This window comes from Pteropus medius, unplaced genomic scaffold (assembly GCF_902729225.1).
Source record: "Pteropus medius unplaced genomic scaffold, Ma_sr-lr_union100, whole genome shotgun sequence".
NCBI classification, from domain to species: Eukaryota; Metazoa; Chordata; class Mammalia; order Chiroptera; family Pteropodidae; genus Pteropus; species Pteropus medius.
In genome coordinates this window covers 34,199,129-34,487,486 of record NW_024354875.1, presented here as the reverse complement: position 1 = coordinate 34,487,486, position 288,358 = coordinate 34,199,129, and the positions used below count along the sequence as shown (strand labels likewise).

The 288,358-nt window shown below is 37.3% G+C and overlaps 4 protein-coding genes, 1 long non-coding RNA gene and 4 pseudogenes across 7 annotated transcripts in view; 6 read left to right on the top strand and 3 right to left on the bottom strand.

The window, feature by feature from the left end:
- Window positions 1-12,773, top strand: part of ATF2 (activating transcription factor 2) — a 71,315-nt gene extending 58,542 nt beyond the window's left edge. For both annotated transcript variants that reach the window (XM_039855885.1, XM_039855884.1), the window contains 2 exons: window positions 5,658-5,763; window positions 10,237-12,773. In XM_039855885.1, the coding sequence (XP_039711819.1) occupies window positions 5,658-5,763; window positions 10,237-10,463 (333 nt within the window). In that variant the 3' untranslated portion in view covers window positions 10,464-12,773. The remainder of the gene's footprint in view (window positions 1-5,657; window positions 5,764-10,236) is intronic.
- A 40,568-nt stretch (window positions 12,774-53,341) lies between these two features.
- CHN1 (chimerin 1) lies at window positions 53,342-200,159 on the top strand. Of its 2 annotated transcripts, XM_039855245.1 has the most exons (13): window positions 53,342-53,522; window positions 85,149-85,187; window positions 90,625-90,680; window positions 100,529-100,560; window positions 102,979-103,092; window positions 129,898-130,186; window positions 157,772-157,849; window positions 178,698-178,782; window positions 188,335-188,508; window positions 189,242-189,319; window positions 191,497-191,634; window positions 197,891-197,996; window positions 199,375-200,159. In XM_039855245.1, the coding sequence occupies exons 1-13, from the start codon at window positions 53,504-53,506 to the stop codon at window positions 199,544-199,546; spliced, it is 1,380 nt and encodes a 459-aa protein (XP_039711179.1). In that variant the 5' UTR covers window positions 53,342-53,503; the 3' UTR covers window positions 199,547-200,159. The 2 variants fall into 2 exon arrangements, with proteins under 2 accessions (XP_039711179.1, XP_039711180.1); XM_039855246.1 differs by lacking the exons at window positions 53,342-53,522; window positions 85,149-85,187; window positions 90,625-90,680; ... (1 more) ...; window positions 102,979-103,092; window positions 129,898-130,186 and adding an exon at window positions 132,156-132,233.
- LOC120597265 (uncharacterized) lies at window positions 90,988-91,107 on the top strand (annotated as a pseudogene).
- LOC120597404 (uncharacterized) lies at window positions 106,741-106,859 on the bottom strand (annotated as a pseudogene).
- LOC120597268 (uncharacterized) lies at window positions 137,277-137,395 on the bottom strand (annotated as a pseudogene).
- Window positions 200,160-228,665: 28,506 nt separating the features above from the next.
- CHRNA1 (cholinergic receptor nicotinic alpha 1 subunit) lies at window positions 228,666-243,509 on the top strand. Its single transcript, XM_039855257.1, has 9 exons — window positions 228,666-228,778; window positions 234,130-234,275; window positions 234,388-234,432; window positions 235,415-235,524; window positions 237,476-237,671; window positions 238,153-238,390; window positions 240,929-241,152; window positions 242,570-242,809; window positions 243,134-243,509. The coding sequence occupies exons 1-9, from the start codon at window positions 228,736-228,738 to the stop codon at window positions 243,263-243,265; spliced, it is 1,374 nt and encodes a 457-aa protein (XP_039711191.1). The 5' UTR covers window positions 228,666-228,735; the 3' UTR covers window positions 243,266-243,509.
- Window positions 243,510-247,657: 4,148 nt separating this feature from the next.
- Window positions 247,658-247,776, top strand: LOC120597321 (uncharacterized; annotated as a pseudogene).
- A 21,784-nt stretch (window positions 247,777-269,560) lies between these two features.
- WIPF1 (WAS/WASL interacting protein family member 1) overlaps window positions 269,561-288,358 on the top strand; it is a 108,277-nt gene continuing 89,479 nt past the window's right edge. Inside the window, 1 exon segment of the mRNA XM_039855827.1 lies at window positions 269,561-269,751. The gene's annotated coding sequence lies outside the window, so the exon portion shown is untranslated.
- On the bottom strand, window positions 270,224-270,807 carry LOC120597136 (uncharacterized). Its single transcript, XR_005651341.1, has 2 exons — window positions 270,600-270,807; window positions 270,224-270,408 (listed from the first exon to the last, which is right to left on the bottom strand). It is a non-coding gene; the product is annotated as an uncharacterized LOC120597136 (long non-coding RNA).

Here is a 288,358-nt window from a genome sequence, read left to right as displayed (position 1 = left end):
TATAATTTCAGCATATTCCCTTTGTGAACAAAAGTCAGTCTTTTCTTTACGAACTTCTCTTTACTAACTTCTCTTTACTAACTCCTTAACAATTACTCTGTGTATAAAACTTGGGGATTTTGTTGTAGATTTTGCTTTTAACACTTAGGTATTGCAAAGTGTATGTGGGGTAGATTTTGCTTTTAACACTTAGGTATTGCAAAGTGTATGTTGGGGATTATGTTGTAGATTTTGCTTTTAACACTTAGGTATTGCAAAGTGTATGTGGGGTAGAAGCGTTCTTTGATAGCTGGATATGTTTGGAGCGTTCACTTATCAATTAATGATATGGAAAAGGTTTTATTTGTTGGTTCATTGACTTAAAGGGAATAGAATCAAATCTTTAGCATGTATCTTGAAATAAAAAGGAATAACAACAGTTTAAGATGCTGTACAGTGCCTGTTGTAACCCATTTCCCCTTTGCCCTGTCAGCACTCACCGATGGTGCGATGGCGCTTGCAGCATCAACATTTACCCAGAGATAAATTGTGGATTACAGTCCTAACCTTACTCCCAAAATTTCCCACGAAATATCTTGCATCACTCCAGTATATGAGTAGTCCTTGGAAACAAATGAAATCATTCTATTTATAGCATTATGTTTTTAGTAGTGATATTTCCATTTACAAAATATAGTTATTCTCAATCGCCAAAAATGTCAAATCCTAGAAAAGGTGGCATTCCTACACATGATGTTAACATTGTTCTAGAACAGTTAGCCAAAGATTCATTTGATGAATCCGATTTCTGTTACAGTAGGATTAGATATAAGTTCTGTTCAGAAATAACTCCAAGAACAGTTTTTATATTTACATTGAAAACCAGTCAGATTTGCTTCAGCCTCAAAGAGCATGTTTTTGTAAAATTAAATTAATTCTGAGAGCGAGCTTGCACTTTTTTTTTCCTAAACAGTAAACGAGTTAATTCCTCGAAAAAAAAATTATCCTGTGATATAACTGTCTTTCTTTTTTTCTCCCTGAGTTTTTAGCTTTGTTGTTGAGGGGGCAAAAGAGTAATAGTGATGAAACCTCAATCTCTTGCATTTTATTAAGAGTTTGAGACCTAGCACTCCTTTTTACTAGCCTTTACTAAAAATCTTTCTGAGGCTTTAATTTCCTACCTGTCAAAGTCATAGAATACTATTATGAAGATCAAATATAGAAAAGTGTATTTTAACTATACTACGCAAATACCATTTTATTTATTATTCTGTCGTTAAGTATCTGTTGTGTGCAGAGCATTTTATTAGACACAGGGGATATAATAGTGAAAAAGACATTGTCCTTGCACTTACAGAATTTGTGGCCTAGCAGAGGAGACAGACATGAAAGAAGTAAAGTATGAGAAAAGGAGAAGAGTCATTACCATTCATAAATTTATGGCCAGATATCAATGAAAAGTTTTGATTGATTAATCAGTTGGCTACCTTGTCATGATTTTATCAGTCTGATCTGCTACAGGTAAACTGTAAAAATATTATTTGTTCATTAGTATATAATTAATTTTTGAGTAGCTACAAATACAGTGGAGCAATAGTAAAACAATGCCAAGATAATTTACATTTTATTTTAGGCCGGAATATTTTTTCAGCATCTGCTTTATCTTACCAAATATATTTTACTTTGATTTTTAAAAATAATTGCTTGTATTTGAATGGGACTTTGATGTTTTCAAAATGTTTTCATGTCCCTTATTTCACTTCGTCTTCAAAATGATCCAGAGTATACTTAACATATTCTGTAAATATACTAACAAATAGTATAGAATACTACAAAATGGGCTCTGCAGGCTGAATCCAATTAAAACTCAGTCTAAAATAATCCACAGAGTAGTTAGTATAAGTGTAAATATTCCTTATATTCATTTAATATCAAAGTCTCTTTATGGCTTAATCTTTATCCCCTTAAGAGTCCTTTGGCTTAGGCAAACTGGTTTTATATATTTATATAAATACAAATAAGTACAAATTTATCCGTCACTGCTTTCAGATAAGGTCTCTGTAGAATCTTCAATTTTCTCATTATGTGTATGTAGGCTTTTCTCTGATTCTGCCTGTTTTCTGATTTTTCTTCATAGAAAAATTATAGAATTAAAGTCATGATTAATACACCCATTTTATCTAAATGTTGTTAATATTGCCGTGCTTTCCTTTATACTTATGGATGTGAGACTACAATTCATGAATGTTTGGATTAATTTGTCAAATTTTACTACATTTGTCATATATGACTTAAAAACTTCTGGGTTTAAGCCTCTTCTGCATAATTCAGTTATATGACCTTTACCTGGATAATCCTCCTGTTTTCAGCCTCTGCTCAAACTTGATCTTGACCACTAGCATATGTTGACACTTAGGGCTTTGTAGCTCAACTAAATCTACTTCCTTCAAAAATTAGCCCACTCTTATTCCTAGTCAGCACTCCAACTTTGAGTATTTCTCTCAGTCCCAATACCTTGCTAATAACTATGTTCCATTTGCTGCTTTCAGTCTAGGGTTGATACCAGCTTTTAAAGGTATCAGATATTAGGATACAATAATAATATAGACTGTTAATTTAACCTTTCAATCAAAAGTCACTTGAGATTCAAGATCATTAGGAAAACCTTTTATCATTGTAAAACATTTTAGATCAGGATGTTGTAAAAGATTGGATGGAATTTGTATTGAGCATACCTTGAATTTGTTTTTTTCTTACCAATTCTGTAACTTAAAAGGTACAGAGGAAAAATTCAATTATTTGAATTTTGGGTAAAGATCAGCAGCATAGTTGTGTATTGCAGGGGTCCCCAACCTCCCCACCCTCATGGCTGCACAGCAGGAGATGAGCTCAGGCAAGTAGCAAAGCTTCATCTGTATTTGCAGCCACTCCCCATTGTTAGCATCACAGCCTCAGATCCACCTCAGATCATCAGGCATTAGATTCTCGTAGGAGCACCAGTCCCTGGTGCCAAAAAGGTTGGGGACCGCTGGTATGTTGTATCTTTTAGGTAGATGTAAATTATAGTAAAATGTTCAAAAATTTTTATTTTTAGTTTCTTCCTTTTTTACCTGGTCTTTTCAATTGTTTGCTCCAGTTAAAATTCACTTAGGATAAATATAAGTTCTTGTAACATGATCATGTACCTTAATCTCTTCAGTCCTTATGTTCATAACCTATTGTTAGCTAGTGACTTCGTCACATTTATTCGTTTGTTAATGGACCAGGTAGTAGTCTAATTAGATGTACAGCCATAATACCACCAACTGTTAAGTTTGAAATATAGAACTTGATGGTCCATTTATCAGTTTCAAACCTGCCTATTTACAGAGAGATTTTTAATCTATATTATCAACTCTTGTGTATCAATTTAATCAATTCATGACTGCTCTCTGAAATTTTATCTAATATAGCATTTTGTTTCATAATATGGTTTATTATGAATGTCTATATAGAGTATTTAGGAGAAAAGACATTTTTGATTTTTAAGATTCTGTAATTGAGTTGGTGCTGTAAAATATGCCGATTTTCATTTCATGACTGAGAAAATTAAGAGTATAGATGTGTTGGTGAGGTTATTGGCATAAATAATGAAATTAGGACCTCTGGATGTTTTTACATTAAGCTATTTCACTTCACTGTCTTTGATATTTTTAGCCCCTGGACATAGAATTACCATGGTCCTCTCTAAATATAACTATGTGCTCAGTCTATGCCAGGCTGTGTGCTATATAAGCTCTGGGGATACTAAGAGCAAGATAATCCCTGCCCTTGAGACAATCCTAGTCTAGCAGAGGTGGCAAACAAGTAAACCTTCAAATTGCAATCCATTGTGCTAAGTACTAGGTAAATACACACATGGATGTGAATAAATGACTGTGGGAGGACGGAAATTAGATGCCTAACTTCTTTTCCTATGCAAGTTTTACTGTGCTGAGTTGATCCTTAAGTATGAGTGAAATAATTAGCAAGGCAAAAAAAAGATTTTCTAGGTAGAGATAACTGTACATATTTAGCCATATGAAATTTCTGTTTTTATAGGTAAAAATGATTAAGTATTATTTCATAGGTTCAAACTAATGTGAAGGGTGGTCACAGGTACCAGATTATAAAAGAATATATACACTCGACTACTATAAGTACATATCCAGGCCTAATTTTATATTATGGAAATTGAGAGAAACTTACAGATGTGAGCCTCAAAGTCAAGCACATGCAGCAGACATCCTTTTGGATGTTATATATTGGATTATTCTTAACATGGTTTCTCATCAGGACTGCTGTTAATAAAGAACTGTAATTGATAGTATTGACACTAATCACTACAATATTTCATAGAGATGAGTTTTCTAAATAAGTTTATTTTTAAAGCAAAACTTTAAAATATTTCCTTTTGTACTTTGATCACTATAAAACCATTGTCTCAAATACAATATTCTAAACATAATTTAACCTTTCTATTAATGGTTCAGAGTTATTATGAGCATCAATTTTTGTTCTGTGCTTTAATACAGTGTTGCAGTTCATTATTATTGGGGTGTAAGGAACTATTTGACCCAACAGACTTGCCTTGAGATTGCTTTACTTTTATTCTTTTGATTTTTACGTTTATCATTAATCATGTCAGGAGACCTAATGAGTCTAATCTGCTAAATTATTTTACATTCAGCTTTCTGGTTAAGAGAATAGGGGTGGAAAATGAAGTTCCTGAGCTTTTACTACACCCATTTGCTATATTTCTTCATTTATAGATCACATCTGAATAGTTAAAATTTAATGTAAGTCCAAATAAGTGGGGTTTGTAAATTAAGATTTTTTTGTTACCAATTAATTAAATTTATATTTCTAACTCTTGAGTACTGGTAATTATCACGAATTTGTGTTTTTAATATTTGGGTGTGACCCAAAGAAATTACCTAGACTCTCTTCATTTGAAATTTTTACATATATTCTTCCAGGTTAATGCATGCAAAACACAATCTAAAGTGCTCTTTCTGTAATAAGGAATAGGACAAATCACCATTGATTTATCATTTAGATGTGTACAAACTGCCTACGTCAAAGACAACGAAGTCATTTACACATTACATCTACTGAATTGATTCCATGTCCAACACAGTGCCTTAAAAGCATTTTAGGTATCCATGATTCTTTGGTTATTTTTGTTTCCCATATGGAGCTTTTCCTAATTTCTAGAAAACTAGAAACTTGCTTAATTGAGTTTTCAGGATAAATTTTTCATTTTCAAGTGAATAGAGTGAGCGAAAATTTATTCTAACTCCCTTGATGTTTCTAATTGTTCACATAATCAAAAGAGCATATAATGTATACAAAATAAAAATACCTTGAACAGGTAACCTGTAGTATGTAAGCAGTCACAAGGCAGATGGAAATGTAAAAGCTTTGAAATATGCTATCTGGTCATGGTATTATCCTCTGTAAATTTTTATAAAAGTTGCATTTTTGTACAAATGCTAAAATATAAAAATTGATATGTACTGATGAAAAATATTTAAGCAGTTATTCCTTGATATTCTGTTAAAGATGTCCTGTTTTCATATCTTGATCTTCACTCGTTTTAAGCAGTAAGAAATGTTTAATCTGATGCTGGTAAGGTACATAAGTTGTTTCTTCTCCAGAGTGAAGTCACCCTGCTGAGAAATGAAGTGGCACAGCTGAAACAGCTTCTTCTGGCTCATAAAGATTGCCCTGTAACCGCCATGCAGAAGAAATCTGGCTATCACAGTGAGTAATGTTCCATTACCTCTAGCCTTAGGCTACATCAGTGAAATACTGTCAGAGTGAATCAAGCTACCATTAAAAAAATGGAGACTGCAGTGCTAATATTTAATATTAATTATCAGAACTTCTGCAAGGTTATTATGAAATTGGGTATACCTCTTAGAATCTAGAGTTTTTGAATTTTCCTATTTCTAGCTTTTTTCTAGGGATTGCTATAGATCAAAATGAATTAGTTAATAATTTAAAATATACTGTATTGCTGATTATTTTGATTATCTTCCCAGTGTAACACTTAGATTGACAGACTGAAACACTACTTTTACAGCCTCTATTCAGTTAATGATGTATATTTTTAAATCAACTCTCTTCACTTAATAATATATGTTTATAGTATCAGACCCTATCATTCTTTCTTAGTTATCAGCATTGTGCAGTTTTTTTGTTAGGAACCTTTATATTGAGTCTTCTAGTTAGTCAGAAAAAGGCTAAAAGAGAACACTATTTAATTTATCTGCTTGTAAGTTTCCTCTGAAATGTTTTTCCCAAAAACAAGAGTCTTCTGTTTTCAGCATTTTAAAGGTTAATTGTGCTTTTTCCTTCTTGTAATGTCCTTCTTTTTGATAAGATGCACAACGTTGGAACCAGCTGTTACTCTTGAATAAATGGCCAATTTTGTCCATTGTACACAAATTTGTAACAAATAACAGAGCTGGGAATGCATTAAGCAACATTCATAATATATAACCCATAGCTTTCATTTTTATGATTTAGTGGTATTTCAGGATATTTGTAAATGTGAAGATTGTTTCAACCATATGTATCCACTTCATTTTAATTTGCCAGTGTCAGTAATTCAAAAGAAAGAAACATTTTGTATTGGATGCAAACAGTTCCTCAGGTGCTCACGATAAAACTTAATGGCCACCATCTTTACTTGTAGTCATTGTAAGCAGTTTCATCAGAATGGGCAATATTTTTTAATTTAAAAGATTCAGTAAATTTAGCAGCTCTCTATTGCCATATATATTTAGAACATTGATTTTTGTCAGTTTCGAGCAAATAAATCTCAGTCCTTTGATATCTAGTCATTCCGACAGGATGGTGAAACACATTGTGGAGTAAATTGGAACCATATAGAAATATGTTTGGGGTTTGTATTAACAATGATTGCTGCAGGGATGAGGCCATTATGGCTCCCATCTGACTTAACAACATAATTTCCTATAGAAGCTACTGAGTTTAGCATTATGCATACATGATTTCAACAAGAGAGCTGTCTTGAATTTAGATAGCTCAAAAGAAAATATACAAATGATTCTATAACATTAGAAAATTAACTCTTAAATTGCATTCAATTCAAAATTATCTGCAATTTTTAAATCTTAAATAATTTATTGTATAATCCTAAAAGTTTTATCTCTTATTATTTATTATCCAGGCAGTATATGTTCAGCCAATGCAGGCTAATTTTTAATTTTAAGCATGATTTATAAAGGTATTTTTAAGTATATAGATATATGGGTTTATGTATTATACTCTAAAATAAACTGACTGAAAATCTCAATAAGTTTTTAGTGAACATATATTACACTTGGTTGTGAGAATGCAAGACATTTTGAATAAGACATTTTCGGTATTCAGAATTACTCTTACCTTTGTTCCTGTCTAGTCATCTAGATAATCAAATTAACCGAAGTATAGTTCTAGCCTAAAATTCTCTTCAACTCTTGGGAGATAATTGGATTTTGTAGAAATTTTAAAGTAATTTCTATCTTCAAATTTGAAGTCTTTGGAAAAAACTCTGAGTTCTGTTGTTTAATAGTCAAGGTAAATATAGAAATTGACTAAGGGAATATTTAAATCTTATAGAAAATAAGGGGAAATCACAAATACCTAACACTTTTCATCATGTTGCATACAACAATTGCCAGTGGTAGTGAGCTGTAGTACTAGTTAACTCTGTCAAAACATTTGTGAAAGAAAACTAAGGTTTAGTAGAAATTAAGGACTATTACAAAGTCTTACAGATAAAAGTGACAGTATAAAATCACACTGTGTCATAGGGTCTCAGTTTTAACATTGAAAGTCCTGCATCCTAGGAAACCCCTTCGTCATGGGAAGACCATGACCATTGGCAATTTAACAGTCAGATATTGTAAAACGTGAATGAAAATATGAATACATTCTAAATATTTGGGTTCCATGAAGAATAAAGCACGAGTGATCTTATGCCATTAATTCACCTTCTGTAGATCTCTGGGCATAATTAAAATTGTGTTGTAGTTATTTAGTTTCTATAATCATAAATGAGAAGGAAAGCTTCTTGGGTCCTAAATGTAGTTGAGAGCTTATATTTTCAGTACTGAACATATTCACAGAGAGTGCATTGTCACACAGCTGGTTTCTGTTCATTTACGTAGGGCCGAAAATGGACCTAGGAGTGCCCTAAGGTCTCTTGTATTTTTCTAGTGCTTGTGATTATGCTAGTAATCTTAATCACCTCACCCTCTAGAAGTGGACATAGGTGCAGACATCTCATTATAAAGGTATTTTATATATAAAATTTGTATTTATAGAATTTATAAGTGAGTACTTGATTCTTTGTACAGCCTAAAGATTCACTTTACCTAATTTTGAAAGACGAGATAATCACTTGTCCCTTAGAATTTACTGTTTAATTTTGAGTCATTGCCTCCACTACGTATTTACATTTCCTTATTCCACTCATCACAGATCAGCCTCTTTATTTTTGAAAGCTGGTGTATTCATAGAACTTAACATTGAGAGAAAGGTCAGCTTGTGTTCCCCTTAAGAATAGTGGTAAAGTAAACAGAGAAGGCTTTTTAGTATTCTCTTCAGTTCAACTGTCATTGCTAGTGTTTTCTTGGAACATGTAACTATGGTGTTGTCTATTTAACTGAATTTAAATATTTATAACACTGCTTTATGTAATTTTAGAAGGATTACTGATTATGTTTTTTTTCATATCCGGAGGTCAAAATTTTATCCAGGAGTGTGGTTTTGCATTCATAGCAGATTATAGAGAAGATGGGATTCTGTCTCACTTACTATTTTAAAACCTTTTCAAAAATGATTGAATTTGGGGCAACTGTGTCAAAATTCTATAAGAATGACTGTATTTCAGAAAACCCTCAAAATAAGGAATTTTATTTGAATAAAAGTTGTGCTTGCTAGGTTCCTCCTCCTCCATCTTCTACATTATAAATCATGAGATGAGTCCTGCTTCATAGGGTCCATGGTCTTTTAACAATTGTCTTTCAAAATGGGGACTTGGCTATTGGTAAGCAGGCTAGCATGCATTCTCAGATTTGATAGAAAGCTTGCTTCTCGTCACTTCTAAACACTAAATAAAAATTATTTTAATGCCAAGTGAAAAACAAAGTGCAAAAGAATGTATCCAGTATGATACTGTTTTCAGAATCTTCAGTAATAAAACTAAACAGTATTGTTTAGAGATACATACCTATTTGGCAAAACGTCAAAGAAAAACCAAGGGAGGGGTTAACAAAATATCATAATGGCGATTACTTTTGGTAAGGAGACAAGCTTCCAGGAAGCATCAGGGTTATTGGCAGTGTTCTCCTTCTTAAGTTGGGAGTTGGGTTCACAGGTGTTCATGTTATTACGTCTCATAACTTACATGCACTGTAATTGTGTGTACGTGCTGTGCATATCAAATTTTTCACTAAATGAAATTATTGGATTTTATTCCATTAAAATGAGAAAGATATAGGAGATTCATTCAAGTCTAAAAATTGGTAGATTTATTTCCATAAATATTTAGAATGCCCTTTTCTAAATATCTTTTCAATTGCAGTATGTAGAGTTTTATGTAGATTTTTATTTGAATCTCAGTTCATGCAACGATAACAGCTAGTGTTGCTTATTCTCATGCGTATGCATCATTACAGTCAGGTTTTGTAATCATCCATTGCTGCAATAAATGGAAAGTCAGCCAGAATAAATACAGTTTTGGAGAATGTAGAAGGAATAATTTAAAGGTATAATTTGTATGTAAGAATTCATTTTGCTTATGCATGTGGTTATACATTTTTTCATCTTTTAATAAGAATGGGATGTTAGGCAAACAGACTGGATTTGTTAAATGTATTGTTTGATAAGTGTTTGATTATAGCTATAGGAGGCTGTCTCCCAAATTCATATCCTGTTTTTTTTTTCTTAATGCTATTTAGCAAATACTTCTTTAGCTCTATTCTCTGAGGCGCTGCGCACCCAGATGTTTCCATGTGCATGGTTGTGCCTTTGACCTATTTCAAATAAAATTGCCTACTTCATGACTTATAGCCACCTTTCAATTATTCAGTGCCCCTCACACCAATGTATCTAAATAACTGATTTTGTAAAATACTTTCTTTTCATTCTGTATATTGACTCAACCTATTGAAACGTTCTTACAGAAATTTTAAGAAACTAATTTTTCTTTTTTCCACTCAGCTGCTGATAAAGATGATAGTTCAGAAGATCTGTCAGTGCCGAGTAGTCCACATACTGAAGCTATACAGCATAGTTCTGTCAGCACATCCAATGGAGTCAGTTCAACCTCCAAGGCAGAAGCTGTAGCCACTTCAGTCCTCACCCAGATGGCAGACCAGAGTACAGAGCCTGCACTTTCACAGATTGTTATGGCTCCTTCCTCGCAATCACAGCCCTCAGGAAGTTGATTAGAAACCTGCAGTGCAGCTGTTTTAGATACTCATTAGTGACTTCAAAGGGAAATCAAGGAAAGACCAGTTTTCATTTATGCGAAATCTGTGGTTGTACATTTTTTTTTTTACTTGAAATTAAATTTGGCTCTAAAGTTGGTGTAGCACCAGTTGATGATCAGACTGAACAACAGTTTTTAGTCTCTGGAAAAGGACATTTTGCTTTTTTATAAATATTAGATTTATTAATTTTTCTGTGCTCAATGTGTAAATTGTATTATAATTCATCATGGTTTATTTCACCTTTAATTTGGTGGTGTTTTAATAAATGGGGGTGTTACTGAACCTCTCTCCCCACTTCCATTTCTTTTGACCACCTCTTAACCCTCAACTGTGATGGTAATATTGTTAATATCATTTATACCAAAGTTCGGCTTAAGTCCCTATTGACTTTGTAATGTTAAAGTCATAAAGCACTAGCAAGAGAAAGATAGAAATTTGCTTTTACTCTTTTTGCCTTTTATTTTGCACATTACACAAAAGGAAGAACATTAGAGAATACTGTTTAAGTGAGTGAAAACATGGTAAAAGACATACAGTGCTTTTATGCACACTCTTAATCTGAACCTAAATCAAGATCGTTAATAGTGCATTTTCCTTTTTAAAGATTTTAAGTAAACATGAATTTTGGAATCCTTTTTTTCAAAAATGACTATTTTTCAAGTCTTAAATTCAGTATTTTAAACCTTATGTTTTGAGGCTAATATGAAATTATGTATAATACAGGGTTATCAGGTATCCAATAATTTTTTGAAATTAAGTTTTTTTTTATTTTTGCAGATTTCAGGTTATAAACTGAGAAGTTTATGCATAATCAAGTATGGTATGGTTGCCAGAAAAGCCTAAAAATTACTACTTAGAAAATTTAAGACTGTCTACCCCCATTGTCTTGTACTTGCAAGCTAACTTGTACTTATTCTTGTGAAAGCACTGTCATCTTTTAGTAGCAAATTTTGATAACGTTTCTCGTGGGAAAAAAATCAGTATCTATCTTTAGAACAATGTAATTATAATGTGAGAAGCAAGAGTGAGTGTGTGTTTGTGTGTGTGTGTGTGTATGTGTGTGTTTCTTTCAATAGTTTATGCCAGCAATCTTTGCTTGAATGTTTAACGATGCCTTTCAGTGTGATGCTGGCCAATAGATGATTGCAATTTAAAACGTCATTACTGTGCAGGCTTGGATAACTAACATTCCATGATGTAGTTTGTTTCTGATGAGATGATTGTAGGTACACTTTTCTCATTATCCAGTCATCTGTGGGATACTGAGTTTTCTAATGTGCCATTATCTATTTTTATTCTGCAGTTATGTTCAAAATACAGTACACTATTTTAAAATAGACTAAATTGTTAAAAATTAAAAAGTAGTAGATGTGTGTAAGAAAACTTTGTAAAATAGTTATGAGTCCTACCCAGTAGCAACTTCTGGCATTCAAGCAGGATTCCATTATGTAAATATCTGCAATGCATTTATAATAAATTGTGTAGTTTGTTCTGCATCCATACTACACTATTTGCTAAAGTCTCAGTGCCATCTTCTAATGAGACTGACATTTAAAAACCTGTATGGAATATCCTTAATAATTCAAGGAAATATCCCACCTGCCTAAGTTCCAAACTGGGAAACATTCAAATTATACAAATGACATTTCAGGACTTAAGTTATGAAGATAATAGGAATTTTATTGTTTGGCTTATTAAAAATGAGAGCATTTTTAGTTGGTAATTCTACTTCTGAAAAATTTTTTAACTGATTTTATAATCTTAAAGTAATCAATGTCTAATCATGATTTTCTCATAATTATGTTAAGGAGTTGATCTCAAAGGCACAAAATATAAATTCTGCAAGAAAGCTATTTTTTATTGTAGTTTGAATGGGCCAGGAAAAGCCTCAATTTTTCTCTTAAGTCCTTCAGTGCATTTTCCTTTCATTTTATTATTTATGCAAGTTAAAGTTCTTTGATAACAGGAATTCTTGCAACTGTAAAATAAAAATACATAGATGTAAGAAGTCATGTAAACGGTTAATCAGCTTACCAACGTTAGCAAAACTTTCATTGTAAATCAGTCTGTACTCGGCAAATAAAAATCATTATTAGTTGTATAAACACAAATTTCATTTTAACTTTCAAGATGTCACACTACTTCTGTACCTAGCATTTTGAGTCCTTATATTTGCAATGTTACACAAACTGTACTATTTTCTTTTATGTGCAGTTTGCATGAGTAAACCATCAGAGAATAAATTCTATCTTTAAATTATGTTCATAATTTGCTTATTCTTACCTGTCATCACCCGATAATGATATTTTTTTTTTCCTTCAGGGCACTTATTACCTGAGAAGAACCTGATACTCTTTCTATTTCTGTGATAAAATTTATTCCTTCTCGAAGACTTTTTAACTCCAGGTGGTTCAGGCCTTATTCCTTTTCTCTGCATTCACTTTAAGCCCCATTTATGTACAGTGAATCTTTAATTTATGTCCCTAGTCTGACACATTCCTTCAGCTTCAGCCACACACAGATCCACTAGCCTTTGGTGTCCCTTGGTACCCGCCTAACAAAACATCTTAAACGTAACATGTCCAACGCTGAACTCTTAATCTTCCTCTGCCACCTTACCCTCAAAGGTAACTCCTCCCACAATCGTTCATGAGTCAACTGATGACAACTTCATTCTTCCAGTTGTTTAAGCCAGAACAACCTTATTGTCATTGTTGATTTCCTCTCTTTTTCTCACAGCCCACATCCAACCCATCAGGAAATGTCCTTTGTTTTACTTTCAAAATAAACCAGACTTCACCATATTTCAGCATTTACACTGCTATCACCCTGATCTTTGCCCGCATCATTTCTCACCCAGATTACTGTGCCTCATAACTGTCTCCTGGCTTCCACCCCATTTACTATAGCCATCCTTAATACAGCAGATAGAGTAATGTTTTTTAAACATAAGTCAGGTTCAGCCTTCCTCTGCTCCAAATCCTGGAGTGGCTCCCCATTACAGTCAGAGCTGGAGTCCTTATAATGGCCTACAAGGCCTAGATGATCAGTTCCCCCACCTCTATCCCCTTAACACCTCTGACCTCATCTCCTACCATGATTTTATTCAGTGAATGTCTTGAGTGCTAGTAGGTGTCCGTCACTGCTCTCGGCACTTGGAATATACCACTTACCAGAACATAAAAATTCCTGCCTTTGTGGAGCTTACATTCTACAGAGCAGGGGATGGGGTGTGTGTTGGGAAACACAGTTAACAATAAAGTACATTGTGCATTATGTTAGAAGTGGTTAAGCGCTAAGTGAAGAAAAAGACAGCAGTTATGCTGGAGAGCATGTAGAGCGACGTTTCAATCTTATCTCAGGATGAATCAATCTGAAGAGATGCAAAGAAACACGTGGCTGTCTTTTAAGGTACACATTCTAACAAAATGTGCTTAACCTAGATTATGTGATATTAGATAAAAGATTTCATGAAGACAAGCTGATGTATTTCTGTAACAGAGTTTGACAACTGATGTATTAAAAGATCAAACACATGTTTCCTTTGATTTATTTGAGAGGACAGGGAAGATAATCTCTTGTCTCTGGTGTGTACTTACTGTTTTATGCAGTTTTGCTAATTCCGCATCTCTGCGACTATAGAGTTTGATGCTTGACACTAAGAATTTATTGGTGAGAATGTAATTATTCAAGAAACCTATCTACTCCTAGGCCTTCATCTGATATAAATATACAGACACACACAAACACCTAGAGAGTACTGTTATCAAAGCAATTAGTTCTAAAAGAAATTCAGAAGATTTTTAATAACATTTCATTATTATCTTGACCACAGGATAATAGTTATTTTTGAAGCAATCTAAGTTACAACATTTTATTTGGTCTGAAGTAATTGTGAAAAATCATTTCTTTAAACTTTTAATAAATACAAATAATTTTTTTCTATAATTCTCCCACATGGTTAAAAAATACAGGTCTTTCCAGACTATAACTATAGATTGAGACTTGGGTGTTCCAGAGGCAAATATAAAGATCCTATAGTGCTAACATCCAATGTGAAAAAAAAACCCTCAAATATGTAGAATAAAGACTTTTTTGAATAAATTGCCTTACCATTTGAATAAATGGTAAGTTGCCAGTTATTATATTTCCATAGAAAATGTGATCAGTGAAAATTTCCAAAATTAAAGGATTTATTCTAAAATAAAAGCCATATGACATTGGAACTTAAAAAAGGAAATATATATAATTGTATTCTATTACAGCAGTCCAAAGCGCCAAATCAAATATTAATTGTAAAATTATCAAATATGTCACAACACTCAAACTAGAAGGGTTCTATTATTATTCACTAATGGGCCAATGAGTTGCATCTTTTTTCCTCAAATGTATATGCAGATTTTTCCAATGGCTTTCCAAGAAGAGGATGTACACCCTCATCATGGTCACAATGCCTTCCTTCCCCTGCCTCTTTATTTTGCATGAGATTTTTATATTTAAAGCCTCATTCTTTGAGCTAGAATTTTTTTAACATAACAGTTGCCATGGTTTTATTATGCAGTACTTCAATTATTTGAGAAAGTATTTCTGATTCAGAATCTTATTTTTAACTCAGTTATGTCAAATAAGGGTTCTGAATCAGAAATACTATAAATAAAAATCATGAATTTTCAGATTCAAGAAACAGTTTACATGAAACTAAGTCTCTACCTAGATACATCATGTTAATGCTTTTAGAACACCAAATACAAAGAAAGAATGTTAAGAGCAGAGAAAAGATACTGTCCCACAAAGAAATGACAAAAAAATGACAACTGACTTTTAACCATCTCCAAAGTGCTGAGGAAATGTATTGTCGATAATTGTTAATGCTGGATTCTTTTCCCGGTGTTTTTGAAAATTTCCATAATAAAAAAGTTTTACTAAAAAATTTTAAACTCAGAGAAAAATGATAGTCAACCCAGAATGCTATTTAAGAGTGATAAGAGTGAGGACGAACACAAGAGACAGAAAAACTGACATGTCAAAATGTGTGGGTTGCTGCTAAATCAGTACATAGGTTTTCATAAATAGGAAAAGGTAGAAAATGAGCTAACCATATAATTCAAGAAGTAATGAAAACAGTAATCAAGAAAATGGAACAATAAATAGGACAAAGGGTAAAATAAAGGAAAATAAAAGTGGAAATTAATATTTTTGAAAAACAATTAACATCCGAAGGTGGTTTTGAGGAAGAGAGAATGGATAGAGGTACATGAAAGAGGGAGGGAGGGACTTGGAAAAAAAAAAAAAAAAGGGAGAAATTATTTAAAGATTAAAAGGAAAGTATACAGTTAGCGTGCTTTTCTATGCATAATGTTATTCTTCAATAAAGTTAAAATTATAACAAGCACAAATAAACCATGCTAGGAAAAGGATTAAATTCAGAGCCATAAAACAGAATAACAATAGCAATAACTTCAGAACTTTATAAAGAATTCTTTAAGATGGTAACATCTAATATTCACAAATATGTAGAGGTTAACATGCTACTGAACAACCAATGGCTCAAAGAAATCAAAAGAAAAATCAAAAACTACTTTGAGACACTTGAAAATTGAAATAAATACAACATACCAAAACTTCTGGCTGCAGCAAAAGCAGTTCTAAGAGGAAGTTTATAGTGATGTCTACATCAAGAATGAAGAAAATTTTCAAATAAACAACCTGGCTTTATATCTCAGGGAACTAGAAAAAGAACAAATGAAGCCCAAAGTTAGTAGAAGGTGGAAATAAAGATCAGAGTGTAGGTAAAAGAAATAGAGACTAAAAAGACAATAGAAAAGATCAGTGAAACTCATAGCTGATTCTTTGAAAACATAAAATTGACAAAATTTTGTCTAGACTCACCAAGAAAAAAGGACTCAAAACCAGGAATGAAAGAGGAGACATTACCACAGAAATACAAAGAGTTATAGAGGCTGCTATGAACAATTGCACACCAACAAATTTGATAACCTAGAAGGAATTGATAAGTGCCAAGAATATACAACTTGCTAAGACCGAATCATGAAGAAATAAAAAATGTGAACAGACCAATTACTAGTAAGGAGGTTGAACCAGTAATCAAAACAATCGCAACGAACAAAAATGCAAGACCAGGCGCTTCACTAGTGAATTCTACCAAATATTTAGAATACCAATCCTTCTTAAACTTTTTTAAAAAATAGAGGAGGATGGAATATTTTCAAACTAATTTTATGAGGATAGCATTTCTCTGATTCCAAAACAAGACAAGGACAGTACTGGAAAAGATTACAGTCCAGTATTCCTGATGAACACAGATGCATACATCTTCTAATTAACATACCAAATTCAACAATACATTAAAAGAATCAAATCACAATTAAGTGGAATTTATTCCAAGGATGCAAGGATCATTCAACATCTACACATCAATGTGATACCCCACATTAACAAAATGAAGGATAAAAGTCATATGATCATCTCAGTAGATAGAGAAAAAGCATTTAACAAAATTCAACATCCACTTATGATAAAATCTCTCAACAAAGAGTATAGAGGGAACATACCTCAACATAATAAGGGCCATAGCTAACATCTGGAACAAGACAAGGATACCCACTTTTGCCACTGTTATTAAACATAATATTGGAAGTCCTAGCCAGGAATATTAGACAAGAAAAAGAAAAATTCATCCAAATCAGAAAGGAAGAAATAAAACTGTCACTATTTGAAGATGACATGGTACTATATATAGAAAACCCTCAAGGTTCCACCCCTCCAAAAAAAAAAAAAAAAAAACTTAGAGCTAATAAATAAATTCAGTGAAGTTGCAGGACACAAAATCAGTATACAGTTATCCCTTAATATCTGTACGGGATTGGTTCCAGGATTCCCCACAGATAACAAAATTCACTTATGCTGAAGTCACTTACATAACATGGTGTAGAGCAATACATGCAGTCAGCCCTCTGCACCTGTGGATTCCCAACAAAAGATCAAAAATACTGTCTTTAATCTACGTTTGGTTGCATCTGCAGGTGCTTAACCTGCAGATATGGAGGGCCAACTATATTGAAAAAAATTCACTTATAAGTGAAACTATGCAGTTCAAACTTGTGTTGTTCAAGGGACAACTGTACAAAAATTTGTTGCATTTCTATATGATAATAGCAAATTACCAGGAAAAAAATAAGAAAATCTCATTTACAGTTGCATCAAAAAAAATAAAATACCTAGGGATAAATTTAACCAAGGAGATGAAAGACCTATACTATGAAAACTATAAGATATTGAAGAAAGAAATCAAAGAAGACAAAAATAAGTGGAAAAATATTTTGTGCTCATGGATTGGAAGAATATTGTTAAAATATCCATATGACCCAAAGCAATCTACAGATTCAACACAATCCCTATCAAAACTTTAATGGCATTTTTCATAGTATAGAACAATCTTAAAATTTGTATGGAACCACGAAAGACCTCAAATAACAAAAGCAATTTTTGAAAGAGAGCAAAGCTGGAGACATGCTCCTTGATTTCAAACTACATTACAAAGGTAGAATGATCAAAACACTATGGTACTGGCATAAAAATAGATACATAGATCATGAACAGAATCGAGAGCCCGGAAATAAGCCCACACATACATGGTCAATTAATTTACAACAAAAGTGCCAAGAATATACAATGGGAAAGGACAGTCTTTTCAATAAATGGTGTCGGGAAAACTACAGCCACATGCAAAAGAATGAAACTGGACCACTGTTTTACACCATACACAAAAATATTGTTTAGCTATAAAAAAAGGAAAGAAATTTTGCTATATGCAACAACATGGATGGACCTTGAGGGCAGTAATCTAAGTGAAATAAGAGGAAGATGAATACCATATGATCTCACTTATACGTGAAATCTTAAAAGAGCAAAGAAGTTAAAAACAAAAACACCTGAGCTCATAGAGAACAAATTGGTGGTTACTGGAGGCGGTAGTGGTGGGGGAGGGGGGTGAGCAAAATGAGTGAAGGGGGTTAAAACAAGTCATGGGGATATAATGTACAGCATTGTAACTATACTCAGTAATGTATTGCATATTTGAAAGTTGCTAAGAATAAGTCAAGAGTTCACATCACAAAAAAAAATTTGTATAACTATATGTTAACTAGACTTATGGTCATTAGAAACATATCTAATTGTTTTACATATGAAACTAATGTTATATGTCAATTATATCTTAATTTTAAAAATCACTGGATAAAAGACATAGTTTTCTATTTGTATAGCAAGTTACCACAAACATTGGCTTATAACAATTACCTGTTTATTATCTCACAGTTTCTTTAGAACAGAAGTCTGGGCATAGCATAGCTGGCGTCTCTGCTTAGAGTCTGGCAAGGCTGAAATCTCATCTGAGGCTCCAGATCCTGTTCAAAGCTCACTGCTTGTTGACAGAATTCAGTCTCTTACTGTTGTAGCACTAGTGACACTGCTTATTTGCTGGTGATCAGCTCCTAGAGGCCACCCACCATTCCCTGCTACATGAGCCCCTCCATAATATGGCAGTTTGCTCCTGCGAGGCCAGTATGAGATCTCACTTACTTTGAATCTGATTTAAGGGCTCATCTGATTGGACCAGGCTTCCTGAAAATGACTCAAAATTGAGATGATTCAGAGTCAACTGAGTAGGGGCCGTAATTACATATGCAAAATCTCTTCTGCCAGATAGGCAAGATAACCTCGAGAATGATATCCCGTCCTATTCACAGGCCCCACAGGCACTCAAAGGGGAGGGCATTGTACAGGATGTGGACACAAAGTGAAAAAAGAGTGAGAGAAAAGAATAGGACAGAGCATCCAAGAGCTGTGGGGACAATAACATGTTGAGAACTTGACAGGGGTATTATTCGAAGAGGTATATTTTCCACAATTAATGAACAATACCAAGCTATATGCCCAAGAAGTTTAGAAAAACCTAAGCAGATAAACACACACACACCTGGATACATCTACATACTTGAAAATATAAATCTTAAGGCAACAAGAAAAAATGATATATGGAGGAAAATGATGAGAATTACAGCAAATTTCTTGTCCAAAATTAAGCAAGCCTCCTTAATGACTCCTTTAAAGTATTGGGTGAAAATGATGAACCCAAATTTCTATAGCCAGTGAAAATATCTTTCAAAGCCGAAGGGAAAATAATGAATTTATTACAAGCCGAGTTGCACTGCAAGAAATGTCAAAGTAAGTCCTTCAATAAGAAGAAATATAACGGAAACTTGGAGTGACAAAAAGAAGCAAAAATTTCCAGAAATGGTTAAAATAAAGTTAAATATAAGACATTTTTTCCTTTTGTCTAATCACTCTAAGTGATCGCTGACTGTCTAAAGCAGAAGTAATAGCAATGTATGATAGGTTTATAGCGTATGCAAAAATAATACATGTGAAAACCACAAAAAACATGGAAGGAGAAATTGAGATAGTACCGTTGTGAGGCTCTTATACTATATGTAAAATAATATGATATTTAAAGACATTGTAATTAGGTAAAGATGAATATTGTAAATGCTAGGGCAACCACTAAAAGGAGGTAAAAATAATGTTTCTTTAAAGAACTACTATAAACTAATATGAAAAGACAAATATTACATTAAAAAATAGACAAAGACAAAAAAAAGGAAACCCAAACAACCAACAAATACAATATGTTTAAAAACAACCCCAGTAATAACCAGAATAATGTAAATAATAACAATATGAGATAGAAAATTTCTCAACTTGGAAAAATAAATCAGATGTGACCAAGTATTGGGAGAGGATGTGAGGAAATCAGATCTCCCATACGTTGCTGGTAAGTTGGTGCAATGATTTTGAAGAGCAGCTTTGCAGTACTTTATGAAGCTGAAGACATATGCATCTTATCACTCATCAGTTTTACTTCTTATGTCTAATTTTTCTCCATATATAATTGTTTCATAATTTAAAGTAAAATTTAAAAATGAAAATATTCAACAATGCTAGATAGAAAATAAATTTACTAAAATTATACTGATTTTTTTTGAGTAGCTCATTGCCAGATTTTCTCATAACAACCTGCTTTTTAAAACACCATGCCCAAATCCCAGCCCCTGTACATCCTTAACATATATTAGAACAAATATCTTAGGACATATATCCTCCTAAATGAAAAACCTATTAGAAAAATTAGATTTAGAAGGAAAACCACAGTCAAAAATTTTTTTAAAAATTAAGATCTTCAGATCTAGCTGTAAATGAGTAGATCATATATATGTTCTACTTGATAAATAATAAGCAAAAGCCAGTAAGAAATCCACTACAAAGATATTGCATGAGAACCCAATGAATATTATGCAAGCATTAAAATCATGACTTGTGTTCTAGTTACGACTGTGTTAAAAACATGCATAGGATAAGATGTGATAAGTATATTTTTAAAAGAAAAATGAAACTAATGCTTCTGTTTTCCCAATGATTTAATTCAACTTTTTTTTTTTCTTTTGAATTTTGGGATTTTCTTTGAAAGTTTGCTGTTGTTTGGGAGAACTTTAGAATGATGTATAGAGCTAATGTAGAATGCAACCCTACCTCCTCCAAATAAATAAAAATGCTACATGTAGTATTTGAGGTAGTTTAATACATTGCTGAGCTATAAAGCAGGAAGAGTGCCATAAATATAAAGGAAGCCCAAAGCAGAAATTTAAAGTTAGATGTCCTGTGTAGTTCACCTGACCTTATAGAGCAGACTTTTATTATACCTTATAGTCAGAAGGGGAGAGGAATCAAGGCTGCAAGTGAGAGGCTGCTGCTGGGCTTCCATTATGAACCCAGAGCCAGTAAACGCCACTTACTGCCAGCATAACTATGCATCTTCACAGCAATATCTCTACACTATGGAAATGGAGCACAATTTTATGGAAGGTGATCATCTCTGCAACAGTTCACCCTTTGGCCACTAAATCTTTTTTTTAATTGAATTTATTTATTTATTTTTTTATGGTGACATTGTGAACGAAATCCAATAAGTTTCAGCTGTACATTTTAACTGTAAGGCATATATATATATTTACACCGTGTTCACCTCCCATAGTTAGATTTCTGTCACCGCATATTTTACCCCATCTACCTCCCCGCTTCCCCACTCTCTACCCTCTGGTAACCACTAGTCTATAGTCCATGTCCATGAGTCTGTTTGTTTGTGCTGTTCACTTGTTGCTTTTAGGTTTATATCCTACATAAAAGTGATATCATGTGATTTTCAACTTTTTCTGTCTTGGCCACCAACTCTTGAGTTTGCTCTTCTTTCACAGTGAACATACTCTCACCATCCAAACAAAGAGAAACCAGAGTCCCACCGAGTTATTGCATCCAGTTCACAGTCCAAGGTCGATGGGGGAGATTGAAGCACAGACCTCTCTCTTTCGGACCTGGATGTGTCTCTGTGTGACCTAACAATACATGAACTAATGGACATGTTATCTCTCTTGGACCCCCAGTGCTCTCAAAATAGCATTGCAAGCCAAGGACAACAATAGAACCCTCCAGAAAAAGGACTGGTAGAGGTGTACCACAATCATGAAATCTGATGGCACAGACATTGCAAGAGCCCTCTTCTGGCAGTTTGGGGATTTTCCTTGATTGGACCCAATTCTGCTTGTTGGTGGAGTTCCTCTATTCTTTGTGGCCCTTGGATTGCCTTTTTGAAGGTTCTTCTGTGTCCATTACACTCCTTGGGCACAACTCTGGTGGGTGTTGGAGATTATGCGCTCCTTGGGAGCCTCAAGATTTCACAGCCCACTTTTGCCTATGCAAGTTTGGAGCCAGGGATTGTTCCAATCTGCTGAAGGCTTTTTAGCCTAGGCTTATGGATTCTTCTGCAATATAACTTCCTCAGAATCTCAGTTGGCTTATGATCTATTTGCTTCATGTCAGTTTCATGAGCCAATAGGCACATCCAACATTCGTTCCTAGACATATCTTTCCAAACATATCAAGTCTGGTTTATTACATTAAAGTCTCACTCTCAGAGTTCTTTTTCTCTCTAATCAATAGCAGCTTGAAGCCATCAGACCTAAGCGGGAAGACTCAGTTCTTCGCTGCTGGGTTCAGTATTGATTGGCCTTTGACAGTCAACCTTTTTCTTAAGGTTTCTTATTCTTTAGAGCATAGGAGCAAATAGCTTCTCTAACTCTGCCATTCTAGTCCCCTCTCACCTGGACAAGAAGGACTGCTTCCCTGAGCCCCATACTTTAGAGAGTCCCTCTATCACTCAAGATCTAATGCTCAGCCCTGGCAGAGCACAACTCCTAACCTTAAACGGCTGTTCTCATAACTTATACCATTCAGGCCCCAGAAAAACACTTCTCTACATCTCTGTCACATGTCATCAAAACAAAAGGAATGACATCAAATTGTCATGAAGTTTTGGTGGCTATTTAACTCTGATGTCAGATTAACACTAGTTTGTAGTGGAGTGAAGATGCAAATCGTGGAAATAGTTAGGTAAGAAATAAGACTAACTTGTCAAAATTTTTCTCTCAAAATAAATACCATACATTCTTTTTTTTTCTTTTTTTTTTTATTAAGTTTATTGGGGTAACATTGGTTAATACAATTATATAATTTTCAGGTGTACATTATAGTTTGACATCTATATATTCTATTGTATGATTACCACCCGAAGTCCAATTTCCTTCAGCTACCATATATTTGATCCCCTTTACCCACTTCACCCTCCCCCAACTCCCCTACCCTACATTTGACCCTTTTTATCCCATCTACCTCCCCCCTCCTCTCCTACCGCACTAGTAACCACTACTCTATAGTCCTCTGGTAACCACTAGTCTATAGTCCATGTCCACGAGTCTCTGTTTGTCCTGTTCTTTTGTTGCTTTTAGGTTTATATCCCACATATAAGTGATATCATATGATCTTCAACTTTTTCTGTCTGACTTATTTCGCTGAGCATGATTATCTCGAGGTCCATCCATGTTGTCGCAAATGGCAGTATTTCATCTCTACTTATGGCTGAGTAATATTCCATGGTATATATGTGCCACAGCTTCTTTAGCCAGTCATCTATCATAGGACATTTGGGTTGCTTCCATGTCCTGCCACTGTGAATAATGCTGCTATGAACATCAATGTGCAAATATCTTTTTGGATATGGGTTTTCAAGTCAGACTTTGGGGTAAATATCCAGCAGTGGAATAAATGCAATACATTCTTGCACAACACAGTATTATTTGCCAGTAATGTCAAACACCCATCTTCTTTTCTCATTCCAATTTGTAGTATTGTCAAAAAGTGCACATAGTATCTGAGAAATATTTGGCAATATTATTAATTTTTATCTTAAATTTGTAAATATCAGATCTAGATGCATGCATGAAGTGATACCAATTCCCTTTATATTGACAACTAGGTGGACATTGAATTAAAATTGCAATAAAATTTGCAATAAGTTTGATATTCATTAATTGAAATTTTTCCACAGATAATTCTATTATTATGAGAGAAAATAATGTTTTTGAGAACAAAATTACTTTATGATTTTTACATTTATGTAGTTTTCCATTTAGATGAAATTATAATTTTGTAGAGTTTGAATCATTTACTTTGCTTTTTACTATTGATACCACTACTGTCAAGAGAATAGAAATTATGTAAATATATTATTCTATCAACATAATTAGTGATTTTATTGAAATGAAGGCAAGAATAAATATATCAGCTGTCATAGGTTTTGTCTTAATTTTCTTACTCATGTAAATATTGTTGACCATCAAAGAACACCCAGAATATGTGCAATAATTATTGAATTCAGTCATATTTCTTATTTTGCTGACTCTTGATCATAAAAAAATAATTACATGATTTTTTAATTTTTTTATTATGGAAATAGCATTTGTCAAGGCAGGAGGGTAGAACATGTTTGATTTAATAGTTTGTTATCTTAGTTTATAAGTCAAATATCTAGACAACTGGTATACAGAGCTGCTTTTGTGCTCTGTTCCAGACTTCAGAAATGTAAGGGGCAGGCCTATTTAGAGGGCCTTAATTTAAAGATGCTCTTTATTCCCATTTATTTTTGTGCACAAAATGTTGCTTGTCAGAGTACCAAAATGGGAGGAAAAGGAGAGAACTCTTGGGGACCTCAAACCAGCAATTCCAGAGACCACAAATGTCATTTCTATTCACAACCAGGAATTAGTCACATAGCTTGACCCAGGCACAAGGAGACCAAAAGTGAAGAACTGGAAAGATTAGGTCAGCACAGTTGGTGTATTATCTTCCTATTTTATAGCTGAGACAATGAAAATTTAAGTAACAAAGGTCACAGTTACTCAAGCAACAGAGTCAGAATTTGAACAAAGGCCTGTGTTCTAAACCTTTCCACCACAAATCCTCGAGGAATTTGAAGAAATCTTGGGGAGTGCTTGGACATGTGCAAGATGTGAAATCAGGGTTCGAGTCGATCTCATCTAGTTCTCAAGGACACAAGAAACCCCAGCTAATATCTAAGAGTAATTTTTAGTGTTCTGACCCTAGAACTCCATTCCCAGCCAAATTATCTCTTTTTGTGTTAGTGCAAACAGTACTGAGGAGACAAACACCCAAACGGCTCTGGAGGTTCATTTTCTCACTTCTTTCAGCAGCTTCCTAAGAAGCCTGTTCAGCAGGTCTGAGTTAACTCAGCAGAAAATCAGAAGCTACGCTCCATCTCTTTATCAGGAAATCCCACTGTTATATCCACTAAGTGTTCTTCATTCTCTTCCATCCTCCCCGTAAATAGATAAAGTTCTTTAGGGTCTCCCCTCCTGGAAACCGGTCCATGTGTATGCAGTCCAGCTATGCCACCCCGAGATCGCCCTGCTGTGGGATAATGAAAGCTCAGGGCACTGGTGCCCTGTAGTACATCTCTGTAAGTTTTTCTTAATTGAATCGTTTTATTTCGTATCACACCAACATGTGTACCCATGGGCGACTTGTGTACCCATTCACTATAGAGCACATTTTTGAATACCCGGGAACCCAGAATGTATGCCCTCCACCACCACATATACAAACATCCTTTCTTTAAAACAGTATCCAGGGAAGGAAAAAGAATCAGAATAAAGGAACTTATAAAACTGGAAGATCTGATATACCAGAAAGAGTTGTGAAAAACAAAACCAGTAAAATATATAGTTAAGTCCAAATAATTACTGATACTATATTTGTGAGTTTGAGTAGAACTGTTTAAGGAAGACTTAAAATGCTGTGATCATAAAGTATAAAAAATAATGAACTGGACCAAAACTCAAGATGATTTCAACAAATCCTGAAAGGTATGGTAGAGTATAAGTGAAGAATAAAATTATAGTTGTCTTCAATTTCCATTCTCCCCTTCTTAAACAGCAGTAGAATTTTTAGTGGCACTTGGTTATCCAGCTACAGACTAATAATATATCAGGCAGGGTCCATTCAGGAAAACCAAAACTATACTTGGCATTTAAACAGAGTCTTTAATATAGGGAATGAGTTTAATAGATGTCGAAAGACTAAAAAGTCAAAGTAGGAACATTGAGGTAAAGCAGAGGTAATACCTTCAGGAAGCAGCGATAACTCCTAGAGTCGTGGGAACTAAGAGAAGAGAAAGAAGTTATAGAACCTATAGACTCAGATGCCTCGGACCTCTGGGGAGAGGGTGATGTATTGGTTTTGGAAGAACCAAAAAAAGCTAGGCGGGGACCAACTGGTGCCGCTGGGCTGCAGGATCAGTCTTGGGGCGACATGAAAGGTACAACCAGCAAATAAGGAAGAAGCAATTCCCTTCTCCTCCCTTCCAATGTGTCCCTCCACTGCCTCTTCTTGATGGAACTTTTCGCGAAGTCAGCTGACCAAGGAGAAATGTGGGTTGCAGAGTCACAATCCGCGCATCGAAAAGCAGAGTTTAGAAGAGTGGAAGTACATCTGAGAGACAATAGCTCAGCGGCCGCAGGACTGCTTTCACATGTCCCTTAGCTCTGGGGTGGGCAGGTGATGAAGGCCGGGCTCTCGGAATGAATGGGAATCATTCATTCAGTTGCTGGGTCACCCCTCCCCTCTTCCCTCTCTTTGGGCTGCAATGTCCACGTGGAGGTGAGCCACAGCGGCCACGCTGACGAGGCTAACACCTAACACATGGTGGAGTGATATGATCAAATCGGCCCAGGTCCCTGAAATCACAGAGTCACCAGACACTGATAAAGAAATGTAGACTTAAATAGACTTGTTGAATTTAAGGAAATTCAGGGAGGAGGAAAAAAGAGGGGAAAAAAACAGTACAGTGGAATTGAAGGAAACAATAGAACATAAACAGATCATTGGGTAAAAAAACAATCAGCCTTGAACTATATTCTCTGTACAAGAGATACATATCAAACAAAAAGACAGAAAGGCTGAAAATAAAAAGATGAAAAAAGATATGCTGAGAAATGCAAACTAATAAAATTAGAAGTCAGGTAATGTTAATATCGGGCAAACTAGCATTCAAAGTCTACAGTATTAAATGAGATGAAAATATTTGTATTAAAATGGTAAAAATCTATCAGAAATATAAATAAATCATTTCATTCTGAACAACACATTACCAAAATATGTTGGAACAAAGCAAAGCTTACATAAGTTATGTCACAAGAATTTTTAATTCTTAAAGAGAAATTGAACTTAGCTTGTTATACAACCCAATTTCATTTCAATTCAATATTCCAAACTACTCTTATATTAGAATAGCCCAGAATTTGAGAAATGTATTCATAATCATTGAGTCATTATCCATTGAGACTATGATGCCTTTGTGAGAAGAATGGGTTTTCCTATGAAGGGATAAAAATTCCCACCGTCATTTATTCAGCTCAGCCTGCAGAGACAAGTTTTGGGCTGGAGGGAGAAGTGTCCCAGGACTCTGCAGAGACAAGTTTTGGGCTGGAGGGAGAAGTGTCCCAGGAAATGGGAGACTAGGATCCTGGGCATGGAGATGCCTAGGATGAGCTACTCTTAGCTTGGGTGGGCTGTGAGGAGGGGGCCCCAGGTTAGGGGCCCATGGGAGGTCTGGGCTTGTGTAGAAGTAAGGGTGATGTTGACATTGTATCGCTTTGTGCTTTTTTTCCTTCCTGTATGGTACTTTTTCCACAATCCCTGGACCATCAGAAAAGTCTAAGTCTATTTCAATGTTCCCGCCTGGTCTCAGCTTTCCCTGTGGGTGACTGGGGCAAAGCTGGTGCAGGGACAATGCAGCAGCATAGCACAGTCCAGCCCCGGAAAGGCTGAGGAGACCAGTGCCCATCAGCAAGTCACTGTGGCCTCTTAGCTGCCATACCTCCTTAGTGCTCTTTGGACTCCTTAACCAGATGCGGTTGCCATTGGCCATTGGCTGGGCCTGCATGCTCTGGGTCTGTAGTCACCGATGGTCACCATGACCTCACCACCAGCCTCCAAGAGGAAAGGACCCAGGCAAAGTGGCCACCACCCCTAGGCAGCGGCTCATATTTTGAACAAAAATTTTGTTCTTTGCTCATCTGGGAAGAGGGAGGGTATTTAATTACCAATTTAGATGAGCTCTTTAAACTGTGTGAAAGTGGCTGTTGGGTACACAGAAGGGAAAGCCCCAAGTCCCCCAAGCATGTAGACTCATTAAGTAGAGTCCTGGGGTACATGCTTGGTTCCCAAAGTTTAGTTCGTTTCTTGCCAACTGCTCTCAAACTGTGCACTCTCCAGCGTCTGCTGTGGGATCTTAGGGGTATAATTGTCAGTGAGGTTAGGAAAGGAGTTAGCACAAATGTACAGTGCATTGGGTGATTTCAAGACTTTACTGAGCCTGTTTGTTTTCTCCAAGGGTAACAAGAGGAGATGATTTTGTTCTATGGCATTCAGAAGAAGGGACCGGAGAAAGCAGACTGAGCTGTCATGGGTTCTCCAATCAGAAATAGTGGGAGTGAGGGAGTTGGATGACATGAGATGACAGATAATGGGGGCTCATTTGGGAGGGAAACAGGTTTGGGGAGGCAGTAAAGATGGCCGAAGTCTGGGTGGAATGCTATCAGGTGCCTGCCGTGTCACCCCTACTCTTCATCAAAGTCACGGATCATCACAAATTTGTGACTGTGCTCAGAGGTCTTAGGACAGTGGAGAGGGGATGGAGCTTCATGTCTGAGTTTGGTCCTCGGCTCAGCCAAGAGGAACACCTAGACACAGGAGCACAGAAAGCTGCAGAACAGAGTGAGTGGGAGTGGTGGGGAGGCTTTAAAATTCATATAGACCCTTGAATTTGGGTTCAGATCAAGTATCATCAAGATTTCTGGAGAATACAGAGGCCCCAGGTAATGAATAGTCTAAGGATATTTCTTGTGGTGGCCCCCACATTAGCTTAACTCCTGGATCGAAGGTATCCAGCAGAAAATTGATGGTGCACTTAAATTATGAGAATTTAATAGAGGGACTATAATGAAAGGGTGAGCAGAGCATAAGCATTCCACGAGTTCAGTAACTGGGGCCAGTTCTAGTGGGGTAGGGGAGTGAGCAGTTACTGAAACCCAGAGGGAGAGAGAGCTGTGTAGAGAGTCTGCCCTGCAGATCCTGCAATATCCGGTTGAGAGCCGCAGCCAGCCCACAAGGAACCCACAGGAAGGGACCTGGACGAACCATTTCCAACCTCTTTCCCCACCCTCCCTCCAATCTCCTGTCCACTGGCCAAACTCAACCAGAAGCCAGAGGACAAAGGAACCTGTTCAAGCACTCTATCCAAGTCAACCCCATCCAGGGCAGGAAATAAGATGGAAATGGGTGGATATTCAACCTGGAGATGAGGAAAGAAAGCAGAGGGAAGATATCCTGCACAACTCCTGTATGTTACTTAGTTTTTTAGCAGAAATGTCAATGAATCTGGAAAAAAAAGAATGCCCTTGTACTTCATAGCTGCAACTTTTCAAACATTCTGTACCAAAAATTTGACATTAAAAAAATATCTGTTCATAATGCTGAGAAGCACATGTTGGTATTACAGGTGAGGAAGCCTCGGTTTAGAGAAGTAAAGGGGCTTTGCCCAAGGTCGGAGATCCGGGAAGCACAATTAGGGTGCAAGCCTAGGTTGAATGTAGAGAGAATGAGAAGCTTTGGGTTGATACGTAAAAGCCTATTTTACCATTTCTAATGTGAGAAAAAATGTATTTATTTTACTTAAATAGTTCTAGCTGGGAGTACTTTCATAAGTGATTCATAATTTCATTTTTTAACAAAATGTTTTTTGTAATGAATTTGCAGAAGACCTAGTATGTCTAGGATAGGAGCGGTATGCACTATTAAATAAGAAAGTTAAAAAGTCTATCTTCAGTTTACAAAAAATTGATTTTTTAATATGAAATTTTTATTTTAAAAGAAAGTTACAAGAATTATAAATGCAAAGTGATTTCTCAATCAGGCAAACATTAGGGCTCACCTCCTGCACCATTCTGTTCTCTAAGTCCTTTTAAGGGGAGAAAAAGAAAGACCTACCCATTATAATTTTATTTTAGACAAATAGAACACTTGAGGAAAGCAAAGTCTTCGTTTTTAGCATTGCTGATTTAGAAAATTGCAATTGGTCGGAAAGTAAATATTAAGACTGAAATGCAGCTGGTAACATGTCTTCTTTTCAGTCTATTTCCTTCTGAAATAGGAGTCAAAAAGAAAATTTTACTTTTGAATTAATTGGACAAAACACCACCTAGTGGTAGGTGAAAATATTTTTAAAGTGAAGGGAAAAGTTTCTTGTAGAAAATTTGAAATTGATTCACAATCAGTTTATTTTACCAGGTCACTTTAGTTTAACATTAAAATATTCAAGGGCTTACATAGTTGGAGGTTTTTTCTTTTCTCTTGTTTTGTTGGCTATAACTGTAAAAAGCTGGGCAGATAAAATGCTATTGCACCAAATATCCATGAATAATCCTTTTTTAATGGCGTATCGGGATATAACGGTGTGTCTACAAAAGCAAGAACTCTGTGCTACATATTACACTGAAGACTTTAAATAAATTATCTCATTTAATCTTTGCAACAAACTCATGAATCAGGTTCTATTTATTTCTTGTTTGTAAGTTAAAACACTGAGGCACTGAGCAGATAATTTCCCAACAGCACACAGTTAGGAAGTGATAGAGCTAGGATTCTGTAATGGGGTAATGTTTTAATATTAAATTATACAACTTTTATTTCTTTGCCCTATCCTCTTACCCTAACCATCAAGTAACAAGAGTTTCTTAGGCATATGACCTACAGGGGAACAATGGAGACGGTCTAGAACAAAGGAGTTACAGCTCAACGCTGGCTTTCAAGACACATTTTAAACCCTGTGGTAAAAAAATAAACAAATAGTAACGAGAAGCTGGGCTTCCTACTGTAAGAACTTGTTTCTTGAATGAGACAAGGCATTCTTGCTATGCCTCCTAAGAATTAAGCTTGGAAAACTAATCACAAAGTGTACCAAGAACCATGGAGAAGAGAAATTGCAGAATGTGACATACAGGTCATGCTTCCTGGGCTGGGGAGGAGCTTGGAGAGATTTGAGGGGATAGAGATATTACATATTACACTGAACACTTTTCAGATTTGAAGGCCTATTCCTTGACCCCCACTTTAGGGTGAAAATTTTGATGTAAGGGAGTGATGATGACCAGCAGATGGGTTCGGAGACAGTCAAGGCAAAGGGGCTTGTTTCCTGCTTTCCAGTACATGGCAAAGAAAGTAGCAAGCTACAGAGATGCCCTGTGTTTGGAATGGTGCCAAGACAACATGTCCCCAGGAGGTGGATTAGCAGTGGACAAGAGCGCTCCACTGGATGGATGTGTCCCAGGGCAGCTTCACAGAGGCCCAGACCCTCCAGAATGGGAGAAGAAGTGCAGCTAAAAGGTCCTGGACCCCAAAGGAGGGGCGCCGAAGTGCTGGGAGACTTGGGAGCCTGGAAGAGCTGTAGGGTCAGGACAGTGGGGTCAGAGGACCTGAGGTAAGACTCACCAACATCAGTTGCAGAAGCCCATGTACGGTAACCGAAGGACAGGTCGAGAGAGACAAGACCTCAGGGGACACCAGTAAAGACAGGATAACAGCTTGGGGACTGGGCCATTCTTCCTCATTGCTATTATGTACTTTGAGGTTTCCTCTGAGGCAAATGTCACTTGGGAAGAAGAGAATAGAGGTGGGGAAATCTCCTAAAAGATGGAAAAGATGCCCAAAACACCTTGTAAACAGCAGAAGCTGGTGCTTAGGAGAGAGAAAATTGAGGAGGGAGAGAGACAAGAGTCTAGGCATGGAACTGTCAGGCCAGAGAAAAGTCCCTCATGTCCCACGGCCTCTGGAGCTGTCTTTGTTTTTCCTGCATTGTTCCTTGGTATGACCAGTCACATCAAGTTGCTAAACTTTATTTTTTTTTTAGTTTGTAACCAAGAAATCAGATAGCTAACAAAAAATAAACTGAATGCTGGCTCTCGGCAGACAAGCAGAAGGTGTGCAGGAATCACCAGGAAAGCCAGTTCCTGCACAACCTGGACCAGCAACCCACACAGGGTCGCAGTGATGATTGGTGTCCCTGGGATCTGGGGAAAGGAACTCAAGTCTCTCAGAAGGGGAGAGCAAACTGGCAAGCACTAAAGCGGTCAGAGGAAACCAAGAACAGAAACTGGCCTTGGGCAGTTAGCCGACAAGGTCACACTTTAGGACAATGGGAAGCCGCCATTAGTTCTGCTACCCTGGAACACTAACTCAGACTGCACTGTTGTCCCAGTGAATGATTTCTCAATGGTCTTTTCATCTTTGCATTATTACTCAAGAGTTAAAGTTGCAGTTGGCCGCATCTGATGGTCTGGGCTCAGGTCCCCAGCTGCCCAGACTAACTCCCAGGAGACAGAGAAAGGGGTTACCTGTCTGATTCAGGTTCTGTAGTGGGAGGCCTTTCTCCATCAAGACTTATGCAATGGAAAACCCATCCAACGTGGAAATAATGTATGGATGCTGGATAGCCAAAGGATGTAAGAAGCATCCACCATAGTGAGACCTGTGCAATCAAAACCTCAGAAGCAAAACTGGGTAGGAGGTGGAACCCAAATGCTGAGGCCTGCTCCCCAACCTGAAATGGTCTGGGAAATGAAGGGAAAATTCATTGATTTAGATAAGAATGATTTTAAATTTGCTTCCATTTAGACTGGGCAAGGGTAGTCTGAAAAATAACTTGTAGAGAGGACAGGTATTTCCTGTTTTTTGAAAGTTTGCATTACCTCATTTTGCTTTTAGGAAAAACCTGCATTAGTACCTGTTTTCACTAATGGAGAGGATTTTCACTTTGATGAAAGAGGCCAAAGGCAAAAACAGCATTCAGCTTAGCGTTTGTTTTTCAGCGAGCCCTGATATAGGCAGCGTGTACCCCAAGCAGCAAGAGTGGCGTTGTTCTGTTTTTACTATATGTTAGTGTTATTTTAGGTTTTGTGTGTTATTTGGTATGATTTGGTAGGTTATTTTAGGGGTCTGGGAACCCTCGAAATTTTTAAATGTAAATTAATGGTAATTGCTTCTTCATTTTTCATCGTTTTGCCTTACGGAAGGTTTCATAGGAATGTTCTACTTTTGGATAGCAGGGAAAACCTGTACTTGAAGGAGAAAAAAAGTCACCTTTGACACAACAAGGAGCCCAGAGATGCATAAGCAGCACAGGGGATTTAGGGGTGGCTGGGAGCACAGCAGGCCCTGGACCCACCAGCTTGGCAGAGTGTGGACTCTGGGTCCACCTGCTGGTGCAGATTTTCTTCTACCTCTCCCTCCCTGAGCCTTCTCTGTGCAAGGCTCACATTTCCCAGCAGTGTGGGGATTAGCAAAAGTGGGCCCAGGTGCAAAGTCTAGCGTGGGTTCTCTAAATAAGAGTGAAGAAGGTGTGGCTAATTAAGAAGGCAGTTCTTGGTGTGTCGGGATGGGAAACTGGAAGCTGGGTGAGTGTGTTTTCATTTCAATACATATGGGATACCTTGGGGCTGAGGCAGAGGAATTCTGTGGTTCTGAGACTGGGTGCAGAGTTGACACCGTGGATCTCGGGTCTGCACCTCACCCTGATGGCCAGGCCGGAGGACAGACGTCACTCTAGGCCGTGGGCCCACAGGGTCCTCGGTGGTCCCTACATCCTTCCTACCCTCTCATACTCCTGTCAGCAGAAGGGAGGTCAGCTCAGCAGGTCTGTGCTCGTCGCTTGTGTGACTTGCGGCTTTTTGGCCACGACTCCTGTCTTGCACAAGACTTGTATGTACAGCCCAGATCGGCTGAGTTTGATCACTGTTTCCTAGATTTCTGCTGCTTCCTTCTTCCAATTTGAAGGACCAGTACTTCCTCCCATCTGCTGTCAGGTGTCTCAGAGGCTCACTGTGCCTTCATGTCTTGGAGACATGCCCAGGATGACATCGAACAAGTTGAGGTTGTTGCTTGGGGTCTAAGTCACTGCTAAATGACGTCCATGAGTCCCTTTGCGGTTGCTGCAGACGAGCCTCCCTGTCTATTGTTACTGTGCGATGGCCCAGGGCCCATCAGGTCAAGTTAGAGATCACTGGTTAGCGAACACTGTTACTGAGGCCAAGTTCCCTGGCTCTGACCACCATAGAGGTGAGCCCAGCCCCAACCACTTTTCTTAGAAATATAATCTAGCTGTAATTTTTTTAAAATCTAAGTTTAATTAAATTTAGTAAAACACACAAATCTTAAGTGTAGAACTTGGAGAGATTTTATAAATGTCTGCATCCATGTAAATGCCACCTAGATCCAGATATACATGTGATTGGAGTTGAGAGTGTGTGTCAATTACATCCAATTCCCCACGATGAGGGCGGTGGGGCGGGCATCCAAGGCAGTGATTCTCCAACCGTATTGAGCATCAGAACCACCTGGAGGGCTTGTTAAAACACAGGTTGCTGAGCCCCGCCCCAGAGTTTCTGACTCAGTAGTTCTCAGGTGGGCTGAGGATGTACATTTCTATCAGGTTCCCAGGTGATGGTTATGCTGCTCTTCAGGGCCACACGTAGAGAACCCCCAGACTCGGGGATTGTCAGTGTTAGTTAAGCTGCCTGGTATTTATAACCATACAAAGAATGCAAACCCAATAGCAGAAAAATTTTAATTACTATGAAATAGTCAGCTATTTGATTGACGGTCTTTAAATTCTGGTCTTCTATTGTCTGACTCAGAACCCTTTGATTAGTCTCTGTTTCCATCGAAGAGTCAACAAAGTTAAAGCATAAATTGAATCAGTATATTGCCTCTTTGAGACTACTTTCGAGTGAATTAATCAGTGCTGACTACCCAAAGAACTGGAAAGAATCAGTGTGCTTTTAAAGACTATTTGATACTCAGAGAAGGGGTATTGGTAAATTGCTTTGAGATCCTCAAAAGGAGATTAACTAGTGTTGAAAAAAATCAACTAAGTAAATTTAAAGATCAATTTGGCTTTATTCAATGATTCATAAATTGAGCAGCATCTCATCTAGCAAATAGAAATGAGTTTTCAGGAGCTACAGAAAAGGGAAGGTTTTTAAAGGCAGAGAGGGGGTGGGAAAAGGAAGTTTCTTAGCAAAGAGTGGGTTTCAGGCTTAGGTAAGCTACCTATGGGGGACAGGAGGGGTCTTGTTGGGGATTACCTCACCAGTGCTGACCAGGTAATTTTAGCTTGGCTGGTTATGGGTTACATTCCTGGGAGAGGATGAAACTGTAATTAGGTTACGTATTAGGTCTTGGTTTACTGACATAGTACTTAGCACAAGTGACTCCATTTTGGATCTGTTGATTCTTTTTAACACCAGTTAGCACCTACTGTTAAGGCATTTTAAACACTCTTTAAAGGAGCATTGTGGCATAATTAGAAATATATATTTGGTCTTTGTCTCCAGTTTCTGACACACAGCTCTTAAGACTCTTGGAATCTCTGGAGAGTGACGGTGTCTTTTGTATGCTCGGGAGATGACTAGTACCTGGGGGCCCCTAGATTGGGCCTTTCGAGCAAAAGGCAGCCAACATGTGCAGCTGCTTATACTTACCAAAAGTTGCAATTCATTGGTCTAGTGTTTGGTTAACCCTCTTTAAATCTAAAAAACAAAATCTTCAAAAAATACACATGTATTTTTAGAATGTAATATGAAACAGAGTAGTCATGTATGTATGATCCATCCCTCTCACATTTAGCATTCTTTGTTAATGTGTCCTTAAAACTCACTTGTTTCTCTAGGGATCAGGGGCTTGCAGCTGTGCAAGGCAGCCTTCTCCATCACCAGACAGCTCTCATGGGTAAAGAGCAAGTCCTTACACTGAGCCCCCAAAACGCAGTCTAATCTTTGAATGTTTTATGATAGCCTTGCCATTTTACTAGCTCAAAAGAAACTCATGGTCAGCTTCTGTTAAACCATCTTATGTTCAATTATTTGAGCCAGAGCATGGAACTTTATATATGCCTGATTAAATAGTAAAAAACTGATAATCAGGGAGGGTACACATTTCATCTAAGATCCTACAACTAGTACTCGAAGCTTTAGCATATCATTTCTTGATAGCACATCAAAGTCTGTTTCAATCTTAACTCTAGCATCCAAAAACTTGTCAGCATCAAAACGAAACAAAACTAAAAAAATACTTCCATGTATCAGGCATTAAATGCTATTTATAAACTAATTAGTCCTCATTACAACTTTATGAGATAGGTCCTATTATCATCCACATTTTAGGATTGAAGAAGCTGAGAGATAGAGAAATTAATAACTTCCTAAAGTCACAGACTCGATAAATGACAGACCTAGGATTCATACCCAGATAGTCCGGCTTCAGAAGAGGTGTGCTTAACCGCTGTGCCTCTGAAAGCAATTTTTCCAGTTTTCTGTCATTTACAGATTTATAAAAATGTCTTTGATTTTAAGAGTGTAGCGGTTTGTTTATTTACTCAGCACTCCTGATTCCCAGGCCTTACACTTGGCACTGGGTACGTGCACATAGAACCGACAAGGGAAAGGTCGGGTACAGGGCAACTTCAGTCATAAGTTACAAAAACCTGGCTCAAACTAGATTAAGTAAAAAGGGGGTCTTTATTGGCTTGAATATCCAAAGTATAAGTGGACTAGATCTTGGTTTAGAAGCAATAGACTCTAGAGGAAAAGATTCTGTGGTTAGGAGATGGGTGGGATTTGTTACCAGCAGATGAGGGAAAGCCTGCCAGGCAGAGGTAAACAAGAGCCACCTACAGTGGATGGAGGTCTTTGGTTACAAGCAACAGAGCTTATTCTGGCTACCTCATAGATAAAGGAAATGTACTAGAAGGCATAGGGTGGCTTGTAGAATCATAAAATCAGCTCCAGAACCAAGCTCACCAGTTTGAGGGATCCAAGGAGCATGAGATTAACTAGCAGGCATCTTCCCTAGAATGGATCAGCACCAACCTTTTTTCCTCATAATGTCTCTTTACTTGAAATTTTGAAATACCTCCATACTCCTATTAGAATGGCTAAAATTAAAAAGACTGCCCATACCAAGTGCTAATGAGCATGTGAAGGAATAGTTCTCCCACACTGTTGGTGGAAATGTAAAATTGTACAACAACTTTGCAAAAGTTTGGCTATTTCTTAAAAAGTTAAAAATGCATTTATCATCTGACCCCACCATTCTACTCCTAAATATTTACTCAAGAGAAATTAAAGCACATGTGTATATTAAGTCTTATACACAAATGTTTCGTAGTACTTTGTAAGTAATAGCCAAAACTCGGAAACAACCTAAATGTCCATCAAAAGGTAAATGAAGAAACAAATTGGAGGATCCATGTAATGAAATAAAAAGCAATAAAAAGGAGTGAACTACTGATGCACACAATGACATAGATGAATCTAAAATAATTATGTTAAATAATCTAAAAATAAAGAAGCTAGTTAAAAAAGGTTATACCTTATATGATTCAATTTATATAAAATTCTTTAAAATGCCAACTAATCTACAGTGGCAGAAAAGAAGTTGGTGGTTTTCCGGGGGATCAGCTAGAAGTAATTACAAAGAACGAGAAAACCTATTGGGGTGATGGATATGTTTATTATCCTGAATGTAGTGATAGTTTCACGGGTGTATACATATGTCTAATTGTATCAAAGTGTACATTTTAAATATTACAGTGTGTCATATGTCAATTTTACTTCGAAAAAGCTGTTTAAAGTGTTCTCTACAAAGTCTATGAAGATTTGGAAAAGGGATGATAATCTTCCTCCACAATCACCCCTATTGGAGAAATTATTAAATATGCACTAATGTCTTGATGTGTTTTGGTAAGTTAGTCTTTGGGGCTGTTGGCCGTAGTGGATGTGAAATGCCTTGGGGGAAATGCAGCATTTAGTTAATGGTTTCGTGTAGCCCAATACATTTCTAAACAGGAAACTAGTAAATCAGTATGTCAGAATTTTTGTTTATAAGAACAGTAGAAATCCTTTAGTTCAACAATGACATTTAGCAAGTGAAAAAATTGAGAATCAAAGAAATAATGTGCCTACATTTAATTTGCTGGTTTTAAAAAAAAATCATGATACAATTAATTATCTTGTGGGGCAAATGATAAACCCCCTAAAAATAAATACTAACATCAAACTTGCCAGATTTTGTATTTGTTTGGCTAATTTTTGCTTCTTCAGTAATCTCTGTGATTTATTCCATTTGGAGACACTACTTTCCCACAGGAAAAAGGTTTGGGAAAGATGTGGCTGTCATTTGACTGATAATGCCTTTCTGAGTTCAGCTGTTTCTCCACCAAAGGTCTGGACAAGGATTCCTTGAACATGGTGGCCTGGTGGCTTCCATTCTCCTCATGTCAGGGAACCACTAGGCAGAATGATTATGTTTGTCTGATTCTAGCCTTGTCCTGTTTTTTTGTTTGTTTGTTTTTTTAATTAGTAAGGAACAACAATAACAATGAAACATGTAACCAAGAGGTTATATGTTCCAACAATCAGATAAACATTATTTAAATAGCAATAGTCATCAAAGTACTTTAAGCAATCGAAGATAGAAGACATGTGGCTCATTTCAATAACAATTTTGGTACAAGTTCGACTTTTTTTTTCTTTCAAATTTGGAGACAATTTTTACAATAAAATAAAGTGATAGTTCTATAGCATACTTACCCCCAAATTAATTTCAGGTGTATGGGAAATTTTAAACCATAAAAGTACTTAAATAAAAATAGATAAATGTGGATTACACTTCTTTTATGGTATATGCTCAATACATGTTCCCTATTCCCTTTGAGAACTGCTCTTTCTTCACATGCCCCCTCAAGATGAGCCCCTCATGGCTTGCGACTCCAACACTCTTGGACACAGTTTATTTGTTATGGGGGGAAGTGTGGGTGGGATGGGTGGGAATAGGCCAATCTACTAGATGGACTGTGTGCATTAGTTTCTCTTTCCCATGAGTCGAAATTGGGGCACAGAGATTCCAGTCCCTTGTCAGTGGTGCTAGAACTGGGGTGACCACAGTATGGATAAACAGTTTATCAGAGAAGAGAGCAGAATGAAGCAGATGCTCAGGGAGAAGCAGAACGGAGAGAGCAGATAAGCTCAGAGAAACAGGAAAGATGATTTGGTTCCAGGTAGGGTTTTAGTCCCCAGTTCCAGAATCTCATGTGGCCTGGTTAAATCTCCTACCTCCAGATTCCAATTTAAATCCCAAGTATTATAATAAATTGCCCTTTGAGCCAGCTTCTATTGCTTGCAAATAAGAAAAACCTAGATGGAAGAAATAATTTTGCCAAAATACTTTCTAAGTATTATATCACAAACAGAATCCCTAAAGGAAAAGTTATTTTAAATCTTTCCTCATAAAAATTGAAAATTTCTCTATCTAAAAAAGAAATCATAAACAGGACTAAATTAAAAGTACAATTGAGGACATATATGACAAAGAGCTATATTCTTAATATCATCGAAACTCTAAAAATGGTATGCTAATAGAAACATCAGCAAAGATCTTAAAATAGGCTGTTTCCAATAGAAGAAATGCAAGCAACCAATTTATATACAAAATGTTCAAGTGCAAAAGAAACAACAGTGAAATAAAGGTTTTGATGTTCCAGATAGGCAGTCAGTCCCGTTTCCCATTTTTTATTTTGCCTTCACTGTAGTCTTTTAACAGAGCACCAGAGGGCGCCTTTTGAGCATGTCAGAACATATTCCTCTGCTTCAATTCCTCCAGTGGCTCTCCAGCTGGTCTAGTGAAAGCCACAATCATCAGGAGAATATAGCAGTGCCCCATTACCTCACTATCTGCACTTCCTCCCACTCTCTGCCTTACGCCCTCCACTCCAGTCTTTGGCCTGGTTGTTGTATGAACTTGCTGTTTCCTCTGCCAGAAATTCTCTTCCCCCAGATATTCTCATGCCTTGTTCCTTTACCCTCTTCAAGTCTTTGCTGAAAAGTCACCATCTCAGTGAGGACTTCCCTGACCACTGTATTTAAATGGGTTGTTCCTTCCACCCTGCCCCCACCCTCCCCGCACCCCGCCGCCACCAGTTTTATGTTTCTGAAGCATGTACCACCTTCTGGTACAAAATACAACTTATTTTGTTAATTGTCTGTCTCTTCACACTTAGAATTCAAGCTCCATTCAAGCTGGGAGTTATCCACAGCCCTTAGGATATAGCCAGGTACATAGTTGGCACTCAATAACCATTAGTTGAATGAATGAATTTAAAAAGGATAATATCAGTGTTGTGCAGAGTCTGGGAGATGGTTACTTTATTACACTGTTGACAAGAACGTAAACTGGTGCAGTGTTTTTGAAGGATGATGTGGCAATAGGGATCAAAAGTCTTTAAATGTGTATCTCTTGTGTAACATTAATTTTACTTCTAGAAATTTATCATAAGAAAATGATATATGTTAGAACTCTTGGTTGCAAAAAACAAGAAGCCACTTATGCTATCTTAAGAAATAATGGTGATTTATTGCAAGGATACATTATAAGCCATATTAACAAAGGAAGAAAGAGAGAATGCATTATGTGGGCTGTTTAGATGTCTTTGCCACACCCACTGTCTTAAGTCAGGCTCCCTAGGAAACAGAGAAAGGGATTTGCATGCAGAAAGCTCTTTGATTCAATACCTGTAAGGGAGTGAGGAAAGGAGGACTGAGTTGAATTATGATGCAGTTGTAATCAATGCCAAAGTCAACGCCATGGAGTTGAGGCAAGAAACTCAGGCCTTTATACCTATATAGCAACCACTCATTGGATGTAGGCTGCCTGTGGAGAGGGTATGTGACCTCGGTCCAAGTAACTCCTTTAGTACAAGGACAAATCCTGGGAAGTGACTCAGCTATGAGCCATCAGCAACAGACATTCCGGCATCTGGGGGAAGAGGTACCTCAGTCCTGATGGGGAGCATCTGGGCAGCACACCAAGCATCTATTCTACCTACAGAATTTAAAATTTACCTCCTTCCAAGTCTTAGAATAATTAGAACCAGACACTTGGATGCTGTCACGGTTCACTCTCGCTTGCTCTCTCCCTTTCTGTCTCTCTCTGTCTCTGTCTGTCTGTCTGTCTCTCTCTCTTTCTCATTTTTTTTTTCCTATATCTCTCTCAGTCTGGACCATTTTCTGTTCCTTATTCCAAAGGCTATTTCCAGCAGCCTCTAACTTAAACATTACAGTTTCATCCTCAGAGACAGGGTAACTCTGAATGGCCCAGCTTGGGTCAGTGTCCATCTATGTACCTACTCAACAACTATGGCAGAGGGTAAAGTCACATGGTTCGAACATGTTGTAGCTGTTGGGATTTGAGGAGGCAGGGAAAGGGGAAAATCCATGCTTGCATGGGCCACATCTATAGAGTCAGAGAAAAGAAAGTATATAAACTAAAATATTAGATTGAAAGGGAGTGGGGGTTTTTTGGTAGTTTAATTAACAGTAGTTACTCTTTCCTCTTTTTCTTTTTGCATATATATTTTTGTAATCGTTATACGTAGAAAAATAGTATTTTTCTAATTGAAAATAATTTTTGAAAGGAAAACTATTGTCTCTGGTCCTCTGCATATAAAAGGCCACTTGTTATAAGATATAGAAAGACCCATATAAAAGGCCACTTGTTATAGAATATAGAAAGACCTTTTTAGCATAAAGTAAGGTTTTCCAGGAAATGGTGTGAAAAAAAAATCTGGCTTGACTTTGTAAAGCTTATTCTACTGAACTGCAAACAAATTAAACATGGAAAAGCCAAATACTCAGCAGTTATAATTAACCTTCCTACATCTTGGTGCTCCTTAGTCCTTTATCGTGCCACCATGCTGTGAGTACAAGCGTTAAACAAAACCTTCCATTTGCTTTCTCCAAAATATAAACAAAATGGAGCAGGACAGTGTAAACTATTGACTGGAATGTTATCAGTATCCTAGCATGGTCCCCACTGGAAGGTCCAGCACATCGGCAACCTATTTGAAATCACCGTATTAGCTATTATTTTACATTGATATATTCAGTTGACATTTGCTGGGTATCTATGTGCTGGGAAATATAAAGAAAAACATAACAGAACCCTACTTTTAGTGAACTAAGGATCTAGTAGGTAGAAAGATAGAATGTGTGTGTGTATTAGTCACAAACATGTATATTCACAAATATATTTTATATATTTGCAGATAAGTATTCAAATAGTTGTAATAAAATGTAAAATGTATTCAGACCCATATTTGAAGCACAGAGTTCTCTGGGAGTTAAGGGAACTATGAGTTACTTCTAGGTGGGATGGCTTCACGTCGAATTTGTTTAAATGAATGTTCACGACCTCTGCTGAATAAAATCATATATTTTTAAGTATATATGTTATATATCATTATATATTTCTTTGTTTTGTTTTAATCAAGCATCTGATCTGTATTAGCATATCCCTATACTACCACAGACTGTACATTTGAAAACTAAAAGGAGGCCCTAAAGAAGAAGTGGCGTTAAATATTTTCAGCTAAATGAAACTCTAACCCCCAACTTTGCAGGAGGGAAAGAAGTGTGGAGTTTTAAGGTCTTGAATGTCTGGGAGAGAGAGAAGGACTGTAGAAAGTGGATGTTGTCAAGCCTGACTCCTTCACCAAGAGATGCCTGGTCTGACCCTGATTATAAGCAAAACCAGCTCTTCCCTGAGAAGAGACTGTACTGTTTAAAAAAAAAAAAGAAGCTAGAGAAAGGAATTAGCTGTTTTGTTCCATTAAGTAATGGGATAAAAATGTATGTTGAATGTTTGAAAGCCTGATGTTTCCCATCACAGCTAGGGTGGGGAAGGCTTTTTGGACTAAAGAGAGACAGTTTCGGTTTAGAGGGACTAACTTAACCTAATGCACTGACGATTGAAAGGGAGTGGAGAACAGAGGATGGCCATGCTGAGTGAAGACCGGATATGACAGCTTTTTCTCATTCTGGGTGTTTTTTTATTGTTAGGATTAGCACTTGATTTCACTGTCTCTGGAGGTTATCTTTCTCTAATTTGTATTGTTCCTTGGAGGAAACACAGGAAACACAGGAAGACATACCCTAAGACAGCCAGTTTCCCTTCAGGCTCAAGAGGTAGGAGGCATAACATTTTTAAAGTCTAGGAATTGGGCTAACCTAAGCTCAGAAAATAAGGAGTGTTAATGAAGTCGCTCATGGATACAATGGACACTCAACAGGCAGCTGTTTAATCTACCTCAGATGGGAATTTCAAAATCTCACTTGCCAGTAAAATAAATTTCATCCTGACACTCATCTGCTGAAGGACCCATTATCTTTTGACCCCTTGTAATCCCTGGGCAAGCCATGTATGGGCATTCTGGAGGCACCATTGGTCCAGTGACAGACAGCTCTAAGGACCTTTTCCCCTTCTTCCTCTTCCCTCTACTGCTTAGCCAGCTGTCTCCCACCATTATCCAGAGATATCTGAGGGCAAAAGCTGCAGGTTACCCTTCCCCTAGAATTTTAAAAATTTAACCCCACCCCAATTATATAATCTTTTTCATTTGGTCTTCCCAAAACATATACAGAAAATTTCTATCAAAGCACTTGGTAAAATATTGAGTTCATAATAGATGTTTTGGATATATATGATATTTGCTTTATTAATTGGATTTTATACCTTTGTATATCTGAGCTCTTGGTACATTATCATCATCAATAAATGTTTTGTCAAGTAAATAAATTTGATTTCTAAACTAGTTTGATTTCTAAACTAGACTCAAATTAGAGCATCAACTCTAAATTTAATTTTTTTAATAGCAAAATATTTGTATATGGTATTAAGCTAACTTTTACAATAAGGGTCCTCAACGAGCAAACTACATCAATATATATGAATATGCCAGTGATAAAAATATGTGCTTGACCTTTTTATAGAGAAAGGTGGTGTGCTCTAGTTAACCAGGCACTGGAGTTCTGAGTTGGAAGTCTTGGATTCCAAGATCGACCTACAAAGTTGCCATGAGGTTCAAATGAGAAAATGTATACAAAGGATTTCACACAGTTCCTAGCACTCCTTTCAAGCTGGGGACAAAATTTATTAGAATTTTGCCTCAGCCATCTTTCTTACCATCTCACCTTCTAATGAAAAGGCCAGATTTCTCAGCTTTTTGGGGGTGCAGAATCAAGGTAATGGGCAAAGAAAGACTAGAACTGAGAGACAGAAGATTCTCACTTGCTGGGCTAGTTCCTGAATCCCTTGTAGAATGAAGAATTTAAGTACCAGTTGAAGGTTAAGGAAAGTAAACAGAAACCAGAGAGCAATCTGTATAACAGGAAATAGGGATGGAGAGAGCACAGAAAAGGCCAGATAGACTGAAGAGTGGGAGGCAATTTGAGAAGTGTGAGAGTGCTCTGCTCCAGAACAACTGTGGGACATAACAGAAAAAGGTACAATTTTAAGAAGGCCTTCCCATGTGGTATAAGGTGGATATTCTATAATATTCTTTGTGAAATGCAAGTAAAGACTACAATTTCTTTTTAATAACTTTTTCCAGATGGACTCTTTCTCAGAATGCAATTCTTTACAGAGACTAGGTCTTTTGGGGCCCTAGGATAAATTCATCTGATAAGCCCTATGACTGTTAGCCAATTAATAACATCATTAACACTTACCCACCCATGAATATTGTTTATGTAAGCATGCACCTGTAAAGCCTACTGGTTCATCACACACAACCAGACTGGGAATCTCAGTTGAGATTCAACACGAAATCCTGAAACATAGAGTAAATAATTTTCCTGATGTTAATAACATATTTTGAAAGAGATTTCATTTATCTTGAAATTGAAATATATGACGACAAAATGAATAACCAATTTAATGGGGGGAAAAATCCAACTTTAGTTGGCATTGCATGGTAGAAAAACACACTTTACAAAATAATTGATTACAATTTTTGTTTCCTACAGGTCATGTCAGTGATGCCACCATGGCTGTAGATAGTCTGGGAAGCAACTATCTATGAGGTTAAAAGAGTTGGGCATTGCTCTTACGTTTGAGAGGAGTTCGTTCAGTTAAAGTGAAGGACTTGTTGGCACAAAACTCGGGTCTCTACCTTCAGAGGAAATTTGGCTTTTACAGAATACTGAGGAAGATAATCCTCATGGAGTGAGAAAGAAAAACCCTATTTATTAAATGTCCACTCTGCGCTTTATTTCATCCTCAAAATGACCATAAAAGGCAGACATGTATGAGTCACCTGCCCAGCTCCTTCTCTCTCCTCCACGTTGTACATCAGTTTTTGTTGGGGGAATTCGTCTCAGCCATGAGGTTTGGAGGGTTAATCCACTCAGGTTCAGGGGGACCTGTGACTGGCCTGCACTCACCCCCTCTCCCTGGCCACAGCAATGATTCATGGATGAGAACGTATCCCAATTCAGGCCAGTGACAGTGAGACTTGTGCAAGACTCTTTCCTTGGGTGGAAAGGTAGGGCTATGTGATGTCTAGAACCTCTGAAGCCATTGTACTACCACTAGGGGGAGTCTGTGTTAATCCAAGATGGGGGCTGGAGAAATGGAGAAACTTGGGGACATGTTTTTCACTGCTAGATCAGCCTTCACTGAAACTCGCCCTGATGCTGGGTTTTTCCATTAAAGAGCCAGTAAATTCCCTTTAAGCCAATTTGAGTTAAGTTTTCTGTCAATTTCAACCAAAAGGTTGCAAACCGAGTGATATAGAGAGTACCTCTATTTTACAGAGAAGGAAACTAAAGTCCAAAAAGATTTAAACCTCCCCCAATCACATAGGTAGTGAGAGATGTTAAGATTTGAAGACATTTCTTTCTGACTAGTGTTTTCAAAGATGTCCTGTTGTATTGGAGAAGTTCTAGGGAGGTCGCCGATGACAGCTCCCCAACCTCAACCTTGGATTCAATCAAGTCCAATGTTTGATAAGCTATGTATTCTATAGACGATGCTTCCACTCAATATTCAGAGAAAACAAAATATTTAAAATACTCTTTCTTTAACTGTGCTTGGTTTCTAAGTTGTGAAGGGGTCTACTCTAGGGCTAACCCTTTTCATCTCCTTATATTCTTTATATGGTATTTTTCTATCCCTCTTTAAAGTTTAGCTTCATTTTCCCAAGGTAGCAGATGTTTTGAGTGACATTTCCTGGATTTGCTTGAAAGCGAGGCTCACTCAAACTTCAGACAAGAAGTCTTAGAACTTAGTCACAATTTCAATAATAAGCGGTAGGGCTTGAACGAAGGACTACTGTAATTAAGTCTCTATCCCTTCAACCTATTCTACATAGAGACATCAGATTCCTGACCATACCAGTACACAAATATTTGCCCTGGTTTCCCACTGTCTATACCAGTAATCTCCAAAGTAGGCCGTGCATATTTCATTGTCCTGTAAAAAGAAAAAGTAGAACTCCTATGTATAGTTATTAGCCATTTTTCTAAGTGAGGAGAAAATTAAGCATTATTAGTAATTTCGATACAGATTGACACCAATTCCTTTACTCAGTCCATATGTTAGAAAATCCTACATCACATGCATTATGTGCAAGTTATCGTGAGGGAAGAAAGAGAGTTCCACTGTGTGGTGTGGATGACAATGCAGTTGACTCATCTTTCCTCATTTGGCTCATTGCAACTTACTGCTATTTACATGGTCAAGTTCCAAGTTAATTGGATTTATGGGTTATATTATATGCTTTTGAACTAAACTAATCCTTACCAAAAAATTAGAAATTATCAAGAAGACTTTAAAATATGGATATATATCATTAATGATAAACTGTACCTTGAGGATATATTTGCTTTAAGTTATTAGTTTACAATAGCACATGTATGTCTACACACACACCCACTTGCGCACCCATATTGGTGGGTACTTAAAATTTTGTTACTGGAAAATAAAGCAATAAAAAAATTTGAGATCAGAGTTTTACATAATGAATCTAATTCCTAGTTGCTTCAAGTACTTGTAGGGTTCAGATAACATAATAAGCATCAATGTAACAGGTCGGCCCTCTACATATGTCCCCAACCTACCTCTCTAGAGACATAGAAAGTATCTAGTCTCTCCTCCCACAAGCCCTTGCTACAGCCAAATTTGTCCTACCTGCAATTCTCTTAATTTCCCACCTCTTTCTTCTGGATTTTCATGCTTTTCCCTCTTACCTAACCACCCCCTCTCTTTCTTTTTTTCTGATTGCCTAATTCCTGTCCATATCCCAAAGCACAGCTTCGTCTTTCATGAAGTTTTTATACATTTTATCAACTAGAAATAATCTTTCTCTATTCTGAACTCTCACAGTATTTAATCTGTACCCCTCTCATGGCCCTTGTCATTGTCCCATTTATAAGTCTTATCCCCAGGGACTACAATATTTTTAAGATCTGGATACATGTTTGATTCATCTTTGAGTACTTTACCAGAATCTAGCACAATGTCTGTTACATCTTAGGTACTAGTAAATATTTGTTGATTGAATGAAAGATGGATGGATGAATTCTAATTGATATATTGTCTTAAATGTCTGATACAAGAACTATTTTACAACAGTATACAAAGGAGTTTTATGAAAAACCCATCACAAGAATAGACAAAGGTTGAGCCTAGATTGTGAATTTAAGTATAGAAACACATTTCTCTTTCCAGCTCTGTTATTTAATTAGAGATTGTTTAATTCTCACCCAGAGTTCATAGTTATTTGGCTGATTTATGACTCACAATGGAATTAACTTGAATAAGTTGTCTTATTGTGGACACCACATTAACCAGAAAAACCATAGCCATGTTAGGGAGATTTGAGTTGTAGCCAAATCTTCTTATACCCCCTTGAAAACAATCTGGCAGAAATCCAACTGCTTAAGTCAAATAGACATTTAGCTACACTGTGTATTAGTTATGCCTGGTGACCTCAGGAAAATACACACAAATGGAAATGCTGACTTAAAGTACTACAATAGGATTGTAGTTTGGAACAAAAACTTATTTGAGAGCAGCCATAACTGCTCTACTTTTATCTAATGTGCATATGAAAGTGTATTTGACTTTAAGCCTACAAAAAATTCCCAAAAGATTTGCTATACTATTTACCAGGAAATAAGTATTCTTTTATACATGTATTCAAAACAAATTAAAACAGACCTTTCTTTTTTCTTGACCACTCCTAACCAGTGGTCATTTTGACATGTCAAACTAAAGTCTATCACAAACTTTAAAAAATGGAAATTGCGACCTTAGAAAATTCTAACCTAGGGTTCATAGTAATACCTGTGGTCTCATCACCTACTAAACTAAAATTTCCTCTTCAAGCTGAGCAATTAACAAGAAATCCATTATCCTGGGTCAAGAACAGAAAATCTTTTCATTCTGCTTTTGAATTCCAATTTTCCCTCTCTCACTCACACACACCCACCCACACACACACACACACACACACCTCCTACAAACACAATTTCTTTTCACTTTGTAAGTGATATAATAGGGACCGAGCAAACACTGCTCAGTAATACGCAGTTCCAAATCTGTGCCTGATCAGTCAATAGCCACCTCCCCTTTTAGCATAATTTTCATGGGATTATCTTCTGTTACTATAGAAAGCATTGTATAGGGGAACTGAGGTTTTCAATTCTCAAGATTTCCTTTGTATTTTTCAAATTTTACTTAATTTCTAAGATCCAAAATTACTACTATGGATATAATTTAAGCACCCCCTGGTGGTCAACAGAACACAATTAACGATCCTAAACATTACTTGAATCATTTAAGTTTAAAAGCCAATTTTATAGCTTACCACAAATTCGTTTTTGTTTTCTTAGTTTTACAGCCTAAATCTGTACAAGCCTCCAATACTATGTATATGGCTTTGTCCTGTGATGTGAAAGTGCTATTTATAAATCATGGAATGCCATGAAAATATTAGATAAAATATTAATTAAGAAAGCTTCAGATAAAAGGGAGGGAGAAAAACTCATCTGGATTAAGTATTTGAGGAGAACGTATTAAAAATGGATCAAATCCATTCTAAACAAATTCACAGTATGAACTTACATACTTCAACTGGTAATATAGGGTAAAAAGAATGTTATATATTGTGAATATTTTAAATAAATAATTTAAATCTTAATTAGTATAATTGAGGAATAGAAAATGTTTATCACAGCAGAAATATGCTCTGTAATTTTTTCTTTAACAGCAAACTTCTGCACTATTTTGGGAACTGTGCTAATAGCACTGGTATTCCTGGTGTTTAAAGCTGTGTTGACATGATAAAGTGCTATAATTTTAACTTGTTATTGTGAGGCAGAAATTGCCTCATTAATTTCCACTTCATTCAAAACTGAGGAACAAATCAATATTTACCAAGGGGAATGAAGCTAAATGAGCAACACAAAGAAAACCCAAAACACTGTGATAAGCTGTTAGTAAAAATGTAGAAAAAATGTAAAGATTATTTAAGTTCTATTTAGTCAACAAAACTTAAATAAAAATGAGAAAATTTTAGTAAATTTGAACTGGATTGTTCAGCACATACTTTAAATTTTAATCCTGTTAAACCTGAAAAAAAAAGTTGCTCTCTACATAATAAACTTGTTTGTATAACATAATGCAGATGAAATCGCAGTATCGGTTTTAATAAAAAATGATTTCCTTATTACACTAGGTATTTATGAAACTGCATCATATGACTCTTAGAATCACGATATACCAGCACTTTAAATATATTGAATACTCAAATAAAAATGTCTTGTTTTACTCATAATCCTGTTAATTTAAATAAAGTATCACACAATGACAGCTAAACCTAAAAGGACATGTGAGATAACGTAGTCCTATTTTTTCATTTTACAAATGAGAATGATAAGAACAGGAAAGAATAAAACATTTGTTTAAAAATTTAACTAGTTAGTAACAAAGCAAACAAATCTAGCTCTCCTAGGTGCTTGCATATCAAGCACAAAATTAAATCTTTGAATGAAAACATTAATGTTTTAAAAAATCAGTTCATTTTTCCCTTTTAATAAACAATCTAAGGTACCACCCATAATAATCACCCCCAAGTGGTTAACGCCCTTCCTTACATTGAATCTGTAGCTGAAAGGCTATTGCTTTATTTCCAGCTAAGTGAGAAAAGAAACACTCTCTTCCTCATCACATAATACAATGTTACTAAAACTAATACTATTTTTCAACATATAGCATTTTAATCAAATCTAGAAAGCATATTGTTAGAACATCAAACCACTAGGAAATCAATTGAAAGGAATCACTTGTGGATATCTAGATGCTTAAAAAGGGAAACACAGCATATTCAGCTATATTGTTTCAAATAGTATCCTAAAAATATCTCTTGGGATGTGTGTGTGTGTGTTGGGTGTAGGAGTGCCCAGATTTGTATAGAGAAAAGGAGAAAGGAAGAAGGTCCCCACATGAGCCAGAGTCTATCACTAGGATTCAGCTGTCATCGGCCATAACTAGGGAATGCAAAGCTGCTCCAGTAACCAAAGGTTGGCTTTATAATGAGAGGATGAGTCTGAGCACAGGACTATTAATTTCCCTCTGATTACCATCCCCTTTCCAACCCCAGGATAACCCCCAAGGGACAGAGAATTAATTACCAGCAAGCTGAGGTGTAGCACCAAAACCTTGATGTTCTGGTACTTCTCCAAGAAAGCCTAACAAAGAGAGAAAAAGCATCTTTCCTCTCTTAGCCTGATTGGACACACACACAGTTTCTGAATAGGGGATCCTGTGAATAAAGACTTTTTGGGACAAAATTCAACTTCCCAAACCAGAAGACCCAAACATGTAAAATGTCTGAGAACAAAATACCTGCCTTGCTACTATGCTTCTAATACTGAACAGATTTTTCTTTTTAAAGTTAAATCATGTACGCTTTAAAATGGTGGGGGATGAAGAGCAGGGGAAATGGTCAGGGAGAACAGAAGCTGAAATTTTCCGATTAGTTCTGCCACTAAATAGGTAGACACATTTGCAAAAATCTTTTGATCACTGGGCCCTATTCCCTTATCTGTAAATTGGGGTGAATTGGTCCTTCTTGAAAATTCCATGCTTTTATGTGAAAGGGAAATTAAATTTTAATTATAGAGGCAAAAACTTTCTGAGATCACAAAGGGTATCTGGGGGCTAACCTTGAGTCTGGAATAGTCAACAATCTCCCTGAAATAGTGTGAAACATTTTTGGTGAGTGTATATATGCACATAAGCATTTTTCGAGGAAGAAGGACAGTGTTTTCATTAGAGCCTCAAAGGGAAATTAGGTAGCTTTGAACTTCTTTGGTTGAAGACCACTAATTGAAACAGTAAAGGGTGTCTTCAGTTTCTGATTTATTTGGTGGCAGACAGATCAGCAACAATTTTTACATGGTTATAAAATCTTTTACTTTACAATGGTTTGATATTGTCTCAGGAAAAATCAACATTCTTCCCTGATTTGTACTTCTCCTTTACCACAAAAGATTGTTCCCCTGGGCTTTTTGCATTTATCTGAGAATCACTAGCAAGGCCTTCTGGACTTTCTCATATTCTTCATGAGCTTTGCATTTGTAATTTTTCATGAGCAGAAAGGCTGTTCAAAATCAAGAGTCCTTTTCATTAAAGAGTTAAAATTCTGGAAATTTCAAGATTTATTTTGATATTAGTAGCTAAAGGAGAACCATTTTACCACATCAGAAAATTTCAAGCTGATAGAATCTTAAACATCTGCCCATTCATGTTGAATTATTTTACTAATTCTCTTTTCTTGAGTTAACTGACATGAAACAAAAGGCTTGGCTCCTCCTTCCAACTCGCTTTTCTTTTTCTTCTGTTTGAATTAGCTGTGAAATGATGAATTGGCTGTGATTCTATTGGAAATAGTAATTATCATTTTAATAATGACTTTGATTCTCAAGATAAATTAAAAACAAGCTATTTATATAATATTCTTAAAAGAATTAGCTGAAAATTAGAGAGAAGAGAAAAATGACATTAGGGAATCTGAGGAACTGAAAGAGGAAAGATGCAGGTAGGAAGAAATGAGAACCAAAGAGAAAATCTATGTGGTTAGATGCGGAAACAGTATCAGATCCCAAAGCAGAGACAAGAAAAAAGGAGGAATTTTTAAAACAGGGAACAAATATAGCAACGAGGGAATACTGAATTTCTGAATATAGTAAATGCAAACGACAAAAAGAAAAAAATCCTAACCAAGCTTTTCAAGAACATCTTTTGGTTGATAATCTCAAGGCGTTATATGGCTTCTCGTTAATTAAGGCAGAGAAAGAGGCAAGCAGAGAACATCACAGAAAGAAGGATGTTGCTAGTGATTCTCAGATAAATGCAAAAAGCCCAGGGGAACAATCTTTTGTGGTAAAGGAGAAGTACAAATCAGGGAAGAATACTGATTTTTCCTGAGACAATATCAAAGCGTTGTAAAGTAAAAGGAAGAAAATTAGGTTTAAACATTGACCTTGTAACAATTTAAATAATCCCAGATGCTTTTTAACCGACTCCTGTTTCCTCACATACGACAATCTGTTCAGAACTACTTAGTGGCTCCTAAGCCCAAATGGAAAGGAAAGCAACATTCAGTGCCTCTCTCCGTTCGACTTCAGGCTCCTTTCCCGAGTCACGCAGCTTCAGGTCACAGGCTCCAGACTCTCCTTTAACCCCAAGGCGCCAGGGGAGAGATACATCCTCAAACGAACCGGATCCCCAGAAGTCCTTGGCTGGGTGGGTTCTTGTATCGATGGAGCATCCTCCTGTAACTGATCCTCTTGCCAGTAACAGATCAGTTTTCCTCCCCTCTGCGCCTCCTCACACCCCATTCAAGAAAAAGACCTGGGATTTCAAATAAACGCACACCGCCTCCGCCCCAGCGGGACCGAGGAGGCCGCCTCCCGGGCGGCGCGGGGCAGGAGGGGCGCGCGCCCCCGGCCCTCGCGCGCGCCCGTTGCCATGGGAACGCACTCCGCTCGGCCGCCCGAGGGGGAAGCGGGAGGAGACGCGGCGGCTGAGCCAGTGGGAGACGCTATCGCAAGATGGCGTCTGCGAGGCCGCGGGATGCGGAGTGAGCGCGCCCCGCCGGGGGCTCTGCGAGGCTGCTGCTCTCCCCGCCGCCGCCGCTGCGGCGCCGCCCCTCCGCCCGCCACTGCGCCGCGGCCAAGCCTCCCCGCCCGGCAGGTACCGCCGCCCGCGCGCGCTCCGCGCAGTGCACGGATGGCAGCGACAAGTGCCGGCTCGCCGAGGGCTAGCGGGTCTCCCCTCGTCCTGGTGCGCCTGACAATAACGCGTAAATAACTTTTCTTGCAGCGGCCCCCTGGGGCCCGGCCTGCAGCCTCCCAGCGCGCCGGCGTGCCCACCACGCCCCTCCGACTCCCAGCTCCCCGAGGTGTGAGCACGGCGGGCCGATGCAGTGATCGCTGGTTGGCCTGAGAGGACCGTGTGGACTGGCGGGCGGCGGCGAGCAGTTGGCGAGCTCCTTTACAATGGCCCTGACCCTGTTTGGTAAGTGCAGCCTTTGGCCCGCGCGGCCGCAGGTGGGCCGCGCCCCAGAGCTCGGGGCGGGGACCGGGGGCGCCCGGGCAGCGGACGGGGCGCGCGGTACCGGCGCGAGCCGGGACGGTGGAGTTAGGCGCCTAGGGCGCTGGGTTCGGTCCCTCGCGCCTCTCCCATTGTTTCCACTCCCGGCAGGGCCGATGGGCGTGTGCGCCCCTGGCCAATTCTGGGATGGGAGGCTCTGAGGTCCTGAGTGTTTTGTAAACGGAGGATTATCTAAGATGCCAACTTGGGAGCAAAGTTAGGTGGTCGTTTCCAAACCTACGTTTCTCAAGTTTGTAAATAAAGAACCTGGAAAGTTTATTTATTTTGAACAAGATGTCTGTGCATCCCAACCTCCCTGAAATTGCCAAATGTGTGTGTTGATTCCTGTTGGATTTGGGGGAAATTTTTTAGACTCTATGTTCCGTTGGAAACTAGAATAAGTGGTCCACTTAATATTTGTTAAAATTGAAAATGTTTGCTCTAACGAATATGAGAGCAGACAGAAGAAAGTTGGTTACTGGAAGTAAGTAACCTCAGGAGAATATCTTTGAGTATTTCAGGAAAGAAATGTTATTTCTGTGATGTAATTACTGCAACACTATTGTTTCTGTGGTTAAGACTTCAAGGTGTTTTTTTTGCTTTTAGCGTCAGCAGTGACAATGGGTTGGAAATGACTGAAAAGATACATTCTTTTTACAGAAACAGATTATGGTACATATGTACTATGTTTTAAGAAAACTCAGTGCATACAGTATGTGAAAATTTAGATGTTCAAAGAATTCAGTTTTTCAAAGAAGCAAAGTACAGTGAGTGATATGTAACTGATAGCTACAAGGACAGCCTTAGTAAGTTACAGTATCAAGTTTCCAGTTATGTTTTAATAATGTCATTTGATCAAGCACTTTATAGGCATCACATACCACAGATGCTTTTTGATGTAAATACTTCAGTGAATTAATCTGCTGGAATCAAAGTTACTTTTATTTAACAATCTTACTTTATAACTTAAATTTAGACCCAGAAAGGTTATTTACCAAGGTCACATGGCCCTTTGGTGGCAAAACTGAGCCTACAACACAGTTTACCAGTCATCAAAATGGGGCCATGTTTACTTTGCCCAAATACCCGCAGTACTAGAAATGACATTTCTTATTTGGTGTTGGTTCACCATAGATGCTTTAAAAAATATTTCTTCTTTCTCTGAAAGAAATACTAAAGATATCACTGCTGTTTTTCAGTACACTATCTCATATGCAATACTTAGTAGAAGCATTTTCTTTAAGTATGGACTTTTTTTGTACAAGAATTAAAATGGTGGAAGATTTTTCTTACATAGTTATTTTCTTTTGAAGAAGCTTTTATCTTACACTATTATAAGTAATACATAGCAGTAAGATTTCCAGAAGTAAATTTCTCTTTAAAGCTATTTCTGACTAAATTCATTGACTTTCCTAAAAAGATAGTCTGTATTTTCAAAGTAAGGTTTACAAATTAACCACTTTTAGAATAGTGACATTCTTGTTGAACAAAACAGATAAATTGGGGAGAAGTGGAATATGTGGTAAGTCCTTTCAAAGGATTCCCAAATTGTTAAATCTTTAACTCCTGAAGTAAAGATGATGAAAGGAAGAACATGAAAATTGATCTTTAGAAGAAGATATAAGAAACCACACCCACCCCTCACAGTGAATGGAGTATCTTTAAAATTTTAAAGTTACCTTCTGGGAAAGTAAAACTTACTTTACAAAATCCAATTTATAATTTTTAAGAACATTTCTCTGTTATAAAAAACAAAGTACACCTGTGTGCAGAGGCTCTTTTTTTTTCCAGTAGTGATAGGGCAGCAGCTGCTCTCAAAAGTATGGTTGCATTCCACTCATCAGTCATCTGAGATGTCTGTTAAAAATGTGGATTCCTTTGTCCAGAGACCAAGAGGATCTATCTGTCTTTCTCAGGGAAGGGAATTTTAAAGAGACTCCCGTGTGATTCTTATGTATACTGGAGTTTAAGAACCATTGTGTAAAGGATGAATGCTAGCGTTTCTCAAACTTGTCCAATTCAAAATAGTTTTTGTATATGTTAGCAGTTCTCAAGGGTTAGAAGAAATGGATTTTATTTTAGATATTACTACTATTTAACTAGTTGGTCTTAGTCAGAAGTACCTCTTATCTTTTAAATTTTACTTTTAATAACCAATTTAGAACAGAGGAGCAATGAGATATCAAAGTTCTCTGAGATGGTGATGAAGAGAAGGTAGGAGGAACAAGAAACTAGACAGATGTGACTTACCAAGTCAGATCTCAATAGATTTCTACCTAAGCCTTCCCCAAAGTAACCAGTGCCAGGACCCTGTCGTGTCTGTGAGTTGATTAGGACGGTATCTTAAGTATGCTTGGGTGCTATAGTAAAATACCACAAACTGGGTGGCTTATCCAACAGACATTTATTTCTCACAGATTTGGAGGCTTGGAATCCAAGACCAAAGTTATCAGCTGATTCAGTTCCTGGTGAGAGCCTTCTTCCTGGCTTGCAGACATTCATCCTCTTTGTGTATCCACACATGGTAGAGAAAAAGGGAAAGCAAGCTCTCTGTTCTCCTATTAGGGCACTAATCCCATCATGAGGAACCCACCCTCATGACCTAATCTAAACCTAAGTACCTCCCAAAGGCCCCCTCTCCAAATACCATCACATTGGGGATTAGGGCCTCAATATATGAATTTGAGAGGGGTACACAATTCAGTGCATAGCAGCCAGCAATAGAGTCTAGTTTTTTTTACTTTGTGTTTTATGTTTCCATCCAGGTTTGTTTTTAAAATTGTAAAGAGTGTTCTTTTTATAGGAAGTTAGTGAAAGTTGGCTTCATTTGAAAAAATGAGAGCCTCTAAAATTACTACAATTTCACATTTATATACATTTAATTTTTTTCACTTAAGAATGTTGTAGGAACTCAATAAAATAATTGTCAAATTAAGTTGAAGAGTAAAGAATGTCTTTTGTATTCATTATTAATCACCTTTGATGCTTGAAAGGATATTTTTAATGCAAATTTCTGCTTTATTCTGTGATAGAAGAACAGACCCAGACCCTAATCTTTCCTGATTTTACAGTCTCATTTGGGATTTGAAAATGTACATTTTTGAAGGTTCAGGAATTTGCAAGAATTTTTCTTCACTTTTCAAATGAACCCACCCCTCAATCATCAGCATGGATACAAATCATTTTTAAATCTTCATATCAAAAAAATTATCCAAATGTAGTTTATACTCTGCTTACTCACCTTGCTTATTTGTTCAGCAAATATCTATAGCAATGTGCGAGAGACAAGGTCCCTGCCTTCTTATAGCTTACATTCCAGAACTATAGCATTTGTACCTACCTACCTGATTCCATATAGGCTTTGTTAGACCTCCTCTGGCAGGGAAGCGCATGTTGTGGCTCGAAGGAAAGTCTCAGATTGTCTAATTTAGGACTTTTTAGCTGGCGTACCTGACAGAATGTCCTGATTGGCCACACCAATAGAGCCTTAGTTGACAGCTGGGTGAAAAAGCATCCTGCCAGGTCATCCCTTGGCAGGAATTTCTGTCATTTATAGCTAAATGGGGCTGTGGTTTACAGCCCAGACCAGCTGATGAGATTGGTAACTCATAGTCCAGCTGGGCTGGCTGAACCCTCAGTAACTATCTTCTCTGTGTGGGTAGAATTAGCTCTGGCATTGCCGCCTCTCCCCTTTTTCCTTTTTCCTATCATTACTGTGTAGTCACCATCATCACTGCCATAGATCACTTCTGACACTTCACTGAAATTTCTTACCTTATTTCCTCAGACTCTTACACTGCTATAGAAACCTTTCATTATGCTGCTTCATTTGTCATCTCTTCTTACAGCCCTGATACACTGGCCCGTGGGCATCTTTGTAAAGATCCTTTGGAGCAGTTACATGGCAATGGTGTATTCTTTGTGATGCAATTAAGGAAGTTTTCTGATTTCACGTGACTGTCCTGGCGTTAAAATTTATTTTTTTAAAAGACAAGTCAGCTGCACATTTTCAATATAACCTATTTGACCAATAGCTACTTTTATAGGAAACTCCCACTTGAATATACTCTCTGCTGACATTTTAATTTTTCAGACGTTGCTCATCAAAGAATGTAAGAGGGAGTTACCTAAGAAGCAAGATGGTCCAATGGTGAGAGCCCAGCTGCTTTCATAGACTGTTTCATCTTTTCAGCTGTCATTAACATCACCATTCTTATTTTAGTCCTTGTCTATATTCATTCTCTTACTGGTGTCAAAAAACTCAATATTTCAGCTTAAAAGTTTCCTTTTAATGTTTGGAGATTTGGTCCTATGTAAGGAAGATAAAAGAATTCTAGCTGCTGTAACTCCGATAGTCACCATCCGTGTACAAGGAGTATTGGTCATGCAGTCTTTTGAGTCTGTCCCTGCACATACCCATTCTATAAGCAGCCTAATCTTTGAAGATAGAAGATATTGGTGCGTGTAGTTATAAAAATTCAACATATTTGTCAAGAAAAATTTCAGTTTCTTTTAGATCAGTATTTCTCTGCCTTTTTTCTTTTAAAACCACTCTATAAAAAGCCTTTTAGACATTTTTTTCTTAATTGTTCTCTCTCTGAAACTTTAATACCAGAGATATACTGTATTATTTATTTGTGGACTATATATATATATCTGCTTTGCATAAAGAGTTTTTTTGACTCCCAAAAGCCAGCTTTTGCGCCCTTGAGGAGCAATGAGAGGGCAGTATTACCCCCATTGAGAACACATTTTAGACTAATCTAAAGCGATTATAAGAGAATTAGGCAGAAAAATGCTGTTATACTTTGTCATATAATAGTAATTCTGAAGGAATAACAGTATAATGTTATACATTTTTCATCAGGTCAGTTTAACCTCAGAATTACTGTCATCTTGAGAGCAGCAGCCTTAACAAAGCATTTCTTGTTGGGGTTGAGTGTGCATGTAGCTTTTCTCCAAGTTCCTCTGGTAAATATATCTTTCAATATGGGTAATTGGTGTTTTCTCAATCTTATGTGAAGTATCAGTAACAGCACCTTTAAAAAAACTTTATTACTTATCTGCAATATATAAACTAAATGAAGTTCCTGAACTTTTTTACAAACTCAATTCAAGACAAGTCCCGGAACCTGGTATTAACAACCAAATTACCAGATGTAAGTCATTCTTATATAGAAAATGATTTTCATAAACTTTGATTTTTATTTATTAATATATAATTCTACACTAACCCTAAAAACAATGGGAAGAAACTGAGAAAACAGGATGATGTGACCCTATTTTACATTGAAAAGTCATGTTGAAAAAAGTATGTCTGACAAGGTAAAGTTACAGCTTATTATACATTTCTAATTTGGCTCCTTATTTTTAAAAAAGAGAATGAGTATTTTGTGAATATACTGAAAATCAATTCATCGTATACTTTAAAAAGGTGAATTTTATGGTATGTGAATGATATCTCAACATCAAGCAGTTGTTAATAAAAAATCAGTGGGGGGGCAGAATAGAAGGAAAATTTACTTCACTTAAACTGTAAAAAGCAAAACACTATTTTTAAAAGTCTAGTTTTATACCCAAGAATCTTTAGAAATTTTCATTCTTTTAGAACTTTTTTTTTCCTTTTATTTCCCTAGGAACAAAGAACAAAAAGTAAAAATTGATAGGTTAAAAATGCCTCTACCTATTTCTAATGGTAGTTTTAAATTTAGAAAAGTAAGCACTTCTTGGAAAGAGTTAATGCCGACAATTGAGTAATTTGCGGGAGAAGGGAAGATGAGTCAGGCCAGGCCTGTCGCCAGCTGCTCAGTGGCGTGGCAAGGGGCCACCTCATTGTGTTTTATCCAGCTGCACTGGAAGTCGGTCCTTTCCCTTTCCACTTTGACTTTTTACCTTTGGATTTCATTGGACTATATGTTTTGTGATACAAAAGCAAACAGAAAAAGGATGTAGTCCAAGAACTATATTTTTGCTTTGATAGATTTTTATAACCACAAATGATATTTCAAAAACCACATGGGTCCTCTTCTTTAAACTGCTAATCTTTAGTGATTTTCCCATTTCTGCCATTAGCACATATCTTCAGCCCTTACAGTATGTATGTTCTTTCTATGTTATCCCTTTATATAGAACTCTGTTGTTGTTTTTCATTCCTTAATGGCTGTGAGATTACTTTGTTTGAGATGATTTTAAGACTTGAAGTCACTTGTGCTAGGTAGGACAGGTGATAGGTAGGTGGCATAGATGTCCATTTAAGGGGTATGGAAACATTTGCCTAATGGAACTGTATCCCCTCAAGGCCTTCCCTGGTGGATAAATTTTACACCATTAATGTTAAAGCACGATTTTTAGCATGTTACCTGTGAGGAATAACATGCTAAATATAGATACTTATCTTCATATTGAATGAAAGAATGATTTTAATTTGTGGACTGAAGATCTTAAAGTAGTGAGACAGGGCATTTTTGACTCAGGGAGCTACACTGTAAGAAAAAAGAAACTGGCAAGTATTTATTTAGGTGTTGGGGCATTACTAAGAGGGACTTGTAGGGAGTGGTGCCAATAAGCAAAACAGTAAAACACAGCATATTTGGGATTGGGGGAAGGAACGGATGGTACCATGGCGTGAGAAAAGGAAGTAAAAACAAGAAATGTACTATTTCATGTTTTTCTCTGAGGAGTAGCGTTGAGGTTTGGTATGTGTTTTCCTATTTTGTGATTTGTTCACTCATCCATTCAATGAATTTGGTGTGCCTAATATGTGCTAGGTACATATTAGTTCCTATTCACAAGGAACTCATGTTTGCATTGGAGGGAGACAGGTGATTTAAAAAAGTACAATGTATCAGGTGGCTAGTGCTATAAAGAAAAATAAAGCAGGATGAGGGGATGTGGCCAGCTAGCTCTGTGACAGAGCTAGCTGTACCCTTAACAACTGCCAGTGTCTGATGTGTACCAGCTACTCAATAAAACGTTTGAATGAATGTTGGGTATTACAGTAATCTATATTTCTTAAATTTAGGTGTTATTTTTAAGGCCCAAATCCATATACATACACCTGTTATTTTTCATTATTTTTTTATCTTTTTAAAAAAAATTCAGTAAATGTGCTATTATTATTATCCCTTGGTTTCATGTTCTGATATGGATTCCCCAACTGGAAGCTCACAAAGGTTTTGAGGTTTAACTATAGTATTACTAACCACCAGCAGATGTTTCTAAATTATTTGGCATAATTAGATAACAAATTCCACTTCATTAAACTGTTGTTCCTTTTCATTTCAGTGGTACAAAGGAACAGCACATAAATTAGATTGGTTTGTTCATGTTTTACTCTCACAGTGTTGGGAACATAATCAAATTGAGTAGGAATTCAATATGAAAATGGCTAACTTAACCTTTTAGAGGTCTGAAAACAAAAACAATATAATATTTCTCTCATAGGAATAAATTTGTGTGCTACGGGAGTGTTCCTATTTTCATGTTTATTAGGAGAGCAGATATAAACAACAGTTTAAACATTCATATTTTTAAAAGAATAAAAGAAAATTTAAGTTTTTGCATTTGTTTTTCTCTGTCAGGTATCATTAATTTCTTCCTTTCCTTTGGATTATTTCCCTTAGGTTATAGTTCTGCTTTTCAGTCACGTGAGAAGGCCTTTCCTCAACTTCAGAACCCTCTCAGGCACCATCATGAGTTACTAGTGGCCCTCCTCGTTCCAGAGGATTTTGAGAGAGCATTGGACGTGCTCCACTTTTTTTTTTTTAATGATTGGGCTTTAACCTAGATCTACACCATCTCTTCCCAGCCACTGTGATTTACCATAATTATTTAAGAGACATTTGGGAATGTCATTCGACTTTAGTGGGAAGAAAAGTGAGCAGGTTGGGGGTTGGGGGCAGGTGGATAGAAAATTATTGAGAGGAGACATCAGGGTGGGGGGAATTCTTGCTAAACTGACCTAACAGGATTCTTGCTGAGGGCAGGCCAGGGAGATCAGATTTCAAGGGGATGAGGAATTTGATTAGATGTAAAGAGGGATCAGATATCAAGAGCAGGGGATTCTTTCTAAATTTACTTAGCAGAATTTTTGCTAACTTTGGACTTTGCAGGCTTGGCAGGGCCTGGGACGAAGGTTGAGGCCTAGTCAAGAAGAGGATTTAGAGGAGCCTGACCTAAGGAGAAGCGCCTCCTGTGGCAGCCTCCTTACTTTCTGCTTCTGTTCTACTGGAAGTGCTTTATCAATTAATAGCCAGTAAACAAAGCCTTTTCCTCAGTCCTCATATTTGATCTTTCTGCACTATTTGATCTTTTTGATTGCCTCTTCTGTTTAAACTTTTTTCTTATATCTTTCAAGACCCTGTCTTTTCTGCTACTCCTTTTTTTCCCTTTCACTGTTCCTCAGTTTTCTCCCCTGAAATGTCAGTGCTTTTTCAAGAACTGAACTCCCTTTCTCAGTTCTGGGAGTATATGGGCTTCCAACAGTGAAAACTATGTGGATGATTCCCAAGTCTCCATCTCCAGCCTTTCCCTTCCTTCCACACCTTCCAAACCTCTATCAGGATTTCCCGCAGACACTTCAAACCCCATATGTTCCCAGCCCCAAATCCTTGGCTGGTAGGTGTTCTTCTGTCCTCTCTTCCCTTGCCTCTGATACCCAGTCAGCTGCTAACTCTTGCAGTTTGGACTTTGAAATAGCTTCCATATTTATTTCTTTCTCTGTATTTCCAATTCCTGCTCTGCCCTTCCTTTCAATACTATAATCCCCGCCCCCCCACCCGTCACCAATTCAAAAGGAATCCCTTCATCTTCTGAATTCTTTATCATCTTATCTACAACATTCCTGTGACATTGGTCAGTATGTTCCTTTCCTAGTAGTTATATATCTTTATCACATATTTTCTAGGCTGATGATTTTTCTAAGGTAAAATTCATTTTTTCTCCTTTCTGTACTCACCATGCTTAGTGCAGTGCTTCGCACATAGCAGGTGTTAAACCACAATATTTCTGTAGGTTAACAATTCTCAGATCAGAAATATAAAGCATTCTCTATTCTTTAACTTTATAACACTTTAATCAAGATTACAATCTAAACATCTCAAAATCTCATACATTGTTTTTGTTGCCTAATGATCTTATTTTTAGTCTTTAAAGGAAGAAATACATATGTCTTTGCAATACTGATGCATGTCAAGGGCAGAGATATCATTTACTTTGGGAAATGCTTGCTTTTGTCAGCTTGACTTTTTTTCAAAAGCTTCTGGTGAAATTCTGGTTGGATTTATCCTGCTTATATTCTATAAAAAAACCTCTTCATCCATCTTTCAACTTTCAAAGCAGAGGAAAAGGGATATCAAACAGTGTCTACAAACACAGCTTGTTAATCCAGGTGGATTTGCTGGTCCCTTTAATGTTGCTGTGTGTCCACTATTTACCTGGACAAAAACTTCTTGAGAGACTGCACTAAAGATGAGTATAATGGGTACTTCGTTTGATATCTGTTTTCTGTTCTTTTAGACTTTTTCAAGCCATTGGCAGGGTGACAGTAAAGGGAAGCCCTTCCTTGGTCAAGCTCCCTTTCAGACCTTTGTGGGTTAGCCAAGTTCATAGGATGTTTGTATATTATTTCTCCATTTAAAAACTGCCTTTAAGTGTTTTTAAAGTTGCTGAATAGAAGTCACTAAGTAGTGGAACCTAAAAGTTCGTGCTAATGATTGTTTTCTAGAAGGCACTGAAACCCCCAAAGAAATCTGAAGTCAGTGGTTTATAGGACATTTCATGCATTGCTAATAGTACTGAGAAAAATTTTTTTTGATGGAATTGACTTTGCTACTGTTATAAGTTGTTTTTGGTGATACTACCCATTTAAGTCTTTGATGGCATTTGTTAATATTCTCACATTTAGATATTATAAAGGTGCTCATTACAGATGTGTGCAAAATATGTAGTTAAAGATGAGAAACATAAAAACACAATTTATAGTGTTTTTTTCCCCCTTTATTATAATGTTTAAAAATTCACTAGTGACTTTAGGTTATATTCCTTGAATGAGACTTTCAACTTGTCAGTTCACTCTTTTAGTTGAAGTTAAAAGGATAAATTATTTCAAAAGAACAAGAAGAAGCACCACGTATTAATAATACAGTAATAAAGAGGAAGGATGAAACAGACGTTTCTATATAGTAAGGAGACTTGCAGAATACGTAGAAGCCTGTCATCCTGAATTTTCCACACAGATGGCTCTGTAGTTCTATGGAGAGGTACAAGCCTCTTCTTTTGCACTGCCCTCTCCCCTCCATCTGCTGTTCTTAGGTTTCTCCAGACAGAGGAGCTCTTGTTCTCTTTTAGTGTTTCTCAACACCCGCCCCACCCCTGCCCCTGCCCCCACCAGTCCCCTCTCTCCTCCCTCCCTCCCTCCCTCCCTCCTTCTCTCCTCCTCACTCCTCATACACACACACACACACACACACACACACACACACACACAGTGTGAACTTCTGGAAGGAGGTGAGGGAAGGAGCAGTGATTTGTACACACAAGTCCCAGGACTTGTTCCTTTGGGGCGAGACCTCAGATCAAGATGCCTTTTGACTTCACTCCTCTAATCAAAACTTTTTTCCCTTTGTCATGTTTTTCAAGTATAATAATTGGCCTTAGGGAAAATAACAGGCATTTGAAAATTTAAAAACAATTTTTTGAAATTTTTAACAAGCAAATGTCGATAAGATGTCTCAACAAAAAATGTCCAACATTTTCAGGTCTTATGATAAGTTATTTTTTGTTACCAGGGGAAGAAGGAAAATTTATCTATGTTAAGTGTATCAATATTAGATAATTTACAAAAAAAAAAAAAGGGTTCAAAGTAGTTTTTTTATTAATAAGGTTACATTTAAAATAAATATGCAGTTTTAATATGTATTTTTAGCTGCCATAGTTAGATGGCAAAGTATAATTTTGAAAAGTTGACATATTTACCTTTAGTTTAAAATATAAGCAGTAAGCTTATGGAAATATAATTAAAATGCATTTTACTAATAATCCCTAGATTTAGAGACTAAGAATTTATAGTAGGTGAATTTCATTTAAAATTTTTCATTGAGAAAATGCAGCAGCTTCTAATAATAAATATCAAGCAGCACTTTTGAAAACTTCTGATTTTAAGGCAGATTTTAAAATGGTTATATAAACTGAAATGAATGAATTCTACTTTAAACTCTCATGTTCTATATTTTCTTAAATTATATCCATCTGAAACTTTTCCTTATTACAAAAATACATTTTTAATGCTGAAAACGTGTGTAAACTGGTATATTTAACACTGTATTTATTATCACTTTACATACTGTTTTCTAGAGAACTCAAACCAAAAACGAAGGTCAATAGGCTTCACATGTTATTTTTCCAGTGCCGTATTATAAAAAGATTCACAGCCCCTGAGAAAGCTGCTATAGAATATTGTCTATCATTTTGTTACAAGACAACTAAATACAGTAGTTGTGTTGTAAGAATTGACTTATAAAACTCTAATAAGAAAAAAGTCATTAGCAACAGCAAAACCTTATGCTCTGGTCTAATTTTATTAAAACAGATGTGGGAGGTTATAGAAATTAAAAATGCTATTAAATCTTAAACCACCTTACCCTTGGCCAAAGTAATGTTCTAACCCCAAGTATTTAGTCTTTTTTTTTCCCCTTCCAATGAAGTAAATGTCAAACCATAACACAAATCTTCCTAGTTCTTCCAACCAGTAGTAGGGTTGGGTTTGCCTTTGCAAAGCAGAAAGCTCTCAAAATTTTGCTTCTCAGAGCATAGTTTTAAAAAAGATGAATATTCTATAAACCTCCAGGCATCGCTGCATCATCATCCAATAGCAGAAGTGGAATTAAGCACCTTTTAAGTAGAAAATTGGGGAAGAATCCTCAAGCAGTTAGCATTGATCCCTAACATTATGAGAGCTTAATTACCATTATGCACTTGCTTTCACCCCCTTCCTACTCGCCCCCCCCTCCAAAAAAAAGTGTAAGGGAAAGAACCATGAAGAAAAAATTAGGGAAGTTAGAAAAATGCAAACCAAGGGCTACAACTCGGATGCCTACAGCAGATGGATAGGTAATATAGATAATAGGGAATGTTGGATATTGTCCAATTTTGAATGTTGGTAATTATTTGGGGCCTTTAAAAAGCACTGTGTGGGCCAAAGAAAACTGGCAGGTGAGGCAACTCCAGGCCACTGTCAGTTTAGAGTATTAATATTTCTTCTTTAATATTATATGAAAAGATACAACCATGTTATTTCTGAAGTCTAAAGAGAATCGTATGAACGTGACTCTGGGGCATTTTCTTTCCTATTAGTTTTTTGTTGTTGTTTTTCATCTTCATATACTATGTACCTTAACTACTAATTCAATTTATAAACTTTTGCTTATAACACACACACACGGCTTTATCGATGTATTTGTTAGTTCCACTGAATTTTAGAGTTATTGATGAGTTTTTTGATTTAGTTTTCATAAAGACTTCTGTTTTGCAAGGGAATATTCTGTGACTTTGCTACACTGCAAAATTAGGAGAAGCATTCTAACTTCTCCACTGACTAGATGCTTTTATTAATTCCTTTGGTATATAAGATTCTCAGGCTTTATTGATGCATCGTTTATCTCTCTAGCCTAACTCTTAAGTATGTTATAAAGATCAAATGTGATAGTTTGGCTATAAATATTTCAAGTGTTGTAGAAGGATCTTACCTCTAATACTCAAATGCACTTCATTTACAGTTATTGGTATTTGGTCCCTGGAAAGTTAACTTTTAGTAAATAGTTTCATTTAAATTAAAGTAACATTTTGAATATTGCGAATATTTTATTGAATATTTATAATTATTGCTTCTGGAACTGTACTGATGAATAGAATAATAACGTTTTCTAGGGAATCCACAAGGTGGCGTTTGCTAACCTGTTTCCTCTGTTTTTCCTTAGCTTAAGGAAATTTGGCGACAATTTAGGAAGGAACGTCTAAATGTTTATGTATCTTAAATGTTAAAGTTTAGATTTCCAGAGAGCTCAACTCCTTAAAATTGTTTTGCTTTAACATTTTGAAAAGTGCTCATTTCTAGTATAGGCGCTAAGAGTCTTTATTGAAGATTTTAAGGTTATTTTGAAAACTCTGGAATCTGTATAATGCGAAGGCTGCCTTCATTTAGTTCATTCACCTTTAAACACTTATTTTTAAAGAATGTATATGATTTATGGACACGTGGACTATATGCATAATTTCTAGACATCTTAAAATACTGACACTTGTAAGGACCTAGACATTAGTAATTGTTCTAAAATAATTACTGTTTTCTATTTAAAACAATTTCTAATTATGAATGAGATTTAATAACTGGAACAGTAATGAAAGGCAATAAGAATTTACCCACTATAATATGGACTCAACATTAGGCTTCCTTTTTATCTCTGTGTGTTTAGCATTTAATTAATACTGTTTTACATGTTTACTTTTTACATTAACATTATTGTTTGTAAAGGGAATTATATAGAAATTATGTTGAGGTTGATAAGGAAAGTTTCGTATTTGTTTATTGTTTGGTGAAATCCTGCTCATAGTTTTAATGGAAAGAGCTACATTCATAAAAGACTGAGACAGGAAAGTATATCCACTAAAATTTAGAGCAAATTAGATTTAAGTCTATAGAATTCCAGAGGTCTGATTTTTCTCAGCCTCATCATTAAAGTGGTCAGGCAGCAAAATCAAAGGCGTATAATCCAACAAGGAGTTAAAGAAACTTTGTCGAAAACTAAGCCAGACTTGAAAAATCTAAATTGAAGTTTATAACCAGATATTTTAGATGGTTGTGAAAGTAATTATTTTTTCACCATTCGTATGAAGGTTTGTGAAGAAAGGATCTATTATATTGAAGACAGAATCACGAAAGGTTTCTTTTTTTAAAACAATTATTGCGTGCACTGGCTGCTAAGCTTGCATAATAAATGTGTCCTGTGTGGGTAGGCTGCACATTGAAACCATCCTTTGTTAGCTTGCCTTTTTCTATATCAAGAGTTTAGTGTTTGGTTTCAGGTTGCCATCATTTCCATCATACTGTTTTGCACAGGATCTCCTTTAAAAAGGCTTATAAAACAATCTCTTTAAAAGTTCAGTAATTTTCATTGAATTTATGTAAACATTGAGTTTAAGCTAAATTAGTTCCTGAGCTAAGAAACTTGGGGAGAAACATCAGTCAGAGAAATGTAACATGGGAGCAGAGGTAGGGGATTTACACGTAGCGCACAGGGCTGCTTCATCCACTGGCATCTTTGAGTACTGAGATCTTAAGATTTTATGTTTAAAGTCCTTAGATTGTTTTTCCATTGGTAAATGCAGATTATGGTTTTAAATGTGCCCATTTTCATGAAAATGAATTGTTCTTTGTGGGTCTTTTCCTTCATACCTTTAGGTAATGTAGACATGTGTATAATTGTCAAGGAAAAGATCTGTCTTTTCAGTTCATCCACTGATTTTTTTTCCAAAGTGCATGAGTTCTGAGCTTGATTTTGGACTGAGATACATTTTACTCATTTCTTTTTCTGATCTCTAACTGTGGCATGTTAAATGTGTGGGGTGGGGGGACCTCCCTGAGATACTCTGGCCCATAATGAGTGCTGTTTGGGATAATTCCTGCACCTTCTTACACTTGGTCAGTAGAACTATTGTTGACATTCTACTAAGAACAGTAGAAATATGAGGAGCCATATTTATTCCTCAAGGATTTTTTAAAAAATATAACATACATAAAAATACACGATGTATAAGCCTGTTTGAGTAAAATACAAAAATAAGTAAATAAAATATAGAAGGCGTAAGCTTGATGAATTATTGCAAAAAGAACACACCTGTGTAACTACTTACTACTCAGGTCAAGAAACAGAAGATTACCAGCATCTTAGGCAGTCAGTCCCCTTTGGAGGCCTTCCCAGTCTCTACCCTCTTTCCTGCCCAGGGTTTATCATTATCCTGACATCTAACACTGTAGATTAATTTTGCCTGTTTTTTTTAACAGCTTTTTTTTTCCTTTTTAGTGATGGTGATGAAATGCTTTTTTTTTCTAATTTTATTTTACTCTTTAGTAAAATCCAGTTCAACAGAGTAAAATGCTTCTGAATCTCATGAAGGAAGGGGAATGTATGTATATGTGAAAAAACTATTTTTTTAAATATATTTTTAATTATAAATTTAAAAAAGGAATACAATATTTCCTGGTATGTAACTGTTTATTTGCAACTGCTGAAAGCTATCAATAATAGGTAAAGCCTACAGGAAAAGTGACCTACATCAACATAACTTTACATTTGTTTTCACATTTGCTGCCAGAAGCAGAGGAGTATAAATGGGTAAGGTTAGGGATTTGTTGGGAACATTTCTGAGTCTTAAAATGACAAAACCACAAGCCTGACATTTCTTTGAACTAAATGTTGCATTTTAAAAATTAGTGTGAATTTTGATATTCTACTTCATAATTTGTCCATTTTTAATATAATGTTATTCCATATCATCAGAAAAAAAATATTTACTATTGCTTTTCTTAGTTAATGGACAAAATGCTGATGAATTGAGCTGTCACTTTTGGAAAATTGCATTGAATTAAAGAGTGTTCAAACTCATATAAATCTCTTAACGTAAATGGGAAGAATTTTTTTTTTTTTTTTTTTTTTATTACTTTGTGAGACATATCCAGGCTGTCATCAGGAGCGTTGCTGAATAGCTTGGGCAGTGAATGTTTCCCTGCTTCACTTGGTGGGAGTTTCAGAAGCTGCATCATCTGCTGAGAAGTTAAGTTGCTTTGTCATGTGAAAAACTGAAAGTCTCTTATTCACAAGTTAACATCTTTTATTGTCTCAAAAAATATTCGTTAAAGGAATGTTTTCAGTAACAAAAGATAATGCTTCTGCCAATGACACAGTGCTCGATGGCCTTGATTCTGAGAACCTTTACATGATTGTACCTGTCATCTTTTAACCCAATCTCTGGATATATGCCCATGAATTTGTTAGTTGATCTCAAAACTCTTGCTTTATCATCAAACATTTGCAAAAAAGAAATGTCTACATAGATATTATTATTATAAATGTACAAAGACCAGATTATTAGAATTCTTGTCCAACTTGAAGCTTAGTTTCCAGTCAGTTGCTTAACTAGAACTTTGAGCACATTAAAAGATATCATTCGATAATGGTACCTTTCTCTGATTTTTCTTCTTTATAGATTTCTTCCTTTTGTCAGATGTGGATTAGACTATATACAAATCACTTAGACTTGACAACAAGAATAATAAATTTTCACAGACCTGGATAGTAAGTGGTGTTGACTTTTGGGGGGGGGCTCACAGGGGTTAATTTCTTGGGTGTGATAATGGTATGTAGTTGAGTAGGAGAATGTTTTTATCTTTAGGAATACATGCTGAACTGTTTATGAGTGAAGTTTTTTGATGCCTGCAACTTACTCTGAAATTGTTTTGGGGAGTGAATTTAGATGAAAAATACACTGGTATTCATGTACTATTCTTTCAACTTTTTCATAATTTTGGATATTTTCAAAATAAAAGATTTCAAAAATCACAGAAATGAATATTTGACTCTCAAATAGATTAAAAAAGAAAAAAGAAGAAGTAGAAGAACAATTCCCCTCATCCCCATACAGTTTCCTTTTAGAGGAAGTACTTGGGTTTAAACCTTAAATATATATATTTTTAAATTATTAGTTTAGTTTGCTTCTGATTGTATTAGGATTTTACTGCTGAGCAATATAGGAATAAAATAGTGAAGTTAAAATTATGCGTGTTTGCCATCAGAAAAGCAGGAGTATTTTCTTCAAAATGACAGGAACATGTTTTATACTGAGAACTCAAGTTTTCTGAAATTATTTCACGTATATGTTATATGCATGAAAGAAACCAGTCTCATGTGTGTGTATGTATTGATGATATGAATGAAATTATACTACTTTATTTTTGAACATTTCATTGTTGCTGGGAAAACATTTACTACTAGCATATTTGCACTGACTTTTAAATATATACTAAATTTATACTAAATATTTAAAAGTTTATGAGAAAATAGAATTTGATCTAATCATCACTTGTGAACTGTAAAAATCTATTTTTATCATGATATATTAAACAAGGACATTTTGGAAAACTCTTTAAAGTGTGGCACTACTAGTAGTCCTCACTTATCCACAGTTTCAGTTACTCACGGTCAACTGTGGTCCAGAAATAGTAATAGGAAAATTTTAGAAATAAGCAATTCTTAAGTTTCAAATTGTGTGCCAGTCTGAGTGGCATGGTAAAATCCCAAATTGCCCTGCTCCCTCCCGCCCAGGACGTGGACCCTTCCTTTGTCCAATGCCTCCTCGCTCTATATGCTGCCCACCTGGGAGTCACTTAGTAGCTGTCTCTGTTGTCAGATTGACTGTCGCAGAATCATGGTGCCTGAGTTCAAGTAACTCTTATTTTACTTAAGAAAGCCACATTAAAATAACTTTTATTATAGTGTATTATCATAATTGTTATATTTTATAATTAGTTATTGTTGTTAATCTCTTACTGTGCCTCCTTTATAAACTAAACTTTATCCTAGGGTTTGATACTATCCTCGATTTCAGGCATCCACTGTGAGTCTTGAAATATATCCTCCATAGATAAAGAGAGACTGCTGTATCTTGAGAAACTTCTAGGTATTCTGTTCATTTCCCATTAGAGCTGGTAGGAAGTTATTGAGTTCTAACTATGTTTGTATAAGAGTTCCCTTGTACTGCTGTAATTTATACATTTCTTCATAAGAATCAAGCATGGGGCACAGTAGAAAAAGTTATATATGTGTGTGTGTATGTATTACATATGATGTGTATATATGAAATCATCACATATATATACATATTGTCATATATGTCATATTTTTATATATATAATTGTCATGTGCATGGGGGTTGAAATTATAACAGATAAATGTTGACTGGAATCAAATTGGACAATTTTGGCTCCACATCAGGTAACACTTTTTTGTTCAACCGTTTGCCATTCATGCTACAGAAAATGCACAGTAGCTTAGGAAATGCTCTTTGCAGAATGACAAAAAGGAATACTATTCTGTAAATGGCTTAGGTTATGGCATCTTACATGTTCTGAATACTGTCTGTGAAAATCTTACTAGTGACATCTACATTTCTTTCTGTAGAAATTTCTTTTTAGTACCTCAAGATTCAAGTTAAAAAAACTTTTTTTGCTAATAATAATAACAGCTAATATTAATTTGTCCAGTTGACTTGCTCAGGACCAGACTCAGTAAGTTCTAGTAGAGTCAGATTTCCATCCCCCAGAGCCCACACTTGTACCACTACCACTCACAGCAAAGCTAGTTGCACAAATTGAGGTGCATCCTCCTAGTCTGTAATGAACCTCAACCAGGCTGGCAGACAATGTATAATTCTTCTTATTCCTAAGCACCCAGAGGTCAAGTGCCCAGGTATCTCTGTTCTTTTGCTTGTTTGATATGTTCATAGACAAATATCCTGTAACATTGTTTCAGTCATTAATTTTCCTGACCCTGATAGATATATTGTCAGCTTCTGTAGGTTTCTGCCCTACCTAAAAAAATTGTGTTTTGCCTTGAGCAGCCTAAGTTGGTTCATTGCTGTCATGCAAGAAGACCACAGCGCTCTGTGGAATCTAAAACACTAATCATTGTGTTTCATATGCTTGTTTTCTGTTTTATGATCTAGCAAAATGTTGAGTCACTGTAGTTCTGTACACCATATGTTGAAGCATGGGCTGTGTAGGAAGGAAGCATAATGATTGGACAGCAGCCCACTCAACTCTAGAAAATCCCAGTGAGCATAGTCGTTATCCCGCATTTCCTTTCTAATCTTAAACTCCTATTTAGATGACCCCTTGTAGAAGAATTTGTGGTTGAGGAACAGAGGGGTTCAGGGAAAAAATATTAAGGGTAATCCTGGGTCACTAGTGAAGCCATAAAAGCTCTCATAATTTTCTTTTTATATTCACTGACATTAAATGAAGATAGAAGACTAGAGAAAATCAGTTATCATCCCTTGTATGCCAGGAACTTTTCAGGATCTTCCTCATCCAAAATTTCAAGAATATGTTTATAAATTCATTTTCCCCCATTGCTGTGGATATGATGAACACTTAGAGGTTATATTTTTTCTATTTCTGGTCTTCATATGCATACCAGAGTCAGAATTGTTCAAATCCTCTCTGATAGGATTATATAGCGTAATTCTTCACAGTCTCGACACTGAAAACATTACATACAAGTGAACACTAACTTGCTTTTATGGCCTGCCTCACTCCTAATAGAGTAAAAACAGTTCCAAAATTCCACTTTACTTTCTTTGCCTTAATTTCCATGGTTTGAATGCTGCATTGCTAAAACTAAGGCTACTGCTCTGCCACTCACTTCACCTGCTTTTTGTCTTCCTAATCTAGGTCATTCATTTTGTAATCATTCCTAACAAAAGTGATTCATGGTTTAAATATTAGAGGGGTAGAAATTTCAAGACTATAGGAAGTATGTGTGCATATTTAAGCAGGAATTTTTAGCTTAGAAAATTGGAAGTTGGGAAAGGATTACTGTGCTTATGGGACTCTTTCATAAAATGTACACAATAAGTGTCCTCTTGTCACTAATTCCATTGGGATGATGCTGCTTCAGAATATCACCCTATTGCAGGCCTATAAGGAGGCACTTCTTGGAGTTGATAGATTTAATAAATCTTTGGAAGTGGGAACCAGAGAATATCCTAAACATCTCATGGAAGGTTATACTCAAGCTCGAGCTACAGGGAAACCAACAGTAGCAAGAGGACTTTAATAGCATCATGACCATAAGAATTCCAGCTCATCTCTACAATCCTTGGGTCTTGGTGCCCTCGCATTGTTTTGTGTTGAAGCACCAGCAGTTATACCTATCACATCACTAGTGCAAATGTTAATCCAGTGAAAACGACAAATACTTTCTTAGAATAATTATGAAAATTGTTTTGACCTTGTGGATCCACTGAAAGTCTCAATGATTCACAAACCACATTGAGAATTGCTGTTTTAGGCATTAAGGGTACAGTAGTGTGAAAAACAGACAAAAATCTCCACCCTCATGAAGTTTACAATCTAGTGGGATGAGACAAAAAAAAACAACAACATAATTTGGTAAAATATTAGTATTTTAGATAAAATGACAACTAATGGGAACAGAAGGAATATGAATTGTGAGGGAAGGTGATTTTTGAGTAAAGAACTGGAACAGTTAAGAGAATCAGCCACAGAGTTACCTAGGAGAAGAACATTCCAGTCCAAGAGAACAGCTAGGTGGAAGGTTTCTCATATGTTTGATGAATGGCAGGGAAACCAAAGAGACTGAAAAAGAGTGGGTGAAGGGGAGAGAAGTAGGAAATGAACTCTGCAGGGTGAGACGGACACATCATCTAAGGTTTTGTATGTCAGTGCTTCTTAAAAGTCAGGTGTTTGCACATCACTTGGGGATCTTGTGAAAATGCAGATTCTGATTCATGGATGGGAGTTGGGTCCTGCAATTCTGCATTTCTAACAAATTACTAGGTGATGTCAATGTTGTGGTCCTTTTTGAATAGCAATCTTGTAGGCAATGGTAAAGAGTTTGGCTTTTATTCCTAGTGACACAGGAAGCCATTGGAGAGTCTAGCAGAAGAGTACCATGTTCTGACGTACATTTTAACATGATCAGCCATAAATATTAACAACACTATCAGGTCTGTAATCCCTCATCCAAAACCCTTGCTAAAAGATGTGTGTTGGAATTCACAATTTTTTAGATTTTAGAAAGGTAATATATTTCTCATATGTAGTATATTTTATAAAACCGCAGCAGTCTGTCACTCTAATCACATGTTAATATTTCTGCAATGAAACGAATAGTCACATTCTGTGGAATAAATAAAAACTAAATATTCTCATGTTCGTTCAGGTGATGTTTTTACCATTAAATGATTTACAAAGAATTTAAAAAATATTTTCAGGTTTAGGTCACACCAGAGTTTGCTGCCAAATGAATTATAAAAATACTTTCACTTTTAAAGCATTTGGATGTAGGAATTAAGAAAAGATGGGCCTTTGTTACTGTTATACTTTCAGTTGGTTGCTCCTCTTGTCCCCAGACTGCAGAAACTTCTTTAAGACAAATAAGTCTGTTACATGTTCATTATAGGCTTTGTTGGGTGCAACTGTCGGCAGGAGAAGACCACAACCTCAGATCTTTCATTCCCTGGATGCTGCTCTCAAAGGAAGAAAAATAGATACCTATCAATTTGAAGCACAAGTTCTCATTTCCAAAGAGTTTTTGCATCTTGGCAGCCTATACTGTCATGTGTGCAGTCCAAGCACAGTTAATTAAAACATGCTGAGCATTTTATTATACCTTGGGACAGTTAGCATGTGCTTAGAATTATCCAACTGTGCTCATTTGTGGTTGACACAGTATTACTTCTCTGTCTGACTCTGATTTCTTTCCTACATCTATGAGCTGCCTTAGTCCACATTCGGTTCCACATCTTGTAATCTAAAGCAAACTTCTTTGTGTTTTTCAGAATCCATGTGTGTGTGTGTGTGTGTGTGTGTGTGTGTGTGACTGATTGGTTTTTCCCAGAGAAATCCAGTATAAAAGAAGTGCATTAGGAAGTTATAAGATGAGGAATGTTGTGATCTTTTTCTATCTCAGTACAGTCATGCTTTGGTATCTACGGGGAATTGGTTCTAGGACACCCTCCACCTCCCTGCGGATACCGAAATCTATGGATGCTCAAGTCTCTCATATAAAATGGCATAGTATTTTCATATAAACTATGTATATCCTCCCATATACTTTAAATTATCTTTAGATTATGTATAATACCTAATATATAAATGCTATGGAAATAGTTGTTATACTGTATTGTTTAGGGAATAATGACAAGAAAAAAAGTCCGTACATGTTTAGTGCAGAGGCAGCCATCGTAAGCCTAACTACATAGTACACATCAACCACAATGTAACATTTAAAAAAGTATTTTAGATCTGCATTTGGTTGAATCTGCAGATGCAGAACCCATGGATTCTGAGGGCCAACTATAATACTAAAAGAGCCTTTATCTCTCTTTCCCCCATATAGTTTCATTTAAGAGTTATTATATCCTATTTTCTGAGTTCCTGTCCTCCTGATAAAGCTTGAAAACACTGATGTAAGGCAAGACTTTGAAGGGTTGCTGTTTTAATGCTTGCTGGCAAAATAATAGGCCAACTCTCATCATTGGGGAGTCTTAACTATTCTGTGAATCTGTGTCAAAAAATAATGCATATTCTAATAAACACATTCTGTTGTATACTCCTAAGCCTGAGAATATGATGATAGATTACTTTTCCAAGGGCAAGGATCCAAGTGAGTCATTGCTACAAAATAAGGTGGTGTATGGGAAATGCACGGGTTAGGAATAATTTGTCCCAAAGGATGAATAACAACAAGGAGAAAAACATTGTTTGCAACTTTTCCTTTAAGAAAAGAACAAGGAGTCTATATACTGTCTACTGAAAGAGGTGAGGGGGTTTGTGACAATTGAGTTATAGTTCTTAGGTAACCGACTAGGAAGATCCCCACTAAAAGTATAGTTTTAGTTACTTTCCATAACTTTTATTTATAAAGAGTAAAAATTCTGCAAAGAGTTTTCATGTTGTTACGTTTTTGATATCTATAACTACAAGTGCTCTGGATGGTTAAAAGTCTACTTTGCTGGGTTTGGAAAAAGTATTCATCAGGTATATTCTTTTGTTTGTGTGTGTGGTGAAATATTTATACCATATGGTATATTCTTTTAAGGATGAATTATAAGGACTTCGTAAAAATTAATTTATTGCAGTTTAATGTAGACATGGGAGATGGAGAGAAATCAAGTAGAAGGGTATACTTTATTGCTATTTTGTTGTGTGTATCCAATTTTTTTGGTAGAGGGTTTTAGGAAATACATCATGCTATTAAAGGTGAATTCTTTTACTTACCTAACAGAATCCTAATGGGAGCCATTTGGGAATATTGAGATGTTATTGAGAGGCTTGACTAGCAAGAGCTAAATCTCTTCTTGATGTTCTCTGTTAGAAACCTTGTGGTTAAGTGGGCCTGTCTGAGAACTTTTCTGTTAATATGCCAACATGTTAGGATAAACAGCAGAAATTACCAGATCCTTTAGACAGAAAACCTCAGAGAGATAGAGGACTTGTCTAGAAGAAAAAAATAGTGAGTCGGAAAAAATAATAACCTATACCTTTGAATTGAGTCGAATGACTCAATTTCTGTGCATAGCTTTTTGTTACCAAGAGTACAGTGAAAAGATCTGAGTAAGCAGAAGGACTTCATGTAGTCTGCTTGCTATGTCTGCCAAGCTGGTTGGAGGAAACATTGTTAAGGTCTTTAATAAAAGGTGAAGTGAAGCTTGAGTTTTAAAAAGGAGAGGTTTCTAAGTTTAGTTCACATTTCATTTAGGATGCTTTGTTAGCCAAAGTCTGTAGTGAAGAGTTGTGCGCCACATTTGCAAAACACTTGTTTTTGGAGATCTTTGTTGAAGTTAAATGTGAGCCCTATAGTTGTACCGTCCGGGAAGTTTTTTTCCATGTACTAACAGTTCTGGGTCATTATTCTCTGAAGACTTAAAAACAATTATCTTTGATTTTAAAAATAGTTTATTTCAGTCAGAATTGTATCATGACACATCAGTTTTCAACTCAGAACAGTTTTAAATGACTTTGTTTCTTCCAAGGGTGAATTTAACTGACCTGATTTGGCCATGACTTTGCAGAGTGAATTTTAATTATCTTAGTTGAAATGCTTACTTTCCACGTTTTGAAGCATTTTCTAGGAAAGAGGTTTAGTCAGGATAGGAGGTATCTAGAAACCTAGCAAAACTCTTTATTTCTTCATTAGTTTAGAACTGTGTATGTTGTTATGAGCCTTGTAATTTTTACTGTGAATTTTTGTATTCCAAGAAATATATTTCTTTTAGAGTAAAAAGTTTGGTTGTTTGCTTTGTGACTCTTTCAGATATTAACAGTGGTAATTGTTTGATATTTATTGTGAATTTTATGCCCTTCTTTTAAAATATTATAGTAAAATAGAGTTTTTTTGGTCACAAGCATCTCATCATTTTGGTATGCCAAATTTGATATGGAAACAAAAAAGCAGCAGGTGGGAATCAATCATTAATGCCTTTCATTTCTGATTAAAACAGGACAGGGAATCTCTTGCCTGTTGGTTGAAAGGTGAGTCTTCATTCGAAGGGAGGAAATGTTCTTGTTCTTGTCAATAAATGCCTTTCTTTTTTTTTCAGAAATCATAATTGTTAATTTTCAAATCAAAGACAATCTGAAACAAACATGCTGTGAAACATGAATCACATAGTTTTTAAGTGTTCATGCATTATTAGTCTAAACCTCATTTAAAATGCAACTGTAGTCCTTTTTGAGAAAACCCATCATATTGTTAAAAAGTTGTAAAAACCTTTTTGGTTTGAGCCTAAAACAATAAACAGCTTAAATTTAACATTCTAGTCTGTTCTAGAATGGACTGTTAATTTTTTTTTAAATAAAAAGTTAAATTTCAACAGAAAAATATTGTTCTAAACCAAAGAATTCATAAGACATAACTATGTAATAATACACAAAACTATATAGTAAAAATATAATAAAACTCTTTGTTTTCAGTAGATCTACTGGATGTAAAAAGAATTCAGTTGGAGAGAGCATAAAGATTTACTCAATTATACAATATTTTAGGTTAATCTGAAAATTCAGAACTTTAGGGTATTTATGAATAGGTTTAATCTTGTCAACCAGTAAATGAACACTTTGAGTATTTCCCACATAGCCCTAATATTATAAATTATAATATAATGTCAGAGAAAGCCTAGTTATATTTAACTAAGGTTCTTTTAATCATTGCCTAAAAATACAGATAAGTATCTTGAAATTTTTAATATCTAAGGGAAAAATAAATGTCCTTGAAAGTATTATTATTTAGAGAGAAAAGCAACACAAAAAGAAATTATAGGCAAAAAAAAATTAACACTAATCTTCCTTAAAATCTGTATCTCTGAGTTTATAAAAGCAAGGAAAAATTGGAATCATTCTTCATAAAAGTAAAATATGTGAAAGATTTCCTTGACTCAAAATTTCTAGCAATTAACCAAAAGTGAAAGAAAATTTAATTAAGAAACTTCGTTTTTCCATAGTGAATGCTTGCCATTCAGCAGATTCAATTAGAACAGAGAGAAGAAATAAATGAAGACCTCCATAAAGATTTTGAGGGAGAATCAAAGACTTTAGCAGAAGGTGGTGCTTTGTTATATATAAATTTGTCACAAGGCTTGCAGTGATTTTTAAGCCTCTCAGACTGGAAATACGATTTCTCTGGTAGTATATTTCAAGAACCCACTCAGAATAATTAGGACTTCCTGTGGGGTTTGTTAAATGAGATTTTTTTCCTATCTGAATCAGTTTCCATTTTCCTCCTCTTACAAATAATTAACTCTTAACTTTTTGTTTTTATAATTTTTTTCTCCTTGGTGCAAATGTAATATATTTATTGTATAATTTTTTTTAAATGACATAGATATGTAACAAAAGTAAAAATCACCCTCTGGAGAAGCCTTTCTCCTTCTGGTTCTGGGAGAGAATAATACCCCAATGACCTTGGGCATCTACTGCATGTAATAAGTTAACTTCTCTCTTTTCAATATGCATACCAATCGACTTGGTCTTTACTTTTCATATAGTTTGCTGATCTCATTTTTTTCTTTTGTTTTCCTGAATTTATTTGTTTAGATTTTGCTTAGAATCACAGAAGAGAAGGTCTCATACCAAACCTGTCTTCTTATTCTCCCACTTGCTTAGACGTAGAGCTGACCCTCCACCTTCCGGGGTCTACCACATGTTTTTTTTGAGCCCATTACTTTCTTCTTCCTCTGAGTCTTTGCTCCATCACTTCTACTTGCTGTTTCTTCCACCTTTGGCCTTTCTGCTGCCTGGCTTGTTTTCTCTCACTCTTGAGAACTGACCTGGGCCTGACTATGGTATTCTCAGACATCTGAGTACAAAATAAGTACAAAGCAGAGAAAACACATGGTGTATTACTTATGAATGCTCCTTGGACAGCTCAAGCTTTCCTCAACATGTCTTTTATTTCAGCCACTCTGCATTATTTGCTGCTCTTCAAACACTTCCAGAACTTTCTTGTTTCTGTGCCCTTATTCAGTATGTTTCCCCTATTTATAATGTTCTTTCTCTCTTATTTCCAATCTTCTTCTCTTAACCATTTTACTTAAAAAAATCATCTGTTCTTCAGAGCCCTTGTCAGATAATACCACCTCTGGTTTGCCTTTCTTGACACTGGCCAAAGTGGTTCCTTCTTTTTTCCCATTTCTTTAGCTCAGCAAATACTTACTGGGGACCTATGCTTGCCAGGCATTTTGACATGATGGTTTGTAAAACTCTCATTGTGTATAAGAGTATTATCTATTACTTTTATTATATTACCTTATTTGTAAATAATAATATCCATCTTATTTTCCTTACTGCCTTTGAAGGCATAAGCTATGTCTGGACCCATCTTGTAATGGATACTCTTACCCAAAGAAGGTGTTTAATACATATTATGGAATGAGTGAAACTTTCTGATTGTCTTGATATTTCTGTATGCCAGCATCACTTTGGTATTTTCATTTTTATTTACTTTTGTTTTTGTTGAAGTTTAATCTACATGCAGAAAAGCATACATGTAAATATAGAGCCTGATGAGTCTAGGGATGCAACCAGCACCCAGACTGAGAAAGAGCACAGCAGCAGGAACCTAGAAACCCCTTGTGCATTGCCTTCCAGTTGCTATGCCCCTTCCTCACAAGAGCAACCACTCTCCTGACTTTTTGCCTGTTTTTATACTTCATATAAATTGAATCATACGGTATATATTTATGTCTTCTTTCTTGGGATTGACATCATAGGTTGATCCATATTGTCGAGTGAAGTTCTAGTTATAGATCATTTATTCTCTTTGCTGCATAGTAGTACATGGTGGGAATATATCACAATTTATTCATTCTATTGATGATGGGTATTTGGGGGAGTGTCCAGGTTTTGGCCACTATAGATAGTGCTGCTAATAATATTGTAGTATATGTCTTTTGGTGAATGTATGTATTTCTTTGGGGTATATGCCCAGGAATGGAATTGTTGGACCATAAGGTATGCATAAGTTTAGCTTAAGTAGATACTGCTAGTTTTCCAAAGTGTGTGTTTTCATTTAAATTCCCATTAGTAGAACATGAGAGTTCTGATTGCTTTACATCCTCTAACTTTGGTATTTTTATAAAATTATCTTTTATGTAGATATGAAAAGTATTACTGACACTTAAAGGCAATGGAGAAAATCTTTTAATGGATTTTGTGGATATATACACTCATCCATACTATACTAAGACTATTTTAAGCAGTTGTCCTTGAGTTTTTTAAGATGAGCTGTTCCTGAGTTATAGGTTATGTGGCTGTCATTCTCTATTAAGCTTTAGTGGAAGTCTGTCATACTTATATGGTAGGTCTGGGCGGATTTTCTGGCAGAATCAAAAAGAGGCGATGAGAGCCCTTGAGACCTCCTCTGAAGACAAATCACAGACATTTGGTGCTTATTGGCCCTTCCTTTGAACAAGCTGAAAGGATTTTGAACTGCTGAACACATGATTTCCTCTTTTCTTTGTGAACTTTTGCATTTCTTCTGTAGATGAGATGTATGTTTCCCCACCTTACCCCATATCCTAGCATGGTTTAAAGCAGTTGTTCTCGAAGTATGATCTGGGTGCTCCTAGGGGTCCCCAGATTTTTTAAGTTTCCACAAAGTTAAACTATTTTAATAATAATAAGACATTATTTGCCTTCTCACACTCATTCTTTCACAAGTGTCCACTTTAACCTTCCAGAAGGTACATTACGTGTGATATCACAAGAGATTAAATGCAGAAGCAGTTATGAGAATCTGGCTGTCTTCACTTACACTAGACATTAAAGAGATTTTCAAAATGTAAAGCAAATTTTTTGTTTTGAAAAGTGAAATTATTTTTCATAAATGTATTATATATTAATTAATTTTGTATATGATTTTAAAATAAATAACTTATTCTCAGTTTTAATTTCTAATATGGTTAATATTAATAGATATTAAAAGCTGTTTGTAATCCAAACTTTAGACGAGCCAAAATCATAAAATGGCTTGAATGCTTATAGGCAAATTTTTTACAAACAGCTTTTAATATCTATATTAATAGATATTAAAAGCTGTTTGTAATCCAAACTTTAGATGAGCCACTTTTAAATATTTTAAAAGATTTAAAATATTTAAGAGAACAGACTTTCTGACAGATTAAAAGGTGTCCTTTTAATGTAGTCAAGGTATCTTCAAACTGGAATATATCATAATTGATTCTGTCAGTTTCCAAATGTTGGGCATTTAGGTTAGATCCATTTTATTGGCCTTACAAGTAATATTGCAGCAGTATTCTTCTATATTAATATTTTCTTAACATCCTTAATTATTTTACAGTAAATTCCTAGAAATAGAACTACAGGGCCAAAAAGATATGCAGGAGGAACTGACATGACCTGTTATATAAATTCAGGGACCAAATATGCTTCCATTTTTTTTCTATTAATTAGTGTTCCAGTTAGCCCGAAATTCAGTATCTTTGTCTCTTCCTCCAAGCTTGAACCCCAGGAGGCTTGCTCAGTCCTGAAGCAGCCCATCCTCTGCCAAATGCCAGAAAGAAAACTCTAGTATAATATTACACAATTTATCTCCCTTCTTTTAATCACTTTCTGTCAGTGTTAAAGACCAGCCCTGTATTGTTTGTTGAGAGTTCCTTGTCTAACTGCTTATAGCAGGGGTCCCCAACCCTGGGGCCACGGACCAGTACCTGTCTGTGCCCTGTTAGGACCGGGCCACACAGCAGAAGGTGAGCAGCTCACAAGCGAAGCATCATCTGTATTTGGAGCCACTCCCCAGCACTAGCATCACCTCCTCAGCTCTACCTTAGATCATCAGGCATTAGATTCCCATAGGAGCACCGGTCCCTGGTGTCAAAAAGGTTGGGCACCACTGTCCTACATGATAGTTAGAAGGGGCCTGGTCATTGCAGTTTATGCGCTTTGGACCCAGGCAATAAGGCCAGGACACACATGGAATGTGGGTAATTTCCGAAAGAGTAAATGTACATTCCTGTGTTAATCCCTGAACCAATTTAGTATAGCATTTATATGTCATCAGAGAAATCATAAAATGGCTTGAATGCTTATAGGCAAATTTTTTTAGTATTAAAAATATATAATTGAGTTAATTATAATTATAATTTACTTATTAAGACAAACCTCAATATAATTAAAGCCCCCAAACACACATGCATCCCTAATGAGGTCAATATGTATATATCACTGCTTAAAGGTCATATTTCATCCTAACTTTGTCATTACTAGGCAAATTCACTTGAGTTGGCAGTTTTCCTAAATAATTACTCATTCATATACAGTTAAACCTCATTATTCACAATTAGGTATTTGCAAATTTGCTTACTTGCTAGCATTTATTTGGAACCCTAAAATAAGTACCTGTGACATTTTCCTGGTCATTTGCCAGTGATAACAGAGTGGCAGAATATTTGAGTTGCATGACCTACATATTCCTAGCTGAGGTCAAACAAAGCAACTCTGCCTTCTTTGCTTGCTTTCAGCTCTCATATGTAAACAAGTGTCCTCTTCAAAGTCTATTTAGTGCCATTTAGTCTATTTTTTTTTTTTTTTTTTTTTGCATTTTTTTTCATTGGTGATTTTGTTGTTTAAAATGGCCCTCAAGCATAGTGCCATTGTGCTGTCTGGTGATCTAAGTGCAAGAAGGATGTGATGTATCTTACGGAGAAAATACACGTGTTAGATAAGCGTCATTGAGGCATGAATCACAGTGCTGTTGGCTGTGAGTTCAGTGTTAATGAATCATAAATATATACTAAGTAAGGTATCTTTAAACAGAAACACACATAAAACAAGTTTATGTATTGATTGATTGGTTGATAAAAATGTTGTGACCAGAGGCATGTAGGAACCTAACCTTATGTTTCCCGTGGGAGTAGTGTTTCAGTATTCGGTAATTGTGTTCGAAGTGACTTTATAGAATATAACTACCATGAATAAGAAGAGTCAACTTTATTTGCTGCATTACTTCATTCGGTATTCGTTTATTCATGTAATCTTTTATTCGTTCTTTAAGAAAACATATTTGAACACTTCTACTAGGTGCCAAGCAACTTCCACATGACTACACTTTCCCTTTTGTGTTATTATGCTCACTAGTAGAAGTCTTGCTATAGCCCTCTGACTCAAAGTATTTGTGTGGTTTATGATAACACATCATAAATGAAGTGTGAGATTGCATTTAAAGGTTGGGAAGTTGGGGGCTAAATGTTTTGTGTCTATGACCATTTTTTACTTTACATATGCTAGATTCAGTCTTCTCAATAAACTTTCTAGGAATTGTTTTGCCTCTTTGGAGACCAAGATTTTTAGCATCAAATTCCTTAATGAGTTCATGTTGGATGCCAGCACAGCCAGGTGATGTGGCTTTCCCACCTTTCCACACGAAAATGCTGTTGTCTGCTGGTTTGGCTACATAATCTTGCAGGCAGAGCTTATGACTGACAGAATAATTCCTCCACTATGCTTTACTGATGAGAAGCCAAACCAAACTGGCCCCTCTCCTTTTTCTAATTCCTCCATCTTGCTCACATGTTTGTATTTCCGTCTCCTTCCATTGCCTCTTCACACTGTGTCCTACATCTGCATTCAAGCAGAGGGAGGGGAAATGGAATAGAAGAGCAGATGTTTGCTTCATGTTCTTTGTGGCTCCCTAGCTAGGCTCTCTTCCATTGAAGTGTTCTTCATTTCCTGGTTTTGATTGTCCAGAATGTATGAGGACTAAGATCTGTACCTTGCTGCTCTTCTCTCCTGATGTTAGTAAAATCAGTTACACTGGAAATCCTCCATATGTAATGTGAGGAATTATAGAAATACCTTTCTGAGGATTCAAATTGTTATCTGCTCAGTTTGAAAAAGAAAAATTCTAATGACTTCAGGGATCTTTCAGTGAAATAATCATAGAATTAAGCCCAAAGAAACAAAGACATTGTTGACCATCATTAACTCAGTAATTGTAAGAAATGAGTGCCAGCAATAAAAATTAACCTTGATATTTTTATATGCTAAGTAGTTAAATACAGTAACATTTTTTGAACATCTTTGAAATTGTCCTTCAAGAAAGTGAGGACCGTGACTAAAACCTTTGAATACCCTTTAGTTCCTGGCACAATGCTTTGGGCAAGTAGACCTCAATAAATACTAAAATATCTTCCTTAAGATATAAATATTCACTAATGTTAATTTGATGTTTATTTTTTCAGATACAGATGAATATAGACCTCCTGTTTGGAAATCATACTGTAAGTACACAGATTTTAAATTGGGTGGGTTATAGTGTTTTATAGGTTATATAAAAATATTATAATCAGTAGGTATGAAAAGTCATTCCATTTTGTACCTATTATTTTTGAAAAATTAATTCACAATAGGATTTGGGAATAGTATAGAAGTAATTGTGAGGAAACAAGAGTGTTTCCACAAAGTCTGTATATGGTTTCACGTCTGGAATGCATCTCATCCCTTTGAGCTTGCATGGAATCCCATACCATGTAGACAATAGCTGATAAGACTAAAGCAAGGAGAAGCTAACTACGAAGTCATACTATCTAATTCTTCTCAGATCCTGATTCTTTATATGAAAAAGAAATATATCAGTGATAATGTCAGGAGGCTATCTTGATAGAGTAGAGAAAAAGCAAACGAAAGTAGTCTTTTTTTTTTAGAAATTGCCCAAATATAAGGGACATTTGAATTCTATATTTTGCTCTTTAAACTTTGCATTAGAATAAAAATTTCTTCAAGAGGTCAGGTCATTAGTCCTTTATCTTTTCTTCCTTGTTTCCTAGGGAATATTATTTCATAACGTGAAAAATATTCTAGATTTTTAAAAAGTGGAAATAGGGTTAATCAAAGGAGTTAAAATTCATGAATGCACTATTGTAGAAACCAGTACTAAAAGCTTTTGTCTATTGTCTATAGAGTTGAATAAGCAACTTTAAGAAACCTGCACTTCAAATATATATTATTAACATCTTGTAAATGTTGAGTTATTCTAAATTTTGATATTTGTAAGCTTCTGAAATTTGCTGACTGAGGGAGCACCAAACAGATTCTTGTTAGTTTTATGTTCCCAGAACAACACAAGAGTTTTTTTGTTTATTTTTGTTTTTAATAAGTTGCTACTTTGGGCTATCTATATAGTAAGCAAAATATGAACAATTTCTAAAAATATTGCCATAGATGCATTTTCTCCTCCCTCACTGCCTTTTTGTTTCTGGGGAGTATAGTTCAAAGAATGTATAAAAATGACTAATGTTCTTTACCTCTGGAAGATTTTGTTTCATAATCTCATTGGCAGGAAGCCTATTTAAAATTTTCTGTATTTTCTGGTTTTCAGTTTATCTTTGTTCTCTTTGCTCTGACTTGTGCCTTGCACATTTTGTATGTAAAATCATTTATGAAGCCTCAGACTTTTATTGAATCGTGTTGGTGATTTTTTCCCCCTGAAGAATATTGATAACTAAATGTATGTGCAGTTTGTATTTTTTGTATCTTCGTATGTCTTACTGTAGCTACCATTTGTCTTTAAAAATGGCATATTTCTACAGGTGGTGAGAGTACTGCAGCTGTGTTTTATAGTTTCTTTTAGTGACTTTATTGCCTGAGTATCCCTCTGTCATCATTTTAATAGTAGAAACTAGGAGGCAATTATTTGTCTTCTGACCATCACATGAAAAAAATTTTCCAATTCAAGGAAATTTTATGATTAAACTGTGCTAAAGCCAAATGGAAAAATTCATTTTTAAAATTGGTCATTTGAATTTTTCTTATAAAATGATGTGTTGTCTTCTAAGAATTTGAATATATACAAATTTTAACTAATAAGGAAACATGGAAAGATTGCACTTAACATTGAAGCAATTATTATGATGATCATACAGATTGTTAAATGTGTTTGTCAAAATTATGATCTTAGAAAAAAATTGTGATCTAGGTTGAGTTTTTTTAATCTGCTTTTTGTTTGTTTTGTCTTGCCACTATCAAGCAATTTTGCAGTTTATATTCAGCTATCTATTAATAATTTCCAGTAAGGTATTTCCTTAATAGTACCTTAAGAAGTTATCTGTCCAGGCACTTGTGCATTTTAAAAGAGAATATTTTAAAGACTGACAAGCCTGTGACATCTTATTTCATGAATAGAGACTAAAATCTTAAGTAACTGGGGTAGTAGGCCCTGCCCGGTACCCTTAGAAATTAAGCCATGACATTTTGTTTAATTCTGAGGTCAGACCTATATATATATCTTGTTTAGAGTTGATAACTGACAATAAATTCTACGACAGTCTTTGGGACTAATAAACCAGATTGCATTTATCATTTTTTCTGTGATGCGAATTAAATTTTAGTAATTAAAAATTTTTTCTCAAAATGGTAATAAAATCTAGATGGATTGAGATTTTTAAAAAGTGAGGTACGTCAATCCATGTAAGGAGGTAAAGGCCGAATGAAAACTATTCAGAATGTTTTGATAACATCTATCTGTATTACATCTATAAAACTAAAGGGAGCAGTTAAATTTTAATGTCAAAAGTTGCAACATGTTAGGGATTTTTTTTTTTTTTTTTTTGGTCTTTAGTGTGGCGGAATCTAAATAACTGCACAGTGAGATTCTATAAGAAACTTATTTTCACTCTGATTCTATAAGAAACTTACATGTTCATGCCTCTGTTCTGCTTTCCATTTTTGGTTTTGTTAAGCTTGTGAAAACAAAATTTTAAAACCTTACAAATACAAACCAGTGGGAAAATAGAATTAGCAAGAAGTCTTAAGTTGAGGACTTCTTTAAACAAATACAGTTTTGTTGCTTTTCGATACGTATGCTTGAATTAAACCAGGAGCCTAATAACATGTGATAAATGAGGTAAGTTAGCCAGATGGGGACTGTGAGAACGTAGAGCATGGATGCCCTGTCTGTAGGGAGTAGCTAGGTCATAATCAACTTCATTGTGGTTATTCATCTAAAACTCCGGGTCCAGTGTTGTACCTGTCTTCTCTGATTTTTCAGGAGAAGCTGGAATTCTCTTTTGCTTTGTTGTTGATGTTAAAAGTCTTAATTTTAAAATATTAAAAAGAAATTTAAATTTAGAAAACAGCAAACCAAACACATATGAGCTAGTTTTGACCTCAGGAGACCAACTTGTGATCTCTGAACTTGATTAAAAATGTATTGTCTCTAGGTACTAAGAAATTTATTAATTAGTATACAAGCATTGACACTTCTAAGGTAATCGAAAAATATTAAGTACTTTAAACATATATCTTCTCACTTAATAATTTAGCTATTCTTGATGAATCAGTTAATGAGTGTGCAATTTAAATTTCAACTGAGTTTCAGTTTAAATTACCAAAAATTCGAAATTGAGTAGGGCCTGAATTAGTCTTTATTACTGTGCATAATTTTTAAATGGTCCTTTTGATGCTTGTTCCCTGAATTCATGTTATATTCAGTTATCAATATCCAAATAAATATCATTTATTTAAAATGAGCGTTAAAGATAGACTAGCCAATGAGGAGGCATTTGTCTAAAAATTACTCCTCTCCATGAATAGAACTATACCCTTTGAAACTAACAAAAACGAAGGTTGAAATTCTCATGTGACAGTATTGTCACTCTTTTTTTCATACTGGCTTATCTTAATGTTTGCTTACAGAATAGGTAACTATTACTGATGATAGCCAGATACTATAGTACTTGTCCTTTGAATGAAAATCAACATTTTACTTTTTTTCTAGTAACTTCTAATGTTCTTTACTAGCATTCAGTTCTCATAATTAAGTTTCCATAGGTGGCAGTACTTTCCAAAGCATTTTCTTGACAAAGGAAAACAACTCATCTTTTGAGAATTACAAATCGGAACAGTAATGTGAACAGAAATGGGCCTGAAGAATCCTCTCTTTTTGCAAATCATGTTTTGACTTCTCTTAGGAGGATAGAGATTTACAAATATCTCTGGGTGATACACATGTACTCATTATCAGGGCCAGTTTGGTTTCAGTGCTCTCTTTTTTTCCCTTCTGTACCTCAGAATTACTCCCTTCATATCATCCCTTTAATCCATAAAATATGTATTCACAGGGATATTTTTGAAAAACCCACAGTAAAATATAGATATATAAAACTATTTTAATGTGCTGCATTTCTTAGGGATTTTAGCAGCCGCGAGGAAAAGGCAAAGGAATACATTTTTATCAATAGAATTTCTATCATTACTAAATGAGGAAGAGATTTAATTTTTTATTTTTAAACAGTAAATCTGTATCCTCTCAGTACCTTTTAAATTATAGCATCACCATGGTATTGCTTGGGTGATGAACTCAAGATGCATTCTGGTAACCAAATATTATTGTAAAGTTTTTGTATTAATATCAGTCACCTACATAGAACCTTAACTAATCTTTACTGAGTGTTTACTCTGTGCTAGGGACTATTTTAAGTCTTTTATATGTAGTAAGTTACTTAATCCTTTTAGTATTCTTTGAAGTAGAAACTGATTTTAGCTCCATTTTACAGATGAGGAAAACTGAGGCTCTGTATGCAGCATGGTGGCAGAACCCCAGTGTTCAAACCCCATGAGGTCTGATTCAAAAGTTTACATTCTTAGTTGCAATGCTGTATTGCTTTTGCATAGCAATACAGAACAGTGATATGTGTCTGTTCTCAGTGCATGTGTGTATATATATATGCACACACATGTATAGTCTAATTTTATGTGTATGCATATAGTCTAATTGTATATATTTACATATGTTCCTGTGTTACATGTGAATGAATATGATCAGAGGTGGAGTATCTATAATGATATCCAACTGGAATTTGAGCCATTCATTATCTGACAATCCCAGATGTCTGGGTAGTTTGATGTTATGTTGAGAAAATGTGTATGTATTTAAATACAATATTAGTTTTAGTTCAATTATATGTGATTATATATGTAGAAATAGAAGACAGATTCCCTCCAAAAGATAAATTTAGACATACATCAACACACTTTCTCTGATAACTGCACATTCTTTTCATTCTTTCTTTTCAAATTAAAAAGCCTAGGAGAGGCTAGAAGGTCATGGTATTGGTATAATTTTCACTGATCCATTTTTAAATACCCTAAAAATTATCCTCTCTTTGGCAAATTATTTCAGTACCAGAATTTTTTCTTTTGCTTCATATGCCCTAGTTGAATAAGTGATGGTAACTTTGGCTCAGAAATTTTGTTTTTATGAGAGATTGAAGATAGATATTCGTAATATAAATAGGGGAGAATAACAGCATGTCTGTTACCTCTAGCCTATAAATTCTAATTTTTCTTTCAAGTTTGACAATAATGTGCTTTAAAAATATGTGACCATTATTGGTTTATATCAGAGACATGCTTTATGTAATTTTGCACCAAAGAATTGGGGAAAATAAATGACCAGATTATAGAGAACAGAGCAAAATATTTGGTACTGATTTGTCATAGATAGAAAGATGCTTGTGTGGATTATGACTTTTATATTTGTGCTTGCTACTGGGCTTCCACTAAATTAGTTTAGTTTATTTTATTTGCTGTGTTCATAACAAATAGTACTGTACCCCAGTTATCTTGTGAACATAAAAAGTAGCCAGTTTGTGGTGTCTGATATATTCAGAAGTTCTTCATAAGGAAAGCTGACATCTTTCACTTTCTACCTTCTCGTAGTGTATCAGCTGCAACAGGAAGCCCCTCATCCTCGAAGAATTACCTGTACTAATGAGGTGGGTGTAATGAAACTGTTACAATGAAGTGTTTCTCAATCATTTGGTTCCCAAACTTTGATCTTCTTCATTGGTTTGGTTATTTTGGGGATTAACCATTTACAGTAGTTGACATCATGAAATTCTAACTTGAATGCATTTTTCTTAATGTTCTCACTTGAAATAATTGCTGCTGTTTAATGGAGTGTTTAGAACACAATATAGAATATGACAGTATAGTTTTAAATGATATTAGCCTTTTCAGCCAATTTCTACATTTTTCTTCCATTTTTTATGTTTTATTCTTTATTTTTTAAAACAAAGTTTGGTCTATGACCATGCCACCCTGAACAGGCCCGATCCCGTCTGATCTCAGAAGCTAAGCAGGGACAGGCCTGATTAGTACTTGGATGGGAGACCACCTAGGAAGACCAGGTGGCTGTAGGCATAAAAAATAAAATAAATAAGGGATTGTAAGCTGACAAGGTCTTTGCACTCTGTGAGATCAACCGAGGGTTGCCCAAATAAATAAATAAAACAAAGTTTGAAGGCATCATTGTAGTATTATCAAAGTAATTTTTCCACTAGAAAGATCTAAATCATGATGTAAAATAAATAAGCAAAGACATAGAGTTCACCAAAAAAAGAATAGACTATATGAAAATATATGAAAAGATGTTCAACTTCGTTAATAATAAGAGATATGCAAATTAAAATACAGAGAGACCATTTTCACCTTTCTAATTGGCAAAGATTCGAACTTAGAATATACTTATTTGATAAATCTCTGAGGAAACTGACACTCTTGCTTATTGCTAATGGAAATGAGAAATGCTACAATTTTATGAGAATTTTGTAATATCTAACAACACTATACATGCATTTTCCTTTGACCTACCAGTTCAAGTTACAGAGATTTACTCTGGTGAATTACCTGCACAAATATGGAATAACATATGCTCAAATTCTTTTACTGTAGAACTATTTATAACAGTGGAGTATTGGAAAAACCTAAATGTCTGTTCCTTGGATGACTGAATAAAATATACTATTAAAAAGAATAAGGAAGATTTCTGTGAGCTGATATGGAATGATATAAAATGTATATACAGTATAGTAATTATGGTCCTTTTTAGTAATAAAGAAGAGAAAATAAGGAAAAAACAAAGGTTATTTTTGCAAAAGAGAAACACAGGAAGGATTAACCCAGAGACTAGTGAACTATTTATCCATAAGGTGAGAAGCAGTGTGGAGGGTATAAGAAAGGGAGTGAGACTTCTCTGAGGATATGTTTTTATATTGTTGTGACTTTTGAACTATGTAAATGTTTCAAATATTCAATTAAATTAAATAAAAAATGATAAAACAAAACAAAACATAAATGAACTAACAAGTTTATAACATAATCACCAAAAAAATCAAGTAGTTTTTAAACATTATTCTAACTGTTCAAGCTTAGAGGGAAATAGTCTAAGAACAAGATCTTTTACTATATTTAGATTTGTTTTTGATAGTGGTATTTGTCGGTGGTCTTTATTGACTTCAGAGTTCTGAATTCTGAAATTATTTTGTGTATTGTCTGAGATGTAGCAAGTGAGTAATTATATTGGATTTGGGAGAACCAGGGTTATTAGGAGATATAAACATGGAATGAGGAAAAATTGAAAAGTATATTGTGGTATTTAATTTGAATTGGAAGTATCAATATTATTTCATAGATTTAAAAAAAGTATATTTTCTATTTCAGTCAATGGAAAGGGCTTTGAAGCCATGATGCCCCAGTAAAAACCAAACATATCCTGTCCCCAAATTTTGGCTTCCAAATACTGGAATACTAAATACTAAATACTAAAAGAAGACAGTGTTCTGTTCCTAAGAGAAATTCCTGATTCTTGAACAGGAGTATAGAGATTCTGGAACATTTTGTTATGTCAGAGAGCAAGAAGGGCTCAAAAACAAATGGGAATATATGTCAAAAAAAAATAGGAGCCTGTTGACAGGGTTCCACAGGCAAAATCTGTGACAATTTGACATCAAAAAGAATACTGATATTAATGAATTATAACATATTGAATGAAAAGAAAATTTGTAAGTCCATAGTTATGTTAAAAAGAAAAAACCCTACCCCAATACAAAAGAGAAAAAATGGAGGTGGAAAATGAAAGTTGTTCTTTACAGTAGAATGGTGGCTAAAATATAGAAAGAATGAAATTTGCACTAATAATTTAGTCTAGCAAAGGATCAACATTGAAACCATTGAGTGAAAGTTGGTACATACAGTATAGTAATTATGGCCCTCAAAGTATCACCCCACCATGTATTTATTAATTGCAAAGAGGAAAATACATTGCTTTAGTGGAAGGATCTGGCAGTTACTCTTTTAGCCGGGTGATCAAATTTAGCATTACCTGTAATGGGACAAACTGACATGTGTCACCTGAAGTGATGGAATAAGATACACATAACATCAGCTATATAATGTTTCTGCCTAAAATGTTTACCTTAAACCTTTTTATGAAATATGAACCAGACAAATTCAGAATGTGTACATTCTAAATAATGTAATTTTCATAAAAGAAATAACAGTGGTGAGACTATTCTAAAAGTAAAGTAGACTAAAGAGACATGCCAACCAAATGCAATGCATGCACCCTAATGAGTCCTGGAGAAATAAATATTTATATATATTTTAAGCTACACATTTGGAATACAACTGGAGAAATTTGAATATAGACTATAATATAATATGGAATCATAATAACTTTCTTAAATGATATATACTATTAAAAAGAATTACTTCTCCATTGTTGAAAAGATTGTTGAAATGGATTTTGGTATTGTGATGTCTAATTTAAAAAAATTGAATATCTCTCAAAATACATAGTCACAAAGAGAACCAATTTACAAAATTAGGCAGGAATTTCATGAGATTATCTTTTAAATGTTTTTTTGCAGTCTAAATACATATAGATGTCAGTCTGCATATATGTATTTATGGAATGGGAATGTGGTATTTGATGATTACATTTTATTGCTACTGTGCCATGATCAAGGAGGATAAAATAATTTTACATGTAGTAGAATTTTTTTAATACTATGTAATAAAATGTTCCATTTTGTTTCATATTCTGAGCAGACACAACTTTTAATTGAAAGTGAAATATTGGCAGTAGTTCTGTGAACAGTCCTGCAGTATTAGTAACACAATTTTATTTACTGAGAAATATCTATATTTTGCCTTTCTCAAAAGAATTTGAGTCCAAACAAATGACGATGAAATAAAAGGAATAAAAAAAAAAAAGTTGAGGAAAATAAAAAAATAAGCCACGTATATGCTAGTGAATTGCAGTGCTGTTTGGGGTTCAATATAATTGTGTGAGAAAGGGATCACAGTAATTAAGTACATAATTCTTAAGGATTAGAAAGACTAATAGGATTCAGTTTTTGCCTGAACTAAATTCTTTTTAAAAACCATGTAGGTTATTCTATGGAGTACAGTTTTTGATGCTATAAGCAATGACTAACAGTAGTTTTGCATTCCATGAAAAGTGGATTTATGGTCGTTTCTTCAAGCAGTGGGTGTAACAGTAAGGAGCACCGAGTCAGTGAAGCTAATTTTTAAAGGGTGAAGCTAATGTGGTCCAAGTGTGTAGCTTCCTGATGATCCACCGTGATGCAAAGATACTACATAGAACACTAGAAGAGTGGATGGCTCTTTTTTTTTTTTTTTTTTTTTTAGTCCACAAAGATTTTAAAAGATCTTTAATGTAAAATTGTTCATTAATCGAGATATTTTTAACAAATTCCTCAATATTAAAAATATGCAGATCGAGTAATTTCTCTTGATTTAATTTGGTGTTGTGGTTGACCGAATGCTGCGATCCCATAGGAAAACTAGACCACCATATTCCATACTATTGATTAAACGTAGGTGTATAAGCATTGGGAAACCAGAAGACAAATGGCACAATTGAGATTTTCTTATGTGAAGAAACTATGCGTTGTTTTCCCTTTGGTTGAATTGGTTTCACAAGAAATTAATAATCATGTGTTAATGACAAATTGGTGGGCAAGGGATGCTGCTCAGTGTGCAAAAGGATTTATTGTGGATAGGCTCTCCATGCACATTGTACCATCCTTAAGCATCATTCAAAACTGATAATCGGTTAGATACTTAACTTTGGGTGCTTAACTAGAGATTAAATGTGCATGCATAAAATATATTTGTCTATTTAATTTGGAAATTAGTGGTGATAACTTGTTTCAATATTTGACCAATCTTTTTTTGTTTTCACCAGATGAAAGGGCAATTACTAAATAGGGGGAAATGGTCTTTTGTTTTTTTTCAAAAAATGTCATTTACACTCAATATTGTTCTAATGATTAGATATATATAAATATAGATATTGAAATTATTTATAAGGCACTATGCTAATGGTCTGCTTATTTTGAGCAATATTCAATCTGGTTAAATGCTTATAAAAATAATCGAATAACCTGGATATCCATTTGAAATGAATGTAAAGGATTAATCAGAATAAGATGGGGCTAACCTAAAAGTACGTCTTAGAGAACGACCATTTCAGTCTTAGTCTTGTTTAAATGATAAGTGTTTGGTTTGGAAAAACTGAAAGTTCTTGGAAGTGATGAACGCTGAGGGTAAAGACTTACTCAAGAACCCATGTATTTAACCGAGGAATTGGTTTTGGGACATTCAGCACTTAGTGGCCACTAGGGGGAAAAAAGCAAGAGAATTTAATTACCACTGATATGTAGAGAGAAAAAGAGAAAGGATATTCAGTAGATGAGTTGATGGTTCTTTTAAATAATAGTTATTAATTATCTATGGTGCTAATTACATTATAGAAATCGATTTAATGACTTTGTTTCTAAGAACATTTCCCTACTACAGTCATAGGAAAGGGAGATCTGATCCCAATCATTTGTATGTGTACATTCCCATTCCATTTTCTCCTGTCCATAGCATTGTACCATAGATTGTAAATTCAGGAGCTGAGGGATTAAGCCACACCCAAAGGGAACATATATTTAGTGACTAGCGCTAACTGCTACCTTCTCTTGTGGTCTAAGCGCTTAGTTCTGGTGGTAAACTCGATATTCTGCTCTTTCTCAACTGAATTTCTGTTAGTATTCTTAAGACTAAAGTGAGTGGCACCTTATTTTAAAATATGAATTATTCAGCTGTTAAAACAAATCATAAATTATTAGAGGCAGAACTCTAAAACACAGTATATATAATAGTAAGAAGCAAAATAATTTGACAGAAAATACAGTGGTAACTAATGCATTTTTTCTAATTTCAGAAAATTTTGCCAATTGCCATTGTGAATGCTAAAACAGAAGTTTGTATTTTTTAAGGACTTTTATTAAGACACACTTTGAAATTTAAATATAAATACTTCTTTTTAAAGAGGGAATATATGTAGGTCTATAACTAAGTATTTTAGGCATGCTTTAGAAACCAAGCAAATACTTAAAAGCTTGAAAATTATTCTTAATGCTGTTCCATGATGCAGTTGTATCTTATGGTAAATTCTCAAGTGAGTACATAAACTGAACGTCTTACGTAATCAGAATTACCCTTGACAGTCCCTTATCACTTAGAATGTAATGGTACATGTATTTGTGTATACAACTCTGTGTCATCATAGGTATATATAAATATGTAATTTATTCAGTGAAATGTAGTACATAATAAATATAAATATAAAATTACACTTATGTCATTTTTAGTTATGTAAAAAGTGACTTTATTTTATGTCAGGCACCTGGTTGACTTAATGTGTGTGTGTGTGTAGAGACAGATACAGGTATAAATTACATAGGTGTATGAAATAGATATTTAGTTTGGTATTTGACCATCCTTAAACATGGAGCTTTAAAACAGGAACATAGAAAACACAATTGCAGCTGTTACAATAATGAGGAGTTGTGCTCAAAAATAGTATATAGTTCCCTAAAACACCAGCTCCAAAAATGTGTCACAGAGAGTAGAGACTTGGTTTTATGTGTTTGAAAGCTCTATGTTCCTGTTTTAAGGCTCCATATTTAAGGGTGGTCAAGCGCCAAACTGGTTTAGTTTATGTTTCATTGGTATGAATTAACTAAAGATACAGGACTTCTTTGATATCTGCCTATATCTACCTATGTAATTTATACCTGTATCTGTCTCTACACACATGCACACTCTTGAATTCAAACAGATGCTTGACATGAAGCACATTCTGGCTGCAATGTGGAAGATGGACCAGGGAGGAAGATGGACATTTTAGAGACAGAAGACTGGTTTAGGGGGCTATTTCATTCATCTTAGTTAAGAGTGATAAAGGCATACAATAAGTAAACACACAATAGACTATACAGATGTCAAATTATAATGTACACCTGAAAATTATATAATGGTATTAACCAATGTTACCCCAATAAACTTAAAAAAAAACCTTACTTTTTTAAGGACAATTGGGGACATGCCAAACTAACTGAGTATTTAATGCATTAAGGTATTATTGTCTTTTTTCTCAGGAATTTGATATTTTTTTTAAAAGGATTCTTATCTTTTAGAGATATGTGCTGATATCAGGCCTGTGCTTCCAATATTCCAAGAGATTTATTGGGTTGAGTATCAATGAACATAAGACTGGCCATTGTACAATAATTGCTTAAATTGGTGATAGTTATGTGGGAAATTATTTTACTTTTCTCACTACTTTTGTATACATTTTATTTTTCCATAGTAAAAGTTTTAAACATTGTAGAAAATTTTGTTAATTCATAAAAGAATATCTTTACCAGGAAAATCTATTTATAAAACCTCAAATGATATACCAAATAAAGATTTTATGGAGACTCCAAAAAAAAAATTCTCTTGACCCTATTTTTTCCATCCCTCCTGCCCAATATCTTTGCTCTCCTTTGTAGAAAACACTCAAAAGAGTACAGAAAGTTTTTGTGTTTGCTGTTTCCAATCGTGCTCCTCCCATTTTCTCTTAAACCCAGCACCCGCCCTTGACACACTTTCCTCACTTCATTTCCAGGACTTCACAGTCTTTTGGTTTTTCCCCTGCCTCCACAGCCTCCTTTGCTGGTTCCTCTTCTCCCTGAGTTCTTGATGTTCAACTGCTCTAGAGCTCAGTCCTCGATCCTATTTCTTCTCTATCTGTATTTACCCTCTGATGATCTTATGAGATTCACGGTTTATACATCTTATATTTCTGGTTTGAGGGAAAAGCTGTGATCTCTTCTCAAAACATGGGGAGACCCCATTCTAATGTGTCTGAGACTCTAGTATTAACTACACAAAAAGTAATCTCGATTTCTATTTTTTAAAGGTGATATTAGCTGTATAAGTAATTCATGAATGTATTCTTTATTTAAAAGTTACAGATAATACCAAAGCCCCTTTTTTGCCTTTCCCATGGCCTCCTTAGTTCACTTCTTCCCTACCTTCCCAGAAGTAACCATTTGAAATTGGTATATTTTTTCCAGATCTCTCTCTATGCTATAACTATAAATTATAGTATTGTGTGTGCAAGTGCTTTTCCTAAATGGTGTCATACTGTCTTATTATTCCATAGTATATGCTTATATTTAGTAGTTTGTCTTGGTGATTTCTTCATGTTAGTCTTTATCAATCTATTTCATGCCTTCAAACTGCATATTATTTATACTATAAAATAGTTATTCCCTATTGGTATATACTTAAGTTATTTGTATTTTAAAATGACTACAAGAAGTGGTTCAGTCAACATTCTTACCCATGTCTTTATGTGTACTTGTGCAAATGTGTCTCTGCAGTAAATACTGAAGGTTTGCATATTTTTCTAGATAACGTTTTATCATAAAATCTTGTAGAACCTTAAGTTAATTCCTTGAGATCTAAACATTGAATTTTCATCTCAAAAGCAGATGCATGACCCCTCTCTAATAAGCTCTGTACCTAAAAATAGAATAGCCATCATCTGTAGCTGTAGGGACCAACTGGCATATTTTTAGTACACCGAGTTTTATGAGTAGGGAAAATATGGAACAAGATCAGATCAAGTGGAATTTACCCTGAGAAGACTATCGAAATAACCTGATTGCAACCTCAGCAGACAATAGAAGATTCTCAAAGGGTTATTTAAATATAATTTCAGGAAAAGATAAAATCATGTCTTTCTTACAGATATGAAGATGAACATGCATTAAAAAAATTATGTACTCATATGATATGAGGAAAACAGGCAGATGTTATAATCAGCTCAAAGGAAAAGTGAAAATAGCACAAATTTATATGAAGTCATGGAATGTTGAGATGAATTGCAAAGAGACAAAACTGGTTTTTTCACTGGGAGGAGAGTAGAGAATTAAACCACTATCAGACAGAGAAAAGTTTACATATCAGTTACCTACAACTTAGTTCCAAAATAGACAAAAAGATAATGGCCTGGGCTAGATAAGCCAGTAGTTTCTGTATGGAGATGATGCATAGTTTTTCAGTGAAACAAATTTTTCTTCTACACTATGAATAAATATCTCAAGTTTGCTGAAAACATTATCAGACCTTGCTGACCAGTGGTTAGGTAACCTAGAGTTGGCAGTCAGGCTCTGTATGGAGGCCAAGGTAGATAATCACTGGAAGGACAGACTTTGAGTTGCTTTGGGAACTGCCATATTTATCCTAATTCAGATGATTCAGTGTCAAATAGACAGGGGTTGGGCCCTTTTTGCTATTCCTGATGGGAATCCCAGTTTTGCTTTGGGCTCTATCACTTTGTAACCTTGAACAAGTTATCTAACCTCTAATAGGGTTTTTCACCTATCATGATAATACTGTTATGATAATACTGTTTTATGGGAATGAAATAGAATAATTCATATCTCATTTGAGGATTAAATGATCTTCATATATGATTAAAACACAGCACATAGCATGAACTCGATAAATATAGTCCGTGGTGTCACCCAGATACCACCTAGGGAAAGCTTATTCCATTCTTCTGATTTTCTAGCTAGGCCTGGCTTCTTGTCATTCAGAACCCAGTTTGTCATCTCAGAGTGATTTGGCCTGACCATCCAACTTAAATACCTCATTAGCTTTCTCTTTTATGTTACCCATTCTTATTTTCATTACAGCACTTATACTACTTCCTACTTTCTTATTTTCTTTTTACTTCTTTAAAAACTTCTTTATTGTCTGTCTTTCATTAGAATGTAAGTTTCAAAAGCGTAATGACAGTTGTCTTATTTCAGTGATGTGTAGGCTTTCAGGAAGGACAGTGCCTATGACGTTTGTCATTCAGTAAATGTTTCTTAAATAAATGGGGCAAATACTCTCAGCCTACTTCAGTAAAAATTCCTTAGAATCTTTTTTGCTGGGCCTTTCTTTAGCTGCAGCCCCACACCTGCTGTGAAAAGCTAGGGGAGATTGTGGTAAGGGAAGAGCTGATGGGAGAACAAAAGGGCAAGGTTTTATCAGAATGTTAACAGAGGGGGAGTATGGAGTAACAAGAAGGGAGAGGGCGGGAGAGAAAGCCACAGTCTGTTCTGACAGAATCGTGGCGTTAAGATTTTGGATGTTTTATTTTACTTTCGGATAAAGTGATATAAATATTTTTTCAGATTCATAAAATCTTAGAAATGAAAGATAATTTAGTCCAACTCTTTTTACATACGCAGTGTTTTATAGATAAGAAACAGGTCTGAGAGTTGAAGTGACCAGTCCAAATGGCACAGTTAATCTGCTGATAGAACTGGAACTCTAGACCGATTTTTTTTCTTAATATATGTTTTAGTTTGTCACATATGCAGAATGTTGAGTTATGTTCTGAACATTTGCATTTTCACAAATCTCTTTTTTTTTCTTATAGGTAGAGAACAGACCAAAGTATTATGGAAGAGAGTAAGTATGAATTATCAAAAAACATTTTATAGATTGGAATATGTAAGAGAGGTAAATGAATGCTTTCAGTAAAAATAAAAACAAGAGGAAGGATATATTCAAGTTTGGATGAGTTAAAATATTTTTCTGATTACAAATATAATTATTCTAATTGGTGAAAACACAGAAAATAGGGACAGGTATAGAGAAAAAATAGCATGGGAAAATATATGCAGTAATATTAAAATAAAGATGCAAGCCATACAAGTAAATAAATAGTGCTAGATGTATATGATGAAAATATATATATTTGTATGTGTATGTATATATTAAACATAGATATATATAAACTCATACGTATATATTGTTAGTGTATGGGTGGTTTATTATATGTTTATACTTTATTTTACAGATTTTCTGTAAGTAAATTTAGGCTACCCAGAAACAACTAATGTTAACAGTTTTAAGTATTACCTTCTAAAGATCTGTTTTCTTAATGTTTTTATGAAATTGATCTATTGTACATATAATTTTGATAGCCTGATTTTTCCATTTAATATTAATAATGAGCATTTCTCTATTTTATGAAAAATGTTATAATAATTTTTTATGTTCCTAATTTTTTTTGATTATTTAAAAAACAGAAGTCTAGCCCTTTGGGGAAAAGAATAAGAATCACCTATAATCCTATCATTCCCCAAATAAAATCATTTGTCTTTCATGACTTTGAATCGTATCAGATGAACAAGTAATGTATATAGCAAATATTTTAAAATTACTTAAAATTCTGTTTCAGTTTTCAAGACTCTTGTGAATAGAACATAGGCACTCTGAGTTGGCGGGGAGTCACTGGTGTTCTTTATGGTTCTACCATAATTTAGTCATTTCTTTGCTTTTGGCATTTAGGTTGCATTTAAACTCTGCAGTCATGTTCCGCATAATGATGTTTCAGTCAATGATGGGATCGCATATACAATATTGAGTGGTACCTTATAGCGTAGGTATGTAGTGGGCTCTACCATCCAGGTGTGCATAAGTGCACTCTGGGATGTTTGTACAACAGTGAAGTTGCCTAACAATGCATTTTCCAGAATGTGTCCTCATTGTTAAGCGGTGCATGACTGTATTATTAAAAGTAACACCGTAAGAACCATTTTAGTGCTTAAAGCCTTTTTTTGGGGTAGAAATTTTGGGTCAACTGGTATGAATAGTGTTAAGATTTTTAAAATACCTTTGTCAGTTTGTTTTCTTGAATGGCATTTTCCTTTAAATTGAAGAGTTTTTTTTAAAGCAGTTATTAAATTTTACTAACTTTATTAATTGATGTCAAGGAAACTGAAAATAATATATCAAGATGCTAATGTAATGGTATGTGTTATTACTAGGGATAGGTTACTATCCTTGCTCCGGCAGAGAGAGTGGACCTGGTTCTGAAAGATAGGAGACTATGTGAAATTAAGAAATTCCAGAAGCCCATTCTTAAACCTAGCTGTTCTAATTGTCATGATTTAAACATATTTTTCATGAACTGTTTTGACTTAAATTGAGAAAGACTGACCATTCCCATGAGGAGAAACTCTAAAAAGTTGACACTCGTACTCTACTAAGGCTCCTAAATTATTAAGGTGCCACTGCAGGGCTGCAGTCAAAATTTCATTGAGCAATTGTTTGATTCAGTTATTTTTTAGTTACTAAAAGGGTAAAGATATGTATAAATTCTTTGTAAATTCTCATGCAAATGTAAGTTGGTTTTATATTTTTAATATTAATCATCAGTCACCACTGACATTTTTCTTTTTTCACTGTTTTATGTCTGAATATTATAGATGAATCTACTGTGTTTGTGTAAAGAGCGTGTTATTTATGTTTATTCTTTTCTCTTTTTTTCTCTGTTAATCAAAAATAGGGTTTTAGTAGGGAGTGAAAGCAAGTATTACAGTTCTTTGGTTTTGGCTTGAGTACCAAATGATGCAGATTATGCACATTATTGGGCAATCATGCCAATTAAGGGCAACCCAGAGTCCTGGAAAATTGCCAGCATAGACTCTGAGCCAAAATTTTGGAGCAGCGCTATTAATATGAGGATATGAAATGGGACACATTTCTGTATATTTTTTTTAGCATGTCCATATGGTCAGACAGCTACATAAGAAAGGCATTGTCCTTTCAAGAGAGATGGTTGGTCTTCTCTTCGATGGATGTGAATTTTGATGTTGTGAGTGTTAAATGGATTGGATAGCTACTTTGGTATTGTTCTTATCATCTCAGAAGCTGGCCAGGGGCCAGGCCAGGAGAAATACAAACATAGTTAAACCCCACTTCTTTGATATGTCAGTACTTTGTCTAGAAAACAATAGGAAAATGTGAGAGTTTTGTTTTATCTTGTTTTACTGAAAAAGGTGGAAGGCATGCACTTTCTGAGTTGACATTGTTTCTTAGGTTTCACGGCATGATCTCCCGAGAAGCAACAGACCAGCTCTTGAGTGTGGCTGAGGGGAGCTACCTCATTCGGGAGAGCCAGCGACAGCCAGGAACCTACACTCTGGCTTTAAGGTTGGTCACGGACCTGTAATTATAACTATGCTTCATTTAAAACTCTCTTAGTAGAAGGCTTTAAATTTTAAAAGCATCCAGCATGTAATTGAATTGGGTCTTGTTTTCTTTGGACCTAATTACCATTTTAATAGCTTTGAGACCCTTAAAAAAGTCCTCATGAATGGTAGCACTCAGTAATTAAGAACTGAAAAACTTTTAAAGCATTTTTATTGTAGCTGCTTTCTTCTATTTCATCTTACCGTTCTCTCCCATCAGTCCTGCTGTGTCAGTTCCCAACTATTTTTTGAATAAGAAAAGGAACTAAGAAAAAAGATCTTTGTAACTCATAAAATGAAAGCCAATGTCATTTCTCTTAGGTTAGCTTTTGGTTGCAGCCGCTTTTCTTGGGAGCTCTTGGCTGTTTCCTATCAACTGAAATTTGCCTAGCGTTTTGGCTGTTCTTGTCTTACTGTACAGTGCCCAGAAACAAATATTTCCATTAATCTTGCAATAATAACAGAACAGTAATAGAATAGCATGCTTATCTTTTGAGCTTACCTCTGCCAGGCTTCTAACCTCATTGAATCTTTACAGCAACTCCAGGATCTATGTACTGTTGCTTTCTCCACTTTACAGAAAAGGAAACAGAGGAACTAGAGGTTGAATAACTTGGCTAAGGTTATGTATTTAATAATTTGTGTAGCTGGTATATGAACCCCCAGACTATCTGGCTTTAGAGCCTGTGTTCTTAATCACTCTACACTACTGCCTCTCCAAAGGCCTAGAATGATTATCTGTTGTCTTTGTTCATTCCTTCTCTTGTTCATCCGCGCATTTATTCATCCATCCTCTGAAAAGACTTAATCATAGAAACTTCCTAAGAAAGAGGTCTAACAAATGACTTTTTTTTTTTTTTTTAGCCACAAAGAGACTAGAAAGGTGATGTTGTTGCCTAGAACTCTAATATGACCATGTCTAACTCCTCCACTCACTTATGCCTATGTGGTCAGGGACTGTTCTTATTCTCACCACTGGATTTAATATTAATTTTTCTGACAAAAATAATGGTATAATTCACTATTATTTCATACCGAATTCTGAATCGATTGCATACTTGAAGAAAAGAGTATGTTACAGGAGTTCATGGAAATTCGCTTTATATGGCAAACGATTAAAGTATAAATTCTCCTTCAATTACTTAACTAATTATATTGTTTTTCAGGTTTAGATTATAGTATACAGGGGAAAATCTGGTCTGGGAATTGAAATACCTATTCATTTTGCCACTAACTGAACTAGAAAACTGATTTGGGGCAAATCACAGAATTCCTTAAAGTTGGGTTCTTCATCTTTCTATTGCTAACATTTTATAATTCTAGGATTCTTCAAACACCACATTTCCAAATAGTCTGGTCATCTGAGTGTTTGGGTTAAATAAGCTTGGACTAGTTCAGTAACTCCTAAGAGATCTCCCTGTATCCAGCCTTGTACCTCTAATGTATCTTCCACGGTATTGTAAATGACAGTCAGTCTTAAAATCTGATGTAGTAATTAACAAGGTTGTAGTGTTGAGTAGGGCACAAGTTTCAAAGATCACACCTTGACCCATCATTGACACCTCCCCCATACTTGTGGAGGCCTAATCCTTCACTGATGATCTTTGTGTATAAGTGTGAGGTATTACCTAGAAGAGTACCTATTGTATATGTACTGTCACAATACCAATTTTCTGCATTCAGAAGAGATTCTCATTCCATGGCGTGGAAGGAATTCTGTGGCTGGATATTTTACCCTCTTCTTCAGCACCATCTTCTCTCATATCTCATCTCAGCCTGAATTTCAGGCCAGGCCTTTTCTGGCTTTTCTACCTTTGCTCTTGTTGACCCCTTGGTTTAGGAAAAATGATTGCTGCTCAATGAAAGTTTATTATACAAAGGAAGCATATAGACAAACAACCACATGGTTGGAGGGTGTAGTCGAAAATAAGCCCAGGCATTAGATTATACTTCATGAAGAAAGAAGTGTTTCAAAGTGACTTGGGGGGTTTTTGGTATGTTGATTTTGACAACATTTGAATTAGCTATAGTTTAATGAGATATGGCAAATAACAGTTGTATGTAAACCTAAGATAATTTAAGAAGTTTGATTGGAAACATTTTTTATAATTTTCATAGTTTTACAACTAATTCTTTAAAAATATTTTATGTCATTATGTATTTTTTCTAACCAAAAGAAAAAATTATTAGGTTGTGTTGTACATATGGGGTGACAAATGAAAAGAGATAGAACCAGTGCATGTTTTTTATTATCATTTTCATTAAGTATTAAATATATACAAAAGAATGCTTGTAAGAAATATAGAAATTATTTAATATCATGATATTATAACTGTTATATGCCCAGCATCTATTTTAAGAAATAGCCCTTCCTTTGGAGTCTCCTGTATACTGTATATCCCTTCCCTATTTCTCCCTGCTTCCTCCTGTTCCTCACACTGGCAGCCTTATCTCGATTATCATTCCCTTGCTTTTCTTTATAAATTTATAACATATGTTAGTATTGCTACATAATACATTATTTCGATTTGTTTGGTTTTATACTTAAAGTAAATAAAACATGTAGAATATATTCTTCATTTTTTTTTCATTCAACATTATGTTCCTGAGATTTATCCTTACAGCAGAACATGGCTATCATTCATTTCTTTTCATTGTTATATAATAATCCATTAAATAAATATAATTTATTTGTCCATCCTACTATGGATGGACACATGGGTGGTTTCTGGTTTGGCGCTGTTAAAGACAGTTTTGCAGTGTATGATCGTCTTTAAATGTTTCCTGGTGCATGTTAAGATTTTCGCTAGAATATTTCCATATATGTAAAATTGCAGCTCTTGCTTTATTATATCTCTTGCTTTATTAGCTAATGACAGTTTTTTCTAAAGTAGTTGTGCTAATATTTATTCTCCAACAGTGTGGTGTGCATCCTTGTTTATACCTGGTGAGAGAGTACAGGCAACCTCTCCTTTCTCATGCAGAATGCATCAGATGGATCAGCCGGTGCGGATCTTCCTTTCCTGCCCTTGGGCCAGTAACAATCTGCAGGGAAATGCATGTACTGATTGCTTATCTGACTAGTATTGGCTCCTGGACCTGGAAGATGGGGTCAGCTTCTGCTAGAAGATAAAGCTTTGGGAGGAAGTCTGGATGACCAAATAAATTCTGGTTTTCTTGTTTTAAAAGAAGGAAAAGGTTGAAGTGAAGAGGGAAAGTGGATACAGTTACACTATACAGCATAGTAGGTATTCATTAAAGTCATTTCCTTGTTAGACAGTGAGGATCAGTCAATGGTGTAACTCTCCAAATCTTTCAGTCCTGATCAGCTTCTTGTTAAAGTAGTACATCTGGTTTTTGCTTTGGTAAATAGTAAGAAAATTTGGTATGAGTTCCACTTAAAGATTTATGTGAGGAGAGGCACCAAGTGTTATAAATTCTGTTTTATTGATGTTCTTTTGCCTAGTATTTTCAAAATTGTTTTAAAATATTTTCCAAATTGACTGACTGACTGACCGACTGATTTTTAGGCGAGGCAACCCTTGGTTGACCTCACAGATTGCAAAGACCTTGTCAGCTTACAATTCCTTATTTTTTTTTTTATTTTTTACGCCTACAGAACCTGGTCTTCCTAGGTGGTCTCTCATCCAAGTACTAACCAGGCCTGACTCTGCTTAGCTTCCAAGATCAGACAGGATTGGGCTTGTTCAGGGTGGCATGGTCGTAGACTCCAAATTGACTTAAAAACAATTTAATATTTTAAAGGTGATATGGAAAACCTAATTTTGTTAATTATTTTAGCACATTGAAATCCATGGTACTTTTGACTAATATATATCTTAAAATATTTATCCCTGGCATTTCACTAAAATGTGTTAGGCCTTTCATGAAAGTCAGGAGCTTGGTCTTTATTGTTAAATTAGGTAATTAACATAATCTCCCAGGTAACTGCATCATCAAAATTAGCAGCATTTGCTGAGCTGCTGTATTCTGCCAGGTACCATCCAAATGCGTCAAGGAAGAAGACATTTAAACTGCCTCTTAAAGGTAGAGTAGAAGTTTGCCAGGTAGAAGGATAGGATGTGATGAAAAACGAGCATTTGCAGAAAAAGAAATGGCCAAGGCTGGAATATATAGAACAGCATAGAATATTTGGTGTATGGCAGGCTGCTGGGGTTTGAGAGTACAGGAAGCTTTAGCAATAAGTTTGCCAGGAAAGCCTGGTATTTCATGCTTAAGAATTTGGACTTTATCTTTAGGAAATGGGAATCAATAAAGACTTTTAATAGAAGAGAGTGATGGTTACATTCATAATTTAGAAAGATCATTGTGGGAGCAATAAGAATAATGAGTGGGAAGGGTGGTAGGAAGTAAGTTGTACCAGAATTATTTAGATAATTAATTTAGTAAGCAGTTTTTCCGTGCTTAAGGAGAACTGATCTTTAAAAGGGTTTCTAGATATCTTACAGATTTTAAAGGGTTCACTTTGAGGAGAAACTCCAAATTTGGCAATTCCAGAGACATTTCTGTTAAGTCTGACTCATTTTAGCTTCTCTAATTTGGGAGAAGAATAAGATGACATATGTGCAAGAGTCTTAATAATTCCTAAACCCTATACCTGGATATTCCGGGCCAGAATCGAACATATTCCAGAGAATGCTTTATGCCCACAGTTTTTGGCACTTTCCTGTTGGTTTTATGCTGATCAACCATCAAGATAAGAATTACTTGGTAAAATTTTAAATAAGAGAGAACAAATGAGAATTTAAAAACTGAAAAGTCATAATGTAACTATGTTTAAACATTTATTATATTTTCTTTTAAAAATATATTTCTTATCAGGTAAATTCTGGAATATATATAGCCTATGTTAATCTGAAAAATAAAATTCATTATACAGGACATTATGTATCGTATCATACTTTATGCAAAATTATATATCTATTGTGTATATATGTAAGTAGAGAAATGTCTAAAAGATGAACACCAAAATGATCACAGTGTTCATCTCTGAGTGACAAATTTAAAGGTGCTTTTTACTTCTTTGTACCTTTTCAAGTGCCTGATTTTTTTTATAATGCATGAATATAATTTTTTAAATCTACCAAAGAAAATCAGGGCCTGTGGGAAAGGGAGAGGTATCCAGGCCAACACTGACAGTGCTATCTCTAGTATGGAGATGAATACGAGGAGCCATATGAGTATTCTTAAATATAGCTATACTGTATTTCCCAAACTCATTTGATCATGAGACCTCTTTTCATGGAATCCCTCTGTGGAACACACTTTGAGAAATATTCCATTAAATATTTAATTTACTCAGTTCCTCTTGCTCTGGACTCCATGCCCACCAAGCTGCCTTCTGATTAATGGCTTTCCAAGTGGTCTGTCTGCAGGGAGAGAAAACTTAAAATATGTAGTCTGAGTATTAACAGCCTTTGAGTTATTTCTTATTTTCAGTTAATAAGTTAGAATTAAATGCTGGGAGTTGATGAAGAAAAGAAGGAAAAAATCTTCCAGGCTTTTTCTGTTTAGTTAAGTTCAGATAGACACCCTCCCCATTTCTTCCTTTTTTCCCCACATGTCCATTTGATAAATAAGCCTAAAAGATTTCTTACAAAAGTATTAAATTGATAGATAAAAAAATTTAAGGGCAAATTGCCTCATTGATTCCTTTTCTTCCTGTTTTCTGATTTTTTTTTTCCTGGACCAAAAAGGATTTGCCTCCTATCCAAAGAGGTTTCTGAAACATCTACCTACGGCAACCAAGCACCATTTATGTGTATTGCAATCTTTATTTCCTAAGTTTATTTGCAAGCTTGGCTTTTGTATGCTATGGTATCTTACTCTTTTTTTAAAAACCTTTTTCTTTTTATTTAGTTATAAATAACATACCAATTCACCCATTTAAAGTGTACAATTCAGTGGTTTTTTAGTGCATTCACAAAATTATGCAACAAAAAACATTTTAGAACATTTAATCACCCTAAAAAAGGAACTCCATACCCATTTGCAGTCACTTCCCATTTCTCCCCAACCTTCCCAGCCCCAGGGAACCATTAACCTACTTTTGTCTCTCTAGAGTTATACATCCTGGATATTTCATATAAATGGAATCATATATGTGTTCTTTTGTGACTGCCTTCTTTCCCTTAGTGTATTTTCAGGGTTTAGTCATGTTGTCGCATATATCACTACTTTATTCCTTTTTATTAATGAATAATGTTCAAATAATGTTTCAGTGTTTGCATGTATACCACATTCGATTATTCATTCATCAGTCGATGGGCATTTGGATTGTTTCTACTTTTTGGCTATTATGAATAATGCTATTCATAATTAATAATGCTGTGTGTAAGTTTATGGGTAGACATATGTTTTTACTTCTCTTGCATTTATACCTAGGAGTGAAATTGCTGGATTATATTGTAACTTTGTGTTTGACATTTTGAGGAACTGCCAAAAGTTTTTCCAAAGTGTTTTTACCATTTTATAATCCCACCAGCAATTTATGAAAGTTTCATTTTCTGTACTCATCACCAACACTTATTATGTCTTTGATTTAAACAGTGGATGTGACATCTTAGTGGGTATGAAGTGGTATTTCATTGTGGTTTTGATTTGCACCTTAATCTTAAATGGCACTTCATTTTTCACACTTACATGCTTAGCATGGATTTTTATTCACTGGTATACTATCTGCTCAAACTTCAGTTTCCTCAAAATAGCAATGGGTTTAAAGCAAATGTAGAGAAATCAAAAAAGCTGATTTCAAGGATTTTTCGTACTTCAGAGGCACAACATACAGCAAATTCCATTGAGCATTTCACTTAGGGTGGAGTTGAGTTTCAAGTACATTTTGGGGCTAATCAACAGGAACTTTGATATGAGAGAAATAACTCTGATTCCCTGGTTACCTACTTTTGCAAAGGGAATCTAGAATCTTACTTGTGTATCTACTTCAAGATACAGTAGAAAACATACTCGGTTCTCTTAAGCTTAAGATCTGTTACTTGGAATCAGATATAGCCCTCTAAAGTGTTGATAATATGCCTCCTTTCCTTGAATGATTTGGCATACACAAGTATTTTATTAATGGATTTAACAGTTTTATAAATATAATAATAGTTAACATTTACTGAATACTGTGTCAGGTACATATTTTATGGTAAATGTTTTATGTGAATTTTCTTTCAGTATTTTCCAATACTTTTTCATATTGTGGCACCTATTGAAAATGACGATGTTATATGGTAAATGGAGGTAAATGGGTAAGGCTGATCAAGGTCAAATGTGAACTGCTCATTTTATATACGTCAGTTGCATCCGACCTCCCTGGCCTGTGAAAGGGCTGGACAGTTTGATAGCTTGTAACTGTAACCTCTATTCATGACATCTAGGTTGTAAAACTCAGTTTTATCTATAAAATAAGCTTACATGGTAGATACTATATTTTCTGCATTATGTAGATAAGAAAATCAAGACAACTTGCTCAAGAACAAAAAGCTAAGAAACAGAGACAATAACTTGTTTTAAAAAAAAGTCCAAAATAATAAAATTTACAGTATTTTATATACGTCAACAAGGGATGTGGCATAAGAGTAAACTTGGCTTTTAAAATCAGTATATTTTTAATAATAATTTTTAAGTTGTCAACACAATACCATTTTTATAAAGGAGACAAACATTTGTTTAAAGCCTGTTAAGGGTGAGATTTACTCAACTAATTTCAGTGGTTAACTTTTTACCACCACTCCCCTCAAAAAGAGAAAAGCCAAATAAAATATATATAAAGTTATTTAAGCAAAAATTTTATTATAAAATCATTTGGTGATCATTTGTGCTTATAAAAATAATTTTGTAGTGAGTTTGGATAACTTTTCAAAGGAAAATAGCAATAACAATTTAGAAAAATAATAGTATGTATTATTTTTCTATGTAATTTTATTTTATTTTAATATATTTAATCTTTACTACTCTGAAAATTTAGCATGAATAAATTGTTACTAATATGTTATAAAATGATAAAATGCATTGAAATAAAAAATAATTTTTCTAATGATTGAAAAAAAACAATTCTTAATTGAATCTCAGAATATTTGGTTGACTTTTAAAGTGAACTCAACTAGAGAGTTCTTGGATAAAGTCAGAGAATTATAGTAAGGGGGCTTTCACATTTTTAAAATATGAATATTAGTCGAAAGCTTTTTTCATGTTTGAGAAAGAGGATCAAAAGAAACTGGGGAAGGATTATGCTACTGGTAGGCGTTGACGTGTAATGTACTATGTGTTCTTTTGATCTAATAGCTCATGATAGGTTTGGTTGGTTACCATGGTTTCATTTCATTTCATTTCCTGCAAACCTTCTTGTTGTGCTATTTGGAATAAGTGGAAAATAATGTTCTGCAGGATAATTTTTGAAAATGGTTTTCTGCTTCTCTTAGTTAAGATTATGAATCACTTTTTGGGAAGTTTTCTGGATATAAGAGTATGTGATAACCCTTATGACAATAGAATTTAATAGTCCTGCAATATCAGTAAATTGCTGTTGATAGAAAGGATAGCATAATTGACTTTAAAATGTAATACCATGATATCAGTGCCCTGAGCTTTTAAAAAAATATTGCTATAATAATTCCAGTTTATATGAAGGACCCACAGGTCAAGTATGCTTTAATAAAACAGACTATAGAAAGTAATTCATAAGACACAGTAGGGAGTAGGTAGTTTAATATAAGGCATCTCTTTCTTGAAAAAAGATGTTTCTGAAAATGGTTGCAAATTGAAATATATTGTAAATACACAACAGTATTTGTGTATTTAAACAGCTATGAAGAGATTATTTAGCTGTTTAAAAAGATTATTTTTTTCCTACTGTATATATAATAAAGAAAACATTGAAAATGGAGAAAAGCAAAAATTCACCTTTAATCCTACTACCTGGGTTAAACAAATATGGTTCCATACCAAGTACACTGTTTTATGGTATACTTTTTCAGTTAGCTGTAGATCATGAATATTTTCCATGTCAGTAAATATGTGAGAAGTTTGAAGTTTGCTATTTTTAATTAATTCTTCATAAGGTCAAGTTTTACTTCCCAATTTTTTAAAACTCTGATTTTCATTTATCATATTTATTTATTTAAATTTAGGTCCATCATAAACTTTTTTTTATTAACATGTGCAATATGGAAACAATGTAAAATGCAGAAATATAGGAAAAGAAAAATAGTCTCACTGGCCCCAAAATAATATTTTTGGCATTTTTAAAAGCATTTTTTATTCTTGTTGCTTTGTTGTTTGTTTTTTTAAATTATAATTCTACTCTACTGGGTGCTGAGGATACAAGGATAAACAAGATAGTCATGGTCCCTGGCCTTATGGAGTTATCAGGTAGTGAGAGGATTAGACTTTAATGAAATTCTCCTCCACGTATAAAATTAAAACTGAGGCAAGAGCTATGGAGGGGAAAAGCATAGGGGGCTATGACTGTGTAAAGGAGAATCCGATCTAACTACGTTCAAGGAATTTGGTATGATGAGTTTCTGTCAGATTTTACCTTAAACGTAAGTGATTCGTTTTGGGAAATACTAAAAGCTGATTCTCCTTTCCTTTTTTTCTTCCCCTTTTCACCACACATCTCTCTTTATTGATAGTCCCAGAAGAGAACAGATTGTGATCAGTTCAGAGGAGCCTATACTCTCTAGTTTGTCAGAGCTATCTTGTTTAGCAAGCTTTCAGTTCCATTGTAGTTATTTTTTATATTGTATTTTTTTTTATCAAGTTATATGTTTGTTTACAAAATAAAAGTACATATATTTGTAGTTCAACTAGCGCCCTGATAGGCTAATGAACCTTTTCATTGCTTTTATGAACTGGTATTTTGTGGAGCTCAACTTTGGAGTGTTTTAATTTTTAAAATTATCCTCCCAATAGAACTAGCATATCTTAGAAATGTCTGAAAAAATACATTTATTTATATATATGGATATCACTCTCATATTACACACACACAATATGCGGACACGTTTCTTTCTCTCAAGATAATTTTGTCGTGATCCTAGGGAAATAATCAATTTTTGTCATTTATGCTGTCAGCTGTTCAAGAATAGGCTTCTGCTCTGTCAAAATACAGAAGAATGAATACATTTTCTCTCAGATTATAATGTACAAAATAATAAAAATGCAGCAAGTATACAAAGTGATTAAGGTATTGCTTATTTCAGGAAAAATTACCTTTTCTTTCTTTAAATTTCAGTGGATTTCGGAAACTGGAACATCCATTATGAATAAGAAAGAGCACGAGGTTCCAAATAATTATACAACTTTTTCTTGTCAGATTTTGCCAGAACACACAGATTTCAGAATTTTGGAACACACCAATTTTAGATTTGCCAGAATATATCAATAGCAAATGGAAAAAGAAACTCCTCTTTTTCTTTACTTCTCTCCTCCCTCCCCTATTTTTCATATTATAAGCCATTTCACTAAAGTGTATATGTGACTTAAATGTTGATATGACATTTATAGTGTATAAAAGTATAGTTTATACCATTATATGACAGGTGTATATTATATATATGGTTGATACACATTAAAATTTAACTAGTTGAGTCTGACATTTGAACAACAAATATAATGAATTTTGAAGATGTGGAGAGGTTTGTGGTTTTCACTTTTAGAAACTTAATCTTTATCATATTGGATACATAAAGAAGTTAATGAGTTATGCAGCAGTATCCAATTCTGCCTCAGGAATATAAGCCAGGCTCTTTATTTTAAAAATGTGTTTTTTTCTATTTAATTTTAGATTTGGCCTTTGTGACTTTCATTTTCCAACTGATATGAGTAAAAATATTGAAGCCAAAAATAGTTGAGGACTTTATAAATGTCATGGAAGCTCTCATAGATGTGGCTTTAGAGTCCAGTATAGATGTCATTTTTAATTAACTTGTAAAGCCTTTCATTTTCTCCTTGCCCCAGAAACGTTTCAATGTCTAGATTCAGTCACATTCATGTCAGCCCTATACTGACTGAAGATATTAGTAAATCTTCAGCTCTCCTCTGTCAATAAAAATAAACAATTCCTGTGAGTTGAGCTGAGAGGAAAATGGAAACTTTGCGCGCGCGCACACACACACACACACACACACACACGCGTAATTAATAATTATAGTTGAGTCAGATTTCAGAAACCTCTGTCATGAATAAGGATAATTTTTCAAATAGCCGCATATTATGGATAATAACTTCTGTTGTCTTGTATCGAAGAGCTGTATTTGGATTTGCTGAGGAAAGAGCAGTTATTAATATGCCTCAATGTGTTGTCCTTTTGGTACTCCTAATCTATACCCTAATTTTTCTGGAAAAAAAATATATCTTTTACCCTCTTAATAATTTTTAAGTATAGATTACAATATTGCTTAGTTTATGCACATTGTTGTCCAACAGATCTCTAGAACTTTTTCACCATTCATGACTGAAACTCTGTAACCGTTGAACAACTCTCCCTTTCCCCCACCCCCGGCAACTACCATTCTCCTTTCTGTTTCTGAGTTTGATTACTTTAGATATCTTATAGAAGTGGAATTATGTAGTATTTTTTTTTTATAATTGGCTTATATTTTCTTCATTTATTCATCCTTTGATGGACATTTAGATTGCCCCCACATCTTGTCTTCTTTGAATAATGCTGCAGTGTACATGAACATGCAAATATCTCTTCAAGGTCTGTTTTCTTTTGTATATATATCCTAAAGTGGGATTGCTGGGTCATATGGTAGTTCTGTTTTTAATTTTTTGAGGAACCTTCATACTGTTTCTCATAATGGCTACATCATTTACAATCTCACCGACAGCGCACAAGGGTTTCAATTTCTCCACATCCTTGCCAAACCATATTTATTTATTTTTTAACAGTGACCATCTTAATGGGTATGAAGTGATACCTCATTGTTTTGATTTCTCTTGATATCTCTGGTGATTAGTAATGCTGAACATCTTTTCCTATGCATGTTGGCCATTTACATAGTTTCTTTTGAGAACTATATTCAAGTCTTTTGCCCACTTTTTAATCAAGTTATTATTTTTTCTTATTGAATTGCCTGAGTTCTGCTTATATTCTGGACATTAATCCCTTCTGATATATGGTTTGCAAATATTTTCTCCCATTCTGTAGGTTACCTTTTTACTCTGTTGATTGTTTCTTTTGCTGTACAGAAGTTTTTGTTTGAGTAGTCCCATTTGTCTATTTTTGTTTTTGTTACTTGTGCTTTTGGTGTCATATTCAAGAAATCATTGCCCATTCCACTGTCATTAAAATTTTACCCTGTTTTCTTCTGGGAGTTTTATAGTTTCAGGTCTTACATTTAGTCTTTAATCCATTTTGAGTTAATTTTTGGTGTAAGATAAAGGCTCTTCTTTGTATTTTTGCATGTAGATATCCAGTTTTCCCAGTACCATTTATTAGAGAGACTATTCTTTCTCCATTATGTAGCCATGGCACCCTTGTCAGAGATCATTTAACCATATACAGGAGGGTTTCTTCTAGGTTCTCCATTCTGTTCCATTTGTCTGTATGTCTGTCTTTATATCTGGCTAAGTGTTTGTCAGTTTATTTATATTTTCAAAAATCAATTCTTAGTTTTGTTCAGTTTTTTTGATAGTTTTTCTGTGCTCTGTTCATTTATTTTTGCTGTAATCTTTATTTTCTTCCTTCTGTTAACTGATTTGTTTTTCTAGTTCCTTGAAGTATAAAGTTAGATTGTTGATTTGAGAATTTTAAATGTGGGTGTTTATTGCTATAAGCTTTTAGTACTTTGTGTTTTTGTTTTTATTTGTCTCAAGGTATTTTCTGATTTCTCTTGTGATTTTTTCTTTGACTCATTGGTTATTCAAGAGTGTGTTGTTTAATTTTCACATTTGTGTGAATTTTCCAGTTTTCCTACTACTGTTAACTTCTAGTTTCATTCCATTGTGATTGGAAAAGATACTTGGTATGATTCAGTCCTCTTAAATTTTTTAAGACTTGTTTTGTGACCTAACATGTGATATATCCTGGAGAATGTTCTCTCTGTGTCTGAGAATGTATATTCTGCTGCTGTTGGATGAGTGTTCTGTATATATCTGTTAGGTCGAAGTGGTATACAATGTCGTTCAAGTTCTTTTCCTTATTGATCTGTCTAGTGGTTCTATAATTGAAAGTGAGATATTGAAATCTACTATTAATTTGTAACTGTGTATTTCTCCCTTCAATTCTGTGAATGTTTCCTTTATATATTTGGGTGCTCTGATTTTAGGTACATTTAGGTACATACATTTGTAATTGTTATATCTTCCTGGTGAATTGACCCTTTTATTGTTATATAACATCTTTCTTTGTCTCTTGTGACAGTTTTTGACTTAAAGTCTATTTTATCTAATATAAAAATGGCCACCACTGCTCTCTTTTGGTTACCATTTGCATAGGATATTTTTTTACATCCTTTCACTTTCAGCCTTTTTTGTGTGTGGATTTTTTTTTATCTAAAGTGAGTCTCTTGTAGACAGCATAAAGTTGAAATTTTTTTTATGCATTCAGCTACTCATTGTCGTTTGATTGGGGACTTTAATCCATTTACATTTCAAGTAATTACTGATAGAGAAGGACTTACTATTGCTGTATTGTTAATTGTTTTCTGTTTGTCGTAGCTATTTTATCCCCCTTTTCCTAGCTTGCTGCCTTCCCTTGTGTTTCATTGATTTTTTTTGTATAAACATGCTTTTGATTTTTTTCTAATTTTCTTTTGTGTATCTTCTATTGTGTATCTTCTATTGTGTATCTTCTTGTGGTTGCCATGAGGCTTACACAAAACATCTTATAGTTATAACAATATATTTTAAACTGATAAAACTTCAGTTGTATACAAAACTCATATCTTACCACCTCCACTTATGTTACTGATTTCACAAATTACATCTTTATATATTGTGTATTCATTAACATAATGTTATAATTATTTTTAGACTATTGTGTTTGAAATTCTGTACAAGAATTAGAAGTGCTTTATGCACCATTTTTACAGTATTAACAGTATTCTATATTTGTCTATAAAGTTACGCTTACTAGCAGAGCTTTATATTTTTATATGCTTTTACGTTGCTGTCTAGTGTCCTTGTTTTGTTTCAACTTGCAGGTCTTTTTTTAGCATTTCTTATAAAGCAGGTCGGGTGATGATGAATTCCTTCACCTTTTGTTTACCTGGGAAAGTCTTTATTTCTCCTAAATTTTTGAAGGACATTTTTGCCAGATGTAATATTCTTGGCTGGCAGTATTTTTTTCTGTAGCAATTTGAATACATCATCCCACTCCCCCTGGCCTGTTAGGTTTCTGCTGAGAAAGCCATTGATAATATTATGGAAGCTCCCTTGTATATGATAAGTCACTTTTCTCATGCTGCTTTCAAGATTCTTTCTTTGTCTTTGACTTTTGACAGTTTGATTATGGGTCTTGATGTGGACCTCTTTCAGTGCATCTTGGTTGGTGTTCTTTGAGCTTCTTGAATTTATATATCCATTTCCTCCTTTCAATTTGGGATGTTTTTGGTCATTGTTTCCTCACATAAGCCCTCTGTCCCTTTCTCTTCTCGTCTTCCAAAACTCCCATATATTGGTCTGCTTGATGATATACCATAAGTCCCTTAAGAGCGTCACTTGTCTTCATTCTTTTTTCTTTTTGCACCTCTGCCTCAATAATTTTAAATGACTTGTCTTCAAGATTGCTGATTCTTTTTTTCTGTTTGACCACATCTGATGTTGCATTTTTCTAATTATTGTATTATTTAGCTCTAAAATTTCTGTTTGGTTCTTTTTTTATGTAGTTTCTATCTCTTTTTGATACTTATTTTGTTCATGCATTATTTCTTGATTTCTTTTCACTTAGTGGTCTGTCTGCTCTATTTTAGATCATTGAGCCTCTTTAAGAAAATTATTGTGAATTCTTTGTCAGGTAATTAATAGATCTCTGTTTCTTTGGGTTTGGATTCTGGAGATTAATTTTTGTTCCATTGATTAGGCAATATTTCCTAATTTGTGATTTTTTTTTTCTTTTTGCTAAGTTTTATGCATTTTTAAAAGCATCGTCTAGTCTTTATAGACTGGCTTCATCTAGAGGAAGACCTTCTCCAGTCAGCCTAGGTAGAGATTTTGGGGTTTTCTGACACCTTTTTGGGGGGAGGGATTATGTGATTTCTCTGGGCTTGTGTGTAACTTCCTAATTAGAGAGTTTGTTTGTCATCATCTCTTGTACTTTCTGGTGTCTGTGGGACTGCAGGTTCTCTGGTCCTACGGGAGCAAGCTTCAGATACTGCAGCAAGCTGTTCCTGCTCTCCCTTGCTTTCAGCACTCTGTCCCACTGCTATCCCCCACCCCCGGCATCCAAATATGCCAGTTTCATTAGCATTCTGAATCAGGCAAGACAGTAACCAGTTCTTGTGCAGCCCTCTGAAAAGCCAGAATGTTTGACACATGTCCCACCATTCTCCCCCGACCCCTCAACACCAAGAGAGAAGCCATAAGCCAAGCCGACTTGTGGTGACTTGAGGAAGGGGCAGTTGTGGATAAAATAAAACAGTTCTTCTCACCTGTTTCACAGTTCTTGACTTCGCGCTTTCCTTGGGTACTGCCATTTCTTAAATGGTTTCTGGGGTTCTTGTAAAAGGATTTTAGTCCATACATTGTTGTTAATTTGGTGCCTTTGTTGGGGGAACAGGGGCTGGGACTTGCTATTCTTCCATCTTGCTCTCATATATTTTTTATACACATGACCCTTATTAGATATACTGAATGTTTCTTCTGGTTTGTCTTCCCACCTAGCCCTCCTTAAATTGTCCTGTCTTTCCTGGGTCTAGTAGAAAGATCTCTCTTATGAATATATCATGTTATCCACAAGCTAAAATAGTTGCCCTGTAGCTCTTGTCTTTGTTCTAAGTGAGTGTTCCTCCCTCCTGCTCTCCATCTGCTTGTTTCAAACAATTGTTTTAGCTTTTGGCTCTGCTTCTGCTTTCAGTTGTGGTCATTCTCTAAACTACAGATTAACTCTTCCTGCTAGGTCTTTCCAAATTTTTCCTAAGGGTTGCAATAGATGTTTGCTGCCAGGTTTTTAGGTTCACTTAGAAATCTGTTTATGATTCAGGTATTTTTATTTTCAGGGACAGTACCTAATGTTCAAGATTATATTTGAGTCTCTACTGAATACATTTATGCCTGGTATTGATCACATGGTTATTATTTCCTGAAAAGATCTTCATATGTTCCCTGAGTATACCTAGGAACAACGTACCACCTATAGTAATAATCTATTATTGCATGTATCTCTATTTTTACAAATAAGTAGAGGTCCTCTAGGGCAGCAGTCCGTAATTGTTTGGCACCGGGGACCAGTGCTTCTATGAGAATCTAATGCCTGATGATATGAGGCAGAGCTGAGGCAGTGATGCTAGTGCTGGGGAGTGGCTGAAAATACAGATGAAGCTTTACTAGCTTGCTTGCCACTCACCTTTCTGCTGTGTTGCCTGGTTCCTAACAGGCCACGGACGGGTACTGGTCTATAGCCCGGGGTTTGGGGATCTCTGCTCTTGGGCATTAACTAAGTCTTACTCATATTTGTTTCCTTGAACCTCAAGCAGTGCTTGGCATGTACTGGGCTTATTTAATAAATTGCATTAGGTAATTGTCTTAGAATACTTTACTGTGATACAGTTCTTTTTATAAATAAGGAACTAAAAGAAAGCCAGTTTTTAAAATCTATTTATTGCTGTTACCTAAGGATCTCTTAAATAGACAGATATTCATGATTCCTTTGCTGTGTTGCTCAAAATGATTCCTAACCCAATTATTGAGCTTTTGATGACGTTTTTGGCCCTGTGGTTTTAAATCAGTATATATGGTCAGTGGTTCAGAACATGGCTTTGCAGTCAGATAGTCCTGAATTTATACTCTGATTCCAGCATTTTCTGTATGACTTTGAGCAAATTACTTATCTCCCTAAATCTCAGTTTCCTTATCTATAAAATGAAGACCTAATAATAATACCTTATACACATTAAAAGGATTATTTGGGATAATGCATGCTTAGTGCCTAGCATATAACAAAAAATATTAAATAGTATTAAAATGAATGTACACAGATATATTGTGTATTACATTTAAGCCTTTACCTATTAGCCATTAAAAGTCAACACATGGCAAGCATGGCTTTTGATAATTTTTTTTTTCCAGCTAACAGGTTGATTATAGCTAATCTCTAACATCTTCATTAGAGACAAGAGGCTATTTAAGAACAACCCCAGAAACAAAGCAGCAGTTACAAATTTGGTTTATTGCTTTTCCATAGTCTGAAATCCTGGTCTGGTTGTATTTAAAATTTGATGAGAACAGTATCCATCAGTTTAAAGTAAAATTTTATGTTAGAATCTGAGACATCCAAACACAAAAGAACATGTTTTGTAGGATTTCATGCACATAAAAGGTAGAAAATTGTAGTGACAGAAAGCAGGTAAATGTTTTGATAGGATGAAGGACAGAGGGATAGGCTTCGAAAGGACGTAAGGACACTTCGGGGGGTGTTGGAAATGTCCTGAATCTTGACTGTGATAATATTTTCTGTTAGAATTCATTGAGTTGTGCACTTTAAATGGATGCAGTTTGTTATATATAACTTATACCCTACTAAATTGATTTTTTAAAGTGAGTCATTTTTATGATGCAACTTATTCAGTAATTTTCTTATTAATGATCACAAGGTTAATAAACTTAAAGGTATAGACTTAACAAGATTTAGACCTGCCTCTGCTCAGCTACAGAAGCATCCTACTTTTCTGGAGGTCACAATGTTGGCAACCCTGGTGTCCAAACTATGGCCGAGAGGCTGAACATAAGTACTAAATGCCATTGAATGGCTAAAAAGCCACCACAGAACCCATGTGTTTATTGCAAAGGAATACTCAGTAATCCCCATTAGAATCTATTTAATACAGTTCTCTGTAAAATGTTAATCCTTTCGTCTTTTTTCCAAGCTTACAGCAGATTAAAAGTAGAAAAATTACATGGTAAACACAGATATTAACCTGCAAAGAGGATTTTAAAAATATAAAACTAAATTCAAGAACTATAAGTTCAATAATTGAAGGCAGTGTAGATCAAAGAAAAAGCAACTCAATACACTCTAATAGCCTCTGAGATATTTGTATTCAAACACTAAAATTTTAGTAGTAGTATGTTCATGATAATGAACCTGTATCTTCAGGTTGAAATTGTAGTTTGTATAGAATTCTTAAAATTGTAGTTTACAAAGAAATGATTGAATAAAACCATTTTGTCATTTAAAGGAATTAGTAGGAATCTGGAAAACGTGTATATGAAATGTGACTTTGTGCTTATAGTACACACACACACACACTTACATAGATGTATAGAACTCTACAAGGACTCACATGTATATATGCTCCATGCTTTTGTAGACTTCAGTGTGACTTTTTATCTTGAAGTAGTAGACCCATGAAAATAAGATTGTGGTAAGCTTTTAGTGGGATTGATCACCAATTCTTGAATAAGCCAAATCTACTATTAATTATATAAACATATTGATCATTTCTGGACCTGTCCTGTTTTTAGGAAGATTATAATGCATGTACAATACTTTCTTTTAGTAAATATATACATTTATTTATTGACTGAACATAGTACTTAATATTTGTCTGATTTAATGAAAATGGAGGGTAGCAGAAGTTATTGTAATTGGCTCACTACATCAGAAAAGTTGTTTTTCATTTATTTATTCTGAGTCATCAATATGGAGAGCAGTTTCATGTTATACAGATCATCACACAAAGAGTATAATAGCTCAGTAAATGACAAATACTATATCATGATAATTATCACTTCTTTTTAATTATACCCAACAAAACACTAGTAATCTGCTTAATTTTGGCAGTTCTGTGTTACTCACATGTATTTTTTAGAATACTTTTTTATTGTTACATATAACTGGCTAATGTAGGGGAAAGTATTAATGAAGTCTACTAATTCTGTTCAACAGCCATTTACTTAGGGCCTAATAAGTACCAAGCACTCTACCAGTCTCTGGTGCTTTTAAAAGTGAAACTAATAACTGATTCTTAAGAACTCAGGGCTTGCTAAAGTGTTTGGACTTTTTCTTATAGATATAATAAACCATTAACAATTCTCAAGAGGGAAATGATGTGATAGGCTCTCTCTTGGAATAAACTCTGGTGGCCGTAAGCAGAATGGGTGGAGCTTATGTGGATTTAAATAGATTAATCAGTAAATAAAAGTTTAATTGTAGAGGGAGATTGATGAATCTCAAATTGCGAAAGTTTTGGCAGGGTAGACTGTGGGCAGTGGTAATATTAAGGGATATTGGAAGAGTGGTTTTCTGAAGGGGAAGAAGGAAGGAGAGGATTGATAAGTTTGTTTGGGGACCTGTTGATTTGAGAGTGCTTAGAGATGCCTGGGAGAACAGTATACATGATGAACTCATGTTGGGCTAGGAGGCCTTCCAGGGAGAGACTAGAAAGCAGTCCTTAGCAGTGAAGAAAAAAGAACCCCTTTACTTTCAACAATGGATTGGGATTTTTTATTTTGTTTTGTTTGGAGTTTTTGGTTTGTTTTTATTAGCCTGCCTATTTTATTGTTTAGGAATTTGAACCTCTCAGTTGCTGCATCTTTAATGTGAGGGGATTGGATAAGACAGGTGTTCCTCAAACCTGAAACTGCATAGGAATCACCTCGAGATCCTGTTAACAGTGCAGATTCTGAACCTGAAAGGCTGAGGTGGGACTGGGGGCCTGGATTTCCAACAAACATTACCTAATTTATTTTTGTTTTTTTTAAAAACAAATTTATATTCTTAAGTTCTCTAGTTTAAACACATAGGGATTCTGTTTTTGATTGCTTTTACTTCCAGGCTAAGATCTTTGACTGTCCTTTGGATGCTATGTTCTTTGCTTTCATTTTTTTAAAACAAATTTATTGTGTAATAAAACATACAGCAAAGCATATAAAACTTACATGTACATTTTAAAAGTCGATTATATTTAAATGCATGTAAACCTACATATTCCCAACCACATCAAGATGTATTAATGGTAGTTTAGAAATTCCCCATGTTTCCCTTTCTTATCATTGTCTCTACTTTCTACATTGTAGTTGACCACGATACTCACTTTATAGTTATCTTTTTCATGCTTTTCTTTATAGTCTTACCATCCACATATACATCCCTATATAATGCAGCTGAATTTTGCCTGCCTTTGGACTTTATGTAATTGAACTACATTGTATTCTTTTGTAACTTGTTCTTTTTCCCCAACATTTCAAAATTTCATCCATGTAGTTGAATGTATCTGTTTCCCTTACTATATAGTATTTCATTGTATTAAGGTTCTCAATAGGGGGGTGTGTGTGTGTGTGTGTGTGTGTGTGTGTGTGTGTGTGTTCAAAGAGATTTATTATAAGCAGTTGGGTCATATGTTTATGGAGGTTGGCAAGTCCAAATCTGTAGTGTGAATAGTTGAGACCAAGGAGAACTGACAGTGCGTATAAAGCCCAAATGCAGTCTGCTAGAGAATTCCCTCTTGCTCAGTGAGGCCAGTCTTTTTGTTCTATTCAGGCCTTCAGTTGATTGGATGAGGCCCACCCAATTATGGAGAGCAGTCTGCTTTACCAAGAGTTCACTGATTTAAATGTTAATCTCATTTGAAAACACCCTCCAAATTGACATATAAAATTAAACATCATAGTATGTATACCACAATTTTTTTTAAATTTTACCTGGAATTTATGTGGTTTCTAGGTTTATACATTTTGAACATTGCTGCTTGGTCTATGTGTGGGGGTATGTGTGTGTGTCCTAGTACACATAATCATTCACACTGGGATATTAGCCAGGATTTCTGGGTCATAGAGTATGCATTTATTCAATTTTACTGGATAATATAAAACTTCTTCATTAAACAGTACACTAGGTGTTGGTTATATTAGCTGTTCTGTATTCTTGCTGGTGCTTGGTATTGTCAAACTTGTTAAATTTTGCAATTTTGAGAATTAAATTTGCATTTACTGGACTACTTTTCCGGCACCTATTCATGTTTACCCTTTTGGGGTGGGCTTATTTGTTTATTTTATAAACTTGTGTTCTTCAACGATGATACATTTTCTTGAATTATCTCTGATTTCTTACCCTTCTATTTCTTCTGTTTTCTCTTTCCAGAACTCCTGTTATATTAGATATTGGACTTCCTGGATTGATTATCTATCTTGTTTTTTTCTCTCTTATTTTTTGTCTTTTTACAAAATATTTTCTGAACTTTATCTTTCATTTCTTTTAAGATTTTCATTATGCTACATTTCCTTTTTTCTACTTTTAAAAAGTATATATTTATGTCTTTTATAGCATCCTAATGTTCTTGGCTAAATCCCATTTAAGAATAGAAATAGGAAATGTTTTATTTTTGTTCTGGTGAGCATATTGATGATTAATTTTTTTAATCTCCATACATGGTTTGTTTCCTTCAGCTTGCTTTGATTCTGTTTATTTGTCTTTGTCCTTCATGAGGTAGGTTTTCCTTAGATATCAAGTGGTCCTTGGCTAATCGCTCATATTAAAATTCATTTGGCACTAAAAAGCTGACTAGTACTTTTGAGAGCTTGAGAGAAGTCTGCTAGTTATAGGGTAATGTCTCTATTCTTAAGTCTTTCAATTAAACTGATTGTATTTCCCAGGGGAAAATCTTCCACCCCTTATCAGGAAAGGTACAAGCTTTCTGGAACCTGGGGTGAAGTGAGAGAGAAGTCTTAAATCTTCAGCAATGTTTTAAATCTTCATCTTAAATCTTCAGTCTTAAATCTTCATCTAGTTTTCAGGATGGTACCTCTGCTTCAGCACTGTCTGGTGTTCCTCAGTTCAAAATCTCCTTGTTTGATCCTATCTAGAAAACAGAACTTAAGTCTTCCACCAGAGTGGGGAAGGGGTGGGTGGCACTGGGGACAGGATTGGGGAGGGTGGGGGAGATATCTAACTCCTTCTTAAACAGACCTTCAACTAATCCTTCTATATCAGTTCCACCTTCCAGGCCTGTCTGGTGCTACTTTTGGAGGTTTATTTAGGCACATTGGTTTGCTTCTTTCCTGAAGTGATTTATTTTGCCAAGGGAATATCATGAGTTTACATATTTTAATACTTCTGCCCATTTTACCATCCAAAATTATATAGCAAGGTAGACAAGAATAGTATCATAATAACAATTTTAGATGTAAAAAACATTCATATTGTAAATTATATACAACTATGTTCTCTCTTCTTAGTCTTTTTTAGTTAATCCATCTAAATTCATTTTTTAGTATTTAAGTGAATGCCTCATCATATTCTTGTCTCAGTTTTAACCTTTCTTCCAAGGATATGTTTATGATTAGATGAATTTATGAGATAGTTGTATTTCATCATTAGATTAGCTTCTTTTACTCTGATAAACAATACATAAATATATGTTTATTATACATGAAATTGTTTTTGTATGTTGGTTTCTGGAAATAGTTCTAACATTTTATTGTTAACTTAGACAAGTGTGTTGTATATGCTTTGTCTTCTGTTTGTTAACAGAAAACATTTGTTAGCTTGGAGCTTTTCTTTGAAGAGAGATTTCCAAATATTTTGGCCCAAATCAGAACTAATTCTTGGTTTTAGAAGAAGTAAAATAAAATCATAAAGGCTATTTTTTATACATATTTTCATCACTTTGTACCTCTAGAATTTTTTATGATTTACTTGCTAAAAAATAGAAAGGTTGGTATTAGGGTTTTGTTTACTTTTTAAAGCTAGATGCTAAAATTATGTATTTCAGAATTCATCTGAATGCAACTGGGCACAGCATTAAACAGTTTTTTAAAACATGAAAACTAAAACCTAGAATCACTGGAGAAAAGACATTCTTTATAGAAAGTGGTAATTATGTACAACAGTAGCAGTTCAAAGCAGATTATCCTAGTCTTTTCTATTTGTTAACTACAGTATCATTTTGGACAAAATGAGTTTTCATCCTCTTGAACTCTATCTAGGTGAGAGCTGGGCCTGTACAGTTTCAAACATGTTTGCCAAAGAATGGACAGCTATTAAAGAGCAAAAGCAGAGGCAGATAATAAATATAAGAAAATATGAAAAGAAAATTTTCCTATAAAAATGGAGAGAAATGGTTTAGCCTTAACAGTTTTTATTAAATCAGTACTTCACAGTCTAGAGTTTAGCAGTTTCACTAGGTCCATTTAACATGTCCTGCTTTCAGTATGTTTCTATTTACTGACCTTTCTCCTTTGAATTCAGAGACCTAACTCCCAAGGCACAGTGGGAAAGCTTTTTTTGCTTCTCTCCTCTCCTCTTTGTACTCCGTTGTAGTCCCACTCTGTTTAACCAAGTAGCATGCACTTACTCAGGCACATCCAGAAGAAAAATTCACAAAGAGCTCCTCGCCTTTTTTTGACCGTAAAATCAACCAGTGCAGAGATGTTCCTATAAAACCATTGTTACTAGTTATTTATTCGACCCCCTTTGGTGCATATTTATTGAATATCTTTTCTGTTTTACTCTATTGATAACTCATTCTGTCATTCTTTGCAGAGGCATAAGCTAGCAGAGAAGGAGAAAAGGAACTGCCATTCATTGAACCTACTATATACTTAGCTTTGACTTTAAATATTCTTATAAAATCCTCACAACCATGTGGGGTAGGGTGATGTTATTTCTGTTTTCTAGATGCAGACTCTGAAGAATGATTTTCCCCAAATCACCCAGCTAAGACGTGGCAGATCTAGGATTTAAAATTAATCTGTCTGATGCCAAAGCCTAAGGTTTTCTATTAAACACATAGGACCCAGGACCTGCCTGCCCCTGGCCAAACCCTCTTTCAAGACTGCAAGGATGCTTTTGTATTTGGATAAAAGCAGCAGCTCTGAGATCTTATGTAAGCTTAAATCTGTATGCTCTAAGATGTTATTAAGCTGTGAGTTTCTTTGTTCACATAGCATGAGGGAGATAGTGGATTCACTTGATTTTATGAATCATTGTATTATAGAAATCTAACTTTCTGTATTAGAACAGGGTTATACATATTTTTATAATCATTTTTTTAGAAATTGATCTAAAAATGAACTTTTTTTAATTCAACATTTCATCCTTTCTTTGTATAGACTAGTTTTTATGTTTGTCTATTTCCCATTAAGGTTATCAAGGATACAGAAACTTTATTATGAACAATATAATATTTAATATAGTTCTTGGATATCTTGTTAAATGTTTGTCAAATAAATGACAATCTGTGAGTGGTAAACTTTTATAAGGAAGGATTCTTTCTTTGCTTAGATTTGGCATCTCCCTTTTATGGCTCTTTTTTGTAGAATAGACACATCCATTCACCATGTTGCTTAAAGATTTTCTGTCATGTCTTTCAGATCAAGAGAAGGGAGAACTCTCTGTTGGTCTGTACTATGAATCTATTCTTTATGTAACTTCCACAGTGAAAGAGAGGACAGTACAGAGTAGGCAAAGAAAGAGTACAATTCATTTAGTAAAAGTAATGCAATTTTTCTTAAAAAAAAAAATATGATAATTCCAAAATGGAAATTCATATTCTTGCCCTTTGAGGTTAAGTGTTAATCAACCCATATTATGAGTTTTATTTAGTCATCTGATTAACTTTCTTAAGACCGGAAGTTGGATTGGTCTGGAAGCCAGAGCTGAGGTGCAAGCTGAGGAGGAATGGGGAATTGTGTGTAGGATCTCTTGAAGTCACTGTGAGGAAGAGAAAGGACAAACTTAGTTTTTTTCACCCAAAAACCTGGAGCTAGCCAGGAAATCCTGTCCTTAGATGGATATGAAACAGCCCCATTATAAACCGCCATGAAGTCTAACCCTAGACTTCTACACTTTCAATCTAACCATCCCAACCAAGTGAGGCCAGTTCAGCCATCTTCCCTTCCACCCTTTGTTCCCATACCTTTCAGATTTCAGAAGACAAGTGAGTGACAAATGCCTGCCACCATTGCTTGTATGGTCTTTAAGTGCCAGACTGACTGTGGAGTGCCCACTCTAAAATCATAAGTTCCTACATGAGTAAAATGGTCTTATCCCTCATTGACATGCCACTGAATGCAACCGAAATATGAAAGGACTTAATGTTAAACAATGCTATGAGTGTTTATTGTGAGAACCTAATAAAAATTATAACATGGCTTTCAATGTTTCTCAATAACAGATAATGTACATTAGCAGAGAGAAATAATAAAGTAGTATATCAAACTGAAAAATGAACTTTTATATTTAATTTTGGTGTAGAAACTTTACCTTCCAATTTTTTGGATTTACATTATATTGAAATTTTGCTTAGGAGAAATATGTCTTTAACATTAGAGAAAAATGGAGAATTGGAAAGTGGAATTATATGGATCATTCACTTGTGTGTAAATCAAATTTAATTGCTTTTAAAGAATCAAAAGGTGAATAAATTTCATTTTAGAGGAAGGACCAACATGGATAGAAAATTGAGTTCTAGATTAAATAATTATTAAGGTCTGATTTGAACTGCAGAAACAGATACTTCAGGCCATTATAAAAAATTATTTTATTTCCATTTTTAAATACACATTAAAAGTAAAATCTTAAAAAATTTCTCACTCCTGTCCTTCGGGAATAAAACCTATAACAGAATAATATTTTGCATGAGTTCGAAGTTCTATTTAAACACTTTGTTTTAGTATTAAGTAGAGTATTATTTTAGTATTTTAGTTCATCTCTGTTCTGTGTATTTTTAACAATGAAATTAAATATATCCTTTCAAATTTATTTAGTTTTTAATTAGGCTCACTCAGGGATACTCTTGGGAGACCCATGCTGCTAGTCCTTGGTGCCTTTTGGCATCAGCATTCATTAAAGTCAGTGCATGTTCTTGCCTTTGTCTTCTTGCAAGGACACTGATGCTAGTCATGCCAACTTGGAGTCACTTCGGAAGTTTGCTGCAGGAAGTGAAATACTGAAATTGTCATAAAATTAATCCACTCTTCCTCAGATTTTAAAGTTGTCCAAAACATGACTCAAAAGTCCAATAGTTAATGACTTATATGCCATATAGATATGCCATATATATGTGTGTATGTATATATTTATACACACACACACACACACACACACACATATAATATATAGCAAACATTTCTTGCCCAGATTCGTATCAGCTCTACTTTAAGTGCTTGCTGGCATCATGCTCAGCTGAGCCCTAAATGGAATTTTCCCATTAAAAGACATGAATGCTGAGATCTAAGGTGCATTGAATATTTTTATTGATGAACTTGAAGAGAATATGTTAATATAGAAATTTCATATATTATGGAGTTGACCAATTGAGTATAGCATGTATTCTAATAGGATATGAGGTTTATTTTCTCCTATTTTTCCTACAGGCATAATGAAGTGCCTTACAAGATAAATAAGAACAAATTTTTCCTGCTAGAGGAGTCATGTTTTTGGCTAATTATCCTTAGTTATTGCAAGTTTACTCTTTGTGTTCAAAAGTTTAATTTTCTATATTCTTGATGATTTCATAGAGATTAGCCACAGTTTATTTAACAAAGAAGACACACAAACAAAGAGATAGTTTTTTATTTTCCAGAAAGAAATCACTTGCTTACTTTTCTTACAAACATCTTTCCCATTTCATTGAGGCAGATTTGGAAGTCAGACCAGAAACTTCAGGCTCTACTACGATGGAAAGCACTTTGTTGGGGAGAAGCGCTTTGAGTCCATCCACGATCTGGTGACTGATGGATTGATTACTCTCTATATTGAAACCAAGGCAGCAGAATACATTGCCAAGATGACGATAAACCCAATTTATGAGCACATAGGATACACAACCTTAAACAGAGAGCCAGCATACCAAAAACATATGCCAGTCCTGAAAGAGACACATGATGAGAAAGATTCTACAGGCCAGGATGGGGTATCAGAGAAAAGGGTAAGCTACCATAAAACCACACTTTATCTTCTTCTGTTTGGGATCCTTATAAAAAAAAGTCATTGCCAGAAGAGATTGACTTTTTCACAGTACTTTGAAAAGAACATGTGTTTTCTTTAATATCTAGTTTCTGTGGTGCTGGGTTTTGCTTATATCTAATTCTTGTTTAGTTAAAATATGTCAGGTATGTTTTTATACTCCTAATTATTTCCTATCTTATCAGTTTCACAGTTTTAAAAATATGTTGGAAAAACGCCCTAGTAAAAAAGTGCAGGGGTTTTGTTCAGAAGCATAACTTATGGTCAAGAAAAGAGCTCGATTACATAAGAGATTGAGGAGTCACGTTATCTATCGAAATTACTTTTTTGTCTCCCTTAAAGATAATTACCCTTATAAATAGTTCTGTTCTTTAGCACAATGACATACATCCCTATTTTTAAATATACATGATTAAATTCAGTCTATCAATAACTATTATAATATTTTGAGAATCTTTAGTAAAAGGAGGATTTATCTCTTTATGAACTTTTAGGAAGTAATCAAATCAGGAAAATTTACTTTTCTTTAATTATAAAAGACAATTTAAGTTTATATTTGTCATATTTTAGTTGTAATATATTTAAAGTTAACATCAGAAGTTTTAATTCCTTGCCATTAAGATTAATTTACTTTGAAAATTGTCCATCATCTGCTCACCCCCAAGAAAAAGAGTGAATTTCTTAATGTTTTATACTGAGTGAAATTTAGTTGGGGGGATTTTATGTGTTTTTATCGAAATTGTGTTAATTTATTCTTATATTTTTGAGAATCTTCAGTTGCTCTCTTAAAGAAATGCAGTACTGTGTAGTGGTTTGAGCTTGAATTCTGACACCAAATAGATTTGTGTGCAGATTTTTCTGTTTCACCAGCTAAGCGACCCTCAGCAAGTTAATTAATTTCTCTGTGCTTTGATGTTCTTATATGAAAAATTATAATAATAATCAAGTTGTCAGGAAGATTGAGATAATATGTATAAAATAATCAAACAGTGCTTGGCGCATAAGAAGCACTCTGTGAGTTTGGTAATAATGTTATCATGACAGCCATATTACTTTAAGGCAGCATCCTAAGATGCATTCAAGTTGTTTTGGAGTATTTGGGTACAGACTGGAAATTTTAATGTTCATTATTCGGTCCAAATTTTAGTTTCTGGCAGGTCTTACTTAGAATAGCATTTCATGGCTACAGAGAAACCAGCATCTTAAGTTATAGACTGTAGAAAATTTGTAGAAAATGGCTTTTCACATACTCATATTTGTTTGGAACCATAGATCTTTTTTGGAAGTGACCAGGATTTAAAATCCTAAATGCATGCTGTATTTTAATGTTATTTTCACTCTCTAGTTCCCATTTGCTCACTTTAGGTTTTCATTCATGGCATTTTTCAGTATTGCTTACATTTTAATATCTAATACTGATATTACATCTTATGCAGATGTGCTTGAATATTCTAAGTCAACATTTGTGAAATATTTAAAAAATGTGTACATGTGAGTCTTTCAAAGTTGACCAGCCTAGTGATAACTTTGACCTTTCATCTTCATGGAACTTGAGCTAATGACACTTAGCTACTTAACATTCAGTCATTTAACTTCCCAGAACCTTGGTGGTGCATCCTACAAAGTGAAAATAATGTTCACAGGAGCAAAAGTCTGAGGTAGAAAATACCTAGAGGACCCTTACAGCTCTAGTATCCATGATTCTGTGTGTTCTGGCAGCATTACTTGTCACATTATTATCTGAATTCTCTTGTGCTGATGGCCAGTGATAGCTACATAGAGTGAAATAGCAGGTGCTGGAAAATCTCTCTCTCCAGCAGTATACAATTAAGAATCATTTAAAAAATTACTCTTTGCTTTAAATTGCATGCATCTTAAATCTAGTTGGCTTAAAATCTATTTACTCAAAAATAGATTTATTTTATTTACAGGTGTCATCCAACAGGACAGGGTTGATGACCTGTTCAACAGCTTGAAACATTGATTCCCTGTCACAGTGGATGACATTTGTAAGTAAAGACAACCATGTTGAACTGATCTAAAATACCTATTGACACAAGTATGGTTCAATAAATATTTTACTGGGTCCTAAATAGCTTTAAACTCCTCTTATCCATGACTCCTTTTCCTCAGAGGAAAAAGTATTGGCTTTGCAGGAGTTAGTATGCTGTTGTGGAAAGGATATGAGTATTGAAGTTAAGAGCTAGGTTCTAGTTCTACAGGAGTTGATTTTATGTGTCACTTTGGGCACACTGCTTCACTTCTCTGAGACTGTATTTCCCCACATTTAATAGAAAGGCTTTGGACTAGATGATCTCCAAGGCGTGGTTCTTATAGTCTGTGATACTTCAAGGAGTGTAGATGTTGTAGGAAAGAGAGAACACAATACTAGAAAGAGCATGGGTCTTGAGAGATCTGTCTTTAGCTTATCCACTAGTTAATGGTATGTCCTTAAGATAATCCTCTAGCCTATCTGGACTTCAGTTTCTTCATATATAAGACAAGAAGTTATCTATGAAACATTAATTTTACAGGATTTTAAGAAATACTGAAAAAAGGGGTTCTGTGTTTAAATAGGTTTGATAACTTTTTTTTTTAACTATTTCTTTTCTATGTGCTCAGCTTCATAATCACCTAATTCACATTATGACTCTCCAAAAAAGGTGCCCCCAAACTTATTTGAATCAGCCTGCCACTATTCAGAACATTTTCGGAAAATACTATTTCATGAAACCCACTTTGGCAAGTTTTGAACCAGATTATCTCGTAAGGTCTTTCCTTGTTCTAAAATCGAGGGATGAGAATTTCACCTTTTTTTTGGTTTGTTTGTTTGTTTTCAGTCCTTAAAGTATAAGTTGAGCATCTGAGCGTTTGTGGAAGGTTGGCAAGATGGTTTTATGGTGATGAAGCTTTTTGCCATTGGAAGTGAATCCCGAAGATTCTTAGTTGTCCCTGGGAAATCTGGTGACCTTTTGTGAGGGGGAAAATTTTTTTTCCACATGATATCTATGCCATTTTCTCATTAACTATTTAAGTAGCTCCTCAGCTTGAAATAACAATTAGATGCATAAAAATGTTGAGATATTTAATTGTAAAGTTGTAGCATGTTGAAAAGCCAGACTTCTTTCTCTTCTAAAACTGCTTAATTTTATTATCCAGATTGGCCAAGAGCCCAACTATTATTAGTTACTTTTTAAAAATTTATCTTGGAACTGTGTTTGAATAGTTTCTTCTTCCAAGTAGTAAATATTATATTTTTGCTTCAGCAGATACTGGACCAATGACTGAATGCAAACTTTTTATGATAATTTTACATTTATTGTAATGTAATTTTAAATTCATCGAAACCATGCTTTAGAAAACATCTCATATAACTGTTAATAATATAAACGGACATGGACTATAGACTAGTGGTTAACAGAGGGTAGGGGGTGAGGGGAGGGGAGAGGTGGATGGGGTAAAGGGGGTCAAATATGTGATGACAGAAATCTAACTATGAGAGGTGAACACACAGTGTAAATATATATATACCTTACTGTTAAAGTATACAGCTGAAACTTATTGGATTTCGTTAACCAATGTCACCATAAAAAAATTAAAAAATAATATAAACAGTCAAATAAAATATATAATTTGCATTTTAAAAACTATACTATGAGCCAGATCTCTGAATCTATCCAGGACCTCTTTGCTTCTGGATTTAGTTATCTCAGCTCCAAACCTGTCTCCCATATAAGGATGACCTGTGTAGCAAGGGTATGAAAAACCAATTTGTTGGTTTTATGGAACTTCGCCAAGCTACATAACCTATTTGTGTCTCTGTGTGTATATATATTTTTTCTTTTCCTGGAAGTTTGGAATGAATGCAATACTTGGTATATTGTCTTATTAATTTCTTTTACGTTTAAATTCCATTTTAAAAGACATCTTTGAGGATCTCCAGACTGCATACGTATTGAAAAGCCTTGTGAAATTTGAAGTTGAAATGTAATTGGGGCCCTGCCAAAAACTGCTGTAATTACTGAATTCTTCAGGTACCTCCATAAACGACAGATCCCCTGAAGTAGTAAAAAAGAGCACAGGTAGTCTGGCCTGCTAATTGTCATAGTCTCTCACAAAGCAACTCTTCTAAATGTTTTTACTTTGCTAAAAATATATATATATATACCACGTTATCTGTATCCATTTACTCTCGTGCAGAAATCAGCAGGAAGTCCATACTTAAGCTTAATCATTATAAAAGTAAGAATACCAGAGGAGTGGGTGGCATAAAGCAATCTGCGGAAAACTGAGGTTGATTTCTTGATTTTGTGTTTTCCCATTCTTTTGGGCCTGTCTTTTTTTTTTTCCCCTTCCTTGTTCTTACCCTAACTGTACTCTTCTGTTCTCCTTCCCTAGCCCCACCTTATCTGCATCCATCTCTCTAGCCCCTAGTCAGATTTACATGCTCAAATTTCCACTGTGCCTTATCCAAGTTTAAGATCAGTTGTTCAGGATGAACAGGCTCTTAGAGAACTGCCAGATGTGCTCAGGGTCACCTATTTGCATTGAAAAGCCAATGTAGTAATTTACGAGGAAGACTACAGCCATTACAGAACTTCTATTAGTGGATTTGTCCTCTGTAAACATCCTTCATAAGAAATCAAGTAGTTTTTTTATTTTAAAAGCCTACGTGGTTGGTAAATAAGGATATATTGGTCTGTGGGGTCTGTGGGAGCAAGCCTTTAAGCTCCCTGGGGCTCAAATTTGCCCCAGTTTCTAAGGTGAGGACTATGGATGCCATTGCACTGGTGGTTATGAATATTAATGAGATTTTGTAATGTGATCTTCCTTCTTAATAGTGTGTTATAGGACTCATTATTGCTCTTTGAGATCAAAGTGATCGAGCAGGTGCCCATTCATGGGTACTGTCTTACTGAGTACAATTCCCCCAGCCTTTGCTAGAAACAACATGTTCAGGTTTCTCTTCAGGATCCATCTTTTCAATGCTTGAACTGCCCTCTGAGTTCACAAGGTAACATCAAACGGCTAATAATAATTGCATCATCAAGAAAGTACTTTCTCTTTTAATAATACTATGATACCTCTAATTATATCCAGTCAGGAAGCATGTATCTTTGCCAGATAATGTGCTAATGACTTTTAAGGCTAAAATATATTATTTTGCTGTGGTATTTGCATTTTAGTATTGACCAATATTTTAACTCTTCTTTCCCTGAAAGTAAGACAAGTAAAGTCATCCGCTTCTATGCCTGTCAGTGAACTTTTATTAAATCTGCACTACATGTTGAGCCTATGAGGGTCTCTCAAATTTCTCCTAAGTCTACCTGTTCCCTTTACTCCAGCTGAGTAAACCCTCTCCTTCCTATGCCTTAATATCTTCACACTTTATTTTCTAAATGGTCTTTATGAGCTATCTATATAAAATTCTTCTTGTTACTCAAAACTTATGTTGGAACTTAAACAAGTTAAGTGCACTGCAGAAATATCATCCCCATTTCTTCTTTTAGTCTCTGTGAACTAACTCATTTTCTATTATAATTAATTGCATTTAATTCAGCACTTATCGCATGCCTCATATTTGTAATGAAACAGGCTAGGCTCTGGAAGGGATAAAAGATGTACAAGTTAAGAGCCTTGCCTCGAAGGCCTTACACTTTAAAGTTTTCATTGTTTCTACCTTATTTAATTAATACTTAGGCATGTTGGATAGGCAAGCTGTCTGTATCATCTGTATAGTATTATAGAAGTTCGATAAATATTAAGTTGTACTACTCTAATATCAGAGTTTGCGAATAGCTTAGTGGACCACAGAAAACACTTTGGTAGATAAGAACATCAATTTTTTGGAATCATGGATCACAAATTAATATGACATTCTGGCATTCCACCCCAGTTTCAAGGCTTTCATCTTTCAATGTTGTCTCACTTATGATTCAGCACCTTGAGTTTTATATAAAGTTATTAACTAAATAAAAAAACAAATAAATGAGTATGTTTTATGAATTCAGCCAAATCCAAGGCCCTAGTATAAATCACTCCTGAGACTGAGGGAAAAAAGTATAGTAATTTAACTTGATTTGATACTCTATATTTTTTCCTTGAAGAGCTCAGAATCATTAGAATGTCCCTGTGAGGGGGAGAGGACCACAGGTAAAGCATCTGAGGTACAGAAAAACTGTCTTTGTGACATGAAATAGTTTGTGAGTGTGGTAGCTAGGTGCAGCTCTTCAGGGATAAGTTCAAAGAAGCCAAGATGGTGGAATGGCGTCTCCCTGAACTACTGGGTGTCAGCTGTGTGTTGGGATAATCTGGAACCCACTAGAGAATCTCGTGCTTGTAATGATTAAAGAAAACTCAAGTGGGGACGTGAAATTATTTGGGTGAATCTCATCTGTCCGTCCATCTTATCACCCACAGAGGATTAGTCATTGAGAGCCATTGGGGAAAACCAGATGGAAAGAGGAAGATGGGTGATAAATATTAGTTCCTCAGCTCCAAAGAACCAGGCCAGCGAAAGACCAAATTGTAATTTTCCAAGTCAGCTGCAGTTTTGGAAGATTTCTGTATGTGGGCCAATTAAACAAATAAAATATCTCTTAAATTACTGGTTTGAGGGTTGGAAAAGGAAGCTATTAGAATTTCTTCATAGTTGCTATTTCAGAGTCTTGAGCATTTTGGTGAGGAAATAATCATTGGTGGCAAGGTCCCCATCCATTTAACTGTGAAATAGAAGTCAACTCCAGTGGCTTTAGGAGGCTGGCAGCATTTTGGGGTCCAAAGCAAGTCAAGGCTGCCAGCAATAATCTGGCTTTTCCATGTTGCTCCTAAACTACCTTTGTGTACAGTTATAAAGAATCACCTCTCCAGTTTCAGTAAATTTTTTCATTAGATCGCATGCTCAATGATTTGGATCTGTTCTTTTTATCTTATGCTTTTGCCCATCATATTTCCCCTTTATGTTTTGATTCATTTCTCCTTCACCTGAATATTTATTTATTTATTTATTTATTTATTTATTTATTTATTTATTTATTTATTTATTTATTTAGCTCCTACAGCACCTGGTATTCCTCAGTGGTCTCCCATCCAAGTACTAACCAGGCCCGACCCTGCTTAGCTTCCGAGATCAGACGAGATTGGGCACGTTCAGGGTGGCAAGGCCATAGTCACCCGAATTTTTAGACCTCCCAGAGATTTTAAGTCAGCCATGCCCTGAGCCTTTCCTTACTTGAGTTATGAAGACTTAATTGCTTTTGCAAGTTGTCGTAAGTTAGTCCTTAACTCTCCTTGGGTCTCCTTCAGGTTACTTCAACTGGTCAAAAATTTTCAGCCCTGAGTGTTATATTGCAAAAATTAGATTCTTTCAATATGAAATTACAGACATCTGTAACAGCTACTAACTAGCCCTTGTTTGTATGTCACCTTTTAGTGTGCTGCTACATTATTTTCACAGTGGTTTGTTCAGTAACTTGAATATATCAGCCCTATTATCCTCTATTTCCTCACCATTCAGTGAAAATTCACTAAATGCTATATGTTTGCTGATGACCTAATTTACATTATTCAGTTTTCCATCTTATACAACATTTTCCTTGAAAATGTCTGTTACTGCAGCTTGTAATTATTTACGAGCAATGTTTGATAAAAGGTCACCTTTACCATAAAATTTCCCTCCAAAAGCAAAAGCTTTTATACAAGCTGCAGATGGTTTAGCACATTCTTAAGAAATTTACACCTCTCTTCCTTTCGCCCACTGAACAGGAAGGGATCTCTGTTCTGGGTATAGTTTGCTTAATAACTTTAGAATGACTTTGAGCTGTTGCCCAAGTTTGCAGTAAAGAAAACACTGTAGTCCCCTGTCTCTTGAGAAAGCTCTGTTTTTCCATGTAATGGGGAAACTAAAAATGAGCCCATATCTTTATAGGCTCGTTTTCCAAGAATTTTTATGTCAACTATGTTGAGGTATAATTTACATATAGTAAAATGCACAGTTGCATGTACAGTTTGATGAGCTCTCACAAATTTATACACCTATGTAACTACTGTAGAATATAGAACATTTCATTTCTCCAGAAAGTTCCCTCATACCCTTTTGTAGAAAATCCTATCACCACCCACTTTCTAGAGCAACCCGATTTAATTTGTTTCAGGACAATAAATTTTTTTAGCTGTCAATAATGGCAGGCGACATCCTATTTAATGTTTTACTTTCTCACCTTTATAGCACACCTTATCTTTATCTTTTCCCTTTTCATTTATTATGAAAATATCATATTATGTTGAAATACCTACCTTTTTTACCTAATTTTTGATGTAAAATTTCTCAGGTCACATTTTTTTAGGGAAATATGAGCAACAAAAGAATTATTGGTGTGCAGTAGTGATTGCGAGGCACTTTGACTTGTCGAAAATTTCAGTCCTATCATTATGGCCTGTTCACGATTTCATCTGTAGTAAGGCTTCAATAAATTTGCATACACAATGAGGGAGGATTCTTAGGGATAGGAAAGACAAGCTTCTCTGATGGTTAGGATCTTGGACTTGAGCCAGAAGCAAGCTAGAAGGTGGCCAACTCTGCTTTAATGACTGACTATCCCCTTGCCATTCCTCTCTGGAATAACTCCCACAGCAGGTGTTAGTCACTGTCACAGTTGACAAGAAAGGTATCAACAATGAGAAAAACTACAATTTCTGCTTCTCCCTCCCAGTCTATTCAAATGGGAAAAGGCATTCTTTAGTGGTATGATTCCAGAATTCCCTGTAGGACAGCACTAAAGAATTACTTTTCAGCTTTATTGAGCTCATTCAGACACTTAGACTTCTCTCCTTACAGTGCAGATTTAACCCACTTGAGTCCTGTAGACTATAGTTCTCCTTTCCCCAGTCCTGAGTGAAGAATGACATTCTTGTGTGTAACAAGCTCCCATGGATGAACCATACATAGGTTGTATAAAATTCCTGGGAAATGGTTATCACTTTCTCCTTTCTGCCTCATAAAACCTATTGGAATGTGAATGAATGAGGGGTAATATTAATATAAACAGAACCTTAACTTCCCTCTAATCTCTTAAAACTAAATTAAATCATTTTCATGTTAATTTTAGTGACTAACTTCAATGCACCATGACTAGAGTAGGCTCTCCAGTGATCTAGAATTGCTCTCTAAGCAAGCAAGCCTCAGGCTCACAATCGTCTTCTCGTGCCCCTCTTTGGAAACTACATAGTTGTTGGCTGCATTCTGGATGTCTAGTGTTGCTTAAGGTGAGGACCCCTGGGAGTAGAAAGAGGAGAGTACCAGAGTGTGAAAGTAGGAGAGAATTGTAGAAATGTTTTATCTACACTGACTAACTTATCACATTATGCGAATTATATATAGGTGATATTTGTGAACAAGTCCAATCATGTTACCTAAAACTGTTCTTAAATTTAGAGAACAAATCATGCATTGATATGGCTAATGTATTTAAGAGGTTTTTTCCTAGTTTAAAGAAATACATGTTCTTTCTAAATAATTTGAACAGGAAGGGATCTCTGTTCTGGGTGTAGTTTGCTTAATAAAAAATATGAAGTAATAAAAGAGAAAGAGGAGGGCATTAGTATAGACACACCATCCAAAGATGGCTAACTATATGTTCACATTTTGATAGATTTCCTTCCAGTCTTCCTATGCTTAGATTATTTTAAACTTTTATATTTTTATTATACAAGTGATTCATGTTTATTGCTTACAAAAATAATAAAGGAATGAAAAACAATAAGAATATAAAAAGCACACCAAATCCTACTATTGAGGGATAACATAACCAATAATATCATTCTACTTATTCTTCCAGAGGTTGTGTGTGTGTGTGCGTGTGCGTGTGCGAGTGAGAGAGAGAGAGAGAGAGAGAGAGAGAAGAAAGAAAATGTGTTTCTTCAAAATATAAACTACTTTGTAATTTGCTTTACTATTAGGTTATAAAAAATATTTCCATGTGAATAAATGTATTTCTGCTTTATCATTTTAAATGTCTATGTAATACTCATTTGTATTTATATATAATAATTATTTAGCCAATATTTTTTATTCTATAAATATTTATTGAGTAATTGATTTGAGTTACTTTGTCCAATACTGAGCAAGACAACTGTAGATCTTCTCGTGAAGCTAATTTTATACACCCAGAATATTAAAAAGAAACTTAAAAATTATCCTCATCATGTTAAATGATGAAGAAACAGGGGTAAGATAGAGGAACTCTTTTTACTGAGAAATCTTGCTCTTAGCTGACTGCTAACCAGTGCTCTTTTTCCCTGCATGCTATTTATGTCATTAGTACAAATTTTCCTTAAGTCGTTTTTTTTTTTAATTAAGTAAAAATATTTCTTTTGCTTAAATCAAATTAGGATTACTCGAGTCATTTTAATAGACTTTCTAAATTCAGAATTTTGTTTATTCTTGCAAAATGGCTTTTTCCCTTCAAGTGAAAGATTTGTTTCTATAATAGTTAATGCTCTAAAAATTAATATTTCTTTATGAATAAGGATAACCAAAAATTTATGTTTATAAATTCATTTATTTCGGGGATAGATTAAAAGCATATACAATTGTTTTTCTTGGAATAATCTGTATTTTTAAAATCTACAAAGCCTTTACCTGAAAGAAACATTTCTGAATTTGTCGAACATAAAAAGTTATGCATTAGTTTCCTATGTAGTCATAGCAAGCTTGTGAACACTTTAGAGTTACCCAGTTCTAAATTGATAAAGCATTTTGAGGGGAAAGGATTTCCATAATTTCCATCTTCAGCATGCATAGAGAGGCTTAACTGAAACTATTTAAAACAGAACTATTTGGTTTCATATGGACATAAGATTCTAATTACCACTTATTTCCATGTGAATAGTAAGTTCCCTTTGTCCCCTTTTAGATAAAGCCTCCCACCCCATGCCTTTGCCTAGTTAATAAGTATGAGATGCTTTTCTTTGGCAGTAGTGTCCATAGTTGCTGCAAAGGGGTTGAATTTATTTCTTAACGTATATTTAAATTCATAATGATATTGGATTATAAAGAAGTGTTTTTAATATTTCACTTTCAGTTTTTTACAAAAATATTCTAAACTTTTAAGCTAAATTTTTTTCTCTCTATGACAGAATACTTAAATAATAATGGATTTTTAACCTTTGAACTGATGTTAAGACCCATAAAAGAATTTCTGTAGTCCTACATGCTAGTGTTTGGTCATAGCTTCGAAACAGTCTACAGCATCAGGTTCAGATGCTCTCTTCTCTCATAATTCCTGTGTGTGTGTGTGTGTGTGTGTGTGTGTGTGTGTGCGTGTGTGTGTGTGTGTGTGATATGTTTTTTACACAAAGATCCACCTTTACTCTCAAATAAAACATTTCAGAAGGAACCTTAATTATCTCATGTTATCTCTCCTATTTATCCAGTCATTCACACACACAACAGACACACACACACACACACACACACACACACACACAACAACAAGAACAGCAGCAACCACCACCACTACGAAATTTTTTATTGGGTACAGATGACCTGTATCCTTGTCTTATGACTTAATAATGTCATTTTAAGCATGTCATAACTTGTCTGGGTCTCAGTTGTAAAACAAAGGACTCAGCTTTCATAGATGACATTCAGGTCCCTGTCACAATTTGCTACCCATAAGTTCTCTTTGTTAACCCTCAGGAGGTTTTCAGACATAAGATTCTGTACCTCTGAGAACTTACTCATCTAAGAGGTAGAACAGGCTGAAAATTGCAGATAAAGTTTAGGGTTGGCTCTGCTTCTGATTAGGATTGTGTCTTTGAGCCAGTCACATAATTTTCTTTAGACTCAGGAAATTGAATGTCTCTTCTAGCTCCAAATTATACATCACTAAGGGATGTAAAACTAATAATAATAGAAATTCACTAAGGGTTGTAAAACTAAGAATAATAACAGAAATAGCTAACATATATTAATCCTCTATATGTCAGAATGTATACTGGGTACTTTACCAGATTATCTCCTTTAATCCTTATAGCAATCTTTTGTAATAATATGGGTATCTTTGGGGGTGATAGGTTTATGGTGAGTTATTCAGGGATTCTAGGGGTATGTTTTAATAGTGCATCCTTTATTTTTAAAAGTGAAATCAGAGGACAACCAGACCTTTTCACCAAGTGCTGTCTTGGTGTCATCATAAAGACCGAACATTGGACTGTGTTAGTATTTAGACTGAGTGGATCACTGTATTTTGAGTAATTAGATTACTCCAAAGGAAGAAGTTAAAACATCCTGGAACTTGTCCAACGGAAGCTGAAGCATGGTTCTGATGGGTCACTCTAGAACTACACTCTTATGTTCAGTTTTTAAAATAAATTCTTATCAAATGTTAAAAGAATAAAAATATTTCAATTTACAGAATAAGAAAACCCATGACTTAACTTTTTAATATAAAAAAAGAAACAAAATATTTTTCCCTATGGTTCTCTTATGGTCGCTTGTGTCAAGTGCTACCCTTTCTTCTTTAAGTACCACAGAAATGTACAAATCCAGATAGTCTTGTTTCTTTCACAAGAACAAGAACAAAAATAAAGGATTTATAATTATGTGATAATGTAAATTATATAAATGTGCAAATCTGTCAGTAATTTAATATGTGAATTTCAAATTGCAGTATACATAGAGTAAAATCTGGATAAATTTCTTTAAAATTTTTATAATTGAACTATGTTAAATGATTAACAATTTATCTGTGTATTAGTAAACTATATTGGTAACTAAGATGTATAATATAACAAAATATGTCACACATTATATTTAAGATAAGTTGGCACACTTCTACACTTTCAACAGTTGACTTAAATTCAGGCTGACATCTTCAAGTTTTCTTCAGTTCAGTCTTCAAAGTGCTTATTAGCATTTCATTGTCAAAGTTGAAGCTTAGTTAGCTCTTTGAAATTGACAAAAGACCTCTGAATTGACAGTCACCTCCTAAATAAACAAGATTTTTTTCTGAAGGCAGTTGAAGTGTTTTCAAATCAATACTTTAGAGACTATATATGTAAAACCTACTGTAGAGAGTTTATTATAATTTAGAAGCAAAAGAGAAAAGTGAAACAAACAACTAAAAAAAAACCCCTTTCAGTTTTTTAATACAGTTTGACAGTTTTTCATTTTCTGTAGTATCGCTCAGAAGCAGGGAAACCAATAACATGAATAAGGATTAGCACTTACAACAACAAAAGAAAAAAATTGAAGCAATTATTACTAATGATAGTACTTTTAAGAAATAAAATAATGTAGAAAATGAAAAAAATAACTTTAATATAAAATAAACTTTTGTGTTAGGTCTTAAATATGCATTCATAAATAGTTTTTGATTAAAGAGCCAAATCAGATTGAAGCAATAGAGGCACCTGCAGAAATTTTGATTCATTAGAATCGACATGGGGCTCAGACATATATTAATATATTCGTCTTCCTATATACGTATGTGTGCAGGGTGAGAGATCCTGTTGCACAGTAAATGTTACAACTAATGGATCACTGATTATCAAACTTTTTGAACTCAAGAGCTCTTAACACTTTAAAAATTGTTGAGCACCTCAAAGAGCTTTTATATGTATGGGTTATATCTATTGACATTTACCATATTAGAAATTAAAACAGATTTTTAAAAACTATTCACTAAAAAATAATAAACCCATTACATGTTAACATAATAGCATTATTATTAAGATAACCGTATTTCATGAACCAAATTTAGTTAGAAGAGCAGCATTTTTTACATTTCTGTAAATCTCTTTAATGTCTTAATATTAAGAAAACACCTGGATTCTCTTAAATGCTTCTGTATTCAATCTGTAGTGCTATGTTAATTTGGTTGAAGTATGTGAAAAAATTTGACCTCATAACAGATATGCATTCAGAAAAGAGGAGTATTTTAGTAGCCTTTTCAGATAATTGTGGATATTTCTCTTTGATATCACACCAAAATTGGATATGTGGTAGTTTCTTAAAGATTACTTGCAATGTGGAATCTGAAACCCTATCAATAAGCATTTCTTATTCTGTCGCACTAAAATCCACTAGTCTGTCTTGAATTCTGAATGGATCTTTCTTTCAGCTATGCATGGTTCTAACATCATGCATTGGTCATTCGGAAGATATTGGTTCACTGAGATATATAGGTCCTCTAAGCATTGGCATATTTCTTTATAGGATATCAAAAAATCATATTGTCATCATTGATCTCATCAGAAAAGTCATTTAAGTAGCGGGAAGCTATCAAGTTCAGGTGGCATATACAAACTTTCCAAAAATTTTTTAACTTGAAAGTTTGAATTTTATCATTGACTGTCAGTTTTTGTTAAGGTGGCAGGCTTACTTTTTTTATTTTTTTTTAATGCCAAGTCTGAATAACCAAATTTGTTAGTTATTCTTCCAAGCAAAAAATGATATTCTGTGGAAAAAGCAGCTAGCTCAGCATGCAACTCAAATGAATACTTTTCCATAAGAAAACCATCCCTAGAAGCAACCCAGATACCTTTTACTAATTTGGTATGAGGCTCTTACTCTTTCGGAGAGTTTTTCAAATGTGGAAGTGTAAAACTCTAAATGTAACATACATAATCTACAACAGAAAGAACAGAAGAGACAGATTTAGGGGGAAAAACTGTCTCAATATGTGACCCACAATAACTAACTTAGTAGGCTATTTTTCATTAAAATCAGTACCATTGGTATAAAATAACGCATTAAATTCTAGACTTAGTGTTTCAAAGACTAGGCTGTTTTAAAAATGGAAACAACAAAGAAACATTCAATTGATGACATGGTTTAATAATTTCCAACAGTGAAAAACTTAACAAAAAGCACACACTTAAAAAAGTCTACAGCTGGGGCTGCCAGTCAAGATGATAAAGGAAGTAAACGCCGTGCTTGCCTCCTCTCACAACCACATCAGAATTATAACTAAACCACAGAAAAGCTATCACCTCAAATCTAGGCGAACAGAAGTCCTACAACTGGGGACACACAGGAGAGACCACCTCGAGACTGAAAACTAACTAAATACATACATAAATAAAAAGACAATAAAAAGTCAAAAAAAATCCTACAGCTGATCCTGCAGTAAGATATTTTAAACAAGTTATTTTTTAGCATCAAACTTCTTATTTTAATGTCTTCCTTATTAAGACATGCATTTGAAAATAGTTTCATCTTATAATTTTATAGCAAGTTATGGGTTGGAATTCTTAGGAAGAAAAATAATCAAATAAAACTCAGCTTACTAATAGTAGATACTGACCAAATTCCCTTTTCTTATAACATTTTCTTGCATCTCATCATTGCAGAGAGTTTTTATTCATCCATAAATTTTCATGGCGCTTTGCACCATTCCTCTAATAATAGTTGTTTTGGTCATGCATATTAATTTAAACCACAGTGATTCAACAGTCTTTAGAACTGAAAACTGCAGTTCATGAAGCCCAAGCATCCTTTGTCTTTTTGGTGGCACCTGTTCTCTTAACAAACGTTTTCAATTCAGTCTCATTCTTTAGTCAGCTATGTTGCTAAGATACCTATGTTGTCACAGATTTTCTCTGTGAATTGAACTGAACATGTTTTCAGTTCATAGTTGCATGTATTTTGGCTATTAAATGAGGAAACAATATTTAAAATGCCCTTCTTCCTTGCACCTCTTAGCCAGCCATTATTTTTTTTAAAACCAAGCTATAAGATATTTTAAGAAATGGCCATTATCAGAAAATGGCCATTTTCTTTGTATTACATTTCTTCTGATAGTATTTTTAGGGCAAGAGGCTAGAATCATTCAGAAAGGCAATCATCTATGAGTGTAGAGAAATCAGTGAGGCTTACAAATAGGCTGTGGACTTGTGTGCTCATTCTTTCAAGATTTAGCACCTGCTTTGGATTAGGTGATAAGACCAATGCTAATGATGACAGTGGTATCAGCATCACTACCACCACTTGTTTTGAGGCCTTTGAGGGCTCTCTGCATGCTAGGTCCTGAAAATACATGCTCTACATACATTCCATACATTTTATGTATATTGTCTCCTCCTCCCACCCACCCTTTGAGGTAGGTACTACCATTATTTCTGTTTACAGATGAAGAAAGTAGAACTTTTCCTAAGACCTCATAACTAACCCCATAATAAGTGGAGCTGGTATTCTTTTACAGATGATCTTTACTCAAGAGCCCAGCTTTTAACCACTTAACTATAGGTAACACTGAACTTCAGTTAAAATTTTTAAAAATTGTTTTAACTAATTATGGAAAGGTGGTTGTGCAGATTGAGGAGGAAGGTTTATAAACAGCAGTTGCCTCTCCATTATTTCTAATAAAAGGACTGTATAATGTGGTCAGCAAACTACCCTATAGTTTGGGCATTAGAAGACTTTTGAAGTCACTTCTGTGTTAGAAGAAGAGAGAGAGAGAGCCGGGATGGAGAGAGATGTAGAAGTAAGAGTAAGTAGAAGCTTGGAAGGAAGGCATGGATATAGACTTTATGAATTCAATCTTTGTTAGAAAATGGAATTATTAGGATTAAAATAGGGTAGAAAAAAGTCTGTTACCCATGTAATACTTATCCCAAATATAATTAACTCATTAAATACGTAATTGTTTAATATCTGATCCTTGTGAAAATAGCATAGGGCCCTGTTCTCTGCTATTTGCCACTAATGCCTAGGACATAGTAGATACTAAATAAAGTATTTGTTGAATGAAAACTATTTAGGAGAGCCTAGTATTATACATACAGTTTTCAACTTACTAATTCCTTGTCCTTATGATAGTACAAAAGTGGTACCTATTCAGCCATTTTGTTTTTCACTTTTAGTCGAGTATTCAGTAAGAGACATTTAACACCTTATTATAAAATAGGCTTTGTGTTTGATTATTTTGCCCAACTGTAGGCTAACATAAGTGTTCCAAGCCTGTTTAAGGTAGGCTAGGCTAAGCTATGATGTTTGGTAGGTCGTGTGTATTAAATGTTTCAGCTTATGATATTTTCAATTTATGATGGGTCTATCGAGACATAACCCCACTGTAATCCAAAGAGCATATGTATATGCTTTGAACATTTCTGTATTTTCTTTTAATGACTTTGTGGGTATTTATACTTTCTTAGGACCCATTTTTTAGAACACCACATCCTTATTTTTTATACTATATTACTTTAAAAATAAAATGTATCTAATTATGCAATTACTGCATTCTCCATTCTGTTATAATGGAATCTCTGTTATAAATATGACTTAGTTAATTGTTTACCCAAGAGATTGGAATGGCTTTCCACCTTGTAAATTATGTATGTCTGTTTGGTGAATTTTAATGAAAAGCTTAATTACCTGTTTCTAAAGACAGCTTAATTAGTTGCTCAAGAGACTATCTCTCAATTCATTGGTTTGGAGGGCAGTTTTGTTGATTTGTTTTTATTTAAGGAAAAAGAAAAGCCAGTACAAAAACAAAAATTTTTTAACATGCAGCTCAGTATCTCTCCAGTTGACGAAAGATCTGCATATATCTAAGTGGAGGAGGAAAAGAGCAGGTGGATCCCTCTTGATACATTAAAATGTCATTGAAAGATAGATACTAAATTATCCTTTAATCTTTTCTTCCTCCTCACAGGAAGTTGATTGTAATCTGACTTTCTGTGTTTTGTTTTCTAATGTACTGATCATACATGGGCCTGGTCAAGATGCCTCAAATTGCCCTTAAGATGTTGAGTTCCATATGGGACACAGTATATATATAAAAGAATCTAATTACCTCTTGTATGAAGGAGAGTATTCAAGTTACGGATTCTTCATGTTCTCTCTTAATTTCCTTAGGATCCTTTGAATTAAGAAATTTCGTAAAATAAAATGAAATACTGTGGAGATTTTATAAAAAGTTTATTTTAGGAAATGCCCAGATGCAAGCTATTTTTTTTTTAACATCATTATCTTGATGTAAACCATGTCATGTAGCAGTGTCATTACAAAGAAAAGACAAGTTAATGTCTGGCAGCGAAGTGAAATATTAACACACCTATGAATTGTGCTTATGCTAACACTTCTTCTCAGGGTAATTGTTTATGAAGTTAACTCTTTTACCTTCAAGTCATTATTGCCATTTCCAAGTAAAAAAAATAGGTTTCGAAAGTATGTTTGAACTTCACAAATATACTTCATACCATGAATCAACATTTCTCCTAATTAAAGCTTAAAACAGTTATTAAAATAAATAATAATTGGAGTATTCTGATCAAACTACATGTATAGGTGATAAGCTCTTATGACTGAAGTTTAAGAAAGTTGATAACAGGTTCTTTTAAAAATGACCAAATCACATAGACTCCATCCTAGCCTAATCAGTGGACATCATGAGAGAAATGAAAAACTAAAAATATAATACCAAACTTTTATTCTGATACATTGGCTTGCTTCTGTTAAATTAGTGAATGCAGAATGTTCATTGGACTGCAGTAACTTGAAATAATCTCACATGGCAGTTTAAAATCTGAAAATACTCCTAATAATGTCAATCTGAATTTGAAGTCTCTAATTATTGATAAAGTATTAGAGCTTGTTTAATTTCATCACCTCTATTTTTCCACAACAATAATAGCACCATCTAAGCATGGACTTAAGATGAAGGAGCCCCTGCTGAATGGACATTGAGTATTCTGGTTCATTGGCAAGGTCATCCTGATTAGGATTCAATAGACGTCTTAACTCTATGCATTAAATATTCAGTTCATCTAACCCATTCCACTTGTTCAGATTCCACTCTTAACACTTCCTAATTGTTTTTCAATTCCAATGTAGGTGTGCTACCAAAAAAGAAAATGTTCATCACCCATTTTATAATTATGTCTCATATCTTAGTATAAACTAGACAACTGTCATTCTACTTTTACCTATCAGTTTCATGAACTTATTATTATAATGTCAGTCTCCCTTTGAGAAATAGATATGATCTCCTTGGGCTGACAGATTAAGTTTCTGAGCCTGCAAGAATGAGTACTAGACAAAGCCCATAGTAAATTAGCCAGAGCTGCCTCATGGAGACTCACTGAAGATAGCCAAGCTGGCCTTTCCAATGTAAGCACACCAAATCTTTACATTCCTGTGTGCTGAATGAGTAAGAACCTTCCTTTTTACTTCTGAATTTCTGTTAAAAATATAGAGGAAACCATGGAATTCACTAGGTCCAGCTGGGACTTAGAAAAGTTGAAATACTTGGCTGGTATCGGTCAGAACCAGGCTTGACAACCAGGCTGTATGCCATTTCAGTCCCTCCTTTCCAGGCCTGGGATTCTTCATACTGAATGCAGAAAGCTCCCTCAAAACTGTCACTTGGAGAATTTGATCATTTCTGTTGTTTCTTGAAAGAATAGGAATGCAGGGCTGTACCTTTTTGTTTGCATTGTGTTTTCAAATGTCTTACATTTTATAAGAGGTCATGTTAGAGTGTACAGTTTGGTAATGTCAATGTTAGTATAGTGTAATTTAAATTTATTATCCACTGAAATGAATGCATTGATGTGCCTTTTTATCTGCTTAGGTGAATATTAGATTAATGCTAGAGGAGCTATGTAATGAAGACTGAGTTAGGAATTATGATGAGGCTGATACCAGTAGCATAAAAATTTAGAGCCCTGGCAAGATGTAAGAGCTTTCAGTGCAACATAAAAAAATATTTATCCCAACATAACTTAAGGAATTTATAGAGTTTATATAGAAGTCTCTAATGTTTGACTTAAAATGCATTTGAAATTTTTTGATTAAATAATGACTCTGATGGACACTATGAATTCATATATAAGTAGTACTAAAATGGCTGGTGATCTGAGGGGTGCTAGAATATAGATGATCCAGAAATTTATTTAAATGATAGCCTTTCAAAATTTTGTGTTAACAAAAGATAATGTGAGAGACAGGAATAGTCTAGAGGAAGGACACAGGCTTTGAAGTGATATAGACCCAGGTTCAAATCCTGTTCTCACCACATACTAGTTAGATGACCTTGGGCAAGTTATTTAATCTCTCTGAGCTCTGTTTCTACATCTGTAAAATATCTACCTTCAACGTACATATAAAGCATTTACTTGCATGTGCCATGTAGTTGTCTGTTAATAAATGTAAGCTGATTTATATATTGTTAAGTACCTTGGAATATATCCAACTCTTGGCCATAATGGAGAGAAATTAAGTTACAAATTACAATTAGGGAAACAAAGATATGAATAATCTTTGTATCTAGAGTGAGCTGAATTTGCTTAGATCTTCAGATCCTGGTATTGGAAAAACTGTGTTGTTGACATTTTATTGAAATCATAGGATTTGCTAAACCTGAAACAGTGTTCAGATCACCCAATAGTTATTCCAGTTACTCTTCATCTCCCTGAGCCTCAGGGCCTTGCCAGCTAGAACATCCTTTATGGTGCTTTTGGGATGGAATATTGACTTAGCTTAGTTAACTGGAGCGTTGTGCTCATGAGTCTATGGTATCATCATGGTGTTACAAAGGAAGTGGCTGTTTGCATGAGGTCTTTCGCTTTCCTAGAGAACATTCTTACTGAGTCCTGACATTCAGTAATTGGAGATTTTTTTGGGGGGGCTTAAGTCTTGGTGCCATTTTAAAAACCAGTGGAAAAGGAAGTATAATCAGTCATTTGTACCTTAGTGTAAGTTGATAAGACCCTTCCCTGTAAGTAGGGTTTGAGGTGGAAAGGTGGAGAGAACAGGGGTTAGTTACTCAGTTACCAGGGGTTCAGATTGCCAAAACTGAGTAAGGCAAGGTAAAAATTGCAGCATGATGATGCTTGTGATATGTCTTTAAACCACCTGGCTACAATTTAACCTGAAACTCACATTGCTTAGGACAGTGGTTTCGAGCCTTTAATGTGTATCACTGTCACATATTATACTAACCATGAAAAATATAGGTTCTTGGAAATCTAGATTCTTTAATACAAGGAAGGAGGGAAACTTCTATTTATTGATTACTCTGTGCCAGAAATTCTGCAGAAATGCTTCCCATATATTATTTAATTCTTAATAATCGTATTATGTAAATACTTTTAATCCATTTTACACATGAGACAAAGATTGAAATAAGTACGTAATTTGCAAAGGACATGCCACAGCCAGTAGATTTCAGAGTTAAGGTCAGCACTTTTGTCTAGATCCAAAGCCCATGATCCTGCTTTACTACGCTTGGTAAAAATGAGATGCTACCTCAGCACAAATTCAGTATTATTTATTCACTGAACAACAGAGTAGTGAAATCAGCAGTGGAAATTTCTTTATTTCAAAAATAGCAAATGTGTTCATTTCCAAGGTCACCTATTTTCTCCTTCTATTCCTTATTCCTCATACAACTCCCCACCCTCCACACACCATTTTTATAGGCTGCTTCTCTCTGTTACAGATGGTGTGGACAGAGGTAGAAACAGAGAGAGTTGTGGAATCTGCCCATTCCTCATCTTTTTTTGCAGGCCAGACACCCTCATTCAAGTGAATGTACAGAGTGATGTCAGTTTTGAGGATGGCCAGAGTCGGGTGTAAGACAGGCCAGAGATTCCTGGTCGACATAAAAAGCTAAATCCTGCTGGTTTCCAGGAAGAGTGACTCTGTGGGATATGTGTCCTGTCAGTTTAGACCCCGACCCAGTTAAGCCATTTTTTTCTACTTTATAGAACCGGAATATGAGGGGGCTATATCTCTAACACCTTGGATCCGTCTCCTACTTTCATCAACAGCTGCCAGACTCTGAAGACAAAAAAACAGGAATTGAGATCACAGACTCCTCTTCCTGACTATGACCTTGAGCAAGTCACTCTGTGAGCACTTCCTCATCTGTAAAATGTCTATTATACAACATACTCTCAGGGTGGTTGTGACTAATAGGACAATGATATGAAGCATCAAACATTGTTCCTGGCCACTTAACAAATGCAGACAATCTCCTTTCCATTCAATTTCCACCTCTCTCCCAACTGTGCTTCTTCAACTAACACATATCATATATGCCTTTTAAAAAATAGGATTAGAACTAGAATTTGGGAAATTTGGTAATGACCATAATATAAAGGGATGGGCAGAAGTTTCCAGTCATGTTTTAATGGTATAAACCAAAAACTGATTAATCTACAACTCCTCGAGGGCAGGAACATGTGTCTTATACTAAACAGTATATATACCCTTAAGCCAATGTTTCATACAGTACCCTGTAATACCGTCACTTATTGAGTGCTTACTGTATGCAGACAGTCGTTTTCTCTTTTGTCTGCCATCCCCTTTAATACCTACCCCAGGTAGGTAATATCTTTAGTATGTAGATGAGGTAACCGAGGTAACCAAGGCACCAAGCAAATCTCCCAAGGTCAGGATTCAAACTTCAGTGTCTCTGATTTCAAATTCCATCTTTCTTATTATAACACACGGCCTCCCTCCAATAACAATAGCTGCGTTTATTTGATTTTATTTTTTTAACCAAATGTTTATTGGACTTTTATTTGTGCAAGTTATGTGCTAGATTCAGGGTTTATGCTAAGATGTCTAAGACCCAATTCTATATAAACAGCTACACAGGTAACTGTGATATGAGGTAGAATGTGATATGTCTCATAATTAATGAACAAGTGAAGGGCTCTGAGGTTCACACATGGGTAGGATCACATCTAATTAGTGCACATCATCAAAGTCTTCATGAAGGAAGGGGTGGGTATTTGGAGCATAGGGGGCTGCATTGCCTATTGCATGTTCTGCATGCTAAACTTGAGACCTGGAAATTTTAGTTACTATTACTTTTCTTACCATCCATTGTTATTCATTGCTTACTGTCTTACCTTCTGTTACTACTCTTCAAAATCAAAGAGAGAAAATGACTCGAGAAACCACCTTGAAGAGATCAGAGAGAAGAATACAACTCCCCTCAGACTCCAATTTCCTCTCCTTTGGGTGTATATAGCATAGTTACTCACTGCCTATACTAGATGTGTAGTCTTGGGAAGTCAACTTGTTTAGGCCTCAGCTCTTTCAACTATAAAATGAAGATAAAACATATGCCTCATTGTCATTTTTCTGTGGATTTTATGGGATTGTACAGTCAGGTGTTTAGCTGGGTGCCTGGAACATAGGTACTTAATAATCAATAAATGATAGCCATGATTAACGTTGTAACTGTCTAAGTAGGTATGGCAAGATATATATAAGGATGAGTGGCATACATTTGTCTAGAACATCAGAATATTGACATTGGTTCTGAATCTCAGAGTTAGCAGTTCTTATGACTTGAGAGCTCTTCAGCAAAATTAAAGCAGAAATGCAGTTGTAGTTACTGAAGGCATAATAGTAACCAAACCCTCAGCCATCTGAAGGTAGATCAGAACTTTTTCACCTGAGCTGTTTTCTGTCTCCTTACTGCCTGCCCTAGGTAGCTGCCCAAGTTGCAATTAATCTAATATTTCTTGATTAGGCAGAAAAATTATTCAAGGACATTATGACTCTGCAGATTCTACAGTAGAACTTGTCTCTCAATGACAAAGTGTTCACTTTACCCAACGATGAATTTTCTGGATAACTTTACCGTTAATATTTTTATATTTTGGTTGAATTTTAGTACAGATGAAGTACTGGAGGTGATCTGTACTAAAGGCCCTTGATCAGAAATGCTCAGAAAGAAAAAAGCTACCTGGATTATATAGGCGATTATTTTCTTTAACTTAGTAACTTAAGCATTGTGTTAAATATTATGGAGAAAAAATTACCGTTAAATTTGCCTTTGGAGTCTGTTTTTATCTGGTGCCTGCTGAAAATTGGATCACTTCACTTTAGGTTATACATGACTAAAAAGTCGGTTGGGCTTTATTTTTAGTCATCACATGACCATCTAGGCCTAAGCTGAAGAGTAATTTAGGTTAGGCAAGGAAAGTTCTTTTCATTTTATTTCCTCTTGGAACAGGAGCATTTTTTTGGTCTCATATTAATCACATAAGTGTATAAATTTATGAAAATGAAATATCTGTAAATATTAACTTCTGCCTTTTACTTAGAAACATTTTTTAAAGAATAAACCATTTTAGAAAAAGGGACTGTGGACTCAAGTAAATAAAATATTTGGAGATGTTGAACCAGTCATTCAATATTTCTAATATCTAGCATGTTTAAGTACCATGCCGTAATTCATGCCATAATTAAACTGAAATCTACATTGGGCACATATACCCTACAGATTATGAAATCTGAGATAAATTACACTAAGCAAATGGACTGAATTTGTTTAAATAGAGTTTCAGATTGTTTAAATACAATATATTAGAATCATAATGGATTATACTTAATTATTATAGTATGAGTAAACAGATGGGAGACTTTTAAGGAACCAATATGAGAAAACAAGCTTCTTATATAGCACCTTAGTAAAAACTATAGGTGTTGCTCTTAAATAAAGGTGGTTGGAATCTTACCCAGCCACTTCCCTTTCTTTTTTAAAAAATTATTTCCAAAAAACTTTTTAGTCATCTTTTTAAAAATTTCTTTTTAAGTATGGTTGATATACATTAGTTTCAGTTGTACAACAGTGATTCAACATTTATATATCTTATGAAGTGAGCACCGCAATAAGCCTAGTAACCGTCTGTCACCATACATAGTTATTACCATAGTATCGCCTATATTCCCTATGTTGTGCATTATATCCCCATGACATTTCATAACTGGAAGTTTGTACTTAATCCCTTTTCTGCCCACTTCCCCACCCCCTCCCTTCTGGCAACCATCGGTTTCTTCTCCGTGAGTTTATCTCTGTTTCAGTTTGTTCGTTCATTTGTTTTGCTTTTTAGATTCCACATATAAGTTAAATCACGTGGAATGTGTCTTTCGCTGTCTTATTTCACTTAACATAATACTCTCTAGGTCCATCCATGTTGTTGCAAATGGCACAATTTCATTTTTATGGCTGAGTAATATTCCATTATATGTATATAACACATCTTTATCCATCATCTATCAGTGGACACCTAGGTTGCTTCCATGTCTTGGTTATTGTAAACAGTGCTGCAGTGAACATAGGGTTGCATATATCTTTTGGAATTATTGTTTTCATTCTCTTCAGATAAATATCCAGAAATAGAATTGTGGGATTATATGTAGTTCTATTTTTTAATTTTTTTGAGGAATCTCCACAATATTTTCCATAGTGGCTGCACTAGTTTTTCATCCCACCAAAAGTGAACAAGGTTCCCTCTTCTCCACATCTTCACCAAAACTTGTTGTCTTTTGATGATAGCCACTCTGACAGGTATGAGGTAACATCTCATTGTGGTTTTCATTTGCATTTCCCTGGTGATTAGTGATGTTGAGCATCTTTTCATGTGTCTGTTGATCATGTGTTTTGTCATCTTTGGAGAAATGTCTTTTCAGGTCTTTTGCCCATTGTTAAATTGGATTTTTTTTTTTTTTTAATGCTGAGTTGTATGGTTTTAATATGTTTTGGATATTAACCCCTGATCAGACAACATTTGCAAATATCTCCCATTCAGTAGGTTTTTTCGTCTCGTTGATGGTTTCATATGCTTTTAGTCTGATGTCTCATTTATTTTTGCTTTTGTTGCCTTGGCCCAAGGAGACATAGCCCAAAAAAATATGCTAAGATCGATGCCAAAAAAGTTACTGCCTTTGTTTTTTTTTTTCCCCTAGGGGTTTTATGGTTTTCGGTCTTACATTTAAGTCTTTAATCCATTTTGAGTTTATTTTTGTGTATGATATAAGGAAAGGGTCTAGTTTAATTTTTTTTTGCATGTATCTGTCCAGTTTCCTCAACATTTATTGAAGAGACTATCTTTTCCCATTGAATATTCTTGCCTCCTTTGTAGTACATTAATTGACCATATAATCATGGGTTTATTTCTAGACCCTCTGTTCTGTTCCACTGATCTATGTGTGTTTTTGTGCTACTATACTGTTTTGCTTACTATAGCTCTGTGGTATAGTTTGAAATTAGGGAGCATGGTACCTCCAATTTTGAAGATTTCTCAAAATTGCTGTGGCTATTCAAAGTCTTTTGTGGTTCCATATAAATTTTAGGAATATTTGTTCTAGTTCTCTGAAAAATATTGTTATTTTAGTAGGGATTGCAGTAAATCTGTAGATTGTTCTGAATAGTATGGACATTTTAACAATATTCTTCCAATGCATGAGCACCCCAGAACCTCTCTTTCTACATCAGCAAACAAACCTCCAAGGGTCCTGTAAGCATAGTTACACTATATCTGAGACCTATGTACATAAGGAATTATTCCCAGCTGGTTCTCACTATGACCTGGCCTCAAGCTTGTTGAATAATGAATGTGGTAAGAATTAAAATAATGGTTGGATCTATTTAAGTATAGACTACATCTCATAGTCGGGAGAAAAAACTGACCACTTCAGGGTGTTAGCAATGTTATATGCATGTTCCTTATTCTATAGGATAATAGTATGATACCTAAATTCCTTTTTTTTAATCAAAATATTTACTAACTTCTGCTTATCTTTAATAAAATTCGGTTTTAGTTAACCTCAGTCCATGCACAAAGGAGAATATATGTCAGCCTTTCATAATTTACCTGGCAGTGGCGCATTCTTTTTAAAACCTGGTGCTGCATGTTAATTTTCCTTTGCTTTTAATAGATAACAATATATTCCATTTTGTAACGATGCATGACTCATTCATTGCTCATTGTCTTTCCACTTTTTCTTCTTGAGCCAGCAAGAAAATCTTACATGAGAGGAGGGAGAAACAGAGTGAGTTGAGGAGTACAGTACTTAAATACTGTTGCTTGATTTTCATTGGTTATCTCCTTTCTTACAGCGACCAGTCTAATCCAGCCTTCCTTGTCAAATCCCTCCCCACCCCCACCCTCTGCTAGGGGCTGCACAGGGTGTCTTGCTAGAAACTGATTGCAGGCAGTATGTAGGCATCTTTCATTCAGAATGGATGTTAATATATTGAATAGAGAAGAAAGCTTTTAGAAATGTATCGTTTGTCAAAACTGGATGGCTTTTAAAAAGGGATAGAGAGATGCTGAATGTTTTGTATGTTAGCATCGACTATTTCTGTTCAGACTCTTAAGTTTTCAGAAGCTTAAATATAGAGCCCTTTTAAAAAGGAAGAAAGAAGAATTTTTCTGGTTAATCGACCTCTTTTTAAGAAGTGCTTCATCATCCTCCTCCACCTTTCTGTGATGTTTCTCTGCAGCTCTCTGTAGGTTAGGGTTCTGTGCTGGCTGGCAGAATGCTCATTTGTTAGCTGAATAGAGTTCATCGACTGACACAGATCAATATAGGTTTTATTTCTTTCTTGTGAATTCCAAAATGCCATCCAAAGAGTCTTGGTCGGGTAGGAAAACTAATAGAGCTGCAGTTCACAAATCAAAACAAGAGGGCCGTCAGCAAGATTTATTGATAGCAGCCTTGGGAATGAAACTGGGTTCTCAAAAGTCGTCTGTGACAATCTGGCAACCTCTGAAACTCTTTGCTTATTCGCAGTTGACATCACTTGTTAGAAGAGCAACTCTGAAAGAAAACGAGCAAATTCCAAAATATGAAAAGGTTCACAATTTCAAGGTAAGAATATTTGTTTTTAACCTTTTCTTGTAAGAAATGTACATTACTTGAAATATACAGTATTAAAGAAATATCTGTTGATGTCTTTTTAAAACTAGGATGACTGAACTAAAATGCTCTTGCTATTTAAGGAATAGCTGAATAAAGCTAATAGGATCCAACCCCATTTTCTCTAATGCTGATATAGTATTTTGTTTAATCAGTATATCTCAATGGTAAACGTCTTGACTGATATTTAAAAGGTCTCATTTAAAAATGATTTTGGCATTAATTTTATTTGTGATGCAAATATGTCTGGCTACCTTTTTGGATATTTTGTGATGCAAATATATCTAACTATCTTTGTGGGATATCTCTGTTTCTTTCTGGTAAAAAGCTGTAGATATTTAAGAGTCATGTGCTCTTGCATCTGGAATGAGCAGATGGTCTGCATTCCCCATAGTTTCTGTCTTTTCTCTCTGTTAATGAATTGACCATGATGAAAGGAGACTGACTTCCATAGGAATGTTGATGCCGCTGATACTAGCAGCTTCTCTTCCATTTTTGAGTATGTGTGTGTGGTTTATAATTGTGTGTTAATGTGTTGTACCAACTATACTTATCATCTTTTATCAAGATGTATTGATTTCAAGCTGTGTGTAGATCTTGCCTGTATTTATAGTATGATATAAGGCACTGAAGTTCAGTCCTTTGCAACCTAATTTCAGAGAACATACAATGTGAGACATTGAATAAGGAGACCCAGTTACACTTAATGAGTGGATGTATGCACTGGCATTTCTATAGTAACTTCCCAGTAGTTAAACAACTTTATGATGAAGTTCTCGAGACATGAATATTTTTAGTTTAGATAAAATGTCATTAGTTTTGATGTTAAGGGGTATCTTGTTTCAAAAGATAATAAAAGCTGGAAACCCTGATCTTCCATTTGTTTATTAATTTATTCAGCAAATAGAATACATCAGGCTCCATAGCAGGAAATCCCATCCCAAATTTGCAATTCATCTGATTTTTAACACCAGCATCTATTTTATTCATATGCTAAATACAAAGCCCCCAATATGCTCTGCTTTTACCATAGTGAGGAATAGATTTTTATAATCTTCAGATCATTTGGAGATAAAGGATAAACTCCAAAATGTATGGGTTGTGTAAAGATTGCTAATATTTCAAGGTAAACTAAATAGCATTTTATTCTCCCCCTTTAATCATATCATTAAGGCCTTACTTTTCAGCCAGTATCTGATTTAAAATGAGACTGAGACCATTTAGCATGTGCATCTAGTTTCAACCACATCTTCCATTTATGAACATATACAGGTTAGGCCTCAGTTTCTTCTTGCATGATATACAACTTGGTCTTACAGGATTTTTATCAGGAGAAATGATCCCAAATAAATCCTTCTGCAAATACAAAGTTTATGTGCATATTAGCTCACAGAAAGAGCAGTTTAGGTTCCTAAGCATGCTGTTTATAAATGACTGAGATTTTAAAATATATCTCCAAAGATGTACCCTCTGTGTGTTTAGCAGGAACAAATTGACCTATTAAGAATGCCATTTTAGTGCTAAGTCAAGTTCATTGTACATGCTTTCTATCAATATTGATTAAAAGCAAATAGGGCTATTTGAAGATTTATATAAACAAGCATATTCTCATTTTTGGTTTTATCTTCCAGCAAGTTCTCAATTTTAATTAACACATGGCTTTAATGAGCAAATTTTGTATAGCCAGAAAGTGCTGACTATGGGACTAATTGTGACTCTAAGCTTGGTACCCAAACTGTTTTAAAGATATTCGTCTTTAAAAAAAAAAAAAAGCACATTAAAAAGTAGAAGTATGCTTCCTTCCGTGGATTTAAAAAATTAAAACCAGATTGAGCATACTGTTAAAAAAAAAATGCTCAAGAGAGAGCTCATGTTAGTGAGTTACATTACTGTTTTTAGAGTTGCTAATAAGGTCAGAAGTCTCAGAATTTGACTCTTTCCATTGAAATTACTTTTTGTGATTTAAAAAATGTTTCTGTAGGGGGGCTTTATAAAAAAGAGAAAAGAAATTGAGGGGGAGTTATACTTGACTTCTGAGAACTTCTCCCAAAAGAATTCAGACTCCGTGGGCAGGAGCAGTTCTGTCCCACACAAATGTTCACTTAGAAGGTCACTGCTTGTGATACGTAAGTATATACAGTTCTGAGATTTATTGGGGGGGAAAACCCCAAGCATTCATCATTCACGTGGCCTTGCCATTGACAGTTTTCTATGTTGGTAAAAGTTAATTCTGCCTACCACGAGCCCACTCACCAAAGCCTCATTTCAATGAGGTTTTCTTTTTTGCTTCTTGAACTGCCTTGTTATGTAACGTTGCTCTGTGGTGTTGAACAGCTGCCAAATCTTATTTCAGAGGGTGAAGCCAAGAGCGTATTATACCTTCAGTGAAAGCATTCACCAAGGTGAAATCCAAAAAAAATCAGCTGGGCCTAACTCCAGACAGGTGTTTGTGTTTTAAAGGTTTTTGGGTTTTTTGTTAGAAAGTGGGGAAAAAAACAAAACAGGAAGACTTCCCATTTTTCTGTGTTATGTAACATGGTCTTTTCTATTATTACTTATAACAATTTGATAAATAATCAATCATAAAAAAAGATCGTTGTCTCTTGGAAGGTCATCATTTAAAAAATGTACCACATTTTTTTAAACACAATTACCCTATGAGTTGTCAACATAACTTAGAGCGAAAAATAATTTTAACTGTCTCCTAAATATCCTGCCTTCTTTCTAACATGAGAGAGAGCAAGCTAATTTCTTGAGCAGACTTTAAAGAAAAAATCCTCTTGACATTAAAATAAGACGCAGGCACCCCACCAGTAGTGACTGCATCACATTTCTGAGGCTCTCTGGATAGAATGATAAGCAAGCTCCTGAAGGCAAGGGCTGGGCCTTAGTTATTATTTGTATGACCTTCGAGAGATTGCTTTTTCTCTCCGAACCTTGGGTTCTGCATCAGAAAAATTGAGTTCCTGGTATGTGTAGGTACATGGTAGCCACTATTTTTGTTATTACAAATTACCCCTAAATGGATATATTTTTTTTCTGAGTTCATTCCAAGACTATTTTTTTTGCCCAGCTGTAGAGGTCATGATGCAGTTGAAAAAACCTGGCATGATTGTGGGGCTAAAGAAAGCTCTTGTTTCTTTCTTAGCTCCTAGGCAGAGTTAGATGTTATATAAGAGCAGTTGCATTTTTATGCACCACAGAATACAGTGAAATCCTCTGTATTTCTTTCACTCCCTCCAAATTATTCAGTGTTTCATTTGGTATATTTAATTCAGATAGGTCTGTAAAATAAAGTCAAGATTACATATAGTAACAACAGAAACCTGGCAATTTAGGCAAATTAAATAGAAAACATTAAGAATTATAGTGAGTAGATACTTTAAAATATGAGTTTAGTTCTTTTTCAAGATAGTCTTGAAGTGGTGACTGGTTGATTTCAGAGTTTCAGATACTTGCATTCTGTATATAAATTAAAGATATATATATTAATAGATTTAAGTTGCCAAGATAATATGTAAGCAATGAATCCCAAAATGTGAATTGATACTGCAATTAAAATAACACTATAATATGAGCCTTGTAATATTTAGTAAAATGATTGATTCAAGACCTGGGATAAAGCAATAATAGTGAACCCATCAGTCCTGGCCAACAAACCAGACATTCTGCTGTTTGAATAACTGTAGAGTAGGAATAGCCAGCATTCCTGCTGAAAGTGTTCTTTCTTTCAAAGGACACAGGCAAAGCCAAGCCCTGTGGTCTTCAATTGATTTACATCTGAGACTACAAAATGAAGCAACAAATAAAAATAAATGTAGTATGAAATATAGAGTTAAACTCGTGATCTATAAGTTCTCTTACAGCTCTAAAATTCTCTGTTGAGAAGCAATTGATTTGTTAATATGATCCTGTTTTCCATTTTTAAAACTTTATTAGGGCCTGTATACGGACAAATTTTTTAACATTGATTTTTTTAAAAAAATCAAAACAGATATGAAATATTTTTTTAAAAACTAGTCATACTGTCAGCAAAATGTCATATTCAAGGATTGTGCCTACTACCTCCCCTGCTTTTCTCTCTCTCCCCTGTTTTTCCGTCCCTCATCCCCACATCTAGTGAAATGCCTTATAGATGCTCAAGAAGTATCTGTCGAATGACTAATAAATGAGTACACAGTAAGACATGAAGACCTTTGTTGCGGTAATGGTGGTGGTAGTTATTTTGAAACCACTTCTAATGGCAGCAGGAAATTTTAACACAAAAATAGATTCTTCTTAAGACCTATATTGTTATAAATGGATTTTTAAAATCAAATTCATGTGAGTTTTTAACATGAAATAAAACCTCAAATACCATGTTATATTTGATGGGAGTATGTGTTCACATTTTAAGTGCTTAGAAATTTAAATATTGTTTTGAATTAATAGTAAAATAAGTTAAATATGACAAAATGGAAAAGGCAGCCTGGAATGTCTCATGATTAAGCCTCGGCAGTGTCACTCATCATCACTTCTTCTATGAACATGGAGTGTCCAGAATAAACATTGTAAAAGAACAATGTTTTTCTCCAAATAGATCAAATTGAATTATATTGTACATATATACGTATGTGTACACACACACACACACACACACACACACACACACACACACACACACAATTCCTGATTCTTGATATGGGTCATTTGCAAGAGAAGATAAAAATAAAGATGAATGCATAGCAGGGATTATTTCTGCCTAGAGCATTCAGACTTGTAGAGGGCTAATGGAGAGAAAGTAGGAGATTGGACGAGATCATCTGTAAAATCCTAAAGGCATTGTGTTCCTGTTGCTGTCTGGTACTTATCAGATGCTGTGGAAACCAAAAATAATAAACTGCTTTTTATTTCTGCTCCTACTGGTGGTGATGAAGACCACAAAGACTCATCATGCACTGCCATCCAGACCTCCATACAGTACCTAAGAGCTTTATGGCCTTCTCTATCTCAGCTCCTGTCTGTCCTTCTTATGGTTTGTAATTCTGGCTGGGGAACTGGTTATGACCCCTTGAGTGCAAATCTAAATCATTAAGGTCATAGGGAAGGTTACTGCCTACCATTAATAATCGAAAAATAAACATTCACAAGGTTCTTGTTGGTTAGCACATAGTTGCTTATACTTCACAGCCATTTTATGGGGCTGGAGAACTTATAATGCTATACTTGACTTAAGAGAAACCCATGATATTATGGATTGGAAGAATTAGTATTGCTAAAATGTTCATTCTGCCCAAAATAATCTACAAATTCAATGTGATTCTTATCAAAACCCAAAGATGTTCTTTACAGAAATAGAAAAGGCAATCCTAAAATTCATAGAGAACCACAAAGACCCCCAATAGCCAAAGCAACCTTAAGCAAGACAAATCTGGAAGCTTCATACTTCCTGATTTCAATATGTTACAAAGCTCTAGTAATCAAAACAGCATGGTACTGGCATAAAACAGACATGTAGACCAACAGAACAGAATAGAAAGCCCAGAAATCCACACTTGTACCATCAGCTAATCTTCAACAAGGGTGCTAAGAACATTAAATGGAGTAAGGATAGTCTCCTCAATAAATGTTGAGAAAATTCAATATCTATATGCAGGAAATTGAAATTGGTCCCCCGTCTTGCAACATACACAAAAATCAACTCAAAAACAGATTAAAGACTTAAATATAAGCCCTGAAATCAAAACCAAGTAGACGAAAACATAGGAGGAAAGCTTCTTGACATTGGTCTGATCAGTGGGTTTTTGGATATGACACCAAAAGCCTTACGGGCAACAAAAGCAAAAGCAGACAGGTGGAATTGCATCAAACTAAAAGGCTTCTACACAATCAACAGTAAAAAGGCAACCTGTAGAATAGGAGAAAATGTTTGCAAACCTGATAAGGGGTTAATGTCCAAAATATATATGTATATATCATACAACTTAATAGCGAAGAAGCAAATAATCCAATTTTAAAATGGGCAAAGAACCCAAATAGACATTTATTTCTCCAAATAAGATGACGCACATGGCCAACAGATATATGAAAAGGTGTTCAATATCACTCATCATCAGCGAAATGCAAACCAAAACAGTGAGACATCACATCACACCTGTTAGAGAGTGGCTGTTGTCATAAAAACAGAAGATAACCAGTGAGTGTTGATGAGGACGTGGAGAAAAGGGAACTCTTGTATACTGCTGGTACAAATGTAAATTGATATAATAATTATGGAAAACAGTATGGAGATTTCTCAAAAAATTAAAAAAACTAACTTGTGATCCAGCAATAGGTTGCCTTTTAACTCTTTAATTATTTCCTTTGCTGTGCAAATTTATCATTACATGTAGTCCTGAATATCTGATTTTACTTTTGTTGCTTTAAAATTTGGAGAGGGGTTTGTCTTTCTTACTGTTAGTGGAAATTATTAGGTGTTCTATTTCTTTTATGAAATTTTAAAAAATAGTAAATTTGGCAGGAGATTTGCAAGTTTGTCTTTCTCACTAGGAGGCTGATAGTGAGACATATTAAGTGTACTATTTCTTTTATGTAATTAAAAAACAAAAACAAAAACCTCACGCCAGCCTTTGAAATTTAGATGTAGGGTTGCCATTTTTAAACACTTTAAGAAGGAGCCTGACTCTCACCAGAACTTATTCTTATCCCCAACCAATATCCTAATTTGAGACCCTCTGGCAGACAAGTACATTGAAGGTGGCATTCATTCTTTCCAGCATGTATGCTCATCTTCCTTGACAATGTTTTAGAAAATTTGGTATCTCTAAAATTTATCCCAAAGTAGAGAATCAGCCTGGCATGTGATTCCCAGCAAAATAACAAGTTAAGAATGTAAACCCATAGGAAGAATACACAATTTAAAGTCACCTCTTCCAAAATTCTTCTCTCTTAATACTTTGTGTCTACACAATGATCTAATCTTCAAGGACTGGTGTTTTCCACGTTTGAGACATGTTGTTACTTTAAAGGCAACTTTCATAGTCACTTGTATCATGCATCCATTCTCCCCTTCCAGATTTAACTGAGGATTGAGTCTTAATTCTATTCTGTTTATTCTGTAAATTGGGAGAGATACATATGTAATATTTCACATCTCTGTTTTTCAAAACCTCCTTCGACAAATTATACTGTCATACTTTTTGGCAGTCTTCATGACCCACTGTGTCAAATATTCCTCAGAGAACAAAGGGTCTTACTTAGGAGTGAGCCCTACTGTGGCTTTAAGAAGGTAGTCTAAGCATGTGCCTAAAGAATATGTACACATCATAACATCCTGCCTCAGTTATTGTCTATATTGTCAAGTCCCCTATTATCTCAGTACACTTATCAGTAGTCAGCAGTCATTATTCATATATAATAGTACATGACACAAAAATATCTTTGCCTTCTTCAAAGAGCCCAGAGGGCAGAGAGAAGAGACATGCATATATACCAAAGAAAGTGGAATATAGATCTAAGAAAGATTTTTTTTTTTAAGTGAAGAGAATACATGGAAATACTGATTTTTCCTTCTTAAATATTTACCACAGTAATGCTGGTACCTGGAAAACCACTACAGATTATTTTCCTAATAAACACCAAAAACACAAGTAGTGTTTTTTTTTTTCCCAAGTTTACTCTTCTTAAATTATATTAAGATACTCTGATTGCAAAATAGAAAAGCTAGAAAAGAATGGGGAAACAGCCCAGCGGTGTTAGCCTTCTGAAGAACATCGTCGACTGCTTATTTTCTATATTTTTATATTCTTTAAGGAGCAAAAATAGAACTTGGGTGTGTTTTTTAAAGTGTTATCCAGATGTAAAAATTTTTAAAAAAGAATATATCAGTTTTTACGTCATGGGAACCAGAAGATTTGTCATATTGGTGATATCCTCCAGTCTTTTGTATTAGAGATTGTGTTTTGGTTGTCTGTGTGAATAGATAAGCCCAAATTGGGCCTAAAAAATCAGTCACACTCTCTTTTGTAGACCTTCTTTTGTTTGGAGTCCCACCTCTTAGATGTGCCACACCCTAATCGCTGCTTTTGGCTCTGCCTCACAGGCTTGGACAGTGCCTTTGTTCGTAAAGAGAAGGCGCATCTCTAAGAGGCATGCTGTTTTCCTTTGATGGTTGCCATTATAGCTCATTACTCCAAAATTGTATGACATTGCTTCAGTGTGTCTTTTGAAAAGTCCATTGGGAACCCATGACTGATATTTACAGTTTGTTGGAACAGATTCATTTCGAGAGACAGAAAGCCCAACCCATGCTAAGGCAAAAAGGGAATTTATTGGCTCACGTAGTAGGAAAAGTCTGGTGTTAGTTGAAGGTGTCCTTTGACCTAGGTGCTTAAAATGCCGCCAGAACCCCGTCTCCAAGCTCTGTCTTCATTTTTAGGCTCTCTCTGGTGACAAGATGGCTGGCAAAGGCTTCGGCTCTATATATTCTCAGATTCTAGTTAGCTGCAAAAGAGACTGAGCAAAGTGTCTGGGCCTGGCAGGCATTCACCCAGTTTTCTTATGTTCCCATCTCAAACCAGTAGCTCTGGTTTCAGGAGAACTGAATGTGCTTATTGCGTTAGATCTAGGTGACATACCCTTCTCTGGAGCTAGGGATATGGTCAGTTTCATACAGTCACATAGATTGAGGACTGTTATCCAAATATATCATTTGTTCTGTATGGCTAAAAAATAAGAAATGCCTGCTACCGCATTGAATGACAAATGAAATCACCATTTATATGATCCTAATATACAACCTACTAAATACAGCAATGTTAATGTAACATTTTTCTAGGGGCGATGTACTTTTATAGCACAGTGACAAAAGAATCCTAAAGCATTTCAGCCTGTATAAAAGACATTGAGAACTGCTGATTACATTAGTATTATTTTACACATGTAGAAACTGAAGCCCAGAGAAGTCCAAGATTCAAGCTCACATGAAAGATCAGTTTTAGAAACAAAAACATCATCCGAAATTCCACTTTCGGGCACAATAAAGGAAATGGATGTACCCTCCCACCTTAAGCAATGAGCAAACCAGAAAAAGTATATAAAACAATAGTCAGACATTGAACAACAGGTAGTGCAGTACTGTGGTACCTGAAAGAAGGAACACAAACAAGATGAGTCTTAAGATTGCTCTTGCTTACTACCGGAAGGTCATAGCACATGGAGGGAGAATCCACAGAAAGCCCAGTGGTCAAGCCAGGTTGAGGACATAGAGATTGGAGTTTAGAAAGACAAAAGAGCTAAAATTTATGGGACAGAGTACCTGAGAGGACTGAGCTATACACAAAAAGAGCTCTGGAGATCTGTATAGGAATCGTCTTGAGTCTTTGAGTACTTATCTTCACGTGCATGAGAGGAAACTATTGGGAAACCACCGGAAAGCAATAGACTGAACAATTACTGAAATTCACCCAGGGCTGAGAGTAGTTTGACCCACCAGTTAGATTGGAAACACATCATAATACGAGGCATCATTTAAAAGTCCTCAAAGGAGTATCATCTCAGTAGCATGACTAAATTAGCAGTAGACTAAAGGCTGCATTGAGGAAAAAATATAAGCTATTTAAAGTGATCCAAACGAAATCTCTAGAGATAAATAGATATACATATATATGTATATGAAAAGTACACTGGCATTAACAGCATATTAGGTACCACAAGAGAAAAGATTAGTGAAGACGACATAGAAATATAAAATATCCAAAATAAAAGACAGAAGGAATTTTTTTTAATGAATGCAGTATCGATGACCAGTGGGACAATATCAAGCAATCTACCTTAATTGTAATTGGAGTCAGAAGTAGCAGCAGTATGGGGCCAGGGAACAGTTATTTGAAGATACAGTCGTGAGTCACTTAACAAGGGGATACGTTCTGAGAAATGCATCATTGGGTGATTTCGTTGTTGTGCAACCGTTGTAGAGTGCACTTACACAAACCTAGATGGTACAGCCAACTACACACCTGGGCTACATGGTATAGCCTATTGCTCCTAGCCTACAAACCTGTACAGTATGTTACTGTACTGAATGCTGTAGGCAATTGTAACATAATGGTAAGTATTTGTGTATCTAAACTTATCTAAACATAGAAAAGGTACAGTAAAAATGCAATATATAAAATATAAAGTGGGGAGGCAAGGAGAGGACTGTGAAGGGAAGTCCCTTTGGAAAGAGAATAGATGTCAGAAGGAGAAAAGGAGGAGAGAAGGGGAGAGCAGAGATCAGAAGAGGCCCAGAGAAAGAAAGCTTGAGATGAGAGGTAATAAAAGGGAAAGGGAGAGAGAAGAATAGGAGTGGGAGGAAAGAGATAAAGAGAAACGGCAGGAAGAGAAGTGAGTTTGTGAGCATGCTTGTGTGTGCATGTCTGCATGCAGGCCGACAGAAGGCAGGTAGGCAGCGTGCTGAGCCTCCGCATCTATTTAAACCACTCGGAGCTAGCAGCAAATTTGACATTATAGTCAGGTCCAGCCTTTTCTTTCAATATCTTAAACTTTTTGCTTATAATCCCTTATAATACTATGGGACCACCATCGCCTATGTGGTTTGTCATTGATCAAAACATCGTATTCACTTGTGGCTGTATAATGACCAAAAATTTTGTAAATTTGCTCAAAACCCATGGATCCAAAAAGTGCAATGAACTCCAAATGTGAAAAAATATGAGATAGAAAAAAATATGACGAAAACAACACCACGGCACACCATAATCAAATTGCTAAAAACCATTGCCAAAGAGAAAATTGTAAGAGCAGCCAGAGAGACAGAGAGAAAATTAGGTATGGAAAAGAACAATTTTCTTCCTAAAGTGGTACTTTGCCTCAGCCTGAGAAGTTGTTCATTCCTCACATATGATGACAAAATGTAGAGGACATCTCTAGTGTCTAGAAATTAAGCATGTGTCCGGTTTCTTTGCATTTTATTTTCACATTTCAGCTTCTTATGCGTTTATAGTTTTACGACTCTATAAGATCTGAAATGTACATACTCACACGCAAGAATACAATGTGCATTTTTTAAAAGATAAATTATTTTTATATTATTTTTATACTATTTTCTTTATTAACATCTTTAATTAAAAATTACTTTAGTGTAGGAAAAACATGTCAACAGAAGAAACAAATTATTTTCCTTTGTCACCAGTACTCTTACATATCTTACAAAGTTTTTTAAAAAGTGAGGGGAGGAGAATACCTATTACATACAGATGAATAAAGAATGACAGTAAAATTCTTACAAAAAACTATGGAAGACAATGGAATAATATCTTCAAAGTACTCAACAACGACTATTAACCTAGAATTCCATATCCAGCAAAAATATATTTCAAATATGAAGACAAAATAAAAATATTTGTTTTTTAATACAAAGAAAAGCTGAGTAAATTTATCGCCAGGATACCTATACTACTAGAATATCAAAGGAAGTTCTTCAGACAGAAGTAATGTCAGATGGAAATGTAGATTTATATAAAAAAATAAAGAATGCTAGAAATGGCGAACATATGGGAAGGTATAAAAAATGTTTTTCCTTCATTTTAGTGCCATTAAAAGATAAATGGCTTTAAAGCAAAAATAGTATTATGTAGTTTATTCAAGTAACATATGACAATAATAGCAAAAAATATGAGGTTAGGAGAGTGAAAGTACATTATCGTAAGATTTTTACAGTATACCCGAAGTGATATAGTATAGTTTGAAGGTAGACTGATAAGTTAAAGATCTATATTCTAGACCTTAGAACAGACTCTAAAAAATAAAATACTTATAAGCTAATAGTGGAGGCAAAATGGATTCATAAAATATGTGCAATTGATTCAAAAGCATGCAAGAAAAGAAAAAGAACCAAGAACAAATGGAATGTACAGGAAACAAAAGCAAGATGGCAGATTTAAATCCAGTGATATTGTTAGTTACATTACATAGAAATGGTCCAAACACTCCATTAAAGGCAGAGGTTGTCAGATTGTATAAAAAGGCAAGATATGCTATCTATAAGAAACCAACTTTAACTAGGAACACACGGAGAAGCAAAAAGAATAGGGTAAACCATATAGACAGTAATTCAAAGAAAATCAGAGTGGCTATATTTATATTAAACATAGTAATTTCCAGACAAGAAATATTATTGGGATTAAAAAGGATAAAAGTCATCAAGAGAACATAAGAATTTAGAATTTACATGCACCTAATAACAGGTTCAAAATGCATAAATAATTGAAAAGTGAAATAGTCCACAATTATAGATTTCCAGACTGCTCTCTGTGATAGAACAAATAGACAAATAGAACAAATAGAAAATTAGTAAGGATATAGAAGACTTGAACCAACAATATCAACTCATTTGACTTAATCGATATTTATATAGTATTCTACCCAGCAACAACAGAACATACATACTATTCAAGAGAATCTGGAATATCCACCAAGATAGACAGTATTCCAGGCCATAAAACAAGTGTCAGTGAATATAAAAGGATTGAAATCATACAAAGCATATTCTCTTGCCACAACAGAATTAATTTCAAAATCAATAACAGATATCTGAAAAATTTCCCACATATTTAGAAATTAAGTTATTGCTAAATAACTCATGGATTAAAGAAATCAAGGGATATTAGAAAACATTTTGAACTGAATTTATCAAATTTGCGCAGTGTGGAAAAAGTAGTATGTATAGTGAAATCTTTATCTTTAAATGCTTTAGGAAAGAAAAACAAAATCTTAAATCAGTGAGCGAAACCTCTACCTTAAGAAACTAGAAAAAGACCCATTTAAAGCAAACAACAGAAGGAAAGAAATATTAAAGCAGCAATCAATGAAATAGAAGAAAAACAATACAGAAGGTTTGGATTTCTTGTACTAGAGCTTTAAAAGAGTTTCAGCTACATGGTTTAATAATTTCTTGTGCATTTTAGTCATACGTTTTTCCTGGTATGGGACTACTTTTCATTCATAATGTAATGATATAATATTGTTTGAAGGTAGTAAACATCTTTAGATGACAGATTTAAAACCAAGCCAAAGAGAAACTGAAACTCGGTTGTGTGGAAATGTTAATATTAGTACAGACTTGGCTTCAGGGAATTGTAGATCATAAGAAAATGTGGATTTGTCTTAGGCATTTTTGTCTCTCAGTGTTCAGTTTACCTATGTATAATGTTGTTTTAGAGATTATCTATCACTCAGCTGTGGGCTGTAGATTCTTTTATTTTCCTGTTACACCTTCATAATATAACTTTAGGAAATTGCTATTTTGGAATTTTGTAAATTTGCTGAAGTATCGATTCACTGTGTTGATATTTTACTACTCATATTTGAATGCAAACTTATTCATCCAAGTGATGAAATTAAACTTTCAAGGTAGAAGTGGCATTTGACATTTTAAAACTTTAACCATGATTCTGTTTAGAGATAAAGTTCTCAGAGTTCTTGTGAAAAGAAATTAAAAAAAGAGATTTGCTTCTGAAACTTTAAAATGTCTAAACATTGAAATTATAGGTTTTCTAATACTTTAAATGCCTATATTTTGAAATGGAAAGTGTTTTTTAATTACTGGTTATATTTATTGTTAGATACTTCATTATACAATCTTTTCCTTGTAATGTGATCTAAATAAATAAAAGGAATGCCTTGAGGACTTTAATGTTTCCACTACCTGACTCCTGGGTTTCAAATCGATGGCTCTGTGTGGGGGCCACCCTTACAGTTTAAAATAGAACCCTGACACCAGAAATTGTGTCCTGGCATTAATATAGTTGAGTGTGCCTCTAAGCGAGTACACCTGTCTGCACCACATTAACTTAGCTGTGATTTTAGAGATTTTTCTCCCCCACAGGGATAGGGTTGATTAGGGAACAGGAAGAGATAGGTAGATTATCAAGGAAGCCATAGAACATTTAAATTTTGTTAGTAAGGCCCAATATAGAATTCTGGTGAATGGATTGCATGAGAGGAATTGATAATATTTTTTCTGTACATTTTTACTTCAAGTATCGTTTTTGTACACCAATAAAAACATTTTTATAATGTTATTCATGTGGGAGCAGAACTAAATTATTATGTTGCCTTACTAGTAATGTAAGAGTAGTGTTGCTATAATGTTCATGGTCTATCAGCTTTTTCCTGTAGTTATTTATCCCTTTTAAGGGAACATCATTTCTTTGTGCTATGACCAATGCACATCAAGCAGGCTTTTATGGTATCTCCCTCAATTTTGAAGTTTTCGCACTCTTGAAACATTAGGTCACTGATTTTCTGTCATTTGTCATCCTTTTCAAAATACTTCTGTGCTACTCGTGTGGTTAAGCATGTGCCTCACAGAGCCCCTGTGAACTCTCCCCTGCACGATCATCTGTAGCAGGCAGTAGAAGCTGTTAGCATCAAGGCCCCTTCACCAGCAGTCTCCGTGTACAAAGAACTGCTCCCCTTCTGGCTGCTGTTGGCCACTGGCTGTGCTCCTCCTATTCCAGGCACTCAGCAGCAGCTCCAAGCACTGCTTATAGCCTTGTTTCAGCAAGTGCTTGGTGCATTTCTTCTGCCTTTCCTGCTGGGGGCACATTAAACATCCATTCTATCAGGGCAAGAAAAATAGGCATGGCCAGCATGATGTTAGTGCCGGTGGCTCAAGCATATCCAAACCTCACTGTTAAAAATTCTAACTCAATAATTAAGGCCACTAGTAGTTCTGACTAGATTTAACTAAATAGCAAGACAAGAATGTATTGCCTCAATACTAAAGACACTCCTATTTTAAGTCCCCCCTCTCTACCTTTTTATTGCAGAGAATCACTACACAATTTTAAGTATTTGTTGCTAATGATCATAGCCAGTGTTATGCATTCTCTTCTCATGGCTTAATAATATAAATTGAAATATTTTAACCGAAGTGGCAAAATTAGGACCAAAATTCTAAATTTCAAATCCTTTGGATCAAAATTAAGCCATCTTGGTGAGACTAAAATTGGTTACATGAAAGAGTACATTCTGGTTGCCCTAAAGATAAAAATGGAAAAAAAAAAAAAAGCCTTTCCTGCCCAGCTGCCTGACTACCTTACCTTCCTGTCATTTTGGTTTTGATCATCTGTTTTCTCCTCTCATCACCCAGTACCATGCTGAAGAACTTACTCATCTGAGCTTCCCAATGAAGAGCATCAGCTGAAATGTCATTCCCACCTTCCCAAGCAAATTCCATTTCTCCTAATGTTCCTGTCGCCTCCAACCTAGTTTACGTTTGCAGCAGGCTCCCTGGCTGTTCACGTTCATGCTTATTTCTGGAAGTGGTGTGATAGCTTAGAAGAGATGATGAAAGTAGGCTGAATTTTATTTCTCTTCCCATGGCATGCATTTCTTTTCCGCAGTTTCTTTTACTGACATTCAAACTGGAGATGTGAATGTCAGGAACAAGATGAGAAGCAGACGTGCTGGCTTTCTTACAGAAGCCAGGCTTGTGGTCAGTATAACTGTGGGCCCAGTTGAGAATGGCTTAAGTTTTTACCTCAGTCAGTGCCGAGTAGACACACAACCCTTGGCCTACACCAGGTGGGCCCCTCAGTAGCCCATCCATCTCCCTCTCTTCTTGTCCTTTTCAGCCTGCTTCTGACCAGTGCCTTCTTTGTTTTACAAAGTGGGGCAGCAGGCACTGCCTTCAAGAGGAAGATAGATGACACATCTTTTTGCTTTGCATCCAGTGCTAGCAAAGTTCTCTTATCAGATTTCCTCATTCACATCCAAGAATCAGTGAATGAAAAAGAGAGAAGAAAGTGAGGAAGAAGGAGCTTTCTGGACAGCCTTGGAGAAGAGAGAGGAAAACTAAGACACAAACTTCTAAAAACATACAAATCTGGGGCCGTCTAGAATAAAAAAATATATACATGGAAAATATCGCTCAGTGAGTGTCTGTTGGTTGTGTCAGTTGTAGCAACATCATTAATTTTGATTCCCTGAATGCTGAGCAGCTGCAGATCTCTAAGAGCTGTCTACTACGTTATAGGGCATTCCAGACAAAAGTCACTGTCTCTTATAATCTAGGGCTTCGACTCCAGCCTTTGGACCCCTTGAGAGCCACTCCAGACCTTTCTCTCAGATGCCATCTAATTTTTCTCAGCATCCTCCTAAGCAGAAAGAATCCCCAAGGTACAACCTTTAACCTTTTAATTATTATATATTGATTACCCATTACATTCTGATTTTATCATTTTAAGACAGGTAATCAAAATACAACCATGTGTAGTAAACAGAATTGGCTGCAGGTGTCTGTGCCCTAGAGCCCCGTCTGCAGAGACAGCATCCTGTTTCCATTGAGCTAGACAGCAGTATAACTGAAAAGCTACTCTGCGTTGTGTAATTTGTCCAGTTGCTTTTTTTTTTTAAGATATCTTTTTCTGAATTGGTAAAATATGTGATTTAAAAATCACTAATTATATAAAACTGCATACAAAAATAAAATGCTTCGATAAAGCTCAAATTTAGCACTATCCCCTTTTAGAAAGTGTATGTCACTTTTTCTTTAATACACTTGACACTGTTGTAGTATGAGTTGAGAGTCATTCAGAAAAGAAACTTGCTTTCAAGTCCAGCAGCCCTTCTCTGAATTTCTGGTCAGTTCCAATTCCTATTTCCCACTTTCCCTAAACTCATTTGCTTAGAAACTGAACTTAGGCCCTAATGCACAAACTACAGACTGAATTTCCTATGCTTTCTGGCCTCCAGGTCCCCACCACTCCTGTACAGCCATCCTCTCCCCCTTATTCTTTTTCCAGCTCCAGGTGAGGGAAGGTAATTTCCTCTTATTTAAAGCTTACCCCTCTGCCCTGGATGCCATTTCCATTGGAAGCCTTCAGGAACCTTACTCTGTGAGTCACCTTTTTCCCTGAAATTGTCAATCAGCCATTCCTTTCCCTTCGGTTTGTTGTGTCTACCTCACTTCCAGACCTGCTCCTCTACTTTCGTTCTCACCATTAATGCCGTACTTCCCCAGTGACCAGGCCCCATATCCTAACAGTTAGCCCAGGTTCCTCCCCTCTCCTCCACCACCGATCAGTTACCAAGCCTTGCTGATTCTGCCTCTTAACGCTATCCCTTTATATCAACCGCCACTGCTAAGTTCAGATCCACATCATTTATTACCTATGCCATGGCCATAGCATCCTACCTAGTCCGTCTTCCTCCAGCCTTGCCTCTTTGACTGTGTCACTCTCCTTCAAAATCTTCAGTGGTCCTGCATTGTTCATTATGCAAAGTATAAATTTGTAGGCATAGAAAAAGCCCTGTCTGCCTCTTATCTCCTGCCATGCCAGTCATTCCCACCTCCACCCTTCCTTGGAATTCTCTAAACGTCTCATTGTTCGCTCATGCAGTGTGCCTTTGACTTCCTTGTAACAGCCTTTCCTAAAGCAGCTGCTCCAACGCACACACTCCCATTCTGCCCCACGGGTCACCTGGCTGGCCATACTGTCCGTCCGTGAAGACTCGGCTCTTGGGTTGCATCATAAGCCCGAGCAGTGCCCCTCCCCATCTTCTCTCACACTTTGCAGACATTTTCAGTAGAGCACTTTCACGGTATATTTAATGGGAGAAACCTACAATAAATTCTTTGAGCCAATATCCTGTGTATCTTTGTATATGTTATCAGTAAATCTTTATGAATGAATAAAAGTGATTAATGAATGAAGTCTGTTTTGACGACCTCTAGGGGAATAAAAAAGACAGACTACAATATTCAGTTTTTAAAAATGCAATCCAGTGTCATGGGGCCATAGAGGTCACAAAACAAAACCTAAGAAATGTGAATTTTAGATATAAAATCCAAATGGGAATCCAGATAAACCCTATTATACAAACAGAAGCTTAGTAAGCTTCTGCTGCTTCAGTGCCCATTTCTAGAACAGTTTGCTGGAGAGTTATATAAGCAACTTTCCAAGTGATTTTAAAAAGCAAAATTAAAAGCAACAACAAAACCAGCCCCAAATGGCTCAGGATGCCTTTATTTAAAGCTGTCTAAGAAGGAAATATGTAAGTAACAATTTCCTAAAGATTGCCTTCTGAGATAATTGTGTGACCCTTTAGAGAACATTGGTCCTGTGTGGACAGTTAAACCCTTTCTTAAGCAGTATATGTAATACGAAGAACTGTCTCAATATGTTCAAAATGCTACATTTACTACTGCTCAGTAAAGGTAAGGAAGAGAATTAGTTCTATCATAACATCTCAGTACTCGGTACTGTTTGCAAGAACCCTTTTTAAAGTACTTTTACACCATCTGCTCTGTTTTTTGCTCCCAATGTATCTTTAAGACCCTTTATCATGAGATAACTGGCAGGTACAAAACTGGGACTTTGTCCACACTTCTAGTCTATTTTTATTAACCTTACCAAATTAAGTGATAGTAGACTATCCTAAGACCTGGCAACCTCGAAGCCAGTTGGTATCCCAAAGATTTTCCTTCAAAATAACTTCACAATTCTATAGCTGTTTTTTTTTTATTCTACTTTTATGAGTCAGTGCTGTCTATTTCACTCATTCTTCTCAGAGTAAAGCAAGATTGCATACTTTATCCAGTTATATTCACTCAGAGGAACACAGACAAACACAAAGACATCATAGACTATCTGAATGTTGAACTTGGTCTCTGCTTCAGGAACTCCAGGAAATGCTTTCAGTTTACAGGCTCTGACCATCATTAACAATCCAGAAGCAACTGTGTCTACATTCCTGGTGCTTTTCCATAAAAGACATAGAAGGGATTATGGCCTTTTTAAAATCAACATGACATTTTGTATTCAAGCTCTCTTGGCAACAACCAGAGTCACAAGCACATACCTACTCAGAATGAACCCAGGTTATCGGTTGCAGCCTTATATGCCAGTAGTAGTAGTTTGAATTCTGAAATGTCATATTTCATTGATTCTGATATGTACTCTTTTTTCAACATCTCTCAATTTGGCATTTATCTTATAATCAATGGCATTTATAGAACTCAGACATATCCTTCATGGCCTGTCATAATTTAATTGGCGTGGTTTTTCTAAACAGAATATATGTGTCTTACATTTAGTATAAGTCTTATGTTCAGTAGCATCTTAAGTTCCAAGAAGTTTTATATATATAACTACATAGAGTTATATAAAGTTTGAAGAAGTTTTATATATATATATATGTACATATATATATATATATATGTGTATATATATATATATATATATAATTTACTTGGTTTCTAAGACCTATTCAATTCATAAATAGTAAAAATGACAATCTTAGTTATGAATTTTATTATTTGCAATAGCTGTTTTGGCAGATTTTTATGTTTGAATCAAATTGTCACACTCTGATATTCACTCTCTTGTATTACTGTTTTTCTGCAGGAGGAAATCATATATATATGTATATAAATTATCTCAAGTAAATATAATTTGATATAGCTCAGTGGCTTCCTTGTTCTCTCTCCCTTTTCACTTATTTCTTAAGTGCATTTTTAGCAAGTATTTGCTCAGAAATCCTAAAGTATTAGTGATAATATTCATTTTTTTTAATTCTTTAACGTTTGGGGTTTGGATTCATTACTTCTCTATTCTACCAATATTGTTTTGTTTTGTTTTTAATAAATTTTTTATTTAAATTAGTTTCAAGTATATAGTACATTAGTTAGACATCTATAATGTCCATAAAACGATCCCCCCAATTACTCCCTCCCTCCCCTGGCCCTCCACTTAGCCATCATACTAATGCTAACTACATTCCCTCTTTCATGCTACCTGTGCCCAACTATCAACTACTAATTTATGCTTCTTTAACCCTTCACCCCCTTCTCCCAGCCTCCCAACCCCGCCCCCATCCATCACCAAATTGTCCACTATATTTGTGAGTCTGTTTTTTGATTAGTTTGCTCTTTTTGTTCCTTAGATACCGCATATAAGTGAAATCATATAGTATCTATCTTTATCTGTCTGACTTATTTCACTCAGCATAATAACCTCTAGGTCCATCCATGTCATTGCAAATGGTATCTACCAATATTTTTTTATCTGAATTCAGCTAGAATGCTTTCTCTGTCCTATACATAAAAGTCTATGGGTATCTTAGCATTTGAATCCTTTCTTCTTTGGGGATTCCTTTCTTAGGGATAAAGGAATCAAATGCAGTAAAACCTTTATGGACAAGAATGATTAATGAATAATTACTATGATAAAACAGGGTTTCTGACTAACCGTAGTTTCTGCAGTTTCTAAAATATATTCATTCTCTTTGCTTGACATAATAAGTATCAAATAGTTTGGAACAGAAATTGGCCCTTTTTGATGATTTAGTTGTGACCGGTCACTATCACCTTCAACATCTGTGGCCCTAACTGTGGTTACAGAGGACAGAAGGTGGATCATCTGGCAAAATCCTTTACAGAACCCAGACATACTCTGCATTGCTCCTTATCCTTCTTCATGCCACAGAGCTCAGAAAACACCAATATTTGCATAACACATAGATGAGGCTGCTTAACTGCTGGAGAACAGTTGGAAAACTACACTGTAGAAATTTTTTTCAAAAGTAAATGCAGAATATTAGTTTGATTTATCACCATTTCTAAACAAAGAGGAAATCAAACTGATAGAATTTTTAACTGCTCGTCAGTCCCTCTCACCCAGGGTTTTACCAAACGTAGTCATATTGTGCCTCTTCAGTATGTAGTATGGCTTGTATATTAGTGCTTTGACAGGAAACAGTCTCCTCGCTCATATTTCCCTTCTGGTCACTTTGTCACTACTCTTTTTTTCAGGTCCATACATTCAGAGGGCCGCACTGGTGTGAGTACTGTGCCAACTTCATGTGGGGTCTCATTGCTCAGGGAGTGAAATGTGCAGGTAAGAGCTCTTCCTTTTCACTTCATTGAGTAAGCTATAAAGTTATAAGGAGTAAAGTATAAAGAGATTTGCTGTTATGCACAAACAATGAGCTGGATTCTGGTTTGCTCTTAACGTTTGGGGTTTGGATTCATTACTTCTGGTTCACACGTGCAAGAGGCTGGATTCTCAGGCAGCCAGTTTGGAAATTGATATTTCATCTGCCCTTAACCTTGGATTTAATAGCAGACTAGGGATCTGGTATTAGTCCATGAAAAAGAGAAGTCAGCTTGTTCAAAAAGTCTGATAAAAGGAGATAAAAGTAAGGCAGTTATATTTAACTGTTGTCTTTGATGTTACGAGAACTAAATTTATAAAAATGATTTTTTTTTTTAAAAAAAAGCAGTATACAGGGACCTATGATTGTTGCCTTGGAAACTGAATTTCAAAGATAACTTGTTAAGCCGGATTGTCCTTACTAAATTTTTGTGAAATCAAATTGAAACTTTAAAAATCTGTGAATTTATCTTCAAAGTTGTTTACCCAATTCTGGAAAAAAACTGCTTAATCACTAATATTTTGTTTATGACATTTTGAAATCTTGAATATGCCAGATCTTGTTTATAAAATATGACCATGGTATTTTTAGATTTAAATTTAGAAACTTAAGATTTACACATAAAGAAATAATTCCGAGATTTATTGAAATGCTTTATGAAATAAGTAGTTATTCACATCATGTGAAATTCATTTGTGTGGAACTAGACAGAATACGAACCATTTATTCAAACTACTCTTTATTCTGGCATAAGCTTAAAAACAACCACTTAAATTTTAAATGTATAGTGTTTGGTCATAGAAGTTTCTGCTATTTAAATTGTAAAACTAAAAAATATCTTCTTACATGTCTTTTAGCATGAAGCTTAACACTAAAAATGTATACTAAAAGTATTTCAAAGTAGTAACTAGTAATTCTGTCAAATTATTGTAAAAGTCCACATTTCTTTTGTGGCATGATTTTTAATGGAATATTTTTATTATCCATTATGTGCAGAAACTTCTGGGGTGTGATTTTTTCTTATTTCTAAATTGCATTTTCATTGAATAACACGGTGCAATATGTACTGCATGTGACTGTTCCAAGTCACCATTCTTTCAGTTATTATCCCTTTAGTATCACATAGTATCACTATGATAAAGTTCCAGGCGTAGCCAAATTCGTTTGAGGACCTCACTGCCACAGAGACAGATAAGAATTTCCCATGTGTCAGCTTTGAACTGTGCAGAGGTGTCTGTCAAGGAGAGTCTCAGCTCAGATCCAGTCTGACTCTTCCATCATCCTAGAGGGATGACAGCCCCATTTGCAAGTCTCTGTGCAGAGACTAAATGAAAACAACATTATCATTCTGGCTGCTGGTTACCCAGAGTCAGGATGGGGAACTCTTACTGGGAAAGCTGAGGTTAAACCTTTGAACTAGAGGGGAACACAGTGGAACATAAAGTGTTGATAAAGTGGTATTGTTAAGACTATCTACACTGTTGGAGTTTTTTAAAAGGCAAATAGAAAACTCTTTCCAAAGCACAAATCACCTGCTCAAGAAATGATGGTCTCAATAAGCTTGGGTTGCCTTTATGACATAGCCTTCATCAGCTGAGACTCTGCACAGTTTCTTAAGCACTTTATGACTGTCACTGACTTAAAAGCTTTTCTTCTACTAGAATAATGGTGTGCATCATTTATGTTTTGAAAGAGTGAAGGCCATCTACATAAGAATTCTGAGTCAGCTATTAAAGAACAGGTACAACACATATGAATAATCTTTGGCAATATGCTACATTCCCAAATCATGTTTGAAAGAAATGTTTTGGAACATTTATAATAATAGTAATAATATGAAGAAAGGACGATAGAAAATGATTCACTCCATCCCACAGCCACCTGCATTAATAGCTCCCACCTCTTCTTCTGAGTAAAGGGCAGAAACTGAAAGAGAAGCCTTGAAATTTTTCACTTTGTTATATCTTGTCCTTAAAAGCAATATATTCTATGTGACTTGAACCACATTAATGTGTAGTATAAGAACAGTCAGCCTATTTTTTTAATGTGGAAGGTTTGAATTTGAATGAATTGTTTTCTGTGACAGCAAATTACATTTGTACCGACAGTGGTATGCTTAGATATGAAGTGGCTTATCCTGACCTTTAAGTCACCCACTTTATCAAAACAAGGTGCAAAGAATTAAGAGATTGAGAACTAACTGTGGTAGGCTGAATAATGGCTCCCCAAAGACTTCTGCTTTCTAATTCCCAGAGCCTGTGAACATGTAATCTTTTGTGGCAAAAGGGACTTTATGATTAAGTTTGGATTTTACGATGGGGAGATTACCCTGGATTGTTGGGGTGGGCCCAGTGCAGTCACGATCACAAAGGTCAAAGAGTATAGCAGGTGAGGCAGAGTCAGAGAAAAGATATAAAGACAGAAGCAGAGGTCAAAAAAGAGAGAAGATGCTATGCTTCTGGCTTTGAAGATGAAGGGGGCTACAAGCCAAGGAATGCAGGCAGCCTCTAGAAGCTGGAAAAGGCAAAGGAAAGAAAGATCTTCTCCTAGAGCCCCCGGAAGGAACACAGGCCTGCCAACAAAACACCACGTTAGCTAGTGAAACTGATTTCGGACTTCTGACGTCCAGAACTGTAAGGTGATCAACTCATATTGTTTTAAGCCACTAAGTTGTTACAGCAGCAATAGGAAAATAATGCACTAGCCACTAAACAGTAAAGATATTACTTCAAAAGAAAAATGGCACACTCACTGACTGTCAGAAAAGAGATGTATTTATCTGCTTTTGATCCCTAAGACAGCTTGCTTTATTCTGGTTTCTTTTTTTGAAATGCACCAAGGCAGAGCTTGTCAGGAATTTTTAAAGGAGTGTTTGCCAAAAGCAGCAATTTTGTATCTCACCAACCCCCTCTTTTTTTTTTTTTAACATTATGTAAAGTGTTGGATGGTGTTCCAGTCACCAGGCTGGTAAATTTGCTATAGGAATCAGACTGCCTCTAGCTAATAGCAAGCAAGCTATCCCTTTCAGGGCTGAAAGCTCAGGGCTTGCTGCTAAGCACTCCACAGCCAAGGAGAACAACTGAGGGAACAGCGAGGATAATCAAGAGAATGCCAGTCATTACAGACATGATCTTTCCAAAACCACACAACTCAAGGTTCCATAGTAGATGTTAAATGTTATCTCCTCTACCAACCAGCATCTCCTTTACCTCTAGCCTTCTTTAAAGTGAGTAAAACAGTGTTTCTTGCAGGGGAGTATCTAACTGCACCCTGGGAATAGTGCTCTTCATATTTATGAGCAAATTAGGTAGCCTTTAAAAGTAAAGCTCAAAGGATTGTTGTCTTTGTTCAGATAAAATAGTTTCCCAAACCATTTTTCCTTTCTTTATGTAATGTAATTAATCAGTCTATTATTATTAGATAATTATTGAGATGACAAATTATGCCTCTCGTCAAAAAGACCATTATTCCACCAGCACTCCTGAATTGCTTTCATTTTAGCCTTACCAGAATATTCTAAGAAATTAAGCCAAATAATAAGTGTTGTAAAACGGGTATATCAACTTATTTACTACTTATTTATTAAAGTGACTTAATTTTTCCAGTGTATCATTATCATGACCCCCAAAAGGAAATGGCAGCTGTTTTTTTCTAATAATAAAATGTATTTATTGCTTCAAATATACAAGTGCTTAACTTTCAGGTTGGAGGACAAAAGCGGAATGAATGTCTTTGAATTACTGCCATAATTGACTATACCTTATGTTTGTCTTTACAAGCCACCGAAAAATTGGTTGGACTTCCTTAAAACTTTCACATAACCCCCTTTAATTGAAAGTAATATTCTCACAAATATCCCAAAGAACAAAGATTCGTCTTAATTTTGTTTATGTAATTAATGACTCTGATGCATATCAGATATGAGCTGTTCCTACTTTTCCTGAATGGAGGGACGACGACTAAGAAATAGCTTAAAAAATAGAACTTTTATTTGCCATTATTTAAAATATGAACACCTCAGAAAAGAATGAGTAATTATCTTTATTTTCAAAACACATTAGCATTGCCTTTTAGTTCTATCAATAGAATGTAAATAATATCACTATTTATTTCAAAAAGTAGGTTTCTGTGCTTTCTAGATATAAAGCAGTCTAAGTAATAGAAATATTTTGTTAATAAAGGACATAATAAAATGTGATTTGAATTTTTTATTCCTCCTTTCATATGTTTATTCTATGCTTATTAACTTGAATAATTGGGAGGGGGAAATGTGATTTAATTGTAACATAAAAATAACCTACCAAACGAAGAGATGCAACAAATGAAATGATCTTTTACAGACTTTTTTTTTTTTTTTTTTTTTTCATTTTTAGTGTAGATCTTCCTTGGGAGAAATGGAACTATATAGTAGTTATATGACTTTAATAAATAAGTATGAAAACCAAATAAAGTATAATGGCAAACTGAAATATTGATATACAGCTAGTCCTTGAAGCAGCAATTTTCACAGCAAGCTCAGAGTTGTTATATTGCACTGTGAACTTAGAGATATAAAGATGCTTTATTTTAATGACCTTGCACTATCCTTTGGCCTTCTGAAGGACTTCTTATCCAGTCTGGCCCAAAATTTCACCTTTGACAGTTATTGCTAAAATTGAGCACAATATATTGTCCCATAGTTTAATTTTATTCAAATGGAAAAAAATATTAGTTTAGGAAACATTCTCCTTTTCCTTAAATGCCTAAATCTGAGCTCTGTCATCACTTTGTCCAGTTTTCACTGAGTCACAAATTACTAGGGCATTAGAGAAGAATTATGTAGGCACTAGAGAAGCCCACAACCCATAAATGCCAACAATCACAGGCAAAAACTAATCCCAAGAAAAGCCTGCTCTTCCGAGCCAAAGCCCTGGGAAAAGGGCATCTCAGCTGGACAGAAATTTTAGGAACCTGCTAATGTTTAAAATGGGAAATAACTTCAAACATTCAAAGGAAAAATTTAATATCAAACCATTAGTGTCATTCATATGTTTTGATATTATGTGGATGCATCGAAATTTTACTGTTTTGCTTTCTACCAGATTTTTATTTAGTTTATACAAAGAGAAAGGATATGACAAAACAAGAATGAGTAGGTTTTATCACTGCTTTTTAAGTCTTTGGCAAATTATACATATAAGTATATATATATATACACACATTTCTATATGCATATATATAAAAAATAGTAAAATGTAGCAGTGCCTTTTAAATCAAGTATAATGGATAACAATATACATTATTGAATAAGAGGTTGAAAACTGTAAATTCATCTTCAATGCTGAAAACAATAACTCAGAGTACATGAGGTACTGCTGGTGAAAAGTGGTATATATCAGTCGTGGGAAGATCACAGGCTGGGAATCAGGAAACCAAGATTTAAATCTCAGTTCTGCCACTTTGTGTCTGAGTAAATTGAACGAGTCCTTTACTCTTTCTGAGCTTCATTGTCCCTGTCTGTGAAATGAAGACTTTGGGATAGGTCGTAACCAACAGCCCTGTCCAACTGGATCTGTGACTTCTGTGTACACACATAAAGTATGAGGCACATCAACTTTATTATTAGATTATGAAGCTTTGCTGACTTTTATACTTTTAAAATACTATGTAAGAGTTATCCTATTTCTGGACAAGATGAATGAATATGTTTCATTTAATTCCTCACGATAATAGCAAAAGACCCTGGGAAAAATATATACATCAACTCTCAGAAGACTCTGAAAGTTGGAGAAAAGAAGGAAGGCTGACTAGGGACCTCAGGACTCAAGGAACCCAGCAGCAAGTTGCCTGGTGGTGTTTTGGATTTTCTTTTGTTTTACTTCCTAGGTATTGCAGCCTGGACACTAGAGAGGCCCACAACCCATAAAAGCCAACAGGCATAGGCAAAAAATAATCCCCAAAAAACCCGTTCTCTCCAGCCAAAGCCCTGGAAAAAGGGTAGCCCAGTTGTACAGAAACCTTTTAGCCTTACTTACTTTTCTCCAGGTGAACACCATGAAAAAGCCACATTGCTACCCCTCCCCAGAGGATGCTGTAGCAGCACCCTGTTTTCTACCCCACCCTGCAATAACAAAGGTATATTTCTCTCCTGCGAGTATCTAAGTGGAGCCCTATCTTCTATCACCATCTTGTAGGAAGAAAGTGGTACCCCGCCTTGGCTGAGCCTGTGAGGGGACCTTGACTTCCATCCCCACACCATTCTATAGTAGAAGCAGTACTCTCAGTCCAACTTTGTGGGCAGAGCCCTGTCTTTATCCCTAACCTGCATTAATGAGACAAATAAGACTATAATCGAAACTCTCGTCTTCTATGCCCACCCCACAGTTCCGTACAGTACAGCATTCCTCCTCAACCAGGTTTGTGGGCAAACCCTGACTTCCGTCTTCCCCCTGCAGTAATTCCCCTTCCCAGAATGTGGGATAGAGTTCTGCGTATGGGTAACTTAAACGTGGGGTAGGCAAAATAACAACTGCAGAAGCATTACAAAGGCTTTGTAAACTAGGTTGACATTTGAACCACAGCCTACAAAAGTGAGCCAGGACATAGGCGAGGATGTACATTCTAAAGCTAAACAGTTTTACTGCTAAAATGGAAGATTTCACTAGGAACCAGAGTCTTGTAACATTCAAAATACCCAGTTCAAAGTTACACATCATACCAAGAAAATCTCAACTCAGATGAAAAGACAATCAACAGACGCCAATATTGAGATAACATAGATGTTGGACTTGTCAGACAGGAAAACAGCTCTCATAAAAATGCTCCAACAAGCAATTATGAACACTCTTGAAACAAATGAAAAGCTAAGAAATAAAAAAAAAAATAATAAAGATTTAAAGAACTAAATGGAAATTTTGGGAGTGAAAAATTTATTAACAAATAAACTCACTTGATGGGCTCAATAGCAGAACGGAGATGACGGAAGGAATCAGTGAGCTTGTAGAACAACAGAAATTATCCAATTCAAACAACACAGCGAACATAGATTTTAAAAAGTGAAGTGAGCCCCAGAGACCTGTGGGACAATAACAAAAGATTTAACTTTTGTGTTGTTGGAGTCCCAAAAAGAAGATAAAAAGAGGCTGAAAAAAATTTGAAAAATTAGTGGCTGAAAACTCCCCAAATTTGGTAAAAGTAGCCAGAGAAGAATGATGTACTTACCTGGAGATACTTCTATGTAAATGATACGTATTAAGAGAAGTGGAAATAAGGAAGTATCTCTAACTCAGTCATCCAAGTCCTTTTGAGGACCTGCCATTCACATCTGATAAACACAGAATTTGGCCTAGAGTTCAGTTTAGCTTTTTACTTTAAAGTGATTATGACAAAGCTGTATGATGAGCCCTGGGACACTACATCAGAAAGTCCTCTCAAAATGTTGTTTCATTCTTCTAAATAACAACATAGTCATGGTAAACACTTTTAATTTACTGCATGTAAGCATTTTACAATAGTAATTTAAAGCCTCACATAAACGTTATAATAGCTAACAATGGAAGCTAATAATCTAATAATACTAAATACTATATTATTCCTGTTTTATGTAACTGAGGCACAAAAAGTTAGGTAACTCACTCAAAATTGCACAGCTAATAGATTCTAGATCTATGTAACTCTAAGTTATAGAAGTTACACAATACATTAAAATATTCAGAGGAAACAAGGTCTTTAAAGTGGACATTTTCCTATCGATTTGCCTTATTGAATCAGAAATCTTAACCTATATCTAATATAAAAATAAAGAGGAATTTGGAGTTCGGGTTATGTAGTCATTTGGATTTTACTTAACTATACAGAATGTTGTTAGGTCATTCCTTCAGATAGTATAGGTCAAGCTCTTTGCTCTGGAAGCCTTTATACATTGAAAGAAGAAGCTGTTGTTCTTTAGCATTGTTAATGTTTAGGCACTGTTAGCGCTGTCAGTGCCGTCCCCAGTGCTGTTCACTTACACTTACACATGCAAAGACTCAGCTTTCCTCTACATCTAGCCTGTCTTTGCACATGGGAAGTGCTCAGTACATATGAGTTCCTCCCTTAGAGTTACCCCAGGCCTAAAGTTCTTACTTCAAGTTGGCAGTATCTACATATTCATAGGTTTATAAAGTTTATAAGTTTTGACTAATTTTCCTTGTCTCTGTTGTTACTACCTTATATAACTAGATTTCAGCTTTACTGAAAGTCATAATGATGATCACCAGCATCTGTCTTACATTTTTATAATACACAAAGCACCTTGAATGCATCGGCTCATTAATTCTTCTAATTCTGTGAGGTAAATGTTATGCTCTCCTTTCTACCAAAACAGCAAGCAAAACTGAAGCTTGCCCAAGGACCATAAACAGTTTTCCTGCCATTGTACGATTTTCAAATTGATTTTATTAAGAACTGGCTATAAACTGTACATACCCCACCTGGATCAGATTTATAAGAGGTCAGCATCAAGTTTTCATGAACTTAAAATAAATGGGTTTTGTTTTTAAAAACATAAACGTAACATTTATTTTAGTTAAGTTATTCAGCTATGGTTTATCACTCTTCGGTCTAATTTAACAAAATATTTGCAATCTGATTTGCTTCTGAAATTCCACTGTGCTCTTCTTGTTGAAAATAAAATGTCTCAAAATATTAAACTAGAAAATATTTCGGTTCTGGCACCTTAGAATTACAAAACAAAGGAATAACTTCAATAGAGGCAATATGATATAGGGGTTAAAATCATGGACTCTAGAATCTTCTGTAGGCTTAAATCTCAGTTCTCTGTGTATTAAATGCATGACCTGGAGAAAATTGCTTAACATCCATCTGCTTGGTTCTGTTAGATTTATAAAATGAGAAGAAGAATAGTACCCATTTCATAGTTTTGTGAGCATCAGTGAAATAAATGTAAAGCACTTGGATAATACTTGGCATTAGTAAGCTGGTGATAATAGTAACAAATAATAACTATAGCTATTTTTAGCTACTAGATGAATTACATATTATTATATACAAAGGATTATGAATAGATATAAATATGAGCAGCACTATGTTAAGAGGGCCCCAGGACTCTCTTATTTTTGGAGGTCCAGTTCCACCTCATAGCAAATGTATTAAAATGCAATTATATCCCACATTAAGTATAATTTTTATGTAACTTTAAATAAGTGGATAAAATTTTAATTGGCTAATTGGCGTAATATTACTTTTTGTAGACATTTAATTAAACACTTCTTAATTTTGTTTGGCTTGGTTTGGGTTGGTAATGTCCTGAGATCATACAGCAAGTTAATGATGAGGCATGAGCTAGAAGTTTGGTCTTCTGACTTAAAACCAAAATTTTCCAAGAGAAAAGATAGGAAAAATGTTTTCCCACTCTGCATGAACTCCTTGAAGCTAGTCCCCTTTTAAACCTCATTCAAGCTGGAGTGTCTTTTGCCAAAACGAACAGTCCAGAATGCTCAGAACTCTTAAAATAATAACGCATTTTTTTCTTTCAGATTGTGGTTTGAATGTTCATAAGCAGTGCTCCAAGATGGTCCCTAATGACTGTAAGCCAGACTTGAAACATGTCAAGAAGGTGTACAGTTGCGACCTTACAACGCTCGTGAAAGCTCACATTACCAAGCGGCCTATGGTAGTGGACATGTGTATCAGGGAGATTGAATCCAGAGGTGAGGCAGTTCCAGTGCGGTTCAGGGCAGTTACAGTTCACCAGGAATTTGAGTCCCAGTGCTGCTGAGTGCCTCATTGCACAATGCAGTTACCTTCCTCTGGAAGATTAGGGAGAATTATTTCAGATGATCTAAAAGTCTGAAATTAAGTAATTTAACAAATAATTAAACAGCTTGATTTCAAGGTACATTTAACCAGTTATAAGAAATATGCTTAAAAATGTATTTATGGATGATGCTTTTAGTCTGTAAAAGTTGACATGTAAATAGCAATTCCTTTTTCAGTTTTTATATTTTTCTTGAGTTCAAGAAGCAAAGGTGTAAATGCTCTATAAACATATCGTAGGCCTAAAACCAGAGCTGCATCCTAATTATTCTTTTTCACTTTGGAAAAACTGCTACAAGCCTATTAATATAGTTTGTCTTAGTCTTCTGTTACATAAGAGAATTTATTGTGTAATTGGGGTGAATTATTTCCCTTAAGACTTAACATTTTATCTAATTAGACAAAATGATGAGCCAAATTACAAATATCCACATGACAGTAGGTCAGAGAACTGTGAGTGAAATGGTTTTATTTTAGGAGAAAAGTATGAAGAGGTTTCTAAACATGTATATTTTATAATTCTTTGACACGTTATTTCCTCAGCCTGAAGTATGGCAAGAAGTTAAAATTTGAAGAAAAGGCATAATTCTAAAGAAACAAATTGGCTCCATTGCTTTATTTTTACAGGTCTTAATTCTGAAGGACTGTACCGAGTATCAGGATTTAGTGACCTAATTGAAGATGTCAAGATGGCTTTTGACAGAGGTATGCTCTTCAGCGTGTTCACTAACTTAGGACAGTGCTACTCTGCCAAAAAGGCACGACTTCTAATGTTATTCCTTGCATTGTTTTTCCAAATTATACCAAATAAAAAAACTCCACTTACGATTTATGATTTTTTTTTTTTTTATTGATTGTAAGTATTGAACTGTTTAATTTCAGGGTGAGAAAGAAGCATAAAACTATGTCGCCAGTATTTGAGTATCCAAGGCTGGTCCCTATTCACCAAAATTTATACAGCACCATTAAATTTACTTAGGTATGGAGAGGAGGGGATGTAAGTAATTATAGGTCTCAGATTTCCCAGTGAAGCAGTCGGTATATATTGCCTTTTTCTTCCAGAAAGCACTTTATCCCAGTTTGTACTATCATTGCATGTGATTTCAACCCAAGTGTGAAAGGTAGACACTGATGATCTAATTCACACTTGAATGCAAGTGTCTGATGGGCCAAAATATTTGCATTTTAAAAGTCTGCTTTTTTTAAAGTAAAAGGGGGGTGGTAAGGTTTAGAAAGTTTTAGGTATACAGAACAATTGAGCAGAAAATAGAGGTTTCCCACATAACCCCTCCGGTCATGCCCCCTCCCACAGCTCCCCTTACTGATATGTTAGTATAGTATACACTGCTGCAATCTATGAACCAAGATTTGATATGTTATTATTAACTAAAGTCAATAGTTTACACTAGTGTTTACTTTTTATGTTATACAGTTTTATGGGTTTTTGACAAACGTGCAAAGTCACGTATCTACCATCACAATATCAGATAGAACTTTCACTACCACCAAAATCCCTTGCACTCTACTAATTCATCCTTCCCTTCCTCCCCTGAACCCCAGGCAACCACTGATCTTTTTTTCTTTGACTGTATAGTTTGCCTTTCCCAGAATGTCACATAGTGGGAAACACAGAGGATATAGTCTTTTCAGACTGACTCCTTTAACTTAGCAATGCGTATTAAAGTTCCTCCGTGTCTTTTCATGGCTCAATAGCTCATTTCTTTTTAGAGCTGAATAATATTCCATTGCCTGGATATACCTCCATTTATCTATTCAGCTGTTGAAGAACACCTTGGTTGCTTCCAGTTTTTTGACAATTATGAATAAAGCTGCTATAAACATTTGTGAGGTTTTTTAATGGGCATAAGTCTTCAGCTCCTCTGGGTAAATACCTAGGAGCGCGGTTGATGGATCGATTGTTTAGTAAGAGTATGTTTAGTTTAGTAAGAAACTGCCTGTCTTCCAAAGTGACCATGCTATTTTGCATTTCCACCAGCAACGAATGAAAGTTCCTGTTGCTCTGCATCCTTGCCAGCCTTTGGTGTGGTCAGTGTTTTGCATTTTAGCCATTCTAATAGGTGTGTGGTGAAGAGGCTGCTTTTTAATCCATAGAAATCTTTTATAAGCCAAATGGAACAAAAGAAATCTAGCATGAGATCTAGCTCAGAGTAGACACTAATTAAATCTTTAGTAGATGAAAATTCAGGTTTTTTAATCAAGCCAAGGGCTAAATGTGCAGGAGAGTGGGGGATGGGCCACTCTGAAGGAAGGTTAGCTTTGCTTGAGAGTTTTAGGGCCCAGCACCTCAAAAATATTCTTCCATTTTATAATTTCTTCTATTCGTGTTATTTCAGTATTCTAAAGTTTTATTTGGTTTGCTTTTTTACTTCTCACTACGTCCCCAACCCCAGGACTCTGCAAGATCCAAACGTTATATGTAGGAGCTTGGGGTGATACAAAAGCACAAAAAAACAAAGGCCTTTGGTGCTAGGGGTCTTTGTAAGTTGGCAGTTTCTTTCCTGCTATTTTTCACATTCTCTCTGTTTATTTTAAAAAGGAAAAAAGCAATCCCACATATTCCCCTAGGAATTCGCAGTAGCCATGAAATTTTAAAATATTTCTGTTGACCTCAGTCCTCTCCCGATTTCCCCTTCCTTCATTAAACACGGAAAAATAACTTGAGAAAAGTCAGAAAAAATAGATTTTGCTTTTCACAGAAAATTGGTCATTTATGTATATATAAAAATTTAACATACTGAATTTGATGTTAAAAACGGAAGCGCTGCAAATCTTTAAAAACTATATACATAAATATGTCATTTTTTTAAAACAGTGCTTAGAATCCAGATATTTACTTTTGTTTCTTTTAACATCCTTCAAAGATGGTGAGAAAGCAGATATTTCCGTGAACATGTATGAAGATATCAACATTATCACTGGTGCGCTGAAACTCTACTTCAGGGATTTACCAATTCCACTCATCACATATGACGCCTACCCTAAGTTCATAGAGTCCGCCAGTAAGTATGAAGGTGCAGGTTCCGAGTGACCTGATGAAGCACCTCTTCTTTGGTAATCACTCTTCTTGTTTTTTTTTTCTGCTGAGTATGTCGAATGCCTTTTATGAAATATTTCTCCCGGCCTCTCTCTATCGTTAATGTACCCACGAGAATTTTGAACGCTTCTCTAACATAGGTTTTTTTATGACTTTTACCATCAGAAGCTTGTTATGTGCTTTACCTCTCGTTTTCCAAAGTAAGGCTTATACCAGTGCTCTTTAGATGTGTACCAACAATACTTTTGTAAAATAAAACTAAAAGAATTGGAAAAATAAAATTGAAAAAACGAGGCCCAACTATTTTGTTATTAGATTCAGCAAGCATAAGAATTACTCCGTCAGATTGCCATAAAAGTTTCTAAATTCTTACTCTCAGTTTCCATACTTATCCTGTGACATACCATTAACAGTTTGTAAACTGGCACTAGTCCGTGCATCATACTTTAAGGAGCTTGTTTTAGATCAAGAAGTTATTTTTTAAGTTCTAGTTGAGATAAAAATGAGAAAAAGCAAAGACTCGTTTGCCAAATTTTATAGTGCAAAATTCATACCTATAATTCATACTTTTTTAAAAAGAGAAGGGAACATTTTAACTGTCAGCATTACCATTTTTTAGAAAAGATAGGCTATTTCTGTCATTTGCTGTTCTCTCAAAACCATATATTGTCTTTAGCTTTAAATAATATTACTTCCTTAGTAACACTGATTTGATTTTTAACTTTGAAATTTCATGAAGTACAAACTTGCTTTGTTCTAATTTTTAGTTTCTCCTTCAGAGCTTTTGTTAAGAATTTTTGTGGTTAGTTCCATGGAGCCCTGATTTCTTGCGGGTCAGCTTAGCTCTCATGTAGAAAATAGGCATGAGAATTACCCTGATTTTTACAAATTTTCATGCTATGAGCCTAAAGGCTCTAGGCTTTTTCCATAGGAATTTAACTCCTCTCATTTGGGGATGGATTCATTGCTAAGGTTCTTGTTTCCTGGGGCGGACATTTCCTCCGCGAGACATAAGTCTAATTACCGCTAATGTGGAAGACACTGTACACATATTTACATCACAAAGAGCTGCTCAGTCAGCCCTCTCTTTGCTCTGAACCCCAGGGTCGCACTGCGGGCTCCACTGGATGGTGTTCCTGTCCCCGTGTTGCTCTGGTAAAACTGAAACTTGGCTTCTATGCCTAACTCAAGGGCTTCCAATTAGCAGAGGACAAAGCAGTGATTCAACCCCAGATTCTGAACTCTACAAACCACCTTATCTACTTTGAAGAAAAATCCAAGCTCCGCTTATTGGATCTCAAGGCCTTTTGCCTCACGCTCCCAAATTACCTCACCTTCTTTCCCCACACCCATCCTAGTTGCTGAGGAAAATCTCCTCTCTTTATTCTTCTTCCAAACCATTTGTCATTGTTCTGGGATTTGTGTCTGAAGCAGACCCGTCAGAAATCAGCAAGTTGTCTCATCTCACCCCTCAGGGAGCTCTAGAAAGCACATGAGAAAGCTTTCCTAAATCAAGGTAGAAACTCCTTTACTTTATAATTTCAACTATTTTGGTGTGTGATTTCCATGACACCAAAAACCCTACCATAATATTTATACACAATATAAACATTTATGGTACATATTTGATGTTGATATAATGGCTTTTGGAAGATTGTTTCTATATACCTATCTTTTCTAGCAGTAGAGTCTGTTTCATTCTTTAGATGCATAGATACCACCATTCTCTTACCAGTATAGGCAGATAAGGAAGATGAGAAAAACCAAGATTTATAGAACAATATTAGGTGCCAGGAATCACACTCAGTACTTTACATCTGTGATATCATTTTTAAAAGGAGATGTTACAGGGTATAAGTAAATTGTCCAAGGTCCTATTGCTAAAGGAAGTGGCACCAGCATTCAAACCCACATCCGTCTAATATCAAAGCTCTCTCCATTCTGCACACTCCCTGGCTCTCCTGATGGAACAGGGGACAAAAGACTTTGAGAGAGGAGGAAGACAGAAGGGCAGGAACCCCTTCTAAATGAAGGACAGGGTTAGCCAACTCCTCGTGATACATGTGCTCTAGAACTTTTCTCTCTCAGCCCCTAAAAACAGACTTGAGCCATGTTCTTTAGCTCTCACATATCTCTGGCATTTTTTAGTATCCCACGCCCCTCCACCCCCCAAAAAATCATAGTTCATTTTAAAGGCTTTCTCCTGCAAAAGCTATTAGAGCTCTGCTGTTGTGGCCTCCCTTGGAGAACCTGCTAGTTGAAAGCTGGAGGGAATTAGCTGTAGGAAATGAAAAAGGGATGCAGGGGTAGTGGAGGCCAGGGCATTCCTTCTAAAGGCTTGACTATCTGCATAATTCCCTGCACACTCCCTTGGGAGCCACCTAGAAGTCTTGGACTCCCCAGCCCTTCGTCCTCACTCCCTCTTCCCACCAGTTAAGGAATCCTCTGCTGTGTAATACTGAGGCCTAGAAGACAGGTGCTGCCCACGGGGCCTGGTCGGAAACCCAGCATTCATGGTTGCTTCTTGAACACGGTGAAACCAGCACTGCCAAAGCTGAACTCCTGGCAGTACTGAAGGTGGAACTCTTGCTCTGGCAAGGAGTCTAAGAACTCTGTTCCCAGAAGCTGCATGACTCAGTGTGCACCCTTGAGTGAGTCAGAGAAACTCAGAAATAAAACCCAGGGGTCTTTGTCCCAAGCCACTTAAAATGTCCTATAGAGAAGCCTGGGAATAAGAACTTGAGTTTTTCCCTCAACTCAGCCACTTAGCTGGCTAAGTTTTATTCTTCTTGTGCTTGAGTCTCTCTATAAAGAATTGACAGTACATACTTTAAAAAGAGCTTTTAACTGTATCTTGATATGGATTCAGAGTACTGTTTCCTGCCCACACGATGTCCACATTTCCAGATCCTTCCAGACCTTCCTCAGATGCCATCTCTTCCTCTTCTCTGTCTCTCTCGGCCACGGGCCATCTTTCTCCTCTATAGTCCTATCACACTCACTTGGACACCTTTTAAAGCCTCTTACCTTCATGCCAGAGGTTATGTTCATGTCTTATCTTCCCTACTAGACTGTTACCCGCTTACAGGCAGGGGTTCTCATGTTTATTTTCCCACAGTGCCTGTGATAGTCTCTCCCTTACATAATAGGTGCTCAATAAATATTTCTGGAATTAGTTAACAATTTTATATTGAGACCTAAAGAATCTTAGTTTTTGGATGCTCTCAAGGAGTTATGTAACTAGACTTCCTTCTACAACACATTCTTTTTTAAATATCCAGTAACCGCAAGATCACTGCTTTTCTAGGCAGCCAGTCCACTCGATGGACAGATGTAACAGTTGTAAAACCCTACTTGTGTGCAGCAGAAACCTGCCTGCTTTTGACTCCCTCCCATATTGGTCCTAGTATCACCATCTTCTATGTGCAAGCCTTTCACACATATGAAACAACTCATGGTGGTCATTCATCTCTAAATACATTCCACTTGGTCTGTCTCCCTTTTAAATTATTCTGTAGTTGTCTCAGGGCTAAAGATTTATGTTCTCTGAAAAACCGATCGTGGATAATACTCCTTTAAGTGGAAAAAAAGAGAAATGAATTCCAGGGAAGAATCCCTTGTCAGTTTGATATCAGTATATTCAGGTGCATTTTGTCATATGTTTCCAAATTTATATCTCTGGTCTGGACCTGCCCCTGAACACCAGATTAATTCTCAGTCAGCATGTTCACTTGGATGTCTGAAAGTCTTCTGAAACAGAACTCTTGATCTTCCCCATGAAACCTCTTCCACCCATCATCTTTCCCATTTCAGTTAATGGAGGCTCCATCCTCCCAGTTGCCTAAGCCTAAAAGTGGCCTCATTCTCAATGATTCTCCTCGTACATCCCTCATCAGGAAACCCTGTGGATTCTACCTTTAAAATATGCCTAGAATCCAGCAACTTTTTATCACTTTCACTGTCACCACCTAGTCTAAACTAGTGTCATTCCTCGCCTGGATTGCTGTAATAGTTATTGAAATGGTTTTTCTGCTTTTACTCTTGTCCTTCCATAGTCTGTTTCCCACATGACAGCTAGAGAGAAAGATACTATGAAATATCTATGTCAGATCATGACCCTCTCTTGTTCAGAACCTTCCCATTTGTCTCAGTGAATGCTAAGTCCTTAGAATAGCCTGCAGCACCTGACGTGAGAGAGTGCCGTTACCTTTCTGATCGTACCCCCTTTACTCTCTTTGCTCACTCTACTGCAGCCATGTTTGGCTCCTCGCTTTTCCTCAAACATTACAGGTATACACTTCCCTCAGGATCTTCACACTGAGTTTCCTCTGCCTGGAACCGTCTTCCCCCAGATCTCCATGAGGTTCATTCCCCCACTCCCTCAAGTCTGTACTCAGACCTTCTTTCTTACTGAGGTCCCCGCCTGACCACCCCATTTACAATTGTACACACACATCCCCCCGCACTTCCAGTGTTTCTTATCTTGCATTTGTTTGTTTGTTTGTTTGTTTGTTTGCGTAACACTTGCCTCATTCTAGTATAATATAAGCTATAAGATACATATTCATTGTTTATTGTCAGTTCACCCTCCAATAGGAAAGTAAGCTTTCCGTGAACAGGGAATTTTATTTCTACCCCACCAAAAGGACCTCAAGTGACTGTGACTTGAGACCATCCTTAACTTCAAACCATCTGAAAATTCTCCCTACAAGGATTAATTGTAGAAGGTAAAACTAAATTATTCTTTTTTCAATTTCTAGAATAGTGTAGTTTCAAATTAATTAGCCTTATATAGTTTTCTATCATAAATGGAATTTCCTTCTAATTAAATGATTGAATTTCAGTATCTGAATGGTATTGCTCTTATGAACTGGCACTCTTTAAAGTTCTCAAGGTTCAAAGACCATACGTTGTTTATCCTGGCCAAAGGCAAATAATACATTCTCTATCACCAAGAAATAACCGGGAACTCTGGGGAAACTTTGGGCAGAAATTGTAAAATGTCCAAAATTTCTTTGAATTAAAAAGCTTCAGTCACTCTTCACATTCTGAAATTATCTAATCTGCTCTGCCAATGCTAAGAACTTTTCATATCATTTTATATCACTTTTTATCTGACTCCAATACATTGCCATTGAGTTGGTTTGTTTTATTAAATTAGAAAGACTAGGATTCTTGGTCTTGTGTCTTGAATATTACATTCTGGTCAGATGTGGCCTTCCATCTTTCAGGGATGCTGTCCTGATTAAGACTCCGCAGTTTGAGGTTACTTTGCAGTTACCCTGAAACCTAACATTTAAAGGCACCCCATCTTCTTGACATTTGGGTAGAAGCATAAATATACTAGAAATTAGCACAGAATTTCAAAAATACCTTTCTGATTGTGGAAATAATCGATGAATTTAATGCAATCTGTGACCTCAAAGGAACGTGCTGTTTTTTTGACCAACACAGCAGAACTAAAATATCCAAATGAGGATGGTCCCCTTTAAAGTTTACATCTTTGGAGGAGTCTCATTTATTGCAGGGACACTGTTGTGAAAACATCTGGAACTGCCTTCAAAGTCTGCATTGTAGCTTCTGAGTATCCTAAGTAGTAGAATACCTTTGCGCTTTGAGGGTAGATTGGACTTTTTGATATAACACAAAGTAATTTAAACCTAATGAATAAATGAAGTTAATACTGGATAATACATTTCTTGGTTTAAAAAGAAAAAAAATGACATACATATTAATAAGATTTTAGCAGGGGTTGCAAGAGGCAAAGAGATGGCATAGATTCTATACCGTAACTGAAAGGGGATTTTCAAAATACTTTGAACAATGCAGCATCCCTTGAATATGTCTGCAACGTTCTAAGATGTCCTCATCTGAATGTGTAAGTTGTCATCTGTGTGTATATGTGTCTGAATTTTTAATAGTTACATCCTATATATCTAATAGCCAATCTCCATAGTTACCAGGTTCCAAGACATTCAATTGAAAAAACTGGGTGCTCTCCCCAAAGGTCCAAGTAAATGGTATTGACATATTGAAACTAAGCCTTCGAAAATCTGAGATTTGAACATTAAAAATATTTCCCAAAGCTGCGGGCAAGGATCTGTGAGAAAACATTCCTTTAACTAGTTTTAAAAGATCACCGCACAAATAGAATTAAATGAACCATTTATACCAGTTGTCTGTTAAAGTTTCTCCCCTTGGTATTCTACTCACTACTGTAGAAATTATGGATCCTGATGAGCAATTAGAAACCCTTCATGAAGCACTGAAACTGCTGCCGCCTGCTCACTGCGAAACCCTCCGGTACCTCATGGCGCATCTGAAGAGGCAAGTTACAGACTTTGAAGCTTATATTGGCACTGCATCCAAATTTTAAGAATAAAATAAAACTAAACGTAAAAGAAAGGACACATGATCTATCGAATGAATAAATAAATGCATAGCTATGTTGTCTTCTTGTGTGAAATTGCACAAGTTCAGAAGGAATGCTAAAAATATTCTGTACTACAATGCTGAGTGCACACTGGATTCTGACAGAAATGTATTTGCAATTCCAGTATATGCTGGCGAATATGTTGGAAATACTAATACTCTGCCAAGGACATGCATTAATTTTTGTTGAAAGGGAAAAGGTTATCGCTGTAAATATACCAACATTAGCATAATAAAGCAAGAGCAAAGCAACTTGCAAAGGCTCATTTTTCTTACTTCTTGCTCCAAAATAGGTACTTTAGACTTGCTGATGGGATTTTAGATTATTGAATTAATGTTGCATGCACTGAAAACTGTTGTAAAAAACGATGGAGTAAAGTAAGGCATAAAGAGAATAATGGAAAATATTTTGTTACTTCTGGTTTAATGTTTTAAAGTGATTGATTGTAACGTAGCTTTATTTTCCCTGCTCAGTCACCCTTGATCTCTACCAGTTGAAGTAAAGTTTTTAAAATTATATGACCAAGCTTTAGTGGTTTAGGATTTCAAAATAAAAGACCAATTAGAAACAAAAAAAGACAGTAGAATTTGGCATCTGTCTTGTATGTCTTTAGGCATGAGTTATCCAGAAATAAATATTTAATTCATGGTACTTTTAATATTTGCATGTTTTTCCTCTTTAAAAGAACTATGAATTAAAACTTTTAATTTGCCTACAACTTCACTTGTAAATTCAAGTTTGCTTCGTATTTGGATGTAATTAAGTATTCCACACTAAAACAAAGGAATAACTCTCAAATTATAGTCTGTGCCTTTGCAATAGCAGTAAAAAGAACATAAACACTTAAATTTCCTGACAGTGTTGCTTACCCAGAGCCATTTCCTTTTTAACATCTCTACCACTCTCTCCCTAGACACATGCAAGAATAATCTACAGGAAACAACCAAAGTGGAGAGGAAGAGAGGGCTGATGGAATAATTAAGACAACCCAGTTCCTTTGTTTACAAACATACTCCATCAGCTCTAGGCTCTGGCCAGGGAATCCACAAATAAAACTGAACCCACACTGTCAAGAGCATTCATTCGGGTTTGAGAAGTTTAAATTATTTATTAACATAACTTAATGCAAGTCAGTACTCTGAAGTTAAGGAGAAATACAGAGAAGTCACCTAGGGGAAGAGTTGATAGGTGGGCACAAACCTCTTGTGAATCTGGGTTTTGTTTTAGTGCATGGCCATCGCGAAGTCATGCTCCTTTACTTGTGTTTTTCAGAGTCACCCTCCATGAAAAGGAGAATCTTATGAATGCAGAAAACCTTGGAATTGTTTTTGGCCCAACCCTCATGAGATCTCCAGAACTAGACGCGATGGCTGCATTGAATGATATACGATATCAGAGACTGGTGGTAGAGCTGCTTATCAAAAACGAAGATATTTTATTTTAAATTTTAGTTTGAGGGGAAAAAGTGAAATGTTTTACAGATGAAGGAATGTTTTATAGTAATTTAATTGGCTCTTATTGCTGAATTATTTCTCGGTTAGGAGTTTGGGCACATAACCAGATTAAAATGAAGGAACTTTCTGTTTTCATAGCACCGCTCAGCTGTCCTTGTAAAACAGTGACACACGCTTTCTTCCAGTTCTAGTAATCCTGGGTGTTTATCATGTTAAGAGAAACCCAAGCTATTGCATGATTAGCCCCATTTGGCAAGGGAACCTCACACAGAGGAAACAACGAGCCTGCGCTGCTTTGTCCTGGGTAGTCTGTGGTTGTGATTCAGCATGTTTCAGAGTAAATCTGTTGTGACTTCGCTCTTGGGTTCTGTCATTGGTTTTCGATGCTCATGTAAACATGCGCACAAGCGGATAAAACAGCACCTCTGGCTACTGCATTGCCATAGACTATAACATATGCCTACTTTTCGCAAATGCTTTATTTCCAGTTTTTCTCAGTTCTTCTCTAACGTAGTACTTTCTTTCCAGCAAAAGCAAACTGTGTTTTCAGGTTTGTTACTTTAGTAAATTATCCATACCAATAAAAAAGTAGAATGCAGAGCATTTTTCGTTGAATTATTATTGGTTTTTAGTTATAATTGTGTTATCTGGCATGCATTTGTTAATTTATTAAATTTGGCTCTTAGAAATCAAAACTATTTATAGCTTACTTTTTCCCCCATGATCGAGAATATTTGGAAAGATGTGTTTGGCCATTTTTTTAATACTGAGTACTCCCTCTCGCTTTTTTTTGTTTAGTATTGAAAGTTTTGTGTTCCTAAAATAATTTAAAATTGCTTAGAATCAGAACACCCATTCATTGGATTTCTTTTTCTTCTTGCATAGTCTGGCAGGAATCTAGAATATTTTCTCGACTTCAGAGGTGGGAGAGCAGGCAGGAGTTCCTTCCAGAACTATCAGAAAAAGCAAAAAAGGCTAACTAAAAGGAGTGACTTTCTAATAAACATTTGGTTTGTTGGCTGTGCATGGTGTTGACATCCAGCTGAGCTGACAACACTGCCTGAGCTGAGTCCCAGATAGCAGCCTGACACTGGAGAAGAGTGGTGTGCATATATCTACATCCCAAGAAACCCAGGGAGTGGGCTTGATACTGTCACTGACTACCCATGGCTTTGAGCAAATGACCCTCCAGAGTCTGTATCCTTGTCTGTCAAACAAGCGCCCTTCCAGAACTACAGTTCTGTCCTGCTTTAAAAAGTAAAAAAATACAAGACATATTTCCATTTTTGCCATTTCAGTCCTTGATACGTTCAAGACTCTCTCTCTCAAAGGTAATGGAAACTGACAGAAAGGTGGATTTTTTTCCATATTTTTGCCCCTAGGCCATAGTAGGAAGTTGGTAGTATGTTTTAGTGTTTATGTTCAGGAAAATGCATTTACCTGGAGATAGTCCATCACAGCTCTCTTGTTGGCCACAGTCTCCTATGAATAATGTCACTGCACTAAGCAACATTGGATATGTAGATTAATAGAGATTTGTTTTATGTAACATAGAAATCTTTAAAATGGAGGCCGCTAAAAGACAATATACACTAAGGCAATGCTTTTGACTCATGAAATAATTTGTCAGAGAAATCGAGCACAAGACTATGTCCTCGGTTAGGTAAACCAACTGAATTTCTGTGTGCTCATGGCCGAAGTTCTCGTTGTACAAAATCCTTTTAAAGGAGATTTTCAGTAAAGAAATCTGTGAAGAAATACGCTTTATTAGAATGTAATCACCCTGTTTTCTTCCTGAAAGGATCTGGTTGACTTTGAAGTAGGCCCTTATCAGAATTAGCAGAACACCTGGAACAGAAGCCTTGCCTGATCATAGTAAACATAAAGCATATATTCGGATAAAGTCCTGAGCACGCCTTCAGACAGGTTACTGTTTATCAGGTCTGCGAACAAGGGCACTTGTTATGTTTTAAGCTGATGAACGTGTGGTTCATCCCTTCGGGACTCGCAGATACAAATTACAGCGACGTCGTCTGTGAGCACTCTTGGACTGTGGGGTGACACTCTTTGAAATGAGGAAACGATTCCCAGTTTCTCAGAGAGGCTCTTTCTCAATCTTTAGCCAGAGTCTTTCATGCATATCTATGACCATGGAATATTTCTTAAATCATGGCCCTTTTTGATGAAGCACCAGTCAGGAGTGGAAAGAGGGACTGATAAGCCCCTTCATGGTTACCTACAGATTTGGCAGCACGGCAGATATTCTTCCCTGAATGTAAAGTCTCTTTCTTCCCAATTTTCTATATATAGTTTTAAATTGAAAAATCAAAGATCATTTCTTCTCTACCTTTTTTGCAAGTTTTTAGTGCCAGTTAGTTAGTTATACCAGCTGACAGAGGAAGTAGTTCTTCACTGAATTGAAGTGGAAGGATGTTTCTGGTTGCTTGAGCTCAAATAGAAGGCCCCTGAATAAATTAGGTTCAGAGTTCCAACATTATTCATTTTAACAAAATATTTTAAAATTTACAGCCCCAGAGCTGATTGGGTATTATTGGAAGTCCATTTAAAGAGCAGAAAGTTTTTTTTAATGCACAACTGTATATTTTAGTTGCTGGAAGGCTGCCTTCTTACGGAACTCTTGAAGCATGTTTATAACTTGATTGGACAGTAACAACTGTATGGCATTCATATTTGTCTCTTCGTGTTAAGTGAAAGGCATTTTCTTTTATGAGATGAGGTAATAGTGGTCTTTACATATATCATTATGGCACATCACACTCCCTCTGAACATCTGGGTAGTTCTGACCCTTAATTGGCATGCATTGTGATGGAACGTAGCTGAAGGCTAAGAATCGTCAGGGAGCTGTCAGCTTCTCTAATATTTAGAGAACTAGTTCTCACTTGCATTCTCTCTCCAAATGAAGCCTAGACCTGCATCCCGGGGATATAGCGGATATAGCGGATATAGCGGATATAGCGCTCTTCATTCCACATCCATTTCCTGCCTGTTCCCCATGGGCCAGGCACTGTGCTAAAGCCTGGGGAGAAAAATCAGTTTCTGTTCTCAAGGAACTTAACTAGGTCAATTTAGCCTAGTTAAACTTGAATTTTGTCCTTTTTCTCATTGAGTATCTTATTCCCTATGGGCCTCAGCACTAGACATCAATAGAAAGATAAAACAGACAGCATGGATGTATTTGCCTTTAAGGAAATGTGCACTCACAAGCCACACTTCTATGATTCCATTTGATACTTTTGACTGTAAACATTCATTAGACCAGTAAGAAAAGGAGATATGAAGTAAAAATGATTCCACACGTGTCCAGTATGAGTTTATTTGGAAGCATCAAAAGCGTAACTACTTGCTGCCGATCCCTGTGGATGAGTTATCTGGAATGGGACACCAGAGCATGAAAGGCCCTGTTATGTCCTCTGCTGTGGGTTCACTAGCTCCTAATTTCCCTGCTTCACATGAGGCTGCATATTGGTGCCATCAGTCCATTGCTGCCAGGTGCACTTCTGTCATTTTGGCCAATCCTGTTCGTAGTTGGTGGTCACTCTAAAACAAGAAATGGTCTCAACCAAACAGTTCAGAGTCTCACTATCTAAAACAGGCTGTGACACTCTTCACATCTCCCAAATACTAATGATGGGGGAAAAATGAAGTAGTTGTTTTCCTTTGGTTTTATATAGTGAAAGAATTAGGGTATAACTAATCCACAAAAGACCAATTAGCAATCTTATTAATAAAGGTCGTATTTATACTATTATTATAGATTCACACATTTGTTGGTTTCAACACATTTTTCTACCTTATTAAAGTCAGGACCTCTCAGCAAATGCTTAAGTATTTTTTAAAGTAAAATTATTTCACTAGAGATGCATATCACACAGACAGCTCCCATCAGTTGATATTTCACATACTGAAACCAAAGATCAAGAGAGCTAAGCTTAAAGTTATATTCGTTCATAACCATGCAGTATAAGGAAAACCTTGATTATGAGTTTCATTCTCCACTGAAGCGATTATATTTTAATATGGTCTTTCAGTCATGTCACAATGTAAATGTTTTCCATTGCTTTTTCCTTGGAATAGCAAATAACACAAGAAGTATAAGCTCCATGTTGCTGACCCAATCTTTGGAGCTCTGGTGAACACTTGAAAGTATTGGGGGTTTTATTATTGTTTAAATACAGTCACAATTGTAGCAGGAGACATCAGCACGTGACGCTAAAAATCTAGCAATTATTTTTTTCTAGCCCTGAAATGTAACTATTTAACCTCCCATGTCACTATGATAATACAAAAAGCAGAGGAGGTAATGTTTAGAGACTTAAATGACTCACTAAGTTAGCAAAAAGGGCCTTGTAGAGGTAAAATGTAAACTAAACTTACCATGTTCTAAGAACAAAAATCTTTTGGTTTTCATTGTATCAAGCTTAGACCAGTGAGTTTCCTCTGATGTGTCTACAGGTATGACTTGGGCATAAGTGGGGGCTTGTCGGTGCAACAAATCTCGGCCTGGCCTGGTATTTGGATGCCTCTCCGTATGAGCTGACATTTTCCAAAGACAGTTCTTAACTCTTACAAAAGAAAATTCATAGTAGTGAGAAATGAGTTGTTCACGTTTTTATTTAATAATATCCAAACTGTAGGAGACAGGAGATGATGTGAGCATACAAAAGTTAAGTTCAACTATATCAGTTCCAGTACTCTGTTCCAAGATTCTAGAAACGTCACATCAAAAACAAAATGTGCGCTGGGTAGAATAAAGATGTAGAGCTTTAGAATATGTCCAAACTTAAGTTTTTATCTTAAAATAGACTGTTATGGGTTGTTTTATGTAAGCCTCATGGTAACCACAAAGCAAAACCTATAGTAGATACGCAAAAGATAGAGACAAAACAAACAATTAAAATGTCAGTAAGTAACACACCTACTGATAATTACTTTTAAATGCAATGGACTAAATTCTGTAATCGAAAGAGTGGCTAAATGGATGAAACAAAAAAACAAGACCCATCTATTTACTGCCTACAAGAGACTCATTTGAGATGTGAGGACACAGACTGAAAGTGAACAAGAAAAGATATTCCATGCAAATGGAAACCGAAATAAAACTGGGATAGCTAAACTTATATCAGACAAAATAGACTTTAAGACAAAGACTGTAATGAGAGACGAGGAAGGGTATTACATAATGAAAAAAAATATACCTGACAAGAGAATGTAACATTTGTAAATATGTATGAACCCAACATAGGAGCACCTAAATATATAAAGCAGATATTAACAGGCCTAAAAGGAGAAATAATAAAATAATAATAGTAGGAAACTTGAATACCCCACTTTCACAAATGGAAAGATCGTCCGGATTTAAAATCAATAAGGAAACATTGCCTCTAAACAACAGATGAGACCAGGGCACTGAACATGTGCACAGGCATACCTTGTTGGGTTGCACTTTGTATTATTGTGCTTCACAGATGCTGTGTTTTTTTACAAATTGAAGACAACACCCTCCATCCGCAAAAAGATTGCAACTCACTTTACTGCAGTGGTCTGGAACCGAACCCACAGTATCTATGATATGCTTGTACAGAACATTCCACCCAAATGCAACAGAATACACATTTTTCTCAAGCACACATGGAACATGCTCCAGGGTAGATCACATATTAGTCCACAAAACCAAGTCTTAATTTAAGAATATTGAAATCATACCAAACATCTTTTCCAACCACAATGTTTGTAACTAGAAATCAATTATAAAAACTAGAAAATACACAAATATGTGGAGATTAAACAACATGCTACTGAACAACAATTGGGTCGAAGAAATCAAAAGAGAAATAAATGCATTGACACAAACAAAAATGAAAATATAGAAAATTTATGAGAGGCACCAAGATTCCAGAAATAGAAGCTGTTAACCAGCACCAGGAGATGGCGTTAAGTGTAGCCATAAACGTAAGGGCTCCAGGCTTGCAGCCGGCCCATTAGCGGCCTGCTTCTCTGATTCTACCCTGCTTTTAGCCCAGTGCACCAGCTTTTAAGCTTCAGCATCTTTCGGAATCACCTGGAGAACTTGATAAAGGCTCCATCTCCAGTTTCTGACTTAAGAGGTCTGAGGAGGCCCCAAAATTTGCATTTCTAACAAGTTCCCAGGTGATGCTCATGCTGCTGGTCCCAGGATCACACTTCGGCTCAGTGTTTCTCAGCCCTGCTGTAGAATCACCTAAGGTGCTACTGCAGGCCAGTTAAATCAAATGCTCTGTGGGCAAGGCCTGGGCAGTCAGCTTTCCAGATGATTCTAACACCTCTGGTGTGCAGACTGAATTCAGCTTCATTTCTTGTTGGTATATTAAAATGCATCCAGGATTTGTTTTAATCAGGTGTGATAAGACACACATAGAAAAATGATTGTCATGAAGGAGGAAGATCATACCAAGCATCTTTTCCAACCACAGTGTTTGTAACTAGAAATCAATTATAAAAACTAGAAAATTCACAACTATGTGGAAATTAAACAACATGCTACTGAACAGCTCCTAGAAGCAGCAGGCATGGCTCGCCAGGCAGGGCCACCTGGGGACCAACAAGGGTCAGTCAGGAGGCAGGAGGGGAAAGGGCAGACGTGGCCCAGAGCCTTGCTGGGGTTCTCTCAGGAAGGAATGGGCGAGGCAGGGTAGGTTCCTTGAGTCAGTTTAGGGTTGAATAGTTTGAATAATTTGGACAGGCTCTGGGCTCTGGACTACAAGGGTGATCCCTAGTAGTCTAGTACCTGGTCTTAGGTTGACTTAGATTAGGGGGAATACTGGCTTGGTGCGTGAGAGTTTGAAAAAGAGATAGTTGGGGGTGTGGGCTGTAGATTGGTTGGTTTGAGTGTCACACATGCACTTGCAGGAGAGTCTTTTGCCATCTCTAGTCATTAGCTAGCCCTGAGAGGTTCGTTGCTCCAGGATCAAGGCCCAAATGCCAGAGCGTCAGGAATAGTCAATAGACTTGGCTATTTCTGCTTCCCTTTGGCGTCTCACCTCCTAGTTTTTAACCTAAGTCTGACTTTGTCCTCGATACTTTTGTTTTCTCACTCAAATTTTATTCTAAATTACATAACTTGACCTAAATTAGATGTTAAGTCAGAAAAAGGAGATGGGTTCTAACATGAACCAGGTTAAATCAGTTCAAGGAGGATTCTCGAAGTATTTCCTAGACTGCCTTGAATGATACTTGCATTCCACAAAATGTAAGAAGTATGAATTGTTCCAAGAACTATGACAAACTATACCAACCTAACACAGCCAGAGGCCTAACTGCTGAGACTTAGCTGTTCGTTCCAAGAAACTTTTGCTCAAATAAAACTATGTGCTTCAGGAAAGTCTTGCTGATCCGTTTGCCTGAAGCAACGGACTGCTTACCTGGGCAAGCAGCTGGTTCATCAAACAATAGCTTACCTCTCAAGATTCCCTACCAGATCCTTGCTATATTCACCAGTCCTAACCTACTATATTCCACCACCTTGAAAGACACATCTTAACCACAAGCCCAGACGCCCCGAACCCTTCAAAGTCCTCCTCTGACTTCCCCATTCTGACACACTGTGTCGCTGCTGCGATGCTTTCCCTTACTGCCTTGAGTTCTAATCAACTCAGTTTTGCTTTATTAGCAGGTGGTCCGATAAGACATTGGAGAGCTCAATATATTATTGGGGAGTTATTTCAAGAATAAAGAGCTCTATAGTCAAATAAGTCTGGGGAACACTGTATACCAATTCCACCTTTATTAAGATTGCAATCATGTTAGAATAAAGCTTCTGAAAAGTTTCGCATTAAAAAAAAAGTTAGAATAAACCAACTGACAACTTGTGCGTGGGAAGCCTTGTTTTTCTGCAAACTTACTAACTTCTCTAAGAACATCGTTCCCCTTAACACTAGTTTTTAAAAAACTGATTTAGGTAGTCACAAACGATTCATGAGAAATTCAGGGCTGCTAGGCACATAAGGTATAACTCTGACATCCTGAAGCTTACGGTGAGTGAGAAGGTGCCCTGGCTTCCCCACACTGGAAGTGTCATCACCCTGTCACCTGAGCCTGTGTGCAGGGCCCGCTGCCCTGGAGAGGGGAGTTTCCACAGTATTAAAGGTTTCTACATGATTAATGAGGGTTTATCGGAATCCATCAGTCTGCAGAGCGCCGGCCACCAGGGAACCCCCAAACAGGGCATCCATCCACGGTCAGAGCAGGAGGAGCCAGAACGCCCTCTTGCCCTGGATTCCCCAAGCCACGACCTAGCCTTGTGCTTTGCACAGAATGAGCCTCATTGAATGCTCACCAGACAACTCCTCCGGACAGGGCCGACAGACGGGAGGAAATCCCCACGCAGCCCCTCCACAGCCTTCCCAGAGATGGGAGACAACGGCGGTCAGGGCAGCCAACTTCCCTGTTTTGTTTCCACTTTGGAAAAACCCTGGTTTGAACCCAGATCTGGGAGAAGAAATTAATAAATGATCAGAGAATTCCAGGATCCAAGCACTGTCTGTGAAACAGGTAGCCAGGCAAAGAGGACAACTGACCTCACAAAATCAAGGTTATTCGAATTACCAAAGAGCGTTTTTAAGCCAGTGCATTCCTTGATATGTTCACATTAAAAATTAATCACCATTAATATTAATGACATTAATGTTACTCTCCCTCCCTCTGTCCCTCCTTATCTCCTTGTTATCTTGTCTGGCTTACTGCTAGCATCTCAGATTGTATAGCTAGCTGACCATCTGCAGACAGAAGCCAGAGGTTTTCATCCTGCAAAATCCTTACTGCTTCAGGCCCACTGAGTTGATATGGGGTTACGCCCAAGGTTTTTTTTTTTTTCTTGCCTACACCCCGTGAACCATTATTCTTTCTTCTTTTTCCGACTTTATGATGGAGGAAGCAAAGGATTTGGCGAAGGTCATTCTGAGGGAGCTGGGGATTTCTCACAGGGAGAAACTGCCAAATGGCCCTGCATTGCTCTATAGTAGGTGTCGAAAAGCCAGGGGGTGGCCCAGCAGAGGACAGGCCCAGTCCAGCTTTAGCGCAAGATGCAGAGAAACTCAGCCTGTTAGGAAGCACTTCCCCCTCCCCCTTTGTACCTGCCCAAGGACAAGAAAAGCGATAACCCACAACATGGATAGTTGCTTTCTTTTCAGGTATGTTTTCCTTGTACCAGAGCCTGGCCTGATCAAGCGTAATCCAAGGGGCAAACATACCAAGTCGGTTCTCAGAGGGCCTGTGGCTTCCTACAGTGTTATGGGAAACGACTTCAGGCCTGGAATTTAAGAACGCTTTCTAATCATAAAAACTGCACTGCAGGAGAGATGAAGAGAATGCTGGCCTGCCATGGCCGGGGCTCTGAAACATCAAAATTGCTGCCTTTCTTTTCTGCCCACCACCCCTCACAAAGCTTTCTGCTTATCAGCAGGGAGGGTGACTATGGGTGGGTGGGGAGGACCTCCAGCCACCCCCACAGGGAAGGGGAATGCGGCCTTATCACAAGTCAGCTGTGGGTGGGTGGAGAGGACCTCCAGCCACCCCCACAGGGAAGGGGAAGGTGGCCTTATCACAGGTCAGCCATTACTAAATGCAATAGGAAAATGATACTGAGAATGTACACTTGAAAGTACTTGTTCTGAAAGATCGAAGGGGAAGATTACATGGAAACTCTGTAAGAGGGTCATGATATCTGTTCAAGAGAATAAAACATTAAGAATCTAATTCTTATCTGAGTTCCTGCAGTTCTCGTGATTACCAAGGGGCTGATTTTCTGGTCAGAGCTCTAACTTTTGAAGTTCATCCACTCATCCCAGCACTCTGAACCCCTGAGGAGGATGAAAGGGCTGTTGCATTTCCATAGGGCGATGACTTGCTCCAGAGTCCCCTGCCTCTCGGCGACTGCCAGGAAGAGTTGGTCCCCTGTCCCAGGTTGGATGGGTGTCCAGGAATGTCCCTTACAGACTAGAACAGAGCCCTCAGCCAGCAATCCCAGATAGCAATGGAACTACCATACTGGGTGGTATGTATGGTCTGGACCTCATGTGTTTGCTGGGAAGGGCTAAAGAGGTGAGGCTTAGAAATAAGTGGGTGACCTCACAGAAAAGTGTGGTCACGGTGGAATCTGGTTGCCATGGGGATGCAAGGTTTTCTGCTCAAGCTATTTGAGAAGAAAATTTTCCATCATGTATATGTAAGCATACTGCAGCATCTTCGGTTTTTAAACTCATTTTCTTTTTCAAATAGTATCCAGTGTGGGCTCGTACATAAAAGAATTATAAAAGGTAATTTTCTAGGGTCCAGCTCCTTGGAGCTTATGTGGGCGTCAGCCTTTGTCTCGTCATGGGTCGGGAAGGAGAGCTCGGGGGGTTGCTCTTCGAGCAGCACCCAGGTCTGCCGCATTGCAGGGAGGCGTCTTCGACGATGGAGAGGGCCCACGAGTAGGAGGAGCTCCAGAAACGGGCCAAGGGCAGCATTTCCTTTTCCTTCTTCAATCGTCAATGGGAAATTTTACTTTGTTTTCTATCTTTCCTGCTATTCAGTAAATGATTCCACAGCCTTGTCTTTTTCCTGTAGTTCAACACGGGAAAATTTTTGAGCCTGTCTGAGCCAGTTTGGACTGCTAACACAAATTACCATAGACTGGGTGGCCTAAACAACAAACATTTATTTCTCACATTCCTGGAGGCTGAAAGTCTAAGATCAAAGTGCCAGCAGATCCGGTGTCTGGTGAGCTCGCCTGCTTCTTGGTTTAGAGATAGCCATATTCTCATAACCTCACATGGCAGAGAGAGCCAGCAAGTTCTCTTGTGTCATAAGAGCACTGATCCCATTCAGGAAGCTTCCATCCTAACTATCTAACTACCTTTTACAGGCTCCACCTCCAATACCATTACATTGGAGGCTAGGGTTTAAACACAGGCATTCTAGGGGGGCATGCTCAGTCCATAACAGCCACTGTGGACTTTATTTTCTTGTGTGTGGTAAAATATACACAACAAAATTTACCATTTTTAATTGTCCAACTCAATGACATTAAGCACAAGGTTGTGCAGTCATCACCACTCTCTATTTCTAGATCTTTTTCATCAGGCAAAACAGAAAGCCTGTACCCATTAAACAATGACTCCCGTTCCTTCCTCCTCCTAATCCCTGGCAACCACTGTTCTACTTTCTATCCTTATGAAAAGTGCCCATTCTAAGTACCTCGGTTAAGTGGACCCATATAATATTTGTCCTTTTGTGTCTGCCTTGTTTCATTTAACGTGATGTAATCAAAGTTCATGCATGTTGTAGCATGTGTCAATACTTCATTCCTTTCTAAGGTTGAATAATAATTTCATTGTATGTATATACTACATTGTTTATCCATTCATCTGCTGATCGGCACTTGGGCTGTTTTCTCCTTTCGGCGACTGTGAATAACGCTGCTATGAACATGACTATACATATACCTGTTTGAGTCCCTGTTTTCAATTCTTTTAGGTATCTACTCAGAGGTGAAATTGCTGGACCATATGGTAATACTACGTTTAACTTTTTGAAGAACTGTCATGTTGTTTCCCATAGCGAGCCTCTGTGGACTTGTGATCTCCGTGCTGCCTGGAGAGACGAGGATTGGTTTCTAATGGACTTTGGCAATGAGCATTGTTGTATTTGCTTACTTCTCTCATATTCACTCACCTATTTTTCTCTGAGATTTTCTGCATGTTTAGACTATAATGTGTCTAGAGACAGCAGATTAATGACCTATCGATTGATAGATAGACCTAGACTAGCAACAAGGTAGAGATGAAAAGGGGTGAAGAATTCATCTTCCTAGTTTTCCAAACCTTCCTAAGCCACCCTGTCAATCTAGCAATGCTCATTTTCCGCTACCCACCCAAGGACCTGGCCACCCGGTCAGGCAGGCCCCTTCGGCCTCCATGATTTCCTGCCATTATTCACAACACCCTTTTCCATATCTCTCATGCCCACTTCTGTCTCCACCCAGCCCAGCTTCAGGACCAGCAGAAGCTGCATCATACCACACAAGCCTTCACAGAGCCCCTTCTCCTAAGAAATTCCCTAGCACTGGAAGCCTCTATAGACTGGTCTAGTGTTTTCACTGTTATTTCTAATATTTTGTCTTCTTTGGGGCAGCACATCCCCCACTCTGACCCCCACCAATATCTGGTACAAGCCTAAGCTCACAGTAGAACTTGGTAAATAAGAGCACATTGATTTACGATGCTGCCTGAGGTCTCTGAAATAAAGGAAGCCTTTGGGTAACAGAAGAGGCCATTTCTAGACACAGAGGCTGGAAGATCCCTCTGCTACATTTTGCTTTTTTTCTTTTTAATATTTTTGTTGTGAAATATTTTCAGAAAGCACATGAAATGTAACTGGACAGCTTAATGAATAATTATAAAGCAAATATTCTTGTCGCCAACACCAAAGTTAAGGAGAACATTGCAAGGCACCCCAGGAGACCCCTCTATCTTGGGAAACTGGTCGATTCTGACTCTTACCCTTCTCTGTGGCGTAACCATATCCCAAATTTTATAGTAATTTAAAAAAATTTTTTTTCCACTTTTATATGCATCCTTAAAAATTATGCTTTAGTTTTGCCTATTTTTGAACCTTGCATGAATGAAATAATGCTGTACATATTCTTTTTGGATTCACTTCATCCGCTCAACTTTACCTTTGTGAGTTACATGCATGTCATTGCACCTAGCTGTACTTATTTCACCTTTACTGTCTATAACATTCGTTGTCCAAGCATAGGTCAGTTATTTAGGGCGTATCTGTTATAAATGTTGATGGACAGAGGGTTGTTTCCAGGTTGGGGTTTTTAGGAAAAACACTCCCATGATCATCCTTACACATCTCCAGAAGCAGAGCATTTGTCAAGGAGGATTACTAGGTTACATGTCTGTATATCTTCAACTCTACTTGATAATGAATGCCAACCTGTTTTTCTAAGTGGCTGTGTCGTTCTCACTCTCACCTCAAGTGAGAATACGCCTGCCTCTCCCTAGCCCGGAAAATGCTCTGCCAATCCATATGCAAGGAGGGCCCACCTGTCTCTTCTACTGGAGCTAAAAATGTTCAACAAATACTTCCCGAACCTTAACAACCTCTAAACCCAGAGACCCATGGAGAGCCTTCCACAGGAGCCCCCACCCTGGTTTTGGAGCATCAGGAGTAGGAGAGACACGGCGTTAGAATAAAAATCTTAGGGACAGCATGTTGGGGAGTGGACCCAAGGGCTTGTTGCTGCCACCCTGGAACTGTGAACCACAGAGCCCCCATCAGCTACAGATCCCACCAGCTGGTCATATAACATACATCAAAGGCTCAGATACCATTGGCTGTGGATTTAAACACAGCTCAGGTGTCGCCTGCAACCTCCCTCACTGCTCCCCGCTGAGCTGCACACCTGCCCTGACCAGGGCTTCAGCAGGCAGCCTCCGTATATCCAGGGGAGCAAGGGCGTGAGATCAGAGTCTTGCTTGGCCTTGCCAGCTGGGAATATTCACTTGGCTCTATGATTGGGACTCACCCTGGGAATAGAGCAGAGATGTTGTAGCCTCCACGTCTACTCTTTTAAAAAATGCACCCATTATTACAAATTTCAAGCAATAGAGGTAAGTACAAAGGAGAACACAAACAAAAGTATTTGAAATCTCATCACCCAGAAATAACCATCACAAACAATTGGTCAACATCATTCTAGATAGATTTCTGTGCAAATATACAGATGGAAAGTTGTATGAAAGGATAGAAAGATGGAAGAATGAATGGATGAGAAAAAGGATGGGTGGATAGACAGCTAGATGAACATAGAATTATACATAGAATTCTAGAAAAAATCCTACCGTACGTGCTATTTAAAAACAAATATTTGTTCCTTCTTTTTAGAAACTAAGATTTGTTGCTTTCTTCCTCTAAGTACAAGAGTAAGATATTCTCAATGCAGAAACCTGGAAATCACAGAACATAAAGAAAAAAAAATCTACATTCCACCACGAGATCACTACTGATGTCTCTGCATACATACAATGTAATATACATTCAATCGTAATGTCTTTCTCAAAATAGCATAGCAATGCACCTCTCTCACCCACCTCCTATTGCTCCCTCTTACGTGTTCATACAGGTCGGTGGCCAAGGACCCTCTGCCAATGATGGCCTCCAGGTCCCAGGCTAGGAAAACTCGAAGAGACCTCCCACATAGTCAGGGCTCAATAATAACCGAATCTCACACATTCCAATAAGGAGCCAAAAGGAGCAATGGACCAGTCTTCATTTGTCAAATGGTTGGCCACAAATAGAGTATGCACTTGAAGCAAAACAAAGCCAAACCTGACCATTATGTATGGTGATAAGCAGTCTATAGAGACACACAGCTCAATCCACAGAAAAGATCAATGGCAACAATTTTTTAAGAGTAACAACACTGTCACTAGAATCTTATCATCAGGGTAATAAACTCCATTAATGCTCTCAGAGTACAGACACTGAAGCTCAAAACGACGGTCTTGAAAGCAAGTCTGGGTAACTGTCCATCTGGACCAGATGTGGCAGCTGGTCCTAAAAAGCATAAGACAAGCCAAAAGTCGAGACCAAGTATCTCGTCTCTATAGCTACAAGGCCTTCAACCAAAATTTAAAACAAACCATTTAGGAAACAGAAACAATAAATAAAATTCTCTTTACATTTGTCCCTAGAGCCAGCTGAGGGAGTCACTTCTCCCCCTAGAAGTGAGCTGGCCTCCGTGCTCCCACCATCTCTGCGGCCAACACGCAGCCCAGGAGGCACTTGGGCCTGTTGTTCAGACGTGGCCTCTTGTGAGAGGTTCTAACAGGGCTTTGGAAAGCCAGATTCAAAGTTGCTATCTTCTTCCCATGCTACGGAGAGGCTGTGTCTAAGTGGTCACGGGCCGTGTGTTGATTATCCCCATCCCCAAGCCCCTGTTCCTCACTCATTCCAATCTCTCTGGCGCCCCTTGCTGTCCAAGATCCTCACGTGGTCCCCACACCCAGACCACCCACGGTTGCAGGCCCTCCCCACTCTCCTGACTAGCATCAAAGTCTCTCCAACTCCCATCCTCGGAACTGACCCATAACCCATGCCTCAGTCAGCTGATGAACAGCTCTGCGGGGGATACTGAGCTGTTCATACATCACTGTTCCCAGGCAACAGGACTGCATTTCGACGGCACTCCAAGAACGTGCCCCCACCAGAAGCTACATGCCCTGAGCCTGGCCACTGGAGCTCTGCTTGGGGCATGCCATCTGTGGGGACCCTTGCAGCATACCGTGTAGGGGCCGCCTACTCCCTCCATGCCTGAGACCGACCTGATTCCAAGGAGTTGGGGGAAGGGAGAAAAGAGAAAGGGCACCTTTCCATTCCTGTATCAGCCCCTCTCTGTGGGGGCGCAGAGCAAGCTCCCTCTGTTCAGCCTAGCCGCAGCACCAGCTGGCAAGCTTGCCAGATCTTTCTTTATCCTCCATGCCACCTCCTCCTCTCACCTAAAATGGGAGGAGAGAGGGGGAGGAATGCTGCCTTTTCCTCCTGTGCTGAATTTATTTCAACTGCAGACCGGCTGCAGAAGTTGGGAAGAAGATAAACAGAGAAGTCTTGTTATAATCTTTCCAAATCTACCAGTGTTCTCCAACCCACTCCATTTCCTTCCTACCTTGTTGGGAGAGGAATCCTGGTCTCTGCTGCTCTGTCCTGCATCTGAAAGGCCATCTCCTTGCTCATGGAGGGTCTCCTACTCCCCATGGGAGTTCAGGCCCCAGCTGAAGCTTTGTTTCACATATCTGGTCCGAGAACTTTGACAGGTGCTTAGCATTTTCTAACCAGGGCTCACCTTTGCCTTGGCCCCTACGTCATACCTCGTTGCATTGAACTTCGCTTTATTGCTCTTCACAGGTGTTCAATATTTTACAAATTGAAGGCGAGACCCTCCACCAGCAAAAACTTTATGACTCACTTTATTGTAATACTTTACTACGGTGGTCTAGAACCAAACCAGAAATACCTCCGAGGTATGCCTGTAATCCTGCCCCCTGTAATCCTTCTTTGGAGCAATGGCACATTCAATTCTGCCTCACAGCCCGCTCTCTCCTGATGGAGGTTCTAAGGAGAGATATAAAAATAGCAACAGCCTGAGAACAAGATGGGAAGGGCCTGAGTATCCAACAAGTGGACTATCGGGCTTGGACTGACGGTGACTGAGTAGGACAGGAGCGGAAAACCTCCAAGTGTCTCCTTTCAGCTGCATGAAAGCTCGTTGACAATAAAAAAGCAATCAGTAGCTTCCCTTCTGGAAAGTGGGAGAATCGGCATCAGAACTCAGGTATAAACATAAACATATGGGTGTTTATCACCGTGTGTTGGGGCATAGGCACGTGGTTGGCCTTGATCATTCAGGGGCCCCCTGGACGTTGAGTGAGGAGCTGTGGGGAGGCAGGAAACACGAAGGAGAATTGTGGCGAAGGCCTGGGGTCCTCTGTCCACAGGGCCCCGAGGCAGCCGTTCCGGCCACAGCGGCCAAGTCCAGCCCCAGTTCAACCCGGAGGAGCTGTGATGCCCAGCAGTTCCCAGCAGAGGTTACGGAGTTTCTTTAGGACTAAGGTTCTAGTATGATTTTGCCTGTGGGCCCGGCTGTGGCAGAATTCATGCCTCTGTTTTGCCAAGCTTGCTCTCCAGCTCATCTGTAATTCTGAGCCATCCCACACACATCACCATTCGACACCAGTCCTTTTCTGTTTCACTCAGCTGTGTTGGTTTCTGTTGCTTACAGGTAAGATGTCCAGCTGATTTCCCAAGGCCTCTGGGCCCTGATTCCACAGACTTCCACCCTGTTGTGTTCCCAATGCTTTCTCCTGCTGAGCACCCCACATGTCAAATGGAAAGGAGAAATATCTTTAAACCTGGCAGCAGACCCACCATCCTGCCCTGATAGCCGGGTTTCCTCCACCTGTGGGCTTTTCCAACCAGTCATTTGAGTAGAGGGAGAAGTAATATGTCATATGAAGAGATGAGGACACCAGAAACAACAAGGCCACAAATCAGGGTACTGCACGATGTCCTGAGAAGCGCCCATACCTCCTGCATGGCGGCTGCGGATTCAAGTCTAAGTGTCCTAGTCACACGATAATTTTAAATGGGACTTATAATCCTAAAAGCAAGGTGCTCAGAGCTCAGAGTGCCTTTTCCAGCATCACGGTCCACACTGTAATTATTAACAATCACCATAATCCCATTATAACAGTTAGAAAACTAGGCAAGCATTTCCTTTTGTGCTTCCCAATTTGCACTGGTATTTTTCTCTCTGCACATGCTTTTAGCATTTGCCTGGCAACATTAATTTTTTGAACCGAGGTACAAGTGGGCAGAGCATCCCTCTGTGCCCTTGAAATGACTAGCTTACTTCTGCTCTCAGGAGAGTCAGAACATAAGATTCTTTAGTTCTTGGGAGAAAGATCAGAGAACAGGAAACAAAAGGGTTTTCTAAATCCAGTCAGATTTGTGGGGAGGGAGTCGTGGAGGGGACCGAAGGGCTATACTTGAATCGAGACCTGGACGACTTCTTTTGAATATCTCTGGCCTCAGCACGGAAGTGATAGGCTCCTAGCCCACAGGCCGTGAGCAGACAGAAGCTGGTCTCCAATTGTTCTTCCTTAAAGGCCATGCAATTCCCCTGCAAATGGGGACTCTGAAATCAGTGGAACATGTGGGCTCTTCGAGAATCCAGTCCCCTGTGGCCTTGGGATACCGCCTTCCTGATGATATCCAGATGTGTCATCATTCCATGGGTCTGAGTAGCTGTAGAACTTGCTATTTCCCTGTTCCCAGGATTCATCTGAGTTAACTCTGCTGCTAATTGGGTTTGTATCTGGCAGTGGTGACATCGAAAAAAAGGTTTTGTAGTCAATTACGTTTTCCTAGAACACACAGGAAAGGGTTGTCCTGTCAACGCTGAGGTGGTCTCTACCTTAATGAACTGCCCCAGACAAAGGCACAAAAGGACATGACGGTCCCCGAGTACCTGTCTTTACTGGCTTCCGTTGAACAAGCAGTTGAGCTCTGTCTGGGCAGTGTGAGAGCTGGCTTTCTTGTGCTTTCAATTCGCCTGCTTTCCATGGAACACATCTGAATGCGATCAGGTGCATTAGAGCCACTTTAACAAATTATTCCCGAGGAAATGAAATGCACAAATGCTCTTCCTGAGGCCTAATGACCAAAGACTTGGTTTAACTGCAGCAAAGCCAGGAAATAGACACTTAACTGTCCCCACCGCCCCCATAACTGAGCCACATGGCACACACCTGGGGGAAGAAAAATGGAATTTTTCCTGCAAGGATTTTTCTGGTCCAGAACAAGTCATTCTCCAAATGCTTTAACATCCTGAGTGTGGGTGGAAGTGATGCTTACTTATGTCTTATGGAAAAGATGGTGTGTTTATAGAAGAATCATCTGGCTGACCGAAGAGGTTGCAGGAAGGGCCAGTAGTCACTCAGGGAATATAGCAAGGCCTTGGCTTTTTTCCCCCTTTGGGTCTTGATGGGTCAACTTCAGCCACATTTTTAGCATACTGGGGGTTTCCAAACCTCTGCCCCAAGGACCTGGAGGCGCTTCCTGTTCACAGGGAAATGGAACTGGAAAGTCCATGCTAACTGCTTAGGGCCTAGCAGTATCCTGGGAGGAAGTGGGCTCTCTCTGGGGCTTGTGGCTCCCTCTGGACAGTGGGGAGCCCCAGTGAGAGAGACCCTCTGAGGAGGTGGCTTCAGTCACAGGCGGTGGTGGGAGTGAGGGAGGCGGCAGTCAGTCCACAGTAAGTAAGGGTTCCATGATGGATGAGCAGCACCCCGCATGAGCCGTGCCAGACCAGCCCCAGGCCTGAGGTCTGCCCGTACCGTATTTGCCTTTAGGATCTCATGACCAGCCTATAAATGTGATGCAATGTGGTCCAACCACTCCCGCTATGGGAACTGGAACTGCACATTTCCTGCCTTTCATCTTGGCGTGTTGGGGATACGTATGTCAAAATAAGCAAACCACAGCACCGTCACTGGGGCAAGGGGCAGGGCCATGGCTCTGCGGGTGCAAGGAGGGCTCCAACTGAGCCATGCAGAGCAGCCTCCAGCGGCCACAGAGAGGAGCCTGGGGTGTGTTGTGCCAGGCACTATCTGCCCACGCCAGGCCAAGCAAGTCCTTCTGCTGGCTGGAGACAGGGATGTTGCTCAGACAAGGTGCACGGCCTCTGTGGGGACATATGCTGCGGTTGAGCCAGATTGTTAATTCCGGGTTATTTCTGGGTGATGTTGCGAAAGCTTCACTGAGGAATTTTATCATTAGCTGGAGAGTATTGAGCCCTCCCTTGATCTCCTGCCAGAGTGGATTTTTGGAAACAAGCCTGTCTTTGAAAAGGCAAAATCAGAGAGCATAAAGGCAGACTATACACACACCAAACTAAGTTTGGGGTGATGAAACTGATTTTTAAAAATATTTTAGGACACAGTAAACACAGGGATGGTCACAGGTCCTTGTAGAGCCCAGCACTCCCTGGCTTGCCGAGTTTTCTCCTTGATCCCAGCCTGCTTTCTCTCTCCCCACCCCAACGCCACCCATGTGTTCACACTATCCCCCCAACAGGCAGCCGAGTTTTCCCTTTAGTCTCTCATCCTTAAAGACATTGATCCTCCTCCCTGAGACCAGGCCCCATATAACGATTCCGGCCACATTCCCAGGAAGCTCCCTGGTCTGTCTCCTTCGGGTCTCTGACGACAATCTCTCATTCCCAAAGCCTGCTTCCCAGTCCTTCCTTAGAATTAACCCAACCTGACGCCCGTGTTGTCACCTTCTTAGCTTAGTTCCTCTGACTCTTTCTTTGCCCTTTCCTAAGCCATATGGGAGAAGACAGATGATCTCTATCTCAGGGACGGATTTCCATCTGCAAAGTATCAGTCTTCATGCATATGGTACAAGAGAGAGCTCTGTTTAGGGGAAGTTCCATGCAGTTCCAGATCTCCAGCCTCCTAACTGAATACCATGCAATGCCTTTATCTAGCCCTCCTCCCAATCCGTGCAAAATGTCAGGGGGATGAAACCGATTCTCTTTCTTAATGGGTTCACATTATGGTTGTGCCAATTTTGTGCAGACTGGTCATTTTCTTTTTTTTCCCTGTAAAATTGTTTTCAGAATCATTCAAAGTTGTTTTGGTGAAAGTCAAGCTGAAGTTGTTTGTTTTTCATTTTAAGAAAGATAAAGACAGCTTAGGCTGGTGTTGGGGAGCCTGAGCTCAGAGAGCTGAGGTAGGATCCACGCAGGGGCCGTTTTGGCTCCATCGTGGTGACTGGCACAGAAGCACACACAGCCTCGGCTCCAGCCTCTTATGGGGGAAATGACGGAATCTCGGGAGCCCAGGCAGGCATGAGAAGCCTTTCTGAACGTTACACTGTCACTGGATGGGGGTGGTCTGAGGTTTAGGGCAAAAGGGATATACACACCCTGTGTGTCTTGAGGGTGGGGCGTTTGTCACAGAGCCAGACTCTGGAAACACATTCTTAAGGTGACAGCTATGATAAGCACACAAGATCCTCCTTAACCAACATGTGAATTAGCCGCCAGAATAGAAATGAACACAGAAGTATAATCCTCCAAATTTGCCAACCATTCTTTTCTAGGAAACACAGGCCAAAGATCAATTTCCGGAAGATTATATTTTTAGGAGGCCAAGCTTAAGGAGCTCTCTGAGAGTGGTCAGACCCTTCAAACTTAATCCAGAATTAATTGAATTGGGCCTGGAACTGGCCTGTCTGGAAAAGGCTATCACGTTCAGATCCCAAATTAGTGATCCTTATGGGGCATTTCTGCCCCCACAAAATATATCTTGAAAGGCCTCAGGGCAGGAGAAAGGAGGGAAAGGCCAGGTAACAAGTTGTTTGTCCAGGACAATGAGGCCCCGGTAATCCTCAGACCACCCCCATCCAGTGACAGTGTAACGTTCAGAAAGGCTTCTCATGCCTGCCTGGGCTCCCGAGATTCCGTCATTTCCCCCGTAAGAGGCTGGAGCCGAGGCTGTGTGTGCTTCTGTGCCAGTCACCACGATGGAGCCAAAACGGTCCCTGCGTGGATCCTACCTCAGCTCTCTGAGCTCAGGCTCCCCAACACCAGCCTAAGCTGTCTTTATCTTTCTTAAAATGAAAAACAAACAACTTCAGCTTGACTTTCACCAAAACAACTTTGAATGATTCTGAAAAGAATTTTACAGGGAAAAAAAGAAAATGACCAGTCTGCACAAAATTGGCACAACCATAATGTGAACCCATTAAGAAAGAGAATCGGTTTCATCCCCCTGACATTTTGCACAGATTGGGAGGAGGGCTAGATAAAGGCATTGCATGGTATTCAGTTAGGAGGCTGGAGATCTGGAACTGCGTGGAACTTCCCCTGATGCCAACAGAACACGTACCCTCTGAAGAACGCACTCTCCAATTTTAGGGTAGGACTTCATGTGTGGGCTGTCCCCTTCACTTAGCAGGAATGTCCCTCAGAGCTTCTCAGCCATGTTTGCTGGTGGCACTCAACAGCAAAGGAGGACAACTGCATCCCCATGGGGCCCAGGGACTGCTTGCAGGGGCCACAAACAGCATCCATCTCCTTTGAGGTCTTGTATTTTGCACTTGTATTTATTTTCACAGAAAAATCAGGCTCTAAATTCGTCATTGGTTGAACCCAGTCTGTAGTTTTGGGAGTGGACAACATAAAGACAGCTACTGGGAGCCTGGGCCAGGGTCAAGAGTGAGAACTCTCTCGCAGGCTAGGGCCAGATCTGGTAAGGCTGTGTTGCCCAGAGTGGGCAGGCTGGTGAGGGCTGGCGTCTGCCATCAGAGGGTGCTATAGAGTGGTCTCCATCAAAGGTAGAGACCTGGGCACCAGGAGTTGGGATGTGCCATGGCCAGGTCTGGGAAAGTAATGGGGCCAGTTCTTGGATGATGTCCTTATGCCTCAGGGATCCTGCCCAGCGCAGGCTTCGAGGGAACTCCTGAATGGCTCTGCCCATGCTCAGCTCGTCCAGGTGTCTCAGGATCTCACCCATCAGGATGGGTTCTGTTCCTTTGGGTTGGAGGTTGCCTTTCCTTACAACAGTCCTTAGAGTTCCTGTCCAATGACAGAGGACTTTGACAGGAGATGGGAGCAGCAGGCTTTGGGCTGCCTCACCTGGAGTCCAGGTAGGGCTATGTCCCATCATTCTTTCAGGAGGAATGTCATCATATTTTCTTCTCAGCATAACCAGTTGGTTTCTGGCTGGAATTCTGACAGATTCTTGGTTTACAAGTTGTTAGTTTATCACTGTATTAATCAACATTTGGTTTTTAGTCATAACATAGCTAATGCCTGATTTTGCTTGCTTCACAGCAAATTAAATGAAAAATTGCAGAGGGAAAAGGAGGTGAGGAGATGTAGAAAAGAGCAAAGGGGGTTAAATATACAGTGATGGAAGGAGATTTGACTTTGGGTGGTGAACACGCAATGCAAAATACAGATGATGTATTATTGAATTGTACACTTGAAACCTATCTAATTTTATTAACCAATATCACCCCAATAATTTTTTAAAAAGAATTGGAATCACATTAAATAAATTGTTAGATTGGTTAATTTTTTTTTTCTTCAAGTCTTCAGGTAAAATCGAAGCTCCAAGCACCATGTCTATCCAGGAGCTCCAGACACACCCCCGGGGACTGTCGACATGCCCAGCGTCATGACAAAACTAAGTCAGTGCCACTGATGCACTGAGTCAGGCGGAGCACACAGAAGGGACACATAGACATTGGCAGTTTAAATAGTACCGATCATGGCCATATAATAGGCTAATGTACTTAAAATTTATATGACAAATGAAATAGTGCTTGAATAAAATTTCATGTTGGCTAACCAATCTTTAAAAGTCTAGCTAGCTAGATAATTATGGAGCTGACACAGATGTTTTAATTTGTTGTAAGTCCTCTATAACAGAAAGAGAAGGTAAATCTACATAAATATTCAAGCACATCTGCACTCTTTTCCACTGAACTGCAGAACAATAAATAATTCTTAGTTGTGCAGTAACACACAAGGCCCATCCTCATAATCAGCTAAGTGGTCCCAAGACCAAACTATATAATACTTAAGAAAATGATGAAAATGAGATTGTAGACGAGATCACAGTTGATCACTGCACATGGCAAATTTACCATGCATACATAGCACAAGCTCACTAAAGAAACCCGCTCATGACTTTATAGGTTTTTGGCCTAAACCAGAGCAGGTTTGGATTAGTCTCCTGTGCAGAATCCTTGTAGGGTACTCCACAGATATATCAGAAACCTTTACTTTGATCTTGCCAAATTTTTACCCAAAAGGATTCAGAAGGCTTTACTTGCTTTAGAAAATACCAAAGGCTGGCTCCGATATTACCAGCACTTTGAAATTTGGTCACTTTTTTGCTAAAGAGATGTGCAAGTTTTTGTTAGAATCATGCACTAATGGTTAGGGAACAACTAACACCATCATCTTAAAGGACAAAGGAGAGGAGAAGGGAAACTATTAAAAAACTCCAACAATATTTTATAATTTCTTGTATCGTCTGCTTTATAATATTCTGATAGCCCTGACAAGCTTTCTCTTTGGCAGTTTTTTAGGTTAAAGGATTAAGGCTCATCATTATTTACTGTGTAAGGAATATAGTAACTACCCAGTTAGTCAAAAGGTTTCAAAGGCTTAGTAAATTGCTGATTTGACTGCATTTCTAACATCAATGCAATTAATTCTATCAAAAGGTAATAGAAAAATTCTATTGTTAAAAATGCATGAGATGAAGAATAATATTTAAGTAACCTCTTTACTAATGGCATTGTTGCTTTGAGAAAAATCATTAAAAACCAAAATTTTTAAATTTAAATGATCTCTTTGCTGATAGATATTATAAAATACTATATTATTTCAAGTTTTTTTCTGAAGTGAGTTCTTTATTAATTTTGTTTTTGATAATTTCTGTCTCTGTGTCAACAGTAGAACATTTTTGGTCCAAATTAAGACTAATTAAAAGTTATTTAGGGAACATAAGTGAATAACAATGTTTAACAGTTAGCACCTCTCAGAATAGAAACTCAAGCAGCAGACAAAATGGAAATTGAAAACATTCATGCTTTTGCCTCCTCCAGATCACAGCAAAGATTAAAGTTTGTTTATGTAACCAGTGTAAACCCAGGATCCTACATGGTCTAGCCTTGGCGCTGGTCCAGACCTACAGAAAAATGTAATTGGAAACCGATCAAATCTTTTCTGTCTCTTGAGAAAGTGCCAAAGGTAGGAACGTGTTTTAAACATCCAACAAAACTCCTTAAAAATACCTTTTGGACTTCTGTTTCTCAGTCTCCAGTTCTCTGACCGGTCCTTTCTCCTTCTATTTCCCCTAAGGGCTCCGGAGACCCAGGCTGAGGCTTTTCTCTCTCCACTCCCTCTTTTCTCTACCACAGTTCTTTGGTCATCAACTTGGCTTCCCAGGCTTCTTCAGTTTTCCTTTAGATTCCTATTACCCAGGCTCTGCCGTGACCAAGAAAAGTTCAAAACACACTCTGCTACAGGCAGAGGAGAGGAGTAGGACACATTGGATTTTGCATCAGATTTGTTTTTCTTGATTTCTTCTGTCCCAGGGAATATGAGAAGCTGGTTGCAGAAGAATTTTGCCTTCAAAGCGTTTCCTGAATTAATCAAGTGGTTAGACTCTGGAGCTACAGGGCCAAGGCCTTCCTTCAGTTCCTGTCAACTTGGTTTGTCTTGTAGTCATAGTTCACACTTAGTTCTACTGTGATTCAGCTGTGCCAGGATGTACCCCAGAGATGGGGTATCCTGTGAGAGGTTCTTAGACACTCTCTCTCTCTCTTTCACACACACACACGCGAGCACACACACACACACACACACACCTGGCCTTGTATGTATCCTTTCCTACACACATATATAAAATCTTTCACTATATATATTCTTTTAAGTCTAAGTGTAGTTGCTCTAGATGAAGCAGGGATGGGAAGCAAGAAGCACCACCATTTAGGCCACATCTCTCCACTCTACCGTCTCTCTTCCTTTCCTTCCCTCTGAGGGGCTTCTAGGGATGCAGTCTGGACCATGAATGCAGTGGTCGCAGCACTATATTTAGAATCAGAAATATCAGATTCCTGTTGTGGTAAGCTCTGCTACTTATGACCTAAACGAGCTTGGACACATTACCCGTAACACCTGCTCCCTGGGTTGCTGTGGAAGTGAAATGGTGGACAGTGGGATCCAGCAAATGGTGATGTCCTCCCTGCCCTCCATGTCAAGAGAGCAAAGGAGAGGGTAAAGCTGGCTGAGGCAAGTGCATCCCTGCCCTGAAAACAATAGCGTCAAGACGGGTAGACCTGTGATGGGAAGGCAGCAGCCTGCTTTGTATTTGTATAATAAGAAGCATTTATGTAATCCAGCTATTACAGATCCAATAATTACTATCAAATTATCAGCCAGAACAGCATGGCACTGAGCTTCGATTGAAAAGAAAAAGAAAAAGGGAGCAAAAGAAACTGACCATTTCGGACAGATTGAGACAATGACAGAGGCAGGTCAGCTGGTGGGAACTGGATACAATCTCAGAGCCTGAGAAGTCCAGATTTTCAGATGAATTTTATTTGGCTCTTGAGCTGTCTGCTCCAGAACTCCTCAGAACTGTAAATTCTGCAAAATGGAAAAGTAGAGCTGGACTCTCTCAGGGGCTAAGAAGTGACCCCTCTTTTTTGACTTTTCTGAGGAGAGACCATTGCCATAGGGGCCCCTGGAAATGGGCCTGAGCGGCCTGCCTCCCAGGAAGGAGCCCGCCGGGCTGGCCTGCAGGATGTTTTCAAGTGGAGAGTGGTCCTATGTGTCCTGGGATCATTAGGTAGTGTCCCTGCCCCGAGAGACGCCCCATCCGGATGGCCTCCAAATCTCCACTGCCACTCTAATAACTGTCTGTTGCCACCTGCTGGCCACTTTGGGTGAGGTGCTCAGCACTGGAAACAGGAGGGATTGGCAAGAGGTAGCCAGGCTTCTGGGAGCTGAACAAAAATACAGACTCAGACTGAGTGTTTTCCCCAAAAGAGTGACTTTGGGAGGACCTACGATGGTTCTATTCATTAAGCCACACAAGAACGGGGACTTTTATAAAAAGCAATACCCTTCATTCATGTACCATTTACTGAATCAATTATATTTTGCAGTTATGTACCATGTTACCCTGCAAGGCTCTGGGGGTGATTGATAGTCACACCTCATTCTATCCCCAAATGACATTATCCAGTGTGATCGTCTATGTTTTTCACTGAATTAAGCTTCCCGTTCATTCATTCCCTCATGAACAGTTATTGACTGAATGCCTGCTATATGACAGGCTTGGGCCCAAAAGCCGAGGAGACAGCAGTGAGCAAAAGCAGGTGCTGTCTCTGGAGTCACCAGTTTGCAGTCTAGGGGAAGAGACAGACATTAATCAGATAATCACAAATAACTGTAACAATGTACAACTGTGAAAAGTATGATAGAAAAACATAACTGATAAGGGCAGGCCTAAATGAATTTGATCCCTTCTAAAATGGAGATTTGATACGCATTAAAATTATTTTAAATGTTTTCATTCTTTCGCCCATACTTTTACTTTTAGGAACTTACCCTAAGGCAACAATCAGAATATTGGGCCCACTGCATGGTTGTTTATAAAAGCAAAGTAAAATAAAATAAAATAACAGGAAACCATTCCAATGTCCAGTAATAAGGAGTCAGTTGAACAAATGATTATATTTAAAAAATAGGACATTCAGCAGCCATTAAAAATAAAAATGTAGAGCCGCGTGATTTGACTGGGAACATATTATGTTTTGCAAGTTATAGAAAAGTACATGTAATAAATTCCATGAGTGTTCCCTTTCAGCTTCCTACTACATAACCAAGGTTTTTGATCATTATTGTTGCATCATTATGATCGTCGTGCAAATGTGCTGTTATTTTTCCCATTAAAAAAAAACAACAACTCAGAAAACAAAAAACTTCAATTAACTTCTGTTGACTCTACTTTCCCTACCCCTTATCACCTCATTTCTTTGTTAACCTCTGCAGTTAAGCCCCTCTATTGCCTTTCCTCTTAAAAGTACTCCGGTCAGGCTTCCTATGTCAAAATCACCAGTAGCCTCCATATTGCTAAACCCATAGTCCTTTCTGTCCTTATCTCACAGTCTCCATTAGCAGCATTGAACACGGTGGGCCATTCCCACTTCCTTGTAGAATTCCTCAGCTGGCTTCCAGAAGTCCACCTCACTCTCTCTTAGATCCCCTCCAGCCTCGTTGCTTCCTCCTTCTCAGTCTTTGCTACATCTTCCTTTTCTTCTCAGTTTTTTACTGTTAGTTCTCTTCTCTGCCTATGCTCATTTCTTTGACCTTATCCAGTTGTGACTTTAAGTAAGCATCATCTACCCTAGCCTAGACCCTTCCCCTAACTTGTCCAGGATGTCAAAAGCTAAGCCCCCTTCAACACGTGGTTTCCAAGGGTGCCCTGGGGGGTCATGTCCATTCCGGACAGTCAAAAGACAAGAGGGCATGGATCAGCTCCAGTGGGAGATTTGTGAGTCTCATAACATTTCTCTCACTTTTCACTTTCCAGAACTCAGTCACATGACTCTATTTAAATGCAGAGAGGGTGAGGTGGGGTGGGGTATAGTTCCTGGATAAGCAGTCATGATGCTATGCTAGGCGAAGGAGAGAAGAGCTTTTTTATACTGGACAGCTGATCTCTCACAATTTAAACAGAAAAAATATATAAGTAATATGAACTCAGCTCTCTCCTCTGCCCTCCGAGCCCTTTCTTTAATTATTTGTTTGGACTCACTGAAATGGGGGATTGTCAGGATGCTGTCCTAGGGTAGGAGGTGAGGGACCTTCCTCACCTGATTCAGTTTGGGAAGGAAGCAGAGAAGGAACAGGAAGAGTATCTTTACATAACTGCTTCTTTCTCTATTTTTGGTAAAAAATACTTCTCAGGCTGAGCCATTACTAACTGCTGGCTTTTAGGGGTTTTTTGTTTGTTCATTTTGTTTGTTTGTTTGTTTAAACAAAGAAATTGAAAAGCTGAACCACTCTGCTCTTTGCTTCCCCGAGTGAGAGTAGGCAGAGGAATGGATAGAGGGAAGCAGGAACATGAACAACTGTGTATGCAGGGGGACACTTTCCCATTAATTACTCTTCACTTGAATAACAGTACGTGGGATGTGGGCTGTTTGTTCCAGCTAATGGCCCCACTGTGAGATAGGCATTGCCTGATAGAAGACAGGGGTTAGAACAGCCACTCTGCAAGCCAGTAAAACCAATTTTATGGAAGAAGCCATCTTTGTTAAAAACCAAATCCAATCAAAGCTGGACTCTCCAGCAGCAGATTCAATACCAATCACACTGTTGTCAAATTTATTCTGTCACAAAAGCCTCAGGCACTCTCAGCCTAGAGTGAACCAGAGCAAATGAATTTTCCTATGAGCAGAATGTAGACTTCTGTGATTTAGGCTGATCAGAATCTTACACACAGAGACCAAGTGACCCTAATCGAATCAAACCACAGAGATGAGGTTCTGGTTTTCACAAAAGGGAGAGCTTTGCTCACCGTTCAAAACTGTAAGTTTTCTTTCTTTCTTCCTTTCTTCCTTCCTTTCTTTCTTTTTTTCTTTCTTTCTTTCTTTCTTTCTTTCTTTCTTTCTTTCTTTCTTTCTTTCTTTCTTTCTTTCTTTTTTCTTTCTTTCTTTTCTTTTCTTTCTTTTTTTTTTTTAATAAGACCTGACTTATGGTGCATTTAAAACACAATGCAATTCACACTCAACTTGTCTAGGGTGTGGCAACTGTGTAAAGTGAGGCACTCTGTAATAATATAAGGCCCTCAGTGACTCCCTGGGCTCCAGGACTCTGGCTAGTCCAGCTGTCACTGCCACAAACAGGTGGTGTAAAACAATAGCTCCACTGAACCAACTCATTTTCCAAACTGTCTAGCAGCCAAGTGTCCAGCCAGAGTGCCGGCAAGCAGCACAGGTCACCAGTCTGCCAGTGCATGCCAGCACCCACAGCCCATGGAGCCCCGGCTGCTCCTCCTGCTCCTTGGTCTCTGCTCAGGTAAGCATCGCGGTCGGGGGGCTCTCCTTTGAGGCTGAAGCACTAGAATCCCCCAACCTAGTCTGGCTTCTTTGATAGGAACACAGAATGGCAGGCTTCAGCAGTCCAAAACTGTTCTGTCAGTTTCTCACCGATGTTGGCTTGGGTAAAGATTTATAGTTTGTTTTATCAAATTAAAATAGGAGCTGTTTGGTGAAAAGCTACAAAGTAGACATGCAGGTCTTGCCCCCCATCAGTGCCTGGCATTAGACTCATCCGCACAAACAGGTTCAGCACTTCTACCTTTCTGGAACTGCTTTCATATTTGAACAACTATAGGAACTTAGAGTGGCAACTTATAATCGCAAACAATATGGTTAACAAGTCCTTTTCTTGCTCCTGGGAAATTCTGTTAATGAAGAGGATTGACTGACAGTTCCATGTGCTGGAGAGAGAATCCTATTCATGATTATAACTTAATTCTCTCCATAAAAATGAAGTATTTTATAATTTTGTAAACTTCTGAAGTTAAAAAAAAAGTTCATATGAATGTATTCTTGCCTACTTTTTTTTTTAAAAAGGACATTACTATATGTAGGTTTGGGTTTGAATTGAAAATATAAAACCTTGCACAGCCCTTGACCTGCATTTAGCTCTGGAATTTGTTACAACACAGCAGCTGCAATGCTATCCTGAATCCCAAACTTCCGGTAGAGAGAAATAAGAGATATTTGCTGATTGCTTCATATAAAAGTTTGCTGGTGACATCATCTCAACTGAAAAACAAGGCGGCTGACATTCTGTGATTTCTCTTCTCTAATATTGCTCTGACAATCATAGGCCTTCTGGGCAAAAGAGGTAAAGAGCTTTATTGGTAATATTTTTCAATAGTAGATTTGAAGGAAATAGCCTAAACCCTAATAAATTCATATAAATTATGTCCTGTGGGATTTGGGCCTGATCCAACCAAAGCTGGCCGGTTGGCGATGGTGGTGGTGGTGGTGGTATTATACTGCGGCTGGTGTGTGTGTGTGTGTGTGTGTGTGTGTGTGTGTGTGTGTGTGTGTGTGTGTGTGTGTGTAGGCAAACATTATACTCAGTGAAAATTCTTAAGAGATAAGCTTATGTATAAAATCCTTAAGAAATGTCTTAGGATACCAAAGACCTTCAAAAATACATGTTTAGCTATTTTAATAAGTATGTAAAACATATTTAGATCAAACCTGGAGTTTTGGGTATCAATTCAATGGATGGTTCACAGAAAGTTAGAGCTAAATGAGGTAGTCCAACATCTTCAATTTTTTATTGTAGGGAAACTGAGGCTGAAAGACATACCCGAAGTCACTTAAATTATATATCTTAGAATGTGATCAGTTAGAGATTCCATTTGTTGTGTGTACAGTCAGAAAACATAGCCAGAAAACAGTCTGAAATTGTCAAAGGTAGCAAGATGACACAGCACCAGGACGAGATAAGAATTAGCCAAAGTGACTAGGAATAGCACAGAATTCCTTTTGCCCAACCCAATGGGTATAAAAATGCAGATTGGACCAGTATGGTACAAAAAAACAAAACAAAACAAAACAAAAAAACACTTTAAAATTATGGCTTGGTTCCCCTATTTAGAATCAATTGTCTTTATGGCCAAAATTCTTGTTTATATCATGGACACTTTTTTCTATGTTAGCGTAACACATAAAATTTCTGTTCTGTTTATATAGCATTTTTTATTACAACCTTTTCCTCTGTTCTGTCACGGGAATCCCAAGTACTTCATTTCCATTTCTCTTACGGCTTATTCGTTTCCAATCTGTTCACAGTTATTCACATAAATGACAAATGTCAATCTCTATGAGAGTAGGAAAACAGCAATCATGTTGGATTCACCTTCAAATATCACAAAGCTCCTAAAACAATGCTTTGCACATAGTAAATGCACAACAAATACTTGATGAATGAATTAATGTTATCATCATCTGAATAAGGATTACAAAGACGATTTTGCTGAAAAGAGAGAATTTGACTTTATTTGTTTGTATATATAGTTATTAATTTACACCCTGGCTTTTCCAGAATGTATTACTGTGGCTCACTGAATCCATGAAGAACTGGTTCAATTCTCCAGACCATGTTGGAGTTGGGAACAGAATCACAGAATTCTGATCTCAAGTCTTATAAGTTTTCTATCACTCTATCCTGTTTTGATAAGGAAAAAAGGAAAGAATACTAGGGAACCCAGTCTAAGAAATGGAGGCCTTCTTGGAAATTCCTGAGATGTTTATAATAGATGGAGCAAGGCCCCTTGTTCCTGTTGAGGGTGGAGGAGGAGGAAGTGAGTGTCGCTGGAATGCTGACCACGCCTGTCTCCCAGTCCTCCCTTCTCTTTGGTGGGCCACCAGCTTGGCCTGCATGGTTTTCCTGCTGCATAAAGCTGACCATCTGCTCCATCTGTTGCTTTCTAGTCTGTTCTTCCAGTCAAACTGGAATAAACAGTCACTTGAAAATAAGCAACCCAGGCAATGCCAAAGCAAAAGCTTCAAAATCAGTGGCCAAGGCACTCAGAGTGACCCATGCTAGTCCCCTGCCCGCTGTGAGCTGGGTGGGGCCTGGGAGAGACAGAGGATTGCCTTGTCCCAGGGGCTCAACAAGGTGACTGCAAATACTAGGTCTTTGGACAACGTGCTCCCTTGAAGGGTCCTCGAATGCAGGTGGTTTTTTTGGGGGGGTGCCATGTGAAAACTCTTCATGGACCCTTTTGAGTTCAGAAAACTTTAATAACTAGAAATGAAGAGGTAGGCTTGGTTAGGAGTTCCCTTTACAGAGCCCAGGGAGGTCATGATGAAGAGATTTAAGCTACATCGAAAGTTTCAAAAGTCCAAGTGGATATGATAGCCTTACCTTTAGGGTGACGTGGAAGAGCAAGGGCCCTGGTGTCACACTGGCCCCACTGACAATTCCCACTCTAACTGGCTGGGAACCACGAATGTCTTACTAAGCTGAACCTCAATTTTCTCATTTGACAGGGGCAAGGATTTACCTCGTAGTACTATCAGAAGGGTTCAATAAGATGATACAAATGCAGGGCCTTTAATAAAGCTCTACAGACTAATTAATGCACACTTTTTGTGGGGGATGAAAATGTTACAACTTATTGTACAACATTGGTTATCTCAAGCTGATCCAAAGTTCTGAGTGAGAAACAGTGGCCGAGAACGTGGGCTCAGGCTTCAAATCCTGGCTCTACCACTTATTTAATCTGGGCAAGTCATTAACCTCTCTGCACCTCAATTTCTTCATCTGTAAAGTGAGGACAGTAACAGTACATACCTTACCCAGTCATGAGGACTGAAAGAGTTAGTATATATATATGGCATGTAGAAGAGTGGCACATAACAAGCTGGAGATGTCAGTTATTATTTTTATTAATAGAAATAGAAAATGTATTACTTTTTACTTGATAATTATTTGTGGACAAACTCTTCTAAACTTAGGATTCAGGGAGAAAAATAATAAAGAAAAATAACCTGTCTTAGAGGCAATAGGTTAACACTATGGGGCAAAAAAAAGGAGAGCATTTCACCCATTCAATTTTTAAACGTTTGTTGGCCCAGGAGGAAGGTATGGGGTTTCAGCAATAACCTGAGGAAAGGGGAGATCTAGTTACATGAATCAGGGCAAATGGACCATACATCTGCTTCCTGTCCCAACCCGGAACAGGCAATCCCCAATCCATGTAAGGCTTGAGTTACAAAGATCCTTCGTAAGGCACTTGTCGGAATCTAGACTTGTTGAAATCTCATAAGAATAATGATACATGCAGTTGTGCATTATCCAGGACAGCCCACAACACACTTAGAATATTAAGTTAGTGCAGGGGTACAGGGAAGAACGACAGGGTTTTATTCCCAGCTCTGCCCTAGCTGCATGACCTTGGACAAGCCATCTGACCTCTCAGACTTTCAAGTGAGAAAGCTTGCCCGCCCGCCCGCCCGCCCACCCGCTTGCCTCACTGGAGGATGGTGAGGACCACATAACATTGGACCTAAAAAGGCTGTGGGCTTTGACAGTATTAGATGATATTGCCCTTCATCCTGAAGGAAAATGTAGTAAAGGTTCCTTGGAATCACTCATACTCCAAATAGGAGCCCCAAATCCAGGTCAGCAAAGCACACATTTTCACTCTGTCTTAACAATTTAACTGGGACATGTATCCACCAGCAATGATATTTTTTAACCTATGATAAAATACATGACATGAAATTTACCATGGTAAAATACATTATATAACATTACCATTTTAAAGTGAATGATTGATTTAGAGGCATTAAATACATTCGAAATGTTATGCAACCATCACCACTATCTAGTTCCAGAACTTTTCTGTCACCACAAAAGGAAACCCAGTACCCATTAGCAGTCACTCCCCATTACCCTCTTCCCAGCCCCAGTCTCTTGTAACAATTAATCCGCTTTCTGTCTCTATGGATTTATCTATTCTGGATATTTCATAAAAATGGAATTATACAATGTAGGCCCTTTTGTATCTGATTTCTTCCACTTAGCATAATGTTTTCAAGGTTCATCTATGTTGTAGCATATATCAGTATTTCATTCCTTTTTATGGCTGAATAATATTCCACTGCATGGTTATACTACAATTTGTTCATTCACTTACCTGTTGATAGACATTTGGGTTGTTTCCATCTTTTAGGTATTGTATATACTGTTGCTATGAACATTCAGGTACAAAGTTTTTGCGTGAACAATTCTTTTGGGATATGCCCAGGACTGGAATTGCCAGGTCATATGGTGACTCTGTGTATAACTTGTTTGAGGAACCACCAAACTGTTTTCTACACTGGCTGCAACATTTTACATTCTCATCAGCAATATATAAGGGTTTGTGTTTCTCCGCAGCCTCACCAATATTTGTCATTTTCAGTTTTGCTAATTACGGCCATCCTAATAGGTATAAGCCAGCATCAGTTTTTGGCTGTTCCTAGGACCTGAGGCCAGCCAATGTGAGATTTCATTACACCGTGGCCAGACTCTGAATTACTGACTGGCTTTTATGTGGACTTTTCTTCTTGTGTGTACATGTTCCTAGCAGACTTGATTCAGCCAGAGGCTGTATTAGGGAATGTCATCTATCCAAGGTACAAGTGTCATGATAGTCTGGCACGCCCCACTGAGAAGGGACCACACTGGCAGCTGTGCTTAGAAAGGAACTTAAGGAATTAAGAGCTGTATTTGAGAACTTCAAAGGCAGGTCCTGCATGCCTTTCGTTTCCTGGTCTCACCTCGGTTACTCTTGTTAGTGTGTGTGGAAGTGGGGAGGAGAATCTGACAGCATGTGTCATTTGCTGCCTCAGCTGGCCTGGTCCTGGGCTCTGAACATGAGACTCGTCTGGTGGCAAAGCTATTTAAAGACTACAACAGCGTGGTGCGGCCAGTGGAAGACCACCGCCAGGTCGTGGAGGTCACCGTGGGTCTGCAGCTGATACAGCTCATCAGTGTGGTGAGACCAGAGTGCTCCGGGCTCCCCACAGCACCCACACCTCTCGCCCTGCAGCTTCCTCCCCTTGGCTTCCCTCTCTGCCCTCTAAGGATGAGTCTTACCTTTTTTTCAGGATGAAGTAAATCAGATCGTGACAACCAACGTTCGATTAAAACAGGTAATCCAGCTAGATAATTGCATTTGTGTTGTTTGTATTCACCCTGAAATTTAATCTGAGCCAAGAGGAAATCAATTTGGGTGAGAGGGATATATACCAAATGTTGAAAGTAAATATTTTGGGGTAGTAGAATTATGGATCACATTTGTTGGTATGTTTGTTTGTTTGTTCGTTTACTTTGCATTTTTTCTGTGTGTGTAAGTTTGCTAGGGCTGCTGTAAGCAAGAACAGAAATTGGGCAGCTCGAACGGCAGAAATTTATTGTCTCACAATCCTGTCCAAAAGTCCAAAATCAAGGTGTTGGCAGAATGGGTTCCTTCTGAGGGCTGGGAAGGAGAATCTGCTCCAGGCCTCTCGCCTTTGCTTACAGTTGGCCATCTCCAGTTCACTCAGCATTCTTCCTGAATACGTATCTGTCTTTAAATGTTTCCTTCTTATAAGGACACCACTGTATTGGATTAGGGCCCACCTTAATGACCTTATTTTAACTTAATTACCTCTGTAAAGACTCTATCTCCAAATAAGGTCACATTCTGAGGTCCTGTGGGAAAAAAAAGTCATCCTTTTTTAAAAGAATGATGCTGCCTGTTTGAGGAAAATGTCCATAATAGGGTCATTCTCTTTTCCTGGGGTGGGCAATGTGGAATGGTAGCTCTGCAACCACCTAGGGGCATGACTTGGGGGCACCTTGGTTTTCTCCACTGTAAAATGGGGTCAATAATCACTCTTACGTCACAGGATTTGTTGTGAGGACTCGGCAGTAAAATGCTTAGAATGGTGCCTGCGTGTAGACAGTGTTGTATAAGCGTTTGCTGGTATTGTTAACTAAAGTGGAAGCTGAATTCTGAATCAAACTTTTCTTATTGGAGCAAAATTTCTCTCACTATCTGAATCACTATACCCATCCGAGCTCTCGATAACCCTAAATTGTTTTTTAAAAATGTTTTTAGCTTTTTAATTAGCTAAATGTCTTCATTTCTAGCAATGGGTAGATTACAACCTAAAATGGAATCCAGACGACTATGGCGGCGTGAAAAAAATTCACGTTCCCTCGGAAAAGATCTGGCGCCCAGACCTCGTTCTTTATAACAAGTAAGCAAACCAGACAGGATCAGGAGGGGACATCCTGGGGCAGGTGGAGCCCAAGTGCCCTAACGGAAGGGCCACTCATCTTAGTATGCTTCTCACCGCTGTTCACATTGAGTAACCCTTAAAAACCAAGAGCTAAGTTGACACGCTAGGGGTGCCATATGGTGTCTCATGTTATGAATAGAAACAATTATCAGAGCCAAATCGAATCAGGGCTGTGGGGTGAGGAACATTTAATCCCTGAGAGCTCCTGAAGGGTATATGGCAACTATCCAAGGAATCCAAACTTCCTATAATTCAGTTCCTTGGAATTAAATGTCTTTCCTACCAGTAGGTCTAAACCACCCAGGGTTGTTATTCATCACATCCTCACGGCACCCTGAGATGCCACATTGCTGATGGCCCATGCAGCCTATCCACGCGCTCTGTGACAGACTGCATGTCGTGAAATTATAATGTGATTCAAGACACTCCGCTTTAATGACACGTTCATTATCATACGCCCTTCATTTGTCAGGGAATGTTCATCTCAAAGTGCATCCTTCCCAGGCAGGAGAATTTGACATCGGCCTCGAGGATTTGTGGTCTGACGTCTGGCGTGTGTTTGGGGCAAGCAGGCTATACTTGTCAGGGAAGGCGGCAAGGGCCAGTGAATGGAAATGACACCCTTAAAGTCTGACCCTCCCCTGCTTTGATTTTCTACTACATATTTTCCAGTTATACCTGGGATTTAAGCTTGAGCCAAATTATCCAATCACTTGCATAACCTTTTCGGACAATTATGCTGAGAGAGCAGAGTATCTTATGTTAGCAAAGTTTCTCTTTCGGCAAGAATCGGAGGGAGGAGCTTAAAATTCTCTAGTCCTTTTGACAAGCTTGTTTAGGAACAGTCTGGTGGGGAGAGGACCTGCTCGTAGGGAGAGACTTAGATGATCCTATGGCCTCTGCTTTTTGGGAAAGTCCAAAACCACATAGTTATCTGGATAGAGCCCCACCCCCACCCCAAGAAAAACTGAGTAGGAAGTAAATCTCTTGAGTTATGAAGTGAGACACCAATATATGCTGCATGTCCCTGGAAGCTCTTGGCCAAGGCCTGGGACACAGGCTGTTTGTGGGACGAGCGGACTGCCCGCTGAATAAAGCCTGCAGAAGAGGCCTTTTGTTACATTTACTATCTACCATGTTCAATTTTTAAAAACAAGATACTAGTGCTAACATTTGAAAATCTAGAAATATCACATTAAAATCCGATATTTAGCCCTCTAGAAAAATCTAACATTAAAAATATGGAAATTTTGGATTAAAAAATCTAGATTTTCAGCTTCTAAGGAAAAATCCAAATACTTGGTGACCCTGGGTCTTCATTCCTACCAGGACACCACAGGCAGAGCTGAATGGTGCCTTATTTAGAGGAGAAAGTGGCTCGCCCTTCCTCACGGCCTCACCCTTGACTCCTTCCTCACCTGCCTGGCCCTGGAGGCATCCGAGTTTGTGATCCCACCCCCACTGAGTTCTAAATAGTTCTTAAAAAGGTAGTAGACCCCTTTCTTAACCTGCTTGTCACTGTAATGGGCCACCGGATGAGTTTTTATTTAAAATTTCTGGCTTTTTTCCCCCCAGTTAATTTACAGAGTATATCACGGAGAGAGTAGATAGAGATTATATTACAAATACCTACTAAGAACTGAGAAGAAAAAAATCTGGGATGCAGTGGATCAGTGTCACCTGTTCTTTCTTTAAAACTGTGGATTCCCAGGTTCTTTCCCAGGTAATCTGCTTCAGTGCTTAGATGGTGCTCAGGAGTCCATCTCTTAGCAAGCATCCCAGTGATTTCTTATGAACAGACACATCTGGGAAACATTGGCATAGCTAAGAAGCAACACTGCTGAAATAAAAGCTTCTATCATTAGCACCTGAATAATTGACAGCCGTCTCCTCTTTTGTCCTGTTGCAGTGCAGATGGTGACTTTGCCATTGTCAAGTTCACCAAAGTGCTCCTGGACTACACTGGCCACATCACATGGACACCTCCGGCTATCTTTAAAAGCTACTGTGAGATCATCGTCACCCACTTTCCCTTTGATGAACAGAACTGTAGCATGAAGCTGGGCACCTGGACCTATGATGGCTCTGTGGTGGCCATCAACCCGGTGGGTGGTGACGTCGTGTGATGAGGTTGGATTCAGGAAAAGCATGATTCGGCTCTCCAGCGCTGCCGCTTCATAATCATAGGCTCTAGGCACCCATTAGAACTTTGGGATCATGATGGTTAATTGATTGGTAAGATCCTGGATGTCCTGCACATGAGAACCACCTGGGAGCATAAATGAAGTCTCTGTGCCCAGGCTCAGCACCGAAATTTTGGATTTAATTAGTCTGGGGTGGGGCTAAGGCACCAATGTTTTAAAGCTCCCAGGTGACTTGAATAGGTAACCAGCAGGGGGAATCCCAATAGTCCAAACACCCTTATTTTATAGGAAAGGAACCTAAGACCCAAAAGTGGAAGTGACCCAGGGTCCCACCTGGGAATGTAACAGCACTGGAATCTGTTCCCTTGTCACAGTTGATTACGAAACCCTGTCCCTCCTCAGGGTGATGTGGCTAGGTTTTCAAAGTTTCATTTCATCTCAGGAAAGTGACCAGCCAGACCTGAGCAACTTCATGGAGAGTGGGGAATGGGTGATCAAGGAGTCCCGGGGCTGGAAGCACTGGGTGTTCTATGCCTGCTGCCCCTCCACCCCCTACCTGGACATCACCTACCACTTCGTCATGCAGCGCCTACCCCTCTACTTCATTGTCAATGTCATCATTCCCTGCCTGCTCTTCTCCTTCTTAACTGGCCTGGTATTCTACCTGCCCACAGACTCAGGTAGGTATGGTTCTCATGGCTGATGCTGCTAACATTGACAGATCTCATGCTGCTATTTGGGGAGAAGCCAGAAATAATCATGGGCTAATAAACAAATACAGGCAGATAGACTCAAATCATCATCACTGGGAGGACGCATTTACTGAGTGGCCATGTGTAGTGGTGAAGGTCACTGTGGACAGCTGGAGCAGACTATGGAGCAGGCAGAGAGTTGAACGTGACCCTCAGATGCACATACATAGTTTAGTCTAGTTAAAGTGAATAACCGCTAATACCTATTTGCTGAACACCTACTGTGTCCCCAGAAGTATGCTGGGTGAGGCATGGCTCACAGACACTCGTCATGCCACTTCCTCTTTGCAGTCACTTGCTCTATACTGACTAGTCCAGGTCTGCCTCTTTTGCTCACTGCTAGATCCTTGAAAATAGCTCTCGTCTGTTTTCCAGATGGCAGCATCTTCATTCACAAGTCCATACTTCCCAAGAGGCAATTCTTTCTCACATATCAGCCTGAACAACTTACCTCCTACTGAGTAATCACATCTGTGACATAATTTCACCAAATGACAACAATCTACAGAAAAGAGAAAAAGAGTGTGCGTGTACTCATATATATATATACTCTTTTCCTGTACTGTCTGTACAATATATATACATATACTGTGTGCATATATGTATATGTATATATATGTGTATATATATATGAATATATATATGCCTGTCAGCAACTCGCTACTCATAAAAAATTTACAGCAGACACACAGGGAAAAATAAGATGGTACAGATAGTTCTCAAACTTATGACAGGAAACAATTTTATCAAAATGATAAAAACTCACCAATGTCTAAACCCAACTTTCCAACAAGGAAAAAAAAAGATTATGTCTTCATTCATTCAACATATAGTATTTGTTGAACAACAGTTATGTGGCAGAGATACAGTAGAGAATAAGGCAGAATTCACCCACAGGATATATGTCTTAGTGATTGTACTTGTCTCTAAACAAATGATCACAAACAAATATTTTTCAAGTTTCTAATCAAATGAAGCTTCTTAAAGTGAAGAGAGAAAACACTAGTCAGGGCAATATGAAAACTAATCACAGTTTCTATAAACGTTAAATGATTGATGCTTGGAAAGCATTTAGAACAGTGAGACTGCTTGATAAGTGTTAGCTATTATTAGTATTACGATTATTAATCAAGAAATGTGATGTAATTTGATCAATGTTTCATATTTATAATTCTGTATTTTTTTCACTTCTTTTCCCTTTCCTCCCCACTAGGTAGCATTCTACCCACTAGGTAGAACTGATAATTTCTTGTTTGTATCCACTCTGTATCCTGTATATACCCCTAGCATCTGGAAGCACACAGTACGGAAAAAAGCTCCATACTGGGAGGCAGGGCAACACAAAGGTTTCCCAGGACACAAACGGCAAGACCAGTCCAAAGGAAATCCTTTCCAAAAGATCTCTACTGCATTGAAGGTGGTCAGGCCCCACAAAAACATTCCAGTGCCATTCAGCCCCCCTCTTTCTTGCTTTCCATACTTGCCTAATGAGGCCTCCAACAGGGAATTGTTCACCTTGAAATCGAAGGGCCTCGGGGAAAGAGATGGGAGAAGGGGACTCCCTGGCCCTTAATATGAGAAACAAAACAAGAGAAAACAAGTCACCTTCTTAGATGAAAGCAAACGGTGAGAAATCATTGATTTTGTCCTCTCAGTTTGGGTCTTGCAGCTTGCTCCCGTAATGAGAAATTTTTACACGTACTTCTGGGCCATCTCTACGTCTGCTGAGTAACAAGTAGGCCAGGATGTGGTTCATTTTTGTGAGGTTTATGGCATTCTGCTGCAGACAGAAAAACTGCCACCTGGGGCCTAGCTTGCCACCCAGCTTGGTATAACTTGGTTCTCTGGGTTCCACTAAGAAATGGAATTCTCGAGCATGAGATGAAGTAATCATTTCCTGCTTAGGCAGCTTCAATTGGAAATGCCTGCCACTTGCCATTGTCAGCAGATTTAAGGTGCCAAGGTCTCATAGGAAATTCTGCCCCCCCCGCCCCGCCCAATTTCCGCAAATGATGCTTTGAGAAATATCTGTCACAACCCTCTTACCCTCGGGTTTTGGTTGTGTCCTAGTCTGCAAAGGCTGCCATAACAAAGTACGCAGACTGGGTAGCTTAAAAAACAGAAATATATCATCTCATAGTTCTAGAAGCTGGAGGTCCGAGATCAAGGTATCCACAGGATTGGTTTCCTCTGACGCCTCCCTCCTTGGCTTACAGATGGTGATCTTCTCCCTGTGTCTTCACATTGTCTTTCTTCTCTGTTTATATCTGTATCCTAATCTTCTCTTCTTATAAGGACACCAGTCATATTGGATAAGACCTCATTTTAATTTAATCATCTCTTGAAAGGCCCTATCTCTAAATATAGTTGCTGAGGTGTTGAGGCTAAAGACTTGAATGTACAAATTTGGAGGGATCAACAGTTCAGCCTGTAACAGGTATTGTGTTTCTTCTTCATTTTGTCCAGGAGAGAAGATGACTCTGAGCATCTCTGTCCTGCTGTCCTTAACTGTGTTCCTTTTGGTCATCGTGGAACTGATCCCTTCTACCTCAAGTGCTGTGCCCTTGATTGGGAAATACATGCTCTTCACTATGGTGTTTGTCATAGCATCCATCATCATCACTGTCATCGTCATCAACACACACCACCGCTCTCCCAGCACCCACGTCATGCCAGAGTGGGTGCGGAAGGTGAGTGAGCCAGGCCCCTGCAAACTCTGCACAGGGCAGCCATTGCCTCGAGGACATCTGCAGGTCTCCCCTTCACTGTGGCCAGTGGAATTCTGGCTAACTCTGTGGGTACTTAGAACCGAAAGTCCTGTCTAGGCTGTAGAAGATTTTTGGAAGGAACTTTCTTGGGCCTCTTTCTAGGGATAAGTAACTCTTGCAGCCTCCTCAGAGAGAAAAGAAAAACAGAATTAACAAGGCTCCCTCCTAATTCAAGATTAAAGAATCTCTTCGATTAGAGAAGACAAACGAATCACTGTCTTTTTATTCAAATGCTATGAAATTCTTGAGAATTCTGTTTGTCTTCCAATTTGTGAACAGGTTACTTATTTTTTTGCTGGTAGAATCTGCTGAGAATAAGGGCTAGAGATGGAAAGGGTTTGACAAGAGTTTGTCAATGTGAGTTTTAGTGAGGAACTTGGTCTCAAATATTTACATTATTGAAAGTCAAAGTGTGTTAACGTTTGAAATGTCTAAGTTTTCAATAAAACTTCACAGAGACACTAACAGCCAGGGTCTTTGGTGCAAAAGGCAAGAGATTATCATTAATTCACAGAGAAACTACTACTTGTAGTGGTTCTTTTTTTGGGGGGGAGGGCAGGGGTAAGGGGGGCTGAAGGAGAAACAGCCCCTGTTTCTATAAAGACTGTTAGATGACTCCTGTCAAGACTTATATTGCATTTCTTCAGAAACAAAAGACTAGTCTACAGCCATGCCACCTTGAACAAGACCGATCCCATCTGATCTCAAAAGCTAAGCAGAGTCAGGCCTGGTTAGTACTTGGATGAGAGACCACCTAAAGACCAGGTGTTGTAGGCATAAAAAATAAAAAATAAGGGATTGTAAGATGACAAAGTCCTCACAGTCTGTGAGGTCAACCAAGGGTTGCCTCGCCAAAAAAAAACCAACAAAAATAAAAACAAGAAACAATAAACGAAAGAAAATAGTCTAGCTGTTTTGTGGGGCCAGAACCCTACATATTTTTCAGCCTGAGAAACCCTTTCTTTAACCATAAGATCATGAGAACACATGGCCTTGAAGGAAGTAGCTATCTATAGCAAGGTTCAGAAGCTTAAAGCTTTATTGGTTTCTTATGAGTTCGATAGCTGTGCACAGACTCCCTCCAGTGGCAAACTGCTCACATGACAGAAACATCACTGTTAACCATAGTAATTTGACAGGCCACAGGATATGTATGAAGGAATCTTTGAGAAAATATAATTAGTATAGTCTTTTTTTTTTTGTTTGTTTAAAGACAAAGAGGCTGAGGTCCAAAAACAGCCAAATGACTTGCCTAAGTTTACACTGCTAATTCAAAGTCAGAGTTTGATGCTTGCCCCGCTGGCAATTATTCTCATAAATGGATTTCTTTTTGTGTTAGGTTTTTATTGACACAATCCCAAATATGATGTTCTTCTCCACAATGAAAAGACCATCCAGAGAAAAACAAGACAAAAAGATTTTTACAGAAGACATTGATATTTCTGACATTTCTGGGAAGCCGGGACCTCCACCCATGGGCTTCCACTCTCCCCTGATCAAACACCCCGAGGTGAAAAGTGCCATTGAAGGTGTCAAATACATCGCAGAGACCATGAAGTCAGACCAGGAGTCCAATAACGTAAGCTCTGTGGTTTGAAACCCACACCTTTGGGTTTAAATGATCAGTTGCTGGAGCATAGATGGATGGGTTTGGCTTGATGGGTAGGTTGGCAGTAAGAGGCAGCTACTGACCTAAGATGTGCCTTAGTAACCAACTCTAGGCCACCTTAGTAAGACATTGCATTGTGAATGATCTATTCAGAAAATAAAGATCATGATACTAGCTAAGGGATGTTGAGGGCTTCGAGACCTACAAATTGAATGGGCCATAGAAGATGCATAGCTTGAACATTCTAAGTCTAATGACCACCCTAAAAAAATTCTCACGCTTTCCTCTTCCCAGGCGGCTGAGGAATGGAAGTATGTTGCAATGGTGATGGACCACATTCTCCTTGGAGTTTTCATGCTCGTCTGCATCATCGGAACCCTGGCTGTGTTTGCAGGTCGGCTCATTGAATTAAACCAGCAAGGATGAGCAGAAAGCTGAGCTGAGTCTTGCTCTGACCCAGCACTAGGCAGAGCAGAGAAAGGTGGGGAAGACAGGAAGAATTATCTACATAGATATAAGCTCACTTATCAAATATTTAATTTTCTGTATTTATGATTAATGATAATGATTTACATTTACATAAGGTTATGGCCTCAAAGCGTTTTCACATTACTTCTCTTTTCAAGCCTGCTCTATCTGCCTGGAGAATGAACCCTTTTTAGTAAATGAAGTGGATTGCCACAAGAAGTGTTCATTTCCAATGGTGTCTGAAAGAGTTTTGCCCAGAATAACTGAAGTTTTCTGTTGGTTTCTTTTTAAAATTTTTTTTAAAGCAAAGAATGTATCCTTTGCTTAAAAGCCAGTTTTGTACCTACTAGGAAAGCCCTATTTACCAGTTCCCAAAAGTTAAAGCATTTAATTCAGAGAGAAAAGAAGCAGTAGAAAGGAAACAGGTAATTTCCAGAATGACCATCAAAATGCAAACTGCATCAAAAGTCCATGCTTTAACGTAAATTTCTAGAACTGGGAGGTGAAGGGAGGGTTTTCCAGTCTAACACAGCATCTGAGTTTGACGCTCAGGACTTGAGAGAAAACAGGTCCTAATCTGTACTAAGTGGAAGGGCCAGGCATTGTGGAAATCATCTCACGTATACAATTTCTTTAATCGTCATAACTCTCATAATGTCCCTATTTTACAAATAAGAAAACTGAACTTCAGGAGAGTTAAGTTCATTGCCCAGAGAAGCAAGTAGAAGAACTAAGATTTGAACCCAGACCAAATCTGGATTCAAAGCAGCCCCAGGCTGGGTCAATTCAGCTGCTCATTTGCTCTCCTGGCCACCCCTGACTCGATGTAGGCCATTCCATAACACTGGTCAGCGTTTTTGAGAGCTTCAGTCTTAGTGTCAACCATCTTTCTGCCTTCCCAACTAAACTTTCTTCCAACCGCCCCACCCCCCGCCCCGCAAATTCTTATCCCTAAAAGAGAGAAAATTATTTTTTCTCCATAGCAACCTTCTAACTGCAATATAATTTACTCAGAACTAGAAAATGTGCAGCCCTGGGCTCAGATCACCAGAACACATCGGACCTACGTCAGTGTCAGGGGAGAGTGAGGAATCGCACTGCTGAGCATCCTGTCTGAACCCAGGTTGTCTCAATCTGCTTCTCCATGGGGGTCTCTATCATACCCAGGGCAGGAACGAGTGCCTTCATTTTAGAGTAAACTGAAGGGAAAACACTTTGATAGTTCCTCAAAAAACTAAACATAGTATTATCATATCCAACAATTCCACTTGTAGGTATATACCCAAAAGAATTGAAAGCAAGGACTTGCACAGATACTGTATGCCACTGTTCACTGCAGCATTATTCACAATACTCAAAAGGTGAAAACAAGTGTCTGTCAGCAGATAAGGAAGTGTCACACACACACACACACACACACACACACACACACACACACACACAGAGGAATATTATGCAGCCTTAAAGAGGAACGAAATTCTGATATATGCTACACTATGGATCAACCTTCAAAACATGCTAAGTGAAATAAGCCAGATGCAAAAGGACAAATTCTACATGGTTACACTTATATAATTTACCTAGAATAGGCCAATTCATAGAGACAGAAGGTAGAGTAGTGGTTACCAGAGCTTAGGGGAAGGAGTGAGTTATTGCTTAATGTGTAGAGTTTCAGTTTAGCATGATGGAAAGTTTCCAGAAATGAACAGTGGTGATGATTGCACAACACTGCGAATGTACTTAATGCCACTAAATTGTACACTTAAAAATGGCTAAGATGGTCAATTTTATGTCATGTATATTTTACTATGAGCAAAAATAAAAAAATGAAAACAATGGTAAAAATGATAAATTTCATGTTATATACGCTTTACCACAATTAGAAGGAAAAAACAGTATTTGCTGTTTGTCTAATACATCATACTTCCCCATGACTGACTATTGATTCAAGAACTTAAAAATCATTTCTCTTCTTCTCACTTTAAGGATAAGAAAACGAATGCTCAGAGAGGTGACCTCCCTCAGGTCACAGAGCTAGTTAGTGACAAACCAGGTTTCTTAATGTCTGCTTTTGTACTATTTACATCAAATAAGCCAACTCTTCCCCAAAACAAGGTCCTCCAGCAAGTTCCCCATCCTGCCCTGGTTCTGGAAGCCACAGAGTTGGCCTGTGTGGATAGAATAACATTACAGCATGTAGCTCCATCAGGCTCTAAATGTCTGTTCCATCAATCTGTCTCCAAGTGAAAGATTCTCACCTTTGGAATCTCTTCTCTAGTTAAGGCCTGGTCCCAGAAGGCCACGTAAAGGTCTACCAATGGATGAATAGGTAAACAAAATAGGTAAACAAAATATATACTTGTGTGTATGTGTATATGAATATGAATATTATTCTTCAGGCTTAAAAAGGAATGAAATTCTGACACATGCTACAATAGATGAACCTTGAAAACATGATGCTAAGTGAAATAAGTCAGAAGCAAAAGGATAAGTATTGTATGATTCCACATACGTGAGATTCTTAGAGTAGTCAAATTCAGAGACAGAAAGTAGAATAGCGATTACTAGGGGGTGGGGGAGGAGTGAGTTATTGATTAATGAGTACAGAGGTTCTGACTGGAATGATGAAAAAGTTCTGGAAGTATAGAGTGGTGATGGTTGTACAACCTTGTGAGTATACTTAATGCCACTGAATTGTATACAGAAAGATGGTTAAGGTGATAAATGTTGTGTTATGTATATTTGACCACAATAAATAGTGTTTTTTTAAATCACAAACTGCTCCTTTCTTATCCTTGAAAATGTTCCCTAGGATTGTGTGAAAATGGGGCACTGACTGAGAAAATAGTTTCCCCTTGGGGGAATATTCACCTCTCTCTTTCCACAAACACCCTTGAGTGTCGCTCCCTCCTAGAACCAAGCCCCAAAGTATTTTCCCTCAGAAAGTTAGCCTGAAGAATACAGCAGAGAAATTGCCCCACTTCAAATTTAAATCATTTAGGGGCAAGTGACCCACCCGGCGCCCGGAGGCCTACAGTGTGAGGGAGAGCAGTGAGCAGAATGAGGGGCTCCCCGTCTCTTCTCAACCCTCGGGGTACCCCAAAATTTCTTCCCTCTCTATTAGCCAGTGAAGGCCCTACTAAGGTGTTTTATAATCGTATATGTTTTTTAGCCAGAAAAATAAACCTCTTGAACAACCTTTATTTTCTGAATATCAACTTAACAAAATATTTTTAAGCCTATGTTTCCATCCTCCTCTCTATAGCCTTTTGCTATATACCACGTATCACTTTATAGTATTTTCTTGTGTGGCTGTGTGATTTCCACTCCTAACCTAGAATCTTTCCAAAGGAAAAAATTTGTATTTATATTTATATTTTCAAGTATTAGGTAAGTATTTGAAAAATGTGTTGAATAAATTAAGAGATAAGTGAATAGTTAAGCAGCCTAAATTGTCTTTAGAGTTCCCTCATTCTCTAATCCTACCTTGGTATAACTGGTCCAAACAAATGCCTATGGCTTTAGCTGTGTCAGTATGAATTTCTTACTTGTCTGTGTTTATCCATATTATCACCATAGGCTTCACAACCTAAGAATATGCATAATTCTAGGACAAGCAGGTCTGTGAACACTTCTTGCACATCTCTATAAAGGCAGCTACTCCCATTGCGACTAAGGCGTGTCACTCAAATCTTATCCACCTTTAAAGGTCCTTCTCAAAGGCCTTTGCCCCCAGGAAATCTACCCCACTCCTGGCTGCTCATGTCTTGTGCTCGTTTTGATTTTCCTTGTCATATATACTGGGCCCAAGATCTCCTGTGATGGCTGCTTCACTAATTACTTTATGATGAATGTCAATCTTCTGTTTCCACCGAGACTGTCACTCCCTGAAGAAGGAAGTTGGGGTCTTGCTACCTGTATTCCCTGTGGGAACTTTGGAAAGTTACTTAACCCTTCTGAGTTTCAGAGTAAAAAATGTAAATACCGACTCCAGAGCACTGGAAAAAGGGCTGACGCTCTGTGGGTGCTCCTTAAATAAAACCCTCCAGGGCAAAGACGATCTTCTAAGCAGCTTTGTATCCTCCATCAAGCCCAGGACAGGCTTGAGTGCCTATTATGTGTCCACAAATATTTGTTGAATTGAATTTTTCTCTATACATTTTTATTGAGATATTCACATACCATAAAATTCACCATTTGAAAGTGTACAATTCAGTGGTTTTTCATCTGTTCACAAGGTCGTGTAACCATCATCACTATATCATTCCAGAACATTTATTTTCATCAACCCATCTCCGTTATATTTCTTTAAAGCATTGTTTAGTCTTTAATGAATCAAAGAACATTTTGGTCTACGGCCATGCCACCCTGAACACATCCTATCTCGTCTGATCTCGGAAGCTAAGCAGGATCAGGGCTGGTTAGTACTTGGATGGGAGACCACCTAGGAAGACCAGATGCTGTAGGTGTAAAAAAAAAAAAGCACATTTTGACTACATGTCATTAAATATAAGTATTCTCCTTTATAATCACTAATAGTATTTACTATAGGTCAAACACTATTCGGAATGCTTTATAAATAACAAATCCAAACTGATAAGTTTCAGCAGCAGCAGTATCCTGTGTTACTAAGAAACAAGACAAGATGAAGAAACAAGACAAGGAAGGAACAGGAATCTTGCCCAAGGCCACACAGCTAGAAGGAGCAGTGCTGAGATTTGAGCCCAAGACATCCAGAGTCCACGTTCCTCGCCACTCCTGCTACCTCTAGACCAGAGCATTATGATTTAACAACCAACCAACCCCAAACAAGCAAACACATAACCCTTAGCATTAAAAGCCCATTTTCTTTCTCTCTATTTATCACAGTCAACCTTGGCTGTGATTTTTTTCTAAATATAAAGGAATTGTCCACTGCTGGCCCTAGTCTAGATTTTGTAGGTCACAAAAATCAAGAAGGCCTGGTTTTCACCCTCCAAAGTGAATAGAGGGAAACAACGGTACAGGTAGAAGGTGACACACAAACACAGGTATTCAGACATGGAGACTCTGGCCACTGGTGATGGCAAAAAGCTGGGACTTGTTATTACAAAAAGAATCATAAATAATGAAATAGTTCTGGGAAGACCAAAGGGATTATTTTTTCTCTTTAAGATGAAATTCAGATTTCTTAGCAAAGGTTGTATTTGGTCATGAATTGGGCAAATGTTCTTTCACTTTAAACTCTTTTATTTTATTCACAGATAGCTATAAACACATTGATCTCTGTTTACCTTAATAATATCACCTCCCACATTTGAATTATCTATACGTTGTCATCTATAAGGGGCTGTTTTTAGATGATAACAGTACACATTTTATTTGCTAGAAATGATATCTCTGAAAAATAGTGTGTGGGTTTGATTTTGGTAATTCAGGTTTTTTGTTTTGTTTTGTTTTTTAAGTGTAAAGCACTAGAGAGCTTGCCATGGGGAAAAATTTGTGGAGAATTTTTTAGTAAAGCAAGAAATTCTTTAAAATTATATAATTACTTGCTGATTTTCCACCTAAGTTCTGTGTTCTTATTTAAGACACCTGAATTTTGGCTACTTCGTAGTCTATTCTTTGCAGCTCTTTGTAAAAGAAATTGCATGTCCTAATCTGAAGGCCTGGACTCAGTCAGCATCTCTAGGCTTTGACCTTGGTGAAAGCTCAGGCCCTTAGAAATGGCTGTTGGCGCAGATTTGTTGCCCATGTATGAGGCCCTGAGGCATTTTTATGAGCAAAGCGCCCACCACTGGGAAACCCTGCATTTATTTAGGGGCTCTGAAGAACCCTCCAGCCTGGTCTAGGGTATCTGTTTACAAAACATGTTAAATGTTTTAACATGTTTTGTAAACAGATACCCTAGACCAGGGTATCTGTTTACAAAACCCCACCCCCTACTAATCATATAATTTAGGAGAAATTCCTTTTAGAAAATAATGCACCTCCGATAACAATTTCATTGTATTGTGATAGGATTTTTTGGTTGGTGGGCTCTTTTGGGGGAGGGTGGTTAAAAGGCACAATTTATGACATTGTAATTTTGGGAGAAATGGGCAAATATAAAGAAATGCTAATTTTGGTTAAATAAACTAGGCAGCAGCTCCCTCTTGTGCTGAAAAATAAGTACTGTGGCCACTGAATTAAAGTGTGGAAAACATCCCTTAAATAAAACTTGTTTTATCTAAGAGTTTTTCTCAAATGCTTTAAGTCTAAGAAAAACATAGTGCTTCATAACTCTTTATTTTAACTGATACATCCACTGCCATTAATATTTACTTAATTATTGATCACTTACTGGGTACCTGTCACTAGAGATACCAAGGTGATTACTGCTGCCCCCAATTGCTCACATGGTCTTGTCCACCTGGGTGCCACTTTTCCCTTCCTGGTCCCCTGTCAACTGTGACCACCCTCCTCAGCCCCAAAGCGAGTTATCTCATGCCTCTCTCCATCTTCTTCCCTTATTGGCCAGTAATTTTCGTGTCTTATCACCTGAGTGGATTGTAACCTCTTTGAAAACAGAACCTATGTCTGATCTACTCTTAATTTTCCCACAGCCCCTCATGCTGCATGTGTCTAGTTAGTATCCAAATGCATATTTGTTCAATTTAATTTAATTCAACCAAAACAGAAAGTAACAGAGCTCCACAGCTAATTAAAAAGTTTCTTATAGAGAACTGTATTTCCGCTACTTTGTACACATGACACCTAAAAATAGAATACGTAGCCATTGTTTTGATGCTACCAAAGTGCATGTTGAATTTTTCTCATCAGTTTCTGTGGTATAATAAGGCCACCGGTGGAAGATAAGATTTATTTTATCCTAGACTCTATGGTGTCAGAAAGAATTTGCTCCATCACCTTCTTGCCTGTCATGACAGGATGCTAGATTACAGAGGTTTTCCCCGTAGGCACCATGTCAGGTACCTGAAAATGAACGCCCGCTCTGGCCGAGCCGCTTGGGGTGGCCGACATTCTAAATCAGTGTTTCTCGGACTTTGAGATTTCACATAAAGTATTTTTAAAAACATTTTCTCAGAGACTGACATGAGGTTGCCAATATCTTATTTTGCTAACTGTGCACAGTTTTTTAAATCATCGTTTATTATGACTTTCGCTTTATGAAAAACAAAATTTAAAAGTAGGAAGGTCATAATCTCAGAATAAAGAAGTTTCTTCGATTGAATACATTTAACTCTAGCTCTAGACCACACACTTGGATCAAGAAATTGGAGAAAGGAAAGTGGAGAATGGACATGAAGGCACACACCTGACATCTTCTGCCTACCTTTTTCCTCTGCTTGATTCAAGAGTTCCTTTTCATTTGATAATTCCCTCACTCAGGTTTGCTTTGTAATATGTGAGAATGATCAAAAATCATGTCCCCGGAACAGAAGCTAGAATGGAAACCAGCTAGTGCCAAAACCCACAGGAGGGAAAGGCGGGCGGAAGATTGGTGTCAGGTGTGTGCCTTCACGTCCACCCTCCACTTTCTCCAATTTCTTGGTCCAAGTATGCGGTTTGGTTGGTAGGACAGTAGGAGAGTGTGCGGGGTGGCCCTGTATGGGCTACGGGAAGGATGGGGAGAGACGGAGGAATTGACCTCACTTACTGAGAGTGGCATTTCTCTCTTTTGACCACCAGTATAACAGCAGAGTAAGAGCTTGTCTCTTGCTTTGCTTTTACGAAAGGCTTTCCAATAGCCTGTTCTGCCTGATTATCTTCACACACAAGTGAGCCACCTGATCTCAGGAAGGGGCTGAGATTGGCTTTCTTTCCCTCCCACGCCAGGACTCAGAATAGAAAGGAGAAAGGCTCTCAGTTGTGCCTTTGGGGCACTGAAAATGCAACTCCTCACCTGGACCCCTACCGTTCCAATCTCTTCTTCATTTTCTCCCCCCTCACCCCCAAGCATCCTGTCATGACAGGCAAGAAGGTGATGGAGCAAATTCTTTCTGACACCGTAGAGTCTAGGATAAAAGAAATCCTTAATCTCGTCAGTAAACCTCCAGGCCCTGAAAAGGTCTAAGTGTGTCTTCATTTGCTCCTCAGCAGATCTTTTAGTCACCTTTCCCTCTGGCTTCCCAGGGCCCTCCGTCCCCTTCTGTCATCCTGCTTCACTGTCATCTGGTTCCTCTTCCCCTCCTTCACCTAAGGCCAGCTCCAAAATAACCCCTTGACTATTGGGGAGAAAAAATTCTATGTAACAGTTTGTTTCTCAGAGGCAATCCCTTTCGTGACATTAGTTCCAACAGAGTTTTCTCTTTATAATTTAACTAGCTGTGACCTAACACTCTTAAACAAGAATTGCCAGTTAAAATACATCCAGTTAAATTTGAATTTCAGAAAAATAAGTACATCCTATGCAATACATCAGACAATCTTTCTTTGCTAAATACGGCAATTCTGTGTTAAGCAGATATAACAATAAAAATGACACTGTCACTCACGGAGCACCTAGCACGTGCCCTTTAACTAGGGAGACCATATGTGCCACTTTGTCAGGGACGCCGTGGCCATGCCGGAGGTCCTGGTGTCCCATCCATGCCCCCAGGTGTCCCACTTTGGGTACTTATAATGCATCTTTCATTTTAATTTTAATTGCCATGACGATCCTATGCAGGAGGTTTTGTCGTCTTCATTTTGCAGACAAGGCAATCGATTTTCAGGAGAAATAAATAATTAATGTCATACTGGAAGCAAGGAAGTGGCAGAGCCAGGATTCTGGTGCAGGTCCGGCCGACTCGAAGCCCTTCTTGGCACCGATGCTGCCCCTCTTAGGAGGGAGGCTGTGGAGCTGGTACAAACAGAAGCCCCGACTTCCGCAGGGGCTCCCCGACTTAACAGGGGCTCCCCCCGCCCTTGAATAGTCATGGTCTCTTCCTTCTGGACTCGGAATCAAAACTGTGTTCAAGATTCTTCTCCGAGCAGTGAGATCTCCTCACCCCGCAATCTTGCTGAAATAGATGAAACCTCTCTGCTAACCTCAAGGAAAGAACCCAATGGGGTTTGGGGAGACTTCATACCTTACAAGGACATGCTTCTTGTGGTGACACCAAAGTCACCAAGAGGAACTGTGAGAATAGGGTGTTAGAGGCAACAGTGAGATAGGAATGACAGTTGTCCTTCCTGCAGTCCCAACAGCACCGTTTGGCAGGCCCGGGACAGACAGAGGACAAGGAAGGGCTTTCTCTTGGGTCATTGTGTTTATAACTACAGTATTCTTCTATACTTTCTTTATCCACACAGTATACCTGGAATATGCACTCATGACTAGCCACTCCGCAAACTTGCTGGTGAGCTAGATAAGGGGGCTTAGGGTCTAGTGGGGGCCCTACCCTCATGGGGCTCAGGGTCTAGTGGGGAATCAGGTAAGTCACCTGGGGAGGAGTCAGGCCAGTTTACTGACCTGGCCAAGCCTGCCTTCTCTCCCTTCTTTGCCTGTAAGGTTTTGGGTCTTGTTCCCCCTGGTACCTGAGTTCTAGCCCCGGGAGTTCCTGCACCTCCCGGCTGGGCAACAAGAGGCATCGAGCTCCTATGGGACAGGCGTACACTTGAGCCCACAGTGTGGGCTCTAATCAATACATTCCCATAGGTAAAGCTAAACATGTCTTGAACACTAGCCTCAGCCTGGACCTTTGAATTTCACTCAATGCTTCAGCATCCCAAAGAGCTAAGCGCAGTCATTGTTCCAATTTTAACAGATGGGAAACTGAGACTTAGAACAGTTAGGTGATTGTCCGGGTAGCACAGGCAGGTAGAGGAGCTGGGATGTGAACCTGGCATTCAGGTTCTTGCTGAACCACGGCCCCACGGGTAAGGCTCTGTGGGGATTACAGCGGCCCCAAGCCTGGGGCTGGAGAGCAGAGACAGCAAGCCCAGGAGAGCACATACCATGTGCAGGCGGCACCCCAGGCACTTAGCACACATGTCATCTAAGCACAGCCAGGACCCTCTGAGGTAGAGTTCTACAGGTGACAAAAGCACAGGGAGCGTGAGGAACTTGCTCAAAGTGACACAATGAGTAAGTGGTAGGTGGTCTGCGCTTCCTTACCTTTAACATGCATGTCAGTCACTTGGGCATCCAGTTACACCACAGGTTCTGACTTGGTAGGCCTGGGGTTGAGCCCCAATCTGCATTACTAGAAAGTGCCCATGAGATGTCAATGCTGCTGGTTCACAGTCACTTTCTGGGTAGCAAAGCTTTATGCTACCTTGCCTCTAGGTGGTTTAACCTCTTTTTCATCCTCCATTAAGCTTTTCCGAATGGGTCACAGTGTCAGTAGTAATCACTATAGCTAATTTTATTGAGTGCTTACTCTATATCAGACCTTGTATTACGAGCTTCCCATGAATTATCATTGATTAGATGAAGTTGGAGACAATCAGTGTCCTCGTTTTACACATGAGGAAACTGAGGCTCATAGACTTAAAAGGACTTACTCAAGGTCACAAAGCCAGCCAGGGGCAATGTGCCTGTGAAGGAGAAAGTGGAAGCTTTGCTAACTCATTTTCCCTGTGGACGACACCAAGGTTCAACGTTTTAAAGCGAGGCCTGGAATCCATCTGGTTCTCATAATACAAAACTCATGCCTTTTCCATCTCCCTCTCCCTAACCACGAGCAAACGATTCCAGTAAGAGATTTCTTCCTTCAGACAGATCTGAAGGCGCCCTTAACCAATCTATCATCATCCCCCAGGGACTGGAACTAACTTTTCTAGCTCAGCTGTCTCCCTTTGCAGTCTATTATGCTGGTTAGAGTCCCTGGAGGCCTGCAGCATCTCAGCCAAGTAATCAGAAAGTAATCCTAGAAAGGCCCCTCTGCAGACAAGGCCCCTAATCCTAGAAAGGCCCCTCTGCAGACATCTTCCCAGTTACCTTATCACTAATTCAATCAGCAACAGTGGTGCCAGGTGCGTCAAGCCCAAGACCTGATGTGAACTTTAAATGATTAAGCAAAACTCCACAGGCACAGTTGTTTTCCTGTTCTCCATCCCTCCTCCCTCAGCTCCTCTTCCCTCTCTTCTCAGGTATTGTGCCCCTCCCTTCCTTATCGTACACACATTTTTTCCTCAAACTTGCTTTCCAGAAAGGATCCCTTGTATTCTAAACTGATAACTGGTAATATGTAAACAATTGTATCGATTGAGCCAGGTGTTGGAATGGCAATGGAGGACTCAGAGATTCAAACGATTTTATCCTTTGGGAGGTAACAGATTGAGGAAGAATTTCAGCAGAAAGTTAACTTCTCAGATGTAAGCACATCAAGGGCTTACACCATGGCCATCCAGAGGCCTTATCAGAACACGTGCTATGAAGGGTGAATTCTGAAGACAGGGTCAGAGGCAACCAGTGGAAAGGCGTTCCAAGCAGAAGAAACAGCATGAGCAAAGCACAGAGGCATGAAACAGCTCAGATGTGTGGAAGCAGCTCTATACTTTGGGGCATAAAATGTAAAAGCAAGGAGTGGCTGAAGATGAGATGGGGAATAAAATGGCAATGTCAAGGGAGTTCCCGAATGCTGCCTCAAGGGGCTTGGACTTGCTCCTCCAGTGTTTCTCAAATCATGCTTCAGGGGCCGTTTGGGAAGGTCAAACTTGGACAGAGATCCCAGCTCCTACTCTGCAGCCCTCACTGCCCTTCCATCAGCACAGCTCTGCCTTCGTCCGCTTTACATATTTGGTGCTCTGCGTGATATTGTGTAAAGAAAGAGTTTCGTTGTCAAGGGCCATGTGAAACCAGTGCTATATCTGGCAGGACCAGAGGCTGCATTGGGGGTTTTCTCTACTTGGTGGATGCCCTGGGAGTGCTCTCTCTCTACAGATCAGGAAGTGGCCATTCATTCCCTAATTTCATTCTGTGATGAATGAAAAACCGGGAGCTGCTTTCTCCCCCTCTGGCGGGCTAGACCTCAACGGCCCCTCAAGCTCCTCTCAGTCTACTCCCTCTGGTCAGCCCACAGGCGTTTGGCAGTCACTTCAGTGACCCTTGATGTGAAGCCTGGAATTATGGCTCTTGACAGGCCCCACGATGCCACCAGAACTGACCTCGCTGACGTAATTTATCCATTTTGAAACTTCGCTGGCTTCCCCGTGCCCGCTGTTACTTACCTCATTTATGAAGAGCCCATTTAAGCTGCTCATCTTCCCATCCTGCCAGATGACCTGGCTTTCCAGTGCATGTCACTTGCTCAGGTCATGAATATTCCAGTTCTTTTATGCTCTCCTCATAAACCAAGTCCCTCAGCCCCTACTCATGACTGCTGCTCTGAACCATGCTGCTGGCTGGTATTGCCTCCACCCCCAGGAAGGCAACTGGGTTGTTCACCCTCCCACACCAACTTCTAAGGGATTCACTGAGCCTTAGGTAGTTTACTTTCTTTGTGGGAAAGCATTAGTCCTGAGAGCGCCAAATATTTTGAATGTGCACAGCATAGATAAAAATGTTTGAGGATGTACCCTCCAACAGATTGATAATTCATTTACTTATAGATTATAACGTATTACTGCAATAATCCATTATGTACATTATACACAAAATATAAATTAAAGCAAATGAGTTAAAGATAAACAATATTTTAAAGTGTCTTATTTATTAATAGTACAAAACATGTTTGCTCTCACTTAAAAAATGCAATGAAAGTATTCTTTTCAAGAGGACTATAATAAATATGGTCCATTAAAAATTATTTTTTAATTAGCACACTGCTAACCACCATTTATCATTACTTTTTAAATTTAAAACATTTGCCTTTTTAAAAAAGAATTATATATATTTGAAGATATAAAAAATTTTAAGATTAGTAACATTTTTATATTAACACAGATAATTAATCTTTGCAAATTACAGATTTTCATAGCCAATCCCACCTCATAGATTGTTAATCTTATGTTGCAATTTTAATATGTTTTATATTTTAATATGTATTTTACCTTTGTAATTTTAAAAATTATAGTACAGAAGGTTGAGTTCATCACTCTTCTGGGTTTGTGACACATTATCATTCTTCACAATGTTCTTGGGATAGTTTAACAAGTGCCCTTGTCACCATTTAAAGGGTTGTCTTTCAGATCAATCATATTGAACAGCACCCTCATAAAATATTTTAAAAAATAAATACAAATTTGCCGCAATAAACGTATTAAATACCTTCAGCCTTCCTTGCCCCCCACTTCCAGTGTCCTCCACTTCAGCATGGAAACAACTGTTCAAACACGCCCAGACTCCTGTGGGGACTTCCTGTGGACGTAGAGACTAGGAAGGGAAAGGCCCACCCTGAGTCCTGGGTTCACCCCATTTCCTGGTCATGGTATTAAGGTTCCACTTCTCGAGCTGCCCTGCCTGTTTCACTGAAGTGAGGTGTCTAGACATTTGTAATGGGAGAATGGTATTTGAAAAAGCTGTGTCTTTGGAAGCCCCTAAGGTCTTCGAAGCTACCTGTGCTGGCACCTGACCTATGAAGCAAAGATGAATCATCAGAGTCATCAGACTTTGCGAGCAGAACACATGCCTTTCGTGTCATTAAAGCCATTCCCCAGATAACTAAAACCTACAGCCCACATTTGCTTCCTGAGACACTTACTTCAGACCTGCCTGTCAGCTGTGAGTGTAACTCTCTGTTTCTCCCTCACTGGCCCAGATGGAAGCCTCTGCAGAGGCAAGATAAACTGCTCTGGAACTGAGCTCCCCGCCGCCAACCCTCTCTGACTCCTACGCTGGAAACTCAGGATTAACTGCCTTTCAGTTCCTCTTTCATGTAAAGAACCATGGTGTCATGTCCCCAGGAAAGAAAGATCCCGTTACTGAATAGCTGTGCCTGCCCATGCCGGATATTTCCCATTTGCCCCTTTAGTCCTTGTTGGGGGAGGGAAGCGGGGCGGGGGGGGGCGGGGGGGGCTGAGCCTGTATTACAGGCAGCAGGTGGGTTTCCTTGTTCTTTGGCTCCTGACTGGGCCCACACGATGGGTGATATTGGCAGAAGAGGAGTAAAGTCAGGGTATTTATTCCTCTAGTCTCGCTCCGTTTGGCACCATTCTCCTTTGGAAGGTCACAAATCCTGCCAGCAACTCCTCGCCTAGAACTGATGCTCCCCTCTCCCGGTTCTGGTTCATACTCCCTCCCCCACCCATCCCCCCACCCCGCCAGGCTTGGGGTAGCGATGGCTCCTTGATGTTTTAGCCCTGGAGAAGGGCACCATCCTTTGTTCCTTCTCCTAAACATTTTTGTAAACAATTCTTTATTAAGCTTTCCTGTATTACCTCACTTGAGAAGATTTGTTTCCTGTTGAGAACTGCCTGCTATATTGTCCAAATAGCAGCTTTGGTGTAAATGCCATTCTTTGATTCTTGCTGTGATACTGAGTCAAACAGGAAAATAGGTGTGATGATAACAACAACAACCATAATTAACTTTCCTTGAATGCTTACTAAGAGCCAGACACCATGCATATTATTTTACATGTCTTAACTCAACACCACAACACCTTCATGAAGAGTGTGGTAGTGGCCTCAAGATGACCCCAACGGCCCCTGCCTACTGATAGTCACACCTTGTGTGACACCTTCACCAGAAGTGTGCACTAGATTTAGTGACTTGCTTCCGATGACTGGGATACAGCAAGGAGGTGGGATATCACTTTCAAGATTAGGTTTCAAAAATACTGCGGCTTCCATTTTGGGTGCTGCCTCTTGCTCATTTACTCTGAGGGAAAGCAGTCGCCATGTTGTGGACTATCCTGTGGAGACACCCTTGTAGCAATGATGTCTCCAGCCACAGTGAGAACCTGAGGAATGCCAACAGCCATGGGAATTAACTCAAAAGTAAATTTCCTCCAGCCAAGCCTTGAGATGACTGCAGCCCTGGCTCGCATCGGGACTGCAGCCTCATGACAGACACTGAGTCGAAAACATTCAGCTAGGCTGTACCCAGATTCCTAACCCATAGACATTGTGAGATAATAATTTTGTGCGTTTTAAGTTACTAAGTTTTGGGGAAATTTGTTACACAGCAACTAATAACTAATACAAAGAGGTGTCATTATTATCATCCTCAATTTAGAGATATGAAAACTAAGGCTTAGCCACCTTCCCTAAGTCATGTAGTTAGGAAATCAAAGACTCAAGACTGGTAGCCAGACAACCTGAGAGTTCATGCACTTAACCATTACACTATGGCCTCCTGATGAAACAGTTTATGAAGGGAATTTAATTGCTTGTAAGAATTACCTATTTCCATTTTCATATCCTGTCATTGGAAACACAAAGTAGTCCTCTCATTTTGGAGAGCAATTTGACAGTCTCTCTCAAAAGGTGCAAACCCTTTCACCCTGTAATTCCACTTCTAGAATACTAACTTACAGAAGTACATAGGTGCACAGGCATTTAAGAACATAAATGTTTATCGTGCATTTTTAAAAGGCAAAAAACTGGAAATAATATAAATGGCCACCAACAAGGGATTCGTTTGAATGAGAATACATCATACAGTGAAAGACTATGTAGCTATGAAATAAATGAGATAGATTTAAATTTAGGGAAATGGAAAGATAAACGTTGCTATGGTAGGTAGGATTATAAGCTGGCCGCCTAGATTTTCACTCCCTGAGGTACACACCTTTTCTTTGAGTTGTTCAGTCATGCACTGATATAAATATTGCTATGATGGGATTTGTAAATGTTATTAAAGTCCCAAATCAGTTGAGTTGAAGATAGAGAGATTATCCTCAATGGACAGAATGTAATCGGCTGTGCCCTTAAAAGGGACTAAGCTTTTCCTGACAAAAAATACTGTAAGCATGAGAGGGATTCATCATGAGGGATATATTCTCCATTGCTGACTTTGAAGACAGAGGAGGCCATGTGGCAAGGACTGCAGTGACTTCCGGGAGCTTATGAACACTTGTATTGTTTAGAATAAAAACATATTTTTAGTAAAGAAAGAAGATGATGAAGATGTAAAGTATTTAAGAAGTTTTCTACCCCAGATTAGGGTTTAAATTTCATCATATTCAACTTTTACCATCTTAAGGTTATTTTTGGAGTAAGGTGTAGTGCAAATAAGTAAAATATTCAGTTCTCAATAGCTCAGTCCTTTCAGTTCTGGATACTTGTAAATCTATTAAATATGTGCTGACAACCCATTGGGTGCAAAGCAGCTGGCCAGACTCCTTCCCCCCGCCCCCCTCCCACCCACCCCCCTGCCACATATCGTGACTCTCTGTCTGGTACCCTGACTGAACATGGTATGGTGCTCTTGTCCCACACAGCATTCCATTTCCTTCCTGCATTAATTCACAAGACAGAACCCAAATCACTCAAGCCAGTATAGAGCCTTTAACCAGATCTACCTGAACCCCAATAATTCTCTATAAAGATAAACATAGTATTTTCTTCTTTTGATATTCGGCACCAAGGAATCTGGATGCTAGTCAATTCATGCCATTCACACCAGCAGAAGCTCAGAGGTGGAACAAACACAGGAATTAAAGTCAAGGGGCAGTATGCATAGTAGTTACAGCAAGAGTATTAGTGTCAAAACAATCTGGATTCTGAAGTTCACAAACTGAGTGACCTTGGGCAGCTTACCTAAGCTCTTCAAGTTACAGTTTCCTCATCTGTAAAATGAGGACACATATCTATTCCACAAAGTTTCCGTGAGAATTAAATAAGACACGACGTGTAAAAGGGCCTAGCTTGGTGCTTAGCATTCATTCATCAAGTGGTAATGAGTACTAAGAATGTGCCAGGTGCAGGAAATACTGTGGGGAACCAGGCAGGCAATTCCCTTTGCATTCCCCTTCCCCCAAACTGGGTCTACTGTCTATGGGAGAAGACAGGCATTTAACAGGTAATGCAATTAACAAGTAGTCATTATAGGAGGAGAAGTTCTTGTCTTGTTCAGTCATTCATATTAAAGTGTACATGACTGCAAAGATTTAACATAATACCTTCACCTGCTACTAACTTCATTCAATATCTTAATTTTAAGATATAATGTGGCATTGCCCAAGGGAAGAAGAAGGTATCTTCTATGGAATTTAAGGCTCTGATATTTTTTAATTAAAAAATTTCTAAATTTTTTCAGCTTGAAATTATTTAACTTACAATTAAGTTGCAAAAATAGTAAAAAAATGTTTCGATGTACTCTTCACTCTGCTTCCCCAAACATTAATATCTTACATAAACATAGCTCTTTATTGAAACTAGACAATTACTACTGATAAAATCCTATTCAGGTTTTGTCTTTATTGAACAGAAGTGTTGAGTCTGAGGAGAAAGAGCCAGGGTCATTCTGGACAACTGATGACTGGCTTTATAAATGATTTAAAACAGTGGACAATTCAGAACACCATTTATTTTTGGCTTCCAATGATGAAACAATGGGAGGAGAATGTATTTTACCTTCCTAATTTTCTTTTATCTATACTAATACAAAAATTTACATGAATTTTTGAAAGACAAAAATTCAAGAGAGTTCTTATCCCAACAAATATTTAATCAATTTCTCAAACGGTGTCCGGAGCTCTGGGAATTAAAGGTTAGTAAAGATTCCTGTTCTACTTGTGTGCCACTATACTGCTCATATTTAGAGAGATTATCACTAAGGATTTACTCCTTATGACAATCCTAGGAGGTAGGAACTATTGTTATCCCTATTTGACTGAATTTTGACTAAAGTAAAAATTGAGGCTTGGAAAGCTAGCAAGGAAACCAGGTAGCTCCTGGGCTTAACTTCCATGCCACACTGTCATAAGTGCTATTGGTTTGTTTTCAAGTCTGGAATAATATATACACTGGTGTATAAAATCACTCGTCTTCATTTTATATAAATCATAACATACGCATAGTACCATAGAAATGGATTAAAAAGAAGGGCAAATATATATATATAACTTTTAAAAGATGGGTACACATTTAGAAACAAAAATTTGTCATTGGGAAGAGTTTACCTACGTTACTAAATCTCCTTCCCAGAAGGGTTATTGTATCTGTTAAGAGCATGCCAAGGTACAACTGTGCACTTGGGAATGGTGTAGGAGCAGAGACAGCCTGAAATCAAGGATGAATAACTTCCTCAGCCTATGACATCAATTCTGAAGTATACATATTCCCACTTTTTCTTTTTTTATTCAAAGGGATACACAGCCTAGGTATTTAAGCAATATTATTAAATGGTTATTATGTTGATTGTAACTTGTTCTTTTCAAACACACACATTCTAATATCTGTGTTGTCTTGGTGAGTGTTGACTTTTCCTCGTGGCCAGGAGGTGAAGGCTTTCAAAGCTGGTCAGAGCCTGATAATAACAGCTCTGGCATTGGAGCACAACCTCAGCTTTCTCCAAATATTTGTTGTCGATGTTACTGTATTTGAGGATGTAGGTGGCTGATGATAAATCTATCCCCATTAGTCGCAAAGTACAAACTACTCAAAGAATCCCAACCTATTTGTGGGCAAAATTGGCATCTTTTCACAGGAAGAGCAGCACTGTTATCCCCAGAATGGGCAGGAAGATAGATGCATGTAGAGACCTTGGTCTCTGTGGTATGAAACATAATATAAACAGAACCACTTCAAAATGGAGTCAGAGTTGCCATCCCAGAGGAACTGCCTTGCTCTTCCAAACTTTGGAATGTTTAAACTGGGCAAAGTAACCTTTGGACTGTGCCAAACCAACATTGTATTCCAAATAATTGTTTGCAAAGCTAACAGGAAAGCAGACATTCTGACTATCAGACTGAAAATTAAAGACATTCTCTAGAATTCGCACCACCATGTATTGCTAAAAAACAACCGGCCTATTTGCACCTATTGAAATTCTTCTCTTGACTTACTAACACCAATAGAAACACCTTTTTTTCTATTCACATAATTCTCCTTCCCTTTCTCATAAAAACCCCTTGCCTTCACCCCTTAAATCAGAAAACTATTTGGATTTCTGCCTGAATCAGTGCTTCCCAAATAGCTATTCTTCTAGATCTCAAATAAATGCTTGTTGCTTCCCATTTTGGCCTTTTTATATTTAGGTTAACATATCTGGTGTCAGAAGTGGGACCTTAAAATGGCCTCATCTGCATAAACCAGCATCCTGGGAATCAGGTACAGCCTACAGAGCCTCTTTTGCATTCACCACTTCCACGACCGCGGCCTCCTCAACCATAAAGTCCTCTTGGGATGGGACCTTCCTCCTTTTTGATTGAGGTTAGCCATTTATTTGGGATTGGGAGAGGTTTCCCCCTACAAGGAGGGTGATTGCCCTAGGGATAATTATCCCAGTGCTGCTGTGCAGCTGCTACTACAGGTGTTTGCTACTGTATGAGAGATTTTTTTTCCACTAGAAAATCTCCTTCACCAATGAAAGGTTTCCTAGGATTTGAGCAACTCACAACTTGCTAATACATGAGAAAAAAAATCTTATTTTCAAGAGAGACTTTGCATAGCTCTCACACTTGTAAGAATTGCCCTCGGGGATGAACGGTCACATGAATTTTTCTCTGGTGGGTAAGTACTCATCTTGTAATGTTCAGTTTTTCTTTTGTTTCCTTGCCTTGTCTTTGTCTGTTGTATTGTCACAAGAAGAAGATTTCATAGGGGAGGACACAGGCATGAGTCCTATAAACCTGTTGTCCTGGCCAGCCTCTACAATCTGACATGTTGCAGATCTCACCAAACCAGCTCTATATAAACAAACTTTACTGTGGGTTACATGCACATGAGGTGAAAGCAAATGCTAAGGGAATCTTGGAAGCCAAAGCCACAAATTGGTGGGCATGGGTCAAACATTTAAGAGTCATTTAGGGTGCTTGCCACCTCAAACAAAGGCTCCCATGACTGGTCATGAAACAGGTTAGATTGACAGCAGAAATCTCAAGAAAAATTCTGTGCAATGAGGAAAAAAAAAGTACACACACTCTCCAACTCCATGGCACATCCCTCTTAGATATTGGTCTGGCTTCAAGAAACCCAAAGTTTAGCTAAAGCCATTAAAGTGCATATAATAATAAAAAAAAAAACAACAGAATTTTACTTTCATCCTGAAAATTGCCTTTTGATCCCTGCCCTCCAGAAAGGGCAGGTACCAGTGTGCATCTGGCAGTTGAGCTACCTGCAGCTTTTGATTAACATCTCTTTTGACTTTTTGTGCAGCCACAACAGCATTCATGGAATTTGTCTTGAACATAGGACCTTCACCCTCTAAAAGGTCCCCAAAAGTTCCTTCTTTGGGAACTTAGCAATTTATATGTATAAAAATTTTGGTCCCTCCTCTTCTGCTTTCTTATTAAAATGGGCCAACTTAGCAAAAATAATTTAAAATTCTAATGGCCAGTCAGGAAAACCTTTAAGTTTATCTCAAGGGCCTTCCTTTAAAGAAAGGATTCTAAATTTCTTGAGGTCAAACTAATGCATTCTTTGACTGATATGTAGAAGTTTCTAAAAGACAAAATGGCAAAAAAAAAAAAAAGAAAAAGAAAAGAAAAGAAAAGCTCTAAAAGGATCCTTAAAGAAACTTTGGCAATCAGAGCAAAGTCTTAATTTTAATTTTAATTTTAATATAAGCACTTAAAAGCAAGAGTCTTATAAAAGGCTAATAAAAAAAATAAAGATATAAGAGGTGCCTAAAACAAGAGTTTAAGACCAATTGTTTTTTTATCCTTTCTCTCCTAGGAATAGCTAGTGCCTTCTTTTGTGTTCTAAGGGCTTGGCTTGGTTTTCTGCTTGCCTTGGGACAGGCAGGCTCCCAGTTTTTTCTTGTAGCTATCAGAGGGAATGACTCTGGAAGGTACTAAACTTTGCACCTTCTTGGGTCCACATAATTGTTTTATATTGTCAAAAATATTTACTATTTGTCCCGCCTGAGATCTGACAAGATAATTCAAAGAATTTAGTAATCCTGTGCTCAGAAATTTGGTAGAATTAAAAGTCTGATAGAATTTTTTTAAGGCCTCCTCAGCAACTCACCAGGCCTTCCTGTAGTTCACCAGGAATACAAACAGTCTACAACTGCTTGTGACCGAGCAAATCAAAGGGAAAACAAATTAAGAGAGAACATTTAAAAGCACAAGCTCCTAAAAGGTTCTCTTTGCCTAAGCAATCCCTCGGCATCCTTAAATATTGTCAAAGACAAATACAAACATTAAAATTCTTATCTGAAACAGTAAAAGTCTTAGCCATCTAAACGATGAAACTTAATTTTTAATGACAGTTATAAATTAGTGGGTTTTGCATTATTGTACCTGTCTCATGACTGACATTTTAAAAAGAAACTATCAGGTCTCTAGTTGCATCTGTCTGTACATGTGTATGTATATTTAACTCCAGAGAATATTACTAAAATTGGTTTTGTAAAGAGCTCTGTTTAATTGACTTAAAGAAACTAAGCGCTTATATGAATTAAGAAATATAATAGAAATTAACCCAAATGTTTTCGGATTCTGGAAAATATTTGGTATCAAAGTTAATTTAAAAAGATATGTCTTTAGAGTTATTTGTATTAAACATAATAATATTATACTTAGGCTTACAAATATGTCAGCAAGAAAAATAAGTCAGTATGATAAAATTTCCATAAGTAATCGAAACCTAATTGTTAAGAACTAATAAATTAGATAGATGTAAGTGGAATAAAAGTTTTTTTGGTGAAATTTTTTAGCAATAAACTTAAGAATAGTTTCCCAAAATCTGGTAACTTGAAGCTTTAAAGTTTTGCTAGTTAAATTAAATGATAGAAATTTATTGAATATTTAGATCATTTCCAAATAAGATAATATATTAAAACATTAATTGCAAAGTAAGTCTAAGTTTACCGACTTTGGGCTTCCTAGTACAGAGAAACTAAAAGATAAGTTTAAATTTGTTAATAAAAATGTGTTGTGTTGTTGAGGAAGCATATAAAATATGTTTCTAGAGGTTATGAAATGTATTCAGAGGTTTGCCAATCTATAGAATGCTAATATGACTACTCATAATTGCTTACTTTTTAGTTTTCACTACAAACTAAGATTTCTAAGGGTTAAAAATTTTAAATAAGATGATAGAAAAATAATATGTTTTCCATAATAGAAGGTATAAGGTATGGAGATACATTTTTTTGAGGGAATTAAAAAAAAAATGGTTAGGCCTAAAATAAGTTGGTTATTACTGAATGGGTAAGAAAACAAGAGATCTTGAGAGAGAAAATTTTATGTGTGATCAAGCCGGATAAGATTAAATGAATTCAGTATAAGCTTTAATATTAATATTTAGTGAAACTAGACTTCATGTTTTTTGATCTGCTAAAAAGACAAAGTTTTCCTGTACCACTGATATGCACTTATTAAGAGATTATAAAGGGAAAGCAAAGATTTTGTGTTTTTTTAAAAATGATTTCCTGGGTTCTTTATCATAAAGTTTTTGATTACTTAGGTAAATCAAGTCTTCTTAATTTTTAAGGAGCTAAATTTTGCTTACAACTGTTTAACTTTCTGTATTTGACGACAAAGTCTTTGTCATCATGGTTAGATGGATAACTAAACATTGTTTCACAGTGACCTATGATCCTATCCTATTTTACCAAGTGTTTTAAAACCTTTCATATACATATGAACAAACTTCCCAAAATTTAAAAATTAAATAGTCTTTTCTAACCTAAAAATAACTTTGGGATTTTGAAGAAGGATTCCTGAAACATTTCAAGGACATCTCTCTCTCTCTCTCTCTCTCTCTCTCTCTGAGAGAATTAAATTAATTAGGCCTAATTGATATCCCAAATTACATGAAAAGCATTGTCAAATGAGAAATAATTGTGTTGTATTTATATGCATCTTTATCATTATTAAAATAAATGTTCTAAAAATTATATAAAATTTCTAAAAATCTATAATGTCTTGATATAACGTTTTCATTTGTAATTCTAGTTGTTATCTTAAAATATTGTGTGTTGCAGAGCAAAGGAAATTTGTCAATTGCATTGTAATAAGACCTTTAACTGTCATTTTGTCTTTGTCATTTACAGGGAGTCACTGTCTTACCCTGATGCTTTCGCAAATACGTTTCATCTTCCCAGGGATTTATGGAGAAGACTTTGGCACTTACTCTAAAATACAGGTTTCCGGTAAATTTTCAGACCATACCATTAACTAGGTGAGGATTTGCACAACTCTAAGTAAAAACTGGATTCATAAAGCTGCTAAAAAAAGATCAAGATCAACAAGAATTAATAACGTGAGACAGAATGAACTGATGAGGATGATTACAATTTCTGTGACTTTTTATCTGATATATAAATACCACTGGTTCTTTTGATCTTTGTTTTCCAGGTAAAAGGAAATTTCTTTCTCCTATGACTTAAAGCACTTTGGTAAATTATATCTTTGTAAGCAAAATCGAAACATCTTATTCTCCTTACCTGATCCCTCCAGACCGTGGAAGCTCTTAGTAAGTGAGTAGGCCTGTTTTCATGGCTGCGTACTTATTTACATAAGTTCAATAAAAATTTGTTCTCCTTGTAACAATCTGGAAACACTGGTTATATTATCAAACATGGGATGTCATGTTTGCAAAATAGATGCATAGGCTCAGATATGACCAGACAGCTTTAAGGAACAATAATTGACTTATGGAAGCCTCCTTGGGAAAACTGGCCTGGTACCTTGCTTACAGGGTTCCCAGTAGCCTTACTAGCTGCCCCTTTCCCTGAAGTCCTACTAAATAAACATAAACGATTTGAATATAAACTTCAAAGAAATTGTCACAATAGCTCATACTTAGAAAGTCTTTTTGCTTGATGCTGTATAAGCCATTTGGAAAATTTACCTGAACAATTGATGACATCATGAGTGACATTTCAAACTTCAACCCTGATATCTACAATTCTTCTAAAGATCTGCCCCATTTGGTAAATATGAGCTTTCACTTCCTAATTGCAGTTTGACCTATACATTTAGCTTTATCTGCTTTTGATACTCAATTAAATAAAGGAAAGAAATTAAACACCACAATTTACAACCAGGTGATTACATAAACTAGAAAAGACACCTTCAGAAGGACTTTTAATTAAGACGGAAGGGACCATATTAGATACCTTTAATCTGTGGGCTGCCGAATTTAAAGGTGTTCACTCTTTTCCAAACTGCTATTCTTTTGGATCTCAAATAAATGCTTGTTTCCTCTCACATTGGACTCATGTTTCCCATTTAAAGACAGTTCCTGCACCCAACTAAACTGCTCAACCAACAAAGGATTTGAAATTAAAAATTACTAGGAAGTGAATCAAACAGCATCTGTTATGGATGGCTAACCCAAGATTCTGGACCAGGCCTATATACTCTAAACCTTTATTTTTCATTTTTTCTTATTTTAGTTCCTTCCTATCTCACAATTAATATGAGAGACTAAGTGCTCACTATAATAGTTATTGTTTCCTTTTTCCTCTTAATTTCTGCCTGCCAAGATAACTCTCCAATGGGCATCACCTTTAAACCTACTTCACAGGTCAAAACATGCAACTCACTGCACACATAGTTAATGGTGAAGTCAACCCAAGTGAAGGTCAGGTTTGAAAGAATACTTTTTCCTCGGGCTGATGTTGCAGCGAATGAACACATAATTAGGTACTTATCAAAACCTTAGAAGAAATTGCTGGATATATCACCAAAGCAATAGCTGCCCAAGAAAAAAATCTTTAGATCCCATGCTCAAGTTGTATTAAACAAGAGAATTGCCCTTGACCCTATCTTAGCTGAACAAGATGGGTTTTGCTCTATTGTTAATATCTCTTTTTGCATTTGGATAAAACACCTCTAGTGAAGTAGAGATGGAACTAGATAAAATCCAGGCACAAACTAAATGATTAAATACAATGCCCATTGACATCCATAGTTCTTTGAGATCCTCAGGTATTGCTTCCTGGTTCAGATTTATTCTCCGAATTGAACTTACTATTTTGTTATTATAGAAATTTTTGCTGTTATAAAACTTTGTTTTGCATAGCTGATACATAAAGACACCACTCAGATAATGATGGCTTAACATTTTGAGATGATTACTAAGGCTTATGAGACTTCATATGAGAAATTTCGAGAAACTTCAGAAAATGTTTGTCTTTAAAAGGAACATAACAGGAAAGTCTCCCTCTGTTCTGGCATTTTTGCTCAAATGTGGTCCAAGGCTCCTAAGGAAACAACATTCCCTCCTACATGGGACATGACATACCAGGAATGAGCGTTCCCAGCAATGGGGGACCGATGATGCTTTCAATAACTGATTAGTGTAGCTTTCTGATGGTTGATCAGAGAAAGATGCTTTCAGGGAAAGATCTTGACCAAAAGGGAGAAATGTAAAAAATAATATAAATGGATCCATCTAAAAATGGAGTCAGAGCTGCCACCCCAGAGGAACTGCCTTGCACATCTTATTCCTCAAAGCTTTGGAATGTTTAAATTTGGCAAAATAATCTTTAGACTAGGCCAAACCAACATTGTATTCCAAACAATTCTTTGCAAAGCTAACTGAAAAGCAGACATTCTGACTACCGGACTGAAAATTAAAGACATTCTTTAGAATCAGCACCACCACGTATAGCTAAAGAATAACTCAGCCTATTTGCACCTATTGAAATTCTTCTCTTGACTTATGAACACCAATAGAAATGCCTTTTTTTTTCTATTCATGTAATTATTCCCCTTCCTTTTCTCATAAAAACCGCTTGCCTTCACCCCCAGTGGAAAAACTATTTGGGTTTTTGTTTTAATCAGTGCTTCCCAAATTGCTATTCTTTTGGATCTCAAATAAATGCTTGTTTCCTCTCACATTGGTCTTTTATTTTTAGGTTAACAGTAGGTTCCATTCCATTTTAAAATTTACTTTTTAAAGTGCATTTGAACTTAAAGTGTCTTAAAACTGGACTCTCTCTTTTGAGAACAGAGGAGAAGGCGATGGGACAAAGCTTTCAGGGGAAGGGGCGCTCCAGCAGCAGAAGCTGGAAAGGGTGCAGTCTTTGGGGGAAAGCGCCCTTGGACACTCCTTCGTTACCCTCTGCTCTGCAAAAGCCGTTGTGTCCCCTCACTGCGCAAGGGTTGGGGACGAAGCAACACACACGCCACAGCTTCCTACTCACCCCACGCCCACCACGCCTCTCTGGGGAAAACCGAGGCTATGGGGCTGAGCCTCGGAACCAGCAGAGCGGGCGTGGCGCCCAGAGGCGAAGGCCAAGGGCCAGCAGCGGCCTCGCGGCGCGTCCACATGTGGCGGGGCCGCGGGGTGGGGGGACCGGGGCCGAGGGGGAGGGTTTACATCTCCGCGAAGTTCCCGGATGGTCGCGGCCTCCGGCGCTGAGCGCTTTTCCTGCCCAGCGGCTCAGCCCTTCGGACCCGGGAGAAGTTTCCCGGAAAAAAATGCCTGGTGCGCCACGGGGACCTGGAGCCGCTCGGAGCCGCTGCGAGGTAAGGGACGCACCGCGGGGGTTCTGGGGTCTCAAGGCGGCGCCCGCGCAGACCCTCACATGCTGGGCCCCCGGGGGCGGGGGGCTGGGCTCCGGAGCGCGGCTTGGCACCCGTGAGCGCGGGCTGGGCGGCGGGGACCTCAGGCCACGTCCGCTGCGAGCCGTGGGCGCCCGGCCTCGGGAGGGGCGCGCCCCTGGGCCCCGCTGCCCGTGCGTCCTGCCGCCGGCCGACGGCGAGGGGAGGGGGGTGTGAGGGGTCTCGGACCGCGGGGCTCCGCACGGGGCGCCTACCGCCTGGGTCCTGGACCTGCCGACCCAGGAGCCGCCCGCGGAGCTCTGGACCCGCTCGCGCCGTCGTTACCCGCGCAGGGGCTTCGCGGGGATGCGCTGGGGACGCAGACACCCTCGGCTCCAGCCGATGGGCGCTTTCGAGCATCCCCGGGGCCGGTTCATGCCTTTTTCGTGCAACTCAGTATCCCCAACTAACCTCCCGCCGGGCACCCCCAGACTGCCGCTCGCTCTGCAGTCGGTGCAGACGTGCGACTGGATGTAGTGCGTTGACCTTGGACGCACTTTCAGTCCGGGTCAGAGCTTTTCCTCCGGGCCTCTCCGGACTTCCCGGACAGCTTCTCTTCGATCTCACTCCCCCTACCTTTTCCTTAAAACAGAACAAACAAACAAACAAACAAACAAACAAAAAACACAGTTAAAGAAATTTGCAAGTGGAAGAGAAACCAGCTGACCGAGTACTGAGTCAGGGAGACCCAAATTTTCAACTGGTGGTTAGACTTTGAACTGTAAGATTAACCTTAAGATTTACAAAGCGCATGTCTCTGTGAGGAACCTAACCTGGCTATATCTTATGGTCCTGCGTGTCGCGGAGGTCTGCTTCCTTTCCTGGGCTTCGGGCTCCTGGCCTTATCTCAATGCTCCGGGAAGCCTCTCACGTTGTCAGCCGTGACTGGGTGGACTTGGCCCCTTTTTCTGAAAATTTTGTGTCACTGTTGTCCTCTGGATAATCACTGGTCCGACCCTGAATCACTGGCGACGTGTCACCCCAGACTTGAGGCGATGCAGCTGCAGAGCTCCTGGACAGAGACCTGCCCTGGGTGGATTTTCTTTTGCCAGTTTCCAAAGGCAATTTTAAAACAATACTGTAGCTTCATTTTGAGTCATTGATATATTTTTACTCCTCAAAAATGCCCTTTTCTATAACAGATAAAATAACTTAAAGAAATTTTTATTTTAGTTTTTATGAATCATCTTTTGACTTCTCGAGGTGAGAGAACCCTGAATATACCATCAGCATTTTTCATCTTAATCCCTCTTTAAAAGACAACGCTCAAAACATGCCTTCTATTCCTGTTGTGTATCTTGCCTGTTGTCCCCCTCAGTTGTACTTCTCATGGACCAAATCCTCCACAACCTGTAGGGACCCCATTCATTACCTGTTGAAATGTGCAGTCTAGTCTCTGCAGATGTTATTAAAATATTTTAATGATATCATCTTTTAACTGGGAATCTACCCACCCTCTGCCATCACTTTGGCCCCCTGAGAAGCCCATAAACTCTTTTAGGTTTGTGATGTAGAGCAAAGAGATTTGTAAACAAGATAAGATCAAATTCTGGGACATTTAGAGACAATGAATTTACTTCCAGCTGGAGATTCATGCCTTCTTTCATGTGTTTTTGTTCCTTCCACAGAGTAAGTGTCTATTTTGTATTCAACCACTTTCTGGTATCCTTATTCATATTATGCAACTCGAGCCTAACTTAGCTCATCCAAGAAATGGGGTTGATGATCTTTGGTCTTTCAACATCACACAGTGTGAAGATCAAGTGGGATAATGGGGTGTGAAACAGCAAAAAGCAGCACAACACAAGGCATTAAAAAGCCACTCAGGTATCATGCAGGGACACAACAAGGGTAAAGAGCTACAGAGGTGGGATGGGGGCAGTGAAGAGAAGGTGCCATACCCTTACCGTTTATATTTACTGTTTCAGGCGCTCTAGCCAGGGATGAGCCCTTTTTTTTGTGGGAAGTATTCATTCCTGGGTCGGTGTCACTGTCTTTGATATTTCAGGGTGTTCTTAACCATGGTTCTAATTTTATGAACATATGTGATTTGCACAATGCACATTGGGAAAACAAAACTAAAGTGCCTTTTATCTGTTGCTATGATGCCTTTACTTTTCCACATCTGATATTTAGGTTCGCTCTCCCAGAGCCATGGTCTTCTGAAGCCTGTGCTCCAGTGAGGTCTGCCAAACTCCTAATGATTTCTATACGAAGTCTCTCGGCCACTGTATCCCGACAATCCACAATTATTCCATGGCGCGGGAAGGTTTGGTAGGGTTATGCCTTGGGACTAGCCAGGAGCCATATATGTGAATCAGGTCACAGCTGGAATCAAGCTAGATACTCATTCAGCATTGAGGGTACCTACTAGGGGTCACTGCTGTGCCCTGTGCTAGGGGTAGAGGGGGAGACCTAGCTGAGAAAGATGGAGTTTGCCCCTGAACACTTATCTTCCGGTAGAAATGAGACTTGGTTTCAAAAGGCAGGAATGCAAGGCAGAATGTGGTAAATAAGTTATTAAAAAAAAAAAAAGTACAGAGAATTTAGTGGAAAGTGAAATTACTTCCAGCTGGAGGGAGTTGGTCCTTCACTCATTTTTTGGCCCATTTAACAAGTATTTATTAAGTTTCTACTATATGCCAGGCAGAGGAAGATTAATAGGCACATGCACATTGTGTTTCATCTTCACTTCTCCAATTGAGGAACAGTTCAGGTCCCACCTCCCTGTGACAAGTGAACACTTTCCCACTCCGCCTCATTGTCTTGCTCAGCCCAACAATTTGTCAGTTGTTTCTCACTCTGTAGGAGTTATGGGCAGATCAAAATAATTAACTCTGTTTATCGTATGCTTTGAAATCATAAAAACTCTGGGCTCACCAAAGCCCCCAGAATACCTTCTTGAGTAATAATTGAGTAATGTTATTCTGCCCAACACACTTTAACTAGTATTGAAGTATGCTAGTCCTTAGCCATGGGTATGCCTAAAAGCTTATAAAGGCTTGTTTCTGTAAGTCTGAGGGGAGACCCAGGAATCTAGCTTTTGAAACCGCCCCCCTCACCGACTACCCCCCCCACCCGCCCCCCACAGGATGCTGACATGCTACCACATGCAGAGTTCTCTAAAGGTTAAAGCATGGGCCAGGAATTTCAGATTTTACCTCCCGTCCCAGCTCTGTCTTTGGAAAGTTCTGACTTCTGTTTCATTACCTTTAAAATCAAAGTAATCACCTCTACCTACAGGGTGTGTGAGGGTGGGATGAAGTCATGGATGTGGATCACTTAGCAGATTATCCAGGACAGTGCTACTATTCGGTGTTTGTGACACTGTTATTATCAGTGTCAGTTTGTACAAAACATTATTGATATTTGGTGCTACTATTCGGTGTTTGTGACACTGTTATTATCAGTGTCAGTTTGTACAAAACATTATTGATATTTCTCTTTCCATAAGGAAATACAAAAAGAGCCTAAACATAGAAATTGCTTTTTACATAAATTAACATTTACTAATCCTTTAGCTGTCTGTAGTCTATTGAGGTTGTCACATCAGTCACCTCATGTATTCTCTGATCAGCCAAGAAGGTAGACTCTCATGAAAATAATCTCAGTTTGGGGGGTTGGGGGTGATGGCTACTAGCCTGTGGCATCTGCTTACCCAGTGGAGCCTACTCTGCTGTGATTATCAGGGCAGATAAAGGGCAGAAAACTAAAGATGTACTACTTTTCTGGACCTTTGTCATCAGAAAGTGCCAGGGTAACACATTGTGTCAGTCACACGGTAGCCATCATTGATGTGGGATGACCAGTTGGACTGTCTGCCCCAGGCCATACTGCTTTGGTCACAGGTATAGCACCTAAGCCCATGGGGTGGGAGTACCACTGCTTTTATGTTCTCCTATGGCCCAGCATCAGGGAACTTTGATTCCTGGGAAGCACGCTCATTATTACAGTGTTCACATTAGTCATAAGTAATTGACTTCATTAATACTCAATAAAAGAACATAGCTAAAATAAACAGGGATACAATTACCTACAAATTTCATTAGTTTAGAAGCTTCAGTAATCATGGTTCATATTATAAAAACATGTTATACAAATATAACATTTTAGCGTTGCTTACTATGGATATATTTTTTCTCATCTAATAAGCCATCTTTCCAGTGTAACTCAATTTCTTCTTTTTAGTTTACTTTCATCTCTTAGTTATATTAATTTAAGTGAATTAGATTTTCAAAGCTTTCTATGATCTGACCCAAGCTTTAAAAAAATCTCCCATTCCTTCTATCTTTCCTTCCACTATCCCTCCCTCTTTCCCTTCCTTTCTTCCTTTAACACTACCACATACTATGTGTCATTTTAAATAGTCACACAACCCTGTGAGGTAGGTTCTGCTCATATATGTGGACCTGAGGCTGAGAGAAGTTAAGTTACTTGCCCAAGGCCACACAACTAGTATTCAAACATGGAGTAGTCTGATTCCAAGTCTGCATTTATAATCTTTAATTTCACCGTCAGCAGTGTTGTATATTATTTTTCATGTAGTAGGGTCTTTTCCATTCTCATTTATATGTCTTTGCATTGCCATTGCTTCTCTCCACACTGATACTTGTCTTTGCCTGATGTTGAATCCAATAGATTCTTCAAACTGGCCACAAATACTTGTTGAGAAGAAAAATAGACTTTGCTATTACTCAATAAAAAGAAAATATAGCTAAAATAAACAGGGGACACAATCCACTGCTCATTTCACTTTAGTAGTTTTAATCAGCATGGATCACATTATAAAAACATGCTTCTTAAGAAGAGGCAAGTGCTCTCTTTTCCATAAGCTGATTCCTGCCTCTTTTAGTAAATTCCTATAGCTGTTTGGGCCTCACCTATGGCTCGGAATCCACTCTATCCTGTATTAGAATCACTGTGTGTCTCTTCTACCTCATTAGTTTATAAACTCTCTCAAAGCAATGACTTAAAGTCATTTTTATATTTGTCTCAAAAAATAGTTGGTTCTTGTATAAGAGATTCTCAGTTAATGTTTGTTGGATGGCAGTTTACTTCTGATACTCTGGTTGTAAGATTTGAGATGAGCAAATTTTCCATGAAAGGAAAGTGGATCTTGATGTTTTGCAGAAGAGTATCTGGTTTCTGAAGATTCTGGAAAACAAATTTCATCCTAAGAGTAGTCCTTCACCGTGATTGATATGTATAATATGACATGATTTTTATTCATATATATAATTAGCTTTAAACACTATTAACTTTAAATACTATTTATTTTTGTATCTTCCAAATTAAACAGTAATCTTAATAACTAAAGAATGAAATTTTGAGTTCTTGTAGAAAGAGTAAGAATTATTACTGTAGAACCTAAGGAGTGACATCTCCTCATCTAATACCTATATCTGGTTCATTTCCATGTAGATGAGGGTTGGGACTCTCTCACCCATGGATTTTCCATCTTTTTCTTTGGATTAATAGGCAATGCACAACCTGAAAAATAAGTTTAAGCAAAATTGAAGGACACTAGCTTCCCCTCAAACTGCCACAGACTCTTTTGTATTGTGGGGATAAATAGTTTTATCAAGTAATAAGTGTCTGTAGGAGAAAGGAAGTTGTAAATAAAGTGGAAAATTTAGAGCCACATAGCTGCTTGGGACAGTAGAGTCTTTATAACTTAAAATAAAAGTTTATTTTTATATATTTTTTATTTTTATTACATAGGCATTATGTACTCCATTTAAATGTATATCTATGTATGTTTACATTATTTAAATACTATTACATTATTTAAATATATACTTTTTCTCTTATAAGCAATACTTGTTTACTTTAAATATATGTAATGTTTACACCTTTCCTCATTATAACGCAGTTGGTTACATTTTCCTATTCTCCCTCTTCCACCTCACCCCATCTACTGACATATTCAAGACTGTGTTATATGGATATTGTTTGCATTTTGCTGTATAGCATTATTCTGTAGGGATGGATGCATATACAGGTACATGTACATGTACCTGTATATATATATATATATATATATATATATATATATATATACAGGTATATATATATATAAATATATATATATACACACACATTTTAGAGTGATGTAATGTTGAAGTGTTGAACATGTTATCAAATATATATATACACACACACACACACACACACATATATATATATATATATAACTGGCACATTATTATATATATACTTATGTATATATATATTGTATGTATGTATGTATGTATATGTGTGTATATATATATATATATATATAACTAGCACATTATTGGTTGTCCACAGTCATCCATTAGAGTTTTGCACTGCCAGTTCAATGATCATCAGCTCACCTGTTGGCTGTTGCTAATGATGCCCAATCAATCAATCCACTGAATCAAGTCAAACAACCAACCAATTCACTGACAGAATAAATATAGTCATTTCATTGGCATACACAAACCAAATGGGCATTTGGTTGAATTCTTACTTTTTAACAACTATATGTCTCCCGACCCCATTTCTGAAACCTCCCAATCATATGCAGATACAGATTTTAGACATATGCAGATTTTATCTGTTGAATGAAGAATAGGCCTGGGAGGAACCGAGATAGAAATCTGGCCACATTTTAGAGTGATGTAATGTTGAAGTGTTGAACATGTTATCAATATTATTTGAAACCCTGAGACTCCACAACCTCTCCCACTCCCTCCACCCCACCCTCCACCCCAGACTAGACCTGAGAGAAGATCTTGAGAAAACATGTACCGTAACTATTTTATTTTCAGAAAATGTAAACAGTGAAATCAGTGTCTTAACCACAATAGTCTTGTGTTATGGTGATGGATATTTAAATAATGGAGATGGTCAGATCTGCCTGAAATATAAGAAAAAAGGGGGGCACCATTCTTGAACAGGCTCATGTCACATGAGCAGCGCATGTGAATGCTGGGGGAGGGACTTCCAGGAAGGACCATGGTGATGGATTGAGAGAGAAGGGGATGGAGAGCAAGACTTAAAAAGACTAATCCAGTTATCGTTCCCAGGTCCCAGAACAGGCTGAGGGACACTAAGACAAGTTTTCATATGGTACTGAAATTTCTAATTTGATTTTTGAGTGCCTGGAAAAAGGCAAAGTAGTCGAAAGTCTTTTAAACGCTTTTAAAAGTAAAGCAATTTACTTAAGCAGTGCCTGTTCTTATCTACTGGAACCAGAATTCGATTGCCTTGCACAATTTAAGAATGAAGCCGAAGTGTCAGTTTAAATAATCTCAGGTTTTGTGAGTAAAATTAAACAGTTTTTTCTGCTAGTGTTTTTAGTGATGTTAAAGAAAAAGCCTCACATTTTGTTAGGGACAAATTCAAAAATTAGATTGTTATTCAAATTGCGTGGAGCCACACAACTGTGTTTGAATGTTGCTGGGAATAAGCTAAGCTGAATAGAAGGAAAAGGAAAAAAAAGATAGAAAGAAAGAAATCAAGGCTTATTTGAGTGATATTTTACAAGATGTTGGAGCTAGAACCTCATTAATTAAACATCGTATTCCCACCTTCATTTTCCGTTTTGGATAAAGTACTGGTAGAAGGAAAAGAAAAAATTCTCAGTTGATTAAAGGACTATGTGGGAGGGTATTATGGTATTATGGTATTATGTTAACCATAAAATGCCTTTCTGTGCAGATTTTTGTGTACATCATCTCTACTTTGCTGTGATGAAACAACATGTCTCTTGGAGCTAGGAAGAGGTGTTTGTTAACCACCAGGCTAGGTGCTCAGTCTTTGTAATCTAGTTTTTGCTTCCTAATTTTTACTGAAAGTGTGACTCTGCCACTTTTTACAAATTAAATTGTAGTTTTTATTTTGTTCAGATTACAAAAGTATATGTTTGATATAAATAAGAAAAGAAAGAAAAAAGTATATAAAGAAAAGTTAATTTTTCTCCTCTTTCAAATTCTAATCCCTGGAGATAATATTAGTTCAAGGTACTTCCTCAACTTTCTCTTTGCTTATGAAACTATATATAAATATATATACACATATATAGTTTTTCTATTAAAAATAGAAACATATACACATCAGGCTACAAGATTTTTTATTAAGATATAATTAACACATAACATTGTATAAGTTTAAGGTGTACAACGTGTTTATTTGCTTTGCTTATATATTATAATATGATTGCCACCAAAGCATTAGCTAGCACCTCCGTCATGTCATATAATTATCATTTCTTTTTTGTGGTGAGAATATTTAAGATCTAGTCTCTTAGCAACTTTCAAGTATATAATATAGTACATATTGTTAACTATAATCGCAATGCTGTGCATTAGATCTGTAGAACTTATTCATCTTCCAACTGCAAGTTTGTCCCTTTTGACCAATATCTCACCAGTTTTCCCACTCCTCAGGCCCTGGTAACCACCATTTTACTCTCTGTTTCTATGAATGAGTTGAGCTTTTTTAGAGTCCACACATAAGTGAGATCATACAGTATTTGTCTTTGTCTGATTTATTTCACTTAGCATAATACCCTCAAAATCCATCTGTGTTGTCACAAATGGCAGGATTTCCTTTTTTTCTCTTGGCTGTGTATATACCACGTCTTTGTTATCCATTCATCTGCTGGTGAACACTTGGGTCGTTTCCATATCTTGGCTATTGTGAATAATGCTATAATTATAAAAGATACCTTTTTTGATGTGCACGAGATTTTTTTTAACATAGCATAATATCATAGACATCTTCTCTAAATTAAAAAAACTCATTGTATCATAGCTGCTTAATTAACCAGATCGTTTTAGGTTTTGTGTTATACAGTAGTTCTCTGAGCATCCTTATGTGTGAGTTTGACCATGCTAACATACAGAAGCTTTTATTTCTGTCTCTCATAGTCCCCAAAGTGGTATTACTTTCCAAAAGTTGTAGTAATTCTCAGTTCTACTAACACAATTTGACAATATCTGTTTCCCCACATCCTTGCCAGTATAATTCATTTTAGAAATATAAACTTTCTAATCTCTTTTTCCTGTTTTGTTTCAAATTATTTCCTTAGGGAGCACTTGTCACTTTCTTTACTTTTTTTTTTTCTTTTTGAAAAAATCCATTCATTTGAGTTATTCATCTCCTTTTTCTTAATTTTCTAACATGTGTTTGATTTGTCTTCTAGAACTGAAGAGGAAAAACTTGAACCTAAGCTCACTGAGTGTAATCATTCCATATTGAAATGAAGCAAAACACTTGATTTCTATTTATTGTAAATATAGACCTTTCAGTCCTAATTTTTTTCCTAAAAGTATATTATTTAAGAAATGGTCTCAGGAAATATAAGTGTTTTAATGGGAAAAACAGAAACTTATACAAGGATGGGAAATTTTAAAGGAGTTTTAAGCTTGCAAAGCTAGCTGGGTTTTCCTCTTGATTCCAAAATTCTGAAGACAAAGGTTCTTTGAGAGCATTAGTTATAAGTTATGCTGAATTGCATCAAGAGGAAAAAGTGAATCACAGCAGATAGGAATTTAAACCTGGAGCATTGCTGAACGCCCCTGCCCTTGTTGCTCCTGATTGTTTTTCTAGGAGGTGAGACTAGATCCCATTTCTCCTGTCCTTGTAGTTGCTGAGTTCATTATAAAATTATTTGTATATAACTTCAGCAGTACATTGGCTAATCAAAAACAGCTGTGCAACTGGATTCATTTATATGAACAGAATAACTAAATCAATCAGCAAAATTCCTTGTATTCGGGTAGGTTGGGCCAACATTGTGTAGCCCCGAATAATAGTGCTTTGTAACTAACCTGACACAGATGGCAAAAAGATTGTGTCTGGGCAGGAGAGATTGGAACTGAAAATTAAGAAACCCTGTGAGGCCTTGGTATCTGCCACAATAAAGTGTTACTCGATTTTTAATGTTAATGTGTTAAAGGCTAGGAAGCTTCATAAAGAAATGTCCTGTTCCAAAAAGGAAAGTTGTACCCTCTAAGGGCTGGGTCTCCCGAATAAAGCTAAATTGTTCAGATCAGTATCCTCTGAAAAATAAGTTTGTACATTCTTCCAGACTGCCAGGGCTGAAACAAGCCAAGGGCCTCATGCTGGGAAAATTGTCATAGACGAGACAGGCAAGAAGGAGCCGCACTAAATCAGGGCGAAGACACAAGTTCCCAAGCGAGACTGAGGTTCAAGTCCTGACGTAACACAGCCCAAAGAATTCCACGGAATGTGTGTTATTGTAGGAGCTGAATGAGTTCACAGAAGGCGGCCCTGTCCGTATGGTCCTCACAGTCACTCTTAATGGGTACTTCAGCGCAGTAAGACAGGAGGGCTGATGAGAACAGGAAAATCCTTAGATCCTGAGACTCCATGTGTGGTACAGTCTTTAGGAACCCTGAACTCTCTACCACTTAAAAACAGGGCCAGATACCCACTGGCCCCACCTAGCCAGAGTCCTAAGCCTGGATTGGGTTCAGGGTGCCTGGTTGGCCTGATGTGGAGCTGACTTTTGTAGGGAGCTGCATTAGGTTTTAACCAGTGAATGGTGGAGTGAGGGAAAATGGTGCCCAGGGGGAATTGGCATCTTTCCTCTCCCTGAATCCTCTGCTAAATGTAGAGTGGTAAAGTGGAAAGAGCAATAAAATATGAGTTCAACACTTGTGTTCTAATCCCAGCTTTGTTGACTAGTAGTCATATGACCTTGACAACAATAAAACCCTATGCAAAAATAGAGCAATCTGTACGAATGGGGAGAAGATTGAGGCTAGGATGTCTGTGTTGCCTGTAATGGGGCAGACTTAACATCTTTGAATAAGGCACTGTCTAAACAATGTAACTGTTAACCTTTTAACTTATCAGTAAGAAATTTGATGAGTTTGAAATGTTACTTTTCCCATTTTTTACTAAGTATTTGATAAATAAGGGAGAGAAGAATATGTCTATACATTTCTCATTTAGCTAAAGTAGTATATGTGTATTATGTGTAATATATAAATATCACATTATATCTCAGCAAGCTCATCAAGTTCTTCATTTATACCTGAATCTTATTATATACTTGCTGAAGAAAGAACATTAGCTATTACCCTAATATTTTCTTTGTAATGTTATTAATGGGAATGGGATATGAGCCAGACGAGTCCCGGTCTGCCTGCAGATTTTGTTTTATTTACATGCAGTGAAAATCACACATCTATTATAGTCACCCCTATTCTGTATTAGTGCACACATGGTCACAAACTGAAACCACCTGTCCTCACCATCTACCACACAGGTGCATGTGTGGGCACACACACGTGCACACATACATCATTGGGTAACCTTTTTAAAGAGCACTTCAGATTTAACCAGAAAGTATGAATTCCCAACTCCATTGGGGAAATACCTGTATTGCTGTAGTTTTATGTGCATCAGACTTTGCAGCTTCTTAGAATCGCTCACTTAAATGCTGTGTGTACAGTCTCAGACAAAACATCATATGCAGGTGACTGTAAGTGGTGATTCCTGGGAGTGGATAAAAATACCCAGTGAGACTTTGCCTTCGGACTTCTACCATGACCATCGGTTGGTGGTTGTGACCAAAGCTAGCTGAGTCTCTTGTCTGTATTTCTTACTCTTGCTCTAAGGAACAATACATTGCTGTTTTGGCTCAGAGGCAGACCATTTTGGATGGAATACAAGAAACAGTGCATTGGTCTTTTCAAGATTGGCGCTTGCATTACAAGGCCTCCAGTTGTGCATAGAAAGCTCCTGGACCAACACACTGGTAAATGGTGACCCTGCGGACTTTCTGCTTTGCTGGGAGTTAGACAAACTTGTGTGCCTAGGAAGCTGAACCTTAGGACTGGTGCCCAAGAGAGTAGATAAGGAGAAGATGCTTTGTGAGTTCTAACCCAGATGCCCAAGAGAGGATGGAGCTCTAATAGAAACTTTCCCTTCAGCACTGGTCTCAGCAACATGGAGTGGGACAAGACAAAAGAAGAGGTTCCTGGTGGTGGAGAGTGCAGAGGTCAGCAGTGACAGCAGGGAAAAGAATAGTGGTCCTGAGCTGCACGGAGAAGCCCCAGAAGTGGGTTGGGGAGGCCAGGAATGAAGGGACTTAGATCCTAAATGACTTCTGCAGGGGTAAGGAGCTCCCCATGCTAATAATGTTTCTGGGCAGGGGCCCTGGAGGTACAGGAGACTTGGTGAGCTGGCTAAGCTGTGGTCTGCCCTTAGGAAGAACTCATTAAGAAACAGAAATAAGAGGATGCCTGCTCTTCTAATGCTTACTCACAGAAATAAGGAATAAAGTATTTCTCTTCAAATTTCTAGTAGTCATTTTTGGACAAGTAATAATAATAATATCATTTAACATAGATAATGTTTACTATGTACCAGGTAATGTTCTAAATGCTCTAAATTAAGTCACTGAGTCCATATAACAACCCTATGAGGCAGGCATTTTACAAATGAGAAATTTGGGTTTGTCGACTTGCTCAAGTTCACACAGCTAACTTGACAGAGTCGAGATTCAGTCCAGGCCATATGGCTTCAGACCCCACTCTGAACTCTGATGAACTCCCGCCTCTCCAGTAAGGGACGTGCAACTGTAAAGAAAAGACCCAGCTTTCTTTAAGCAGATAGCTGAGCACTGATTTAGTATTCTGGGAAGTAACCTAGGCTTTCTGTTCCTCTGTTTTCCTGCATGCTTCTGGGTTAGGATCACCAACTCACTGCACAAAGGACAACCGGAAACAATGAAGGCCAACTGCTGACCCATCAGCAGAAAGGCCTATTCTTTGTGCCTGAATCACTCACTTTAATGCCTGACACCCACCACAGACATACATTCTAAATGACCCCCTAAGACTTCGGAGGTCTCTAAAAAGGAACACAATCTTCCTAGAGTGTCATAAGTGCTACCTAAGACTGGTATCAGTGACTAGTATCACATTTTGTTCTCAAAAAAAAAAATGAATAACAAGTTGCGTTCAGCCAGTGGGGAAAGACTATAATACTCAACTATAAAATGTAGACCCTTCCGTAAAATCCTAGAACATCGGAGCTGGGAATTAAAGTGAGAATGGATGTAATTTTGCCTGACCTCCATTTTGCAGGTGAAGAAACAGAATCCCAGAAAAGTTAGATGACTTTCCCAAGGCCAATTGCTATTTGGTAACAGAATTAAGACAAGAGCTCAGGCTTGTTGCGTTCCAGTTCTCTTTCCCGTGCTTGAGATTGCATAAACTATTCTATAAACGCTTTTCTTATTAAATTGCAGGCGAAATCTAGAATGGTCTGTTTATTTACTGGGCAGGACCAGGTTAACGTTACCTTAAAGATGCGAGAGATGCAACTGGACACCTTTTTCCGGGACAGCACACAGGAAGTGCAGGTGAGGAGAAGGCCAGGCAGTGTTCATATGGCAGCTGCCCCCGTGGAGTTTGCAGTGCTGGGCCTCTGCCTTCTAGACAGTCCTAGGTAGAAGAGCAGATACCTGTCCTCAGTACTCTCTGCTCAAGTCGCTTGTTATGGAGGTGAAAGAGTCAAGCTTACTCGGTGTATAACAGAGTTCAGTGAGGGAGAGGAAAGAGAAGAGGAAAGTGGTCACTTCCTTTCCATAAAGAAAAATGTTTCTCAAAACTCTGGGGCTGAGAATAATTGTTAGGCAGCCAGGCCTCTGCCAGGCTCTGGCCGTTTTGGCCTTGGGTTCCGAGTGGACTGCAAGCTGCAGAGCTGTTGCTGGACTGCTGGGAAGGAGAAGATCAGGCTCTTCTTGGAAGAGGTGCAGGGAGCCTGTGGAGGCCTCCCCTGGGGAGCTCTGCCTCACCAGCCACTGGGGCAGGACTGGCATGTCTGGGGTAAACACAAACATTCCTACTGACAAGGCAACTACAGGTACCTTGTACTTATAGAACAATAACCTGGGGATTGCCACAGGCAAGAATGGAGAAGAATTCAGCTCTTTATCAGTTAAAGACAGAAACCTAGGGCTGGAAGGGTGTCCAGAGCTCCTTTCCCCACCTCTGGGCTATACTGCCTCAAAACGGGCCCAGAGGGGGCTGTAAAGTATCATTGGCTGGCGCTGATTTCAGCCTTGGTTTCGTATGATTCCACCCACAGCAAGAACATTTGTTTTTCTGATGTGACCTGGGACACTTCCAGAATTAAGCAAGAAACCAGAGGCAGAGCTAGAATTCAAATTTAGAAGTTTCTGATTCCTATGTCTGTGGTCTCCCTGCCTTGTACTTGATTAGAATGACCATTTTGGTGACACATCCTGTCTCTGAGTGAGCTGTGCCAGAGTCAGCCAGCCTCCTGCGATGCCTCCTTTGGCACGTGCAGGCTACTGACTCATTGCTGTTCCTCCCCCTCCAAAAGCCTGGATGGTGTAGAAAGTGGCTTCTAGCACCCTCTGAGTGGTCAGGGGGTAAAATGGGCCCTGCTGTGAGCAAGTACCAGCTACAAATGTAAACTTATGAACTCTCATAAAACCAGTAATGGCTTGCTTGCTTGGAGGAACTAGAGGGCAGGGTGTGCTGTCACTAACGCTGCAGCATAAGTCAACACACTAAGTTCCTCTTTTTACCTCTCTTGAGGTGCAATAGAAGGGCCCAGGGCAGAACTGCTTGCATACAAATTAATTCAGTCCTGTATAGAGGAAGCTTGCGCTGTGTAGACTCTCGGGTCTGGGAAAAAAGGGATGGTGGGCCCCTTCAATTCTTTACAGAGAGAAAATTTAAATTTAAGAAGCTGCAAGTGATTTAGAGTTTAAAACAAAAACAAAAACAAGCATGCTCAGATCAGAGCCTGTTTCCTACTCTTGAATGATAGATGTGAAAAGAGACAACATCTGAGCAATATTTGAAAAGGAATCTGTCGGTAGACAGTGAATAAATACACCATATAAAGAAGCATTGTCTAAACCAGCGTTTTTGAAACCTTTTTTGACTGTGACCCACAATAAGAAATACATTTTCACTGAGATCCAGTACAGATAGATAGATAGTAGAAGTAAAAGTTTGATGAAACAGTTCCCATTCTTAGCAAATGCAATACCTTTTCTATTATTTTTTTTAAAGGAGCTGGTTGCAACCCACTAAATTGGTTTTGACTACCAGACAAAGGGCAGCAACTTAGCTTGAAAAATACTGATTTAAACAGAAATGTGTTGGGCATGTGGAAGACAGTCACATTGTAGCTCTGGTAGATTTCTGTAGAAGGAGAGCCAGTGACATAGGGCTCATGATTCCAGAGGAGGTTTTCCTCACTCTTCCACTCAGTAAAAGTTGGTGGGGCAGTGATGGTGTTGGAGAACCAAGGAAGGGAGAAGAGGTGATGGCCCATGGAGGGAGTAGGAGGCTGAGTTTTAATTCTGCTCATACAGAAAATGTTTGAGTGTCTGTGATACATTGTCCTGGCACAAATAAGACACAGACGCTACTCATAGTGCAAGGGTACTCTTGGTCAAATGAGTGTCTAATAGTCACCATCCACTGTGGTTTTTAGTGAAATGGAAGCATAAACAGAATGACACAGAGAACCTAAAGTCCTTTGAGTTCCCTAAAGGGGGACCATGTTATAGGGTTATGTTCAGTATTATATCCCTAGTTCTCTGTCTCGTATACAAGTCTTCAATAAATATTTATTGAAGGACCATTCTCACTAGCTAGGCTAGTGAGAATCCTAATTATCTATGGTAATATTAATAAAACATTTTTTTGAAGGGCATTTTAACACACTTCATACTGTAGCATAACAAGGGACAAGACAGACAAGAATGACCCCAAAAACCTCAGGTTATATAGCAGCACTGCTAAACCCCATCTGAGTTTCAGGTCCTCTGCACAGCAAACCTATAAAAGGTTGAAGGTCGTCTGGTTTGACTTGTAAGTGGGCCTTGGGACACGTTGCTCTGGCCCTGTGCTTGGAGATGGGAACAGAACACAAGACTTTCTAACCTGAAAGCTGAAGCTGCACTGAGTTTACAGTCCTGGGTCAGGCAATTCAAGTTGTGATTCAGGCTTAAATCACCCAAATTTTGGGTTGGGAGATTTCTGTAGAAAAGATGGTGCCTTCAAACCACTCTCTGTTGGATCCCAAATAGAGTCTTTGTTTGAAGTTCTGGACCAGCCCAAATAGAGTCTTTGTTTCAAGTTCTGGACCAGCCCTGCACTAACACAACACTGAGGCTGAGAAGTGGTCTGGGGTCATGGAGACCTGTGGCATGGGTCCCGGTGCAGCGAGTGATGAGCCCCTCTGCATCCCGGAGCTAGATTTCCTGTAAGCATCCAGCCCCAAGTGCTGGCCTTCAGTACCTGGTCCTGTCAGTCCAGGCCCCAACTTGCCATCTGTTGCTACACTAAATTAACTACAGGTCCTTCTTTCAAGCAATTTTGGTGGGGTAGGGGGGAAGTTTGGGGAAGGGAGAGTAGGCAGGGAAGCAGGGGTTTGCAGAGAGGAGAGGGAAAGACATTTTGTGACTTGAGAAAAATACTGGAGTAGAATGGTTTCCCTCCAAATGAGAAGGTCACGTCACTGGAAGAACTTGTACTAAGGAGACACCTTTAAAAGCAAACACATTTAACCTCAGGATGATTGCTGTGCATTTTAGACATTTGTTCAAGGTTAACATGACCCGACCCCAGAGGAAATAGATGACTGGGAACTGAAGATAATTTACACTCTTTGAAAGATCCCCTGGGATCCAGCCACAAAGAAAAGGTCACCCTTTGGCTCTGGGGACTGGACATGGGCTTTGAGACCTTCGGTGTTTGAGGGCCTTGCCAGGCTGGCAGGCCCACCTACCCAACTCTATCTTTAATAATTTGATTATTTATTTACATCTATTTAAGATAAAGAACGGTCTTGGAAAAGACCAAATCTAAATGCCAGAGGGCATTCAAAATAAGAAAGGCTGACAGGGAGTCCCAGATTCTGGCGCCACCTCTGTCACGGTGTGGCCTTGGGCCTCAGTTTCCTCGTCTTCTGTAAATGGAAGAGCTTGGAGATGCTGCCGCTGACCTCCTTTCAGCTCATTCACGCTGTGGTCTCTTTAGCCTGAGAATGTTTTCTGGCAGGAAAGAGACTGCCCAGAGCTGCTTCCTCAGGCAGCCAATGAGCACATTCTTTCCTGTGCCCACATATGGAAGCAATTTCTAGATTATCCAAGGCACTTGTGCTGCTGAGCTCAAACCAAAACAGAGGAGCTCAGTGGTGGAGACTGGGGAAAGAGGAAAATCTGCACCATTTTCTCACCGCTGCGCCCTTTCGTATCTGGAATCCCCCATGCAATTTGCCTTTCCATGCTATCTCAGAGGTTTGCCAGTGAGTTTGGGGTATTTCACAGATAAAATCCTAATAAAAACAAAACTAGCATTGAGTTCGCTGCTTCTTCCCTGAGGCCAAAGGCCCTCTGCCTTTCTCTCCTAGAAGCTTTAAGGCTGAAGGCTGAGGAGGAGCATGAATTCCCTGAGTTCTGTTCCCACATTTATTGTAATCTTTCTCTCTGGTCTGATAAAAGGAGGACTACTAATGGCTGCCTGTAGCTGAAAGTTGAGTTGGGGAACACTAGCGAAGTGCTCTGAAGGGGAAAATGTTTTATTAGTTCCTTCTCTGCTGAGCGAACCCTTGACTAGTGTTCCTTTTCTGAAGTCCTCGGGGCTTTTGGTGGTGGTTGAGCCAATAACTCCTGTAAACTGGAGGCATTTACTCCTAAATTCAGGTCAGGAGAGTGACTTTTTCTAGAGCACGACCTTATTCACAAAGCCTCATCTATGGCCTTGGTACCCATTAGTGGTCCTAAGGACTTTATTTACACCATTTCTCTCTTCACTCTTGACCTTAATTCTTGGAAAAGGAGGTTACGGAAAAGGGTGTGTTTACAGAGAAATGCTTTTTGTTCCCTTTTCAGTCTGTCTCTAACTTCTCTACTGCCTAATCTTCCACTGGCATTAAAATTTAAAAATTAATTTGAAAGCAGAGGTGTTCTTCCTAGAAATGAAATCTGAGTAATTAGGGATCTATTAACATTTACTGATGCTTATTAAAACTGTTGGCACCAATGTTCTCATAGATCTGGGGTATCCCTTCCAAATACTGTCTGGAAAAATCTCTCAAAATCAAGAAGTAGGCTGATAAATGCCAGAAGACTCTTAGCAGGGACCACACTCTTCTTTGGTTTAGTTGCTGGGTGTCCAGTGCAGAGCCTTCTGGTTGAAGCATCCCTCTTATTCCTTTCAGAGAGAGCATGTTTATGACTCTGGTTGCTTCATCTGGGGTTGCTGCCGTGGAGAGCTAGAAATCAAACATGACATGAAGATAGAAACACTTATCAGAACGTCACATGTCTGGTTGCCCTATTTCAGGACGCTCAGATTAGCTCTATTTGGCTATGACTATGGTTGTAATTCCATACATAGATTTTCCTCCCGTGGTTTCTTGCCTGTTATAAAACAGCTAAATTTTGCCACTTTTTAGAATCACAACCAGGAATGTTTATTTTAAGCCCTATCGCTGTAGGACTCTGTGCTAGATTTTCTTCAATGATAGTCAGAAA

What these genes read in the sequence shown, in the direction of transcription:
- CHN1 (XM_039855245.1), top strand. An exon ending in TCCTGTTTGGAAATCATACT is followed by an intron (nt 85,188 to 90,624) that starts GTAAGTACACAG and finishes ACCTTCTCGTAG; the next exon opens with TGTATCAGCTGCAACAGGAA. An exon ending in AAAAGGTTCACAATTTCAAG is followed by an intron (nt 157,850 to 178,697) that starts GTAAGAATATTT and finishes TCTTTTTTTCAG; the next exon opens with GTCCATACATTCAGAGGGCC.
- CHRNA1 (XM_039855257.1), top strand. Translation starts at nt 228,736, where the DNA reads ATGGAGCCCCGGCTGCTCCTCCTGCTCCTTGGTCTCTGCTCAG. An exon ending in GCTCCTTGGTCTCTGCTCAG is followed by an intron (nt 228,779 to 234,129) that starts GTAAGCATCGCG and finishes TTGCTGCCTCAG; the next exon opens with CTGGCCTGGTCCTGGGCTCT. An exon ending in CTGTGGTGGCCATCAACCCG is followed by an intron (nt 237,672 to 238,152) that starts GTGGGTGGTGAC and finishes ATTTCATCTCAG; the next exon opens with GAAAGTGACCAGCCAGACCT.